The sequence below is a fragment of the Micropterus salmoides genome, unplaced genomic scaffold (genome assembly GCF_014851395.1).
Source record: "Micropterus salmoides isolate LMB-PRFRI ecotype aquatic unplaced genomic scaffold, ASM1485139v1 Ms_hic_scaffold_19, whole genome shotgun sequence".
Lineage (NCBI taxonomy): Eukaryota > Metazoa > Chordata > Actinopteri > Centrarchiformes > Centrarchidae > Micropterus > Micropterus salmoides.
The window spans coordinates 19,869,435-20,112,459 of record NW_024041039.1 but is presented as its reverse complement, the minus strand read 5'-3'; the positions used below and the strand labels follow the sequence as shown (position 1 = coordinate 20,112,459).

The window sequence follows — 243,025 nt, the reverse complement described above, 5'->3', positions numbered from 1 at the left end:
GAGCCTGACAAGACACTTACAGTGTAAAATACTGGCAGTGGTGCTCACTGCTTGCACTGGGGAGGGGGGGGGGTACTCTGAGAGTTGAGAGAGCTGCAGAGTTGAGAGATTCAATACCTATCATAGCTGGATATAGTGTTTGGCACTTCCTTGAAACACATGCCCTCCACATGCACATTTACATTATATTCAGTCTGCAGGAAAGTTCACAAACTCATTTGCTTGAATCAAAAGGGAACTTTGTGACCTCTTCAAGGAAAAAAGGTAAATTCTTCTTGAGTTTACATTTCCATTTATTGCCCCTTTATTGCTGTCTCCATGTTCTCATGTTGAAAAACAGAAGATTTTCCTCACCATTTAAGAACTGTGTCATAAACTCAGCCGTACGGTAAATGATATCATCGGAATAAAGACAGAAACGAGGTGCAAAAATGCTTCATAGCAGTCCCGAAATTCTTTTTGCTGAAGCTAATTTACAGTGCAGACAGACTCCATATGGGATTGCATTTGTGGGGCTGTAATCCCAACACAGCTGCAGCAGCAAATGTGACAGTATATTTTTGCTGTTTCATGTTCTGACTTTGTGTGTAACACAGAGATCAGAAAAAATACTTTGCCTCAATTTTAACAATCGTGCTTAGAAGACCCTTGAGGTCAACAAAACCACAGAAAAGAGCTCGATGCATGAGGCTGCTCTCAGCGTGTTAATCCCACAACTTTCCAGGAAGTTTTTTTCACCTGGGTTGAGTAGAACTTTTGGCTGTTAGGTCCCCCTTTTACTGTAGAGGTATAGGCACATTCAGCTTTTCCATGTGGTGGACGTTCCAGTCCACATCTGCTTTCAGTATAGCCACATGTCCAGCTGTTTCAGACCTATAGGCTACCACTCTTTTCCCAGTCTGATGCTATAAATGTGAATGGCATCAACATTGTACAAATCCATGCAGTGCTGTGCTGTCACTGAGAATAGCGTTTAAAAAATGAATGAGATACTGTATATAATATTATTGTTGGAGCAGCATATTTGGTCAAATGAATCAGAAAGATGATATTTTGTTGCAAGCACAAGATTGTAAACAATACACATGTGAAGGTGCCAGGTTTTAATGTGAGTGTAGAGGGCAGAGAGTCAAGGATTAATTTAATTGTTGTTGTTTACTTCGCAACACCATAACCACATTTATTTATGAAGTAGCATCCAGAGGATCGTCATTTGCTTGTAGACGATAGACAAATTAGAGCTCTCTGTCGAAGCAAGTGAGCCTACGTCTCAGTGCGACATTTGCTTTTGATGTACAATTTAAATCAGAAGAAACAACCATGTATTTTCTTGTCTAGCCACAGCTGCGTGACGAGCATCACATCCCCTCAGTGTGTTATTTCCTTCATCTCGTATGCATTTCGACCTGTGCGCTACAACTGCACTGGGACACAGTTGTGAGAACAGCTCAAATCTGCATCAGATATCAGCAGCTACCGTGCCTGGTCTCTGTCCAGAGTTAAATTAGATGGAGACAAGACAAGAGTATATAAAGTGTAGGATCCTGGGGGACTAGAGGGCAATTATTTTCTTATCTTAATCTCTGCAGAACCCCCCCCAGCAGATTTCTTTGAAGTTGCTCCCCACACAAAAATGGGTTTTGCTTATTGTTACAGTACTTTAAATGTTTTACTTGGATGTTTGACTTCAGTGTACAGAGCGATATATGTGCAGAGTTTGACACTAGGAGGCTGTTTTCACATTCATCTGCTGAAGCAAAAAGTTTCCCTGTGCTCACATTAGCCCTGTTTGCGTGGGAGACCACGTGTGTTCTTAACACATCAGATCAGGGCACCAGATCCTCTTTTCAGTCTCTCATTAGCAGCCTTCTGGCAAAACTCCAGAGGAACATCTTCTGTGATTCCTCAAACACTGAATTTACCAGCTGTTGCTGTAGATAAATGCCATAATCACAAATGCTATTTTCGATTCTGAACTCGTCTGACCTTGGATCTCATCTGGACTTTGGAACTGTGTCAAGCTACCCTGGAATGGTTATTTTGCTGTTTAATTGTCTTTTCCCAAGCAATCTTTTACACATTCCTCAACTTTTCCCATGTTTGTAATCTTTGGTAGTTTAAGATGAGACTAATTATTAGATTTTTTCCTGCCTGCTGGACTGTTTTTTAAAAGCTGTTGGTCAAACTAAATCACAGTCTCAGTCCAGGGACCCGAGTTCAGATTTACAGTTGCAGACAAGCTCTGCAAACACATCCAACTGCTCAAGTCAATAATGCCTTGATCTGCTTCCAGCGCAACCTCCCCAATGTTAAACTGTTTTACAGATGAGGAGCCCAATGGTGCTTCTCAGCAGATAAATTTACCCCCTGGAGCAGTGTCAGCATTTTCAAGGTGACAGCTGAAGCTTGCAGCTCACTTTCTCTTATGTGTTTATTAAACCATCCCCGTCAATCAAAGTGGTCAAATGCCTTGCTGATCTTTTCTCATTGGGCAAACTGGAGCTTGTAAGATTGTCAAAACTTAACCACTCAGGTGGACAATAGATTTACATTTTCCACTGAAAAGACATTACAAAATAAAGCACAACTATGAAGAACTGTTACGCTGCTGCTGTGTCAGCGGTTTAAAAGCTGAATTCCAGATAAAGAGTGCTCCCATAGGGGTAGGAATTTCCAGCTTAGAAACTATTTGTTTTTAACTAGTCGAAATGCTTGCAAATGTAGAAAGATGTTCAGTGTCAATGTTTTCTTGTTTCTCTGTCAGTTCCTGACAAAACTGCTGCCATCCTTAAACCAGGAGCAAGCTTACATAACAGAGTATGTATAATAAAATGAAATGAAAGCTATATAGTGGTTAACACTTCCACATGCCATGACCTAAATATTTACTAAATTATAGGTTATCAGGCATTCTTTCAATTCATGCCCCAAATATGCCATCCAGTATCTTGCCATGTAGCTTAACAAGTTGCCATAATTGTTTTTCAAGTCTCTCCCTTCAAATAATGTCATAAATATTTTCCACTGTCCCACTTTCGTGCATTTCTTCAGAATCCGTGATGACAAGATGAAGAGATAATACTCTCCTTTGTTTTGATCCTTTAGATGTCTGTACTGCATATAGACCTAATAGCCACTACTGATGGTTACTGTAACTTGGTTACAGTCTGGGCTGCATTCATGTACCTCTCTCTGCAGGGGTGGTAGGAACACCAGCAAGAGGTCAGAAGTTATTTTCAAGTCACTTTTAAGGTACTCAGAAACAAGTTATCTTAAAGGATACAGCTAGTGTTATTCTCTCTCTCTCTCTCTCTCTCTCTCTCCTCTCTCTCTCTCTCTCTCTCTCTATATATATATATATATATTCTTAGTGTCAATAAATCCCATGAAGCAATAAAACAATGTGTTAGTCTATCTCTATACATCACTGAATCATTTTCATATAACAGCTGGGCACTGTGGTTTTTAGCCAAAGTTACATAAACAGAAAATAGTGTCATATACAATTGCTGCACTATTGAGCATCAGGAAGGTGTGTTTGGGATTGATAAAAAAATAAATAAATAAATTACAGTCTCCATTAAGCTGGAACATAGTACCTAGTACAACGATGTGACTTATTGATGTTTGTAAGAGTTTTTGTGCAACAATGGAGGTGTATGGCAGAGAGGGGTAAGATATATCAGGCTTTGACTATACATGCAATACTTGTTGGTAGGATCAAATCAGTGTTGGCTTTGGTCTTTTCATGTGTTTTTGACAAAAAGAAAAATACTGAATATTGTCAACCATGTCCTTTAAACAAAGAGGTACTCTAAGGCTGGCGTCAACAGTCTATCCCATCTTATCCGTCAGCACGATATAATGTTTCTAGGACTGTTTGTAATCCATCACTTTGCTGTCCTGGGTGGCACTTGAGCAGGAGCTATCATTTACTGTCATCAGAACTGGAATGTCCAAAACTCCAATATTTCCTCCTTTGGAAAAATAAAGGACTAAAACCACATAAAATCACATCCCCATATTTCTGCAATTGCATACAAATATCACTCACTCTTGACCACAGTCCCTAAATGGGCTTAAAACAATATTATGATGGAAACTGAGCAACACTGTCCTGTCTAAATTTGGGACTTCAAAGCTATGAATTTTAAGATGACATTTTCCAGTTAAACTCACTCAAGGGTCGTTTTTTTGGTCACAGATTACAACACTGCTCAAATTCTTCATACATGGACATGTTTTTCAAAACATATTCTAACGGCAGCTGTGTTGATACTATTTTATTTTGGCAGACAGCTCGCTCAGCATCTCTGACAAAAGTAGTGTCCGTCAAAGTCATCCACCACCTGGTAAGTAAATTCAAGCATCACACATATGTCAGATGTGTTGCTTGGTGTTGAAATAAACCTTGAAGCTTGGCTTAGGGTAAAAGAGCAGTTCTTGTCTGAGAGGTCATACCAACAGATGTTTATGTGATTCACATGACATTTATTTGTCTTTTGTAACTTTCTGTGGTGTGATGCCTTCTTCAGGCCTCTGTCCTGCTGGATAGCTGATATTCCTGACTGTCCCTTAGATCCAGGATCAGTCAGACATGATCTGCACACATAGCAGACACACAACGTTACTCTCCCTTAGGAAGACCAGAAGACAGTTTGCTTCATTAAATGCTCGTGGTCACAGAGATTAACTTTCTTCTGAGCTCCTTAATGATACAGAATCCCATTGTATTATCTGGGAATATCTGTGTTTTGTGTGGAGATTAAAGTCATATGCTTCTTTTTATAACTGTGTGTATGAGCTTTCTTACAGCCAACACAGGCAGGCAATATCAGACAAACAATTAATAGTACACTTTGGTAGTCAAACTGGTAAGAAGGCCGAGGTAACACTGGTCTGACCACTTAATATCTGACTAAGCATCAGGAGCAAAACCCTGCTAAATAAACTCAAAGCCTAGGATGTGTTTGTTCACCAGCTGGAGGTGAACCGGGCCAGCTCAGCCTCCCAGACCACACTGGGAGACCTCACATGTTACCTACACCCATCAGACACCCATTCACCCAGTGTCTGTCAGCGTGCATTTTTCTACAACGCAACCTGAGACAGACTGCATGCCATTTGCCCAGTCAACAAATGAGACAGATAAGTACCTTTAAACAAGTTCTCTTTTACATTCAGTGAAACACCATTACACATAGGTGACTCAGTAAACGTTTGCTACAAAGAAGGGGTCGGTGCTAAGTCTGCCAGAATAATCGTGTCTTACTCAGATCCCAGCTGCTGAAATTAATCTTCACTGTCCAATCCAGTTGTTTAAAAATCATGGTAAGTTAAAAACAAAATTGTTATAATACACATAATCAAAATGATGCTATCATTTATTATATATCATCTTTTTATCATAAATATTCTACTATAAATTATTATATACTATTAATGTTAGTTATATTGTCACCTCTCTCATTATCATTTTTAAAGAGTAAAAGCAACCCCATCGCATCTCATGCGTCACATATACATGCTTTGGAAAAGCCGTGTCTATTGTACGCAAAATGGTGATTTTGCCCATGTGCTAGAAGGTAGGGTTAGCCATGCATATATTTACTGACTTAGGTTTAGGCACTAACTAATGCCATGGCTGAGGTTAGGGAAGTTGCCTCGGGGGTGCTGTCAACTCCTTAAACAAAAACATCGCTATCTAGCTAGACACCCCGGCCTGGATGCATCTCATACACACGTACCTGGGGGCATCCACTACACGCAAAATCGCCATTTTGCGTGTAATAGCGTTCAATAGACACGGCTTTTCCAAAACGTGTATATGTGACGCCTGAGCATGACAACAGGCTGGTAAAAGTACAAATACATGTAGATGTGATGTCCTGCTTCTGTTAGATATCTTTGATGGGACCTGATTCAAAAGGTCAAACTTAACAGTTTAAACAACAGATTAACATTTTACAAGGACTGGCTGTGGTGAATCCTTGCCTACCTCCCAACACCTGCCATGCAACTGAAAACACCACAGCAGACACACACCACACACTTTGCGCACGCTCCTTGAGGTTGTGGTTGATTGTGTTGCTGAGGTGTACAGTAGCAGTACAGGCTGCGGCTCTGGCAGGGACACATGCAAACCCCCCCAGGAGGAAAATTGGGATTCTAATAAATCCTTCATCTGGGGGAGAGGGAGCTCAACACTGTGGGTGTCCTCTTTACTGCTGGTGCTTTTCTAAGCAAAAGGGAATGGTTCAATCAAAGTTGCAGTGTGTTTAGGCACTACAAAGCACAGTTTTGGCAAGCGGGACAGTTGCCATGTGACAACACAAGAAGAGTAAATCTTGTTTTTTTGCACTTTGCAAAAAACACCTTGTTTGCGTATTCACTGCATCACGCATCATGCATGCAGTACACGTATGCTAGAGTTAAACAAGCAATAGCTGCCGAAAAAATTTATGATTGAAGATAAAAATGAGCGAACAAATAGCGCCAGGAGATAAAACACTGACACCACCAGACTCCCAATCTACGCCGTTAGATTGAATCGCTAGACGTGGATCAACCTCACTTGCATGGAGGTGGTTTGGCTTTGAAAAGATGGATGTTGCTCAAAAGACATCAATCTGTAAACTATGTCAAAAATCGGTTGCCATTAAAGACCACGAACTAACCACCACACGGAATATCAAGAATATGAGAAAGTCCACAACAGACTGAAACCAGCCATGGTACCAGCACAAAAACAAACTCGGTTCAACGGTTCAAACACCGCTGCACTGATGACGGAATCAAAGCCACTAAGACAACAGCTACAGACAGAACTCGGGGGTAATATAGCAACAGATGAAATGGTTTACTCATACTTGCACTGTTTGATGTCAGTAACACGTGCTGGTGATTTCACTGTTTTTATATTGTTTTCACTTACATGCTTCAGTTTAAATACATAAACAAGACTTGTTTCCATTAATATCATTAGTAAGCAACAATTAATATCCTATTGTTAACCATTTTTATTCAGCTCACAGACTGGCATAAAGTTTAGTTTGTAATAACTTTGGTGATGCCCTTACTTTTCATCTCGCGCCATCATCACATCAAACTTTTAATTTTTCCAGTATTTTGGATTATGACTAGGCCTAAATCTCCACAAAGCTTATGACATTCCCATCAGTGTCACATGTACTTTGTTTGGCATGGTTAAAGACCTGTTGTTATTTGACCTGTTGATATTTCAGGGAACAAAAAGAATAGGATATCAATAAGAAAAATGTTAAATATAATAAAGGCAAATGATTAAGTAATCAGATTCTTTTCAAACATTTAAGAACATTTTGGCCGAGTCACACAAGAAAGTGGCACAGTGAATTTCATGCGTGCATCTTTACATATTATTGTGCTATTTGGCGTAGACACTTGCTAGCCGATAAACTGTGGAACTAACTGCTAACTCGCTAGCAACAGCTCTGAGTTTCTTTCTATTTCCTCAGCATGTGGCTGTTTACTCTAAGTTTAACGCTTTTTTGCATTAATCGACTGATCACAGCTCTTCTATTTAAATGAATTTAATTTTTGCTACAAATGTACAAAACAAATGTCAGAGTTGTGGCAGATGAGCTGTGAGTGATATGATTTTGGTTTGTTTGGAAAAAGCATCAAGTGAAACAAGTATAAACCATTAAGCATTTACCTTCCAAGTTGCCTTGAGGCATAGAGACAACATTAGGCTGCTGACAAAGCTCCAAGTAATTCTTTTTATATTTCAAATACTAGTGGCTTGAGTTTTGTGTTAGACAGGTATGCTAGAGCAGCATTTAAAGGAAGATGTCCTCTTCCTCTCATCTCTTTGGCACTGTTTACTGAGAATAACCTGCTCTTGTGTTGATTGACACCTTTGTGTCTTGTTGTCAATTTTCTGAATTGCTTTGTCAGTAGACTGTCATAGTTGTCACATAAAACCACCAGGTAATGCGTTTAAGTGGCAGGTAACAACATGGTCCAGTCCAAAGTCTGGTTTTAGTTTTCTTTAATGGACATTTGAAAGTTCACATTAATTTAGGACACAGTTTACTGGCTTGTTATAGCTGTGGTAACACAGAACTCATCAGTTTCCTATTCCCCAGTGGCAAGCAAATGCTCAGTTTTAATTACAAGGTTTCTGGGATACATCAACCAAGACAGCAAAATTTAGTTAAATATTATGAAAGGTTGTAATGAGATTACAGTGATTTATGGAAACTAATTGGGCTCTGTTGTCATTATTTGGATTGCCATTATTATGGGCTAAAATTCATCATGATACATACATGCTTCTTGACATCTGCATAACTTAATCAGTGGGCTTACTGGATTGGTCAGGACCCAGAGGTAAGAATGGAGGCTTTATGGGTCTACACTGACTGCAAGAATGTTTCGTCAGGGATCAATAATGAGTATATAAAAAAATGTTAAATCATTTTCAGCGTTTGTTTTGCACCTTCTGACCTGTTTCTACAGAAAATGTTAACAATGTTCTAATTCATAATCAGTTTCCATTATTGTGTGTGTTTGATTTCATTATTCATTCAAGAAATACCCTATTAAACTTAATTAGAGACCAAAAATACAATATCAATAATGTTATTCATATCCCTAGATACTGTAGAATTGGAAACAAACTCATGAAAAGTGAATAACAGAGGGCCATTGGATTTTTCTGCAGGGCATCTGAGCCCTACCAGCCGTTATTGTTGGCTGGGTTTCTGCCTTCTGATGGGGCCTGGAAAACATATATCCCTGCAAGAGGCTCCAGTAGTTGTTGCTGCTCATTGCTGCGTCTCAGCAGGCAACGCACCCCTGTATTATGCCTCCCAATCGGAGCAACACCGGAAAGTGTCAGACTTTGACCAAGACTTTGGCATTTGCAACCTGAGGGAAACAAAACACTTAGCTTCTGTTTCTCCACTTTCTCCTGACACAGCACATTGCCAAAGGCACGTGTCCACAGGACCTCCAATGGAGCATTACACGCAATGCAGTGCAAATGGCAGCTGGACGTGAACACATTAGTGAGTTTGGTCATATTCAAAGTCTCATTTATCAGCAGCCTCAGTTGGCTTGTGCCACATCTTCATTCAGCAGATGACAAAATACCCTCACAGGGCCAATACTCACAGGCCCAGCTGTCTGTAAACACAACATTGGTACCATTGCATGGTAGTCATTAAATGTTTCCTTTAGCCGCACCAAGCTTGGTATCACATAGCTCTGACTTATGCTGGAGCTGTGATGTTGTTCTGGTGCATAGTGTGGAAAGCCTCTGAGCCTTTTGATGTGAAGCTCAAAATTAAACAGACATTTCAGAGGAAATATCCCCAAAAGTGACATGGGGGTTGTGATGTTTCCTGGCAAACTTCTTGTCCAATCAGTGCTGTCTGACTAAAGTTGTCAGAGAAACAAAAGGGCTTTAGTGCAGGAGCGCAGCCCAGCACAATCTCTGATTGATTCACCAGTTTTTCTTCATCAGCATTTAGAGGAGTTTGATGAAAGAGGCTTTGACCTTTCTTCTGATTTGGAACATTACTCATCCTTTGCTGTTTCTTAATGCTCTAGATGGAGTTTTATTTTCTTCTCTTCTATCTGGAATCATCTGCTAAAGAAATCTCGCTTTAGCCTTTTGAAAATGGATTTGGTCGATGAAGCTTTGCAACAGTTTAGAATGAAATTCAATGGTAGACAGGGCTTTTACTGAGACAGAAAACATTATATATTTGCTAATAGTGATTTGACATGGGCCATAAATCAAAGAGGTACAGTAGCAAATACTGTAGATAATGCATTCTGCAGCCCAAACAATCACGTGGAATAAGCCTTTACAACCAGTAAGAAGTGAGAGGGCAAATGCAGGAATGCATCCTAGCATTTGTTTTTGTTACCTTTCACAAAAAAAAAGATTAGGATTACACTGATTCCTGTACTGCTCCGCAAGTCCGATCCCATCCTGCATCAAGATCTAATGGAATAAATGCATATGCAATGCTCAGATCTATTCATTGACTTTAAAGTGGATTCATGTTTATATTGTACAAGCAGCCAAAGCTCCCATTTGGAAAATGTTGCATGCAGCTGTTGGTGACTGGTAGTAGTAATGTTCCCCATGTGCAGAACAACTCCAAAAATATAGTTCCTAACATTTGTTGTTGGCAGTTCATCTGAGATGACCTGACTGGAACTGCAGTGCTAAAAATTTCAGATCTTCGCTGATAAATTGCCAGAAGGGAAAATAATGGTGTGTACATTTCCACTCAACACTTAAAATACTTTTTTAATAGTTACACATTGTATAGAAGCAATACATTTCTATAACTTTAACAGCACTGCAGAGCTAACTATACTGATATGTTGAATAGGCCCCCCTTCTCATTTTTTCCATCGAGAAAAGCCTTTTTGTTGAGCCACATCCAGACACCCACCCTCACTTTATTTCAAAACAGCCATTTGGCCCCCAGAGACATAGCTTAAGCATGTTTCAGCTTTACCGTAAACGCTCAGACATGACAGCAGAGAGTTACAACTCCACCATGGGAGGGAACCTCCGATTTGTGGGGCATGCAGGCAAGTTGGAGGGGAGGGGTACAAAGGGGTTCCCGGCACTCGTAAAGGCTGATGCCTGGATATTTTATTCCCTTTTTCTGAGAAATCACCTTTTTGACAGAGAGGGGAGAAGCCCCAAAAATGTGTGGGAAATTTCTCACATTCTTGCTTGTTCTAGTGACTCTGATAGGGTGTTCAGCATGTTCTTCTACTCTGATCTCTTTTTATAGCACACGTGGGTGTCTTGTTTGTTTCCAAACCTCACACACAATTATGATTCAAAAGCTGGAGAAGTCTCTTGAAGGTATTTACTGACTGATGACTGGGGAAACACATATGGCAAGCACATGTAGTGAGAGTTAATCACCTCTGCCTCAAATATTTATTTATAAATCCCATTGTATCCAGGTCAGCCTGTATGTGTGTGGTGCTGATGTGTAAAATGACCAATTCACTGTTTTGCCAAAAAAAAGAGAATATCAGAAAAAGACTAAGCCTTGATATTTAGTGCATGATGTACATAAATTATAGCTGAGAGCCTTCCAGTGAACATCTGCATGTGCTGGCGTGTTCCACATTACGAGTAACTGGAAGTGATGCACAGTTCCCCATAGACCTGCAAAAACATGACTTGGACTTAAGAATTAATCTGTTTGCATAACATACATGTTGACCAGATTGCAGCCAGCACACAAGTCATCTCTGTCACCTGATGTATAACAATTAGAACCTGCAATTTATAGTCATAATGCACTTTTATGGACATGAAGTTGAGATCAGTCAGAGCAACAGCAAATTTAATGGATTAATTGTATCCCAGGATTTCAAATAAAAGCCATGATGGCAATGCCGGCTAGTATGCACCGAAAGAAATCTGTAAAATAGATCTCTTAAAAAACGTCCAAGAAATATAATTGTTTATTCTCCGTACATGTTTGCATGAAGTGTACATGAAGATATGTACAACATGCTACACCTCGTTTTTCATTTTAACATGACTGATTACCCAATAGTCACTCTCAGCTCTATATTTATTGAACTGCTTTATTTTAAACACGGCGTGTTGGTTCACTGATGTTGAACCACAAGAAAAATAATCAGATGTGGTCTGTTTTAGTGCCCTCCTGAGCAACCAAGACAACACAAGCCTAAGCTGGTGCCCCAGGCTGCTGCTTAACGGAACTGATGCTTGGATGAGTTATTGTATGTGAGCTGTTCGGTTGAACCTGGCATTACAGTAAATCACCTTTTATAAAAATGCGGTAACAATGTGACATGTGTCAAGACCGCCATTTACAGCATATACTTAATCCATTGTGCTCAGCCGTCAAGGTGGTGTTTGAGTCATGTTAAATTGCCTGCAAAGCATTTCTCTCTCATCAGTAAAACAAACTAAACTGCACTCTGCATAAAGCCCCAAACTAAAATGATTAAAATGATACCTTTCAAAGAGCTGTAATAACTCATCTTAATGTATATGTTATGCTGGCGGATGAGAACCTCCAGCTCTCAACAACCCCCCTGCAGCTGCAGGAAGAACACGGAGAGAAATGCAGTGATAGATTTTCAAGATGTAGGGACTAGCACAAGCAAGCACTCCTTTTAACTACTCTCCAGGCGCTTGCAGGCCGAATGGTAACAGATTCAATTGGGGGGAAAAAAGCCAAGACAATATCTGTGTTTGGGTACATTCCTAGGCAGCATTCCCAGACACCGACAGTGGCTTTAGTGACGCTCAGAGAGTGTGCTGGCTATGCCAAGTTTATTCAAAATACAGGGACAATTTGAAGAGTGTGCAAGTAGGTGATTGATGGAAGGAATGAGAGGTAAATGGAATAGATGGGAGAAGGTAAGAACATTGTTTGATCAGCCACTCATGTCACACATACCTCTAGTGAAGGTGCTGACAGTAACCCATTTGTATATATTGTGTGCATCCTTGCCACATATCCAAAGAAACCTTTTTGAGTTAAAGTTTACCACTTTGCCTGTGAGGCTTGGCAGACATCTTTCCCCTGAGTGGAAGAAGCAGAACAAGTGGCAGTAGGTAAAATCCTCTTTATCAAGCACAAAGAAGATAATAAACTGCTGCCATTAATTAGCTTTTTCGCTGTGACCCTGACAGACTCTGTTGATTAGTTTCCAGGAGAAGAGCAGTGGAATGGCTTTAGATGGCACACTGCCCAGAACACCGTGGACACTTACTGTACATAGCCAACTGTTTTGAATCAGGGGTAAATACTGCATGGTACATTTACAGACCTTAAAAGTGATGCCAAACAGGAAAGAAAACTCTAAGTAAATGCCACAGATTTGCAAGAGTGCATGCAGTCAATCTTCACATGCAAATGTCTAGACAGGGATACATGTAAACAAACAAGGAAGGTTTGAATTATGACTGTATATGATGGAGGAGGGAAATGCACTCAAATTCATATATTTTTACAGGGTTTTTAAGTTGCAAATATCTCAAACCAGCTCATGCATAAGAGACAAACATGATCATGTGCAGGAAGTGCTGGGAATTCAAGGACAACCTATAGCTTATACCTTGAAGTGTATAACCTATAGCTTAAGGCAAATCCGCGCAATAAAGCTAATGTTACTGGAGAATATTCAAATCCCACCTGGTTCTACTCAGTAAAAACATCTGCAAGAAGAGAAGGAATTCCAAAGATAGGACAGCTTTTGCCTGAATTTGCATCATAAAAAATACCATTTTAATCAGTGACTGGTATGCACAAACAATGTTTATCTGCAATGTGGCACATGCACCCCAGAAACTGGAGGGGGTGACAGCGCTTTACTTTACAGTTTTATTCATGAGGTTAAAATGTTTTCAAGCCATACTTTAAAGTTATAGTTTATAGCTATAATTTTATGTTATCTCTAGTCGTAGCTCAGCTAGGTTAGTCATGTGCCACTGATCGTAAAAGAAGCGACACACTGAACTCCACAAGAAGAAGATTCATGTCCCAATCCTGACTCTCGTCTCTGATCTTCTCACCTAAACAGTAAATAACATTCATTTTAGACATGAATGATGCTGTTTTCCAAGCATGTTCTCAACTCCAAGCACATGTGAGTAAGTCCTAAGGCCTGGGATGAAAAGTGATTTCATGCCACGTATAAATGTATGCATAGTGACTTTACAGAGCTTTTTTCTAGAGCTATGGCCAAACGGAGCATGTAGGATGACTTTGTTGCTATAAAGTTATATATTTCTTTCCTATAGATGAAAATTTTGAATCAGAAACAAAAGCCAAACAGAAACATGCAATCATCTGCAAGAGATACATTAACCCCTTAAATCCACTTTTACTGCTATAGTCAGACGACGATTTAGCTTCGTGGGCAATGGCCAATATTTTGGGGCTTACAGGTTGGATTTATGGAGATTTGTGGAGACCAAAACAGAGCTAAAATTAAAAGTAACATAGGATTTACATTTGTCAGATGGGCAGAAACACGTCCACGAATGACTAATAATGTTGGTCTGTGTCTGCTGAATGTGTAAATAGGCAAGTGTTTGCTAACATGTTAGCCATACCAAATTTTTAAGAGTATAAAAAACCCTTTCTTCGATGACTATATCCACAAAGTCATCTTAAATGCTGGCTGTGTATGTGGGCAACTGTTTGCTACCAAGTTTGCCATATCAGCTGTTTGTTAAAAAGGTGATAACATATTAATGTTCTGTTTACAGCTTGTTGCTGTGCCTCTAATTTGCCAAAAAAAGTTAAGTTGATAATGTCTATATCACTTCTATATCAGTTCCATCTCTATATTCAAGCTAAATTATGTTTACTATTGAGTGAGATATTCCAACCCAAGGTGACTTATGGCTGCACCCATCCAATGTAAATATTCTAGATTTCAACTTGTATATACTGTACATTAATATACACATTTCCCTCATATATACATTTTTGGAAACTTTGGGATGTCTGTTCCCCTACAATATAAAATAAAATTCTGAGGCCTTGAACAAAGTCTATTTCTGTGGATGTTTTTAGCATTATAGCAAATTGACTGAGATTTTTTTTAATCTATGAAATTAGCCAACATCTTTGTTCACATATGAGGACTAAATAGGTCAAGGGTCACTCAGTTTGGTTTGCCTAAACTCACTGGTCCTGTGAAGAGGCAAACAAAAAGCACTGGAGGTGTTTATTAAAGTCCCACCGTGGCAGCACGGCTCATACCTAACTTTGCATCACCACGGACCTTTTGATGTCATGGGAAAGATGCAGGGTGGCATACTGTACTAACTGTGGAGCATTGTTATTAAAATGGCTGTTTAGTGTCTGAGGAGGTGCGGCTCGGCCTCACCTGGCTGCCATCACTGAAGGTTGTTTCACTATCAGTTTAATATACTTCAGGGTTGGTATGGCGAGAGCACAGTTCCTAAAATCTGTGTGGAATTTTAAGATTAGTCCAAGAAAAGCAAGGTTGCATAACATACTGCAGCATAAGCATGCATGTGGGAAGATGAAATAGTGCCATTAACTTTTAGTGTTCAGCTCAATGCACAAAATTGTCAGTGAGCTATTTTCTTTATAAAACTAGTATTTTCTGCTGAGGAATTGTGGGGGAGACGGGCTCTAATGGTGCTCTGTTAGAAAGGTTTGCCTGGAAGCTCATCCCACTTACCTCACCAAAGTGATAATAAACCCATTTCCATGTAGTAGGAGCGCTGAAATTTCACTAGACCATATTCACAATTTCCAAAAAAAGAAAACAAAAATACAAAACAATATCATTTTCTGTGAAATCTTGTGTTTTGCAATAGAAACGGATGTGTTCCAGAGAGCTGATGAATCCTGCTGCTCTGTAACTGAAGAAGAATCTTCGCAGCCAAACTGCACATACTGTAGCTACTGAGCTCAAGAAGGTAACGTGATGACTAGCAAATGAATATTTCCAATTTTGCATCATGAAAGTAAATGAAATGTTACAACACCAACTGCCCGTGACTGAATGTCCATGTCTCTCTCTGATAACAAGCAAGGCACTGAAATTTTAAAACTTGGAGCCGTTCCACATGTGGACTTGATTTGGAAGGGTTCAAAACACTTCTTTGCTTTGTTGCTGAGAGTTGGATGAGAAGACACTCGTGAAACACTCGTGTCTGCACATTAAATATGAATCTAGAGCCAGGAGACAGCTTGCTTAGGTTGGCTTAAAGACTGGAAGTAGAAGGAAACTAAGAAAACTAAGAAAGATAAGCAAGTTGGCAGATGTTTTCACCTTAAGACAGGCTAGCTGTTTACCTCTGCTGATAAACCTACTGTCCATTATGACAGACCATGTTAGCAACTAGCCAGTGAACATGGTGAAGCATTTTGCCGCTTAACAGCCAAATATCTTTCTCAGGAGTTGGTGGTGTCTGCTGTGTGTGTAAATATGCAACTGTTTGCTAACACGTTAGCCCTAACAACCTTAAAACCTTGTTCTTTGACTATATCCACAAAGTTTTCTTAACTAATCTCTGACAATACAGCTGCCACAATTTCTTACTCTTTTTGACATTCCTCTATTTTTTGAAAAGCTCTAATAGTTCTGACTTGGTCTTCAGGTGGACTTTCCCTTAATTAAGTCGTACGATTGCTTGTGGAACCATTTAGATACACTTTCCAAATAGCCATTATCCACTTGTGTGGTCATTGGGAACTCCAGCGTGATGAGCCTGAAAGACTCAAACCAAACACTTTCAAAAGACCTTCAACATTCCTCCATACAGTTTTCTTCTTACAGAGTGGCGTGTGGTCTGTCAGCTCATTAGTCAAAGGTGTGCATTTAGAAGGAGAAAAGTGACAGAACAGCAGCGAGCATTTACCGCCATCACTCACCAAATCAAAAGGGCTCTGTGCTTGTACAACTGGCAAGAGAGGCGCAACACGGATGGCTTGGTGTCTTTCTGTAAACAGTAAGAGAAGACAAGCTTTCAGAAGGTCGGTCCAACATAATCAGACTCTGACATCACTTACCGGATTCAAGCAGACTCACTGCAACCAATTAATCATTCTCTTCCATGCATATATCCAAGGGTGAGCTAGCTAAATGCCACCACAAGAAGATCTAATCCCCTCTCTGGTTCTTTGCAGTGGCGGTGTTTAGCACAACAGATTCCCTGAAACTGAAATCCAATAGATTTTTGCACATACAGCTAAATGTCTAAGCATCAAACATGATGAAATGATTAATGGTGCATATAAATAAGTGCAAAACATTGAAAATCGTTTATATACAGAAAATTTTTAAAGATTGTATTTTACCATAGACAGAACAGATTTCTATAATGCTGCCTCACAGTTGATTTTCACCAAGCCACCGCTCCAAAGCCACCGGTAATATCCACATTTCCCTCTTTTACCCGTCCGAGGCCAAGTATGGATTATGATCAATGATTTACAACAGCCAATGGGTCCAAGTCACTTTAGTGTTCTGGCATGTGCCGAAGACAAAACAGCTGAAAGAATTTTTTACAAAGTGTTTAATCTGGCAATACACTGCCTTTGGTTCCTTTCATAAATTATATATTTTGATTCCCACATTTCCATGGAAGAAACCTGACCAGACAGGATTAAAGGATTATTGTTAGCACATCAATCAACAATTGTTCCTAAAATAAAAGATGATCAGTTACCAATGATGACCTTGCTGGTCACCACAGTTTGTAATGGTTTATGAGTAAGTCATGTTGTTCTGTAAGGGACTATAGGAATATAGGCCTCTTACTCACTGCACTTTCACTCTCAGGCTGTTGTCATTTTTTTCCCCCTTCAACATGACTTACACAAGCTTCCTCCCCCTGGGCATGTTTTGTGACAGATAAAGTGAAGAATGATGCGTTCAAGCCCAGCCTGCTTGCCAAATGACATAAAAGTTAACAATACAAGTCGTTAACACATGCTTGTTTTTCAAACACACCTTCACATCTTTTTTTGCTGTTAAAAACTACAGCTGCAGGGGGCGTTAAAATGGAACCTCTCCACGTCAAAGGTGGCCCAGACTTGAAATGTTTGATGACTTAGTCATTGCGAATGATGGTAAATTTCAGGAGAATGTCTTAACCTGTCTGTACGATAACACTGTTAACACTGATTTGCTGCATCATATGTTAACTAACATCAATCCTATAAATTGTCCATCTTCAAATGTTGTTACAGTTAAGCGTGCTGTTTCCATGCTGTCATAAACACAAATCTGATGCAGCTTTACAGAGGGAAAACCCCACATTGATTTGATTTGCTTAATGAAGTCAAGTTTTTAAGGAACACAAGGTAGCATTCAGAACATATCAAAATCCTGTAATACTAATGTTTCTCTTTATGTTAGTATAGTCACTTTTTAAAATTGGATTTGCACTTGTCGCTAATGCACATCACAGTTTGCTCGATAAAAAAAACATTTAAAAAGCTACAATCTAGACCACTAACTGTGATAAAGCTTGGTTTTATTTCATTCCTTAAGCACTCCTCCATCTGACACACATACAAGTGCTATAAACAAGTGTTGAAATCCCCAGAAGGCCTGAGACCTTTGAAGACACAAATCCCCGCTTGTAGCTATAATCATATTTTGGTGAAAGTCTTACTAATACTTATGATTGTCTTTCATGTAGCCGATTTAATTAGCTTTAGCCCCAGGCAATGGCAAATGGCAAATACAGTGCAGAAAGTAGTAAGTACCTTAATGTTATCTGATCTTTTTTCTACCTGCTCAGAAACATGCCACAGTCATGGCCTCACCAATGTATTGTAGCTCCCACTGTTGCTTGTAAGATTGTCTGTGTTGCCGTAGGGTTCTTCCATGATCTGACCATCTGCGCTATATCTTTGGATTTGTTTGACTGTTTTGACTACATGCCACTTTTAAGCCTAATTTCTCTTTTCATTAAAACCGTCCGTAGAAAGAGTGCTACAGAGTGTTTTCTCTGAATGTATACTGTATCCAATGACCATCAGGGTGTAACTTAATACTACTACTATAAATATCTCACATGTTCCATGATTATAAATGTTTAGGGGGGGTGGAGTGTGGGGTGCCCTGTTTTATTTGAGATCTCAGGTCTAAAGTCTGTTAACTCTGTTTGTGTAAACACAGTCTGAGCATGTTCAAGATCTGGTGCTTAATTAACATTTTAGGGAATAGGCTTGGTTGTTTTTTGGTCAAGAGTTAGATTTAATAAACTGACCCCTTTTATGTCTGTGCGGTAAATAGGAAGTTACTACCAACAGTCGGTTAGCTTAGCGTAGTAAGCTTTAGAGGTGCTGGTAGGTGGATTTTATTACCTTTGGAAAGAGCTAGGCTAACTGTTTCACAGTGTCTCCTATCTTTGTGCTAAACTAAGTTAACTATTTGCTGGCTGTAGCTTCATATTTACTCATATTAGCTTACTGGAAACAGTGAATCAGCTAGCCTAGATGTCCAAAGAAGTCTTGTGTGCCAGTGCCTGTCATTCCGTGGGAATAGCTCCCAGGGATCTATGTTCCCCAGCTCTATATAGCACATAATGAGAACCTGAAAAACATGTTCCTTAGTGGTGTGGGAACTTGTCAAAGGGGTTTTCAGTTTCCCAACACTGCTGTAGTCCTATGGCTGTCAATATAATAGGCCTACACTTGAGGGAGATTATTAAATAGTTGGACTTGTTTAATCACCAAAGGTCACAGCTTAATGCTTCCTTGGGTGAAACAATGCAGCAATAAAACATTCAGGGTGGATCAAACCCAACCCAAATGAGAATCTGAGTCAAGTTTGATTACAATTTTATCCACAGAACCACCCACACTCACCACAGGTGTAAATATCTTTTTTTGTTCAAAATCAAATAAAATGACAACTGTTAGTTGTGTTGTGTTAAATATAGCAGTGCTTAGAAAAATTGTAAAACAATAAATTTTAAAAATGTGTGATTAATGTGTGTTGGGAACACAGGGCCCTCGCTGTAGCTTCATATTTACCCGGTTAGCTTAGCTTAACAGGTATGAGAATGAACTCTGTATATTTCCCAAAATGTCAAACTATCCTATTAAGCACAGTCTAGAAGTTACATGTTGGCTTACATAATCTGCAGGTGTGCTGTTTTATTTGTCTGCACAGTCATGGTAGCTATTGCTACTCATGCTAACCATATTATAAACTAAGCACAATGGCTTGTTTGAAGTGGTTTTCTCAGTGCTTTAATAAACATAAATATCTGGACTGACTTTCCTGATACTGGGTGTTCAAAACATTAAATATAAAAGCTTTTGTGAACTGGGTATGGTGTGAACGTTTGTTGTTATACCAAGCTGCAATAAAGGTATATGAATATATTACAAATTATTACATTAATGCTAAACATATTCTGTACTACATATATCCAGTAAGGTACAGCAACACATTCAACTATGAGGTAATAATTTTCTGTAAGTAGTTGGTGCTTTATCCAGAGCAATTGCAGATAAGAGCTGAGAAATTCGGTGATTAAATACAAATTAACTCTCCCACCCGTTGATCTGTGAATGTAAGCTCCCCCGTTGGAAAGAAACACTTTGGGATGCACTCGGAGTAAACACTTGCTATCTATGGGCTGTTTCCGCCGTAGTTTTGGCTGACTTTAGTGGGTATTCATCAGAGTTTGGCAAGTCTCTTCACCTCCAACACTGTCTTGTCAGTTACGCCTTCTATGATGTAAGCTCACAGTAACGCCCACAAGGATGTGCCCAATCACATCCGCCCATGATATTTCCAAAAAGCTTTCCCATGAAACCGGTGACTCTTATCCCACCTCCATCCCATTTCACAGCCTTGAAGCCATTTTCAATAACAGTTTGACCAGTGAAGCATCGTCACTGCCTTATCATTTCCTTCAAGGTGATATTCAAGGTGAACATTACATGTTGTAAATCCTACATGTCACAGAGATCATGCAGAATCTGAGTTCCTGTGGTATGTGTACACTAGCTGAAGAACAGGTATGCAGATGTCCATATCTCAAACCTGTTTTAGACATTCCCTCTATTTTACAGTGTAAGTTATCACAGCAGGTAGGCGTCTCTGTGCCTCCCTGTTTCCAGAAGGCTTTCATCTCTGACACACACTCTCACATTCTCTTTCTTCAACTTTTCCCGGTATCTACAAGTGTGCATGCTACTGTGATTCAAAACGTAAAGTAACACTACTCAAGTACCGTACATAAGTACAGTTTTGAGGTACTTGTGCTTTACGTTACGTTAGTAATTCCATTTTCTACCACTTTATACGTCTACGTCACTACTATTCAGGGGAAAATGTTTTGTTTACATTTTAAAACACTGTATTGCTAGTTACTTTACAAATTAAGAAATTAAATGTAAATGTATATATATATATATGATAAGCTTATAAAATACAATGTATTGCAAAAATTAAACTAGTCAAAACTCAGTGTGTAACTGGGGCCCCTTTTGTTTTAGATGTGTGTACAGTGTGTGCACTACATATGTGCTACATATGTGTTTTAGATTTTTCTGCAATAACTTTTAATTTAACTGAAAATAACTCTAAAGTAGGATTTTGAATTTTTTACAAGTAAACTGACACATTTACTTTTCAAGTAAAGGATTCGAGTACTTCTTCCACCACTGGATATGGAGTAAAATCTGTCTGAACAAATAAACTAATAATGAAATATGGCAAAACATTTGAATCCACCACACAAACGGGCTTGAAGTGGACACTCATACATTCCTCCAAACAAGTATCCTCCCATCATACCTCTCATTCTCCCAGACCAGTTTTCACTCATATTCATTGCTCAATGAGTCCCCTGGCGGCCATACTAGGAATAGCTAAATGAGAAGCACACCATAAACCAGTAAATAGCCTGCTGCAGTATGTCATAAATATGAGCTGGAATTAATACATGACTGTAGGTCATGGAATGTAATTTCATGTTTTATTTGACTTTTAAATCTACTCAACTAACTGGTTTTGAATTACCAATCTACCAAATTAATTGGCATAGGCTACTTGTTTTAAAACGCATTAAAAAATAAATCTACATATATATTTATTTTTGTAGAAAAGAACAGTTTAATAAACTAAGAGTATTTGACGAATAATTAAACTTTTATTTGACCGGAAACGACCAAGTCTTGGCTCGGGTGCGTGTATGAAATATTTGTCCGGTGATGGAAATTCAGCTAAGGAATGCATTTTTCCCCTCTGTGTGTGCGTCTCGGATATTACTCTGACTGGCTGTGAGGTAAGAAAACAAGTCCGTCCTTCTCTCCTGTAGCCACCCCATTGGTCCGGACGGGACCTCAGGAATGTCCTCAAACTGTTTAAATAGCACTTGTATCGGCAGGATAAGTCAGAAGAATAAGTCTAAGCATCGCAATAAAACCCGGAGAGAAGCTCATAGACACTTTGTAACTGTCTACCCAAAACGAACTTCTGCAAGAGCTAAAGGAAGAGAAACAGGATACATATTCGGGGAAGCGAGGACTTTTTTCTTCTTTTTTATCTAGTTTTTCAAAGGGTTTTTTCTCTTTAAAAGGTTTGTAAACTCTTTGTAATATTTACCATTATTTATTAAGGCCAAGGTACCTATATGTGTCCTGTAACGGCGTGTCTGTCATTCTTGGTTGCAATAGGGAGCACTTGAGATTTCGAGATGATGCTGTGTGGCATCATTATGCTGTTGATGCTTTGGAGCTGTGAAGGCGCAAGACTGGCAGGTAAGAATGGAAAATGTTCTATAATTGTCTTTTTACCTGTAAAAACTTTAATAGCCGCTTCATAGTTAGATTAGTCACTAATATAGTGACCTTAACTGTAGCACTCAAATAGTGATCATGTATCACTATATTATTTTTATAATATTCAAGACAGTTTTATTCTTAAAATGTTTCATGTTTTTAGTTATAATGTTACAGGTCGTGTGTATAGTGCTAGTAAATATATCATATCACTTATTTTTTAGTTTTTATGCATTTTCATGCACACTGTCATGAGAGAAAAAACTGAACAATGCTTTTCTTTTCTTTGACCGCAGAGAGTCGGGAAGATAACAGTGTGTATGACTTATTTGATCTGGCCCGGGTAAACAAGAGACACCACGGAGTGAGTTTGGTCAAAGGTGAAGACCCCTACAGCCCTGCATACAAGGTCCTGAACCCAGACCTGATCCCCCCTGTCCCCGACAGCTCCCTCAGGGACCTCCTCGACTCCATTCAGGCTGAGAGGGGCTTCCTCCTCCTGGTCAACCTGAAGCAGTTTAAGAAAACCAGGGGCAGCCTTTTGACCATCGAGAAGAATGACGGATCAGGGCCTGTTTTCGAGATTATTTCCAACGGGAAGGCGAATACTCTGGATGTGGTCTATTCCACCATGGACCAGCAGCAGGTCGTGTCCATCGAGGAAGCAGACTTGGCCACTGGACACTGGAAGAACATCACACTGTTCGTCCAGGATGACAGAGTGCAGCTTTACGTCGGCTGTGAGGAAATCAGTGCATCAGAGATGGATTTCCCAATCCATAAAGTGCTGTCCCAGGAGGTGGCAGATATTGCCAGGCTCAGGATTGGAAAGGGAGCTGTAAAGGACAGATTCATGGTAAGCTCAACAGTATTTTAGCTCAGATGGAATCTCAATTACTGTCTTATAATGAAAAATAATATTTAGTGCACTATAATTTGTGCTCACAGAATAACCGATTATTTTAATAAATATAATTTATTGTCCCTCAGGGAGTGCTTCAAAATGTACGCTTTGTCTTTGGGACCACTCTTGATGCCATACTAAGAAATAAGGGTTGCCAGAGTGGAGGTGAGTCTGAAAATATAGATCAAATATATAAATTTTCCTTAAATAAGTGGACTTTATTGATCTGCAAATATGAAAGCATGTATAAGAATAGAAATGAACTACCACATTGTGCTCCAGCAAACAGAAATTAATTTCCTCTCCTCTTTCCCCCCTGCAGCTAGCTTAACAGATGTCATGACCTTGGACAACCCAGTCAATGGCTCCAGCCCTGCCATTAGGACTGATTACACCGGCCACAAAGCCAAAGGTGAGACCTCTCCTCCACAAAGAGACAAGTTTGTGTTCTATTGGTGAGCTGTAAACGTTTAGAGAGGTGAAGTAATTTATTGGACTCCTCTCCCCTCTATTCAGATCTGCAGTCTGTCTGCGGCTTCTCTTGTGAAGACATCGCCAGCATGTTTAAGGAGCTCAAGGGACTCGGTGTGGTTGTTAAAAAGCTGTCGAATGAGCTCCGCAAAGTGGTAAGCTCCTCCTGACGCCATCGGGGTCTGCTCTTTGTCATCATTCACTCCCTCTTTTACTCTCCTCTCCATCTTTCCCTCTGCTTTCAGTTAATGCATTCCCAGTACGTTGCCACTTGTCGCTGTAATGGCAGTCCCTGGCCAAGTCCTTAATGATACCCATGTGAATACACAAATATGTTTGGCTGTCCGTTGTATTCGCACTGCTTCGCTAGAGTCAAGCAATGTCTTAATCACGGTGTCGGTCGGTGATTCATTTGTATTGGAACTTTGGCAAAGTGGAAGTTTTCCGTCCTCCATCCTAAGCAAACCCCCAATCTCCCTCTCTCTTTTCCCCCCAGTCTGAGGACAACACGCTGCTGAAGAATCAAATGAACATCCATAGTGGAATTTGCTTCCATAACGGCATTGTGTACAAGGACAAAGATGAGTGGACTGTGGATGGCTGCACCGAGTGCACCTGCCAGGTAAGTGTCATCACACCTGCTGGAATGCAACCTTTAAACCAGCCATGAACTGAGCTGAGGAAAGACAATGCTGTGTTTCCTGTCTCCCTGATGTAATGAAGTGATAATGGTGTTTATGTTAGCGCCTCCATTGCTTCTGTCTGAAAGCCATCAACACTTCTTTTCAACTATCAACAAAGCAGCATCAAGTGAAGTTTGTTCATATATTGTGTAATTAGTCAGGCGTTAGTGGGAGAGGATTATGTTTTCTATCACCACAGCAGGAGTCCCTGATAAAGATCACTCTATGGTGAAATCGAACAATTAGGCTTGGAAGAGTACCAGTATCAAGTCAGCCAGTCAGCCAGTCAGCTCACTCATTATTCTACTTACTACTAATATTAATACTAATTTTGATTGTTCCTCTATCCAGAACTCTGCTACTGTGTGTCGCAAAATCTCCTGCCCTCTGATCCCATGCACAAACGCCACAGTGCCCGACGGAGAGTGCTGCCCTCGCTGTGGAACACGTAAGCTCCTTTTTAAATCTGCTGCACCTTAGACAACTTTTCATTTTATTTTCTTTGTTTCTTTCTTGATATCTTTTTCCCCAAGGTAACAATCCCCATAATTTATGTCTTCTCCACTACAGCGAGCGACTATGCAGAAGATGGTTGGTCCCCCTGGTCTGAATGGACCCACTGTTCGGTGACTTGCGGTCGGGGCATCCAGCAGCGCGGACGCTCCTGTGACCGCATCAATAGCAACTGTGAAGGCACCTCTGTCCAGACCCGTGATTGCTACCCCCAGGAATGTGACAAACGCTGTAAGTCACTCATTATTCTTAACACAGCCATTGTGATGATAAATATTCTCAGTTTGAGAGCATGATGAATTAATTTTGTATGTGTTACTCACAGTCAAACAGGATGGTGGTTGGAGCCACTGGTCTCCCTGGTCTTCGTGCTCTGTGACCTGTGGTGAGGGGGTCATCACGCGGATACGCCTCTGCAACTCCCCCACACCCCAGATGGGTGGCAGGGACTGCCAGGGAGAAGGACGTCAAACTGAAATTTGCCAAAAGTCACCATGTCCTAGTGAGTTGAATTTCAGTAGCAATTATATACAGTATGTTAGGACTGGATGAATTCAGGGCAACATATTAAATGTTGTTTTTATGATACTTTTTAGTCAATGGAGGTTGGGGACCTTGGTCACCGTGGGACACCTGCACAGTTACCTGTGGTGGGGGAATCCAGAACCGCAAGCGTCTCTGCTCTGACCCTGTCCCCAAATATGGAGGAAAGGACTGCGTTGGTGATGCTACTATGTCTCAAGTGTGCAACAAACAGGACTGCCCAATTAGTAAGAATTTAAGATTTAACACATTTCAGAAATAAGTCATTACTCACAACAGATTACTTTCAAAGTTCTTCTCTAAAATTGTTTTTCTCTACAGATGGTTGTCTCTCCAACCCATGCTTCGCCGGCACAAAGTGCACCAGCTTCCCTGATGGCTCTTTCAGGTGTGGCAAGTGTCCACTTGGCTACACTGGGAACGGCATCACTTGCAAAGACATTGATGAGTGTGCAGAGGTCCCAGATGCTTGCCATACACATAATGGAGTCCACCGTTGTGAGAACACTGAGCCCGGTTACAACTGTCTTCCCTGCCCCTCACGTTTCTCTGGTCCTCAGCCCTTTGGAAGAGGAGTGGAACAGGCAACTGCTAAAAAACAGGTTTGAGTTATTACTGACTCGCTGTGCTTGTAGCTAGTAGGCTAGCTGCTTGCCTTTTTTTAATTCTCTGTAATTTTCTTTAGGTTTGCAAACCCCGTAACCCTTGCCAAGATGGTAGCCACGACTGCCATAAAAATGCAAACTGCATCTACTTGGGCGTTTTCTCTGAGTCCATGTTCCGCTGCGAGTGCAAGCCAGGGTATGCCGGGAATGGCCGTATTTGCGGAGAGGACAGTGACCTGGACGGATGGCCCAACACTGACCTGCTGTGTGTGGAGAACGCCACCTACCACTGCAAGAAGGTATCCAGACCCCACATGAACAGAAATACAAAAGGCCATTATAACCCATCTGCACTCTATTATTGTGATGATTATCTCCTTAACCGCCCTTTTGTTCCTTTATAGGATAACTGCCCCAGCCTTCCTAACTCTGGCCAGGAAGATCATGATAAAGATGGCCTGGGTGATGAATGTGACCATGATGATGACAATGATGGTATCCCCGATGATAGGGTGAGTCATCACAGCAGGGTTTTTTTTAGCTCCAAACTGTGCTTTTCTCAGAGACCAGACATAGCAATCAGCAGTAGCCATCTTTCCTTTGGGCAATAGGAATGTAAAGGCTATGTCTATGTTTGTGTGCTTTCACCAGAGAATGGAAAGCAAGAAGCATAGGAATAGTATAATATAATTTCAGCATAAAGCCAGGATTGAGGACAAAGTGGCTTGTAGCCCATAATTCTTATTGTAGATTCGGAAAGTTGGGCAAGAAAAATGCTGTGGTAAAAAATGACCAGCTAGCAGTGGAATATTACATTCCAGCAGAAGCTAGAGAGAAAAAAAAACAAGACTTGAAAACCAAAGTTTTGTTCCTATAAATATCATTTATTTGAGTAATGTAGTTGACCCAGTTTAGTCATTTAATTGTGCTTTTAATATTTCCCTATAAATTTAGGACAACTGCCCAAGAGTTTACAACCCTGCCCAGTATGACGCAGACAGAGATGACGTTGGCGACCGATGTGACAACTGTGTGTTTGAGGCTAACACTGACCAAACTGACACTGACAACAATGGAGAGGGTGATGCCTGCGCTATTGACATTGATGGTGATGGTAAGAGGATCTGTCCAAATTCCATCCAAATTATCTTTAATGCCTTTTCTTAGCCTTAAAAGGCATCTTCACAGTCCTAAAGACTAAGATAAGCATGTTTCCACTCAACAGGCATTCTGAACGAGGACGACAATTGTCCATATGTTTACAACGCTGACCAGAGAGACACTGACAGGGACGGGGTGGGAGACCATTGTGACAACTGCCCTCTGGAGCACAACCCTGATCAGGTAACGTCTCATCTTTTCAATACAAGCCATCCTGAGTTTGACCTATCATGGAACTATGTAGGAGTTCCCTCAAGGCCACAATTTGCACCTGCTTTAATGAAAGAGAGGAATGTGACAGCTTGAGAAAAGAATGCAGCTCTCCCCTCTCTTCTCTTCTCTGTCAAACTTTGGAACAAATCTAAATGGGTAATTTTGCTGAGGTGCAAGGACACTGGACACTTGTCTAAAAGGACATTGCTTGCATACCTGAAAACAAGGGGTACATTTAAATCATGTCCCGAGAAACACCTCTCATATTGAGGCTGGTGAAAAACAGTGAAAGGAGTTATTTGAAGTGAGGACAAGAGTCTTATAGTGTGAGAGTGGGGCTTTGGGAAATCTCATCATAAAGGAATTCTGTTTTCCTACAGATCGACTCTGACTCAGATCTCATAGGAGACAAGTGCGACAACAACCAGGACATTGACGAGGACGGTCACCAGAACAATTTGGACAACTGCCCCTATATATCCAACTCCAACCAGGCAGACCACGACAAGGATGGCAAGGGTGACGCCTGCGACCATGATGATGACAATGACGGCATTCCTGATGACAAAGACAACTGTAGGCTGGCTTTTAACCCTGACCAGGTGGACTCTGATGGTGAGTCTCTCAACATTGTGTCATATGTGGTCTTTTGAAACATTGGTGCCTTTTACCAGACAAATAGGGGTCTAGTTTTGCAGCATTTTGTCCATAGTTTCTATCTTTGTGACTTTCATGTCCATATTTTCCTTTCAGGTGATGGCCGTGGTGATGTGTGCAAAGACGACTTTGACCAAGACAATGTCTTGGACATCTATGACGTGTGTCCGGAGAACTTTGCCATCAGTGAAACAGACTTCCGCAGATTTCAAATGGTTCCTCTGGACCCCAAGGGTACCTCCCAGATTGACCCCAACTGGGTGGTCCGGCATCAGGGCAAGGAATTGGTGCAGACTGTCAACTGTGATCCTGGCATTGCTGTTGGTACGCAATATACTGAGAGACATCTTGTTGCAAGTACATGAACACAAAGTGGTCGTGGACCGATTCTTAACCAAATCTTATGTTAATTCAGGTTACGATGAGTTCAGCGCAGTGGACTTCAGTGGAACATTCTTCATCAACACGGACAGAGATGACGACTATGCTGGATTTGTGTTTGGCTACCAGTCCAGTTCACGCTTCTACACAGTGATGTGGAAACAGATTACACAGACCTACTGGTCCCACACACCCACAAGAGCTCAAGGCTACTCTGGCCTGTCAATCAAAGTGGTCAACTCCACCACCGGGCCTGGTGAGCATCTGAGGAACGCCCTGTGGCACACCGGAGACACCGCAGGACAGGTGAGAATAGATTAATTGACTCAGGGCTCGAGACATATTTTAACACAATATTGACTCTTTTCTCATTTTAACCATTGCAATTCATCCTTTTCAGGTGCGCACTCTGTGGCACGACCCCAAGAACATTGGCTGGAAGGACTTCACTGCCTACAGATGGCATCTGACCCACAGACCCAAGACTGGACTTATTAGGTGAGTTCAAAGCTTCAAAAGCATAGCCTTACATTCAATTACAGATCTGCACGATTTAAATTAAAATGGCAATGAGCTCATGTGATCAAATGTGATTGTTTTAGAGTGGTCATGTATGAAGGAAAGAGAATCATGGCAGATTCTGGAAACATCTATGACAAGACGTATGCTGGTGGGCGACTAGGGTTGTACGTCTTCTCTCAAGAGATGGTTTACTTCTCTGACCTCAAATACGAATGCAGAGGTAAGAACGAGTGATGGGTAAATATTTTACATTTAAATGGTTTCCCCACCATAGACTTTATTTATAACATGTTTTCTTTCTTTAATTTCTTTCAGATACATAATTGGACCACACACTCTTCCAGACAGAATCAGTCTGTCAGTATGAATATATAATATGAGACCTGGATCGATATCTCTTTTTCTTTTGAGAAATGCACATTGGAGGAATGACGAGCAAGTGAGCTAACATGAGGTAAACTGACCTCAGGACTTTAAGCCAAATGAAAGTTCAATGACGATTCTGCACCACTGCACCAAACTCAAATTGTGAGCGCAGCTCTGCTCTGAAGAAATTGGCCCTCTCACTTTGTTGCTCTGCATTGAAGGGGGAGGCGCACATTTTATTGCTTTGCACACCTGAACTGTTGTCGATATTCCTCTCTGGATGAGGGACCATGTTTTTAATTTAAAATATATATATTTTTGAGCATTAATATACATCTGCTGTGGACTCAAAAATACTTTTATTAGTGTGAAGAAAGCAGTGGGAGAACTTTCTTGGGCCGGGTTAAATACAACCCTTGAAGGAACTGTTGAGGGACCATGGACAGTATGGACTGACTGTTACTATCAAAGAGAGTGAATGTTGTTTGCGTGTTTGTGCATGTGTGCCACCCAAAAAGCATTGTTATGAAGATATGACTGCGTAAATTGTTTATTTTTGATTTTTGACTTTTAATGGACCCTCACCCCACTTTCATGCAAGACCTGTATATACTTAGGGCTGGCCTAAAACATTCGTCTTCTCAGGAAAGAGCACTAGAAGAAAACGAAGAGAGCACAAAATTCAGGACAGCACAGGGCCACAAAGCAGGTACACTGAATACTGCTTTGGGACAGTAATTAATAGCAAATATTTTGTTAATATCTATAATTTTTTACAGTGAGGGCTAGTCTATTTCCTGTCATGGGTAAACCATTGTTAGTATGGCTATTTTTATTTACATATTCATCATAAAGGCTTTAATTCTCGCTCACCTCTGCATCTTTCCATCTTACAATGTTGTCAGCAACCCCATCCAATTATCTGAAATCAATATCCACTATAGCATTACATTTGAAAAAAGTAAAAGATAGGCATCATCACTAACAGTATCTCTAAATATTCTGCTTCTGCACAGTGTGCATGACTGGTGTGCATGAGCTTATGTGTACATTTCTGACAAAATCAAAGGAAACCCTTTATGTACAAATATTACCTCATTAATTCTTTTTGTATTGAGGCCAGCGATACACAAGAATCACTTGTCTTAGCAACAGAGTATAAATTGGTTGGCTTCTTTTTTTTATCCAAGACTTTAGTATCATTTATATGCTGTATATAAGATATTTTTGTAGCGAAAGAAGCCCAAACAGGAACGTAAAGGATTAAAGAAATGTTGTCTTGACGATGTTGAGCTATATGTATTTCCTGTGTATTTTTTGATAAATTATTATGTTTGTTTTATGTCGAGGTTATTTCATTTGTGTAGATATCTGCTATTTAAATAATTTATCTGGAAGCGTGTCCTCATATGGAAGCGTTTATGTCTGTATAAACTTATTTGCACACTGACATGAGGATGTCTTTGTTATTTTGTTTTTTGTATGTGTCTTTTTAAAATTTTAGTGAAGCTTTTCTATAAACTTTGTACTATAGTTTCTACCCAATGTGCTGTTTATACTCCTACATGGTATTGTGTAATGTCAAGTGAACAATAAACACTTCAGGAAAAAAAGTATCTTTGTCACTTGGTGTCTTTTTGCACAAAGAAAGTTAGTCAGTTGAATGGCTAAAGACCTAAAATTCTGTGATTTCTGGACATCATATCTCCTTTGATTGAGGTCTTCTCCCTAGAACAGCAAAGGGAGCCGAGCCATGCTGTGTCAAGCGACTGGAATTTATTAGTTGAGTCTAGTGAAGCCTTGGAGAAAGGGAGTATCCTTGAGAGTCAACAGCAGGAAAACTCAATATGAAGTATAACCCACTTAAACAGCATATCCATACAGATCTGATAACACATTACACAGGCACCTCCTTACACATTCAAATGACAACACTGCATGTGAGAAGTACACATAAGGACGTTTGCATTCTGTGATAAATTCACTCTCTTTGGGCAAATGAACTTACCTTATGGCTGTGGTCCACTCTTGTCAGTAAGAATGTGCATTGAAATTCTATAGTTCAATAAAACTTGTCAAAGTAGATGAGGTATCCCTAGACTAGGTCTGTAGCTTGCGGACTGTTACGCTGTAAGACCCTGCACCCGTATATCATCAGCAAACAGAAATCAGACTGCTAATTGAGATCTTTCACAGGGCCAGAAAGAGCTGTAATCTAAGGCACCAGTGAGAGTCCTGCCAGAAAAACCAGACAGTCTCAGTATGCTGCAGGTCTCTTTACATTAGAAGTGACCTCATTCTTACCACACTGACCTCACTGTTTCCATTACCCCAAACGTGTGGTATATCTTCCCTACTAAAAACATATTGTCTCAATTACATAGATGGTATTTGTCAGATGGACTAAATGCTACATATACTGCATTTGTAGCTATGAAATTATTATAAGTTTTGAAAAAGGCTAATCTAGTGCGCTCAGTCAGTGTTTGCATGTGCTTTTTTGGACGTGTGCTGAGCTGTCTGATAACATTCCCCGACGTATAGTTCTGCAGGTTCATTGGAGTTTGACCTTGGAGGCTCACCTGGCCGACGAGTTTTCAGTCCAGAGGAATGTGAGATAATTCCTGCCCTTTAAACAGGGTCAGAATGTGTGGGTGAGGTGAAGAGTGAGACGAACAAGCCTGTGGGTGTCCAGAGCCAGAGAGAGGAAAGGTGGGACCTCTGGGCTGAGGTCAACCAGGTGCAGACTGGCTACTCACACTGTGCAAGCGGGACCAAACAGGAGCCGCGGCAACATCTCTACAAACAAACCAAAGTATAGTAAAAAATAATTCTCAAATCTGACCATCTTTTGCCAATGGAATCTTGTATTTTAAAATGAAAATTAAGCTGGAAGGAGGTCCAGCTCCAAACAGGGCCCAATTTCAGAATCAAAGAAATCCTGGGAGCTGAACTAGATCTGACTATCACTCCTGTGGAGCACACATCATCCCTGTATCCTCATTAACAGCCACTTTGGATGCTTGACCACACATTTACTAATATTAACAGAGACATTTCATGGTAGAAGGCTTAAAGTTCATACAATATAGTGTTCAGACTTGACCCCACAGACACGGTGCTATCAGCTGAGTGTTTATGTGCGCAATAGAACATTCTGCGGCCACCGTACCCAGTTATTAGATTTAATGACACCAATTTTCTGTTCTCATCTATGATACTTAGGTTAATACAAAGGGTGGCCCTGCTGCTCTGTTTCCTCATGCAGAGCCATAAACACAAATTTAAAAAATGGGACATAATCCAGCCACATGTTGAAAACATGGAGACCAATTAGGACAAAAATAACAGTTCTCATTCTCAGTTTACCAATTAACCAAAAGTTAGGTTTTCCTTTACAGACACACTGTGAAACATGTTCAAAATCAGTTTATGTTACTATATATAAGACAGGTTAGTTATGTCAATTAAATAAGTTTAGAATCATTCGTTTTTCTCTTACAACTCCCAAATAGTCTGATAGTGACATCCAAGCAATAATGCATCTTTTGATAGCCGTTCTGACAGCAGGGCGTCAGATGGATTAGGCCCATCCGAGTCTTTTTTAGGGTCTCGTGGTGTCATTCGTTTCAAGATCCTGGATCCAGCTCTCTGTCAGCTCACATTCATCCAGCAGACCAAGTAACTGCTCCTCAGTAAGGTCTGGTGACTCATTCTGTAGAAAGACACGGACATAATGTATGTGTGATTTAGAAAATGTATATATGATTTCAGACTGTATGGTTAAATGTATATAAAACCAAAGTCAAGAATATGCACAGATTTGCATTCATGCGTGCACACAGACAACCAATCGGATAGTAGACTACTGGCAGTATCGAGGTCACATGTGGCTATTATTACAGTAGTGACGAAAGAATATTTTTCAGCTTAACTGCTGATATCTTCCTAACATCCTCCCTAAATTTGTTGGCATTACGAACATCCTTTACTGCACTTCAAGACTTCAAACTCAGTTCTTGACAAATCCAGACAGCGTGTTGCACTAATGCATGACCTGTGATAGCAGTGGCACTTCATAATAATATACTTCATGGCTGTGGTTGTCCCCTGTGTCTAGTTGGAAGCTGTCCGGGAAAAAACACTTCCAGTTGGAAAAATTTGCTGTTTTTCTACTGATAAGTCAGACTCCTCACAGGCAGCCTTCCGGGAGTGAATGTGAGTTCAAGGAGAGAAGCCAACCTTCTTAAACTAGGTTATAAGGAAAAGGTTTCAAAAAATGCCAATAGCTATTCATGGGAGTGATGTGTTATCTGGCAACTGCAACCGTAATTTCTGACTTCAAATTATTTGGCTATGTAAACTTTCAGTTCCTTTATCGTAATAAAGTAAGACATGGCTAATTTACCTATGCACGAGTGTTCATGGACATTTGCCATGTCTTGGTGTGAGAATGCTGTACTTTGTTTAGTCAGCTGCAACTCTACATTCAATTTGTTCCAGTAATATCAACTCATTACCTTTCATGACATGAGCATTATTCCAAAAATGTGTCCAGGAAAACCAGACCTTAAATCTCTGGGTTGAATAGAACTCATTGTCATCATTCCCTGACCATGTGCACTCATGTTTCTAGCTGTCATGCCACACTGAACAGAATGTCCCTGGCCTTTAAGAACGATACTGACCCAGTTATTCTGTCCTTGATTCTGATGTAAGTCATAACGATGAAAAATTAACAATTAATTTATCTTTAATAAAGAAATAATTTAATGGTACTGCTTGATTGCTTATAGTTTATTACTATCTACCATTTACCATGTTTTTGTATTACTGTATATTGTCTGCTACATAGCAGAAGTGAGCTACAAACTAAATGTAATTGTAATAGTTTTTTTGGCTATTTGGGGGCAGCGAAACAAGCTGTAAACACATCATTCACATATTATCACTTAATAAAGTTAATATTTTTTTAATTATTTTTTCAAATTGCTAGCAAACAATTGTATATCCTGCAGACCTGGAGCAACATTATCATTCATTTAGAGTGATTTCTGAGTCCACTCGATGAATGTAAGTCCAATATTCACTCTCATTTTAGCCTTCACTAACTCCTGAGGGAACTATCTGGCTATTTAGCTGCTAAATGCTCCACTACGTTCACTAGCTAACCACTAACTCTGTGTGCTGGTTGTTTGTGGCTGGGCAGTAGGTTACAGAGTATTTATCAGAGCCTGCTAAGGTAAGTGAACTGGCAAGAATGGCAACATTACATGACAATTATTCATTTAGCTGTTGCTTTTATCCAACTTACAATTGCTTTTCTTGTCAGAGGTCGCACATCTCTGGAGCAACTAGGGGTAAAGTGTCTTGCTCAGGGACACATTGGTGCACATGTCACAGTGGGGAGTTGAACCCTGGTCTCTCACACCAAAGGCATGCATCTTGTGCACTGCACCATCACAAGGCAAGGAATGAGTTTGCAAGCTTTATCTTTTTTTAAAAGCAAGGCAAGATATGAAATGTTGATCGCCAGGTTAGTTGGCTGAACTAATATATAGCATCCAGACATTACAGTAGTACTCATCTAATCCTTGGCAAAAAACACAAACAAGCAATTATATTATAATATTTCCCAAAATGTTTGCAACTTTGCTTTGAGAACCACAGATACAAAGCTCAGTCCGGTCTCAAATTAAATAATTCATATATTCCTATATATTACACCTATATTACCTGTATTAAAATTTTGGTACATAAAGCTTGCACAACTGTGTGACCCATCTCGGGCCTGAGACAGAAAGAATATTATGTCAGTGCAGCTGTCTTCACATCTTCCCCACATCCCGCTGAGTCACTCGAGACAAAATCACATTCCTCCCCAAACACTCTTCATCGATCATCTGTATTCCCCTCTGAAACTGTCCAGCCCCTCGCCAGGACTCAGTTGCTGATATACATCTCTACCAGACAAATCTGCTCATGTTCAAAGTTCCTCAATTACCCAGACATGTCAAATCATGTCCTACCAAAGGACAGGAGACCCCAGGCACCATGGACACATTCCAGCCTCGCTGCCCCCCTGCAGGACTGCATGTTTTGTCCTTTGACATGCATGTAGCAAGTCACGGCCCTATGGACTTGACCTTCACCTCTAAATGGTGAAGGAAGATAATTAAAAGGCCATGTGTTTGCTATGTGTTTATTTTTGCACGTAATCGTATGGATAAACTAGTGACACACTTGGTAGAAATTATGGATAGACTTACTTCCCTTCCATGTTTATTCCACTGTATGTTTTAATACTTATACGACACCCCACTCAGAGAAGAAAAATATTTGCTTGAAATGGCAACTGTATCATAAACTTGCACAAACATAAGTGAGCCATTATTGCTACTTGAGATGTATGGCACGAAAAAAAAAATCACTGGCCAATTACTGGCATGTCAGTGTTTGAGTGTTCATGAATGGGGCAATAAAAAAGTGCCCCACTGGCTGGAGCATTAATGGCCAGAAATGCTTTTAACCAGTACCAGCCGGTTGGAAGAGAGCAAGAAATTAGAGTTTTCTACAGAGAGGAGAGAAAAGTGATGGAAGAAAGAAACCAAAGCTTTGTGACTTTTTAAAAGTGGTTGACCTCAGGTGCCCTCAATAGTAGGAAGGCCAAGGGTGTCTGTGGGTGACTGATCAGTGTTTTCCTGCCTGTCTTTCCACATAGCCAGTTAAACAAAAGTGTCACAGCCACTTCTGCTCTTTACAGTGCAGGGCTTCAACTGCCCGAGACACACAACACTCACAGTAAACAGCAGAGTAAAGAGCTGCTAATACAGGAAAGCTTTGCAAATAAAACACATACAGTATGTTTCATTGAGGTGGTTCCGGAGAGTACCCTTCTTCCATCGGGTTACTACTGAGACAGGAAAAACAATGTTTGGCCTGGCTTGAAGTTTGTCAACGAAGCATTATTATGAGACTGAATAGAGCAGGAGAAGATAAAACCTCTGTCAGAACTGGACAAGCTTCTGTTTTTAGGCTGCCATGAGTGGCTTTTGTGCAAGCATCCATTGAACAAATTAGTAGGTTTGTAATGACCATTTCTCGGTTGTGCAGCTGTGCGCGCTGCTACACTACAGGCTGGTTTTGGAGTTACTCCCACATATACATCTTGGCATAAACATGTGAAATACAAGCTGGAGGTGGAGAATCTATAGACTCACTTAACACTGACAATTCCTAATGGGTGGGTGGATTTGAGCTTCATGGAAAGACAGCACACTAACACCTTTGTTATACTAACACTGACTAACACTTTTAAGAAACGGAACAATGAACAGAAGAAGAAACACACATATTCATTAGGATGACATGCTTTGCAAACACTGTGTTCTATATTATATTCTGTTGCATCCAAACACTGCTGCATTTTCAGAGATGACTGCCTGCTTCCCTTCAGAGAGTTGCTGTTTACATTTAAATTGGTTTGTGTCAGAACAACAATGCATTATCAAGGAAATGGCTTTGGTGTGGCTGGTCATGAACCCAAAACGTTATTAGATAATTATCTGTTAGATTCCAAGAATGACAGATCCCACAAATGAATAATAATAATAATTTTTTGCCCAGAGGACATTGTTTTCCCTTCATTCCTCCCTAAGTGTAAGATATGCATCTCATCACTGAAGTCAGAGCGTCTTGGAAAAGACACAGTCAGGTAAGGCATATCCAGATATTATCTGAGATGCCTGTTTTATCTTACGGTGTTTATTTTAGTCATATAAAGTTGTTGTTTATTCTAGTCTCTTGTTTATAGGAAATCTGTTTTGCCTACTTGTGATTTCCATTTCCATTTGTATTTGTGTCTTGCATTGTCCTCATTTATTTTATCTTTACAGTGGTGTTACGTGCCCTTTTTTCACCCTGTGTTTATCTTTGTACTTTTGATTGATAAGTGCTATATAAATATAGCTATAAGTTATTATTATTATTATAAATCCTCAAGCCCGATATGTCTGGTGGTCATTGTCAGAATGCCAGCATCACTGCTCTAGACATCTCCCACTGTGCTGTTGCTCTCTCACCTGCTCTCCAGATCGGGTGGGCTCATTGTATCTGTCTGGGTCTGGTCTGTAGCCACACAAAGCCATGTGCAGAGAAAACCTCTGTCACATTCCTTTTTAGCAACTCTTTAAGAAGAAGAAGATACTTTATTGTCACATACATGTTGTGAAATTCATTCTCTGCATTTAACCCATCTCTCAAGGGAGCAGTGGGGACCCACTCCAACCAGGGTTTGAACCCACATCCTTGTTGCTGTGAGGCCACAGTGCTATCCACTGGATCACCACGCTACCCTGCATTCACTGTCATTTGTCGCTTCACTCCTCATCCTTGTGATTTTCAAAAGCACCAAAGGTGATGGTGAGTTTAGTGTGTTGTTTGCCCTCCAGACAAGGGAGTCCAGTTCCTCTCCCAACAAAAAATGTGCGTGGGTGAACCCCTAAACTTTGGTAAAATTCCATGGTTCTTGTCACTGTCCTGTATCAGTTTCCCACCTGGAGAAGAATCTGACAAAGCCAGAACTGTTCAGCCCTCCAGTTATCTGCCCTGTAAGGGACCACCACCTCTGTACAGCTCACTGTTGGCTCCTGTGCACACAAGGGGCAGGATCGGTTTTCCACAAGTGTGGGCTGCTCAGCTTTCAAGGTCACTGACTTCACTCACATACCTCAGCTTTATCGGCACAGACCCAGGGGCCAGTTCTCCACTAATAGGGAGGAGTATCATTACACTCTATCTGCTCCCATTCAGATGTTGAGACTAACTCACGAGCAAGTACACAGATGACATCATGCTATGAATGCATCAACGTTTGAAGAAAAAAACAAGTTTGACAAATGTCAGATAATGTGGATAATACAGATAATAGTTTGCCCTGGGGACTTTATAATGTGGGGGGAAAACGTCTTGTCTCAGCACGCTGCACAGGGCTATGACATAGCACACCACCAAGGATGACAGCGTCTCTTCTAACAATACCGGCTGTAAAATATTTAAATATAGTTTACACTTTCTTACAAAAAAAGTGAGGATAATAATTTTATTTCAGTTCAACTTTAAACATTTGAAACTAATCTATTTTAAACTGAACTTTGTATTTAACAAGAGCAGTTTTCGGTGGTGCAGTAAAGAGAACCAGTGCATGGAGAGTATTTTACAACCAAAACCATCTACTATATGGTCATGAGTGGGAGCACCACTTCTTTTCTGCCACTCATAGAAGCAGTGACACAGGACAAGTGGAGACCATTGTGGAGAACCCTTTTTGTCAAACTGTCTCTATTTCAGGAGATCATAAAGTGGCCAAGAAGAGCAGACAGCTTGACAAGCCAAAAGGCTAACAGCCAGTAGCCATGGATGGAATGAAGTAGAGGGTGAAGAGGGTGAGAGAAGCTGAGAGCGAGACAATCCTTTTTCTCCATGGCTCCTCTTTTCTGGCAAACCTGTCTGTGGAAAAAGAGTTGGGCAAACAGCAGAGTTGGCAGAACAGTGAGGCTCAACAAAGCCTGACCAACAAACAGATGATTGGTACTCTCTTTGTGTTCAAAAAGGACCATACCTACCTCTGCTCCTCTTTCAATTCTCAATTCAAGTTTTATTCTGATCTTTATTATTATTATTATTATTATTATTGTAATTGTATACTTTTTGTGGTTTTAATGTAGCTGTTATCATCCAATAATGGCATAATAGACACAAATGAAAGCTTATTACCATACCATTTGCACATTACCATACCACCTTGTATACTGTATATAATGAACTGTGTGTGTGTGTGTGTGTGTATATATATATGTATATAAAATCTTAAATATTTATATTCATGTTCTGTGTGTGGGGGGACTACGACTTTGTTTTCATTGTCCATCCCTGTGTTAAAGAATGACAAATAAATCTACCTTGAACCTTGACCTTAACCTGATTAGAGCATCCTGCCTTACTGTAAAAGATGGGATTGTCCTTCCTTTTGCAGTTGATCCAGGAATGCAGCCAAATAAGGTCTGCTGGAATCAGCTGTTGAGTATCTCAGATTTAGCTCTAACAGTTTAAAATAACCCCGCTGAACTTGTGTTATCTTTTCTTTCCAGAAATGTTATTTGCATCTATGTATCATTAACAGAGAACAATGTCAGTTATACGAATGAAACCTTTTTGTAAGGGAAAGGCCAAGACCTTTCTGCACAGGCAAACAGTTTTAGCAGCTAACAAAAGAAACTGGAAAGCCAAAGGTGAAAGGAGGGATTGGAAATGAGACGAATTTCACTGGAAATGGAGGGTAGTTTGGATTGCGAGAAAGGAGAAATTACAGGTCTCAGATCTGAATCCAACACAGCAGCTTTTGTTTGAATAAATCACTGCAAAAAAGTAAATCAGATCTCTAGACAAACACTTGAATTCTTAACATTACACTGGAATCAATCAAACTAAAGTAGATAGTCGATAGTAGTAGTCAATGCTACATTTTACATATATATATACTATTGTCCAATAGTTGTCACACTCCAGACACGCCAGACTAAACACAGAGTGGCATACATCACATCCTGGTAGTGTTTTATTGCTCTTCAGTAAAACATATTATTTCAAATATATTCCTGAAACAAATTCATGGACAGTCAACCTCTTACACCAGCTTTCCTCTCTGAAATTCAGGATTCATTTTCTAACTCTTGTCATAATTGACTGTAAGAAGACACTACTACAGGTTTGACAGACAAAGAAACAAATAGCATTATCTGGACCACAGTATCACATCTTATACTGTATATGCACATTTTTGAATTTTTGGTTGCTCATTACTTTTAAAATACATTTTATTAATTACTTACAAGGTAATTTGTGGTAGGGCTCCAGATTATATTTATACCCAACAAGGCCCCTAAGATCAGCTGATCAAAACCTTTTAGTTGTTCTACTGACCGAACTGAAACCCAGGGTGACCTTGAGTTTTCAGTCACGGCCTCTTGGTGTTGGAACAGCCTTCGCCTCTGTGTGAGATCTGCTGACTCCACTGCAGCTTTCATGTGCTCCCTTAAAACTCACTTTTACAAGATTGCCTACACTTAAAAATGTTTTCCTTTTCCATCATCGCATCACCTTCATATTATTATATATTTTAACTGTGTTTTCGTTGTTGTGTTTTTGTTAATTTCAGAGAGTTTGTTCTTTTATTGACATTTTATCTGCTTTATATGAGTTCATCTCTTATATTTGCATCTTATTTGTTTACATATGTAGTTATTGCCTTAAATTTCACCTATATGAGCTTACGTCTTTTATCCATATTTTACTTATTCAGATATGAGCTTATGTCATTTTGTACTTCCATCTGTTTAGGTATAGGCTCACTGCTGCTTGATGTATGTGCTCTCATGTTTCTAATTTTTGTATGTCGGTGGGGGTTGAGTGGGTGGTGTTTGCTTATATGGGTTTCTGATTAAATTTTTTTTTCAGTAAATCTTTTAATTTGGAAAACACTTTGTGCTTAAGCTTGAAAAGTGCTGTAGAAATAAAAGTATTATTATTGTTTGGAGGAATAATTTCGTTATCTAAAATATTCACAAACTGATATCTTCTTATTTGTCACATACTTATATCTGTTTTATTTATCTTCAAATGCCAGAGAACTATGCACAAAGTCCTCAGAGTTGCTACATACTTCAGGTGCAAAAAGACTGTGAGAGGACATTTGAGTTACGGACGATATACAAATCAACTTTATGAGCTGTGTGAAACTTTTGAAGAATGCCCTCCCAGACAAATTCCGTACAAATGAATCTTTTCTAACCACAAAACAGGGCTGGTGTCACTAATAATATACAGAGGGAGTGTGCTGTTTACACAGCAGTCGCTCGCTTGGTTCAGTCATTTAGTGAAAGTATATAAAATGCAGCGACACACAGCTAAATGTAAAGAGCGTCTCGCTACACAAGTAGTTAAGAGACTAGCAGTTTTGATGTTTCGTGATCATAATTAAAGCACTGTTTCCCTCAAACGGAAAGAAAATTCCAATTGTGTCTCCTTAATTAGGCAAATAATAGGTTTGGGTTGCATGGCATGGTGCCTTGTTTGAAGTAAGGGTGTGGCTCCCACTTAATGATTTTATTACCTCACTGTTTGTGAGCAAGAGGGACATCTTTTATGTTTAAACTTTTATGTTTATACATCATGTGGTGGTTCAGCAGTGTGAGAACCGATGTGCTGGTAAAGAATTAGAACAACACATTTGAATTTTTTCTTCTATCAACAGCAGCGCTGTGAAGAAGCAAACACGTAGTTTCTTGTGCAAGCACAGAGAGAAGCTACCCAGTCGAACACTGACAAAGTCAAACCACTAAATTTAATTCAAATGTTTTCCTTTCACACAAAATTTAGAGTCATAAATGTCAGAGAAAGTAGAAATCAGCGCTAGCCACCTTTGTTCTTGGAACATTCTTGTGTTGTGCCTTTAGCTACGCCGTTTAGGGAAAGAGTGGCAGTTCTGTGGTTGTAACTCTACAGAGACTCCTAAAACCAGACAGAGCTCAATGGTTTCTAGGGAACACCGTAGAGTGTGGACATCGAATTGCAGCGAGGAATGCTAGAAAGCAATAAAACACCATGGAGGACAAAAGGCTATCAGTGGAGTAAACGACCATCCAGCCCTCAGATCAAATCTGTGCAAAGCAAAGAAAGATATTTAACTGCTCACTGAAAAGAAACGCAAATCAAAATATAAATTTTACACAAAGTGTAAAGTGAGTGTGCTAGTGATACAAAGAGAGGCAAGGAGAATGGTGGAAATGGAGGAAAAAATACGGGCCTGCAGAGAAAATAATGCATGTGATTTCATCATCCTCTTTTGAGAATGACTGAGAATCAGCTGTGTGCTTGTAATAATTTGTCACACACGTGTCTACAGATAGAAGCACTGACGAGCGTTATAATGCACAGACAGTGTGCGGATTTAAGGACTTGTGTGAATTGGAGCATGTGTTTTGTTGTGTGTGTGAATGAACACTGCTGCTTTGAACTCACAGTCATTTCTTGGCCCTGGCCCAGGATCTCCAGCTGCTGTTGGATCACTTGGAGCCGCCTCTCCTGCCCTCTCCTCTCCTTTATATCCTGCAGGACCTTCTCTCCTGGCTGCGGGTCCCCATCGCACTTCCAGCCAACCTCTGAGCCATGGCCCTGATACACAACAGACACGACTGGTTCTCACGGGGGGAGCTAACAACTCATCTCACACGTGGACGTGCTTGGGGTACTCTCCTAGAGCTGCACTCACAGCATATGGCTGTCACTGTGAAACGTTTAAATAGGGATCAAAATCATATAACAGTTCATCACACATTCACTCAAATTCAAAATTCACTCAAGACTCTTGAGTTACAGTATGCTTACATGCTTATCTGTTAAAATGTCATTGTAGTATGCTTCTTTCTTGCTTTTTACAGACAGCACGGAGTAAAATCAGGTACTCACTATAAGACCTGATGAAGCCCAAAACCTCAGCCAAAGTCTACATGGGGTCCAACATAAATCACACATTTATAAGATCCACGTGAACTGGGTCGACCACAAGCTGCATCCAAAGCCAACTTTGAAAATGGGTCAGGATGAAATGGGAGAGTCATGCCTGGAGGACCATCCACAGATAAGTGACAGGCTTGTATTTCTTAGTGAATGGATCTTTTTTATTCGATACGATATGATCAAAGTAAAGACATCAGATTCAAATGACACATTTAGAGGTCAGTTAATATTTACACAGGTCACAAGTCTGTCACATACTGCGCTGATACTGAAATGCTACGCTTTAGCTTCTGCAGACGTAGTGGGACGACCCTACAGTGGTCAAATGACTGGGATTCCCTAACAGTCAGTCGGAAGAAGTCTCTTGGACGAGAGGCGAAATTTCTTCAAGTAACTTCAACAAAGTCCAGTTGCCTTTGACTTGAACTATCCTTGGATGACCACTAAGTGCTGAAAAGCTAGCAGTTGTGGCAAATCTCTAAATATAGGTGCAAATGTTTAATATCCTTCCTCACCCAACCCACAATGTATTTCTTGACTTCTTTTAAGTAAGGATGGATACATACAACAGAATAAACAACACTGTTGAGACTGACCAGCGAATGACCTGTGGTACAGTCATATTGTGACCTCCACAAATACACGGCTACTCTATAGAAGCAGCAACTAGGTAAAAAAAAACTGAGGGACTGTTGGGACTGAGAGGATGTTGCCAACCGCAGGGCTGTTTTGGAGTGTCAGTCCAGCGCCATGTGGTTGAAATCTCCATCTCTCTTGGTTAGTCTGGATGCCAGGCAGGCGTATGCATGATCTAATAATGCTGAAATTGATGGATATTTCATAAAATGTCGACATCTCAATAGGGACTTGCATACAGCGAAATGGTAGGTTACTGGAGACGGCTGGATCCAGCAAATTGTGAACTGAAAGTCTGAGTTACTAAATCTATTATGACACATTTATGATAGGATGTAATCTTAGTTAAACCCAGGGTAGGAGGGGAGTTCAGTTAAGCTGAGCCAGTGTGTTGAGAAGAAGAATGAATGCTTCTGCCCTTATTAATAAGCAAAACAGACATGCCTACTCGACTAATATCACTTATTGCATTTAGACAGATTTTAGGCAACTGCATTAAACCAGCGTGGCTTAACTTCAAAATTTTAATCTTGGCAAAAACAAGAGTCCTCTAAGATTTTTCCAAAGTGTGTGTGGCCTCACCTACCAGTGCCCTTTGTCTCCCTATAGGGAAATAATGACAGCTTCTATCTGAAGCGTCTTGGCTCGTGGTCGTTATAGAGCCCTACAGTTAAGACTCCCTCCTCCAGACTACAAAAGCCAGGACCACGACAGGATCAGACTCCTGTCATGCACCAGTGTGAGAAACACAGCATTCAAAACCAGGAAAAATAAAAATTAAAGTCTAGCTTTACCACCATCCTCACACCACTAAATGCATGTTTCTAAAACGGCCCAAATCTCTGGGAGAAACAGTTTATTTAATTTGGAAACGATAGCTGCATACATTTCAAGAACTATAGACTGCAAACTTTAGAATTATCTGCAGGGCTTAGCAGTGATAAAGCTATCACTGACCAAAGTTTGAATGAATTTGGCATGTATGTCACATATTTTCTTAGTAAACCAATTTTCTGTGGCTAAATTAACACCCTATGAATTCTGGTGGATGTAAGGGGAAAGTCCACAGTCTCCTTGTATAAACTCTACTGATTTGACCCTAATTACAGCAAAGATAGATGGTCCACAAATTACACTCAACTCTTTTGGTATATTTAAACAGGAGTGGTTTCAGCAGTTCTCTGCTAGCATGCTGCTCAGTATGTTAACATACTTATGATGACGATGCTGAAATGCTAATCTACTTTAGCCTTCTTGCATGCTATCACTTGTTAATTAGCCCTAAACATATCAGAGGATGATGGGAGTATCATTTCTTTTGCCAGTATTTGGTCATAAACCAACACATATTTGACTTAAAGGCAGGGTAGGCAAGTTTCTAAAACACTTTTTGTCATATTTGTTGAAACTGTCTATATACACTAATACATATTAAAAAGTTAGGTGGTCTGAAAAAGAGCGTATAAAAATAGGCTGTCTGTAGTCCTCTCAGGGCTGCAGTAAACACAGCCACTCGTTTCTTTTGGACCGAATGCAATGATTGGCTGGGTGACTGTCACTCTCCCTCGCTGCCATGGCTACCAGACCTGTTGCTCGAGGAGCTGCCCACATGCGCGCACCCGGTCAGCTCTCAGACCTGACGAGCGAAGCGGTCAGACCGGAGGTAATGTCTTATCTCCGTGGCTTTTCAACGATGGTGACAACTGAGGCATCTCAAGAGGTTGAAAAGTTACATCGTGGTCGCTTTATTTCTGCTGGACAGGTAATCTGGCTTTTATCATTTTGATAATTTGTTACTTTCATCGCTAGCCAACATAGCTACCTACTTAGCATACAGCTAAGTAAAAATTACTATATGTTTTATTTCTACTGTGCCCTCAGGTCACCTGCAGATTTAGAGTCTTTCATAGCCCTGTACTTCTCACCAGTATACGCTGATCGGACCATCCTGGATGGTCTGGATTACACCACCGTGTCCACAGTCCAGCCAGGAGAAAAGCTGATGACACAATTCAGTATGTTGCATTTTTATTACTCCTATGCATTTTACTTAATATAAGCGATGAGTCAAAAAATTAAACTGTATGGTGAATAAAAATAGATGGTGCGGATTTATTGTTTTGATTGCATTTTATGTGGAAATGCTATTAAGAGAACAATGTCAGGTATTACAAACTTTTCACTAAGCTGACACTCCTTTCTGTGTTATCAGGTACAGCAAGGTGTACAACAAAAAGTCCAGGAAGTGGAGCTTGCACTCATTGAAGGTGGAGGACTACAGTTACATCGGAGACCTACAGAGTGCCATCCTCCTCCTCTAACGGTTGTTTACTACTGAGGAGCTGTTTAGAATCAGAACCACGAGAACCTGATGATTCCCGTAAACATGGGGTTCAGTCAGGTGTCCCTGCGCCAACTGTACTGCTAGATACAGCAAAACGTACAACAAAAAGTAATATGGTTCTGTTTTAAAATGTGGTAATCATGTCAGAGAGGTGATTGTGATATATTAAATCATCTCCACAGTAACGATACAATGCTAGTAAAGTCTGAGCTGTCTTCATAATCAGTCAAGATACTTCTGGACTTGTCTTTCTTCCTGTATATACTTATTTTTAATAATGTTAAATAATTATCTATTTGTGATATAGGTTGTGGTTTTAGTAGTATAATAAAAGTGTTATACCACATTTGGAGCCATAAATGTAGTTGTTTGATTGTTTATGCTGCAAGTGTAAAGAAAAGGCATTTATCATTTTCAATGTTTTATTTAAAAAAGAATGAAAATATCCAGAACAGGGAAAAATATCCTTTGTATTTTCTCTACCCTCCTGGGAATAAAACAATGTACAGGTATTCATCCACACAGTGGATGGAATTATTTGTGTGTCAGTTAGTGACATTACATCTTACATGCTGCTAGAATTAAACCTCTGTATTGTCCTGGTGGATCAGGATAACAGTTGCATTTCTTCCAGAAACTCCAACTCAGTATCACGACTCTGTGAGCCCGTCCTAGTGCTCCACATTGCCACACTACAAACTGTCTTTATGCTGTCTGACTGAACTTTCTGTTACTCTGTCCTGGGTCTGGAAGATCAGCCATGTGTGGTGCATGGAAACACAGTAGTCTCGAAGTTGTCCAGAGTCCTCAGATTCTGGCCTGTAAAGGAATATATAGTTGTTAGAACCCCAAATTGGAAAGATTGGTGTAATAGGACAGAGCATTCATCCACATAATTATATATTTTTATTGAAGAGAAGTTTGTTGTTCCCTAACAGGACTTCTGTGTCCACATTACACACCACATCAATGTACATGACACAGATAAGCCGATGGCTGAGGCAGAGCTATAGTAAGTTGTGGTGTAAGCAGTAAAAAATAATAAAAAAACGTCAGATTTTACATAGAACTACCAGTTTTCTCCTAATAAGTTAATATACAGCCTATTACAATATACATTTCAACATTTAATGCTGTAACTCAATACGTAAAAAGAATAAAACTTTCAATAAATGTTTTTGAAGTGCGTGAATAAATCCAAAATTGTAACCCTAACCCAGGGTCGTCAGTGCGCATGTGTAAAAGCATTTAAAAGAGTACTTGTACTCCTGTTGTACTCTTAAACACAGGACAAGAATCGTGGGGCAAATAAGAGTTTGCAGCAGTGAGGTAATACTTTACTCTATCTTTCCTACTCTTGAGGTGCTATTTCTTTGCACTTTTACTGAGCAATCCACTAGAATCTGAAGGCCTGCTGAGCGAGATCAAACAACTGGGTGTGTGTCCCACCCACTGAAACCAAGCTTTTGTCTTGTTGGTGATCTCAACTGGGTGCAATCATTCTTAATGCCCAACACCTGTGTGCAATTAGACTCACAGTACTTCAGTGAAACCTACCACTGAAGCATCAGCGTTAGCGTCTGCTCCTTGGGTAAAGACCAGTGAGTCTACCTGTGCAAGTCCACTGAACAAGGCCGCCTACACGAGAAGCTTTTTCCCTTTCTGAGGCACACCTACTCACCTAAAGCTGCCAGCTACAACAACACTCAGGCCATGTGCTACTACACTATTCCTATTGTCTCCGGTCCACGCAAGAGGTATCATGCCATCAGGCACAGAAACCAGGCACTACTCAAGCCTTTAAAACAGGCACCACCCACATCTGTTTACTTGTCTGTTGGGTCATGGAACTGCCAGTCGGCAGTCAACAAAGCTGACTTCATCACTGCTTATGCTAACACATTATCTCTCGGGATACTGGCACTCACTGAGACCTGGATCCACCAATTACTCTTCACCCACACCCCCCGGCCGTCTGGGAGGGGGGGGGGGCGGGGCGGACTGGGTTCTTAATTTCCAACAAATGGAAATTCACACAGCTGCTACCCCCGAATCAATATGCCTCCTTCGAATACCATGCTGTCTTTGTGTCTGCTCCGGTAAAGGTCTCTGTGATTGTCATATACCGTCCACCAGGACAAATGGGTAACTGTGGAGGAGCTAGACACACTGCTGTCTTCAATCCCAGAGCATGACTGTCCCCTACTTGTCCTCGGTGACATGAACATTCACTTAGACAATTCAAACTCAGCAGACTTCCTGTCTCTGATTCAGTCCTTTGATCTAACACGGGTTCTCAGCCCCCTAACCCACAAAGCTGGCAAGGTGCTTGACCTCGTTCTTGTCCGAAACTGTGCCACAGAGTACAGTCACACCTCTACATGTGTCTGACCACTATTTCATTCAGTTCACGGTATGCCTACAGGAAAAGCCCATTCTTCCAACACCATTGGTTTCACACCGCCGCAACCTGTCTCCCGCTCACTTTGCCTTAGTGGTAGCTTCCGCTCTACCCACCCTCAACACATTTTCCTCACTTGAGGTCAATGATGCCACACAATCTCTGTGCTCTACACTAAGCTTGTGCCTGGATAGCCTGTGTCCTCTATCCACCAAGCCTGCTCGCTCATACCAGCCCCACCCGTGGCTAACTGATACCATCCGTGGGCTCTGTACTGATCTCAGAGCGGCTGAAAGAAAATGGCGAAAAACCAAAGACCCCGCCGACCTTAAGGGCTAACAATTGCTCCTATCCTCCTTCTCAACAAGCATCAGTGCTGCCAAAACTGCGTTCTATAATGACAGAATAAGCAGTACCACTGAATCAAGGAAATTATTTTCCACTTTTAAAGCGCTACTAAATCCTCCTCCACCTCCACCACCCACAAACTTTTCTGCTGATACCTTTGCTGCCTTCTTCACAGGCAAAGTGGAGGCTATAACTAGCCAATTCTTTGAAACACTCAAACTCAACCATTGTAGCAGTCCTACTACATCTTTTCCTCTGCCCTTCCAGGTCAGCGGTTGTTCACTGTCCTCGTTTACTCCTCTCACAGAGAGCGAAGTATCAGAACTCTTGACCCGTAGCCGTCCAACTACATTCCCACTGGACCCGATTCCTACGAATCTCCTCCAAGCCATATCTCCTACTGTGGTCCCGACAATCACTCATGTGATAAATACTTCTCTGGCTTCAGGAACCTTCCCGACCACTTTCAAAAGGGCTCGGGTTACACCCTTGCTCAAAAAGCCCTCACTTGACCCAACTCAAGTTGAGAACTATTGACCAGTGTCTCTTCTACCTTTTTTATCCAAAACTATTGAACGGGCAGTATTCAAACAGGTCTCAGAATTCCTCTCAGGGAATGACCTCCTAGATCCATATCAGTCTGGTTTTAAGAGTGCCCACTCTACTGAAACGGCTCTTCTGTCTGTAACAGAAGCCCTAAGCTGCAGCCCAATCCTCGGTTCTTATCCTGCTTATCAGCTGCCTTTGACACAGTCAACCACAGGATCCTGCTATCCGCTCTCTCAGCAATGGGCATCTCGAGTAAAGCACTCCTGTGGTTCAAATCCTACCTCTCGGGGCGTTCCTACAATGTTTTGTGGCAAGGACAATTATCCTCCTCCTACTGCCTCTCCACAGGGGTGCCCCAAGGCTCAGTGCTTGGGCCTCTTCTCTTCTCAATTTACACCACCTCACTGGGGTCGATCATTCGCTCGCACAGCTTCTCTTACCACTGCTACGCAGACGACACGCAACTCTACCTATCTTTCCCGCCAGACGATCCCACTGTCTCGGCGCGGATCACGGACTGTCTATCAGACATATCTGCATGGATGAAGGCTTGCCACTTTCAACTAAACCTCTTTAAGACTGAACTCTTGGTCATTCCAGCCAAGCAATCTATCCACCATAACATCAAACTACAAATTGACTCCGCAACCATCACTCCAACCAAGGTGGTGAGAAACTTGGGTGTCATGATTGATGACCAGCTGTCCTTTTCAGACCATGTTGCTACTGTCTCTCGGTCATGCCGCTTTTCTCTATACAACATAAGGAAAATCAGGCCCTACCTCACTCAGTACGCCACCCAGCTTCTGGTACAGGCCATGGTTATCTCTTGCATCGACTATTGCAATGCCCTCCTTGCAGGTCTCCCAGCTTGTGCGGTGAAACCCTTACAAATGGTTCAGAACGCAGCAGCGCGTCTGGTTTTTGATCAGCCCAAAAGGACTCATGTCACTCCATTACTCAGTGACCTCCACTGGCTCCCCGTGGCCTCCAGAATTAAATTCAAGTCACTAATGCTTGCATACAGAGTGACTACTGGGTCTGCACCCATCTACCTAAACTCGATAATACAAACATACGTTCCTTCTCGGCCGCTACGCTCCTCCAACGAATGCCACCTGGCTCTGCCATCCCTTCACACAAAGCAATCCCAGTCACGGCTATTCTCATCTGTGACACCACGATGGTGGAACGAGCTACCACACGCCATCAGACCAGGGGCGTCCCTCTCTAACTTCAAGAAGCTCTTGAAAACTCATCTCTTCAAAGAACACTTCCTCTAACTCCTAACCTCTAACATGCACTTCCTGTGCTCTTCTTCTTCTTCTATCCCCTACAATGATCTTGTATTGATTGCACTTTTTGTTTTGATTGCATTTTTGTTAACTCTTACTTCCTTCCCTAGTTATCTACCCCATTGATGTGATATGTACTGTGAGCTCTTACTAGTATTTATTGCTGCTCTTACTAGTATGTATTGTCAGTTGTAGATCTGTAGTTGATGCTCTGTTGATGCTTGTATGTTGTTCCTCAAATGTAAGTCGCTTTGGATAAAAGCGTCTGCCAAATGAGTAAATGTAATGTAATGTAAATGTAAGCGTAGGGTGTATGTGTGCAGTGGCAGTGTAGGAAGAGACCGAGCCACAGCTTCACGGTGTTGTGCCGAGTTGTTCGCACTGCGCGGGACTTTCGGATAATTTATCACCGTTGATGAACCATAAATAAAGAATATTTTAGCGTTTTCTTCAAAAAGCCTCATTTTAGCTGGAAATGTACAGTGTAAGTTTCCGTGTGTAGTCCTCATCAGAGACAATAATGCTGTCACAACTAACATGCAAAACAACGTGCATGTTATGAGTCTAGTTACACTGAACGTTCGTGTAGTGTAACTGATGGAATCGAGAAAATGTGTATCAGCCTGTTTTTAGCTTTGCCCAATGTTACCACAGCTGTTAGCACAACTACCTGTTGCTAACAGTTAGCTAGCTAGCTCGCTAGCTAGCTCGTTACTGAATCAAAGTCAGTCTTTGTAAACCTATCCAATAATAACATTCCAGCTTGATAGTGAGTACTAACAGCCGGGTTAGTTGTTTATTTTCATAATGATAAAGTTAGATGTTTTCTTACCACTGATGTCAGCCGCTGCACTGCGCTCCTCTCAGCTCGTCACACTGTGCTCATCCTTCAGCGGTGTCGGCAACGCGCGTTCACATGTTTTGGGGGCCTGGCTTTGGAAGGAGCCCAGAACGGAGGGGGAGGGAGTTTCTCTGTTGGTTACTTTCAAAATCCAGCAGTTTCTTGCTAGTTTCTCAAACTTACCTACCCTGCCTTTAATGCTGGTACTAGATGAAAAGTTGCAGGATCACAAAACTGACTAAGGCCTATCCATGACAGGGACATCACTGTCTGTACCATCCAGACATCCAATAGCTCAGATATTTCACTCAAACCCACAAATGTCAACCTCATAGTGGCGCTAATGAAAAAGTTAGGCATCACCAAAGTCAAAAGGCCTCACCATCTAGAAACTATTAATATTTCTACATTTAGAACATTTATTTCCAATCCATCCAGAACATATGTAGATATTTTCCAGGATAAGTGTTTGACCTACTGGCAGCTCTACAGCAAAAGTCAAGAAATCATCAAATTATCAAAGATCACCAAAACATCATAAGGACTCATCATTTAGCCCCCATGAATATTGATTCATCATCATCATCTGCACACATTAGCTATAGGCCTAATGCATGAAAGGCCAAGATAAAACAGATTTGAAATACTGTATGTGAATATGTACTTGTATTGACGAGTGACAAGTGAAAGCTCAAACGTTTTGAGCTGACACAGGGTTTGTTTTCTGATTCATAAAGGAGAGGAACATGTCTAAGGCATTGGAAAGGATAAACAGGAGATTAGTCTTTTATGGAAGTCAAATTGTAGTTATGATTCGCTTCCAGAGCCAGCACACTAGCTACTTCTACTATAGCTAATATCACAACAACAGCATGTCTTGGCAAAGTAGAAAGTAAGCTGAATGTCCACGGGCAAGTAATTTAACGTCACTTGACACACAAATCATGGCTGGAAAGGCTGGAATAGTGTTGCCACACTGTTTGTTTCCCATTAACAGAGCCTGGGCTGCGTACAAAGAGCAGACATTTTTTTCTAGTGCACACACAGAACGGACAGCAAGCAGGCCGCGAGAAGATATTCGCTGAATTTAGAAAAAAGATGTGTAGTAGATTAGAATCAAAAACCCAACACTTAACTCAATATGAGGTTAGACTGAGTGACTTCCAAACAGAGAATGAGAGAGAGACCTGGGTTGCCCTTATCTGAAGCTCAGCAAAATGCTGGTAATAATTAGCTCTCCTCGGAGCGGCCACTTGACATGCTGTCGAAGATCTCCAATAATCACTTATCTGGGTCACAAGACCGCTGGGAGGCCACAAAGATCTAGACTTTATTTCTTTACCTATGAAAAACATATCAAACTTAATCATCTTATAAGAGAAAGGCATGTCAGCCAATTGAAGGAATATCAAATTAATGCCTTGGAATTTGATGTTGCATTAGTGTCACGGGTTGACATAAAGTGCAGCGTTGTAAATACAGAGGATTACGTTGACTGCCAAGTGCAGCTTGAATGCAAAATTAATGTGAATCAAAACAGAGAAAAAGCTCATTCGTGCATGATATGACAGCTGTCCTTATTTTACCTTATGGTTCCGATTTTGCTTTCCCACAGAAAAATGACTGATTTGCCAATTGCCACGAGCAAAATCATCATTAGTAGTTTATTTGTATGACTTTCACACTGACAGACTTCAGTGAAGTGTGCATTTCACGTGAATTAAGTGGTTATTGATATCCTGCGATCAATTTCATGATATCAAATAGAAGCAATACATTCCATCCTGAGGTTGTCATGGCGTCTGAGTGTGAAACAGCTGCAGCAGTTGATGGATGATCTGATGTTGTCCAAATACGAAGAAGAAATAGGAAAAATTGAGGGGATTATTTTATGTTTATAATTAAAAACAAATCTTGGATGCCTAACACTCAGCAGTACTCAGTGTGCTATATCATTCCCATTAAAAGGAACATATAATTACATCACGTCAATCGTATTAGGTTTGTTAGACAGTGGAGAAAGTCATTTAGATTGGTAGCCTTGAGATTCCTCTGTGCTTCAATATGGGTTACATCTGTGGAGCAATTTGCCAGATATAACAGCTGGATCCTCTCATGCAAGCACATTCTCAAATACATCTCCTAAACAACAAGAAAACAATACAAATGACTAGGTCACCATCATGTGAAAGGGTTCTCTTGAATCCCACTGCAATATGTGTATCATGTACATGGCAAAAGGGTGTGCCAGCTCACAGTTTGCTTCAGGTTCCTTCTTGCATTGCATTAAGGAGAACTGCCTGAAGCCAGACCAAGAACTGCTGCGAGAGCTTGATGACCTTGTTTAGACACACAAGACAAGCTAAACGGGGACAACATGCTCTGAGGCAGCAAATCCAAAGAAGTGTCAACAGTGAAAGCAGGCTACTGCATACTCCAAACAAACTAATTTGTACAATGTGTAGTCTTTTTAACATAGTTCTTCACACAGTTTTCAAACTAGCTAGTCAAGTAAAGAATAGAAGGAGAAGCTATGTGTCATAAGATGGAAAATAGAGACTTGAGCATTATCTGAAAACATGATGCAAAGAGTTAAGCAAATCAAACAAAGGAAAAAATACTCAATGGGTTTATCCTCGAAAAACACTTATGTGAGGTGGACGCTAGCCAACATTTCAAACAGCAGTTTGTTTTAACATGCAGTAGCCACGGAACGGCTCAATGGCCTTGACTCTGCGAGCCTTTGTTAAATAAAAAATGTCTGTTGGTCACATTAAGTCACTCAGTTGTAAAAAAAAAAAAAAAAAAAAAAAAAAAAACCCTAAAAGGCAAAACAAATAATGAAAACAGCATGTTTGTCTTATACACTGAAAGTGTTTTACAGAACCAACAAAAAGTGCACAGGGTCAAGATAAAAACAAAGATTATAACTGAGGTATTTAATCAAATCTACAATATACTGTAGACATTCTGTAGTAAGTGGTAGTGTAGTCGTGCATTCGAGTGCATTACCTTAAACATCCACTCCACTTACATCAGGGACACAACGCAAGAAGCACTTTGCAATATAATTCCAATACGGTACAATATAGATCTAGCTGCAGCCTAAAAAATACCATACATCTGACACCATTTGTCAACAAATACTGAACTTTCACAAACATTATTGTGGATTTAATTATATTATAAAGATGCATGTGATTATTGGTAACTCAGTGTTACTCCTTATAATGCACTAGCGTTCTGCTTTCCTAGAAATTGATTCCTATTAACTGGAAAATATAATCCCCAGTATTTGTGTCTTGTTAACGACCTTTGGCTACACATTGCAAAGGGACAGTGCTGTTATGATGAAAGGGAGCCAGCCATGCTGACTCACCCAGAGATGGCTCGTGTTGTTTAGAACATCATGCTCCTCTCTTTTTCTTTCTGTGTCTCTCTGCAAATCTGAAGTATAGTAGGAGCTCTGGCTGTGCCACGTGGACCCAGGCTACCTGCCAAGTCCTGTCCACATGCCTTGCCACGAGCACTCCCTGTGAGAGCTCGGGAGTAAGCTGTTCGGAAGTTATGGCTGAAAGTCTCTTGACTTCTCTCTTTTTCTTGTGTTTCTTTCTGTCTCTCAGATTGACATTTTGCCCAGCTATGACCTGTAGACATCTGCCAAGTTCTGAGGCAGAGGTGCTGCAGCGCACATGTCTGCCATACACTATATATACCTACCTGCATGATAACACTTGCATAAGCAAGGTGATCCTGCACCACTCACCTTGCACAAACACATATTCTATCTCTTAATACAATAATTCCTCCCCCTCCCTCCTCTGTAAATTTAGACCACAAATCAATCAAATACTGCTACGGAAGAGACAATGTGAGGGTTTTTATATCACCATCTTAAAAATGACCCAGATATGAAATTTCCAAGTTGTCTTTTTTTCCTCCAGAAGTCATGTTTTTACATCAATATTTTGGATCTGCGGTAGATGACTTGGTGATTGCTGAACATTCCTGAAGTATTAGAAGATTCACTTGTTGGTCATCTGGACTTCATACTTTTTTTTCCAGAACTGAGGGTGGTCTGGAGCAATCACTGCTGAACAGATAAAAACCTCCTGGCATCCCGCAATCAAAAAAGCATGTTGAATGTGATACTGGGTTAAAATATCCACCTGTGTGTTCTCAGTATCTTAACCTAATCCAAAGCGCAATCAAAGGTTGAAAAATGTTTGATCTGTCTGACGTTTTCCCTGTTCGGGTTGTGAAAAATTTTTTTTTATCTGTGATCCCTCCAAACATTTTAAATATGTCACAGTCTATGGCTTTTACTGTGGTTTAGAGAGACTCATAGATTGTCTCCACCCAGAATCACTTTGCTAATATAAGGTAATTTTAGTGTTTGCCAAACAATGACATACAAAATAAATCTGAGCAAAGAGGCAGATGTTAATGTTAAATATTTATCAAAAGAATCTGGGGGGGGAAACATCCAAGCATATTTGAACTTCTTGTCCCCCAGTGACACACGCTGTGTATTGTCAGGCACAATACATGACCTAGATTTCAGCTGCTAAAAGTCTTGTACAATGAGGTTGTACTTTTTCAATGATAAGAGATGAAATATAAGACTGTCAGCATTGTCAGTGTGATGTTGAAAAGAATCGTTTGCCAGCTAACAGCTAGATTGTGCGCAAAACCATAACATATCATTTTTTATTTTTCACTTTTTGCACAATTAAACAAAAGTGGTAATGAGCTAAAAATCATGATCATATAGAAAGTATGGCGAATATTTGCCTCCCCACAAGTTTGACTGCTGGACCGTTTGTGCGGTCTTTGTTGATTCACGTCACACAAAATAGCCTGGCCAGGCGTTAGCTGTAAGCTAAGTAAACCTCACTGACTGGAGCTTCATATTTACTGCACAGATATGAGAGTTACTGAAAAAAACTAATCAAATTATTCCTTTAAAATATGGTGAGCTCTGCCCTGCATTCAAATATAAAAGAATATTGGGTTGTGATAATGTTCTAAAATGTTTTAATGTTATTTAATTTCGATAATAAAGACGGGAGATCAGCGAATATAATATTTAGCAGATGAATAATCCACTGGGGAGTGCCTTAATGAATGGAACAGTCAAAAGTTAGATCTCAACCATGGAAGGGAAAAAAATCTCTCTAAACCACTTAACACAACTGCTGCTGTGGATAACACCAGTGGGAGAGGCGTTTATAAGACAATAAACTGGGTCTCATAGGAATTATAGGGTGGGGAAGGGTGTGGAGTCTATTGTTTTTTGCCAAGTTAACCTTGTGAGAAACACCAAACATGCCACACGTCAAACCTGACATCTCAGTTCTCACCAAGTTGTAAATAGATACTTCTGAAGAATATCTAAGCCATGATGGCAGCAAAGATGATATTATACTTTTTGTATTAACATACATGTTTCCATGCTAATACATAAAAAAACACATCCATTCACTACGAATTTGGTTACCAGTGCGATAAGGGCTGACTGCTGCACCCAAACCAGTAACAAAACACCATCACATCAGTTTCTGTTGTGAATTATCATATTTTAAATATTTCAGTACAGACATGAACATCGTATTCCACAGAAGAAGCAGAGCAGAGAATAATAAGTGTTTTTTGTCTTCCTACTGTCATCACTATTAAAGAGAAACATATTGATCTGTTAAAAATTACACTGCCTTTTATAAAATTTTGACGCCAAGGCACACACTGTCTGTATCACATTTCTGAATATTATGACTATGATAATGTGCCTCAGGAGGTATCGCAAGGTATTGATCCCCGGCTCCTCCAGTCTGAACCCCACATTGCTGTGAATGTTTTAGTTTCTGTTTATGATGAGCAGTTGGCAGCCACTGCCATCAGTGTCTAAATATGAGAATGAGGTGAACGTTGACTTATGGTGTAAAGCGCTTTGCGTGGTTGAAAATGCATTGTACAAGTACAGTCCATTAATACAACACACACTTGATGATATAAAATACTAACCTATCTAAATTTAAGATGACTGTAACATGACAAAAGCTTTTCCACAGCTGTTTAATTATATGACTGGACCAAATAAGATGAATTTGCAAACTATCTGCTGACCACTTTGTGTTGGTCAAAAGGGCGTTTTCGGCCTAAAACTCTGCTCACTCACTTAACATTCGCTGTCATTAAAATCATGAGCGCTCACCAGCAACCACACAATGTGACTAAGAGACCTCATAGTCTGACAACTATACTACATTAACTATAGCCGACTGATACACAACAAAAACACAGCTGGAGTTACTATGCACACACAGAAGGAGTTGATGCCCTAGTGATTAGGGGAGGGATCCAATGCAATCAAACACACTGGGATAGAGAGAAAAAAACATGCTATATAATACTATTCATTCATATTCATTGTAACCACACTTTCAAAAAACCCACATTTGAGAGAACAGCATATGTAATTCTGGTCTGTGAAACACACACAAACACTTACACACCCATGTCACTAAACACCCAACACCAGCATATTCTCATGACAGAATCCCTCTCTTCTGGCTTCAAACTGTGGGTGGTGCAGGCATTACCACACAGTGGTACAGTAGGAGGGGTGGGGTGCACTGTATATTAATCCTACGTACCAAACAGATGTTTTTAATGACAGAAAGACTATTTCAGCTGAAGCCTGAGAAAAGGGGAGAAAATGAAGAATGCAAAAGGAGCGACACTCTGCGACACAATATGAGCAGTATCCAAGGAAAATCCTCTTCAAATACTGTTTTTGATTCCATTCAATCCAGATCATTAAAGTAGGGTTTGGAGATACCTCACTTTTTTCCTATCATCAAAAATCATCAAAAAAGGAGCCAGAGGCAAAGAAAACAAGGCCTTTCTCATCAAGACTTTCTCCATGACTCACCATGTGGCCATATGATGAGTGATACAGTGCTTCCACAAACAGTGATCCTGCGGATTTTTCTATGCCTTATCATTCAGTCAGTGCAGTATAATGTGCACCTGTCCCTGCACTGCCTTATAAACACAGCAAGAGTAAAAACTTTAAACACAAATTGCTGGTCCCGGTCCACTGATGCGTGCTTCATCACTACACATGCATGTCTAACACCCAGAATCCACAGATGACCACCTCGGTCCAAGATATTTTTCCCTGTAGAAAAATAGCCTTCCTTGCCAGTATACAGTAGTCTTTACTGTATATGTAGTAAGCCTTTTTGCATGTGTTAATATCTCCAAATGAAAGGGCAAGCCTTGTTCCTATTCTAGAGCTGGCATAGTTCTAGCTCCCCCAGCTCTGTAATTAGGATCTGAAGGGGGGCTGACTCTCCTCTGTGGCAGTATGTGTGCCTGGTGCCAGGCCGGACACACTGTATCCACCACACTGTATCCACCCTCACGGGCTAAAGCAAGGGACTTGCTTAGTCGAGGAAGCTACTACTAAGGTGACGGAACAGGAATGCAAGGGCTGCTTTTTCCTCAGAATATCAATCACTTATTGGGAAAGCATGGCGTCATGTTTTGAGGTCACCGATTCAAGCCCTGACTGATCCTTTATGAGCGAGTGCACACTGGGGAGAGGTGATTAATTCCCTCTTCCTTGTAAGACGTGACAGATGATCGATCTGACATAGCCAGAAAAACAAGAGACAACAGCAAACCTGGAAATCTAGGCCATGATTTAATATCACGGGAAAAAAATGTTTCACTGGTGTTGAAACACAGATCTGACGATCTTGTTTGTGTACATTAGGGACTGCCCTGGAATGAGCACGCAAACAAGCAGGTTCCTGTATTGCTGTCCAAATGGTTTCAGTTAGAAACTGGTGCAAGCTACTGTCGAGAAGAAAGCTAAGCGCAAAACAAAAGCATATTTACTTTTATGACCACCTTTAGGATTTACGGGCTCTGATGTGGAATGAATGACTGGCTCTGAAAGAGATTTATTATCAGTGCAGTCTAACTTTAATATATGCCACAGCTGTGAGGGTAAGGAAACAGCTATTTTTCAAGCCATACAGATATGGTGTTTAGTTTACCAACATATTTATACACTGCATGAAAACACTCAAATATAGCGGGTTACATTTTTTTTGTCATGTCATCATGAGTCTTTGGGTATATGTTGTAAAAGTGCTTTCCAAATTTTTGATGGTCGACATCACTTTATGCTCAGGTTTACTTTTACTATCAGATGACTGATATAACGCTCAGTCTACAGAAGAGAATTTTAACTGCAAAAAGACCATTTTGAAAGGTTTGTTTGAACCAAATATTCACTTGTCATCTATCTTGTATGCCTACTGCTTAGATATTTTAATTTTGGAGTGTGCTACAGCCAGGTTTCATAAGGCAACATCTCGAACAATCAGTAACTGTTCAGCTGCTATCGCTTATGTTAACGACTCAATTAACTAATTATTGTCAATGTCAATCTCAGCCATGTGCTGTTATGGTGAACTGAGAACCTTCTCTATGTAAGTAGTATGTGCCCCCCTCATTATTAATGTCATTGTTTATTGTTATTTTGACTCATAAATGCATTGCTGTTTGTTTGTCTTCAAATCAATAAAAAGTCAATAACAAAAAAAGGTTTATTTGTCATGTTTGCAGTCTGAGGGTGAATCATCTGCAAGTACTTAGTTGAGAGACAAATAATTTGTGTCATCGTTAAATTCATATTTTACATAATTTGAAAAGGAATGCCAGCTTTAGCCATTTCAGCACTAATGGAGAGCAGAAGATGGATGGAAGATGGGGAATTTCACTTTCCCAAATATTCATTTAACCACGCAAGATGATTAAAGGGTGGGAAGGGAGGGAAAATAGGTTACATAAAGAAACACATCCAGCTGCCCAGTATTATCACAGTTTCGTACCATTGGCCAAAAAACTACTCTACTTCATATGGGGAGAGTCTGAGGGAGGATTGTCTTATTCTGAAAAAGAGTCCTCAAGGCAACAGTAACAATTATTGAGGAATGGCAGTATAATACTTATTCACCCTAAGTATTCTCAGTGGAATTGATTGAAATTAAATCTTGTAGTGATCGAGTTATCCTTCTGCAGTGGATCATTCTGCTAGGGCTGCAACTAAGATTATTTACTTTTTGCCCCAAGTGACATCTTCAAATAGCTCGTCTTGTCCTGCCAACAGTGCAGAATCAAAAGATAATCAGTTCGCTGTCATAGAAGACTAAGAAAACCAGAAAATATTCACATTTTAGAAGTCGGAACCAGTACGTTTTTGATTAAAAAATTGACTTAAACAATTCATTGATCACCAAAACAGGTGCCGATTAATTTTCTGATCAATCAATTAATCGAATAATCATTTCAGTTTTACACACTGGACACATCTTATATCTCAAAGGCGCATCCCTCTCAAGACAGTTGGAATATTGAGAATCCTTATTAGGCCAGCAACATAAATATTCCGAACATTATGACATTCCTGCACTGGTATTCAAGTACTGCATTTTTCCCCTGTCCACATCCAGCAGTGATAGTAGAAAATGGCACCCTGGGTTCGCAAAACTGCACTGTAAAGTTTTTACGACTTCAAAAACATCACTTTCCACTGACATGCTACGCAAACGATGAGCATTCCATCTGGCTTTTAAAATGTAGTGAGATAAGGTCCTCAGATAACTCACTGAGCTCACGTCTAGGAGTGGGCCCAAATCCAGGACTGAGGCTTGGAAGTCTTTTTAGTCATAAATGTCTGTTAAGTTTGTTGTCCACTATTTAATGTGGTAGTGATGTACAAATCATTCTCTCAGACTATGTACAGTGTTTGCATTATGGATGACCATTATGAGTTGGTGTAAACTTAATTCAAAATGTATTAAATATGTACTAGCAACTCACGAGATGGACAGAATATGAGGAATAAGGAGTCAAAATAAATGTGAAAAAAAATCATTTGCACTTGTGAAAATGTTGGACTCAACAATTTTTTTTTAGAAATGCCTAAATACATCACATGTACCATTGCTGATATGGAAATAACATAATCATTACATAACTTTTACTAGCAGCAAATAATGCACAAGAGACTTCATAGTATGGCCTCCATATGGAAATGTGGAAAAGTGGATGGAAAAGTGAGACAACCCTCGTTTCCAAATTACAGCAGCTTACATAATATTTTCCCCCACTTGCAACTAGGGGCGCAACTCCTTGAGGGTCAGTAACTAAAGATTTTACAAGATGTTGCCAACGATGCCCTATTGGACTGACCTCATCTCAGAGCAGTCCTGGATGGTATCTGCAAGAGTTAATGGCGCTCTAAATAAATCCATTGCTGTTATAATGTAGACAGTAGTGCTGTTGGACTCATACCTGGGACCTGCTAAGGTTTGTATATGAGCTTTGCACTGAGAGGAATTCTTCATCAGGAAGGAGAAAGCGAATTTTGGAGTCAATGTAAATCAGCTGCTCCAGGTCAGAGGGCTCCGGGGTGTAACCCTGGTCTGTCGTAGCCCACACGTCCTCCTGAAAGAGAATAATCACTCAAATAAGTCACGGCCGACAGGGAAAAGGTACAGGTCTGACTCTAGCACTTGTTTTTCATTTCTGGATGATGATCATGGTGCTGATCACTCCGCTCCATGCTGAGAGCCAACTACATTGTCAAATGTCAAACTGCTTTTGAGACAATTGCCTCATCCTCACAGTGACTATCTATCCCAGTGAGACTTCCCATATATGCTATGGAACAGTGGGTGGAGAGCTCATCACAGTTCAGTGGTGAGACAAGATCTTGCAGTAAGGCTCAGCAAAGAACACAGCTGTGACCCCTGATCGCTGTGAGGGGGGAGCAGAAGAAAACTGGCAGAAGACAACAGCAAACATAAGGGTCTATCAACTGGGTGGAGCACAACGCCAAGCCAAAATTTAACAAATGAGATCCACAAAGTCTTATGACACTGATTCGTGTTTTGTATTGGCAGATTTATTCTGATGGAGCTACACCATTGTTTTAACCTTTGCAGTGGTTTACTTGGATGTGGCAGCATACCTCAATCCCAGGCTTCAGACAGGCCTCGGTTTATCCTTTGTGTTCATGCATGTCTTGACAAAATCCCACCGTCACTTACAATGTGATACAGGAACTCATACACAAGATGTAACCCAGAGAGCAAAGGTATACTTTTGTCCTTTCCTCAGCACTACTCTCTGTCCCACGGATGGTGTAGCATTGTTAGCTAATTGATATTAAATGAAAATGTGTGTGTACAAAACACAAACAGCTGCCCAGAGTGAAAACCCCACTAACACTGGTGCTGTTCTTCACAGTGATCAATAAAAAAGGAATACAAAGGATGAGAAACCAAGAAATGATGCTAACATTTTCTTTCTAGTTGAACAAATCAATTCCATCTTTAAATTAACAGTTTGAAATTTTGGGACATCCACTTATTTGCTTTCTTGCCTTAGCAGAAAGACTAGAAACAGGATAGAACAGTTTATTTTAACACTTTGGTTTTTGTGCAGAAGAAATAAACGAGACATAATGTAGTAATTAGCCAGCTTTTGAGGTGTTATATTGGAAGGATTTTGTAACCTTTGGACAGAACCAGGCTAGCTGTTTTGCTCTGTTTCAAGTCTTAATGCTAAGTTACAGAAAGCTAATCGTCTCCTGGCTCTGGCCTCAAATTTAGTGTGAGAAATGGTATTAATTAATTAATTTTCAACTGGCGGTTGGCTGTAGCTTTTCTGTAAATGCGTGAGAATGGTATCAATAAATCTCCTCATTAACTCTCAACAAAAAGCAAATAAGCGTATTATTCAGGTTGAACTTTTCCTTTAAGAAAGCTAATATTTTTTCACATCTGAAACGTCATTTTGACAAATAAGAATGCCTTTGATAATACTCAAACTGTCCTTTTTTTGAAAGCATCATCACACTGTTGTTCTTCATGTAATGTCAGTAAAAGTGATAACATCAACTACTGCAGCACCAAATTTTCTATGATTACTGACTGTTACTGATTTACTGCTTTAGGTTACCAGAGCAGCACAAAACAATGGAGCTTGTTAGGATGAGAGTCAGCCATATCAAAAAAAGTGTGTGAGGCCAACAGTTAGCAGCAGCTTGTGGTTTCACGACTCTGCCGAGAACTGAGTGAAGTCCTCGGGACTAAAGACGCATCGCTGCCAAAGTCCTGGTGACATAAATAATGTGCTCGCTCCTTTATGGCCATTCATAATAGCATGTCTCTCAATAACAGGAAGTCTTGCTCTAGCCAATAAAAAAAACCCAGAGCATCCGCACTCCCCTCAGTTTGGTATAACCAACAAAATTACTGTAGTATTGTTCTAAAAGTCAAGGCAAACATCATAAATATAGCAGCAAGATATATAAAAAAAAAAACCTTGGCAAGCTGTCCACGGATGCAGAACTGTCGGGGGTCAAGCTAAATGGAACCGTCTGTGAAAGGTATGTTCCTTCTTGCTTCCAAACAGGCTTCATCCCATCTGACTTCAAACTGCCCTCACAGCTGCTAAAAGAGCTATTAAAGAATATTAAAACTGAAAATAAAACACGTGAAGTTAATATGGTGTAGGTGGGTTCACAGTGAAACCGTCTACTGCTCCAGGTGGCAGGGGTCTCGGATGAGTCATCAAAAAAAACAAGGCCTCAGTGTCTTTGCTTTAAAGGTTAACTTAGGTATTTTTCAATCTGGACCTTATTTTCACATGTTTTGTGTCTATGCGACTAATTGGGACAACATTTTTTGAAATTGGTCCAGTATTGAGCGAGCACGCTGCAGTCAGCAGCAGTGACACAGAGCTGCAACGTAATCCTTGCAGGCAATTACACCCCGTCAAAGTACGTCCACTAAAGTGCTTGTTTTTGCCACTGAGAGGTTCAGATTGTTATTACAAGTGTCTGACAACTGCATGGAATGGTTCCCAATGGAGACAGACCTTTTGAGAGTGAAACTCTTTTTGTTTAACCATACACCTCTTGTCAAAGCCACCAGACTCCATTGATAAAAATAAGTAAATTGTAGAAGTTTCCCTTTACTTCAAGCACACACTCATTATGAGTGCAACTGTGGCTTATAGTAAGCCTATATGAAAGATCCTGGCCTCTGAATTTTGCAGAAACACCACAGAGGCAATTGTTCTGAAAACGTGATAATAAAATGAATCCATAATATGCTGCATTCCATGAGAACTGCATATGGCACTTGACATCTGGACCATAATCCGAAGTGCTTTGAGGAGACAGAATCTTCTGCCCAGAGGCCGTCTCAGCTGCCAAGCAGTCATCAAAACAGGGATTCTGACCAGTGTTACTCTGCGTGCTGTTCTGAGGTTATTTAATGTTTTTAATAATGTCATTCAAAAGGCCAAACGTTAGATAATGACACAGATTCCAACATATAACATAAACATTTTATAAATACAGAGAATGTATTAAAAGGCTGTAAATTAACAGTGGAAACAATATTTGCTTTCGATAAATAATTAACATACTGTATTATCAAAATGTTGGAAGCAGAAGCAGTAGACGGGATCATCAGCTGTGAGACTTCTGGACATGAGGGGGAAGTATTAAGGAAGTTGAAAAAAAGAGACTCTTCCTTCAGCATATGTTGTCTGTTAGAGCTTCATGTCAGCCTACCTCGCTGTCTGCACCTCTGGTACTGTCCTCTCCCTCTTCGTCTATCTCTCGGAGGAGCTCGGCCAGACGCTCTTTCTCTGCCTGGGTCAAAAGCACTTGGTCCCCCTCACCGCTTACTAGCTATTGCGTTATACCACATTTGGGGAGAGAAAAAAGGAGACTGAAAATCATTATTTGCATAACATTCCTACTCTTTTCAGTGGTGCCCTAGTGGGCGTAAAATATGGCTTTCTCTTGAGACAAATATTTTCCTCACTGGAAAAACAAACAGTCCAGAGACTTGATCCAAGCCATGCGATATACCCCTGCACTGCAGTTGGCCCAAAGTGAACTTTGACATACCTCAATATTTCTCTTGACAAAGTCCTTCTGTTTTGTCTTGCTTCTGGAAACTCCACAGTGGCTGCCTTCAAAGTGCTCTTCCCTGTTCTCCTCATGGCCTACTTCAAATGATTCTGTTGAGCTGTCTGGCCTCTTTTCACCTATCAGACAAGCCACACTTTAGATAGGTAAGTCAAGGCTCTAATAATAATTACCATAAGCCAAATCTAATCAAAATCCCAAAATTTCTGTGCGAGTCATTTTTCAACTCATCACCATAATTAGAGTTTGGGAAAGGGGTCATTTATTTTCCTTAAGGCATTGATATTATTATAAGCCACAAGGAAATTATTCATGAGTTGCACAGTGGTCAAACTGTTACACATTGACTACAGAAAAACTGGTGTAATCTCCAAGTGTACTAGTGTCTGCAACAGCCTGCCATAACTGGGAAAAACAACAGCTGTAATTGCCTGAGCTTATGGCGCCATCGTGTGTACAATCTAGGCAGTAGTACTAATAAGACAGAGAAACATGAATATACACACTCACTGGCACTTTCTAAGGTATACCTTGCAATACTAGTTGTACCTCCTTTTGCCTTCAGAACTGCCTTAATTCTTTGTGGCATACTTTCAACAAGGTGTTGGAAACATTCCTCTGAGACTTTGGTCCTTATTGACTTGATAGCATCATTCAGTTGCTGCAGATTTGTTGGCTGCACATCCATGATGAGAATCTCCAGTTCCAACACATCCCTAAGGTGCTCTATTGGGTTGAGATCTGGTGACTGTGGAGGCCATTGGAGTTCAGTGAACTCATTGTCATGTTCAAGAAACCAGTTTGAGATGATTTGAGCTTTGTGACATGGGGCATTATCCTGCTGGAATTAGCCATCAGAAGATGGGTAAACTGGGATCATAAAGGGGTGGACATGCTCAGTTGGTACTAAGGGGCCCAGAGTGTGCCAGGAAAATATCCCCACACCATTACACAACCAGGCAGGACAGATCCATGCTTTCATGTTATTTACGCCAAATTCTGACCCTACTATCTGAATGTCACAGCTGAAATCGATAATCATCAGACAAGGCAACGTTTTTCCAATCTTCTATTGTCCAATTTTGGTGAGCCAGTGTGAATTGTAGCCTCAGTTTCCTGTTCTTAACTGACAGTAGTGGCATCCGGTGTGCTGCTGTAGCCCATCTGCTTCAAGGTTCGACTTGTTTTGCGTTCAGAGATGGTATTCCGCAAACCTTGGTTGTAACAAGTGGTTATTTGTGTTACTGTTGCTTTTCTGTCATCTCAAACCAGTCTGCCCATTCTCCTCTGACATCAACAAGGCATTTTTTTCCACACAACTGCCGCTCACTGGATATTTTCTCTTTTTCGGACCATTCTCTGTAAACCCTAGAGATGGCTGTGCGTGAAAATCCCAGTAGATTAGCAGTTTCTGAAATACTCAGACCAGCAACAACAACCATGCCACGTTCAAAGTCACTTAAATCCCCTTTCCTTCCCCATTCTGATGCTCGGTTTGAACTTCAGCAAGTTGTCTTGACCACATCTACATGCCTAAATGCAGTGAGTTGCTGCCTTGTGACTGGCTGATTAGCCATTTGTGTTAACAAGCAATTGAACAGGTGTACCTAAATAAGTGCCCGGTGACTGTATATGTGCACGCTGCATTTTCTGTCTTGCTCGATTTTCACTAACTCACTTTGCTCCAAGTATTGGCTATCTCTGTCGTGCTCACAATCAGGAACCTGAGTTTCAAACACAGGCACAAACTCTTGCTCTTCTTCTGTTCCTTTAAGATAAAGAAAAACACATTTAAGATGTTTCACAGTGACATATTAAACTTTTCAACAATGTTGCTGCTCTGTATACTGCCTGTGCTTACCAGTGGGTGCTTCCAGGGCCAAAAACAACCTTGTGTTCAAAGCTTCATGGGCACATTCACAGTGACCTTCAGGCTTATTCTGCTGCAGAAAAATACACAGTATAACATCACACCATATGTTGCAAGTGTGACTACAATTTTTTGTCAAAACAGTACTGGTCTAGAAAACTGTAAGTAGAGTGAATACACTGTCTATGTCTACCAGGAACTCTTGCCAGAGTTTTGCTTGTAGTTCTTTCCTTTGACGCTTGACTTCTTTTTCTTTGCAGATCTTTGCAGACAGTATTTCATCAAGCCGTCTCATTTCCTCAATGGCTTTCTGTAGTTTTAAATATTCCTTCTCTTCATCAGCAACTTCAACCTGACACTGACCTGAAACATGTACAAATATTGTAGTGTGGGGAAGCTTAATTAAACTGTTAGTTTCTCACTCCATTGAACACTTACCTTTGTCAGGACCTCTGGCTGAGGAGTTGATTATAGTTTCTTCAGAGCTGCTCTGGAGCTACAAGACAATGTTTTTTGTTACTGGAACATGTCCAATTTTGCATGTCAGTAATCGTGAATTGTAAAATGTCAGTATTGACATTGATTAATTACCTGCACATCAGCAGCATCGTTGGTCAAAACAACAAGGGCAAATGGAGTTGTAGGAATAAATCTGTCACCATGAGGCAATGACACGCTCGACACACGGCTACCTGTTTGCTCACTCGATGCAGGTCGGGAAATATCATCTAAACTACCTCTGGTAATTTCCATAGCGTGATTCGCTTAAGCTGTATATTAAAGAAGAAAAACGACAGCAAAGTATTTGCAATTATTAAATAGCTGTTGGCTAAGTACAACCACGTATTGGTATCAACAGATACTGGTAACTATGGACGCAAACACAACCGGATGTTGTAACTCTGGAAATGTGCATTTATTATGGCTACCGGAGGAAATCAGGCAGCTCAGCTGATGCCTCAGTCTGAGCTTGCGTAGCGGATGTCAAGCTAGCCGTTAGGGAGCTAGTTAGCGGTTAGCTGTACCGCTCGGTTCGTAAAATCATATGTTTGTTGTTTCAACAGCAACGTTAAATGTCTTAGGTGTAGCTGAGAAATTGGTGATAAATGTCTACAGTGTGAGAAAGCGGTGGTGGTGGTTTTGCGGCCGTGTGTTTGTGGTAGGTAAGTTAATGTTAACCAACACGCAATGTTCATTTCTAACGTAAGCTAGCGTCAGCAAGCTACAAAGGTTAATATTGACCATCAGGAAATTTAGTGAACGAAAGTCAGCATTGGTGTGCTCTGTTGGATATTATACGTTTTCTGTAGGTGGTAGCACAGTTGCTAGCTAGTTATCATATACGCTAACTGTACATACGCGATATGTGAATAGGAGGTATTTTGTTTTGGCCTTGTTCTCGGTAACGTTAACGTTACCAAAGCTAAGCACTGGAAATGGGTGTGTAAATAGCCGCTGAAACGGAACCATTCAGAACCAGAGTTAGATTTTATATACTGGGGGCATATTAGCGAAAGTAATTGCTTCGCTAACATTCATAATTAAAAGGCGGAATTGCCGTGGTTTTCTAATTACCGCTAGCTTGCTAAATGATTAACGTGATACCAGTATTGCTAGTTTTCCCTGTCAGGCTTGTCATTGTACCACGGTCCCACAATCACACCCATTTCGCTGGCCGCTATCCATGCTCTGCAGAGTACCTGCACCAGGCAGGTCTCAGCATATGATCAAGGCTATGAGGAATTGGTTTTATTTTATGATGATACATTTGTAATTACATGATTTTCTTATCACTCCAGGTTGAATTGACTCTGCAGGGGAAGATGTGCAATGGAATGATAGAGTCTATACCAAAAGCCTTTTGGGCCCACACCTCAGCCACTAAACGGTCTTTCTCGTTGTTGCTGGTACTCACTGCAGTGTCCGCTGGGCAAGGGTCAGGTAAGAGGCAGAATTTATGGTTGCACACTCATACATCACTGAACTTTATGGATCATGTCTGTATTGTATTAGCCTTTCTTTTGTCTGCTGAAGAAACATTATTAAATCAGCGTTGTATGTTATGCCACTGCAAAACCTGTCTAGTACACATGGTTACCATAGATCATTCTGTGTTTCTATCACTTGTGGCTTTACTGGGTAATATTATCTAACCAGGCTGAAAATGTTTTTTGTATTAATTCTACTGAAACTGGAGAAGTTTCACAGAATTCCTCTTTTTTTTCGTCTTCTGTTCCCAGGATGTGTGAGGCCATATATGGTCCAGAACAGCTGGGTAAACCTCACAGAAACCAACAGGGGCTCGTTCCCTGTGGGCACTGTGCTACAGTACAGCTGTGACCCCGGTTACCTGCCAGACGGACCTAGCATCCTCACCTGCAACACACCGGGACGCTGGTCCTCTGACCCCCCTCACTGTATACGCAGTGGTGGTAAGATATTCTATCCACCACTGTCTTTTCAGATTTGTAACATAATGAGGGCTCACTCTGTTGTGCACTAGCCTAACTTACAATCCTTCTCTCATAAGTAAAAACATATTTACTTTCAGTTATTTTCACATTTTAATTATGTGACACAAGTATAAACTTGAAAGAAAAAGAAAAAACACAACTAGTTTTTAAAGTACTTTACATGTTGTGTGTTGTATCCCCCCCACCCAATCAGCATGTCTACCCCTCTCAAAACCCGAGAATGGAGGCTACATCTGTCATCCATCCCCCTGTCGAATGTTTTCTCATGGCACTGTGATTGAGTTCTTCTGTGATGAGGGTTTGGTTCTCAGTGGAGACTATAACTACCTGACCTGTCAGGATGGACAGTGGGACGGCCCCATGCAGATCAGTTGTGTCAGCCAAGGTTGGTCAGTCCTCAAACTCGGATCTGTCAGTAGATTCATGTATTGGTCTTAAACCACTGGTCTCAACTATATCAAGTGGAAGTGATTGTCTTCAAAACACATTTTTATGTTAAGGTCTTTTCTAAAGAGTTTGTTCTGTTTTTAACTCCTTTTAATCTGTGTTTAATCTCTGTCTTACCTGTAAATTGCTTTGTAACAAGGTCTTAGAAATATCCTACAAAAACAAAACCTATACTAAAAATTAAATGTTATGTTCTCCTCCCTTTTGTTTTGTTTTATTTGAGGTTGTGTAAGACCCTCTACGGTGCAGCATGGCTCAACTAATCTGACAGACACCAACAGAAGCTTGTTCCCTGTGGGCACGGTGCTGCAGTACAGCTGTGACCCCGGTTACCTGCCAGATGGACCTAGCATCCTCACCTGCACCACACTGGGACGGTGGTCTTCTGAACCTCCTCACTGTGTACGCAGTGACGGTAAAGACAAACCTCCTCGTAATAATATTCAAGTCCCCCAGTCTTTGAGTTTTCCTAAAAGTGTGTTATGTAGCACCCCCTATTGTTAAAAAATGTCAAGATAAAGCCAGATTTAAAAAATGGGCTTTTATACCAATAAGCGCCAGTGGGTAAAATTTATCCCTATAGAGAATACAGTAATTTTAGCACTGTTCATTTTGCGCGTTTAGATAAACATTCTATGTTGCCATTGGCAACGCCTTTTCCACTACAGGCATTACACTTGCTCAGCGCAGTGAGTGAAGGAGAGTCTAACAGTGGGGGCTGAGCGATGTGTCCTAGGTTGATTCTGCATCTGACGGGTCATTATCTGACAGCGATCCACTTGTATGAAGTAAACATGCATAAAAGCTGCTGCTTCTAACTTTTTTGTAGGCTACTTGATCATCAAAACTAATGCTGCAGTAGCCTAGTTTTTCGCTGTGATAGAGGTGTGTTCTGCGGCCCCTTCAAGAGAGCCCCTTGTGTGCATTTTGATCGGCTATAACTTTTCCTATGCTATGTATTTTTTTTAGTAAAAGTGATCATTGTACATTTATCCTTGGGTAAAAATCTACTATAAATTTTGGAATTGATAATTGTTTCTTTCGAATAAATAGCCTAATTTTATTTGGACTTTCAAACTTTAGTAGCTATGTGTTACTCTCTGGATGCCCGATGGACTCCAAAAAAAACAAGCAGACCAGTAAGAACTAGCCGACATTATGAGGCCTATTATTATCGCCTATAAAACACTAAAACAGTCAGTTGTTTTTGTAAATTGTATGCTGCATTTAAATTCAAGCTGTGTTTAGAATATAACTAGGCTATAACATCAGCGGTGAGTGGATGACATCAAAAGAGCCGCCACGTGTGAACATGCCCTTCACAGATGCGCAGCGCAAGCGATCGACCTGCACAGTGAAGACAATGAATAAAATAGAATAAACATTTTGTAAATGCCTGAAATATGGGGATAATGTTTATAAGAAATGCGCAGCCAAGCTGCTAAATGTTTCCCCAAGTGTGTTGGAGCAACATGTAGCAGAAATAATCACAAAATCACTGCATTTTTATATGGCGATTATAGGTATACAACGAACCCTGGCGGTTCTAGTGTTAAAGCCCACCAGGTCACCTGCTTGAGCTAGTTTTAAGTTGCTTAGATTGTGCATACCAATATAAATGTTTAAACTTTTGTCAGTATGGACATGCTACACATAGTTAGATTCTTCACAATTCAATCGTTTAGTTAATTTTACGGAAACAATGAGCACCAAATAATTCATTCGGATTTACTGGCATGGTAAATAATTAAAAGCAATAAGCAAGGTGAGTTCAGTGATTTAAGCAAATAAAAGCCCGGGCTATTAATTGAAGTTCTACAGTAAACCTCTTACTCCTGGTATCAACATGTACTGTAACCTAAATCCATGGAAAGGATCTTCTTTTTGTTTTGTTGTTGATGTATTATAGTTTTCTTTTATACTTTTATCTATTTAGTTGTCAATATTTATTTCAGTTTCATTCTTTAATGTATTTTCTGTTTGTATTTCAATTTTCATCTGTGGTTTTAACACATTTAGTTTGTTTACATTTAGGGCTGGGGCGATTCGTCGACGTCATCGATCACGTAAATACGTCGCCGCGTCGCTGCATCCGGTGTGGTATTATCCCGGACAAGCTCCAGCTACAAGACCGTGGCTTTGACTGTCTAAAGTTTGGAGTATTTCAGACAGGCACTCAACAACGTGCTGCTCTGTCAGCTCTGTGAACTGGAAACAGCTTCACTGCAGCACAACTGCTGTCCACGAATACGTGAAGCAGCACGAACACGTGAAACGAAAGTATCCCGGATCACTTTGTCTAGACGGCAGCACCGCAAATCGTGTTTACTTTCTGTCGGCACATTATCAGCATGAGGACACGTAGTCCATTAAAATATTTATTGCCCCGCTGCTGTCATGGTAACGTAACGTATCACCGCGTGTCATCTAATGTTCAGCCGTTTCATATTTTCTGTTTATTTAACGGCCACGTATGAGCGAGAAAACAGCTGAAACTAACAATACAGACGATCCGTGACTGTCTGAACAGTCTGTGAGTCCTTTCAGGTGTTCACTGGTGCAGAAATACATTTGATTATTATACTGCATTACTTAATATTGAAATAATTCCATGTCAGAAACATTTAAAGTTTTAAGTAAAGCAGCCTAATTAGTCAGTGATGTGGAAATTTGATTCATTTTAAGATTTGCTGCTATTGTCATTATTCTAATGTGCTTCATCAGGATGATTGAATGAAATATAGATTTATTGATTAGACATGTTGACAAGAGTAATAGGCAACTTTTCTTTCTTTTGAATAAAAAAAATTAGTCGTTAGATTAATCAACTAATCGAAAAATTAATCGTTAGATTAATCGACTTGAAAAATAATCGATATGTACAGCCCTATTTACATTAATAACATTGATTTGGATGGAACATAAACAAGCTCAACTGTTCCTGTAAATGCCGTCAATGATATACTGGGGCTCTGATCATACAAACCAACTCCACAAGAGGTCGGAGACACATTTTGTGTTTTTTTTTTTTTTTTTTTTTTAAAAACAACATTCAGCAACTGTGATAACAAAATATTATGACCGACACGCTGCCCAGATACTACATACTGAGAATATCCATGGATAGAGACAAAGCAAGTTTTTATTATAAACAGATAGTCCAGGAAGAGAAATAGTGAAACAACATCCAGCACTGGAGTTGATGTATTTATTGTTTTCCTGTCTTTCCATGGACAGTGTGCGAGCCGCCATATCAGCCAGAGAACAGGGGCTATAATTCAATTCAAATCAGCTTCATTGGTGTGAATGTATAACAGTATTGCCAAAGTTGCATATACCTATACCTGCCACCCCTCCACATGTGGAAGACCTACTCATGGTACTGTGATTGAATATTTCTGTGATGAATGTTATATTCTATCGTCTTCCATAATCTATCCATCTATCCATAAGGAAGACGATAGATTCTGTACCTACCTTTGGGAAATGGGACAAACTAGTGCCAATCAGCTGCCTCATGGACAAAGGAAAAGATAGATTAGCTGACACATTTGACCTATTAAATAAATAGTTACAAAGTTCTGTACCAGTAACGGGGTCAACTGTTTATCTGTCTCACAGACTGCAACTGTTTTTATGCTCAGGGATTTACTTATTTATTTTAATGATTCAGTAAGTTTTTGTTAATTGTTCTTACTCTGTTTTATCCATTGAACTTGTTTTTATCTTTTTGTAAAGCACTTTGTAACATTGTTTTATAAACAAGTGCTTTATAAACAAAACCTGTGGTTTGTTATAAAAAAAATAATTTGATCTGTTTACTGCATTTTTGACTGTTGTCCTATTTTTCTTTTTTTTAGGCTGTGTAAGACCCTCTACGGTGCAGCATGGCTCAACTAATCTGACAGAAACCAACAGAAGCTCGTTCCCTGTGGGCACGGTGCTGCAGTACAGCTGTGACCCCGGTTACCTGCCAGATGGACCTAGCATCCTCACCTGCACCATACTGGGACGGTGGTCTTCTGAACCTCCTCACTGTATACGCAGTGACGGTAAAGACAAACCTCGTAGTACTGTCTGCATTTCTGCTCTGCCTCTAGGCAACATAAACCCTCTTTACGCCTCGTATCAATGTAGATAGTATCTGATTTTGGTGTATTGTAGTTTCAGATTTTTCATTATTTATCTTGATTTAGTTTTTAATATTTATTTCAGTTTCATCTTTAATGTATTTTCTGTTTTGTAATTTCAATTTACACCTATGGTTTTAAAAAATTCATTTTGGTTATATTAATAACATGGATTTGGATTGCGCTAAAACAAGCTAAACTGGTCTGTACGGAGTTTGGGGCTCTGATCATATAAACCAACTCCACAAGAGGTCCAAGACACATTTTGTGTTTTAAGTCAACATCCAGCAACTGTCATAACAAAATATTATTGTTGCATACTCCAGAATATCCATGGATAGAGACAAAGCAAGTTTTTTTTATTACAAACAGATCCACTGAGACATACTGATTCCTTCGTGAAACAACATGCAGCACTGGATTTGATTTTTCTTTTTCTTTATTTTTTTTTTCCTTTCCATGGACAGTTACATATATCCATGGATAGCGACAAATCAGTTTTATTACAGAAACACCAGGAGAAAGTGAGATACTGTAGAAGAGAAATCTTAATGGTAGATGCAGTAAAGTACATAGTGATAGGTAAGGCAAGTTTATTTGTATAGCACCTTTCAACAATGGCATGGAACAACATACAGCGCTGGAGTTGATGGATTTGTCTTGTATTCCTCTCTTTCCGTGGACAGTATGCCAGCCTCCATATCAGCCAGAGAACGGGGGCTACACCTGCCACCCCTCCACATGTGAAAGACTCACTCATGGCACTGTGATTGAATATTTCTGTGATGAAGGCTATATTCTTAAGGGAGACTATAAATACCTTACCTGTCAGTATGGGGAATGGGACAGCCAAGTGAAGCTCAGCTGCCTCATGGAGCAAGGTAAAAAAAAAAAAAATCGGTACTATTAAATGGATAATTACAGGAACTTATTTACAAATAGCTGTCAACTGTTTATGTGCCTCACAGATCGCAATCCAACTTTACCATTGGGGATGCCCGCCTTGTCAATAGTGGCATCCACAGCCAGTTCAGTGGCCCTAATCTTGCTCCTGGTGGTGCTGTTTGTACTTCTGCAGCCAAAAATCAAGTCCCTCCATCGGTGAGTCTGCCCTTGAAATCATGCTTTTCACTACCAGCATCTTATTAACAATGCATCTTTTACTAGATACCAAAGGCACCTTTAATGGAGGAAACGAGTTGTAGAAGTGATAAGTTGACAAATTTGACATCCCTCTGGTCCTCCACACCTAGACGGGACCAGGGTGTGTCCGGCCAGCCTGTGTCAATCATGGTGGAAGGAGTCCAGGTGACTCTGCCCTCGTATGAGGAGGCTGTGAGTAGTAGTGGGGCCTCAGCCAACAGCTCAGAGTCTCGAGTCCAGATAGTCCTGTCTGAGGGCCAGCATGCCACAGCGCCAGAGGCTGGCCCCTCTAGGCCTTTATCCCTCAAACAACAGCAGTCGGAGATGGCTGTGGTCCACCCTGTACCGCTGTCCTCATCCTCCTCGTCACCCTCGCCCTCATCCTCTACCTGGGTTCTGGAGCACGTAGGTGCTGCAGCCCCTTCATCCTCACAAGAAAGGCCGTCTGCAGGCAGCGACCAACACAGCCTGTCTCTGGACTCTGAGATGGACTACTCTGATGGTAAAGCCCCCCCATTCAGACACACTCTTCACTTTAAAATCCCCACTTAGTACTGAAGCAAATGTGTTTCTGCTGTCTACAGATATGCCGTTGCTGAAGGAGGCCTGAAAAAAGCTGCAGCCTTTTGACTTTCCCGAGACCACCAGCATTATTACTGAGCTGTACCGGTGACCGGGATGCCATTTGAAGAGGCCCTGAGTGAAGCTGTGGGTCGCTCAGAATAGTTCCTCTGACCATCTCAAAGGAGAACAGAGAAGGGATTCACATGTACATACATGCTTTTATTGTTTGGTTTTTTTTTTTTTTATAGGAATTCCTTCACTATGTATGTACAGCTACAGACTGAATGAATGGGCAAAGCTGCTCATTTTGGGAGCTAAATATCTCATCAGTGTCTTGTTTTGTCTCATTATTTAAGGTGTTATTAATCATGACTCATGCCATTTCATACATCACTGTACAGTTTAAGGCTTCTTGTCCACCCATGAGTTTCACTCTGCTGCATATTTCATTGGACTGAGGGCAAACACTTTAAGAGACTTGTTGTTTCAGGCCTGTATTCAGCACATTTCATCCTTGCAAAGAGTTCACATGTATTCTCTTCATACTCATACCCTTGCCCCAATGGCCTTAGCTTTCCACTTCTATGCACAGGTATCTATAATATGTCAAATAAGGAATTTCAAAAATGAATGTCAGTTAAATGCCTCCACTGCTTAGTGTAATATGTGTGGCTTTGTCAGACACATCACTTGTACACCAGAAAATATTGTTCTTTTTAATTTATGCAGGCTGCTTGGAAATTTCTATTTTTAAGTCTTGGAAACTGAAATGTGTATTTAATTTATTTGTGTCCAGAACGCTGTTGACCAGCTTTGGCTTTTTTTTTAATGCTTCCACAGCTCTTAGAAATGTAGTTCTTTTCACTTTGCCTCTTCCATTTTAACTCTACTGCAGGCACGTTATGTGACACTGTAAACATGGTTGTGAAGATCCAACACAAAAATGAGTAAGTGTACAGATTAGTGTAATGTCTGTGTTCGCTTTGTTTGACTGTCCATTGAATTTACTTTTGGACTGAGGAATGGATTAGTTTTTGTTTGTGAAGATGGTATTTTAATATATGTAAAAAGTTTTAAGTTAAGTTTACTCTGTATATACCATGTGGCCATTTTGATTAAATATTATTTGAGGTGTTCAAATTGCCTGTATCTTTCTTCATTCGAGTGCTTTCTGCATCTTTGAAACATCTGAGCTTGACTTTCCTCTGAGGTCTGACATATTTATGTCCAAATATTTAGTAACGCACAGCACAACTCTCCCGTCTCAAAAGACCAAATGACACATCGATCATTGTGATTTTTATAAACTCATTCATTCATATAAAATTTGCTAAAATATATTCAAACTGCCTCGCACCAGATATTTAGAATACAAAAATATAAATACAAAATGTCATTATTAATCATTGACTTTCTACTTAAACATGCACTGACTGTAATTTACATTGTATAGACTCAATCAAGTAAATGATGATTAAAGTATTAGTGGCTGCACATTCTCAACAATCTTTCTGTTAGCATCACAGGCCTGAGTGAGGAATATGCAGATGACCCAGAGATAGTGAGGGCGCTGGATAGCTGCAGCCTCTGTGGGTAGGATGCAGCTCTCTTTCATTTCCCTCTCCAGCACTGGGTTGTCATCTGTGATGCTGTCACGGTTTTGCCACCTCTTGTTTAACCTCTATACTCTGGAATATTATTTTATCTGTGAGAAAAGAGAAGGGTGATATCTTAGACTTTCTTACATCTGAATTCAGAAGACCGATGGCTACAAATGTGTGGAAAGAGTGCATGTGCTGGTCTGACCCCTCCTCCCAGCCTCATGGTACAAAAACACACAGGCAGCTGTGACATTTACCCTCAGCTGGTGGCTTGAATCTTTGGTAACATCTGAAGCACAGGCACATAAGAAGGGCCTCGGTACACTGGAATGCGATGTAGATCAGAGGGAAGAGAAAAATGGGTCCAATGACCTGTGGGGAAAAGGCCACCTTTAGGATGGCAACACACAGCTGGATGTTTTGACACCCTGTTTCCATGGAGATGGTCCTGCTGCATCTAAAAAGAGGTGAGTCACCAATTTTAGTGTGAGTGGAAGAAATAGCTTGAAAAACATTTATTTCCAGGTTTTAATTGTTTGTCTGAAGCTTTTGTCCACTTAGTTTAACATCTAACCACGTTGCTGGATGACATACTACTGGATATTTCTTTTATATGCATATGGTGGGGGCAGTATTTCATCTTTGGAAAAACATTTTGTTTTGTCTTTGTTATATTTCATTGGCAGCCTAATACTAATACCATAATATTACGCAGTATACTCAGAAATAGTATAGTACACTGTTTAATATCTAGTAATTGGGACACAGCTGTAGGCTGGCTTGTACACCAACCACAATCTAGTGTATATTCACTTACTTTGGACTGAGTCTGCATAAGACAGACATGATATATCCCAGCATATAGCCGATCAGTGGCATCAGTGCAGCCACGGTCAGAATATCAGGTGTGAGGACCATCCATAGTGTGTCTTTGACGGCGATACAAGACAGGCTGAACATTATCACGCTGGCGATGATCAGGATGCAGAGACCGGTCTGTCGAGAAAGTGAAAACATGAATGTTTCTTGAATCTCAGCATCAAAACATCAAATGTCTCTCTTCTTCCCCATTTCCAAATGTGGCGAAAAACGTCTGGAAACATCGAGTAGTTAGTAAGTAAGGACTGTGGCTTCCTGGTGCACAAATGTCTTCCAGTTTATTTGGACCACAAATTACAACCACGCCATGTGATGACTGGCTGTGGTAAACTGAACTTGGTGTCCTGTAGGCCATTTTCACATGTCATGGCAGTAAAAGCACAGGTGAAAACAACAAAATGAATGAAGGTTGAACATCTTAGGAGTCTCACTTTTTTGACGACTGGAGTGTAGTTTGGTTTGTAGTGATTAATGACAATGCCAGTGGCACAAGGCAGCAGAGTGAACACGAGACTCATGATGATGCCAACGTATGGTACAGCGTTTTCTAGCCCGGGGAAGCCTTTGCAATAGATGTAGATCAGTAAAGGCATCATACCCAGGGCCACGATACTGGAACAAGTGGTCATTACGATGCTGGGAAGGTATCAAAGAGACAAGAAACATAATTAAACATGCCTGAAATGTAAATGTTGCAAATGGTAGGCTACATGCTTGTTTTATAGGAACATTGTTTATCGACATTCTGTGGTATGACAGCGAATTGTGCTTACACAGCTTAAGTAGTAAATTACTGTAGGCATTTGTACTCTTCCAACAAGACAGGAATCAATACGCCAATGAGGTTGTTACCTGAGGTTCATGTCACCCTTCATGGCCAGGGATAAAATGTTTGACAAGCTTCCGCCCGGACAGCAGCCGCAGATGAGCACAGTCACAGCCTTGATGGGAGGCATCTGTAGGAGTTTGGCTAGACAGAAAGCAGTCAGGGGCATGATGCCAAATTGGGCCAGCAGTGCAATGGCCACTCCTTTTGGCTTGAGGAGATGGGTTTTAATTTTGGAAATCTCCATCGTACAGCCAAGGGATATCATGGTGATGAAGAGCACAACTATGGAGAGCGTATTGATGGCTTTGTTTAAGAGGGGGGAGATGAACTGGACCTCCATGCTTCCATTGACAGAGACATTTCCTTCGTTATGGATGGTAGCTATCCCCTCATAGATTTCTGTCACATTCATTGTGGCACTCATCCCAGCACTGTGTGTTTACTGTACTGTGGCTTTCACCTGTCAACAAAGCAAACTCAATTAACAGCGAATGAATTACAGTTCATTACATTCCATTTCCACTTACAATTTCATTTGCTGTAGCAACAATTATCATGAAAAGTCGAAAGCCACCAATGGGTCCCTCTCTTTATACTTTCCGACTTCCCCAGCCTGTTTTTGGCACATAGTCCCAAGCAAATTAGATCCTTCTGCAGCAGGACTGTGTATGTGGGATTGACTAAAAATAAACGCCCATTAATAACTTCTGAAATACAAGGGGGGCATATGCCACAGAGGAATAGGCTGTATCGGGGTTTGGACAATACTAAGGTAATATGATCAATTCATTGCTGGTTTTGGTATTTTCTTTGGAACTGCTGACACCAAGAAAACAGAGAATATCATCTAGCCTTTAAACCATACAGTCATTGTGAGGGGTTTACTATGATTGGCTAGTCAATCAATTACAAACTCCACATCAGACATAATTAAATGGTGCGAGCAACAGTGAGGACGCCTGCAGCAGGGTGAGTAGTTTTAGCAAAATAAATAAATAAAACAAAATAAAGTCGTTGGCAACTTTTTATGTACCTTTTTCTCAAAATTTTAGCCTACTTTTACTCCAGTAGATTCTTTGGGTCAGTAATCTGCTTCTAATTTCGCTAGATTTTCCATTGATACCTTCATAATTTACACTGTTTTGTGAAAAAAACAAAACGATAATATTCCGGCAGCTGGGGCGCCAGAAAAATACCATAAAATAACAGTAAATAACTAACTCCGAATATTCCATAATGACAACACAGTTTGTAACTTTCATTTTACAAAAAATATTGTGTAATTTTGGGGCTTTTAATGTTTATTGAAGAAAATATACACCTGTAAAAACAATTAAATTACCTATAAATATGTTATATAAGCGTTAAACACTGCTATAATACAAAAAATCAGACTTAAAATTTGCAGTAGAGTGCAGCGATTAGTTAAGTTTTATAATTTATAAAGTTTATATAATTTTACATAAAAATCTTGTAAATGTAATCAGTGTTTAATCTAAAAAAATTATAAAATGTTTTTCCATTTAAAAAAAAATCAAAATACTATTCTGAAACTCTCAACTTTTAGGATTGTGTTTATTGGAATTTTTGACCTTTCTTGTAGAAGCGCATCTGTGAGGTCAGGCACAGATGTACGAGAATGCCTAGCTCACAGTCTCTGCGGTAATTCATCCCAGTTTGCACTGAAGCCAGTTCTGTATTCACAAACATTTGTTGCTTTCCTAGATGTGAGATGAAGTGACCACAGAACAGGGAGGGTCAGGGCTTAGGGAGACACAGGAAACATCACAAACAGCTGTGGCTGCTGTGGCTAGCTACACTGACTAGCAGCTGTTCCATGGTTTTTATGGTATGTAGTCGGTTTTGTTCTAGTTACATTATACTCCATCTCTCTGACTGTGCACCTGAGTCTTCATAATATCCCCTCTCCAGTATATTCTTCATCTCTGCTTTATTAAAAAAGTAATTCTGGGGTGCAGACCCCCGAACCACCCTAGCATATATCTAGGGGTCTCTGCTGGAACCCTTTTGCCAATTGCACCTCTGTTAGCCCAAATGCCCAAAGGTTTGCTTACAGAACCACTCTGTCAGGTCCATGGAGCAAAATTAATCCTATGCCTAAACACAACCCTGTAGGCAGAAGAGGGACTTATTTTTCGCATCCTTAAAAAAATGTGCTTGCTGCCCCACAGCAACTGTTACTGTGTAGAAAGTTAAGCTGCATGATCAGAATCCCCTCAACAAAAGGAACTAGGAGACATGTTTTCAAGAATCACTTAATATTCCTGGCATGTCTTCACGAAGCAGAGGCAGGGTAAGGGTTAGGGCTAGTCAAATTCTTGCAAAAGAGAGGCAACACAATCATAAAAACAAGATGTCATTTAGGGCACTGAAGATATTTCTCTCATATCATTTAGTTGTTATTTTTATTAAATTTTCTCAGCACACGGTTGTGCAATTCTAATAGATAATAAACTAAGTTCTTACTTGTTCAACTTTAGTAGCACCTTGAACACAGGTGGTGTTTTGTTTCAGATATCGTTATAAAATAACCAAAAACCAACATGGCTCTGTGCTCTACTGGCTGTGAAAACAAATCTCCCCCCTTGGAAAATTAATTGAAATCTTGGATTAGATCTGCACTGGATGAACTGTCAAGTAACTCATTATCTTGTTGCCTCTTAGAAAGGAAAACAGTTAAATATGTTACTGAATAATCTGCTATTCCTGAAATTGAATGTTACCACTTAAAACTGGTTTTATCTGTCGGGAGGATTTTCCCATGTTAAGTTTTACAGCCAGATAGAATACTAACTTCACTTCAAACCTGACTTTAACTGGTTTGCAGTCTGCTTTTAGAGCTTAATATAATCCTTTTAAATTTGAGACTAACCCCAACCCCCAACTCTAGCAAAAAATCCAGCAAAAGACATTATCTGTGATGACTGATAAATACTAGATAGATCTATTATATCATTGATTTGAAGCCTAGCCAACTGCAATGCCAGCAACTTTCAGATCTCCTCCTACAGTCCAGTCTGTACCACTGATTGAGAAGAAAAGTGGCAGAAGCAGCTGTTTAACGTATTCATGATGTCTGCCTCTGCAGGTCTAAAGTCCCCCTCCACTCCAAAAATGTGTTTTGCTTATTGTTCTGTACTTGCTTAATGTTTGACATTCAGTGTGCAGGATGACTTATGTGCAGAGTTTGACTCTTTTCACATCTGTTGGGGGTGCTCACCATAAATCTCCTTAACTGAAGAACTTGTATGTACGAGTGTGATTTTTGAAGCCTGTTGCAAACCAGTATTCAACCTACACAAGTGTGATGGATGGATTTTAAGACATTTTAATTAGGTAATTTTACTTTTTTTGTAGAAAATTATACATCTTAAAACATGTCTTGATGGGACTTTTGAATAATGAATATAGTAGAGCCTTGCTTTTCCCATTGACTAAAAGCTATACTGCTGTGTTTCCCCCATCAACCACCAAACTCAGAACTGCATAGAGCAGCTACAAAAAAGGACCTTTAGCCTACAACTGAGGTGGTGTGAGTTTTCAAATTTAGCAGTTATTACTTTATTTGACTGTAGAACACAACGTCTACATCCGCAGGTGTAAACAACACTCTAACATTACAGAATCTCACAAAAGTGATTACCCCTCCCATTGTTGTAAATATTTGATCATATCTTTTTATGTGATAACACTGAAGAAACAGTTTGTTACAATGTAAAGTACTGAGTGTTCCCTCAAAATAACACATCACACAGCCATTAATGTCTAAACCACTAGCAACAAAGGTGAGTACAAACAAAAAGGTCCAAAAATCTACTGCAGTAAATGTTCCATTATATGCTTCACTAAAATTATTAAAATATTGTTCTGACAAATTATATATCTATTCAGTAAAATAGTTATATAGTTTGGCTACTTTCACATTTAATGTAGAAAGAGAAAACTAACTTGTACTTTAGTGTCTGACTTCCCTCTTTCATGTAAAACATTAGAAATGTTTAATGAATATCATTTGCTGCAACCTTTGATGAAGGCATTATTTTATCATTTATTTGCAATTTTCTCTCTCTGAGTTGGCTTTTGCTATACAGTACACAATAAATATAATAATACAAGAATAAAATAGCACCAGTCTTATCCTTAAAACAAAACTAAAGATATCGTAATGATAGGCAAAGTAATAAAAAGGCAATAGCTTACCTTATTTTAAGCCAACTTCTGCGACTGCACTGTGCTCACTCACACACTGGTTTCTCTCTCCCCTCACATTCTTGTGTCGCCTTTCTCTGTGCCCCCCCCCCCCCCCCCCCCCCCCTTCTTTCATGTCCATGTGTGACACAGAATTCTAGTGAATCCAGCTTTACACCAGTTACTGGAAGTCATTCCCTATCCATAAAGGGCTGTTCCCTACCTGTAGGCTCAAAAATGTGGAAAGAATGTAATTGCCTCTGTACTTCTAAAGAACCATTTTATCAGTTTGACTTCACTTGTGTAAACATACCTTCAATTAATATTGTGTAACCAGGCAGAGGACTCAGTTTGCCAGACCTCCTTTTCAAAAGGGGGCCTCTTTTATTGTGAAACAGGGATGCTTTGTACACCAAGACCCAAAACTCACACAACAGATCAGATATGTTAGACAGTGTTGTTGGTCTAATCTCTACACCATGGTGGAGATTACATCCAAGTAAAAGGGGCCACATCTTAAAATCTCAGTCCACCTCACATGCTGACATTCTTTTAGAGGAATGACAGCCTAAGTTGTGTTAACTTGCTTCTTCTACATACATGTAAGTGTTGGTTAAACACATTTATATAATACAGCATGATGTACAACAGCTGTGCAGGAGTCTAAGAATCTTTCCCAAAGCGAGCAGTGAAACAGCACAAAAAACTAAGATAGGACACAAGCACTTGAGAGTGAGTCTGTAAAGGTAGTACAGACAGTAAAGGTAATGTTGGTACAGACTGAATGAATAATGGTACAGATATTTATAGTAGTGTTTATGATAATAATCATAATGTTAATGATAATAATAACAATAATAATAATAGGACTAGTAACAATAATTGTAGCAGAGGGTGTCGAGCAGGAACACGGGGGCAGCAGGTGACTCGCAACCACAGATCCAGACTCCACAGCTCCAGAGCCAGAAACACCTGCAGGAAGTGATAGGAGGAGAGAGGAGAGGGACGAGAAAGCACAAGATTACGGGAAAGGGGAGAAGTTGAGTTAGTAACATGCATTAGTGGGATGAGGTTGCATACAGAGGAAAGAGAAAGAAGAGGAGAGAGGAGCTCAGTGCATCATGGGAAGTCCCCCGGCAGTCTAGGCCTATAGCAGCATAACTAAGGGATGATTCAGGACTCACCTGAGCCAGCCCTAACTACTGTATAACCTAAGCTTTATCAAAGAGGAAAGTCCTGAACCCAAACTGGAGCCTGGTTCCACAGGAGAGGAGCTTGATAGCTGAATGCTCTGGCTCCCATTCTACTTTTGGAGACTCTGGAAACCATATGCAGTAACCCTGCATTCTGGGAGCGCAGTGCTCTGGTTGGGTAGTAAGGTACTATGAGCTCTTTAAGATAAGATGGTACCTGACCATTAAGAGCTTCGTAGGTAAGAAGAATGATTTTAACTTCTATTCTGGATTTTACTGGAAGCCAATGCAGAGAAGCTAAAACAGGAGAAATATGATTCTTCTCCTGGTTCCTGTTAGAACACGTGCTGCAGCATTCTGGATCAGCTGAAGAGTCTTAATGGACTTTTTCAAGCAGCCTGATAATAAGGAATTGCAGTAATCTAGCCTAGAAGTAACAAATGCATGGACTAGTTTTTCTGCATAATTTTTAGACAGGATGTATCTGATTTTTTTCAATATTACGTAGGTGAGAAAAGGCGGTCCTTGAAATTTGCTTAATGTGAGAGTTATCCAAAAAAGGTTAATGTCAAGGGCAACTGGACTTGGTTGAAGATACTAGAAGACGTTTCTGGCTGGGTAACTGCTGAAATAGAAGGGCAGAGAAGTGTGTTAAGACTGTACTCTGCCTCCAGGTCTCAACTCTGGATTGTCATGGATTTGGTCCACTAATAAACTTGGCCAGATTTCTAGATATAAGAGCTGCTCCATCCCAAGAGGAATGTATGCTTTCTCTCCGAATCAGACCAGGTCTTCCCCAGAAAGTCTGCCAATGATCTACAAAGCCCACATCGTTTGCTGGACACCACCTCGACAACCAGTGGCGAAATGATGACATGCGGCTATACATGTCATCACTGGTCAGATTTGGCAGGGTCCAGAGAAAATTACGGTGTCCGACATTGTCTGACTCAACTTACTCATTAATCCGACTCAACCTCCGATTGGCGTATTTACATTTCTCCTTAGCCAGCAGTTTCAAATAAGACTCGATTTCGCTCGCTCTGGCCCCAGGGATGCACTTAACCATGACCGCTGTGCTAACTTCACGTTTCTCAAAATGGGGCTGCCAATAATCACAGTTGGTTTCTCAGCGGAAGTGTCGCTGTATGGGGAAAATCTGTTAGAAACGTGAACAGGTTGGTGGGCTTTGAATGCTTACAACTATTCCTGCTTCAGACAGTTACCAAGCCACCCTTTCCTAGCTGCTCAGGAGATGCCGGGGAAGGCTACCAGAGGCTAACTCAGGCCGTTTCACACCGACTACCAGGGACTGGCTGGGTAGACTGATCTACGAAGGTGCGGAGCCAGACTTATAAATCACTGAGCCTCGCCTCAAAACTACTGTAAGAGTAAGCGTTTAGCAGAGAGTTAGCCGCTGTAATGACAAATCTAACAAATTTAACTGGTATTTAGTGAGAGCAGCAAAACACGCCACCAACACACAAGCACCGGAAACAAAAATGAGTCAATACGCTTACTGCAGCACATTATTTCTCAGAAGCTCCCTGCCACCACTTAACTGCGGTAATGTTTGCTTTTACCTTCTGGGGAATCCCTCACCTAACACAGTCCAGATTTAGCTCCTCCTCGATTAGTGCATCCGAAAGTAGAACAACCATTCAGTATTTTGGCAATGCAAAAATAACAAACTCAAAGTAACAGTGTATCACTTGCTTATCGTCTTTTTTGCCCTCCAAGGGAGCGTTTTCGTTGGAATGTGACGTCATGTGAAAACTATGAAGAGTTGATAAAAAATGTCAGTGAAGGTTCTCAATCGTCAAGGTCATAGTTACAGTTTATTGGAATTTTTATATACAGTCTATGGTTCCCAGTCATCCAGGTCAGGTCTTTGAAGGTTCTCAATCGTCAAGGTCATAGTTACAGTTTATTGGAATTTTTATATACAGTCTATGGTTTCCAGTCATCCAGGTCAGGTCTTTGAAGGTTCTCAATTGTCCAGGTCATAGTTATAGTTGATAAGAATGCGTCTCCACATATGTCTGGGTCTGGAGAGACCACTCAGGAGGAGGAAATCAGGACAGCTGAGTCAGTGAACTCTTTTAAGCCCCCTCTGAAAACATAATTTTATAGAAGAGTCTTTCCTGATTTTAGTTGATCTTTTTTTCTTTTAACTGTATTTTAATTTCAGAACTTTCTTCTGCTTTTACTGTGTATCTTATTTTGTTTGCTGTGTTTTATTGCTCTTGTGAAAGCACTTTTAATATTGTTTTCAAAAGTGCTCTATATATAAAGATTATTATATTATTATTACTTATGATCAGCAAATAAACACATAATAATAAGTAAAAGTAATACATTTCATTTATATAGCACTTGTACTCAAAGGCACTTTACGTGGTAAAAAAGACAAAAACAAGATTAGCATAAATAACACAATAACTAGAGATATCTATTAAAAAGTGAAGCAAAACACCATAAAACCAAGACAGAAACAAAAAGAAAACAAGTTAAAAGAGACTTTAAAGAAATGGGTTTTGAGTGCGGTTTTGAAATTTGTAAGTGATGTGGAATGTCTGAGAGTGATGGAGGAGAGAGTTCCAGGAAGAGAGGGGCAGCAATGGAGAAGGCCCTGTCTCCACAAGTTTGGTGCTTGGGGCGGGTAACAGGGAAAGGAGGCTGACATCTGTAGTTCTGAGGTTGGGAGTATGATGTCATTGGAGGTTGGTGAGGAAAGAGGGTGCGAGGTTATAGAGGGCTTTGTAGGTGATTTTAAACGGGATTCTGTGTTGGATATGGAGCCAGTGGAGGTTTTGGAGAAAAGGAATGTGATGTGGTGGAAGACAGACAATGTCTTTGTCCCTCCCTTTCGTCTCACATAGGCCTACATCATTTCCGCTTGCAAAGACCAAATGCGTAGTAGTTTTTATCCCGAGTTAAATGAATTTACTGTTTATCAGACCACAAATGAGAAAAGCATTAGGTTGGAAAACCAATAAACTCCACTGCAGTGGTTTCTGGGTGCCGGGCCTCATTGATTACTGCACAAAACTAACTGTTGCTGTTAGCTACTTAGCTACTTAGCTAGTGGTCAGATTTAAAGTTTTATTAGCTTTATTAAGTTAAAGGGACAGTGTGGATTACAACATATAGCAAGTTGCAAGATTTTACCACAGTCTGTTGAATTCATATTCCAAACAAATAGGGGGAAGCATATCACCAGAGTAACCACTAACTGCTGCTAACTACTGCTGCTGTTGCTAGTTGGCCTTGCAGCTAGTAGCAGTCCCATAATGGTGCATTCCAGTTGTACTAGGAAGTCGGAATTTCTGAGTGTCCAGTAGGAAATTTCAACTGGAACATCCCCTTAAGTTGGATTTCTGACTCAGAGAGTCGGGAGAACCTCACCAACCTCAACCTCAAAATCCAAGAATACTGCTTCGAGCATCAACAGAGTGAAAGCTGTAAAATAATATACTGTTTATTGCACTTCTGTTTTGATTTGTGTCTCAATAAATCAGTCATACACACAGTACTGTTCAACTTATAACTGTGGACATGTTGCTACAGTGTTTGTATGTGCACAATACCACGTCAAGCGGAATGCGATCAACTCAGGTGTGATTTCATTTCCAGCCCTGACATCCAACTTCTGAGGTAAATGAAACACGCCATTAGCTGACTCTGCCTAGACTGGGAGCTCGGAGAACTGGGGGAATGTTGGTGTTTACACATCTAGCACAAGAGCTTTGGGTTTCCAGAAGGAGGAGGTTTTCAGGACCAGGGCGAAGGGACCCAGCGGGGAATGTTGACGGGGAGTGGTTTGGGAATTGGCAACAGCAGCAGGCCCCAGGTACTCCAAGTTCATCATCCGAACAACTTCGAAAATCCATTTAGCAAGTTACTGTAGCTTCTTCTTGAGGGTTCACACTTTACTTAAGCTTAAGCAGAGGATGTTAGTTGAGCAGGCTGTCCTTCATTGTGGCCCAGGACATATTTGCGTACACACTGCTAAAAGACTGTGGCCATATGCGGCCCAGACCACCTCCAAATGTGGTTTGAGTGATCAAATCTCAGTGTACCCAAGACAAAGGTTATTGTCAGGTGTAAAAAGAGGCTATCACACACCAAGCAATATTTCTGTGTAAATTTCATATTGATATTAGTGGTCAATACCCCCAGGGCTTAAAATGTCAGGAAATTATATTGCTTGAAATTATATTATAAATTGAAATTATATTATAGTGAATTGTCCCCAAATATTAGGAAACTATTTTGTGTCAATGGATACTGTCAATTAATTTCTCAAAACAACTGGCATACTGATTAATTGTAAAACAGATTATTATTAACAACATAATTATGTGCTCTTATTGGCCACACTTGTTTACAGTTTTAGTGGCTTTAGTAGGTTTTTAATTGGAGAGATGAGATGGTGATGACAGAAAAGATAATATGTGCTGATATGATGTAGAGACAAAAGATGAATGGTATAGGCTACAAAACATGAGAGAACATCTTTCTTTCTTTTTACCTACACCCTTTGTTGTCTAAATATTAAATTAAATATCTAATGTTAAAATTGCATATAAAGATCATACAGGACGTTGTCATCATGTTGTTTTTAAGAATGTAAAACTCCAGATTTTTGGCATTGTCTTATTTAAATTAGGAAAAACAAATTCCTGATAATAAAACACATCTCTGTGGCACAGCAGTAGGTTTATAAGCAGCAAGGGCTTGCTGCAGAATCTATTTGAAGATCTATGGAGGCAAGTGTGCAGCCATGGATGGTGAATGGGGGAGGGCAGCCAAACTGAGCTAGGCCACCATCTGGCCTCATAATCATATGATGGAAAAATATCCTAGTTATTGTAGCATACTACCCTGTTGACAATGACAGCTGAAACAGATTTGAGCACAAGGCATTTTGGTCCTTAAAACCACAGAATCCCGTTTGCATGAAATGTATATTTAAGGAGAACAGGCCCATGTTACATCAGTATTACTGTATATGTTTAAGGCATTACTGATTTATTGATGACAATTTAATGAAATGCTGTTTGTTATATATTTATACAACTATATTACAAGGAACATGACACACTTTAGTAATAACACTGACGGACCTGAGACTGTTATGTTTGCAACTTGTAAGAGATAACGGTATAATTTGGTGGGCGCGTCCAAATCCGTGGGCTTATGGGAAATGTGGTTCAAACTCCACAAACAGCACCTGTGCAAACCGGGCCGCGTGCGGGCGTATTACTTCATTACCCAGAAGCTCTCATCTTGTTGCGCCTGCGCTGTTTATGTTTTCCCGTCCATGTGTAGGCGAATCACGTGTAGAGAACCGTTGATCGTCATGTATCTGCTGTAGCAGAGCTCCGTGCTAGATTTTGTTACTTGCCTCCAGTTGTCGCTGCACTTTGTTTTGACAGCTGCTTGTTTTCTTTTCCCATACCTTTTTACCGAAGAATGAGCGAAAACGATGACATCGAAGTCGACAGCGATGTATGTTGTTTAGTTTCCTCAAGAAGTAGCTAGCCAAATTTTTAGCCAAACAGCAACTTTAACATCTCTGCCAACCTACGCTATCTGCTTGAGCTAGCTAGCTAGCTAGCTGGGTTTGTTGGCTAACACTAGATTGTAAGGAATATAGCAAATGACGTTCTTTGGAGCTGGCTTGTAGATGAAAGTCGAGCACATTATTCTGGTGAATAAGTAACGTCGTATATCTGCGGTCAAATGAGCCATCTTTCGCGGCAGCTCTTTAAAGCCAGTCGCCGTTTGGATGTTGTTGCGCGTGTTTTTGTTCATTTATGGTACGGGTGCTAGGAGCGGCCAAAAATACCCTATACAATCCTGTTCAGGATCACGATTATATTTACTGTTGAGTTTTTGAGAAAGTTATAGAAAAAGTCATCTCCTAAATCAAAGGAAAACCTAGTAAAATTCTTCATTTTAAAACTATCATTATTTTCAGTGAAATCTTGGTTCAGTATGACCTGTAAGTATGATCCAGACTGTGATCACGTCAGATTTGAAGTCATTATTCTGTACAGTTTTGGAGAAAATTAAAGGGCATGTCAGATTTTCTATGGTCATAGTTAGGGTAGTTGTGAACAGGATGGCATTGGGATTCTCAGCAAACCTATTATGAAAATGGGTTTATCAGTTTAAAAATGAGGGAAACTTGTATGCGTTACACTTAGGGTAATTGATTACATTGACAATATCAGCACAACTCTTCATGACTCCATTTTTAAGCTGAGTGAAACTTTCAAGAAAATATGATTTCATATTCAATGTGCTGCTATTTATTTTGACATTACCTGTAATGTTCTTCGCAAGTGTACATTAAAATGCTTAAGTTGGTATGCCCTGCAAACCTATTATGAAAATGGTTTATTACTGTTTTGTCATAATTACAGAATGAAGGATTTGCCATGAATTACAACCTGTATATACGGTGGTAGTGATTGTACATTTATTTTTTTTAGGTAGCCATCCCAGTAATATGACTTAAAGACATGTTCTATCTAGGAACATCCTGAATCTTTGAGGAAGGCTGTAGACACCATTTCACATATTAGGTGTGAAATGTGAGAGTTAAAGCAGGTAACTTTGTACTAGAGTCTTTACATGTACGTAGTAGCCACGCCAAGCACTGGTACCGTAATTGCATGAATAGATGCACAACAAAACCCAAACGACTTCTCACTTGATTGCAGTGCAAATAGGATACTAGAAACAGCTGTGTTTATTATAAGGTACCTTCCATATTAGTCTTTTGTTTTTCTGTAGCCTTCTGGACCTTTTTAAATATGCTCTCCTACAATGAGAATCCAGTGCAGATGCCAGAGTTTACATTGCATTTGAAACATACTTACCAGAATCCACATCAAACATATTGTACATGCTAGTTTAAATTCCCCATGGTGTACAAACCACCTGCATTTAATTGCTGTATATGTGTAAGGGAGTTTTATTTAAGTATGCATCTGAAATTGTGTCAGATCCTCGGTCTGGTCACATATGTGCGAGAGTCATGGATTCCCCTCCCCCCCCATTTGATTAAGCTGGGATCTCCTGCTTTGGATCTCAATAGCTACTGTATAGATATACTGTCATGCCTGTAACATGTCTATTGTTACAGAGTAGTTCAAACGTTAGTATGACAACAACTAATGGTTTTAGTGGTTCTTCCCACAGCACTCTTTATGTCTCTCTTTAATTTAATGTAACATTTTATAAATGTTTAGCAAGTACCCTCATGAAAAATCTTATCATGTACTGTATTTATGCAGTTCTGTTTGTACAGTTTTGCTATATTTGACCTGGATAAGGGTTCTAATGAGTGTATGATAACTGTAAGAACACCAAAAATGCAAGTTTATTTGCTTTATTCAGCCGCAGCTTTCTGGTTAACATGACAGAACACTGTGTTCTCATTGATCATGTCTGATATTTAACAATGCAATTTGCAACATTTTGCCTGTAGGCAGGATATAGGATTATAAGAGGTTTAAAAACAGGTTAAGAAATGTCTTTCTATATTTGTTTTCTATCGTTGACGTCAACTTCTCATATTTTCTTGTCTAAAAATATAAAAAGGATAACTCAAAAAAGACCCGAGGCCTGGCCCGCATGTGAATTATGACGTGAAAAGTGGCCCGAAGCCCGGCCCCAGGGGCGTAAATAAGTCGGGGCCCGTCGGGCTTGGGCTGAAATGCAGGGCTCTAGGTTCAGCGCTGTCGTCGGATCCTTAACTTGGTTTGCATCCTGTTCTAACTCTTGCCACTCATTTTAATGAGCTTCTAGCCTGAGGCTGAGCTGGCTGACTTTGTAGAGCTACAGCAGGTTCCAAACAAGTAGACTGTGAATGCAGACACAAATTGTATTTTGTTTTGGAAGATACTGAGCAGAAGAGTAGATTTTTTTGGCATCTATTGGTTCTGTTCAAAACAGCAGAGAGAAGGTAGACATTGGAGTTGATTTTGAGATCCACTGTGCCGTTAATAGACAAAACATTGAGACAGTTTGCTGGTCCAACGCTTCAAGCAACTGAAAGTCAACAGTTCACAATCAGTTAAGATTCTGTAAACAGATCGCAACCTTCATTCAACATTATACCTACACCACAGGTTCCTGCTGTATGATGTCAGGGAAATGAGATGTACACACAAGGACCCTGTGAAAGATAAGGCCACTGCTTATTCTACTTGTTTGCAATTTAAAGCTGCAGCATTTGCATATTGCAGCTTAAAATTGCTCCCTGTCTTATTCTTATATGTTAAAACTCACATGGAAAGCAAGTCACAAACATTCTTGGTTTTACCTTGTGTTAGGGCTGGGTAATAAAACGATAACTAATTATTGCGATATAATTTTCCTTAGAATTACAAACAAATCTGCACTTCTATTAAAATATTTGTTTTGTTGAGGAAAAAGGACTGGAAAAAAGAAATTAATTAGTCTTATACACATTTGTTGAAAAAATATTTTATCATTATAATTGTTTGTTCATTGTTCTCAGATTTGTGAAATGATCCTCTGTTTGGCAAGTTCTGACAGTAAAGAATAGTTTAAAACCACAATTAACTGTCTGGTTTCTTCAGCTTTCACTAAAGGGCAAAAATCCGCCTTTAAACTCAGAAATAATGCTTTGACATTTATCATGATCATTATTGATATCGACTGATATATATATTTTTTGTCATGATAACAGTTTTGGCCATATCACCCAGCCCTTGTGTTTTTTTTTTATGTATCACCTGAGTTTGTAAAGCATAAACTTTACCTGTCCCTTTGCAGGCAGACAAGCGAGCACATCACAATGCGCTTGAGCGCAAACGCAGGGACCATATTAAAGACAGCTTTCACGGTTTACGAGATTCTGTGCCTGCATTACAAGGGGAGAAGGTGAGAGGCAAAAATATTTGTTTTCTACATTGTTCTTCATACACTGTCTCAAGGCTCAGCAACAAATACCAGTTTTATATTTTGTCTTCTAGAGATGAAACAGTATGAACATTTAATATTGTGATAATAGTGACCAAAATGATGACAGTTATTATTATCGCGGTGTTGTTAAAGTCTGCTGTAAATGCTGATGCACACACTGAAATCATTAAAACAAGATCATACCCAATACCTTATGTAAACATGTGAAAACCAAAATATGTTGGTTGGGTGAGTAAACTACATTTAGTGTCAGCAACACATCATGTGCAAAAGAGATTAAAGACAAATGATGCATGTAGCAGCAGAAAAACGTGCAATGTGTTCAATTTCAGTCTACAAGCTATTACTACAAGTTAGAAAGACAAACCATGGCACACACATTTCCCCCACGTCATGCATTGAGCTAAAAGTTAATCTGCATTCGTTATAAAGTAATGGGTGGTAGTCACAGTTTTGCCCCTTTCACAGCAATTTATTTTGATCAAGTTTCCCTCAACACTTATAAAACCAAAATACGACCACACTTCAGACTTAGTCCTCCGAGGACTAGGCTGAAAAATCTCCAGAGCATTGTCCATGTTTTCATTGACCCAAAACACACCGACGTTTCCCGCGCGCCTACGTCTGGGAGACTAACACTAACATTAGTTAGAAACAGTTAAATTAGATGCAGGACATTAGATGCAGGACAGAATTTAACCAGCACAGTTTTAATGATAATTAAAGCAGCAGTAATATTAACCATCGTTTATCATTAAACCCCTAACCGTTTCATCCTTAGCCACCTCAATATATTTCAAATTAATTAAATGAACGATTAGTGGTCAACCCATATGGATATTTCAATATCTGATACTGATATTTTGAGAACAGGGTGGCCAGTGGCAAATGTATAATCCTCACTGATATTAAAAAACGGCATGTATAATTCCATTATTTCATGCAGAGTACAATCTAATATTCATTGTTATCTTGGCCAGTAACATGTTGGTTTAGATGGAATATTTAATAATGAATGAAATAGAAAAATACATTGGGTATGCTGTAGATTTTAGAACATGACTGGTGTTTAAGGTAGAGCTGGTTACAGTTTTTTTTTAGAAGTGATGTCTTTCAACTATATTATTAATATATAATATAGTATATCCAAATATATTTAACACTAGGCAGTAATGTCTGTGAAGATTCTCAGTCATCCAGGTCATAGTTACCCAACGAAGGTTAAAGTCAAGGGCAACTGGACTTGGTTGAAGATACAGCCCTGACCAGATCTGATCTAAACACCACCTATTTCCAGTACAACAGAGGATTCTACAGACAGAAGCATGCCTGTGCCATGGGCTCACCGGTATCCCCGACTGTAGCAAACATCTACGTGGAAGAAGTGGAGAACAAAGCCCTAAACTCCTTCAGAGGAACAGCACCAATCCACTGGTACAGATATGTGGACGACACCTGGGTCAGAATTAAAAGCTAGGTAGTGCAAGCCTTCACAGAACACATCAACTCTGGAAAACATACCAACAAGCGCCTGAGCCAGAGAAGGAACAGAACCACCTGAAGGGGGCACTGTGGATATCCTAAATGGACATTTGTGAAAACAGCCACAAGATCCAAGAAGAACAAAACTACAGGGGATGAAGAAAAGAAGGTCAAATGCAACAACATTGTGATTCCATACGTGTCTGGAGTATCAGAGAAACTCAGGAGCATTTTCAACAAACACAACATCCCTGTGTTTTTTAAACCCAAGAACACACTAAGACAGATACTGGTACACCCCAAAGACAAGAAAAGCAATCTAGTGTATGCGGTCCAATGCAGTGAGGAATGCACAGACCTGTATATTGGGGAGACTAAACAACCACTACACAAACGCATGGCTCAACACAGAAGGGCCAACTCCGCAGGTCAAGACTCTGCAGTCTACTTACATCTGAAGGACAGAGGACACTCGTTTGAGGACCACCAGGTGCACATTTTAGACAGAGAAGATGGATGGTTTGAAAGAGGTGTCAAGGAAGCCATCTACACCAGGGTTGAGAAGCCGTCATTGAACAGGGGAGGGGGTCTACGCCACCACTTATCCCCCACTTACAATGCTGTCCTTTCATCACTTCCCAGGAAACTCAACAAACGTAACCTATTGGCCTCAGGTGAAGATACCAACGATGGTCGTTCAGTCTTGGCCACAGGTAGTCTCAATGACTGTAACGACTGTCGTCACAGCAACAAGGAACACTAACGAACCAGCAGTATCGACGATCCTGGCAAACGACCCGACTGAGGTTAAATAGCTGAGTTTCCCTGCCAGTCAGTCAGAACTGAAGAAGTCCCTTGGATGAGGGACTAAACGTTTTCCAGTGTCTTCAACCAAGTCCAGTTGCCCTTGACTTTAACCTTCGTTGGATAACTAGGCAGTAATGGTTTTAGATTAGATTTGCTGTCCTTGGTGACAATGGTGACTGAGGAAATTTATGGCTCGAAACCAACACCACCTTCCCGAAACTCGCAAGGGGAATGCTAACGTTGTTTACACTGCAGCCACACATAATCAGTCTATAACTATTAACAATCAAACAACAACATAGAGCCTGCATGTCCGTAGAGGCAGGAAAACTGAACTTTGTTGTGCACATGCATAAAACATTTGTAAGGCATGAGAACTGTCAGCATAAGCAATATAAAGTTAAGGAGACATCCCCATTTCTCTGGTAGAGCAGGTTCTCTGTTCCACTGTGTTTTTTTTTTACAGCTCTGCACACGCGGTCACCCGCCGTGGTAAAGTCTGCAGCTCATCAGCTGCGTTTCCAGCTCCATAATGTTCAGTTTAGTTTGTACCAATCAAAACCACTGCTATTCTGTGGTGTTCTGCTTGCACTGTTCTCTTTGAACTCTAAACCAGATCCAAGAGATCATTTTCAAAGATGGCCAGCTTGCCAAGCAAAGCTATCCACGTGTTAAACATGTCCAAAACTTTATGTTTATGAGATTTGAGATTGTTAATTTGTCCCACAGTATCTGGGAATCATTGTCACAAACCAATTCATATGCTCTGTGAACTTTTACACAACTGGAAGGCGTTACCATTGAAGCAGTTGGAAAACAGCTCTATACGTTTTCAGCAGCTTAGTCATTAGAGATATGTTTATATCTACAGTCCATTTTATAAGTCAGTAAATCTAATTAAATATGAGAAGTGCAACAAGCTGTGGCATTGTTCAGTATGCAGGTGTGATGGTGCTTCAACATGGAGGAAATGTTGCAGTCTTTTCCCTCTTTTGTGCTAGGATCAACATGTCAGTATTAGTATGTGTACCAAAGTTAATGACCTCTGGAATAGTTCTCGCTTAATTTATGATCCAGACTGAAAGTGATCTGCACCGTTCATGTATGCCACTGTGATCTCTGCATTACATGTTGTACCTGTACAAACAGACACTGCAGCATTGTCCCATGGCTCTCTGAAATTTTTGCTGACAGAACTCTGTCAAACAGGCTTCCCGAGCACAGATTCTAGACAAAGCCACTGAGTACATCCAGTACATGAGGCGAAAAAACCATACCCACCAGCAAGACATTGATGACCTAAAGAAGCAGAACGCACTGTTGGAGCAGCAGGGTAAGTGGAGGAACTGTTTGTCTTTTTGTGACAAAGTATGATGTAGTACGCTATGTAAAATTTAAAGAAAGTGCTATTCAGTATTTTTTCTGTGTTTTTTTTTTTTTTTTCCTCTGTACTGCCACAGTTCGTGCACTGGAGAAGGCCAAGGGGAACAACCAGCTCCAGACAAGCTACTCTTCTGATAGCAGCTTGTACACAAACCGTAAAGGGAGCGCAGTGTCTGCCTTTGACGGTGGGTCCGACTCCAGCTCTGAGTCAGAGCCAGACGAGCCACCCAACAGAAAGAAGCTACGCGTGGAGGCCAGCTAGACTTGCCCCCTCCCCTCCAAATCCCGGTTCCCCAAAAAGACTCTTTTTGCCCACCAGCCCCGACTCCTCTTACCTGTCCACTCTCAGTCCCGCCTTCTTCCGCCAGACTGTGTGAGAGAGGTGCTATTATGTATAAAACGCTTCTACCTTGCTTTTTCCTCTTGGCAAGCATCCCGTCGCTCCTTTTGTGGCCCAGCAACAACTTTTTAAGACCCCCAAATTGAGGCAGCTCTGCAGTTTTGAAGGACTTTATGCTTTTCAAACATCATGATAACTATTCATAATCAAATGTGGGGATTACAAGGTATGAGGCTTTGGTGAAGCTACAGAAAATAAAATGATTTATTTTTTTTGTTGGAGATGTGAGACGCTACAAGCTTCGACAAAATTGTAATTAGTGATAGTTTTACCTTTTTAATATTAATCATCATTAATCAAATGGATCCCTCTATTTATAGTGATGCACCAAAATTGATTTCTCACCCTTATATCTGATCTCCTTTATGTTTGGCTTGAGATTTTCCAGAGAACACAGGAGAATAAACAAGTGGACCTGCTGTTTTAGTGGATTTTCTGTAGGTTCAACTATTTATTTTCCTTTATTTTTATTATTAAATAAAATGTGGGTATAAAAAAAATTCCCTAATGGAAACTGAATGTTGCGCAATGCAGTTAAAAGGGCAATGACCTTTATTTTTGTTAATGGAAGTCCATTTCGGTGTGTAGTATATAACACTGTATACTCCTAAATGGTGTCAGCTCTGCAAAGAAAAGCCTTCCCTTGAAATATTTGCCTGTGTTGGGAATGTTTATCTTTCCTTCCCTCCCCCTCTTTTTGCAGAGGTAAATTAGTGTGTATGTAATCAATATTTGTTTGTTCCATTCCATGGAAATTACAGGTATGTTGTACATACTGCCAACAGTTGTCTTGCAAGTTAAGGCATACCTTTATTATGAGACTATAAATAAAACTATTTTATCCTTTTGGGATGTATTTGTGACTCAACATGTTTTTTAATAACATCTCATAGCTTTTGTACATTACGCTACTGAAGTTAGTATTTTTTTTCCCTATGTATTAAACTGTATATATGTATTTGTTTGGAGGTAAACAGCTGAGTGATGGAATGAACTCATTTCCAATCCCATTTAATGAAATTATAAGGTGTGTTTAATCAAATTTAAGAAACTGCACTCCAGGGATTGTTTACTGATATATTGGGTGTTCACCTTTTAAATGTTTCTAGATCACAATATTTAAGGTGGTACAAATAGAGGATTTCTTTGCTTCTCCATTCTGTTTCAGATAATCTAATTAAGTAGATAATAGGAGCATCAGAGACTGGATCCTATATTAAGGGTACTGAGGAAACAGATCACATCCTCAGTAATATTTCATGAAATGTGGGACATTACATGTTATCAAAAACAGTTTACATTGAGGGGTTTCAAATTTTGATTGCTTTTATACCAAATAAATAAAATAAATGACCATTAATTAGGTATTTAGTATTCACCACCAAAATGACATCCCAACACTAGAGGAACAACATAAATGAAAAAAAAAAGTGAAATTTTGTACACATTTCAAATGTTCTTTTAAATATATGGGGATGAAAGACTTTTGTTGATTGGTCAACAGAAAAAACATGTTCCTAGGTAGGCGTGGCTATGTTGGGGGAAGTTGGTTTCATGACATCAATATTTATAATACCTGGCAGCAGCTCTGTTGTTTAAATATTTAATTTGGGATGAGCTCAGTGTGATGTGTCCTAGCCTTTTTATATATGGTCCCAGTTGACACTCCCACTGAAGAGGAGGCCTCGTCAAGGATGCAGGTAGTGTGCTGCCTTTTCGAGCCGTGGGAAATTTGTAGAACACATTGGAACATAGCAAAATACAACTGAAATAATCTGCTGTATTTGACGCTGCTAGAGAAGACAGTAAACTTAAACAAATCGCAAAGATGATGCATTATTACATTTAATTTAATATTAAATATAAGTAAGCGAATCAGCATTGTTAATGTGTCTACAGTGTTTTTTACTCGCTAAATTCTGCCACTGAAGCGTAAAACAACTCGGTATATTTCTAGAAGAAGCAACGTAAAGACCCGCTTTTGTAAAATATTTGCAGTTGTGCTTTCTAACCACTGAGTGTATCTAACTGGCTGTACTAGTACAATTTCCGAGTTCAGAAATATGACTTTTCGAGCGGCCCTGAAGGTAGCACACAGCAACAGTGAGCGAGGACATCACTACAGCTACATCGAAGGGTCATGCTTTCGTGTCCGTGTTAGGTTTTGGTCATGGCTAAACAGTACGACGTTTTGTTCCGGTTGCTGATGCTCGGAGACTCTGGGGTTGGGAAGACTTGCATGTTGCGCAGGTTCACGGAAAGTGAATTTGACCCTTCGCACATTTCCACAATCGGTAAGCCAAGCCATCCAAGAAGTTTTCAGTGACGTTTCACAAGTCATCATAGCAGGTCGAACCGAATTAACGCCAGTGAATACTCTTTACAGCAGTAATATGGAGGCTGCAACTTTTTTTTGTTGAAGTTTTAGAACAATTTACCAAATTAAATTTTTTTGTTCAAAGTATAAGCAGGCCTACTTAGCTTTTAGGATTAAACACCCTCAGGTCCTAACAGCCCTGAAAACTAAAACATGCACTAAGAAAGCTATTCTGACCATGGTTATACCAAAATAATAAACATTTTCTAATAGAGATATTCCCTTAAGGAAAAACACTAAAGCATACAGAAGAAGTGGGAGCCTGTGAGCTGTCGCATCGCATAACAATGGAACAGGAAGGCCCACAAAAACAATATTTTCTCTGCCCTCAAAGTGTTTGATATTTTATCCTGTTTTGTATTTTTTTAAAAATTAAACTTGTGAACTGAAATGCACTTTGGGGTTCATATCACTGCTGCCTCTTTTCCTGACTGTTGGACACACTAATGAGTTGGAGGGAAATGGTGGGGCTGTTTTTACATAAGCAAAGAAAACAGTAGACCTACAGCACACACTTCCATGGTAGGCAGTATAGTTTGTTGTGACTGTAAAATACAGTGCTGTAGTGTAGAGCGGAGCCTGGGTGAAAGGTTTGTGAAGTACAACCTGGAGAGCTGGATATCAGGAGAGCTTGCCGGGTGGGAAGGCTTTACATGGGATTAAACCCAGTTATTAGAGAAAGTGCGTGGTACCTACAATCTCCTTGCTTTTAGATCCCTGATGTTGTGATTATTGGTGAATATTAGACAGCTTCTTCCCTCCAGATCTGCATCCCCATTTCTCACAATTACAGAGTCTTTTTAGAGAGCTGTGTCATCTGGCCAACAAAGTGCTGGTACTTCTTCGTAGAAGTTGAAAAGGAAGTACAAGTGTATTGTATAGTATATATATTGGAGCTGAAACCATTAGTCAAGTAATTGATGAATCGATTGATTGAAAATTCATCTGCAGCTATTCTTGATAACAGGCACACTGTCACACTGTCATGGCTTATTGGGACACTTGAATAGAATAGAGCAACCATTCATTTTTTCTACCATGATGAGTTAAAATGTCTGCTGGAAAAAAAGGTCCATACATTCACCATATAACCTTATTTTTCAAGCAAAAATGCCAAACATTGTCTTGTTGCAGCCTCTCTGTTCTGGGGATTTGCTGCTTTTCTTTGTCTTAGGTGACAGTAAAGTAAAAATGTCTGGGTTTTGGACAGTTAGTCAGGCAAAACAAACAATTTGAAGATGTTGACTTGGGCTTTACGAAAGTGCAAAGGGGATTTGTCACCATTTATCTGCCATTTTTTATAACAAACGATAAAATCTATCTAATTATTTTGACTGATAATGCAATTGCAAAGCAAAGAAAGCGGTGTGCACTTTCCCCGCAACATTGTTCCAGTCAATCAGCAACAGCTAATGTAGGGGCATATTAGGGGCCTTGAACAAATATTGTACCTCCTGCGATTTGAAAATTGCAGTAGGCCATATTGTGATTTTGGTAACATTTTCATTAATTGTTCAGCCTTACTTAATGATTAAATGAATAACCTAGAAAATTATCAGTAGATTAATTATTATTGAAAATACCCCAGATAGTAAAATATAGTTTGTTTGGGATAATCTAAAAAATAGAATACTACAGTATATACATTTTAAGCATCCATTCAGGATGTAGCATGAAGAATAGAAATTAATGTCTTTATTTAAGTGGACCTTCAACTGTGGTGGCAGCATAAAAACTAAACCAGAATTCATTTAAATACTATTTAATATAAACCAATAAAGTGATACTTCCTGTTGTTGACAACCAGTGCAGTCCTGGTACATAGCGGACATAGTTCACAGCAGTTGCAACCCCTTTGTGGAGACAGTGATTTAAAATGTGACACTATGCCACGCCTGAGATTTAATTCATTAGGGATAATAGCGTGTCTGAGCAACACTCATTAAGTGCTCACAAACCCAAAGCCCATAAAGCCTGTGTAAGATACCACAAAGTTGTTTCTTTCACCAGTTTGTCACAGTTGCTTAGGTGATTCCAGTTTGACTATTTAAGAAGGCGTTTGCGGTTGCGTCAGACATCACTTCCGTTAGCTTTTGTTGACCCTGCTTTCTGTGAAATAAAATGCAATTGTCTTCTTTTTGGTAGGAGTTGATTTTAAAATGAAAACACTAGAAATAGATGGAGTCAAGGTGCGAGTACAGATATGGTAAGTTAAGTTACTTGTATGTCATTTTACTGCATTTACAGTTTGCTGCACATTGTGTGATCTTCTTTCTGTGTTTTGTCTTCTGTGCAGGGACACGGCCGGTCAGGAACGTTATCAGACCATTACCAAACAGTACTACAGACGGGCACAGGTGATCCCCTCCATATGAACAGTCACTGGAGGCAAGCTACCTTCATGGGTTACTGTAGCATTAATTATTTATATTTCTTTCTTTATCTTTTGTGGATTCTTGTCCAGGGTATCATCTTCGTATATGACATCACAAGCAAGCCGTCCTTTCAGCACCTGGCAAAGTGGGCCAGCGATGTGGATGAAGTATGGCAATAAGCACTCTCATTTCACTCCCTTGCACTTGTTGCCCTTCACAGTGACCCAGTGTTTGTATTACCTACCCAGTGGCTTAGTGTGAGTGACAAGATGATGAAGTCTTATATCGGTTCTGTCTGTCTTTTTTTGTTGTTGCTTTGCAGTGTGCCCCAGACACGGTGCAGAAGATTTTAGTAGGAAACAAGTCTGATGAGAAGCACAGGAGGCAGGTGACAAAGGACCAAGGAAGCAAGGTTTGATTGAACCTTATTTTGTGTTTTTTTCATTTATTATGTTTTTGGGTTGTCCATCTGTCTGTCCTATTCTTGTAAGCGCAATATCTCAGCAGCGCCTCGAGGGAATCTCTTCAGATTTGCCACAAACATCCACCTGGATTCAAGGATGAACTACTTAGAATTTGTTGGTCAAAGGTCAAGGTCACTGTGACCTCACAAAACATGACTCAAGAACTGATGACCATATTTCACAGTTGGTCAGACACTGAAAAGGGGACACTTTGACTCAAGGTGACCTCAAAATAGGTTTAAAATGAATTGGACAATTCCGTAATTCTAGTTTCCATTTAGTTACTTGTTAAGTGATGGTGTACTGTTTAGGATTTTGTAGATATGCAAAAGCATCCAAAAGTTCTCAGTAAATTGTTTTTGTTCCAGTCTTCAGCTGTACATTCAGTGATTTCAGGTGACCAGGGTTACATAGCTCTATGGCTAAATGGTGAGCTGACATTTTCAAAGGAAAGGACACTGTACAATCTGACAGTAGCTTATTAGGGTTGCAAATATTAGTATGGGGAGTTATTTTCCTCATTTATGTCATACTAAAGAGCTAAATGTATTAGCTTGGCAAGTATTTCACAAACTATGGTGCAGAAATATTGTAGTCATGTAGCATTCAACTATTTTCTTTGCTTATACAGAAAGAAACAAAAGGACAGCTATAGTTAGTGGGCAAATTCATAGATTTTGAATTCTTCCAAAAAGGATTCTTCACATCAGCCATTAAAACAAATTGATAGGCCAGTTAATAACTACTAAGAACTTCTGTGTTCATTCACTCTTGGAGAAAACTGACTAAAGCTATGAAATACCATTTGTTGTACTTTATTTCTAACCACGTCCAACTGGATCTCCCAGCTAGCAGAAACCTATGGCATGGAGTTCTTTGAGACCAGTGCCTCCACCAGCAGTAACATCAATGAGGTAAGTCACAGGCTGTCTGTCTGTCTGTCACATTATAAATGTGCACACACTTTACGGGGAACTCCCATGCTACATTCTTATTTATTACCTGTATGTTTGTTTGTAACTTCCTCTTTCCTGCAGTCCTTCACCCGTGCGGCAGAACTGGTGCTGCAGGCTCACAAAAGAGACGTGGACAACTTGTTGGGATCTCTGGATGATTACCTGGAGATGGCCGCTTTGGAAGAAGAGAAGGACGGTCAAGATAAAGACGACAACACTCAGAGGAACTGCGCCTGTTAGAAAGACGGGCCGTCATGGCTCATACTGTAGTTGAGGACATTTGTTCCCCACTTTGACTTGACTCAGCCCTCCTCCGCCTTCTTCAGAGACACTATGACCTGTTGGTGAGGAGGGTGCTCGATTGGTTTCACTTTTTCCAAGCCAGTGAAGTGACTTCGTGGTAAACGCAGTTAGCATCAGCAACCAGCAGAGGGCCAATCTTGTCGCATGATCACTCTCAGTCAGTGAATTAGTTTATCTACAGGGCATGAAGGCAGCTCCGCATCCATTTGCAAAACCATCAGTTCACACACGACCTTCATTTTCCTTGGTGAAATGCACTATACATCTCCTTCATCACTTTGCTGTATTCCATCACCTTCGCTTGTTACTTTTAAAAATTTTATTCACAAGCTGCACATCTACAAATTGGTTGGTAACATGTGGATCCATGTCAAAGAAATATGTTTATAAAAGTTGCAACGAGTGTATATGCTGCAGCAAGGTAGCCAGAGGACAGAGTTTAATTATTTACACCTGGAAACTCAAACCGATCAGGCAGAGATTCATTAACACAGCTGACTTATTTGCTTAAAGGAGACAGTGTTGTGCCATGTTCATTTACCATCCTAAATGTATATGTACAGTTTGTTTTATGAATGTGACCGGTGTTGCATTTAAGGAGTGTCACTGCTGCTTAAAATAATGTTTTCAGGGTCTGCTGAGGTGCCATAGATGTGTAATTTCAGTACAATGTTTGAAACTCAAGCATGTGGCAAAAAATCAAGCTGTATGTCTATGTAAGTTAATAAATTGAAATTGTCATATTTGAAAACAAATTAATAGCGTATCTGAGCTTTGCTGAGTCACTAAATTTGGACTGAGTGTGATGTTAGGTACACGGAGAGTTCAGGCGGTAGGTTCATTCATTTTTCATCACCTTCTGTGAAAGACAGGTGATCACATGTTAAATATTTGATGACTAAGAAAACAGATACTTGTCATAGACACACCATAAAGCCGAAAACATGGCAATAATACATGTTATTTGCTCCAGTCAACACACAAAAACATACTCGGGATAATAACCAAATTTTAAAATAATTCCAGTGATTAACAGCACATGACGTTTGGGTTCAAAGACATTATTATAAAATGTAAACACTTTTCAAAGCTTATCTGAATTAGGATAACACACCTTACAGTAAATCATGCATCATGTGCTTGTGTGGTTTCATTGGAAGTTACATCAATCTGTCTGAAACTTGTTAATAGTGTTGCATTACAGGTGTATCAGCTTCTTGCAGAGCCATTTGACACCCATGAAAGGCAGCTTTCTGCCCTAAGTGAGTCAGGTGACCAAAACTGGGGTACAATCGCACGTTGAGATCCCATCTGCCGGCAGTGTGGAAGCACAGGAGTCAAGATGACATTCATCGCCAAGACCTTCTACGACCTGAGGGCCAAGACGTTGGAGGGAGACACTGTTGATTTCAACGTGTTTAGGGGTAGAGTGGTCCTGATAGAAAATGTGGCCTCGCTCTGAGGCACCACCACCCGGGACTTCTCCGAGCTCAACCAGCTTCAGAGCAAGTACCCACATCGGCTGGTGGTCCTGGGTTTTCCCTGTAACCAGTTTGGATACCAGGTCAGTTGAACTGCACTGTTGGCAGTGGCACTTCAGTATGCAATATGCATATAGGACTCCTAAATTACTTTATATGCTTATGATCTTACTATTCATGGGGAGCCCTGCTGTATCAGTTTACATGTTAATAGAAAACGTTACTCAGTTTAGTGCTTCCTCTGGATATATAATACATTTTTACAAATTGGAAGATACACCCGAATTCCTTAGCATGTTAAAGCCAATTTCAATCATTATTCTTGCATTTCATTATAACCATTAGTTGATTTAAACAGTATTTAAACTTGCTAGGCCATGTTTCATTTCTGAAAATGAACATTCTTCCATGTTTACTTTGGCCAGTGAGAATGATTTCCCTATGTTTTCACCCAAACAGCAATTCAGTAAGAAGAGCATGATTGCATATTGTGCAAACTGTAGCTGGTACTTTAGCGTTGATACTGCAATTAGACATTAAATCTAAAGAGTGTTAAATCTGCTTAGCACTCTTATAGAGAGTGATTTTGTTTGCGACAGTAATCAGTTTAATTCCTGTTATCGCTAAGATTAGAAGCAAACTATGAGCATTAAAGCCATTACAATATAGCTGTGTAGTATATACAGCTGGAGAATATGGAAATGAATACTTGTGTTTTGCAGGAGAACTGCTCCAATGGTGAGATCCTGAATTCACTGCAGAATGTGCGCCCAGGCGGCGGCTTTCAGCCCAACTTTACTATCTTTGAGAAGTGTGATGTCAACGGAACAAACACACACCCGGTCTTTGCCTATCTTAAAGACAAGCTCCACTATCCCGATGACGACCCCAACTCCTTCATGCAGGACCCCAAATTTCTGGTTTGGAGTCCCATCAGCAGGACGGACATCTCTTGGAACTTTGAGAAATTCCTCGTCGGGCCAGAGGGAGAGCCCTTTAAAAGATACAGCAAGAAGTTCCCCACCATTGACATCGAGCCTGACATCCAAAGACTATTAAGATTAACCAAGACCTAAGAATAGCTTCCAACATTTTAAGATTTCTCATACATCACAGTCAAAGCAGATATGCTGTCCTCCACACTTTTAAGCCTTATTACATGAGGGTGATATTCTGAAATGCTGAGGGAATATTATCTGAGGTTTTATAAGTGCTTTAAGAGTAGTGGAGATACAGTATGTTAAAGTGTAGTTACAAGTTGCTAGCCTATCCAGCAGATGGTGCTGCTGATTTGATCCTACCAACGGATAACTTCTGTCATGCTTTTATGAATTAACATTCACCACACACACATTCACAAATTGTTTACACTGAATTAAAACCCTTTAAATCCAATATTCTCCCTCCTTGATTTATTTTGTTTTAATTGGACCATATATACAGTGAGACACCTGCTACAAAGATGTGTTGCTCTGATACAAGGTTGACAAACATAGATGTTGTCATGTCTGAAACCGCTCTGTGTGGGCATAGTAATGAGGCTTGAAATACAGTAGGAAGGATGTACAATTATAAGGCATGTCATCATGTACACTAAGACGCTCACTTAAATAACTGCATTATGCGTCCTTTAGCCTGCTGATTCATTCTTTATTTGTCGAGATCTTCTTTCTCGACCAATTCACAAGATCTGCTGATACTGGTAGCCTGATACAGCTGCAGGAATGCTTTACTACCACAGTGACACCTGAAGACAAGTCCAAAAACATGCATTTAGGAATGCATCGACCTTGCCGCTGTGTGACGAGCTCTTATCCAGCTTAAGTTTTCTATGCACAGTATGCATTGTTTGCCAGGTCTGCAGATTAGCAGTGGATTTTCTGCACATCCGCTCACATCCACATCATCATGGTGATGTCAGAGCCACAGGCTACACAGGCCAGGCAGTGCCCTAATGTTTCTGGCAGGTTGCCGCTGGGACAACAGTGAAACTCAGTCACCTGACACTATTTTATTTCTGTTTGTAGATAGCCTGACTCACTAGCCTTTGCACATCACATTTAAATATTTGTGTTGTCGTGATACAGGACATTTGATGAATATATTTCCCACGGGCATATTGGTCTGTGGTTGACAGTCAGGTAAGTAATGTTGGCTATTGGAAGCAGCAAATATTGGAGGAGGAATGCCAGGGGCCTCTCCTCCCCACCCCCGGTGCTCCTCCCTACACACACAGCTTGCAGTAAAATACCACCAAAGATTGTTTATATTTGAGCGATGAATCACTCGATTCAATCTCATCACGTCTGTATTCTAACTTCATCTCTGGACAATATTTTTGATTTGCATGTATTTTGGCCCAAATAACCCTGCATGTGACTATAGCAAAATTAGTTTTAAAAAAATACAATATTTTTACATTAAGCACTGCATGGCATTGCAAGCTTTAGAAACTGTGTTGAAAGTTGTCTTAAATTTCCTTTAACCGTATGTTTTCAACAGGGCATTTGAAACAGTAGGCTAGGTTAAATGTTGTTAGTTTAAAAAAATAACAATAGGTAAAATGCTCCTTCCCTAGAGCTCCTGTGTGTATGGTTTAATTTCATTATTGTCAGTGGAAAGGCCCTCCTCACAAGAAGGTTCTGTGTACTAAGGCTACATCCACACTACTACTTTTTCGTTTGAAGGTGGACAGCTTTTGCTACGTTTGCATCTCCCATCCAGACTAGCTGTTACTGGTGACAGTTTTATATTTATTGTGTTCATCAAAATTATTGCTAGGCACAATTAAGTAGCCTAGTTGCTGGATATTGGTAGCGTCCCTACTAAATTGTATGTCCTTGAATTTGACTGATTAGCAGTGAAAAGGAACAAATTTGAAGGAAGATTTGTCTTAAGATGACATAAAACACCCTGCTAACATTTGGACTTCCTGAGACGACACAAAACATCTTGTTACTGCAGCAAATCTTAAAGTCTTAAGAAGACAGAAAACACCCTGTTAACATGGCAAAGTTATATTTTGTGTAGGCCTATTCTTTTGCTGGGAATGGCCATTAAATATCACTTGGCCTACTGGCTGTCCAGTTTATTTAAATAATTTGAAACACCCAATTAGTATTGTTCAAACCTAACTTACCTCTGAAAAGGAATGTAACTGGACCTTCAGAGTAAGTAAAAGAAAAAAAATGTGCTTCCTAGCATTAGCTTGCATAGTTGCATAGTCAGTCTGGTTTTTCAACGCAGAGTGAGAGCTCTTCGTTTTCCCCTCCTCACCGTCAACCCACTACAGGTGAGCCCTGTTGCCACGGAAACGTTTGCTTCCCCCACGAAGCCTTCTCGCGAGACTCCGGGGCAGGGAGAGAGAGAGAGCCAGGGGGGAGGCTGCCTGAATGATCTCATCCCTCCAGCAGCTGCATAGCGCAGCGAGGCAAACCCGTAACTTTGTATCAAACTTCCAAGTTGCCTTTCGTGTGAGACACCGGCGCATTTTCGGTTTGAACCGGAGCGAACACGTTCCCCGCGAAGGTAAGGAAGAGCGCTGCGCAGTTTGTGTCTCGGACTTTTAGGACCTTGTTACGAGTTGAAACAAAAGGAGGAAAAACCCCGCTTCGTTTTGTGTGACATGCAGAAGCTTGAGGCTGAAAGAGAAAAGGTGAGTAGGGATACCGCTGCTGTGTTCGTGGTAGAAGGTGCCTGCACACATCGGTCGGCTGTCTGTGGACAAAGCACATCTTTGTGCTGTGTGAAGGTGCAGTGTAGAGCCAGTGCGCAATCAGTGCCACTGTGTTTTTAACTAGCAGGGCTGCTGGTAGACGAAGTGTCAAAAGACATGTATCTGCTGCGTCGTTGTAGCCTATATGTCAAGGGCATTGTTCTGAGCACTACTGCGGGGAGACGATTCACAGGTGGCATCGTGCACCACTACATATAGCATGTGTGGATGTCTCATTGTGTAACTGTCACCACCCGAAAATCTCTATTTTTCAGCATGATGTACCCCGGGTTGCTGCCACACGAGGAGGGATTTCATAGAGGTGATTTCCTTCTCACCACAGCTGCATGGCCCCCAGATCTCTGATTTGTTTACAGCCTTGCCTGGTTCATCATCTTCTTGAGCAGCTGACTGCATGGTGAATGTCTACAGAGTTCAGTCTGATCAATATGCCAGACCCTCCTTTTGCTGATTTAGTTATGCTTAATGTGTACAATACAGGCTACACAAAACCAGCTCTTTTTGGTCCACTGTGGGCACATAGCAAGTGTTTTGGAATAGCTAGAGAGAATACAGATCATTACAGTGGTGGCAACATGATATAATAGGAAAGATCTGTCAATGCATGGCAACAAGGCAAACAGTGGACTGTTTAGATAGTAACAAACAGGAAACAGTGCCAGCCTTCAGCCAGAGTTCAAATCCATTGTATGCAGCATTGTGTCCAAAATTAGCATATTTACAAAATATAAGCTGTAACAAAGCAGTTATGCAGGTAAGAAAGTGAAAACCAGTGGGCTCCCCCTGTACTTGTTACTGTGTTGTATTGTGCTTGTTGGAGTGGGATAACTTCGCAGGAGTCAGGTGAAAAAAGGAAGCTTTGGTGTATGGCTTTGGGCAAGGATCAAGGATTTTTAGCGTTCTTGATAGGCTTAGCTGACCTGCGGTGGGCATGACTGATCATACAGCGGCACTGCCATTTTTTACTAGTGAGTCTAATCTCGGCTTTGTCCCGTTAGCTTGTTCTAAATTGTAGCTATTATTCACACCAGACTGCATCTTGCTTTTTCTGATGGGATTTCTTATAGAGAATTAATCTATACAGCTTCATATTGCTACTGGGAGAAGTATGCTTGCCCTGTTTTAATCTGCCAGTGGGCCAACAAATCTGTGTTTTATGCTGCTGACAAAAATACCAGAAAATAAAGGCATTACTGCGTGGGCCTTAAAACATCTCATTTAGGCAGACTAGTTTGCAGCCATGGCAGCATGAAGCCTATACGAATAACAGCTGGTTGACAAGATAAGTCCAAAGATGAGGGGTTTTTTGTGCCGCTCTCATCAAAATGCATCTATTTGCAAACTCTAAACATGATCCTTTAGGGGAAAAAAGCCATTGCTTCTCATCTTCCTTACCAGCATAAATAATCCTCCCCCTGGTTTATTTCTAAAGGACAGTGTTTCTATTTTCACTTTTTTTCATCATACTTCTCACATAACAGCAACAATTGTTATTGTGCTTCATTTGTTGTGGAGTCTTTTCCAACGTGCCCGCACATTCACAGGGGGATGCTTCCTGTTGCTAACTTGAGCTTATGTTTCTATTGTCTCCTGTGCGTTGGCTCGAAGGGAATAGCTCGCGCAACGATAAAAGACAGCAACAAGAGCAGCATTGTGCTGCTTTACAATTTGGCTCTCTGGAATGTGTGGTTCTGCAATTATGCTAAGTGGCCTTCATGAAATGCTGAAATCGACTGTTTACATTTTTCTAATGAATAATAAGATTAATGTTATGATTCAATCTCAAGTTCAAAGTGCGCTAGTCTTTGTTGGTTTAATGATCTTAATGTCTAAAGTGGGTTTTGACCAAGCTCTTTGCTGCTTCTTGGTTACCGTCACATGTCTTACTGTAACTTCATTTCTAAACTTCCTCAGAGCACCTTTTGGAAATGCGCAGTATCACCTGAAAAGCTGCTGTTGAGCCTTTGCCCCTTCCACCTGTAACCACCTGTTGCTGATGACAGACTATAGACGACAAACCAAAATACCTTGAGGTGTGGCCCTGGACCATCTGGTGTACCAACATGACCAATGTCAGCTACAGGGCCGATTTCTTAATGCTTGTTTATTCTATGAAAAACACCAGAATGAGTGAGTGTGATCATGTGTTTTGACACAACCTTCAGCAATAACTTGTAATCTCTCTATTTTTTAGAAAAAAAGGGAAGCTCCGTTGGTTTTAACATAAGTGATGTGTCTGACCAATATTAGTCAGCCCATTGTCAGAAGTCAAATGACTTGATGATAATGTGGCCCCCAGTGTTTTTTCCGTGTGAGTGTCTTTTCGCTGGCGACTGAGGGGGGTTGATGAGTTTGATTGTAATGAGGTGTGACTACGGGTCTGCGTTTCCTGCTTGCTAAACTGCTGGAATGCTCTCTCTTTGTCTGCATCGGATGGTCCACTGTATACCAGCCAATGGAGGAAAGCAGAGGGCTCGGAAGCTACAATAGTGATGATGTAATCTCTTTTCAGGGCACTGTCACAGAGCAAATGCGTGCAGACAAAGAGAAAAGTCCCCTCCTTTTCACCCCACCTGTCACAAAGTTTGGGGAATTTTGACCTCGCAAAAATGCACGGCATTTGGACACTATAATTATCTATGCGGGAGAATCTGTACGGCTAACTGACGCAGGGGGAGTTTAGTAGTGGACAGGTGAAAAGTGGTTTCTCGACCTTACCTGACTGACTTGTGGGTCCCCATTTGGTGGTCAGTTGAACTCATGAACTAAAGCAACATCTCTGTGACTGGTTTCTGTCATCCTGCCTCCGACTTTAAGCCCTAAACCAAAACCCACAGTCATGCAGAGATCAGACACTGTGTAATTCCCCTTTTCTGCTCCCATCAAACCTCATGCATGCCGAAAATAGTACGACATGGTGCAGAAGAAGATGGAGAAGTAAAAAATAAAGACAGTTTGACAAAACAACTACTTTTGTCCCCCCCCCCCCCCCCCCCAAAAAAAACATTCCATAATGAAATCCTTGATTCTGATGATCGCTGTTGCTGTAGGCTATCTCTGCTGCCACACCGTGATGACATGCGCTGTATTGTCTGAACATGTCTGCCAGTTGCTACACTGTCTCCTCTGTTTGGCCTGCGCACTCTCTCTGGAGCGGAATACTGAACTCTCTGCCTGGAGAAGAATCAAAACAATCAAGCAGAGTTACTGGCCCGTGCCCCATGCCGAGCCTGTGTGGGCAGCGGTGGAAAATAATTCCACATACAAAAAAGCCACAGAGGTTTCGCAGTTGTCCCTCCTGTGGACAGAAATCCGAGAAGCAGGCAGGAATGCATGAGGGCTTGGTCATGGCTGAGCTCAGAGCAGATCTCAATGCGTAGACAGGTCTGTTCAGCTTGTCCTCATTCCTGTTCATGCTTACAACTGTTTTTATTACTTTCAGGGACCAGGGCATGTGTGGTGAAATAGGAATTCTGGCACAACAGATCACGGCGTGAGCTTGTCTCCTGAACATTCTTGTTTAAAGGTCTCTGAAAAAGCAAGCATTTTTACTCTAGTTTGTGTTGTGCTTTGTTTCCTGCACTGAAACTCCCCAAAAAATCCCTCCTTAGATTGCTCCAAAATTCCACATGGAACCAGGGAATCCATTTCCACCCGGCGAGTTCCTGCTTTGTTCCAAGAAAAGCTGAGAGGGAAGAATGAGACCACTGTGAACCAAAGGGCTTCCTTTGCTAGATTCAGATGACTTTTTAAAAAAAGATTTAATTTAAAAAAATTGAAGTTTCAGGTGCACTGATTGAAGTGTGTAGGAAACTCACTATTCATGCAGTATGTCTGTATTATTACCTCGGCCTTTAAAAAAAAGAAGCATAAAAATAACTCAATAATAATGTCAAAATAATTATAGTGTATAGCCTCACAGAACACTATCTGGTGAATTAGGCCATAGTCCTTTTTTCCATGTTGCTCCAGGTGCAAAGGGCACATAGGGCCTGCTAATAGCAAACATGACTGCTTTCCTAGCCTTTCCTCTCTCGCCGCCTGTTTCCTGTGTGTTTCATTGATGTATTCTTGGATACCCTGCGTGCCTACAGCTTTGCAACACAAGAAACAAATTTGAAACTGAAAGCTGTCTTTTAAATATGAAAATGGGCATGTGCTTGTATAACTCATGCATGTAGAAGCCAAGGAAGTTGTATATTAATGAGACTCCACATTTTGACCGTGTACTAACTGCTTCTTCCAGTGTTAAAGTGTATAATATATAGTTTCTGTGTATCTCTCTACAGAACTATTGATTAGTTAGCTTAGTTCAGCGGTTAGCATTACTGTTAGTGCTAGGGAGCTGTGTTTGTGTTTACGTGATACTCACCTGCCTTGAATGCTGATGAAGAGATAGCCACCAGTGGCTAGTTTGCTACTAAGTGAAAACCTGCACTTGCAAACATACTGGTTTGCTGTTGTGCCCTAGATGTTTACCTTTTGCCTCATTATTAACAGAACCGAGAAGCCGAAATCAGGTGTTAAAATACGTTGGAAGATGCAAATACAGAGATCTCAAGTCAGAAATTGCATGTTTTCCTCCTTCTGTCCTGGTTATTGTGCCAGCTGGGGGAGGAGGGGGGTAATCCTTAAACTAAGACTAAAACAACACTGATTAATTAAGCAGATGCTTATTTGCATGCCTTATGTTGTCCTGTATTTTAAAGTCAGTGTTTTTTGTTGTTTAATTGAAACAAGTATTGAAAACACTGCACCCTGGGCAACTGCTTTAAATGGGATGTGGCTTGCATGGAACTGGCACGGAAGCATGCTAAACCACAGTAGCAGAGCTGGCTGGAGTGTGCCAGTAAGTGCAGTGCAGTGCAGTGCAGCAGCATGCTGTGCAGGTTTGCACTGTGATTTTCTGGCACAGACAGCAGGGCACCTTTACTCTGCGGGTCTGCCTGTTTATAATTGGGCTTGAGGTGCACTGGGCGATGCACAGGACACGTGCCAAAATCAATGACTGGAACAGGTTTACGTGTGTAACTCTACTACGCTGTTGTCAGTTTTGTGACCTCAACAAGCATCTCCACATGCAGAACTGTCCCTTTATAAACTAGATGCCATTTTGGACAAATAACGCTGGTTGCTGAGGCACACCTGAACTTTCCTCTGAGTCCTTAGTCGGGAAATTAGGCTGCCTTCCAAGAAAAAAACGCTTACCTGGCAAGGTCCTGTTCATATATTTCTGCCTTCATCCCTGCAAACTTGTATTAAATAGTTAATTACAAAATTGTACAGTACATCTTGTGCACTAGGCACGCAATTAATATCTGGTGACAGCACAGCAGCTATTTGGCCAATGTGAGGGGATATTAATCAAGCATTCACCTTGACTCTGGCCTTCCAGGATGGCTGGCTATGTTTTCCTTTTGACTGCTGCTCTCTCAGCTAAGGATCCTGTTGTTTCTTAGGAGCAGTGTTGTGCTCCTCTGTCACTGATAGTAGTCTGTGGGGAATCCTTGCATTTCATTATGGCTGCCCCTATTCATCTGTGTAATCAAATTAGTTCATGTGCTTTACTCTGATTGATGCAGAGGTGTATTTGTTGGACGAGCAGCAAACTGATCGATCAATAGATCAGTTTGACTGATGAAAATGAACTCCAAAGGATGTGCAGAGCATCTTTATAATAGATTTGATGGCATTCCCTGGGGCCTTTTAAACAGACTGTGGTCAGTGCTGCTGCTGCCTCAGTGAAGCTCATGTTTCTCATGTTTGCTTAGCGCGGTCCTGACCCTTCCGAAGCTGTCTAATAAAACAACCGCTCCTCTTCCATAACATCACCTTACCACAACCTGTACAGACAGCCCCGTCAAAATAAAGAACAAACCAATATGTCATTCCAAAGTATTCCATTCTTAAAATTTTAGCACCAGAATAAGTTCCTATTGTGGGGTTCAAAATCCCTGAGAGCTGTCTGTTTCCTGTCAGGCTGTTATCTGATCTAAGCACTCAGTTAATGTGTCTGTGTTTTAGCAAGAGATACAATGTTTTTTTTACACGGACATAGAGGCTCTGATTTTCTCCCTCAGCACTTAACTCTTACATTATTTCTGAGTTTGTGATGAGTTAAAATGTGCTTTACTTTATCGTGGTAAGTGTGGTCGAATCTTAATTCTTCCTGCAGAGTCCTCTGTGATGTGGCTTGTTTGCAACCTGTGTAATCAGGCAGAGGATGTGAGAGGACAGGGCAGTGGATGACTTCCAAATATCACAGGCATCTGTCATATTGACACCTCTGCTGTGAGAATCTGTCGGGCAGCTGCCAACTGACCTTATTGTTCATACACAGTTGTACACGAAGACCTAACTGCTCTCACCCTGGCCCTGTCCTCATCCCAAACCCATACTTCCATACTTACACATACTCATGCCCATAAATGCAACCTCATTCACTTTTTGCGGTTTGAAATACAGTCATAAAGATTTAAAAAACAGACTTGCAAGCAAGCAAAAAGAGGACCCAAGCACCCCCAGGGCTCCAGACTAACTTTTTCCACTAGTAGCACTGGTGCGCCCAACTGAAATTTATAGGAGCACCAGAACACAATTTAGGAGCACCACTTAAATCAACATGTAACTCCATAGGGACCAAAGCAAAATTCTGCAAAGGGGGCACCCCTACCTGACCCATGAGCCATGTAAACCTCAGTGCTCCCTCTACAATCCACCCTGCTTTAAAAGAGCTTGTCTGTCTAAGAATAAGTAGACTTCTTCTAAATCTTATCTTTGATAAGTGAATATTAACATTAACATAAATAATAAATTGTAGAAATTATAAAATGTAGAAAATAATAAAATACATTACTGAGCTTTGGCTCTGCTGCCTCGTTATTATTCCAGTCAATCAATTCATTTTAAATTCAGTATTTAATCAATAGTCAATGTCAATCCATAGACTACTGCACGTTGCGCTGGTGCTCCTACTTATAAAATTTAGTAGCACTGCCTCAAAAATGGTTGCTGTCTGGATTGAATTGGGTCACATTATTGGTGTTCCATTAAATACTTGTCATGCACACTTCCTATGCTTGTGTAGGCCTCTTTTTCCACTGTTAGTAACCATGGGCCAAGGAGTAATGGCTGTATTGGCCTGTACCCAGCTAGGACTGGCACCGGGCAAGTGACCAATACTCACTGATGGGCACAGACATGCACATAGAATGGTTCTCTGGCATGCAATGTGTGTGACCACTGGATGCCCCAGCCTCAAGCAGCCAGCAGACTACACTACACACTGAAACATCACATTTCTGACACCAGCCTTCGCACACTCAAAATATCATAATGTCTCCATAATTTCCATGTGATGACCCACTCTTGTTTAAACCCCCGCTTAGACGTTCCTACAGCTCCACATCTCTGCTGCTACTGCCACTTATGTGACATTGATCCAGTGGAGCAGTCAAAATGAATCTGAACATGCTAGAGTCATAAGATGTATGAACAGCACCGCAGGCTTTACTCTGATTTGTTTCACTCGTGTGGGCCTGTGATCCGAGAATGAAGTAATAGCAGGCTTGGGAGTGTTTGGCGGGCCCCCTGGCTGGGCCCAATCCCCTAGTCTTCTGGCACGTGGTGCGCCTGAATTATAGACAGCAAACACACAAACTATTCACTCAGCCCTCCTCCTTGCATCAACACTGTTAATTATACTGCTGCTACTCTCACATCCTATTTTAATCCTCAACTGCTGCATCCCAACACATACACACATTTGAGCAGACACAGAGCCATGCTGAGCTGGGAGTATTTGTTTAGGAAAAGATAAAAGGGGCAGATCTACCCTTTGTTGGGCAAATAGAGGAAACAGAGTGCCCCCGCAAACACCTCTCTGCCCCAGCCCACACTGCCCTGTTTAACAAGGCACACTGCTGGGAAATGCTCCCATTGCATTGGGGTTAATCTAGGTGGCCTGCTTGCTCAGTTGAGAAAGACAACATTTTTAACACAATGTAACAATTGGAAATATTCCAGTGTAATAGCAATAAAACCTACAGCTGTTACATTCAAATGCATGACTGCCAAGGTGGGAGTCACCTTATTGTCTCTTAAGGGAGTTGTCAATAGAGGCAGTAGGTGAAAGAGACTCTGCAAGAGCTAGGGGTTAGTTTAGAAATCCAAAGCTTTCTTTCTCAGATGTCACAGGGAAGCATTCCCAAATAAATCACAAACCTGGAGGAAACGGTGCAGTGAGTTGCTGCAAAAACGGTACGCGCTGTTTGGCACTGTGCCTGTGTGGAAATGGTTGTTTTTTGTGTGGGGCAGCATAAAGGGTGGAATTGTCATTTTACATTTCTCTAGATGTTGTTTTAAGCTTCTGTGTTAGTAATGCCATCTGATATCAAAGTATTTTATCCTTTTTTTTTTTTTTTGCCCAGATTCATTACAATGTGAGCATGCGTATCAAGCACCTGCAGGTGGGAGTATTGTCAAAGTGGCACTTGACTGGGTGGACTTTGGGCTTTTGGCACAATGCCACCACTCGCGGCAAAGTTTACTACCATTCACTCGCTGCTCCGTCAGCCATTTACACACACAAAACTTATGTTCATTGCTGACCAATGAACATATCAACAGGCGTTTGACCCATTTATACCAACCTGCTGGAACAGGTAAATTCATGACGACAACTAGTCTGTAACTATATTTCGCCACACACACCAGTACTACTGCTACTACAACACACTACTGCTATAGTGTTGTACTGAGAAAACTCTGTAACTATACCAGAAGTTAGCCTATTTGTAAAACAGAGTTGTCAATGTTCAGTTCATTAATTGCGGGTATGCCAAAGTTTGCAATATACAGAAGATATGGCAGATATAGGCACATAACATTGTAGGATATCAATTCTTTCCTCATCACCCTATAAAAAGATTAAGAACAAAGATTATGGTTGAGAAGGCTACAGCCAACTGGCTTTCCATCTGCAAACACTGCTTGGTGGATCAAATTTGGTGCTCAACAAAACCAAGGCTCTGCAGTGGTGGTGATTGTCAGTTTGTATCTGAAAATTGGATTTAAATGTCGCCACAAGTTTCTTTTGGGCAGACTCTTTTGTTCTGGGCAGCCCTGATTTGACTCTACCCAGAGACCATAACTTGCATTTCAGACATGTGATTTCCAAGAAAGGGTAATCTTAGTTTGAGGCAGGTACTGTAGAAAAAGCTTTTTTACGAGCTGCGCGGGGGACAGAAAAGTACTGTCTTTCATGTTTAGCAGAAACAAAAGGCATTTTGATTTTGTCTTATTCAAAAATAACTGTTGTCCCATGAGTTTCCAGTGTTTACTCTTATGAGCCAATTTGACTGCTTTGTGTTCTTGTAGCTTCTGTAGGATTTGGTGTTTTTATTTTCAGGGTTTTGCATTACCATGTGTGTGTGTATGTGAGAGCCTTTGTCGCTGCATGTACCTGTCCACGTGCATCAGGAGCTCGCTGTCTCTCTAATGGAGTGCTAGGGTTGGAGGGGGGCAAAGAGGGCAGGGAGAGGGAAAGTGCGGCCTAGAGCAGCAGACCTTAGCTCCCAAATGCTGTTCGCCAACCACGCAGCAACCTCTAGAATTAGTTTTACATTCCTCTTCAGGCAGCAGCGCACTACTTCCTCTCCGCTGCTCTTTATAACGCACAACTTTAAAAAGCTGACGAGCTTAAATCTCAGCCTCAGCCAATAAAGACATGTCATCTATAACCCCACGTCAAATACGAGGCACTAAACCAACTCTGGCTCAGCCTCGGTAGATTAATGTATTTATGGACCATAAAGTTGTAAAACTTCTGTGCTGGCTTTTGGTGATGACTTTACATACTTTAAATCAATTGCACAAAAGCCTGTTCAAGACTGTGGACTCTTTCTGTTTTGACGGGGTAACTAACAGATTAGAGTATAAGAAGTAGTAACCCTTCTTTACTCTAGACAGGCAGACCACCTAAGCTGCTAGCGGTGCAATTAGATTTTGTTTGAGAGGTAAATGGCCCTCAGGGAGTTGGACAAAGGCTTTCATTGTCAAACTCCTGGCCCACACGGTTAATGACATTGGAAATAGGAATGGGTTTACTATTGCTAACTATGTCAAGTGTTTCAAGTGTCTGTTTATCCTGCTGTCTCTCCCACGTAGAATGTGAAACCCTGGTGGAGTTCTTTATGGATAAAAAGAGAGGAGGGATCCAGGACAACCTGCTGGAGATAATGGCAATGAATATATTCTGGCGCTCCTCCAGATCTGTCTTCTTGTGCAAGGCTGTGAGTGAAATTCACTTTGCCAGTGGTTAGCTATGCCCATTACTCACTCAACTGTGCTGCAGTGATAGCAAGGGGCCCAGAGAGTTAGGACCGAACAGCAGCACATAACAGAACAATGGTGATGATGAATGTTGATAGACTGCCGCCGGATTTTTGAAGTGCTCCAACTACACGTGGCGTTTGCATCGCATGTGTGGTCAGTTGAGCAATTTGTTGGTTCACTTCTCGTGTTATTGTGTTATAATCCAGAGCTGGTAATTTCATAGATCAAAGCTTTCAGTGTAAGATAGAAGACAAGGCTGTTGTAAAGTCATGACAGACTTTAAAGTGTATTATATCACTTGGGCAGTCAGCGATCCACTTCTCTAAAAGAGTTTGCCTGAACATGCCCTACCCCCCCCCTCCTTCACACACACTCACACACAGGCGTTCATCACTTCCTCCACTGAAATTGGTGGAATTCCAGGATCTCGGCTCGCGGCTGGATGACGATAGTATCGCTTGTCTGCCAGCAGGCCTGTCTGTTTTTCTCTGATGGTGTTGGTTTCTCAGGTTAGCTCAATCAGACGGGCAGGTTTGTGCCTGGTCCTCAGCCAGATGTATATACAGGAGGAGCCAGCAGGCAGAGTAAAAAAGAGCAGTGCTCACAGAGATGGGGGGGGGGGGGGGATGCTACTTCCTGTGCATCTGTTGTGCCTATGGGCAGCCATGGTTTAGACTACACCTCAGTGGATGTGTCAAGACCCCAGTTTACCCCTTACTCCTCAAAATTCCTTCCTTGACAGGAAATGATGTTGTGTAGGAGTCTGTAGGAATTATTGTTACTGCAGAATTTTTCCTTTCTGAAGCTTCAATCTCTGTCTGACCGGTGCACAGCTTTGTGAGAAAGCTTGCTCACTGTGGAAGAGTTTGAGGTTTAACTGCAGTTTGGCACCAGTCTTTAGTTGCTGCTGTCAGTTTATACAAACGTCCGCAGAAAGAAAGGTTTTCCCATGTTATTTCCCCAAATCTCAGTCAGCTGTCAGTTAAGTGTTGTGGCGGTGAGTCAGGGTTTTACCATATGATTCTGATACAAACGCGCTCAACACACATCATTTTCATTTTTTGTTGAAAGCCTTCTCGCTATTTTTCTGTCGGTGAGTCTTTCTGTCCTTATCAGGCATGTATCCTTCTAGTTCTCTGATGCTTCTGTTTCCCTTGTTTCCAAATTCTGGTGCAGTGTTTGCTTCATCTCTATCTCTCCAGTTCCCCTTGCATCTAATTAATTTGGTTTTCCTGGCAGTCCTCATATATACAGCCATAGTGATGTTCTCGTGCCAGGCAATTTTCAAAGACTTCACTATGTTGGAATGGGGCCCCAGTCTTGCCCAAGCCAGGACAGAGGGACCTTTGTGCCTGCTGCCCAACAGCCCAGTCAGCCCTTAGAGCATGGAAAGATTAGAAGACAGGGAGAGCCAATGGGCTAAATGGTAGGGTGCCTGTTTGAAAGCCAGTGGTGTCAGCCAAACAGCCCCTTAGCCCCATTGAAGCACGCAGTAATTACAAGCTTGTAGGGCAATCCTTCGGCTCCTTTGTCGTGGCTTTGGAAACACTTGCCCAGTCTACTGGGAAACATCATCCCCCCTCTGTATGGCTACCCAGGACGAACAGTCTTTCAACTCCAGCATGTTGTCCTCTGAGACATCAGTTAGCCAAGTCAGCTCAGCAACCGTGATTCCCCTCCAGGAGGCCCTGACTTTAAGAACGTCTAGCAACCATGCTGTGTCGTGATGATGACTCAGGTCATGTTCTTTTTAATCACTCTGATTTTTGTGAGTCAGAATTGAAAGTCCCCGACCCGAGGTTCATGTTTCTGATTCACCCCACACTACTGTGCACATCTGTTCTGCTGACTGCTGTCTGTCTTCCACCTTTTAATTCTGTTAGTATGTGTGTATGTTTGGTCACAAGATCCTGGAAGGCCTGCTGTCTGACTCACCTGTAACACAAGCAGGCTTAGTCTTTAGAGTAGCATGTTACTCTGTCAGAACGCCGTCCTCTGTGTCTAGACTTGTTCCTACAGCCGGAACAACACATTGTAGCACCTTAGAGGTGTGCAATGATGTCACCAGCCCACACTTTACAACTGTACCACCGCTTTGCTCATCTCTTGATCAGCCTGATGGACCAGATGGGAGGTCAGAGCCCCAATTAACAGGAAGTTAACCTCATTTAGTCAACAGGCTCAAGCTGTCTGGACATGTCCCACAGCCTTATGAAAACTCAGTTTAATTCTGCATGGATGTTGTGGGTCTCTTGTTTTTTCTTAGTTTGCTCCTAGCTTCTTTCTGACTGTCTCTCACACTTAAAAACCTGTCTCTCATTGTCCCACAAACTTACACAAGACCCACTCTGTCAGTCCCTATGCCACACTCTTCACTTTAATCTGAGAAGACCATGAAGCCAGTCACCTGTCTGCATGTTCGTCAGTGGGGAGATTAGAGGCCTGTTTTCTGGGACGTGTGTGTGTGTTCCTTCTATTCTTCTGTGTGTCCCTTTAGACCCTCGGCAGCATGGGGGAATGAGGCCCAGCACTCTGGGACTGGGCAGTTAAACTTACATTCCTTGACTATTTTCACTCTTATTCATGTCAGAGAAACGAGGGTGTTAGTAGGACATGAATGAGTTTTTTTAATTACTTAATGAGTTTTCATTAATCTGCTCTACTCCCATGCCCCAAAGAATTGGTTCATTCACTACAGGATTGTATAGTTGGGAAGCTTCCTTATGTGACAGACGAAAGATCACAGTGGCGATATTTTCTTTCATCTTTTTTTAAATTCCTTCTGGCTGAAGATTTCATATCATGTAACCGTGAAGCTGAATCTTCATCTGAAAATTGCCAAGTCCATTTCATTTGATATTCTTTTGCAAAGAATTCAGCTCATCATCAGACTGTTGTGCGGATATTAGGCACCATAGGAAACCTTCTATAATGAATTTCTTGTTTGAGGACCCTGTTCACTACTGATGTATTTTTGTGGTTCAGAAAAGTTGAAATATGGAGGAGCATAATTTTTCAGCAAACCAAATACCATTTCGACACACTGTTGAGGTAGAAGAGGAATTATGCCTGTTAGTCTTACTTTTAAGATCTTATGCTGCTTGGTTTTGCTCGATATTGGACAGAAGGGCTCTCTACTGTATACTATGCACAGGTTTAGAGGTTTGTTGTCAGACAACACTCTTCTGTCTTTTGAAGATGCTTTGCCCCAGGCACTCTGAAAACAGAATCATCTCCAAAGGCTTGAGATTTCACACTTGCACTCTTTTTCTGACTTGTAAAATGATGTTGATGTTATCAAACAAATTGTCTAGAGAACATTTGACCCATCTCTCAGTTCACTGTGACATTGTTGGTCACATATTATGCACTCCTTTCCATTTCTTTACTTTTTTCAAGCGAAGGCTGGTGGCTTCTCTCTAATAAGTAAGTGTATGTGTCTTAATTAGCATAAAGTTGGCCCTGATGTTGGGATGCAGTGTGAAGGTGGCTGTGCTGTAGGCCCGTCACAGTGTACTCATCGCTTGTGGCTAATGTGATCACAGCCGCAGCCAGGCAGGGCTGACAGAGAGTGGAGCCTTAATCTCCCCCAGTGTCTCACTGCCAAATTGGCCCGATTTGTCAGGCAGAGGATCATCACCCACTTCTCAGATGACTTTCAAAGGGCCCCTTTGCTTTTTGATGTGCAGCTACAAAAAACACGGCATTACAATTCACTAATGTTGGCTACCAAAGGGGCACACCAAGAGACATTAGACAAGTCACAAGCCAAGAGTCAATGACAGAGGGATGTTTAGAGGTATGCCAGCTGAAGAGAATCAGCTAATAATTAATTTATTAATAGATCCAGATAATTTCCCGCCCACTTACGTGTTATCTTGGTTATGACATAAGTCCTGAACAGGTTTATTAAATTGGCAACTAAGGCATTTTTACTCTTCTCTTGGGATAAAATAACAAATAAAGGCATCATTTTACTTTCAGTTCTTTTCTAGATGCCCTAAAATTAACACGTTTGGATTTTAGCTCAGCTGTGGTGTCTATGAGCATTGAATATGAGGAATTTTAAGAGTGATTAAAAAAAAGTTGAGAAATGTTCGTGCTTGGCTTGAGAAGTAAGATTGTAATTACCATTGTGCTTTCTCCTTAATCAAGGAGAGTTTAACAAAGTTAATCATGTTTGAAGTCATCTGGTTTTCCAATACTAAGGATCTTATTTCAACAACTTATTAACTGAAGACCTGCTACCCAGTTTGGTTTCTCTTTTTCCCGTTTGTGGTTATCTGCTCTCCAGACCCTTACTACTCTTGTATTAACCGTTTTTTCTTTTCTTTTCAGGATAGTGGGTTTGGAGTTTGGAGAGAAAAATGCCAAGCAGCAGTGTTGACACAGTTGAGGAAGCAGTATGCAGGCCTGAGTGCTGAAGAGGTGGGGTTGCCCCTTCCCTTTTTCTGCCTCTTCCCTTGTTGATCCAGACAATCAACCTGCTCATGAAGTCAGGGAGCAGCATCCCATTCCAGAGGCAGCGATGCCTCCCTGCTAAGTGCCTTTAGCCATTGGCACTGGTGTCATGACCAGCCTGAAGGGCCCACCCATGGAGCGCACCGTTGGGGGTTCCATCCCGCCACTGATGAGTTTTACACCCGCCACCTCCGTATGGTCAATGGAGGGGCTGTTCCAACCCGCACAGATAATGTCCATGCCACTGTGAGCACAGGAGTGCCTAAAATGGGTGTCCGGGCTCGGGTGGCTGACTGGCCCCCAAGGAAAGACATTGCAGGGGTTGTGTGGAACTCCGCTACAGAGCCTGAGAACTCTGGTGTGCCCTCTGCTACAAAAAGTCACATTAAGTTAGGCTCTATAATGAGCCCTCAGGACTCGTCAATGCTGCGTAACATTCACAATACTTTGAAGAATCGAACCCATGCCCAGGGTAACAACTACAGCCCGGACACCCGTTACCTAGTCCCAGGAGACTACAGAGGTCCTGCACATAGAAACCCACGACAGAGACGCATCCGTCAGCGCAGCAACAGTGACATGACCATCAGTGAGATGGAAGGCAGTGGAGACAGTGGAGAGGATTGGAGTCCAACATCGGGAGCCAAATGGTCCCCTCTTCATCGTGAATATGGTAGCACCTCCTCAATAGATCAGCATGGAGCATCTGGAGAGAGCTTCTTTGAAATGCTTAAGGGCTATCAAGGGGACAAATTTGACCAGCGGAGCCCTGCTCCAGAGAAACTGGAGGACATGCTAAATGTTGGGCCCAAACTGACCAACGTTGATCTTCAGGAGGATCCCACAGAAGGCAAGCCTCCTAAAACCAAGGACAGAGATAAGCCCCCTAAGAGAAGAACTAAATCCGAGACAGGGAATGAGTCTATATTCCGTATACTTCGGAACGTGCGGGGTGAATCAGACTCCCCCAGAACAGGGTCTGACATAGAGGACAGCCGGACAGAGGACATGGGCCCCCCTCTCAAGCCCTGGGTGTGTCAGAAAGGCTTTGCACACTATGATGTTCAAAGCATGCTGTTTGACCTCAACGAAGTTACTCAGTTACGGCAGATTGCAGGCAAGAGGAAAAATACCACCACAGGGGCATCTGCTGCCGCTGTAGCCTCGGCTACCTCCACCCTCTCGTCCACACACAGCCTGCCTTACAGCTCCCCAAGTGGAAGCCAGGAAGAGCTCAGTTCGAGGGACAGTCCTGGCCTGGACGCAGGAGATGAACAAAGCAATGAAATGCTGCTAAGTTGCCCCTGCTTCCGCAATGAGATAGGTGCCGATGGCAATGGGAGGCGTAGATTGGGAGCAGGCGGGGTAGGTTATCATGGGCTTGTGGGTGGTGGTGGAGCAGGTAACAGTGGCTCAGGGACCCTGAGTGGGGAAGGAAACTTATATGAAACATCTGTGAGCACGCACTGCACAAATGCTGGAGTAGCAGTGCTAGAGGGCCCGAAGGAAGGCCCCAGCACACTCAGTGAAAAGGGCAAACAATACATTGTGGAGCATGTGGACCTGGGAGCCTACTACTATAGGAAGTTCTTCTACCTTAGGGGTAAGATCAGTTTAACTGCTTTCATTGCATGCACTCATTACTATATGACTGTGTGTTGTTTAAAGCAGTTTGATATTCCCCAACAGATTTTTTTAAATGTTGCTTCTCTGCTGCTTCCTTTACCTCAGAGCACTGGAACTACTTTGGGATGGACGAGGCGCTGGGTCCAGTGGCAGTGAGCTTGCGCAGGGAGAAGCTGGAGGAGGACAAGGAGCACGGCCAGCAGTATAACTACCGCCTCATCTTTAGAACCAGCGAGGTCAGCCATAGTGTCCTATCCTTCTTACACCCCAACCTCAACCTCAGCACCGCAACCCATCAATGCTTCCTGCTCCGGACTGAATCTGTCCACAGCATTTACCGATGCAGTCCATTTTTTTTTTTTTGCACTCACAAATTTGGGAAGGAAATTATTTTGGTTGACTGAGACACAACATTCATATTTTGGCATTTTTGTCTTAACTGACAGTTATGCTTGCTTGGTTTGTATATGCTGTTTATCTGTATAGAAGGTGTGTATAGCTCAGTTACTACAATCCCTGCTACATACTAGGAAGATCAGCTTGTGGTAAAACCAGTCTTAGTCCGTGTCTCTTATTATGCAACCAGCCCTCGGGCTATTCAGCTGTCTCCCAATATCAGCAATGTGTGAAGAAACTTTAGGAAGTGCACTCATCTTCCAGCCTCCAAGGCCTGTCAGTGCTCAACAACCTCAAACCACTGTGGGTAGAGCATAACTTCTGTGTTTCAGTAAAAAAATAGACATATTTAGTTTCAGTGTTGGCACTCAGTCTTCTGTGTTTGGTTTGGGATTTTGGGTTTTAAAGTTTAGGTTATGGGATTTATGATATTACATTCCCAGACAGAGGGTGAAGGCACCTGCCTGAGGCTGTTTGTTGTGGACTGAAGTAGGACAGGTGCATGTGATTAAAACCCCGCACTTTAGACTAAAGCACTACACAACCACCGCCCCCTATCCTACCTTTCAAACATGGGGAACACAGATCCATTGTAAACACAGCCTCAAAGTTGTAGGAGAGAAAGTTTCAGCCCGTTCCAGCTGCTTATGATAGCAGAGTAATTGAGTTCACTCTCAGAGCCCTGCACAATGCAGACTTTGTGCACACAGAATGCTTGAACAAGCCCTCCCACTTCTTCTTCCTCTGTTCCATTTTCTGTTTACCCAGGGCCTTGATTCATAATTGTCGTGTTATGTCATGTCAGCTTCTTTAACCGTACAATAAGAGAATGGTGTTACTTTAGAACGATTTGTATCTTTTTTTTTCCTGGTGTCTGGTCTGGCATGGTTTTGCTATCAGTATTTTACATCTTCAAGAGCAAGTTCAAAGCACACCAAGGATTCCTGAAATGCATTCTTTCTCTTTCTCACTCTCCTCTCTATAATCTCTGTCCATTCAGCTGACAACTCTTCGAGGTTCCATCCTGGAGGATGCAGTGCCTTCCACCTCTAAGCACGGCACCACCCGCGGGCTGCCCATCAAAGAGGTACTGGAGTACATTCTCCCTGAGCTGGATCTGTCCTGCCTCAGACTGGCACTCAACACACCCAAGGTCACTGAGCAGCTGATGAAACTGGATGAACAAGGGGTAAGAGGATAAACCAAGATGAAGTTTTATTTTACAGAATCAGATTTTTTTTTGCAGCTCTGTATAACCGCTTGCCTGAATTTGTACAGAAAGGGAATTTGTGTTTTGTGAGTTCCCGTTTAATACTTTGTCCTGCCATGAACTGTATATTGTCTAGATCTATTGAAAAATTGGGTCTGCTTCTGTGCTGTTGCACAGCTGAGTTTTCAAGTGAAGGTCGGGGTGATGTACTGCCGAGCCGGCCAGAGCACTGAGGAGGAGATGTACAACAACGAGACGGCTGGTCCCGCCCTGGAAGAGTTTCTCCAACTGTTGGGGGAGAAGGTTCGCCTCAAGGGCTTCACCAAGTACCGAGCCCAGCTGGACACCAAAAGTAACACACACACACACACACACACACACACACACACACACACACACACACACACACACACACACACACACACACACACACACACACACACACACACACACACAGTATTTGTGCTTTTATTCTTTAATGGCCCCAGTTGTGATGCTAAAGCTCCTTGAGGCAAATTGTGATTTGAAATATGTTGAACTATACAAATAAAATTGACTTGACTTGATGCACCTTTAAAGCAATCAATTATTGTAGTTGACTTGTAGGTGTAATGTGTCTTTTACTGCCAAGCTCATGGTCATAACTTTTTTATTAATAGCAGTGTTGATTTAAGTTAGTTTAACTTTAGTTTCAGCAATTAAAGGAAGAGCTTGACTCTTAAATGCAGGTCCCAGTTTGCTCCTTCATACTGCACTACACTCTATAGTGCTTCTATTTTGCTCTTTTATCTTGCTTTTGTTGAAATATTTCCTTCACTGGACCTAACTTTCTCCCACCAACTTTGTCCTTGTAACACTTTCATCTTTTTTATTTCAACTCTGTCTAAGTATCATTTTATCTCTGGCGTGTCCGCTACAGTAATCCCTCAGTGGTACTAATAAGCACATAGATATACTGTGATTGCATCTGGCTTAACAAACAAAGATTTGGTGATTAAATGAAAAAGCTTTATCATTTCTGGTTTATGACCTAGTTGTCCACAAAGAAACATTGTACTGGAAACTGTACTGTCACCAACGAGTGCAAAGGGCTCCACTTATAGGACGACACTTGGGTGAAACAGTTGATTGAGCATTGTTTTTGACAGTAAACTTATCCAGGCTGACATTGATCCACAGTTCACTGTTGTCTAGTTGTTTGAGCTGTGGTGAAACTCCATCCCATCTCGCACATAAAACACTGAGCACACAGAATTCACATGTGAGAGAGATGGACGGCAGTCATTTTGTTTGCTTTTTCCTGCAGCGGATTCCACAGGCACTCACTCTCTATACACGACTTACAAGGACTATGAGATCATGTTCCATGTGTCGACTCTGCTGCCTTACACACCCAACAACAAACAGCAGGTAAAGATGAGTATGTGTATCAGGACATGGAAAACTCCTTCTGTTTGGAAAACAGATGTACTACGGAACACCTTAAAGCAGTGGTTCTCAAACTTTTTCTGTCATGACCCCATTCATCAAAAGCTAAAAAAAGTTCATGCTTTGTTGTTTTCCAATGACTAGTTGCTGAGGAAGCGCCACATAGGGAACGACATAGTGACCATCGTGTTCCAAGAACCTGGCGCTCACCCCTTCACCCCCAAGGTCATTCGCTCTCACTTTCAACATGTCTTCATCATTGTACGGGTGCACAATCCCTGCTCTGACAACACATGCTACAGGTGGGTCTTTTGTATTTCAGCAGAGATAACATAGCAGGATAATCGCTAAACTCGACGTAATGTACAACCCGCTTGGCTTGGAGGTGTACGTTTTTTCTTCTGCACATGTATACATGTGAAAAAGCAGTGCTGGTGTATGTGGCATGTGTGCTGAACAAAACCTCTTCCTGAATAAGTGACAACCCATCAAAAGCCTAGGAAATGTTTGACTCTCTCAGAGAATTGTGACTATGGATCTGCAACTGACACTGAGGTTAAGGTTAGCCCACCAGCTATGAACATACTGTATATGACCGTATCCAGAAACTAAGGAGACTCACAATTCTAAGTCCAGACTGACCAAACCCAGTAGCAATGTTGAATAATATCTGGTTATAACATACCATCTCGTTACTAGACCCTTTTTATGGAAACCTTAAAAGCTCCACACCACTTTCAGTGCTACCAGCTGTGTTGTTTTTATGCAGGTAGCTAGTGGCATTAAGACAAAAGCATTGACCGGGAGGCATGGGTCAAACATAAAAGCCTGTTGTGAGACCGTCCCATATTACTGGATTGTGTGTGTTCATGTCTTCTGCATGTCTGCAAAAGTAGACATTTGTTTGATTATAGTCAAATAGAATAGATTAGCCCTGTAGTGGCTGTCGAACTGATGGGAGTTCTCCTCATCTCCTCCGCTGGCCGGCTCTTGGCCTCGTGATATCAGACAGCAACTCTGTGGCATTCACACTTATGCATCGCTACCCCTTCGCACACACACTTCCTTTGCTCTGCATACACAGATATTAAACCCACATAGTGCTCCCTCTCACTCCCGTACTCCCATTTCTCCTTTTTACCTCTTTCTCATGCTCACTTGCACACAGTTACACACAGTCGCACACACATGCGCGCACTTTTCCCCATGCACACTAATTCACTCAAAGGCTCTTTCTTCACACACACACACACACACACACACACACACACACACTCATATAATACAAGCCCCCCCCCTTTCTCCTCCTTCTCCTCTCCCCGCCTGCCACTTTGCCTTTGGGCAGCGTGAGCCGGAATGGTCTGAAGGAGTTAGCGCCATGCACATGAAGTGCTCTCTTCACCCAGACATGCATGTGAGCAGGGAGGATTGTGGAGAGCAAATTCCCCCCTCAGAGCTCACAGTGTCCATCTCAGGAGCGCATGGGTCAGGCCAGCCTTCTGTCTCTCGGCTCACACAAGCCTCAAATTCAGGCTAATTTATTTTGAGCCCTTCTTTTTGTCGCTCTCTGGCAAGTTCCTTTTTTTTCTGACCAGGTACTCCATCCCATCGATTATTGGACATCTTCTTTCAGCTTGCTTCAGGGTGCATCTTTTAGTTTTTAATCTGGGAAAAGAGAAAGGAGAACGCTGGTCCTCCTGGTTTGCCTTTGGCTTCTACTCACACTCTGTGGATCGAGGCACCATATGTTAGGACTTCACTCCTAATTATTTGTCGCAAGTCTTTCCATGGATGCTTTCCCCTGTTGGTTTTGGGTCCAGACAAGAGAACGCAGGCTACTACAAGGATTTGCAACACCAAACCGACTGAAGTGTCGAATTGTAGCTGCAGAACAGAAACGAGTCGACCCATTAGTCATTAATTGCAAAAAGATTCAGGATGTTGTTCATTAATACTCTGAAGAGCATCGTTGCTTTTTGGTGAAACCAGGAGGTAAGTTATAGTGTTTGTGTTGATGTTTGTAGTTTGTGGGGTGTTGGTGGTTGTTAAAACCATGCAGAGTAGTTGATGCAGTGATTTGATGTTGCCACTAGCTCAATACCAAGCTCTGTGTATTTCATCTGATCACACAATTGCAAACAAAAACAATACACACACACACTCATATACAGATCACACTTACATAGATTCCTACACACACACACACACACACACAAATATACTAGCTTGAAACTTGATGTCCCACAAAGAGATTTTTGTTTGTTTGGATTTTTTTATATAATTTCATGTGACTGTCTTCATATCTTGCATAAGGCCATTCAATAATGTGGTGTCTTTACTTCTCTAATCTCTATTAATAAAGAGCATGTAATGATTTGTTGAGCCATCCAGTTATTAATAGCCTGTTGTTGCCTCCTGCTGAGATTTGGATAATGCTCAGGTCATATTGAGCCAGACCGGAGCATTAGAGGAGTAAGTGGCCCGGGGCCAGCAGGGTGCTAATCTGCTGCTTTCAACCGCTGCCTCAAAGTCCCACAGGGCCAGCAAGGCTGATTGCATAACTAGACCTTTGTTTAGGAAACATTTGTGCTTGCTAGCTTTAGCTGCAGCACAGCTTCCCATACCATGATGTAGCAAAGACTGGCAGAGTTTCAGCACAGGGAGCTGACTTGTCAACTGTGATTGGATGTATAGTATTTATACGCTGGGGTGTAGTCAGGCATGGTTTGCAACATTTCAGCTACAGGCAATGGCTGCGTTATCTGTTTAATGGACTGGATAGAGACTTGTCAGACTGTCATGTCAGCTTATCCAAGACCATGTCTCAGTTTTCTTGTTTTTCATGGGCTTTTAGTGTATATGCTACTGACTCTATGCTTAAAAGCACACTGTATTTGTTGTACATTGGGCCTGTTTTATTATGAACAACAGATACAACAAGGAGCGGTAGAGGCTAACAAGAGTAGAGCCTTGTTTGCAGGAATTCTAACGCCCTCCTTTATACTCAAAAGTGAAACAGGTCAAAGGCAACAATACCTTAGGGGGAAACTATGTAAAGATGTTTCCACTGTGCATTTTTTTTAGCCCATGTGCTGTTTGTCTTTGCAACTTTTAACTTTTTTCCCCTGGTTATAGGACATAGAAACAAGTTATGTTAGCTTTTAGTGTTTTTATCATGTGTCATGCTTTGGTTTTATGCAAAACATCTTGTTGTGTTTCATGGTATTTATATTTTGTCATTTTGATGTATTTGTCTTCACATATACAGCACGTATCCAAATACTCAATTCAACATGCCTTCTTTGTTTTCCTGTATTTTTTTTGCCACTTTCAGAGTCAAACCAAACCGTACTTTTAAAGTACATTACTGAAGGCCTTTAAAAAGTGGTTTACAGGTATGGTTTATCTGTGTACTATAGCAGTGACCTCAAACCCCTCCTCTTTTTTTCTCTCTACAGTGTGGCTGTCACCCGTTCCCAGGACGTTCCCTTGTTTGGCCCACCGATCCCCAAAGGCGTGACCTTCCCAAAATCCACTGTCTTCAGGGACTTCCTGTTGGGCAAAGTCATCAACGCTGAGAACGCAGCCCACAAGTCAGATAAGTTTGGTGCCATGGCAACACGCACACGGCAGGAGTATCTGCGGGACTTGGCAGAGCGTCATGTAACCAGTACTCCAGTAGAACCCACTGGAAAGTTCCCCTTCATCTCTCTGGCACACAAACGACGGGAGAAGGTGCGCCCATACAGTGGGGCGGAGCTCCGGAGCCTTGGGGCCGTGACCTGGCAGGTCCATGCTGAAGACCAGGTAGCCGGAGCCGAACGCGAATGCCTGTTGGCCATTTCAAATGACTTCATCATCTTATTGGATCAGGAGGCCAAAGCGGTCGTGTTTAACTGCGCCACGCGTGATGTGATTGGTTGGTCAACGGGGAGCCCCGCCTCCATGAAGATCTACTATGAGCGTGGTGAGAGTGTATCACTGCGCTCCATCAATAACAACACGGAAGACTTTGGAGAGGTTGTCAAAAGACTGGAGGTCAGTGGGGCACCACTACTGTCTATGACAGTGCATCTCATTAGCACACACCATCTGCTGTTGCTATCAGAGGCTACACTGAGCCAAACACTCTGACAAACAGCTTGTAATGAACATCACAGTCCTTGTACCTCTGACTTTCTGAATGCATACTGCTGTTCTCATTATATTTACATTATATCTAGTTATCTGGAAAGTTAATCCTTTACAGATAGTATTGATTCAAACAGTTGAAGAAACCATCAATTAAACAACCAGTGTCAATGAGTGCAAAGGTCAGGGCCTTTTGGAATATCCATGTAGTCAGTGAACAGGTGTGTAGTTAAAAAGAGATTAGTGAAGTGTTTCACTGGTTTCAGTGACTTCCAGACCCATGATGCGTGAGGGCATAATAATAGTATTGTTCATGTTAATATAGAAAACTAAGGGCGTAGCCTCAAATCATACAGTCACCAAAAAGCCACAGCTGTTGTGCTGACTCTATGATTTTCAGTCATGTTATGCATAATACATAGTAATTTGGTGATATGATATCATTACTGAGGTTTTCAGTGTGCTGTAGGTAAGGCATTGCTTCTTGGCGGTGCATTTGGATCATTCTTTTGACACTGCAGTTCTTCTTGGTGGTAATCAAATTAAAGATTTACTGTTGCCTGCCACCCGTACTGGCACGTGCCCTTCTTTGTAAAGCAACAATGTGTTTTTCCCCCTTTTTTTCTCCTGGCTTTTGTTGTGGGCATCAACAAATGCTTCAGAACTTTAGCTAACTGGAACTCTGCTCCCTCAGGGCTGTACTAACTACTATTTACTTCTCACTTAACTTCCCACAGGTAGAGCAAGAGCTAGACGTAGTGTCTAACGGTAGTCAGTTATCATGGGAGTGTTCAGTATTCATAGTATGTGTTTGAAATATGTGCCTCAGCTTGGGTAGGATTAGAGCTAGTGTCAGATGCATTTTAAAAGATGTGGTTGAGGCTCTGAAGGTTTTTGAAAGAATTTTAATACACATGCATTTCTTCTACTCTTTCTCTGATTTGCCCTTTTGCACCTCCACTCCCTCACTTTATCTGTTCTGAAGCTGTTGACCAAGGGCAGTCAGACCACAGAGATGACCCTGCGCCGTAACGCCCTGGGCCAGCTGGGCTTTCATGTCAACTTTGAGGGCATTGTCGCTGAGGTGGAGCCCTATGGTTATGCTTGGCAGGCTGGGCTCAGGCAGGGCAGCCGATTGGTGGAGATTTGCAAGGTGTCGGTGGCTTCACTGTCTCACGAGCAGATGATCGACCTGCTCAGAACCTCTGTTACTGTCAAGGTGGTCATCATTCCCCCACACGAGGACTCCACACCACGCAGGTAGTGTGGATATACATGATCTATAGATGCATGAGAAACTCTGCTTAATGCGGTTGTCTGTGGCTTTTTGAGGCTTTCTCTAAAATATTCTGACTGTGATGTGTCAACAGAGGCTGCTCAGAAATCTACCACATGCCACTAGTGGATTACAAGAACCACAAGGAGGGCATGCCCTACGAGTTAAAGTTCCCCTTCCGCCCCACCAACAACAACACCAACACCAAGTGGCCGCGTACCTCATCCAGCCCTCAAACACGAGCTGCCGGCACTGGGGGAACGCTGATTAAGGCTCCACCTTCAGACTTCAGTGACCGCAACTCTGCTGCTATTCCCCGAAGTGTGTCCAGCGATGGGCGGCCACTCAACCCCAAAAGGTCACAAAATAAATATAATGCTGTTATGGAACTTGCCGATACACTGAACACAAAGCTGTCTGGTTGCAGCGTGAAGTTCGTCTATAGTGACATACTTATGTGTCGCCACAGATATTCGCCAGGGAACGACAACTACGCTCTTGCCTGCTCCATTGTGATGGGTCGAACGATGCACAACATAAACTCCCCTTCCAGCCTCTCCTACACAGACACCATGAGCTCCAACCACTGGAGGCAGAAGTCGATGCCTGATGGGTAAGTTCTTCTGCCCCTTACCATGGGTTAAATATGCTGAATTGGCCTGTTGCACTGCATCTGGCAACATAGGTGACCTTCCTCATTTTCCCCTCTAGGTTTAATAACAACTGCCAGTCCCCTGTGTCATCTACACGACATGTGTCAGGTGAGGGGATCAATGGGATCAAAGCAGGCTCTAGCACTGGTATTGCATGGTCCCGACCTGGGGAGGGGGAAGCAGCCAGTAGACAGGGTGACAAAACCAGTGCGGGTAAGAGAGACTCTGGTCTCAGCATTGAATAAGACAGTATTACTGTGCTGTCAAGTCTGCAGATTTCACTACCCCATATGTCTTTGCTTCCTACAGACACTGTTGTTTCCAAGGCAGTGATTCCTCGACTTCAACCGTCAGAGCAGAGCAGCCACATGTCTCCCAACAAAAGCACTAAGGTGAGCCGGAATCAGCAAGTACCATGCTGAATGTAATTTCCTTGCTCCTATTTGATGGAAGGTTACGAGCTGAAGGACTCCCTGTGGTAACCTAAGGGATCTAGCATTTGTATACCAACGTGTACTAAGAACAGTCATTCAAATGTCTCTAACATCAACTTACAATATCATTTGGGTTCTCCGAGTCATTAAAGTAAAATTTGTACTGTAAAGATGTGCTAATTTGGCTTCTCATCTCTGAATAGCCGGATGGTCCGTATTCATCCAGCCAGTCAAGTAGCAATACTCTCTCGAGCAACGCCTCCAGCTCCGCCCACAGCGATGAGAAGTGGTATGAAGTGGGCTCACGTTCAGGAGTGCGGAGCGATCTTGAGCTCAACAGCTATCTTCAGGGCACGTCAACCGACAGTGGCATCGACGCCTCCTCGTTCACTGCCACACAAAGCAGCACAGCTTCCTCAACCGGTGCCTTCCGGACCAAAGACAAAATCCCATGGCAGGAGGACGCAGCTGGCAGCCAGAGGGCCACAGACACTCCACCTCCAATACCAGACTCACTTGTCGCTATCGGAGGCAGTGAGATCCCAGCGAAGAGTCCAACAGGTTTTCCCCTAGTTCACGATAGTGGCTCCTACAACCTGAGTGATGCCGCCTCCCACTCCAGGTGTGCTGCTGTTCTGTGAGAGTCAGCTTTAGGCAGCTGTGGAATTTGTGCCCTTGCATCAATGTTTTATTAAACAGACAGTGATTCATTGTAGTCCAGATATATCCTGTACCACCCCAGATGGAAAAGTCCAAAGCTCTGCAGTTTGGCAGTAACAAAGGAAGACTGAAATAACTGTGTGTGTGTGTGTGTGTGTGTGTGTGTGTGTGGTTTTGCATTTGTATGTATCTCCATCTCCCAGTATCAGTGATAGAAAGGAAGTACTTGAAGTTGCTAGAAATGCAGACTGTGAGCTCAGCACTGTTCCCCCACTTCCAAATCCCACTTCCTTTGAATCTACTAAAGCTTTCCTCACTTTCTTCTTGCTCTCAGCCAGAAATAACTCAGCTCCACCAGACCTGTACATTGGCAGCTTTGTTTTATAGTATGTGCACGCTTGCACACAGACACAAAACTTGCTGTTTGAAAATTCAAGCTTTCATGTCAAACTATGGAGAAATGGTATTTGAAGGTGCTGAAAATTCAGTGCAAGGACACAGTGTCCTATATTTTAACTAAAAATCATCAGTTTATTCCATCTGCAGAGATAATACGATATGTAGTGATGGAACAGGTTAACTAATGTTTTTTAAGGGAATCTGTTTATGTCCTGTTTATATATGCAAACAGTCTTAATGCTAAAAGTCTAAAAATCTAAAAGTTTGAATTAGAAGAAAAGTCATTTTTTAGTGAAATTAAAGATATTGATGCTTGATCATCAATCATGCTAATTGAACAAAGGCCAGAGTAAAATTCAACAACGAAAACCCTATAAATGAATAGCACTATACAGCCACTTAATCTGCTCTTGGTGCTTGTTTATTTTATAACTACATGAATATCAAAGTCTGTGATGCCTTCCTTTACCCATGCACATGTCTTCACCTTACTCCACCTTTCTCCAGCACCCTAAGCTCTGGCCACTCAGGGAGTCCGATGGGCTGCAGCCCCATGTCGCCACAAGACGAGGCAGCCGCTGCAGCCACCTCACCCACATCCCCGAACTGCCAGTCCCCGGGGACCAAGAGTTTCTACCCTCGTCAAGGAGCGACCTCGAAGTACCTGATTGGCTGGAGGAAACCTGGGGGAACGGTCAACTCTGTGGACTTTGGCAGCACTCGCAAGTAAGATGGGAATCATTTTTTTCCGCCATCTGTGAATCTCTAAAACTATGTCAGTGCAGTGCTGTATGTTTTGATGAAATTATCAGTGTAGAAATGCGTCATGCTGTTGGTGATGTTGATGTTTTAGAGACTGGGGAAAGGAGTGAATATTTTGTCCCAATGACTGCTCACCTAATAACTTTGAATCACCTTTTTAATTTTGGCCAACACTGCCACCATGTGGTTTAGCTGAGTTTGAAACCGTTCAAAGGAAATCTTTTGGTTCCCAGAGAAGGGTGACTAAACATAATTGCCCTGTTTCATTCATTCAATGCAGCATATTTCTCATTGTTTGGGTGGGTGATTGCATCATTTGTGGTTGATGACAACTGTTTTCACACTACTGTAGTCTACAGCTGCTCAACAAACCACAGTTTTTCCTGGAAATTAAGTGGTGAAGTGTCTTGTCAGGGGCATGTCAACATCACATTTGGAAAGAATAGTTGCAGCTCCTCATCTTTCACAATTTCCTATCCAGTCTCAGAATTTGAACTGATGACATTTAATCCCAGGCGTGATTTGTTATATTCATCACCTCTATTGCCGTTGCTTGATTTTCTATACAATGTGCGATATTTACATTTAAGAGGTAACTCTCTCGGTTGAATCTTTTATCTCCAGACGGCACCAGAGCGATGGTCTGCTGGGTGGTCAGCCGCAGCTCAGGGCCAATCTCCGGGGCTGCCAGTCGCCCCAGCGGCACACTGCCAAGTCCAGCCTGGAAGAAGACTTGAAGAAGCTCATCACACTTGACAGCCCTCCACCTACTACAAGTGAAGAGAAGGTACTGGGAAAGGCTGTGGCCTAACTGAATATACTAATGCTTGTAACATGGACCAACATAGCATTCAGACTGCAGGCCAAAGTGACCCAAATCTGATTTTTTTGCTCATACGTGACTTAGATCTGAAAGTGGGAACAGTCCAAGTCACACGTTGTCTGATCTTTTCCAGTTTGGATTTGTTTTTTCATACGTGGTGCAAATCAGATACAGGTCATATTTTTTTTAATGCGACGTCACTCTGGATGGTCAGATCACAATTCATGCAACTCTGTCGTCACTCTAGATCAGTGGTTCTCAAACTTTTTCTGGCACACACCCTTTCAGAAGCCAAAAATGTTCACGCACCCCCACTCCAGCAAAAGTGTATTTCAGTTTTAGCAATCATTAACAATACAGGTGATTGAAAGAAACAAGAATCATGTTAGCAAAATAGCCTTGCTAGCATCAGAGCACTTTTGTTTGTTTATGTCACCACATGAATCATATTCATGCAACTTTAGGTCCGCTCAACATCCATGACCCTCCTGTCTCTACGCCCTGGGAGGCCTGCCCCCCTGTTTTGAGAGCACAATTAAGTAGCAGAAGTAGCAGCCATTGCCATAATCTGGCAAGTCTTTCTCCTCGTCTTGTTATCATTTGCTCACAAATTCCTTTCTTCCACTTGAAATCAACTTAAAAATAAAACTGTAGACGCTAACCTCTGTGGCCTCATGTTTACTTCTCTACGACAACCTGCTGTGTGTGATATCGTATTATAATTTTGCGCATGCGGTTCACTTTCAGGATGTGGCCAGTTCACACAAGTCTGATGTGGGCCGCATTTAAAAAATAAATACAATCAGAAATGAGCATTAAGGCCTACAGTGTGAACGCAGTAAATGTAGTACACTTATTCCCAACAAGGGGCACTTCAACCCCAGGGGTTACCTCTGCAGTTGTAAAATCAACTAAGCTAAACTAAAATTTAAATTTAAATTATTACAGTTTGTTTTAGGTTTTAACCATATACTGTATATAAGAAATGGACGTAGTCATCGTGATGTCAACCGTTGGTTTGTGGACTGCCGTTTTGAAGCCTCGAGTTTGGCCGATAGGGCGCCGCCATGTTGAGTTTTTGCAACCAGGAAGTGCCCGGAAGTGACGATACGGCGGAGCTAACGGCCGTGTGCGGAGCTAGCTAGCTTGCTTAGCTAGGTGCAACTGTAACTCACGTTAACTGTCATTTTAACAGGGCTGATAACTTTGTCTAGCGAACAACAGTCTTGAAACTAAATGTAATTCTCACCAGAGAAAATGAACAGCCAACTCCTAATAAGCTTTTTCAATAGTGCTGGTTAAATTTACACAGTGCCGAGGGTATGAGTCGGCTCTAGCCTGATTGACAGGTCGCCATGGTAACGACTTGTCAATCATAGATAATCCCGCCCTGAAACATACTCTACTTTGTGGTCTATTTTAAAATAAATGGGACCATAATTTACTAAATGAACATCATGCTGCGACTGAGACCATAAACTCATCAGGAAAGTGTTTACTGGGGTAATTATTCAGCTGAGAAGTAGGGTCATTTTCCCATTATTTCTAATGGAGCCGGACTTCTTTTTGCAACCAGAAGAGTCGCCCCCTGCTGGATTTTCAATAGAATGCAGGTTTCAGGGACTTCCGCATCGGCTTCATATTGTAGACCGGAATTTTCCCGCTTGGTTGAAACACATTACCACTAGTTAGCAAGCGAGCAGATAAGTTGAGATAGTTGTCTAAAAGTAATAGACAAGCAATTGAAATAGCTAGCTGAAAGTAATGGATAAATTGTTGAATTAGTTAGCTAGAAGTAATGGATAAAGTAATGCCTAAGCGGTTGAAATAGTTATCTATATGTAACGAATACATTTTGAAAATGTTAGCCAAATATAATAAGTCATTTATAAACAGTTTAAATATTTAGCCAAAAGTAATTAAGAAAAGTTGGCACAGTTAGGCAAAAGTGATCTATAAATGGCTGAAACATCTAGCTTCTGCCCGCTCCAAGTGGTAGTAGTAAATGCTAACTTGCTAATGCTAGCAAAGCAAACTTAAAAAAAAAAAATATATATATATATATATATATATATATATATAATATGTACACTTAATAGTGTTAAATAACATCCACTTCAAAAATCCGTTAATAAGAACATATTTGGGTGGGGCTGACAAAGAACCACTTACTTAATATAACTTAATAACAATTGTTCACTTAAGTGTTTTTTAAGGGATTCTTTTAATCAAATACCATTTGCAGTATTTCTCTTTCTTTGTCTTACCTGAGTCCTGTCACTTTCCATCCCTATTCAAAGCCATTGTTTCCTGGTCCGCCTCCCACCCGTCGCTCCCTCCAGAGAACCCTGTCAGATGAGAGTATTTACAGTGGGCAGAGGGAGCCATCCTCCAGTGGACAGCGTGACACGCCTACTGACCTTCTGTTCAGCTGCTCCACCATGCCACGCTCACCCACCACTCGCCATGGACCAAGCCAGCGAGCGTCACACAAATCCCTGGGTGAATCTTCAGTATTTATAGCTGATCATAGAGGAGGTGGAGGTGTGATACATATTGTCCTGTGGTCCTTTGTTTGTAGTTATAACTAAAGTAATGAAGTAGGATCATTTGATTTGCAGTACATACGTCATCAAATAATCAGGTTTGTAACTTTAATCTCAAAAAAATGAAAAAAAGACTCCTCCAAAAGCTCAAATTAAATGTAGCATCACTGTTGGTTGTGAAATTTCTCTATTTTTCTGTCATGGGAGAACAGATACAAAAGCTGTACAGTGTGTTTTACTTTGCTGTTTCTCATCCCCAGGAGACCTGTCAGCCCCAGAGAGCTCAGAGCTGGAACAGGAGAAGAAGAGGCAGCAGCTGCAGGACGCTGTCCTCATGCCCCTTCCTGACACTGGGGCAGATGGCCCGCTGGACTGGGCCCACCTGGTAGACGCTGCCAAGGCCTTTGAGGGTAGGCACACGTCGTGTTTTCATTTCCTCCTTGAAATCATTGGAAGTGAAGGTTAATTAGTGACATTTCTTTTCAATGGGAGATGTGGCAGAAAAACCCACCGGTCATCTTTATTCTCATCAGAAGAGGGCACTGTTAGTCTGTATTTGTTCTCTCTCTAGATCTGCTACTAATGACTTGGAACTGTTTTTTATTCAGAGCAGAGGCTGGTCTATCTAGCAGCCCAAGAGGAGAGCTCCATGCCTGAGAACGCAGCAGCCACCAGCCCCCAGCAGGCAGAGCCTCAGGCAGCCCCGCTGAGACAGCCATCGCCTGGGTAAGAGGCCTAAGGTTATGGCCTGGGACCAGTGTTTGCTTTAATCCACTGGTGTCCAGCACTGTGCCATGGAAGAGCCTGCAGATTTCACTCCAATCAAACACTACTGCAGCTGATATTACTAATTAGTCCTCCATTCCGGTTTAAAAAGTAAAAAAAAAAGTAAAATCAGCAACCAAACTATTGTTTGGCTGAAATGAAAGCATTTGTAAACCTCCATTTCGTAGGACTTGAAAAAGGCACTTTTTCACTGGCGCAGTTTTAACCTCTGCTTCTCTCTGAAGTGTTTGTGTTTGTGTTTGTTCTGGTTGTTCTTTTTTATAGAGAGACTCCAGCCTGCCTGATGGGGAAGGTCAGTCAGCTGGAGTCAATGGTGAAGGTGCTACAGGAGGACTTGAAGAAGGTGAGTTATGGTTCAATAATTAGGTATACAGCATGTAAAGCTACTACAGCCATTGGAGAAGTTATGAACATGGAATAGAGCATAGATTTTTTTATTACATTACATGTAACATACAGATTAAGACTGACAATTTGTTATTGTTTTGATGTCAAGATCTAAGATCACATTGCTGAGATACAGTATGTCTTTATCACCATCAGGAGAAGGACGCCAAAGCATCACTGCAGGCTCAGATCCAGGGCCTGCGAGAGGACAACCAGCGTCTCTTGGAGGAGTCCTACAGCGCCTCAGCCAAGCTCAAAAAGTTCACCGAGTGGGTCTTTAACACCATCGACATGAACTGATGCACAGAACCACCGATTGCTCTGCATTAGGAGTTTGACCACTTCACAAACTGATCTTTATTCAGTACTGCACTTACAACAGAACTACTCATAAAAAAACTCACAACATGAACTGTTTCTCTTGGGCTTTTACAAACCAGTACCATCCTGGATTTATATGCCATCCTTCCTCGGCCTTGTGTATCTCTGGTCTAATCACGATGACAGGGGAATAGAAGAAAAGGAGCAGTGGTGCGACTGTGTTCCAGTTTTGATCAGCATGCACACCCTTCCTTAAGAATTTTGCAAATATGATGCTTTGTGTCCAATTTATTGGATTGTTGGTATCCCTGCATGTCAGAGAAAGCAAGATGTTGAAACTAACCTAAAGGGATTTAAAGTTAATGTTCCCAATTTACCTCCCCAGCTAACCTAATTACAAGTGAACAGATTTTCAATTAAAAAGCTTTGACACAATTTAATATCATCCCATGCAAGAGTCTGATAGAGGATAGAGGTTGACTCAAAGGCTAAGAATTAAATGACAGTGTTATGTAAATTAATTGCTGTTTACACATCCTTTAATTGTCCCAATTCAGTGATAATGGCACTGAATTGTTTTATTATAATTATTTTTTATTACTAGACAAAAGAAAAGAAACTATAAGAGATGATGGTAGATGTCATCCCCCATTAGACACTGTGCTACTGTGCTTTTTCAGTAGCGGGGGGGGTGTAGACACAGACAGACAGACCCTTTGCATAGCACATAAATGTAACACTGTAAAGTCAACTCTGTGCTGACTGTGGCACGATTGTACAAGTGTATGAAATGTTTTATTTCTAGAGGGTTAAAAGCGAATAAAAGTTATATATATAGGACTACTGGTCCCAAGGTGATGAAAAGAATATATATATTGTAAAAAACACAGAACAATATGTGTGCCATAAAGATAGAGACTGACAGTCCAGTGTCACTTATTCAGATTATTGTAAATATATGACGTTAACATTTATTTTCTCACCTCTGCCCTTGATATGATACGTAAAGAATATTTATGACAAAGATAATGGCCAAGAAAGAAAAACAACCATATGCAGTTAGACATCTGCATGTACTTATATATAATGGTCAGTATTCTACATGAATATATAGATATAGATATATATATCCTTTAAATCCAAATTAAGTTTTCAACAGGAGAACGCTAGCTTTTGTTTACTAATTCTTATGTTTTTTTGTAAGTCCTTACAGTTTATTTCCAGCCTTGCCTGCTGCAGTGGATTGATTGACAGTGCTACCTAGTGTTGACAACATGTAAAATGCGACATGGAGCTGACCCAGTCCTCCAGCCATAGCATGCTAAAAGGCCTCAGTCTGATCCTTACTTCTCTCAATAGATTAAATTGGTACTGTTCAATATATGATTACATAGTAGGATATTGTGTAAATCCTGAAATTCAAGCTACAGAGCTTTCTGTAAATAAACATCTGCTTGTAAGCCTGACCTGAATTTGGTCAGTAGATGACCCGACAAAGTCCTTATTTAAGCCTCATAACTGTTTCCTTTTGTACTAAGATACTGTGCAACTGTATATAAGGAGAATTTGATATTCATCAGAATTTGCACCTTCATTATTTTTTAAGATTATTTTTGATGTATTTCTGCTTAATTGGCTAGGATATAGTGGAGAGTGAAAGGACCAATATCAAAGATAAACAGGGGATAAGACTGGACAAAGACCACAAGCCAGGATCAGACGAATGAGCCCGGACCCCTAGCACAGCAGATTGCCCCTGCACCTTCATTCTTAACATGTGTGACAGCATGTGATTCTGTTTCCATTGAGCTGTGATGTGTAAAAATGTTTATATCTATTAAAGATATTTTGTTGAATTACACTTTGTCTTACAATGTGGTCTTGTTGGCGTGGTGTTTTGTGGGAGATATAACATGATTTAGACCCACCGTTAATATACCATTTTATGGTTGTTGCTAATGATAGAAAGACAGATTTCCCCCAAACCGTCCTGTGTATGTTTTAACAGGACAAAAACAGGAGCCTTCGAAGTAGGCTGTAAGAGTAAATGGATACTTGTCAGTGGCCTGACAGCAGGTGGCTGCCTGCTGTTGTGTTGTGATTAACAGCGCTGCTGTCTTTCCACTTTGGCATGATTACACAAGGCAGTCGCCCTGACAGAGACAAGTCTAAATCAGACAGATTGATGGATGAGGATAACCTGAGAAACACCAGGGTGAAGACATTTACGATTATGGATCCAAGCAATTACTGGAGTGTGATGTCTTGCAGAGTTATGGCTAAAAATTAGATAATTAGATGTACATTGATAGAGGTATTGGTAGCTAGAATTGTTCCTCCTGACCATACTGGTGACCATGAAGACATCCCTTTCTAATGTGATTCCAATGGCAGAGATGGGGGACAAATCCATAGTCCTAAGTCTGCACAAAATTGCATTTGTGAAGGTGAAGCTAATGAGGCATCAGCAGTTTGAGTTAGATAAATCAAGTGGACGTCTTCCAAAGAGTCATTATAGTACAAAATTCCCTCTTCTGTCTCCACATTGTTTCCCTGATGGCCTGCAGTGGAGGTAGGCCTGTAGTAACAAATAACATGTCAGCAGCTCTGTACTTTGGCATGGCGGGTCTTCGGGCTACAGTGTATGGGTAACTTGCTAACTTAGTTTAGTTTAAACTGTTTAAACTGTAGACTGTTTGCTCAAGATGAAACAAGAAGAAGAGGATCACTAAAGTCACAAGAATTGCTTTTCAAGGGGCCTGAAATATCTGTAAAATTAATAAATAAATTTCATGGCAGTCAATCCAAAAGTTATTGAGATATTTCATCTGACAGACTGACATTGCTAAGCCATGCTGCTAGCATGGCTAAAAAAAAGGGCATTTCATATTAAAAAGACTATCTTTGAAAGATAACTTGATTTATTATTAACTTAGACTGCTGAAGCCACACATTAGCTTTAAACTTCAGAACACACTTTGGGTAGAACAAGGACTGTGACTGTCCCGCATCTCCTGCATTCAAATGCATCAGTCAAGGGCTCTCTAGCTCAGCTAGTATGGAGAGAAGGAACAATTAGAGCAACCAGTATCTCTCTCAACATTCATATGGGCACATGCATGGTGTTGTAAGACAGTCCTGAAAAGTTGTGATCCTACCCTTTAAATCGTTTCTTTAAACAATAAATGTCTCTACTGCATCTCCACATGTTTATATGCAACATCCTCACTGTAGGCTATGTATTTCTTCAGTTAATAAATAGCCTTCACAGGACTCCTCTTCCATTACTTTACATGCAAGCTGTATCTCTTGTGCTGTGTGTGTGGCCAGTAGTGTTGCTCTCTGGTAGTGGTGTGGCTATGGACAGGCTGTTCAATAATTTAGCATTAATGCAGATTATAGCAGGGCTGGCCCCCTTAAAGCAGATTAGAGAAGTCCCTGTCTGTCTGTCTTCCTGCCTGACTGTCTGCCTGCCTGTCTGTCACCTTGTTGATGATGGCATTCCTTAATGCTGCAGCATTATGGTCATAGGACAGGAAGATATGCTGATTGCAGGCCACTGCAGTGTGGGTCATGTGTGTGGTTTATTGTAATCTGGGGGGGGGGGGGGGGGGGGCTATCCTGCTATATTGCTGTGATAGCAGAGCTCTAATAATGTGTGTGTTGGGGGGTGGGGGCTATGCTGCTCTTAACCTGCAGAAAACAAATGTGTGGGGTAAGCACTGTGAGCCGGCAAATGGTTCCACACTGTAAGACGCACGCCACTCACATGGGTGTGTGACCTCTGTTTCCCTTGGTTACCACATTTACTGAGAACAGCAGTTTTGAGTTGAGTTAAAATTTTCTTTTCATCTGCTTTCGCCTGAAGAAAAATCCTGAACCCATTGGAGCTACTTTTAATAATAAGGCTTTTCATCTGCTTTCGCATGATAAAAACCTGCTCATTGAAGGCCTTTTCTGCGTGTGAAATTTGAAGCGCCTCAGATATTTCCAAAAAGCAATGAAGACGGGGCTTTACAGAGCCAGGACCTTCGCTTGGATAACAACACACAGCTAAAAGAGAGATGAACGCGTACTGGTGAAGAAAAGAAAGCAACACAGCTCTTTGATAACTGGTGAACTGGTTCTGTCAACACGAACATCTGTATGTGTGTGTCTGTGTGTGTTCACTCTCCATGCATGCATTCACAAATTGGCCATGCCATGTATTTCTGGAGTATCATGCTTGGGGGCTTTTGGGATCTCATTTATTGCAGAAAGAAAAAAGAAAAGGTTCATTCGTTCGGGTTGCCATTTAAGCTTGAATGATTCCTGAGTTTCCTTGAAGAGAGAGCGAAGGAGGAGAACATGCAAGAGTGGAGTAGCTGGAGACAGAAACAGAAAGCGTGTTTGCCACCCTCAAGCACAAAAATTGGAATTTATATGCAAGGAGATAAGACAACGCTTCAGAAATACAAATATAAGTTGTGGAAATGTGTCTAACTTTGGATCATAGCCTCTCACACATGAGCTTTGAATGGGATTTGAAAAGCATTATCTTTGAGGTTGCTTGCTCAAAGAGTCTGGAACATATATTTATAGCCGGCGTCTGTGTGTGCACAGTAACAGTAACTTGTTTTCATATTAGCATTTCAATATCGTCCTAATGAAATGTTTCTCATTTTCAGCATCAGTGGGCGCTGCTGCAGTGTGCATGGCTCTGTCCTCCTTTTCTCTTCCCTGTGCAGCCACTGCTCTCTCTCTCTCTCTCTCTTTCTCTCTCTCTCTCACACACACACTCTCTCTCTGCCTCATGCACACACACGCACACAAACCCTCTCTCTGTCTTTCTCCTCACTCTATTTTCCTCTTTATATTCTCTCTAATTCCTTCATCCCTCCCCCTTTTCCAACTTGATCTGCCCCCTCTCTATTGAAAAGCATCTCCCTGCCTTTCTCTCTCTCTCTCTCACACACACTCACTCTTTCGCTCTGGCTCGAGCACAAGCAGACAGAGGGAGAGGGGGGATGAACGAGGTGCACACATGTGAGGATCTCCTGAACTGCCGGGGCAAGGCAGGACTGGTGAAGAGAGAAGAAGAGGAGGAGGATGAATAGAGGAATACTGCAGTGACCAGCCAGCTTGTCTCTCTCTCTCTCTCTTTCTTTCTCGCTGCTTCACTGCTTTCATCAAGTCTTCTTCATCCCCTTCTCTCCCCCTCTGCCAATTATACCATGAACCTGCCTGCTGCTTGTTGCTAAGGGGGAGCCAACCGGGGGAGCAGAGTGGACCAGGCATTCTTTAGTTTCTAAGGTAATGAATGCTTCAGTAATGGCAACTGTCAGGTGTCACAGATGTTGCATTGCACTCGGCTGCTCGCCTGCTGAGACTGAACAGGGACTCACAGTCACACTGTGGTTTTGGGTATATCTAGAGCACTGCTTGTTTTGTGCATGTTTGTGTGTGGGCTCCAGTTTATTCAGTTTGTTTCAGTTGACTGGGCGTCTGTTGGCCTGTTTATTCGAGCCACTGCAGGGGTCTCTGCCCTGTGAATATGTGTGTGTGTGCAATGTCCTTTAAGTGTTTGTCTCATAAATGGTGTTTGCTGTGTGCTTGGATTTGAGGTTGCGCATGTGAAGAGATGAATGCACAGTGGTGCTCTGGCTGTTAGCCACTGTCAGAGTCCATATTCCATCCGTTTCACTTTGACACAAGCTTTCAATTAACATCTTGGACTGGCCCTCAGTGGAGTTGCATGCTTGAACAGCTTGATTGGGAGGAAGGTGTTCTCTAGAATTACACCTTCTTGTCCACAGGGGACCTATTGGCACACTATTGTTTTCTTTAAGCAGGTGCCATGCAATCCATATTGCCTGCCTTTCTATACCGCCCTTGAGGCGGATGCAAAGATTAGCTGTCTAATGTGCTCAGACTCTAAAAAGAGCACAGGCGTGTTAGCCAATGGGGAGTGCTGCACTCCGCACTTCTGGTGGCAATAACAAACACTAAGGCGAGAGCGGATGATTACTTATTCACTCATGCGTATCGCCATGTTCAGTGGTATAACAGATTTAAGTGTTCAACTATGGTGACAAAGCCATCTTGCATGTCTACTGTCGTGTAAGCCAGCGCTGAATTTTAACAACTTCACTTTCAACCTCTCTCCACCAGAGTCATTATCTGCAGTTGTTCAAACTTGTAACATTGCACAGCTACAATTACATAATTCAGCTACTTCAAATCCCTTGCCAGTGGCTGGCCCTTGGCAAAATGCAGTGTCACTAATTCAGTTAATATATAAAGGTTTCATATTGTGCCTGACATGAAATGCTGTCTGTTTCCTCTGTGCTATCTCCCCCTCTAGAGCTCATCAGAGTCCTTTTCCAACCACAAATAGCTGTTACAGTGAAAAGTGAGGCCCAGTGAGCTGTGTGATTTCTTTTTCCTGGCAGCTTTATCCACTCGCACTTTATAAGTACCAAAAATTATGAATGTGTCCCCCCTTCACCCCTCTTTCATCCACACAGTGAAAGGACTAACAAATGGCTCAACTCATTTAATACACACGGGAGTCTTCAATGGCAAATGGTGATAGATGGGGTTAAGGAGGTTCGTTGAAGCACAGTCGTCAGTGTAGGTTATGGAAATCCTTAGTTAAGCAGAATTAATTCTCCTGAGAGAATGAGAGGGAGGGAAAAGGGAGAAGTGAAGGGGACTGTGTAGAGGTTGTAAATAAATCCTCTAACAGTAGCTCTCAAAGTATGAAGCTTCAGGGGGGGTTAATGTGGGGAGTGCAGGCAGATCGGAGGTAACAATCATATGATTGCAGCTAATGGAGTCAACACTTGTGCTTAGCATAAAAACAACAACAAACACAGTGGCTACCTTTGACCAGTTAAAACTATCAGTATCACCTCAGTGAGGCTTCATTTATTATGAGCATCAGTTGTTTTTTTGTAAAGAAAGATGACTCATCAACCCCACAGCCACATTGACTATGTGTTGTAGACACACATCTGTGCTGTATACATAATTACTGCCATCAAGACTGTATGCAGTGGGCTCTAAACCTTTTTGTTGGATAACTTAAGTGCTCCTTCATTGACATCACCCGACATGTTAAAATATTAATTTGAGTTGTTTTTTAATGTTATTTGCATATCAATTACAGAAAAATGTATGTTGTTGCAATATTTAAAAAAATAAATACAATTGAACCATAATGTTGTCAAGTTTGCATTTGGACTACTACCACGAAGTTTCATCCATTTATACATTACCTTTTGGTATCTCACCTGTTAATACCTTACTTTTAGTTATTTCTACTACTTAGTTTAGCTAGCTAGCTATGTATTGTTACTTTTAGGTAACTATTAACTATCAAACATTTATTCCTGACTTTTAGCTGTATTTCGGTATTAACTATCAAATGTTTATACATTACTTTTAGCTAAGGCTAGTAGTTTGAACTCCTATTCATTACTTTTAGCTGTCTATTTCAACTAGCTCTGTAGTCATCCATTACTTTTAGCTGCATCTCACCTGTTAATACACTACTTTTAGCTAGGCCTACTATATATTTAAACCGTTTAAGTGTAGCTACTGTAATTCAACTTGCCATGTATTTATTACTTTCAGGAGCTATTTTAAACATTTATACTGACTTTTAACTATATTTCATTTGTATATTACTTTTAGCTAACACTAACTGTTTCAACTGTTTATTCATTACTTTTGCTGTTTACCTCTCTGCTCATGTAAACTTTTCACACTCAATTGCAAGTATTGACATGTTACAGTTAATTCAAAATACAAATTGTTTTTTATTCAAATCATAATCTCTCTTTTTTCAAATTAGTTGAGCAACTCCATCTTTCATGTAGCCTGGGGGTGACTTCAGAAGTACCTCACAAGTACCCCCGGTACTTATTGTATGCTCATGACTTGACTTTGTAGCGTAGTTAATATTCACCTTACGTCGGTCTACCTGAGCTACTTTATCTGTCCCTGCTGTGGCAGGCATCTCCTTTCCGAGACAGCAGCATACATTTTGTCAGCTGAATGTCACGATGATAAAGACTGGAGGAATGTTAGTTCCAAGGCATATAGAAATGCTGGCTGATGTTTATCAAATCGTCAGTTTGTGTTCTTCCACCATTTAGTGGATGTTGGGTGCAGCGTTAATGTGGTTTATCTGTTTCATCGGCAGGACTGAGTGAAAATGGCAGAGGGGTCCAGAGACCAGGCAGGCGTGGGAACCACTGATCCTGAGGAGGACTCCCCCAACATGATTGTCTACAGAAAAGTAAGACTCTGTGTGTGTCTTACAGTATCTGGCCTATATGAAGGGAGAAACATTCGATGAGAGGCAATGACCCGTAGACAGGCTTCTGACAGCCCACTGGTCTGTATCAGAGTGGCTATGCCACACACTGGTTTCACTGTCAAACTCAGGTGTCAGCCTCTCTTTCAACCATCTTGAAACGAGCTTAGCTCTGTCTCTCTCTCACTTTCAGTGCTTCTCTCATTTCAGGACCCTCTCCCTACCACTGTACCATCACTCGTCTGGCAAACTTCAGCTCTCCAGTGTTTTAATAAGCTCTCAGTGCCATCAGTGAGGGTTTTAGCAGTGAGAGGTCCTTTTAGTGTCAAGGGTAATTGCCTTGTCCCCATGGTGCCTCACTTTCAATAGCTGCTGTTTGATTGGAGAGTATGAGCAGTATTGGTGGCTAATTACGTGGATGTTCAGCTGGGAGGAAGTAGCTGATTCTCAAGGGCTGCGACTGAGAACGGCCAATGTGGTCCTCCTCAAATGGCGAATAGCTTGTTATTTCTCTGCCAGTACTGTGACAGCCCTATTAAAAAAAGCTTCAAACTTAAACCATGGGATCCACTGCTTCTACCAAGCCTGCTGTCTTAGTTACAGTACAAAAGTGTGCCATAAGCGCGACAGAGTTGACAGATCCTGTCCCAAATCTGTTGTTTCTTCCGGCTCCTAATGATTGTCTGGGTACATAGCGAGGTAAACAGATTAGTGGATGGATGGGACAGGATGTGAAATAATTGTTGAAAGTGGCTGCTTTACCATTTCTCTTTTAGGAGTGTTGTTAACTACGTGTCACTGTGGAGTTTAGGGCTTGGTGACAACTTGAAGAATTTCCGGTAAACCTCCATCATTGTAATACACACATCTAGTCTGCAGCTCACCTGGAAAAACTGTCAGGGGATCCTTTGTTCTCAGAATCTCTCTACTTGATAATTATGCTACTAGGAATGTGTGCTGTGTGAATGTCACACGTCAGCAGTTGGCAGCAGTTGGCAGTGGAAGTGCATTGCCAGCAATAATTCACCTGTGTGCTGTAAATACTCAATCTGTTAGTGTAGCAGTGGGCATTTCTAGTCTCTTAAGGTCTCTGCCAGGAATCTAGGAATGGTAATCAATATTCAAATCAGAACTATGACCATCTTGAGACACATGGCATCCCTCCCTGAAGATTGGATTTCATGACAGGTGTCAAAAATATTTGTGTACTGCATGTGGGCCTGTTTTGTGTGCATGTTCTACATGGTGACGCATTTGTTGTTTATTCACTGTTGTCATTATCCTCCGTGTATTCTAAGAAGCTGTCACACTGCAGAGAAACATACTGTAGTTGCTTGTAATACTGGGTATCTTCATGGGTTTCACAGCGGAGCCTCATTACGTAACGCTACACATGCCTGGAGGCAATGCATTTAAGAGGCTAGTTTTTGCTTGTCAGAATGCTGCCTTAAGGGAATATTCATCATTTCATGTTTTAGTCATACGCAGTGACAACAGACAGATGATTCCAAGAGTGACAGGATTTTTCTGCCCTTCCTGCTGCTTTGAAAATGGGATTTTTGATTTGAAGCGTTTGGGAAGAAAGCCAAGAATGCTATGAAGCTGGATAAGCAAAATGTTTTTTCACATACAAAGAAATAAGAATGTGAGACCAAATATTTATCTTAGGACATGGTCCTAATGTAGTACCTGACCTTTAACGTAATTGCTATTTCTTTTATTCTTATATCTCATCTCAATCAACCACTCACTTTCTGAAGAGGCTAAATGATAGTGAGGTGCTGGGTCTTTGAAGGCAGGGCGCCGATGGCCTCTGTACTCTCTGGGTGGGTAGCCTGGCGCAGTGTGAAAACGCTGCTTGCAGAGATGCAGATGGCCATCAATATGCTCAGCCGCTTGGGAAAACACTGGAAGTTTCATGTTAAAGGCCTGAGCCCCTGTCAGCTGGAAGATCTCAGTATCTTACTGCAAGGAGCAAAAGTTAGTGTAATCCTTGTCAAGAGATACAAATATTTAGTTTGGGCAGCACCTTTGTGAAATGTATAGAAGGTAAGGCTTGAAATACCCTTACATATATTGCTATATCTGTTGCAAAAATATTAAGTAAACCATGTAGGCAGTTAGACAAAGGTGAATGTGATGTATTTAGCCATTAGGGAGGCTGAGTGCTCAGGAGGGGAGGAGGCTGTCTCTGTCCATGCAGTGTAGTTGCTGCAGTGCTATCTTGCTCTGTCTCTCTCTCCTCCCACGAAAAGGAGGAAGTGAAGCACAACAATCCAATAACTGCAGGACGTCTTATTGCCTCAAAAACTTGTGGAGAAAATTTGGTCTAACAGAAGTAGGTTGCACACATACTGTAAGAGCTCACACACACACACACACACACACACACACACACGGGAACTCACACACAAGCTTCCCATTGCTTTAATGCACACTCCCTGCTCCTGTTGTTGTGTCCTGTTCTTCCTTGCTATGTTTGGCATGCTTGGGAGACGGGTATTTGGGGTAAATAAATAGAACTGGCACCAAGAGACACACACAAAAAAGAAACCATTATGAATGCAATTAGGCTGAGGAGAGAGGCCACTTTACAGCTCTGATGGGGTAAAGCTCACAAACTATTAATAGTGAACAAGTCTTGTGCATGAGTCTACCCCTTTCCCCCTTGGGGGCCGAGACTATTGCTGTAATGGCTTCCTTGTTTTTGACACACACAATTAATTGTTGCAGAAAGACTAACATTAAGTGCTGCATCCCCTTCCTCCTTTTATTCAGGTCATTAAGTGTTTAAGTTGTCAACTGACACCTGCCATAGTAACCTAGGTGTGGTACAGTGACACAAAACTTTCATCTAGATGAGTTTTATGAGCCAAGTAATGATCCATGCAAGGAAGTTCTAGGTGCCGGTGGCATTTGGGTGTGTATAAATTTTAGCACTCCGTTAGCAGAGAGTACAGTTTGGTTGACCATTGCAAGTGTGTTATTTTCTAGCTCACTATACTGCTAGTAAATGGATGCAAAAGTGAGGTGCTCTAACTGTAAGATAAATCAGCACAGAAAATCCACTTCACCGCAGGAAATCCACTTTTTAACTAATGGCATGGCTCTTGAGATGGCCATGTCTGTGGGTTGGTCAGCCCACCACTTCCATACTGAAATGTCTCCAGGATGGATTGCCATGAAAGTTTATACAGATGGTAATGGGCAAAGGATGACTCATGAAAACTTTGGAGATATCTCCTGTTGGGGTTGTCCTAAGGCAGGTTTTGATAGAGGACTTTTATCTGTCCTTTTAGCATGTGTTAGATGTGCTGCTGGACAATACTTCTCCACCTCCCTATCTAGTTTATTATTTTCTTCAAATTATAAACTAGACAAGTCAAATTCTCATCAAATTCTGTTAGATTAACATTTTGACTGCATTTTTTCAGCAATTTTGTCCAAAGCGCTTTACAACTTGTCTCTCACTGTACACACAGAAGGTGCTGGTCTGACCTTTGGGGTTCAGTTCATTTGGGGATAGGAGGAGCTGGGGATGGAACCACCATTCCTGTAATTAGTGGGTGACCTGCTCTACCTGAGCTGCACTGTTCCGTACTGTTAATCCACACTTTTTAGCTTAGCTTACTTAGGCAAATCAGGTGAAATTTCTCTTTGTCCAATATTTTTGACCAAATGTGTTTATGAGTAGCATGAAGGGGCTACAAATGACATTTCATTGTGAAAGCCTGTGTTGTAAAATGACAAATAAATGACCTTGATTTATTTCTTGAAAACTAGCAAATGTTAGCATGCTAAAACACTAAAATGCCACCTCCTAAACATTAGCACATTATAACATGGACATTATGAGCATGTTAGCATGCTTTAGTTCAATGCACTACTCTTGCTAAATACAACCTCATCAAGCTGCTAGTCATTTTTTTAAATACCTTTTCTTTTTCTCCCCTCTCCAGACATTTTTCAGCCTTTCTTCTGCGTCTTGCTAATTAATAATTGAAGCTCATTTCAAGCATTCCATTTTTGGAGAAATATCTGGGCCTCTGAGACATCATATCCCCCCCATTCATTTATTCATACCCAGCACAGTTTGTGTCATCATTTGGTATTTTTATCCATTAATATGCGTCTAAATTTGAGGAGAGGAGGACTAAAGGGTGGGGAAACAATAGATGTAAAGAAAAGATGGCATTTAATGCCTTAACAAAACACAATATTTCAGAATGTCAGAAAAACAGGTCTTTGAATTTGCATTTGCATGATCATTACAGTGTTGCTCATGTAGCAGGAGCTGTGGGGTGACTAACATATTATCACACCTGTGTCACTCCTTCAGATTGGATAGATGTTAAATCCAACAAAGCCTGAGTGACAAGAGAAGAAGAAATTACAGTCAAGGCCAACTTTGACCTCTCACACCATTACATAGTGACTGTCAGCTGGTTGGGTTTAGCATAATTTAGAGACAGGACACAGAGGGAGTTCACTCCACACCTACAGTGCGGATGATATAGAGGTATGTGAGATATGTTTAAAATGACAGCAATAACACTACCAGAGAGACATGGAATTTCCCTTGAGTGGCAGGAGAAGATGAAATCACTGTAAATGGCAGCTTCCCACATCGTCCATTCACCTACCACAGCAGGGACAGACAGCTGGTTGGGTTTAAAGTGCCTAGAGGACTGAATTGCTCTAGTTCTGCTGGTCAGAAGGAAGCTTGCCTGCCTGTCTTTCTGCTACCACCCATGAGTCACACTCTCTTCTCTCTCCAAAGGGGTCCACGGAGGGCCTATCTCTCCTCTTTCAAGGCTAACCTCCATCCGGCGTGTCTATGGGACACTATTCGCCATTCCTGTGTGCACTTAAGATAGTGCAGTCCAGCTGAACGCTCTGGATATCACTTCTGCAGCTGTGGGGATGAGTTCTCCCAGTGCTTTATCATGTATGACCGTTTTAACACCATCTCCACTTGCACCATGGCAATCTTTATCTGACACGCTGGTATGGGCTGAACTATCAGGGTCACGCTGAAGCCTGTGTGCCTGCCTGTATGCTATAAGTGCCAGTGTGGGTTGCTTTCCTAGCTGGGTCAATAAGATAAAACAACAGTAACAGTGTAAAGCTCTATCTCTTATGTAACCAACTCCTGCATGTTGGCCTGTCTCTTCTTCTTTCCAGTTTAGCAGCAGGACCAACACATGAAAATCCTGGAATTCCATTGGAAAACAAAGCATAATTGGATAATAATTCACAGTGTTTTGGCAGCCTCTGCACTGTGTTGACAGAATTATTCACCTCATCCATAGAGAATGACTGTGACTCAAATAAAACGGCTTTTCTCTAGTGAGGAAAGTCCTTCCTGTGCCAGTGCCTCTCCTGGTCTCCCTCCCTGTTTGCACATTGCTGACAGTGTGCTCTTGAAGGAGCACATTTAATAATGCAGCCAGCAGTTTCTGTGCTTTGCACTGAGACTGAAGCGTAAAGCTGCATTATGCATGTATAAGGTGATGTTAATAGGGAGCTTGGTGGTGGTTGGGGCGTAGGAGGGTCATCTGGCACAACTGTGTCAAACTTCTAAACGCCCTCCAAACCCCCCTGAGCCTCCCACTTATTGCAGGCTGCTTAGAATCGCACTAGAGATGGATCACGCCTAAAATACCTTCTACTGTACTCTGAATAACCTCAGCATCTCCACAGGACACTGAGGGAGCTCGCTGTACTCCTACAGAACGTATGATGTAAAAATACTAGATATATATAAAGCATCAACTGACTTGAAGAGAGTTTTCCCAACGGATAAAATTTCCATTAACTGTCTTGTTAATAGCATCAGTGAGGAAACTATTGCCCAGTTAAAACTGTTGTTGATGATGCTGCTAAAGAATAAACTCTTGTGTTATCATGTATGGTAAATACTAATGGGCTGTTGGAACCAGCTCTGACATTAGTGTGTTAAATGCTGCTGGTCCTCTTTGCCTTGGGGTGACACTTTGACAGCAGTGACTTGCTGGAGAAACTGTAGCCCTGGGGCTGACACACTGAATTAGTTAAAAATAGGCTGTAAAAAAAATTACAAGTTAGTACAGTGCCGCATGGTGTTGTCACATTTTTGAAAACAAACGCACTCACAGTAACAATGACAATTACGTACGTAAGTTCACACCAGGAGTGAATAATACAGGAGTAAAATTTAAATAGATTAAAGCAAAGATAACAATAGGAAAAAACAAAAGATGAAAGAAAATAGTAATAAGGAAGAACAAGAAAGTAATTCAAGTAGCCCTGATGACAAAGCTACATATACCCCATAAGTCTAGCCTGAGTACATTCAGTATTCACTCTCCTTTTAGCTCTGGTTTGGTACCAACTCATGATAAAAGCCCTTTAGCCGCTAAATGCTAACTTTTCTAATTTTAACTTTGTCTATTGGCCATTTGGTGCTTAGCAGGTTGTGTATGTTTTTCAGAGCTTTTTTGCTGAAAAGACCTGCCTACTTTAGCCGGAAACAACTATGAAAGTGATGATAGCAAACCGAAACAGTAAAGTTAACAGGGTGAGTTAAAAGGCTCTACAAAGAACCTCTGTCCTTGTGGTGTATAATGGTTCAAAAACATTTACAATTAATAACAAGGTACAAGATACAAGGTACAATGTAGGTCTATTTGTCGCATTACAACATGTTGTAAAGTGAAATTAAGTTTGTAACTCCCTTCTGAAAAATTTGCCTAATCTTCTCTGACAATGCCAAACAGCTTTTCTTTGCTGTTGCTATTGATTCTTGTTTTGAGCTTCTGGTGAGCATGGGCCCTGCTACAGTGGTCAGTTGGTGTCTGCTCCAAGAATCTGCATGCCACCTTTGACTGATCTGTGTAGGGCCCATGCGATAAGGCAACTTCAAGCTAGTGTTTTCCACAAAACCAAGTTGCAGCATTCTTTGGAGTGAGCCCTAGTACCATCCACATACTGAAAGCCAAGTTCCATGTAACGGAGACAGGGACAGACTGCAAAGTGGGCGTCCCAATAAGACCCCCTAAGAAGACTGCCCCCCAAGAAGACCGTTTCCTCATTCTGTCAGCACTGCGGAACCGGTCTTCGGCAGTCTTTTACAGATTTGTAGTCAAGGTTTGCAGGATGATAAGGTGACGGCTCTCTACCCAGACAATCCAGAACAGACTGCACGCAGCCAATCTCGGGTCTCATAGGGCTGCAAGGAGGCCTGCAGTGATTTCCCTTCAACTACCTCCAGAGTTTGGGAGTGGGGAGGATGGAATAGCCTGCCAGCAATCCTGACCTCAACCCCATTGAACCCTAGTGGGATCAGCTTGGGCATGCTGTTTATGCCAGAGTGACCAACACAACCACGATGGCTGACTTGCAACAAATGCTGGTTGAAGAAAGGGATGCCTTCCCACAGCAGTGTGTGACCAAGCTGGTGACCAGCATGAGGAGGAGGTTCCAGGCTGTTGTAGCTGTGTATGGTTCTTCCAAACACTACTGATGAATAAATTGTTAAATTGGTAGATGGGTACCAATGATCTTCTGTGCAGTTTTAATCTCTTGCTGCAGAGCCCTCTGGTCCTGGGCCGTGCACATCCCATGCCAGTTTGTGATGTTTCCAGTCAGATTGCTTTCTATTGCTCTTCTGTAAAAGGTTGTTGTCAAAATTAATGCCCAGTAGGCTATAGCAAAAAAAGAAAAGAAAAAGAAACCTTTAGTTTTTATATTTTACAGCTTCCTAGAAAAGTATATTAATAACTTTAACTTCTAAGGGAAAATTCTGAAAAGTGTAACTAGGGGAACCTAAGCTGACCCTGGAGATATGATTTATGATTAGAGACAAGACATGTATGCCACATATGCCCCTTCAACCCTTCCTAATATATACCTTTCATAATATCAAAAAATATGTATAGAAGGTTTAGTTTGTAATTGCATTAAGCTTTTTTGCCCCCCCCCCCCCCCACACACACACACTTTTTCGGCCAGAGTTGCATCATTAAGTCATGGAAATGGATCCACTTTGTGAACTGATCTTGTTTTCAAGGCTGCAGTAGCATCCAAGGCTGATGAGCATAGGTCATTAAAGTAGCTAACTAAATCATTTGTGCGTGCAGTGTATGTGTAGAATGAGACGTTAGTCTGCTTTTACTCATTTCGGCAGATGAAAATGTAATAGCTGATTGAGCATTAAGGATGCAGGAGCAGATGGTTAATTTGTACTGGAAAATAACAACTGTAAAGAAACATTAAAAGGCAATACTGACATGATCAGAGACGATCCTCAGTGTGTAGTTCCCACATTCATTAGTAAAATTAGTAAAAAAGTATCTGACTGTGGTGACTGAATCAGACACATAATGGATAAATGAAATACAATCTGTACGGTTTTCTCTTTAATGTTGAGTATTAGAAACACTTTTCAGATGCATGTATGCATCTTACTGCAGCGCCTTAGTATTTTCAAAATCTGACCCTGCCTCCTCTTTTCCAACTTTATCTTCTTCATCCTTCAATTTCGGTTGCAGCTTTAACTCCAACTTGTTCAAACCTCCGGGGATCTTGTCTAGAAATGCTCCTTGCCTCCCCCTGTCCCATTTTCACTCTGACTACACTGCTAATCAAAGAAAGGGAGTATTTTGTCATTGCTGACAATTTTTCTTTTGTTGGTGGTACATTTTATCCTTGAGTTGGAAGACCAGCCAGTGATGAGAATGTCCTCAATGTGCTGAATAGAGCTGATGAAGTACGGTTCTCTGATGAAAAAAAGATGTGTGCTACTTTCCCGATTACAAGATATTTCATATTTTAATCTTTGAATGCCTCATTAGACTGCTCTTTCTCTGCTCAGAATCTAAAAGAAGTTCTCGGAGAATGAAATATATCAGACGACTCTAGCCGCACTCATTCTCACATGGCATCCAAATGGCTTTTAATTACCTCTGACAAAGACAAAGAGCATAATACAGCAGAGTATAGCTTGTCACACAGTGAAGATTGTAAATGAAATATGCTGATCAACAACGCTTTGAGCAACCATACAAATGTACAATAATTGGAGCACCATCTGCCAACCATTTGTATTGTTTACAGACACATCTGATAGGCTGAAAAATGAGTTCCCCTTAAATGGCAGGTCTGACTCACATGAGTGAGAGACAGACAGAGGGACATCTGTGCACTGTTGAACCATAGGTAATGATCGAGTGTCTGTTGCTGGAGTGGTGTGACTCTCTGTAATCGTCTCTGGGTTTAGGCTGAAGCAGGGATGAGTCACCCAAGGCCCCAAATGTTAATCACCACAGCCAGCTAGTCTGACTAAACTGCCCTCGGAAGAGAGACCACACCATTTGGCCTCCCTCTAGAGCACGGACCTGCACCTCCCCCCTGCAAACCATATCCCCAACTCTTGGGATTTCTCAGTTAAGTTGTACACTGTCACTGTCACTGTAACAACCTTTAAAAATTAATTGGACAAATGACTGAAATGTCCTTGTGTGTTTGTCCTGTTTAGTCACAGCCTCTGCCATAAAGGTCTGAACAACCCATTTGTCAAAAGTGACAGTGTTATCCTCCAGTATGCAGGAGATTTCAAACTGAATTTGTGACGTTAAGGCAGCTGGACTATTTGACATTATGTGAGCGAGTTAGATAATCAGAGGCAGATTTTCTTCATTTTTCCTCCTCAGCTCGAAAATAATAGAAATGTCCTTGTGGGAGACCTTGTTGTGTGCCGACTCCTATTTCCACTCCAATTGCTCTGTCAATAACTCATACTGCAGCGGCCAAATCCATAACAAGGCAGAGGCCACATCCATAACAAAGCCGTGATTACTTTCATCAAACTGAGTGAGAGGAAAAACCTTAGCAAGGGAAAATGCCGAACCTGGATTGTGTTTTTTTTTAGCTTGGCTTGGTGAACGCTCTTATATTTTGGTCTAAATGGGGAAGTTTACAATGGGTTTTGTTGTTTTGCATTATTCCTCTAAGCCAAGTATCCTATATCTTCTACCAGAGCAAGAAACTTTTATATCAACTGCTTACACATGTCAGGCAACATGAGCCTAATTTATTTAGACACTCCAATACATCCAGCTTTGAATTTTGACACCACTGCATTTGCTTTAAATGGAAATTGGTCTTCATAAACGGAAAAGACAGTAGGAAGGGAGTGCCGGAGCTTTTAAGCTTGTAATAGTCATCAGAATTGATCGAGCTCAGGCCAGAGAGAGAGGCGGTGACGATGCTGCAATAGGGTGGTAACATGAGAAGAGGCTAACATGGTTATTCCCACGCTTCGGAGGCACAGCTGGCAGCGAGAAGCAAATGCACATTCATAAATGTGTGATTTTTTCCACAGTAAAGGCTGTGGTTTGAATATTGTCCCTCTGATTTCCCCGAATCAGGATTTTCAGAGTCGACTCAGAGTTGGCACTTCAAACCAATGCATTGACTCAACCTCAGTATATTAATTTGTCATTTGTCGTCTCACACAGTGTGGAAGTGTGTGTTCATTTCATAGTTTGGTTATAAAATCCTAGCATACCAAGGAGTGTCTCTCCTGCTGGGCTGTTGACAGCGTTGTCAGCTGAGGAGTTACACTGGACTGGTAGTAGAGGAGGTCGTACCGGCGTCTGGTTCAAAAATAATTTAGCCGACTTTGCTAATATTCAGCAGCGAACAGACACAAGTCGCACTACCCTTGCTCCTGCGTTGCTCTTTGAACAATGACAGCTAAAAAGAAAGACTCTGGGTCTTCATGGCTGATGACTCAAATCACTGATTTTTACGGGGCCCTAATTGTTGCAGTGAAAAGTTAATGAGTGAAGTGATGGTCATTTGCTTTCAGTTTGAGTGTGACATTCATGTTCTCCTGGGATCACCCTGACTGTCAGCCTCAGTCCAACTACAAAGGCTACTTGGCTGACAAATAATCTCTCGAGTGCTCTAAACGCCTCCAGTTGAAAAACCTTCAACTAAGAGCAGAAAAGCGCCAGACGTCATTTGGGTTTTTTTCCCATTGTCCAATCATCATTCGGGGTTGCCTAGCAAATTGAAGGCTTCAACAAAAAAGACTGATACTCCCCTCCTCTGATCCGGGTCTAAGAATGTCTCTCATAGACGCCCATAATTTTGACTTATTACTCACTGAAAAAGTAATTATATCAATTTAGAAACTGCTCAAAGTAAGAGCCTTAGTGATACAGTACTTGCTACACTACTTTCCGTTACTTAGCCCAGCCTTGACAAAGGCGCCTTCCATTAACGGGAAAGCCTCCACTCCCAAAAATAAGCCTTTGTGGTTTAAAAAGCAGCCAGGCAGTTTTGGAAGTATGTAATGTCCATTAACAGCCAACAAACTCTTTTTCGATTATCAATTTTTTTTTTATGGTTCTCATTCAAATCATCAGCATCACAGTTCGCAACATTCACCACACACATTTACCACACAGCAAACAATTTCCACAATCGGAACATAGCCCCCCATCCATACCCAAGAGAGGTCAACCTGCCAGAGAAGTCGCTTATATCTCAAAGTAGTCAGGAATATACTACACACATTGAAGAAATAAATAAGTAAAAATAAACAAAGTGACATCATCAAATGTTTATCACATCTCCAACCTACTGACCACAGGTAGTGTGCATCCATCTTTACTTTACACAGGTGCATATACAGTATCAAGGTATCCGCTCCATACCTGCATATATGTCTCAGTTCTGTGCTGCATCCTATATGACATCGTTTCATATGCTGCTACTTTGCCTATAGTTCAGACTCCCAGTCCTGGAAAGGAGGTTCTCCAGATTTCTTCCAGTTCTGAGTATAATCTGCCTCCCATTGTATACAGATTGGGACAGAATACAAACTGCCTTTTCGTGATATTGACAATGTAACAGTGAACCGTTATCCAGAACCGAATAATCATAGGGCATGACCACAGTACAGGTACCAATGTCCCTTCATCCATATTACACTTCCAGCAGTTAGGCGAGTTTTTTAAGCCCAATCTCTAGAGCCTACTAGGGGTCCAATAATACCTGTTTAGAATTTTAATGAATAAGCCTCACCCTCAGGTCTCTTGACATTATGCAAGAGTTGCCACAAATCCATTCCTGTTTCTCATATGATACTCCTAAGTCCTTCTCCCAAACGCGCCTCAGGGCTGAGACGCCTCCATCCCCTCCATATTGATTCCATAATTTTTTGCTGCTTCATGACCTCTACCCATTATCTGGAGAATTGTATCTAATTTATTATTATTTTTTGGCTTTGGGTAGTGCGAGCTTGATCCATAAGCCGTTTGTAATACCTGGTGTAATTGGAGATATCTCCAAAAGTGGGTTTTTGGTAAATCATACTGTTGTGTAGGTTTTGAAAAAAATGTATTGTTGCTATACAGGTTTTCTAAAAGGATACCTCTGTCGACCCACTCTTTCCAAAGAAATGCATTTTTATCAATATTTAACTTAGGATTCCGCCAAATGCTAGCAGCCATATTCAAATGAGGAAATGTACCCGCCCGTTAGTCTGTACTGCTGCTTCTGACCTATTTTATAGTAGATGTACCTACTTAATGAAGACCTCACCAAACCCAAATGTTTCTGAAGTCTTAAACAGAAATCCCCACACCCTTTTCTTCATCAAGGGATACAGCAGCAATTGGTAAATTTGAACTTGATACCGCCTACATAATATCATTTAAACGTCTAATGTTGTCTGCGGAACTACGTTTTTGAATGAAACCCACCTGATCTTCATGCACTAGAGAGGTCAGTAGTTTCTCCAGCATATTTGCAAGGACACTGGACAGAATTTTAGTATCCACTGAGATGATGGAAATGGGACGATAGTTCTTACAGTAAGCAGGATCTTTCTCCTTTTCAAGAACGGGAGCTATTAGAGCTTTTGACAGAGTACAAGGTAACTCTCCCTTTACAAGTGACTCATTGAACATATTAAGTAGTAGAGGTGTCCGTTCAGTGGAACAGCATTTAGAAAATTCAGCTGTGAAGGCGCCAGGTCTTTCCATTTGGCATTCCTCTAATTACACAGCCAACCAACTCTTAACATAACCAGGTGATTACAGAATGTAGGCTGAAGGGCTCATATGTATGTTCGTCAGACATAACAGCTAACTGCAGGGGGGCTATGTCTGAAAATTGTGGTTGCTTTGAAACAGACAATCCGACAATCACTCTTACTTCACGCAGCATTTGGCAAGGTGTGAACGTAAATGCGCAAAAAGAGTCAAAATACTGACAGGACTTCACTTTTTGTGTGTACACCAGAGTGTGACACCATAAATGCCTTTAAGGAGATATGTCCAAAAATGTGTGCCAATTTTCACATTTGTATGATTAATTGCATCAGGGCTACAGGGACATGCAAGGACAAGATCAGGGAGGCCGTGGGATCCAGCTCTTAGGAGGCTATGACTTTTTTCCCTGCCTTCAAGTGTGGCCACCTGCAGCCACTGTGCCAAGCTAACACATCCTTGACCACTCCGTCCACTGAGTTCATTGAGGTGAAAGTGATATCAGCTAGTAAGACAGCAAATAAGTCAACTGTCTAAAATGTCAAAGTAACAGAGCGTCACTGGGATTATATGTAATGTGAGTTTAAAAATTACTGAATTTACTGAAAATAGTAATCACATAACTGCCCAACACTGGTTAAGTGTGTATATTCTCAGAGGGGGTCATCCTATTAAACTTTGTAGTTGTGCCACATTGTGTCACATCACATGGACATTCATATGTATAAAAAAGAACTAGATCAGTTTTGGGGTCATACTGTGATAAGCTTAATCCCCTATTCTTGCCAAACAATGCTGCTAGCTAAACTATGATCTTCTTAAGCTAAAGCATGACATTCAACCTCAGTGAAAAAAGTAAGTCACTCTGTTAACAAAGCTAAATCACATATTGAGAAAGTTTTTAGTTATTATCATTAACTACTTAGGTCAGGATCCATAAATTATAAATGACTAAACTAAACATTCATTACAAGGAAAGTGGCACATTAGCAGATGCTAAATCTTTGTATAAAATAGATCATGGCCTTTTTGCAATCAATGTCTGAGGCTTTGCAGAGTTGTCAATCTCAATCTCCATTATATAAGGTCGTCAATGTCTTGCCTTTTAGACAGTTTGCAACTTTCACTACTACACAAGGATATTTGGGTTTTCAGAATGCAATATATTGTCCATTCTTTATTTTTAGTTTCTTTTAGTTTTATTTCTGTATAATATTTTATTCATAAATTATGAGAGGAATATCCTAAGCCCTGGTCGTAGAGGTGCTTTGGTAGTTTCTGTTGTGGACGAAATAACTAGACAATTCTGATGTGCAAAGTCCTAAAGCAGGTATGGCTGAACAGATCGCCTTAAATAATTGCAGCCAGCTGACACGCACAGATATCATACAGCTAGGGATGAAAATGCAAAAGGACACTTCACTTCACTTTGAAATATGTCAAGAGGATATCATATCACAAAGCATGGCTAGTCCATTTCTAGGAAGCTTATTCAATAATTCAAGGGGGTGTGAGTGTTCGGTTGCATGCTAGCTGTACAGACATAATAGATGGTTAATTTTTGGCTCCCCAGAAGTTAAAGAATAAAAGATATTTGAGCAAATTTGGTTGCTACCTAGTAATGCATTAGCTAGCACTGAAGTCGGTCTGTTGACACTGTAGATAATCAAATAGCACTGAGTAAGGATTTGATGCCATAAAACAGCTATTGTAGCGCTCACGTTCACTATGTATTGACTCCATCATTCAGTCTGTCAACCAGCCTATAAAGCAATGTAGCTCTGTAACATATCCTGTTGTGAAACTTCATTCGCTTTCATTAAAAGGAGATTAGAGGACGAAATTTGGACGAGTAAGGTGTGCGGGAGAGGATGATAGTATGATATGAGGTGCCCCTAGGGACATTATTCAAAATTACCATGCATATACATGTACTTTTCCTCTCACATACACATATGAAACCAAACTCATTCACATACTATACTGAAAAGCTCACACACATACAAGTAAAATGCTTTTACACACACAACTGAAACACTCTCACACACACAACTGAAACACTCTCACACACACAACTGAAGCGCTCTCACACACACAACTGAAACACTCTCACACACACAACTGAAACACTCTCACACACACAACTGAAACACTCTCACACACACAACTGAAACGCTCTCACACACTCAAGTAAAATGTATGTTGTATAAAAGCATTTCAGTACGTTGTATGAGAGGATTTCAGTTAAACAGGAAGGCATTTCAGTTGAACAGGAAGGCATTTCAGTTGAACAGGAAGTTGTTTAAATAAAAGCACACATCTCACAATACAAGCGAACAACTGTTGATCGTACAACAGCATTATGTTTATTGCTTCTGACAAGCGTCGGTGCATAGTTTGATTTCTTCCAAAGTATATGCTCAATTTCATACTAGAGATGGGTCGGCTTTAGCCCACTGCTAGTTATCAAATGTCAGTACACCAGCGCTGGGAGGTGCCATAGGGAGGTGCACTCTGACCAGACAGACTCCTGGCAGAGCTAGAGGAGAAGGAGAAATTCTTTAAGAGACAAATGTGACATTCACTAAGAAGTTGCATTAAAAAAAAGAATTATTTGTACACTGAATAGTTTTGAAGCTCTATAGATGGTTTCATTTATTGTGACCCTTGAGTAGGTCTTGTGGATATTACATGTTTATTGGCTTACTGTCTAGTGTGTAGTGAGGCAAAAGGGTGAAAAACATTAAATGATAGAAAGCACATATTTGCTACAAGTGCATTCGATCAGCTGGTTGTTTATTTTTGCTCTGTGTGGGCTACTTGCTTGAGAATACCTCAGAGTTTGCAACATTGCAATTAATGATAAATCTAGTGGGGTTATAATAATAATTTCTCAGTCAGCAGATCATTCTTTGTTTAAGCACTTTACCCAGTTTTGTTTGGATTTGTGCTCATTCTCTTGTCTTTAAACTAGACTTACTGTACATGAGAGCAGCAAACAAGGCACTCTTCAAAACCTTCTCTGGCTCGAGTTGCTGAGTGTAAGGCTCCTATGTTATCTTCAAGTATAAGGTACAATGTTAAAAAAAACTGCATAACTATTTCATCTTGTGACCTTGTGACGAAACAGTATTTTCACTTTTCAACTTATACTAGACTGCTCTCCCTTAGTGAAAGAGTTAAGCTTTAATATTCAATGTTTTATCTGTGTTGCATGATGAGCTGGTTCTTTCAATTGACAATCAGAATGTAAAATGAACATTTTCAGTCAGTAGTAAAGACAAAATAAGTCTAAAGTATAAATATATTTAGAATTTATTGCAATGGGAACCATAAACCATTTTTTTAATGGACATAAAACACAGATGTTTAAAACTACAGTGGACGATGAGGAGATCCAGTGCTGCTCTTCCTAGCAGGGAGTGGGAATAGAAGTAGAGTAGGCCTTTTAATTCCTTAATAGGCCAAAAAGTGGAAATAATAACTATGGCTACCATTATGCAAGCAAAATAGCTCATGTTACCATATTTAACTTAACATTAGCTTACCATTGACTTATTAAAAGAAACACTATAATCAAGTGACATCCAAATTATTGACTCATCTGAAAATCTGAATTCAGGTTTAATTGATTTGCTTCAAATAGTTTGTTAGACATTTAACAGTTAGAACTTAGTTTAAAGCTGTCTAAACGTTTAGACAGTTGTGGTGTTGCAAACCACAATTACAGTAAATACTTAAAATCATTAAGGCATTTTAAATGTATAATGTCAATAACATATAAGTCATTATTTAAAGTTTTGGTGTATAGCTTTAATGTTAACTTATCCGAAGTGCAAGCTGGGATCATTGGCTGGGAGCAACCATAGAATTTGACTTGTATGTGTGTAAGGTTTTCATTTGTGTATGTGGGGTAACGTTTCAGTTGTGTATATAAAAGCATTTCACTTGTATTTGTGTGAGCGTTTCAGTTGTATGTGTGAGAGTGTAGTATCCAATACTTATGCATTTGACTCATAACAGTTCAAAATAGCACTGTAGCAGCAAGAAGAGGGTCAGTGACCTTCTACGGGGAGAGCAGTGATTAGTGGTTATGTAGGGACTGAACCCTTCTATAGAATTTGACCTCTAACCCCTTGTTTTGTTACCTCAAAATAGTACTGTACCCTTCTATGGGTTTGACCTTTTACTTTGCAGACTCAAACCCTTCTATGGTACCTAACAGATAGCTAAACATATCCTATATAAGCTTTGTTTGATGAACAGAGAGACAGAGTGGCCATCGGGCTGGGTCACTCTCCAAGCTGCTGCAGAGCTTGTAATTGATGCTGAACTCTTTGATTTAATAAACTTTTATGATCAAGAACAGTGTCAAGCGGGTTTCCTCTCAACACATCATTGTAGCATTATTGTTCGGACACCACAAGAGCGTTTCAGTAGTGTATGTAAAAGCATTTCACTTGTATGTACGTGAGCGTTTCAGTTGTGTGCGTGTGAGCGTTTCAGTTGTGTGTGATAGCGTTTCACATGTGTGTGTGAGAGCATTTCACTTGTATGTGTGTGAGCTTTTCAGTATAGTATGTGAATGAGTTTGGTTTCATATGTGTATGTGAGAGGAAAAGTACATGTATATGCATGGTAATTCTGAATAATGTCCCTAGGGGCACCTCATATGATAGTGTGACAAAGGCCAGCACTGCTGACACGCCCTCTGCAGGCCCTTGTCAGGAAGACGAGTCATCCCGACAGGGACTGAGTGCAGCAAAGCCCATTACAGGTGTGTGGCGCTGCCTGCTGCCCTGTGGCTCTACGAGATGAGATTTTGCCTCCACTTGTCATTTTAGCTGCCCGAAATTCATTACCAGTACCTGCAAGCTGGAAGTAACAAGGTTTTATTGCCTGTGTTGGAGATCTGTCACCCAGCGAGAACAGAGTTGTTTTCATAGCACCTCACCGCACATGAAAAGGTGCTCTAAGAAAAATATCTTAATGCTGATCGATATTACACACAACTGCTGGTGAGCTTGCTGCCTGACAGCAGGCTGTGCGATTTTCTGAAGATCTGTGAGGGTCCGGATTGTCACCCCTGTGCTCCACTACGCCTCCTCTCTCTTTCACAGCCGCCCTTTTCACTTAGTCCTCCTGTTGTCACAGTAACACTCCTTGCCACCACAGGTAATAGGGACGTCAGGTCTGCAGTAACAGCAGTGTACGAGTGACACTTGTGCCGTGGTGGAAAGGACAGGGAAGGGGCCGAGCTTAATCATACATAGTGGGGCTATAAAAATATCCTCTCTTATATCTGTAGCCATGCCAGAGAAGCCTTGAATCTTGAGAGGGCAAGGGCTTCTCTTACTCACTGATTGCATGTGAGCGTAGGAGCACACGAGGAATGGAGCTGAGAAACTGTTATCGTTTTGAGCTGAGGCATTAAAGACATTAGGAGCAGATATTGTTATGGAAAGATGACATTCCTTTATATCGAAACTTGCCGAAGCTGATTAAGATGTGATGCACCATTTGGCTGTGAAGTCCACTACATGCTGCACACTCATACCCAGTCAACTGTTTACTAATGACAGGCTAAAGAACCATCTGTGTGTGTTGTAATGGATGGAGCTGGGCACAGATGGGAGAGGCCGGCCCTGCCCACCATTTGCATTTTACTGTTACTCGAGAACGCGTCTTGTCATCTCAAATAACCACCTCGGATGCTGGCGCCATGTCGTTTGGGGTTGAAACAGGCCTATCAAATGTCATGCATGAACGCTTCAATAGAAGAACACATTGATTAGAGTGCAAGGGGAATGACTAGTTTTGACTGTGTATTGCAATTTGAAATAGGATCTGGTGTGGATATTGAAAAAAAGGAGTGATGCTGTCGACTCCTGAAGCTCTCCTCTCCTTTACGCGGAGATGAGTAAACTCTGCGATGAGAGAGTTTGTCTCCTGTGTGTCAGACATCAAGAACAGGCTTGTGGGCCCTGGGAGGGGACGAGGCAGACCCGGACTTGATGACGCCTCCTCTTTCCTCTCGCTCTGTAACCCAATTACCACCAGGCCTTAAGGAATGGGACCGGCAGGAGTAGCATGTCAGGGGACGACGCCAACATCAAAGATAGACAGATGGTCCTGAGGTTTTACCACCTCAAACCAATCTGCTGCAGATAATATGACATGATCAGCTGATGCAGTGCCCCAGATAGGAAGCCCGAATGAAGATATATATCCATCAAGAAAGTGGGAAAGATTTAAACTGAACTCACATTAAGTATCACCTCTTTCACACAGACAGCAACAGTGTGTAAAAGAAGCTTCCACGAGCCACTGAGCTCCTAAATTGGCAGCAGCAGAAAGAATTGTGCCCAGTCTGAGGCCTCCCATAGGGACATCCTCACCCGCATGCTTAAAAATAGCACAGTGTTATCCTGCTTCTCACCCGTCCATGTCACACCACTGTTGATTTCCACTTTTACATTTTTGCAGCTTACCTCTGTCTTGCGTAACAGTGAACACAATGTGACTTAGAGTGAGACGCAGTTTTCTTCGGTGACTGAGAGACTAGAAGACACCCCACCCCCCAAAAAAAGCAGATACATGAGAGAAAACCCTCACTGGAAAGAACTTTGGAACTGACAATCAGGCAGATAGCAGCAGATGCTTTTCGCCTTGTACAATCTGTTAGCTTTCTCCACATCGAGCTGTCGCATCCCACCTCTACCTCTCTGTTGTTTTTTTCATTACTCCACATGCAAATCGCCTTTGTTTGCTTCTCTTACAGTCTAGTAGTGGCTGTGAGGATTCTGAACGCTATTAGGGTCTGAACCTTTACAGAGGCCCACAGATACTCAAAATGCAGCTGGTGTGAGAGGTGTTTGCAGTGAAAGTAGCCCCCCTGCATGTAAATTGCTGTTAGTAAATTATCTAGGTAAATCTTCTAGAGGAGGAGGGAACTGCAGGTAATGTGATTCCTCTCTCTCCGGAGAAAATGACCTTTTGTGGCTTGTTATAGCTGCGGTTCATTTTTGACACGTCATAACAGCAGCACAGTGATGAGAAAACCGACAGCAGAGTAAAAAAGCTCATAAAAGCAGCCAGTCGAACGTGTGGCTTCTGATGGCCTTCATTTCAGACAGTGTCTCTTTCAAAAGCAGCTCCTGTATCTGCACAGGGCACTTTGTTTTAGAGTGGACTATCTATTCAGAGGGCCAGCAGACTCCTGTTTTCCCTGCACTCAAGCCCTTAGCAACCCGTGGAGTATCTAACAACAGACATTTACAAGAGGGGAGATGATCTTTTTCTGTCCTCCTTGAGTCTCATCAACAGAAAGGTGACCTGATGAGTCACGCTGGTTTGTGGGAAGGCTTATATTCTCCTGAGTATGGCCATCTGCGTTTTGCTCACAAGAATTTTGCCAACTCCAAAGCTTTGATTTAAAGTATCTCCTTTTGATTTGGAGGAGCATAAAAGGAACTTATTAGTTCCTCTTTAAAAAAGAGAGAGTCGGAAAACACAGACAACAAGATTATCCCTTCCGTCCAAAGAGCTCAATCTGTAATTGTCATTTAGTCAGGCTGGCTTCCTGCCCATGCTGGAGCCGAACTTGACAAACTTTTAATTGCTTAGCTCCTTTTTCTACTGAGTTGCCATGGAGACGGAGGATCGAAGCTGACACACACACACACACACACACACACACACGCACACACCATCCCCAAAATCTCCACATTGTACCACGTCAATTACCATAAGGGATCCTCAACTGGCCCAAACAAGTGACAAACGTCCCCATCAACACTCTCTGTCCCAACACATGTGTCTGGTTGCTTCAAAGTGGGGTGCAGCACTGCAGTTGAACACTTCTGGATTTGAGTGTGTTTCGAGCTGGTTGGGCAATCAAGCAGTGGCTAATTGGACTTCGCACAGTCTCATACCTCTGGGCCTCTTTGTCAGGACAAGGTCTCTATTAAGTCATGGCTACTCGAGCTAAATAGATTGTTAATGCCTGGTATGTGATTAAATCCTGCATTAATCCACAGGGCAACACCTGACTTGAGGACAGAATGTGACAGAAAATGGGGACGTAATTGCGGGGGCTTGCTCACGGGAATAAATCCTAATCGCTGCAGTGGATTGTTTATATGTTTACTGACAGGATTGCTTCCTAATGCTCTTAACTAGTTGCTTCATCCTTAAGAAAACCGGAAGAAGCCATTTAGCAGAACAAAAGAAAGATGGGCTCGAGCGCGCGTTCAACCATCAGCAGGCTTTTCCCGAAATAATTCCAGAGAGCCCAGATTTGAGTGAATTGGGTGCCTTTTCTCCACGTTCAAACAATTAACTGTAGTGCATTTACAATCCACAACCACTAATGATTACAGGGATTACATATGAAAGGTATTGGCAAAACGGCTTCACTGGAGTGTTTTTCAGCTACAGGATCTGATGGGAAAGCAGTTGTTTATTGCAGGAAAGAAAAGCCTTTCCCTGTAGGGCATTCCCGTGGAGATGGAGGCAATTTGGAGTAGAAATGGATCAGTGAATATTTCTCTCTCAGAACAGCACATAGTTGGTGCCTCACTGAAATGCAATATTAGACGTAGCAGGTGATCTGATGAGAATCGCCATGAGCTTTCAAGAAACTGTTTTTGTGCACGTGTTCATACAGTCATGACAATAGGGACGTGTCAGTGTGTGATCGAGTGTGTGCAAATGTGATGCATTCACACGTCTCCAAAGCAATATAAGTTTCCAACCATCACCACTTGGGCTGGCAGGGCTTTTCCAGTCCACGGTGTTGCTCGTTGTGCGGCTGTCAGTGTCTCTCCCTGCTGTGTCAGATCCAGCAGAGAAGCTCTTACAGCTCCCTCATCATGACTTGGCATGCTAAAAGAGTTGGATGGCGGTGGCAGAGGGGAGGAGAGAAGAAGAGGGGGTGGCGAGGGAGGAGGGCGTCCAGCAGGCTTTATTCTCACCTCGTTCCCCAGGGCGGCACACACCAGCTGGAACTTACTTAATTATGCACCCAGTATGGCGCAGAGGTCAAAATGGCACTCGAGAAAGAATTGTGTGACAGGTTGTGTACTTTGGAGAAGTTACTTCTTAATACATCATCCAACAAGTTATAGCTCAGTACAAATGTGTGCAATGAATACTGTAAAAATTCAATTAATAGCCGAGTCCCAAATAGCCGCCTACCCCGTTTACTGGCCTGCTGGAGGACGGATCCTGACATAAAGGGAAATAAATACATAAATAAGTAAGCATCTGATTAAATGCACAAAAAATAAAGTAAACAAATAAATGTAGGCAGTAATTAAATTATACAATGAGAATTAAATGTATATATCTCTTTTAATTAGCTTCTTTATTTATTCACCCTTGTATTAATTGCCTTATTTATTTATTGTCCGTTATAATCTTCAACTTTATTTATCAATTACTTCTTTTTTAAATGTATTTATTTATGTATGTGTTTATATATGTGTCTGTTATTCTTCCTTTTCATTTTCTACTATTTATTTCTTCTGTGGTATTTATTTCTGTCTGCCCTTTTTACATTTCTCTATGCATTTCTGCCTTATTATATAAATGAGGAGAGGCCGTGTCTCAAGGGGTCAACTTCTCCCCTACTGGTGGACCAGTCAGACGGCAGAGCTCAACTGTACGTGCACACATCAACAAGCTTGCTCCTCACACAGTCACAAGAGATGGTTTCCTTCAGTGAACTGATGTGTTTAGCAACTCTATTTGAAGACAGTACTACCAGCCATCTCTTCCTTCTTTTTCGCGTGGACGTGGAATCTTGACAGTTATTATTAAGCTGAATTTCATGCTTCTGCTAAATGTGATTGCTATTAAGCCATGTTTGATGTTTGGTGGTGGAGTCTTTTAATACAGCCCACACCCCTAATATTACTGTGTAACTACAGGATAACAAGTGGAGAAGGTACAAGATTTTTTTTTTACAACTGTCTGCATAGCTTAATCATCTTGTGTAGTGTGTGTAAAGAATGAAAATAAATAGGCCTACTAGGCTCCTCTCTAGTTTAACATTTAAGATTAGCTGTGTTTGATCCATCCACACATATGTGACATATGCACAATACTGTATAACTTGAGAAAGGTAAGTTGTTTTCTGCTCCAGCCTGCCTAAATGAGAAACATTTTTACAGTCGCTACTGAGAGCGATGTGATTAAATGGGCTTTATTAGCTGCTGCAGTGCAGGATGAACTAAGAATAGACCCGTTTCTCAACTTATTATTCTAAATCATGCAGTGAAGTAGAAGAAATGCATAAAAATCCTTGGACAAAATCATTTGTATTTATAGAAAGTAGTATATTATTTTGGAAGCACATCACTATTTAGAAAAACACTACAAAGAATTAATAGCTGCCAGATGATATCATTGTTTAATATCAACTGTTCAGTACTGTTTACCAGTACTCTAACTAGTAGGTACCTAGAATTTTAAGTTTAATACTTGCATATTGCAAACCAAAAGGAGAGAACATGAATTGTATTTGTTGTAAACAGTTACATTAATTGCACATTTTCAGCCCCAGTGCCACTGCTCTTTGTTCTGGATTAGCTGTATCTAAAAAAAATGTGACAGCTGAATCAGATGGTTGTGAGTCAGTTTTCATTAATAGTAAAGTAGTTGCCTTTACATCCAAAGGTGTCTTTGAGGATGTACTGATGAATGACTCAGATCATCTGTTGATGATCACTGTTCAATGTTCATTAATTGTAGACACTGTCAATGAACTCCAGGATGTATGTCCACAAATACTGTACAGCATGCAGCCTAATGAACAATCCTTGTGTTATAGCTGACTTAGGCAGTGAAATGTTTCATTTTTAATTTATGTGGTCCTAGTTGTCCACAACTCAAATCCGAATTTAAGGAGAAATGTGTTGTTACAGCACTTCAAGAAGACTTCCTATCAGAAAGGAAGGTATTTCAATGTACTTAAACTGCAGTACTTCGATACAGAAAAAATGCTTTACTTAAATCTTTATGTAGTCAGAGTTAACCTGAACTGAAATGTGATATTTTCCTCAAATAGAGTTGCTAATCACTTCAGTTCACTAAAGGAAGCCATCTCTTGTGACTGTGTGGGGAGCAAGCTTGTTGATGTGTGCATGTAAAGTTGACCTCTGTCATCTAACTGGTCCACAAATAGGCGAGAAGTTCTGAGACACAGCCCCTCCTCATTTGCATAATGAGGCAGAAATGCATAAAGAAATGTAACAAGGACAGGCAGAAACAAATACCATTGGGGAAATAAATAGGGTAGAAATGCAAAGGAAGAATAAAACAGACAAAAATAATAAAACACACTAAGACTATAACAGACCATAAATAAATAAGGTAATTTTTACAAAGGAGAATTAATAAAAAATCAATGTTTATTTATTTATTGAGCGTTTAATTATTTCTGTATTTAGTTCCCTTTATGTCAGGATCCGTCCTCCATAGCCCTGGTGTGGCAACACATTTTGACAAATAAACGCAGGTCTCCAGTAAACACCTGGTCTGGTTTTTATAGAAGTTCTCTGGATGTATAAAACCTCTTAAACCCCGCTGGGTCGCCTGCTTTAGCTGCTTCTAAGCTGCTTAGATCGTTAATACAAATAGCCTATTAATGTTTAAATGTATGATCAATATGTCAAAATGAACATGCAACACATCGTTAGATCGTTCAATTCAATTAAGGAAACAACAAGCCCCAAAGTCTAATTCTTATAGATTTACCAGTGTAACCTGCATGGTACAGGAGATGAAAAGAAAAAAAAGTGCTGACTCAAGTTACCTTTGAAGTGCTTGTTAAGTCTGAATGTGTCCATTCCTTGATTATTTATTCCTTTATTCTGTAAGGGTCCACCGATCAAAAGATTCAAAATAGCTTATCATAAAAATTATCCAAGTTGTGAATCCTGTCATGTGAAGTCCATTGCTGTCTGTCTGCTAACTTATGCCACACTTGTCTTGTCCTGCACCCTGTTGTTGTTTTCATTACATTGCTGCCCTCAAAATAAAAGCGTGAAAGCCGTCTTTCTGAGCTACATCAAATGAATGACATGTATTTTACATTGTTGGATGACGTTTATACAAGTAATATTCTGTTGAAATAAACATACAAAGTAAAATGGTGGGCCTTCTTAATGACTATCTTAAAGAAGAATTAAAAAGAGAAAGTTGTCAGTCTCTATACTTTTATCCCTCACTTCATCATGGCTGAATCATGGGAATACACAGTTTTAGCCAGAAAAACGGGAATATATAATTATTTTAAGGTAAATAAAATGCCACTATAGGAATCCATCCATCGTCAACCGCTTATCCTGCGTACAGGGGGACTGGAGCCAATCACAGCTGACAATGGGCGAAAGGCGGGGTACACCCTGGACAGGTCGCCAGTCCATCACAGGGCGCCACTATAGGAAAAACATATTTAAATATATACATTCCATTTCGTTTCTCTAAAAATACATTTAAAAAAAAACACACAAGTACTTTCAAAAAATCTAAAATTACAGTGAACAAAGAAGTACACTAAAAGGAAGGCTGCAGGCCAACTGCTAAGGGAGGTCACTATGGTAGTGGTGTCCTACTAGCCCACAAATGTCTGGGAACATAAATAAGACTGCTTCTGACAACACACACTCGAGTGAAAGCAGGCATTGGGAAGGCTACTGTTCTATGAGCCAGCTCAGTACAGCCACAGTTGCTCTATGTGAAGGAACAGAGTTGAAGGTACACCCTGCAGCAGTCAGCAATTTCAAACAATATACAAAAGTTTGCAATTTGGTAGAGCTTTAAGGCAAGAGATTTATTAAAAGTATAAAAAGCAGTTCATATGATGGAGGAATTTTATATAGGCTAATTGACACAGCTGCTGACTTAAGGTAAATTAAAAGGTAAAGCAGCAGACATACTGTAAGGCAAAGGCACAGCATCAGGTCTTGTTTCTCCAAGCCAAAAACACATGAACACAAACACATAAAGTCTAGGATTTGGAGCACAAAGTGTAGCGTGCTGCCTCCAGCCAGACATACGGTCTACTTGAGGAGACGAGGATTCTCTCTCAACACACAACTGGTTTATTAGAAGGCCAAAGTGGTAGTCTTAATTGTTTCCACATTGTGGCACATCATTTTTGCATACTTCTAGTGTGTTTAAATTCCTTTGTGTTCACAGTCCAAAGATACATCCATGGTCAGTGTGGAGACACATGTGGTCTTGAGTTTAGATGATGGGATGGAGTGAAGGAGCTGCAGCGGAGAGAATTCTATGTGAAGCAGGAACTCCTGGTTCAGGACTACAATAGCGAAAGCCTCTGACATAAGGCACAAGGCGAATCTCATTGTAAATTAATTTATCTTTGACCTTTTGAAACCAGAAAAACTTGTAATACACATTTGCAGCTCCCTTGGCAATGCCCCAAACCTCTGTTAAAGTCATTCAACTATGATTATTTACAGAATCTGTGCTGAGGTTAGATGATTAATATATTAATATAAATTATAATATAAATTAACATTAAATAATATAAATAATTTACTACTATTATTACCATTTATCATTAAAGGTTACTAGGTCAAGATTAATTCATATTTCATCAGACTCTAGTGGATTACAGTGCAGGAACTGCAGAGAATCCTGGTAAGGTATTGACTATTTTATATAACTGAAAAATATTTGAGACATTACTGTGGTATTTTAGACTTAGTTAAATCGTCTCCTATTACTTGGGGTTATTATTTTCTCTCTAGATTAAAACAAACAGAGGAATGAGAAGAGAGCACAGGCCTTGTTCTGTAATATTAGGAACATTATGTCATGCTGCTGCTGTATTTCCACTGAGCAGTAAAATCCGGCCAGCAGCTCTCATTTATAAGCATTATGCATAATGAATCCTGATAAAACCTAGTACATTTAAAATATGGTTGTGTTGTTGTTGTTGTTTGATTATAGAGTAGGATTTTCTCACGGAAATCATTAGAAAGAAGAGTAAAGGTTTTTCTGTTCTGATAATATATGGCTTTTGAGTACATTTAAAACACAACTGAATTCTGGGAAGTACTTCATGTACACACTAGAAGAAGAATAAGTTGCTTCAGGTGTTTGAGAATGACTTGGCAAACTTGAAAACTTTTCAAAGCCTCACCAGTATTTCATCTTCATCCAGCTCTCAGCGACATGTCATAATTACTTCCAGAAAAGAAATGTATCTTTTTGCCCGTCACCTGGATGTCCGTCGTTTTCCTCACAGACCCGAACGTCTTTCAACAATGACACATGTGCCTGAGCTCGCTGATGTCTACTGAATCATTAATGGCCCTATTACCGCCTGATACATCTTTTAGCAGCAGCTGTCTCATTTCTGAAGACTGGGCCAGTTTTTAATAGCTTCATCTCTGGCCATTTTTGGAAAAAGGGCACAGTGTTTCAATTAGTGGGAGAAATGAATGTTTCCATACTTACAGCCTGTCTGCCATTACGTTTACTTCACGGTTATTTATTTCACTTCATTAAGTCCCAATTACAAAACCACGTTACAGGAAGTAGTGTATCATGTAGTAGACCAGTGGTTCGTAACCGGGGGGGTCGCGAAATATTTTCAACCTCAAAAAGCGGTCAGACTGCCAGAAAGGTTAAGAACCCCTGTAAAGACATTAGAGCATCCAGGCTTGTCCTGGCAGTAATATGGAGTAAATGCTTTTTATTTACTGGTGTTGTTATTATCCTGCTTCACCTCTAGCTGCTCCCTCACATTCAGAGGCCATACAGGGTGCTAGGGCTGCCCTCAGACCCATAAAAGATAAGGTGGACGAATGACCACATACACAAACAAACACACAGCCATGTTTCGGTACAAATTTGCACACATGTGTGCAGCAAATGCAAACATAAGGTGGCAAGATACACAAGTGTTCTCCTGATAATCATTTATAGAGCCCGGTGGCGAGGGGCAAAGTGCTGTTATCGCATGCCAGCAGCAAATTTCAGCTCTCAAAAACCCTCCACACCAAGCTGCAAACACCATTAGCTTGTACATTCAGGAGATATGATGTGTACTTTCTGTAGATTTGCCAAAGTACTTCTTGTCTGCTGCCATCCTATAGGAACATAATGAGTCTGTCTTTCTACCCTGCTATATCCAGTCAAAAGTCCATTATCATGTGAGAACCAAAAGACTTAATCCTTTCCATGTTGTTGTGTCTCAGAGGATTTGGGGAGTCCTTCAGAGCTGGATCGAACAGAGCTGCTTTCAATGCTTTTTTCCCTGTTGTTTTGCATGGAAGGTTTGTCTTCAAAGGAAAATTTTATGATGTGTTAGTGCTAATCTGCTGTGCCCCTGATTGTGCTCATGTAAAACTGTCTCTGCTTACATGTAGGCGAAAGCAGGCCTAAAATACTAAAGGCTCTGTTCACAACACAGAGGGCAGATGCATCCCCTCCTGTAAGAGATTTATCAACAAGAGTTGAGGCAGTAATTCTCCCTAGTGGATGTTCAATAATTCATGCCAAGACACTTTCTCAAGCTTATGGTGAGAGATTGGTAATTGTCTTACCACGCAGTGCTCTTCCCCTTCCTCTCTGCTCTGCATAATGTATGTTATTAAATCCATATCCACATACATCTGGGTGTTTTGTTGTAGATTTATGGGGCGCGTGTACAATATGAATCATCCATTTAATACTTTGCCAGGGAGGACAATTACCTTTGATTATAATGGAGGTTGACTAAATGTCCCGTAGCATGCTGCTTTACCCTACTTACCGCGTTTTCAAAAGATATTGTAGATTCTTGGTGGACAATCACTTTAAGGCCACAAAATGTTGTAGAATTAAATTTCAATGGGTTGAGGGCATATATTATGTCTTTGATGTAAAACACTTAAACAAAGGCTTGAAAACCTCCAATGGATGGCCAAAATAGTGGTCAAATCCAGCATACTCTATCTGTTAGCACATTAAAACCTCAGAATTGCATAAATGTAAATATTTATATACACATTGTTCACATTTGTCTTCTATCTGTCAGAACACATATAATGTATATACAAAATGTCTGAGTGACCAAGGATAATGGCAAATGTCTACAGCTACACTAGCAGCTCTGAGAGGCTGTAGCCTACTGATTTTTTTTTGTTAAATGCTAACGTCAGCATGCTAACATCCTCATGGTGACAATGCACACACATACTAATGTTTAGCATGTACAATGTGTGTTAGCATGCTAACATAGTAGCACTAAACACAATTTAGGCTACAGCTGAACCTGATGGGAATGTCATTAGTTTTGCATATATTTATTGTATAAACCAAAGTATTGAACGCATTCAAATTTTGACCTGACGCTGCTACATGGGGTCATGTCCTGAGGAGGACATGAATGTCTACCATATTTAATGGCAATCCATCCAATAGCTGTCGAGATATTTCAACATCGCCATTCCTACAGCTTTAGGCTTAAAACTGAAAACAAGTACAATGTCATAAGCATAAACAGTACACAACTTTATTCAGTGTTTTAGAGCCTGTCTGCCTGCTATAGTGGTGGGAGTTCACTCAGATATGCTGTGTTAAATGATGAATGAACAGTGGAGGAAGGAAGAAAGAGAGAAGAGGGAGAGAGGGACCAGCGGTATCCTGGAATGGCCCAACCTGGAGCACAGTGTAATGTAGTGTGTCCGTGATCAACTGTGAATTGGGTGGGATGAGGTGGCAACAGAAAAGACTTCTTTAAATTCGGAATGTGTAGAGCCCATGAGTTGAACCCTCTAAATTCACCTAATCAGCTTTGTCATACTGAAGCAGTGTGTGTGCTTGTGTGCATATACATATGTGTATGTGTGCGGGAAGCTGAGTGTGCTTACTTACCAGACAGATGCTTAGGGAGTCATAAAGAATTTAATAGCCTTCGCAGCGACCTTAGCAGCTACTGTATTGCAAATGGTTGGCTGCTGATAATACAGCCAAGGGTGCAAATCAGGATGTTTTTGATTGTAGATTGATTTCTGGTGAGAATCCATCATGCAACAGAGCACATCAATACAGGTTGTGAGGTGACCACATATGCTCATAAAGAATCTGTTCAGGGACCGATCTTTAAAAATAAATAACATGTTTCTGTATGTTTGCACATTTAGGACTCTATTTATAGATTTCTGTATGTGTGCCCAAACCCTGGAGTGACTGGATGTTTGTATGTGTGCTCTCCCTTGTGTAGTGTCTGATGGCGAGCTGTACCGTGCTGGGCCTAATTTTAGGCTGCTGATGTGTGATGTGTTTTGGCTCTGGCTGTGTCGGAGGTGTGATGTTTATCTCTTCCTCTGGGGAATAGCTGTGACAGCCCTTTTCAATTGACCAACGCGTGTTACAGAGGCCCTTCTTACAGCTAAATACTGTAAATCTCCCAAATGTGCCGCTACATTACCATAAAAATTTGTTCAGCAAACTATTAAACCTCTGACCCAAGTCTAATCTACTCTGGACGGCCGAGAATACAAAAGGGTCTTACATCAGATGTTTGTCTTTTCTATCACTGTGATGTCCACAAAATAGAACAAAAAATAACCCCAACTGTATTGTTTTTATATTTGAACCTTTAACACAATCTCTCTCTGGCCTCCCAACAGATTGAAGACATAGTTACGCGAATCCAAGATGAGAAGGCAGGCGGTGTGGCCATCCGGACTGTCAAAAGCTTCCTCTCCAAGATCCCCAGTGTAGTATCAGGTTAGGATTTGTGTGTGCACATGTGTGTGTGTACATGCTTGTTTACTGTACATGGCTGTGTGTGATTCGTCCTTGTGTGTTGCTTCCTTAAGGTTCTTGGCATGCAGCTGATAATTCTGTGTGCTGTGTTTGTGTGTGTGTGTGTGTGTGTGTGTGTGTGTATAGGGGTTTTGTTGTCTCACTCAGCGAGCGGACTTAGAGACAACCGACGAGTCAGAATCATTAAAGCAAATATGACCTTTTGGCCTCATTTAAATTTCTGCTACTACGTTTAGAGGCAAATAATGTCTTTGCCAGTAAGACTGCAGCCACTGAGGAAGCTGCCTGTGGTGTGAAACCACAGAAAAGCTGCTTTTCTCTTTTTCATTTCTGTCTGTGTCCCTCTGTGTGTATGCATGCACTGTACTCCTTCATGCGTTTGTGTATGAAATGAGTCACCAGTATTGGACGAGGAGGTTGCTCCCGCTCTCCCAGAGGTTGTTCTCTGAGTCACTCCTTCACATGGGTCCCCCAGGGCCGATGCTCTCACCATCTCTCTCAGCAGCCTCTGCCAAGCACAAAGTCTGCGCCAAATTTTGTGCTGTCCAGGAGCAAAGAGTGAGGAAGGACTTATGTTATATTTAGACACCTATTGCCTTGACCCACAGAGACAAATCACAAAGACTTCCCCAAAGCTCATTAGTGGTTGTGGATTGCACCTTTTGTCTAAACTATTGCAGATGAGAAACTGTGTGTCACTTCTGACTAATGTCCTTCTCTGAATACCAGGGGCGGAAATTGTTCAGTGGCTGATGAAAAACCTCTCCATTGAGGATCCAGGTATGCCTGCTGAGCAATCTGTCATTACTTGTAAGCACAAAAGAGCTCAATTGAAGAGAAAGGCAATTTTGAATCATGCCCCTCTCCCGTCTCTGTGCCTTCCCTCATGTCAACAGCTGAAGCCATCCACCTTGGGAGTCTGATCGCTGCCCATGGCTACATCTTCCCCATCTCTGACCACGTCCTGACACTTAAAGATGATGGAACCCTTTATCGCTTTCAGGTACATAAAGATATGTGTTAGGAGGCCTTTGAGTATAGAATAATAAGATGATGGTAGTATATCAGAGGGATAGTTTATTGTGTGATGCTAACGAGTGCAATCCTTGCTAAGCCTATTACTCATCACACCAAGGTCGATACTGTATATCCCTGCTGGACGCTGCATCAGAGCAGGAGGTGAGCCGCAGAACGGTGCCTTCAGGGAAGCCATGCAGCTTGTCAGAGGGATGTTTTTTTTCTCTGCTCCATCTGATCCAGCATGAACTTTGACAGGTCCCTTTGATGGCTCCGCAATGACTCATTTCTGTGACTATTAGCATCTTAATCCGGCTATGGGAAGCACTGGCCCTGGCGCACGCTGGCTCTGCACTTTTCACTGTCACCCGCCTGCTCCTCCCCCTCATCTAACTCCAAATGCATTTTTCTTCACCTCTATTGCTCAAGATTAAAAGCCATTATTGTGCCTGTGCAGGGAGGGCAGTATGTGTCACACTTGCTCATTCAGCGGGGGCTAAAAATATTCCCTCTGATGTCGTGATGCAACAGGCCCACGTCATCAGAACATCTAAAAAGAGTCCACCATGCATTTGAAATGTATTGGCTAGACCACATAGCTGCGCTGTAAGGATTAGTGACAGGCGGATGTTTGTTTGCTGGTCTATAAATAAATACTATTCTGGTAGAAGACCCAAATTTAATGACAACTGTCTTGTGTTGTTTGTCACAAATTTGCAGTTTTAAGCATGCAGTGAAGTCTTATAGATAATCTTTTGAGTTAAAATGACAATTATAATGCTGAATGACAGCATGTTAACCTTTCTGTTAATTTCCCTCAAACAAGCACATTCATCAGCGTCAGCCTTTTGCTCTTAGGCTAATAACCGTTATGAGTAATAGTGGAAATGATATATGTGTACCGCCAACTTCTAATTCTGCCTTCTTATTAAGAATGCATGATAGATGTGAGCGATCTATTATTAATGGACTTGGGAATGAACTTTGAATGTGTGATATAATTTGCAATAGACATTAAACTATGGATAGAGAGAATATAGCTACCATTGCTCCCCAGATAGTTATGTGCAGCACACGGACATCAATGATGATCATCAAAGAGCCGTCTTTTCATTTTGCGTGGAAGTGCAGTGGGAGCGTGGGTGGTGGGAGAAATGAGATTCCCACATTCATATTGTAGATTATTATTGTTTATCTAGAAAAGAATGTAATGCTGATTATATGAGTAAATAAACAAAATCTGTTTCTGTTCCATCCCCTTCTGTTTTCATCAGTCTCCATACTTCTGGCCTTCAAACTGTTGGGAGCCTGAGAACACAGACTATGGTGAGTCACATGCTGTCTCTCAGATTTTGCCTCTTTGTCCAAACCAGCAAAGTCTTGCTAATGCCTTCGGCTGTCTCTCTTCCTCCAGAGCTGAAACCCAACTCATACTGTTGATCTGTTGTTGACACTCACCGAGTATTGATCCACAGGGCCGTCCCTTGTAATGTATGTGGCCTTGAGAATCCTGCAGGACAAGATTAGCACGAACAAAATAAAAGGACAGTCACTCATATGAGCACATCTCCACATCTCTCTGCATGGCATTCACTCAAGGCTTGTTATTTCAGAAGACAACACATTGCCTGCCTGCTCCATTCATTAGTGTTGGTTCACACAGCTGAGACCTCAGTAAAAAAAAGAGAGCACCATCCATTGGAGATATTGCATTTTTATTTTGTAGTTAAAAAGCAGATAACCCATCTGACAAACTCTATTGCTCTCTCTTGCTTTTCAATTCAAAGCGGCTTTATTGGCATGGGAAACAGATGTTGCCAAAGCAAGTGTGAAATAAAAACAATGTACATCCACAGAAGAATTGTCATGTTGCTGTTAGAAACATATGTACATATACATGTAAGCTTAAAATAAAATAGGAAAACAATTTAGACTTGCAGTTAAAAAATGTCTTCATATCGCATTCTGTCTCTCTTTCCCCCTCCAGCCATTTACCTGTGCAAGCGCACCATGCAGAATAAGGCCAGGCTCGAGCTAGCTGACTATGAAGCTGTAAGTACACTAGTGGTTTAGCGATTGCCAGAAAGCTCCCAGTTCAATGATATCATAATATGATGACACTCTGAATTTCCTGTTTTCTTTCACAAAAGAGCTGAAACAGTGTCCTCTGGGGCCTTGAAATGCCAAGATCCATTCTTCCCAGCAAAAAGCCATTATCAAATTACAGACTTTTATATAAATCCATCAAAGGTCATTTTTCTTTTTCATGATAACCATTTGGCAGAATACAATGCAGTGATTCACTGGCTCCAAAATATATACAAAAGTATCTATAGGCCCACTTGGCGTCAGCAAATCGATACAGTCTCAAGAGGGGCATTACTGCAGTGCTGATCTCTTGCTGTTACACAATAGTGATGCACTGCACTTTAATATTCTAAATTACTCTGCAACTATTGTCCAGCAGACTTCCTTTCTCTCCTATTCAGGTCACTTTATGCCTCCAGGCCTCATTGCTCTCACTGTTAACATGCCTACTAGTTGGTACTGAGAATTTTTTGTCTCTTTGTAATGAGGTCATGTACTGTAAACTTGACAGATGCTTGTTTTGGTTGTGTGTCACAGTTTAGTATACAGCTTTCATATGTGTATGGAGTTTATTATGGAGCTTTAAAGAGCTTGTAAAGCAAAATGTATCATGCAATGTTGCACTCAATGTGCTCATGGTTTTGTGGAATGAGTTGTGACCATTGTTGGTAACCATCCCCTGCTGGCCTCCAACATTACAGATGATAAAAATAGAACATGCAGAATTTTAGCCACATAAAACGAATTACTTTATAATTTCGAAAGTCCATATTGTTCCTGGTAACAGGCAAATATTTAGGGAATATTTATGTTGGAAGTTGCATTTGTTGGCCTTCTTGCCAAGAGTTAGATGAGAAGATTGATACCACTCTCACGTCTGCCATGCTAAGCTAACTGGCTACAGCCAACAGCTGGTTAGCTGAACTTAGCACAAAGACTGTAAACAAGGAAAATGCTAGCCTGGCTTTGTCCAAAGCTAACAAAATATGCATAGCAGCAGCTTTAAAGCTCACTAATTAACATGTAGTATCTTGTTAGTTTAATATATACAAAATAAGGGTCAAGACTTCAGGACGTTACTGGGCCTTACCAAAAAATTGTCTGGCACATAAGCCTTACTAAAACCACAATGTGTATTTTTTACTCTTTATTTTAGGTACGGATTAAAGAAATGCCATACAACATAGTGAGCTTTAGAGGCACAGGCAAATTTTGTTAACTTTCCCCATGTTTCCAGTCTTTATGCTAAGCTAAGCTAACTGGCTTTTTGTGCTAGCTTTATTTAACTCTCCCAAAATGTCAAATTATTCCTTTAAGAATACAGTGATTAGTTACAGTTGTTACACTGATTTAATAAATAATAGTGTGTACAAAAACAGAGGCTATACATGAAACTCCAAATTCTGTGTGGTAGCAGCAGTTCAGTAACTTGTTGAGGACACATTGGTGAGAGGTCGTCTCATCTCAGCAGCGGTAATCCAAAGTTATGGCACTCCATCACAGTGAATGAATAATGTAATCATCCAACGGCCTTGAATTCAAATAACCGTCTCCCCTTCGCCTGATTGGTTCCTCCAGGAGAACCTCGCCCGGCTGCAGAGGGCTTTCGCCAGGAAGTGGGAGTTTATCTTCATGCAAGCTGAGGCTCAAGTCAAGTGAGTATGTGCGTACACGTGAGTCAGAACATGACACCTATTGATGAAAGTGTCGTTCTAACATGACACACTTACAGTAGGAGAGCTGCAGGGATAGTGAGATGTTGATGAAATCAGGTTTATACATTCATACTTTCCCCCAAGGAAGAGAAAATGCTTCAGCATGCAGTGTCAGTTGGGTGTGGAGCCAATGCTTTTCTCATTAACAATGCTCTGTTTTTAAGCCCTGCTTTGACTGGAGGGTGACATGCATTAAATACAGCAAGTATTCCCCTATGGAATGAAACACACAATTCTCCCTAACCTCTATGTCTTAGTAAGATCTCCATCTGGTGGCTTGCATGTGTAAGCACACCACTAATATCTCAAAAGCACAGCACTGATGTGAAATCAGTGGGATTTGTCTTTTGTCTGTAAAAATCTTAAAAGTCGTGCTGTTGTTGGTTGCTGTTTTGTACAAGTGTTGGTGATGTGGAAAGTCTTCTTACATCTGGGGAGTAAACAATAGCTAACAAGGGCCGATGAGTAAATGTCAGTTATGTAAGAACTTGGCCCCACCAGCGGCAAAACCAGACATCGCTTAGTGAGGCAAGCAGACAGGTTAAGACCCACACTCTTCAGCATTTTGCTCTCCAGTCTGGCTTGTCAGTGGTATTAACATGTACGTGTGCCTGTGTGTGTGTGTGTGTGTGTGTGTGTGTGTGTGTGTGTGTGTGTTTGTGAGAGTGTATAAGTTAATTCTGGGTTAATTTATCGTGTTTGATCAGATATTTCCAAGGTGTGCGCTCTGTATCTGAGTGGCCTGTTTCCACTGTCCACAGGATCGACAGGAAGAAAGACAAGGCAGAGAGGAAGATCCTGGACAGCCAGGAGAGGGCATTCTGGGACGTCCATCGTCCAGTGGTGAGTTAGGACTAAAGTCGTGTAAAAATGAAAAGGAAAGGATGCATTAAGTAAGGAAATTATGCAGTGTAAGCATGGCAATGAACAAAGAAGAAAGAAAGAAAACAACTGTTATGTAGGTAGACAATTTTAGCACTTAAAGCCTGAAAACAGCAGATTCAGCTCCACACTGCTGAAAGCCATGTTTTGTTGTTGAGGGCAGAATCAGATTTGGTGCCAGTCTCTTTGCATACGAGCCTTTTGTGAGCATGGCATTGCTGAATAAAGAAAACAGCACTGTATTGTGCGAGGACGAGGACAGGCGCAGACTATACATGCTGGAGAAACACTGTTATCTGACCCAGAAACACACTCTGTCTCCTGCCGCCTCCCACAGCCAGGCTGTGTCAACACCACAGAGATGGACATCCGCAAGTGCCGAAGAGAGAAGAACCCACACAGGGTAAAAAAGGTGAGGAGAGAAGACAAAGCTGGTGTGATACATGACAGTTTAGCTTTCTAAACATTAATATTATCATCTCAGCACTGGTTTTTAATTTATCACAAGACCGTCCCACAAAGGGCCATAGCCATTAACCCAACTCTCCAGTCCTGAAGATTTTTTTGACTAGCCATTTTCTGTACAGTTTTATCTCCTTAAATGTTTTGAGCCTTTTCCACAGTGCCAGGTTATAATTCTGGTGGGTAGAATTACAAAACCCCTTACTTTCCAGTATTCCCTACTTTTACACAGTAAATGAAATATTTTAATTAAACGTTTGTTTGTTTGTTTTCTCACAAAAAATCCAAAATACTAAAAATATAAATGCATTTTTTTAGTTATTGAAATATTTTTATAAAATTCTTAATTCTTGTAAAATATTTGAATAATAAAGTTTCTGTTGCTATTTTTAATACTAAATGATCAGTATATTTTTTGCTTAGTCATAAAAAAATATTTTTCTAAAATCTAATTTTAATAAAACATTTGAATACATCAAATATAAATTAAAATAATCTGTATACATATTTGGATTAGTTTATAGTTTTTAGTAAATATTTGTATACAGCAAATATGTCATTTTTGTGAAAAGTTTTTAAATAGCACATTTATGTTGACTATCTAAATGTATATATTGCTTAGTTATAAAAATAATTAAAAAATATATAAAATGACAATTTCTGTATATACATTTTTTGTTTAGTTATAAAGTGTATAACTATTTACAAAGGTTACAAATTTTGTTTTATCTGAATACTATCTATATATATTTAAAAATATATATATATAAACCTAAATCTAAACTCCTCTTCAGGTCAATAAAACCCCAAATTCTCAAACACAGTACTGAGACCTTGGTATCTTCATTTGTGCTACTGGTCCCACAACTGTTACCTGACATTTTTCAAACTGCTCTATAGGTCTGTCATGGTTTTTCAAAACCCACTGGCATCAAAAACAAAACAAGGTTGACTACGTCTCCCCTTTTGCCTTCTCTAGTCGGTCTATGGGGTACCAGATGACGGCCAGAGCCAGCCGAGTCCCATCCACATCAGCTCCCAGCCGACCAGGAAGCCCACAAAAGAGGACGTGCAGAAGGAGGTAACTCACAGTGTGACAGTCTTCTCCACAGGTTGTTAGCACCAGTCTGCCTCAGCCATCCATCATAACGCCAGTCGGGGACACAGACTGATGGGCTATTTCCTTATTTAGCTTCCTCATTACTCTCTCTTCCTCTCCATCAGATTACCTTCTTGAATGTCCAGCTGGACAGACACTGCATGAAGGTTTCCAAAGTGGCCGACAGTCTGATGAGCTACGCGGAGCAGTTCATGGAATATGACCCCTTTGTGTCTGCCACAGAGCCCTCCAACCCTTGGCTCAGCGACGACTCTTCCTTCTGGGACTTGGAGGCAAGGTGAGGCTGGAGGGGCCATGTAGGGATGCGGACTGAGAGTTCACCAGGGGCTCATAATGCTTTAAACCAACGCTGAGGTCAGGTGGAGCGTAAAGGTCTCGGTGCTGATTAACTTTTGTTGTCCAGAATTAGGAGGGATCTGTCTGTTTGTATCTTGTAACTAATGCTGGCATTCCCAAAGGTTGACTATGTTCTGACCCTCAGGGGAAATGACTTGTAAACAATGAACCACTCGTTTCTATTCTATCCTATTATATTCTATCCTTTTCTAATCTGTTTTTATTGTGAGCAGTCGTGACCCCAGCCAGCAGCGTGTGAAGAAATGGGGCTTCTCTCTGGAGGAGGCACTGAAAGATCCTGCAGGACGAGACCAGTTCCTGAAGTTTCTGGAGTCAGAGTTCAGCTCAGAGAACCTGCGGTGAGGCTTTCATTGTACCTCATGCCTTTCTTAAAGTGGCTATAGTCAATATTTTTATAATGAACTGAGTGGAGTGGTGGAGGCCAAAAACAGAGCTAAAATAGAGTGAATATTGGACTTAAATTCATCAGGTGGCCATAAATATTATAATTCCAAATGAATGCAAATGCTGTTCCGTATCTGTTGAATGTGTAAATGAGCAAATGTTTGCTAACAGGTTTGCAACATAAACTTCAAAGGTGAGAATATGTCGGTGTTGTGTTTTACAGCTTTCCATAGCCCCAAAACCTTCGTTATTTTGGGTTCAAGTACTTTTCTGTCCCTCTACAGTATGGAATGGTTTGTGGGATATTTTAGCATGATAATGCAGTTGCTGCAGATATTATAACCAAACAAAAATAGAACAAAGTTGATGATCAATCTAGATTATAACATCTTTCTGCAGTGGCCAAAAGTAAATCATGTACAGTTTTGAAATACTTGTACTTTACTTGAGTATTTCCATTTTATGCTACTCTTGACTTCTACTCCACTACATTTCACACGGAAATAATGTACTCGACAGTTATGTAACAAATCAAGCATAGCGTTATACGCTAGAGCCCGCCTGCCCTTGCTGCTTCCTCTGCAAGCAGCTAGTAACCTGCAGGGTATACTCTCTCTCAAAAAAGAGCCATACCACAAAACACAACTTACTGTGGCGCAAATATCAGTTTCTTTGATGAAAGTTGTCCTGACTGAACTATTGTTACTTTTCTGATTACAATTTTAGATGTAAAACTTATGATCATGTTGTAACTGCTGTTTTTACCCCAAAAAATAAGTAGAAATTCACAAGTACGTTTACATATTGTAGAAATATTCCTAGTTCATCTCTATAAGAATGAATTTAACAAAACAGGCAGCTCAACTGTCAATGTTTACACTGTATGTTATAGTTTTGTGATGTTTTAATTAGATATGATGCTGTTGTAGGTTCTGGTTAGCAGTGCAAGACCTGAAGCGGCGGCCGCTTCAGGAAGTGCCCTCCAGGGCGCAGGAGATCTGGCAGGAGTTTCTGGCTGAGGGAGCACCAAGCTCCATCAACCTGGACTCTCACAGCTACGAGCGCACCAGCCAGAATCTCAAAGACCCCGGACGATACAGCTACGAGGATGCTCAGGTGGACAGTGCTGTTTGTTCCTCATGGATGAGTTCATGTGACTATACATGTTCACGCACGCATGAACACACGCTCGCACAAGTCTGAATGAACACCAGACACATGCAGTCCCGAGACACCTGCGCCTGTATACATCAGTACAGCCAATACCTCTATAGTGCTACATAGAAAGGGATTTAGTGGGAAATAAAAGGTAACCTTCAGACAGAAAGCAGTGACAAAATAATTCATGTATATTTTTTTTCATTAAAACACCTCCTTTGTACCTCATTTTAATTTATATAACTGTATATATAACTTTATTTAACCTTAAAAGCATATATAGGCTCTATTTTTAAGGTAATTTAACTGAATTCAGATGGAATTGCCCTCCACTACATCCCTGTTTACAACACACACACACACACACACACACACACACACACACACACACACACACACACACTACAGCCATTTATTTCCTCTCCCATCCACTTGTCCACAGAAATACTGAACCCTTCCACCCCACTCATGTTACACAAGTGATTGAATGAGAGGGCAGGGAGGAACAGAAAGAGAGAGGAGCGAAGAAGAATGACGGAGTGTGTTTGTGCCAGGGCCTAATGAGGCGAGTAATGCCATGAATAGGTTGTTCGGTCAGTTTACTGTGGATTCCTCTGGTTCAAAGTGGGTTGGCGATGTGTGACGTGGAACGCCTCTCACTGGCAGGACATTACTCAGCTCTGTCTCACAGGACTCCGGCGTTCATGTCGGCACGCTGAGTTTGCATCGCCACCTCCTCATAGCATTACCATAATCAGACCTCCTTTGTTTGTTGTCTTTATTTTTCCTTTTCAGTCCACGTTCTCACCCAGCCAACACACACTCATCAGTTTTTCTTTCTGTTGCAGGAGCACATATTCAAGCTAATGAAAAGTGACAGCTATGCACGCTTTTTGCGATCCAACATCTACCAAGACCTCCTGTTAGCCAGAAAGAAGGTGAGCTGCACTAAATGACCCCTATCTCACTTCTTCTTTTTACAAGCATTTGTTACTCTTATTGCATTTCTCATATTGTTTTCTTTTTTTTATGATTTTAAAGACATCCCAGGTTCTACTGTATATCTATATGGTCAGGAATTTGGTATTTAGACTGCATTATACTCCATTTTGGAGGCAAATATTGTACTTTTCACTCCATTGCATTTATTAATCAGTTACTTTGCAGATACAAAATATAATCAGCTATGAGAAAGAGTGTTGTACTAGTATAGATAAAGCTACCTGACAGTATATATGAAGTAGCTCAAATTAGCCTCAACTTTACTTGCTGCAACTTTAGTGTTGCTTACACATTAATGTATCAATAATTATAATGCAATACTTTTATATATATTATTCTGAAATGGGCCATTCTGCATAATGACTACTTTTACCTTTGGTACTTGGTTCTTCTGTACTTTTGAAATTTTGAAAGAATGACTAGAATAACAGAGTATTTCTACACTGTGGTATTGCTGCTTCTGCTTCTGCCAACACTAGTTAGTGAGGTTTTATAACATGGGGAAAGCAACTCAAAACAGCTCAACATGTAGGACTTGTGCTTTAAGGTAATCCGATAACACTTACATGCTACATGCTGGTGGATCATGTTAAAGTCATTTGGCAGCTCTTAACAAGGTCTGGTGATAAGCAATTAGAGGCTGCCATGGGATGCTAATAGAGCCCCCAAAAGGCATAACAACTGTGCTGAAGACGCAGGTGCAGGGAAACTGCTAAATTATGTAAAATGTCAAGTGAACAGTCTCGAAAAACATGACATCATATGCCAAACATGGACAAACTGCTGTGTGAAAGAGGAACAACAGTCATGCTGTCGATAGAGATTACCAGCATAGATATGACAGAAAGTATATAAGTGTTTATAAGTGTAATTTTTAAGACTTGCGCAGCTGAACAGTCATTTAGCTGTTACTGTGTAATATGGAGCTTTCCAGGAAATCACAGCTGCCTCTGTTCATGCTAGCCTTTCTGCCCTTTCCCGTTTGGACACTGCTCCTTCTGCTGGCCTACTGACCCCACGCCATTGCCTAAAAATGCAACTCCCACATTGTCCCCGGCCCTCATTTTTGCAATGCTTGACCCCCTTTTCCCCCTCACTAACTACCCCACCCCCCACCCCCGACCCGCGTCAACACCCGTACCTGACCCAAACACTCACCCTGCTTCCCCCTCCCAAAACAGCAGCCAGCAGACACTGAACAGGGCCGCCGCACCTCCTTGGAGAAGTTCACCCGCAGTGTGGTAAGTCATTTGGAGCTGGGGCTGTTCATATCACAAACCACACTGGCTGGCTCACTATCTTTGCAATTATAACCATATTTCACTCAGTTATGGCTCTTAATACATGTACTAGGATGTGTATTTGTGAATAAGATAACATGCTAGTCACATGAATGGTTGCAACCAAGCATTTTAGATTAAAAAGAGCACCTTGTTGGTAGAGATGTGTGATTTATAAAGTATTTTCAGCATCTCAGTCTAGAAATGTGTTTTCGTTTTAATTGACCTTCTAGGGCAAGTCATTGACGGGAAAGCGGCTGACAGGCCTGATGCAGTCATCCTGACACAGCCTGTCCTGGAGGGGCACTGCCGGACCCTGTTGGAGGGGTGACCGCCACACGGGGGCCGGGGCAGGGGGACAGACAGTGGAGTTGGGTTGGACAGGGCTGCTGTGGAGGCTCTCAGACACTGCTCCGAGGACTGCTGCCATACTGGTAGTGCAGCACTGGGCCTGCTGGTGTGAACGACCCAAACAGAACTACTGAGGAAAAGACAATTCTGACAAGGGGAACCTCAACCAACACAACACATGGCATGCAGCATACAGTACAAGCACATTCAGAGTAGGGCTGCCCTCTTTTCAACACTTTGTTTTTATAGATGTGTCCATTTTGTTTTATAGACGTGTCCATTGGATAGTTAAACATATATCAGTTATTATAACAAAATTATTTGAGAAAAAATATATTTTCTGCAATATTTGCAATGAACTGATTGGTTTAGCATTGGTTAACAGCTGGGGCCAGTCAAATTTGCTGAAAAAGGTCAAAGAGGCACATCAACACAGACACAAATCTACAATCTTTTTTGCATATGTCTCTGTACTCACAAGGCAGTTAGCAATAAATAAAGTGTGAGACCACTTTTTTTTGAAATATATCCAACCTCTTTTTATATCCATTTCTATTATATCTGTTCCTTATAAAGCACATGACATGTCAGTTAAATAGTTTTGGCACTAGTCAAAAATACAAAGTTGCCCCCCCCCACCCTACCCCACATAGGTGACCTTGAATAACAATGTTTCCATGCTTCATTACATTCCAAAATCTGGCATAAGGGCTTAATGTAGCATTCACACTGCACCGTTGCACGTGTCATCCAAATGTCTTTGCTGAGGATTAATTTCATTTCCACAACAGTGCTTTGTAATGGGGTGAATTTAATCCAGTTGGCAAATTGGTTCACTGCTTTCACAACTTCCAGGCTTCAAGTTCCAAAATGTTCAGGCTGCACAGTCAAATTAGTAAATTCCAAAAGTCTGTGAATAACTGGAAAGCATCAATACAAACATGGCACATATGGCTGTTTACTCAGAGTTCTAGTGTGCATATAGCATCCACTTGCTTTCTGGGCTCCTACTATAGTGTAGTTTTTAAATTTTCCAGTGCCACAGGTCCATCTAGTGGTGGTTAAACCACAGGACCAGCAACAGAGTGTTAAAAGACTGTGTTAAACTGTGTTCGCATCATTTCGAAGGACATGATGTCAAAACTAGTTGTTCTCCGATCGTGGAGATATTTCAAGGTCTGCAGCCCAATATGGGATCATTTATGTTTTGTTTCTTTTTTAATGCATGAATATATCATCTTTTGTTTTCTCAAAGCAATGAAACCTGCCCTCTTTTGTTTGGCAAAATGTATGCCGTGACTCCCCACCTTATAATCTTCATGTGTTTTAATGACTATGGGGAAAATGGTGCATGTTATGTGACCATAATGGAGTTTTAACTTCTGGGACAGATGGTTTGACTCTCCAAAGACGGCGCACAGATGGGGAAAAGCCCTGAACTGCAGCAGCAAAACTCAGTGAACGGACATCAAAGCCCTGACATGCAACTGGGAACAATATTTGTCATGGCTGCCGCACACTGAACATGGAGGCCTCTGTGCTCCACTGTGGCTTCGAACTCTTCTGGAAACAGAAAGTGCTTGGACTGAGGAGATTTGTCTCAGCTCCCCATGAGGCCAGTGACTGCTACATTGACAGACTGCTGAATGAGTCATCGTCCATTATTTTCTATTACAGTCATTGCAATGCACTGTACAGGTCATATTAATAATTATCATTATTATCATAAACCAATAACCTCTTGATTATAAGGTAGAGAGAGATGCTTAACTCGAGTCGATGTACCAAATGTTATTCTCAGCACAAACTATGACACTATGTACAGGGTGCATTGTAGATGTAAATTGGCTAAATTCCATTATCCAAAAGCACACTTTATTATTATATGGGCACATTACTATGCATGTAACATATTCAGGGCGTTGTGTGCTTTTAGTTTCTCAATCAGTAAGATAACTACTGGCACTCCAAAACACTCAAGCACCTGCTATCTACTCATGGGTACCAAATAATAAAAACTCTGGACCTGTCTGCTCTGTGCCACTCTTTTGTCGTGTTTGCTGTTCTGCGTGAGAGAAGAAGTCCAGTGTGCGTCCTCTTTCTGTTTCGGCTGAGATCTGATGCCTTTGTCAGGTGCTGATGCAAACTGGCGCTGACCGTTTTCAGGTGTATTACAATACAAGGCGGCAGGTATATTACCATATGTGCTAATGTAAATCACAAAACACTTTCCTGTTTTTAGTCACACTTTTCTGTGTTCACTACCACACACTCGTAATGCCTGGTAGTATAGTAGCACTCATCATCGGTAGTAGCATTTATCTGCTTGCATAAAACAGGGCTCTATGTTCCCCAGGTCAATATCTATTTAATAAGACACATTAAGGAGACCTTTCAAAGGGTTTTATGTTCTCAGCAATGCCTTTTGGTCTAGGTCAAATGTTAAATGTACGCTTTCCTGGGTCAATAATTTAAAATCACCCACGTACAGCTTAAAGCCTCCTTGAAACTACACCCTGAAATTTTCTTGACTTTAGACGTCGATAGCTCCGAAGTAACTTAACAGATTTTTATGTCCATCTCCCTTTGTTCTTTTGCAACTACAAAGATAGGACGATATTTTCCATTGTACTGTATTGTATCCCCCTGCGACCCTGTACGCAGGATAAGCAGTTGATGATGGATGGATGTATTATATCCAGAGACACACATGCTGGGAAAATAGGAAGCTGGGAACATAGGACCCAACCAGCCTATGGAGCTTTAGGAGGTGGTCCATGGTAGCAGCTCTGTGAGGCTGTCTGTATGAGCTAACTGGTAAAATGTTGACAGTGTTCACCATCCTAGTTCAGTGTGTTAGCATGCTAATATTTGCTAATTAACACTAAACAAAAAGTGCAGCTGAGGCTGATGGGAATGTCTTCATTATTTTGCAGGTATTTTGATAACTTGTTGATTGTGGTAGATGAAAAGTTAATGGATCACTAAAGTCATTCAAATTTATTTTATTATGACATGAGTTGTGGTTTGGAGACTAGGCTACACATTTAGAACAGAAAGCCTGTGTTACAAACTGGCAGAGGCATTGTAGAGGTAAACTGGCATTTACCTAGCAGAGAAGGTCTAATGAAAAGATTCCTTTGAGTTGTATTATGGGAAATGTGGGATCCATTTTTTTTTTAAAATGATATGAAAATTCAATGCAAAATCGCTGGAGTGCCCCTTTAAAGCAATATCATGTAAGATCTGGTGTTTTGTGTGATTAGCCTCCCCACTCTACAGTTAGAGTGTAATAAACTGTTGTTGTAACTAAGGAAAGCTGTACACATATATATGACTACATTACTTATGGACAAAATTAGGAAGTCAACAACTTCTGCTGCTTACACAGTCAAACATCAAGGAAGTGCAACAACACAAGACATAGCAAGCCACCTGGGCTATTACTTACAACAGCAAGGCGGCTGGCTTGGCATCTGATGTGCATTGTTGCCATGCCAATGAGTAAAAGCTGAAGTCATGTTGGTGTTCAAAATTATTTTGAATCTATTATTTTATACATAATGTTGCTTCAAGTTCTCCAGAAAACATGATGTCCCAGTAGTCCAACGAAATAGACTATGTGAGAAAAATTTTTAAATTGTGACATATCTATATATTTGCCTAAAATTGTATCTTGCTTGCCAACATATTTTAGGATTTAGTTCCACCCATTAGGTAATATAATGCTTGACAGCGGTGGCATTAAGTTGTTGCTTTGACCTTTATACGTTTCTCTATTCCAAAACGTACACGTCCAATCCCAGTGATGTAGTTTCTTGCTCGTTTAAATGCTATTATACTGCCACTCTGTGATGAAGTGATTTGACACATTTAATAGGATCTATGTGGTACCTGTTCTCGTAACATTCATAACCGTCAATCATTTTTAAGACTCCAAACCTTTCGACTTTATACCTCCAGTTAACATTCAGACACGATACTGCTAAGAGCAAATATACCTCTCTGCTGGCACATGCAGTTGCTTGTATATGACTTCTACCAACTTACTTGTAATTTCCTCAGCAGTGCCTACGGATCGATAAAAGCTCCTTGTGCTGGAGCCTCTTTTTGTTGTCTTGTTCCTATTTAGAATCCAGACCCACCACTGCTCTCTCAAACTCAAGTGTTATTTTTTACCCTCCTCGTCTGCTCACAGAGTCTGAGGGTCACTCCAACCTATTGATCCAGTCTAGGAATCTTCTGCTCATCAGCTGCCTTTTCAAAAATGAGTTGTGGTACGTCTTAGAAAAACAGCACCGAGCATTATGTTCCTTCTTTATTTTTTTCAGAACAATAAAAATAGTTTAACAAACAAAGACTTCTTCATTCTCTCCATTTTGACTTGTATTTACAGCTGAAGATGAAACAAACGCCCAGTCATGTCCATTTCATCTCCTCTTGGCTCCGTTCCCACCCTGATCCCCCCCCCCCCCCCGGCAGGCTTGACAAGAGAGTACCAGGGCCTATTGCTGTGTCTTTGATGAGGTATACAGGCTATTCAATGATTGGTGACACATAATTCGAAGCAGACATCACTGACTTTTGCATTTTAGGAGCTTCTCTTTTTGTTCAGAACCGCACCACACTAAGCCCGTTCATATACGGTAGGTAACATTAAGCAGGTTATGATTGATGACACATGCTGCCACTTACTGGCATTACTTCGGAAGATAAAAAGACACAAAGACCCATTTTTAGTGTGGACACACCACATTAACTGACACAAGAGAAGAAGACAAGATCCTTGAGAAGTCTCAGATCCATTCTTTGACCAGAGGAGACAAACTGCTGTGGGGAGGTTCCCTGAGGGGAAGTGACAAAAAGGGGTTTGAAAGCACAAGTCATACCACACACATAGGATAATGGTTAGCTTCAAAAACAGAGCGGCTGTTATTACATTGCAGCGATACTGAATAATCACATGGAGGACACAGACCTCTTACACGACTGTGCAACCTATGGACCTAAAAGGCTTTTTGATACAGAACTTCAAGCACCTTCTAAATGTCATAAAGCAATTAGGCCCTCAAAAGCACTCAACGGAAATGTCACAGATAGCTTGGATTTACAGTTTTCACTTCTCACCAAGTATGTGGATGTGAGCAGAGTTATGTCTCTCTAGCAACATCATTGTTTTTCAACGCATTGGAGAGGATTCTCCCTGTCGTCACAATCTAGAGAATGTAGGTTTTAAACAGAATGTGGAGAGGCTTTGCATGGAGAGTGTAACACCAGATAAAAGTCAGCAGAGACCAGACTGAAGCTCTGTTATTGCGATGTTTTCCTATAGTATGAGACTGCAGCATCCCAAATCCCACCTGGGAGTTGATTATAACGGGATCCTTGTGTGGCGTTATTGTCCCTCCGTGCCAACTGAATACAATCACATGAGTGGCTGAACAATCGACAGCAGAGGAAATGAAAGATGCCTGAGTAGTTGTGGCTATTGTGCACCTGATCAGGACAGAGTATCAATACAGTCTGAACAAACCCAAGAAGTCATACTAATTAAACTTTAAAGAGTTCAAAACATAGAAATATTATACAAGAGAAAGGATGCAAAAACATTTGCTAGATTACTGCAACGCATTTGAGTCAGCGAGGCGCAGGAAATAGAGAGCAAAAACAGACAGAGGCAGAAGCAGAAAGTAAAACTTTTGCGTCCATGTCAGAGTACAGTAGTAGTAGTAGTAGTCGTCCAGAGGTCTGCATGTAATAGTGGTGGATTTGAGCACCATCTCTATGGCTGGGGGTCAGGGGGTCACCGTTCCAATCAGGTTGGAGGGTCATGGCTGTCAGAGCTGGTTTCCAGTGCAGAGCGGCAGGCTGGCACAGTGATGAGGATAATGACGTCTTAGTGTCACATCTGATCACACAGCGGACACCTTCACAGAGCAGGAGTGGGCAGGCTGGGCCGCGAGGGGCCCCAAATGCACCCGTTGGGCACAAACAGTCCAAAGGCCTGGCCTTTAGTGTTCCCGTAGTTCAGTGGAGCTCCAGCACAGTGCACAAAAGGATGAAATGAAGCTGGATCTACTCTCATTTCAAATGTTCGGAAGGGATCGATACATATTGTCAGGGGAGCAGTTGCTTCAATTAAGCCACATATCCTGTAGGAGTGGTGGATATCTATTCATCCATTTCAGTCCATTATTTTAGGCCCAAATCAGGAGGGACATGAAGGCTCATTAGTTTTTGCATTAGTTTTTGAGCATGAAATCCTCTTCTTCACTGGTCACCCCATTGATGGGCCACATGCCAATGTGCTGAGTACTCCTACAGTATATAAACATAAACATGGGTTACACTCACCATAATGTGTCTGAAAAAGAGTCTACAGCCATGCTAGTGGCTCTGTGAGGCTGTACTTAGGCACAGAGGTGCTTTGAGCTAAACACTAACGTCAGCATGTTAACATGCTCACAATGACATTTAGTAAAATTGCTAATGAACACTCACAGTACAGCTGAGGCTGATGGGAATGACATTGCAGCTATTTGGTCACAAACCAATACTGGACAAACTGAAATGGTGACCTGCTTTGGGCACTAGAGGAAACGTCAGGGGATCAAGTCATTAGGATTCACCCTCGGAGGACCATGAATATTGGTACAAAATGGAATCCATCCTGTAGTTGCTAAAATAATTCAGTCTGGACCAAAGTGGTGGACTGAACGACAAACATTTTCATTCCTAGCATGGCTTATAGCTATAATACTATTCAATTCCTGCTCTTGTTACTGTGATTTCAAAGGACTGAGTTGATTGAGTGATTTTCATTTGCAAAGCCAAATTAAACTGAATCTGTTTGACAAACAAAATTCAATATACAGCATTTAGTACTAATCAAATTTATGCTTGCATTATAGAAACACTATTCGAGAAAACTAGTTTTGTAACCCAGTACAACTCATTCGTAGTCTAAATGTTAAAATTCTTTCAACCATCTGCAGAATTTCTTTTATTTTCTAAACAAGAAAAAAGAAACCCTGTTGCTTACCTTTCATTTATTAAGTCCCCTACATCTGTTAAGACTATATTCATAGGCTTCTTCATCTCCAAACATTTCCAGTGGCCTGTGGCAGTCCTTTCATTGGTTCCTTCATTTTCTCTCACTCAAGTTTAATCCAGAGTTGGAGCAGAAGAAGAGACCTTCTTAGTCACAGCGACCACAGATTTAAAAACATCCCGTAGGCCAAGTATGGGTCTGCTATGACATTCATCCATCTCCCAATCATTTATGCCTTTACATTTTTCAACTGTTCAAATTTCTCCAGTGTTTTTTTTTTTTGTTCATAACGTTTATGCTCCTTCTGCTCCAGTGAGGGGGGGAAAAAAACACTCCAAAAACATCTTCTGTTTTGCAAGGAGACCGAGTCACTTGTCTAGAAACACTGACATTTGTTCATTGCCTTCAAAGTTAATATATATTTATATATATATAAAAAAAAAGGTGTTCATAAATTATTCAACAATGTTCAGTAGATAAAATACCACTTGCATTTCTGTCCTGAAATGATCACTTTGTGCTTTCTGCAAACAAAAAACATTGAAAAAGAAGCAGCAGATTTTTGCCAGAGGTTAATCCATCTAAAAAAAATTGTCTCTTTAAATCTAAAAGGTTTTCTATCTGTGTCGGTTGGATAATCCATTGCTGTTTGTAGAGGGCTCTTCCAGCTCGTCGTCCTCAAAGCCGTGGAAGGTTGAAGTGTCGCTCTCCGAGGTGGTGCCGAACAGTTCCTCTGCTCCAGTAAAAGTCCCATCTTCCTTCTCCTCTTCGCAGTCAGCTGGCACACAGGACAGGAGGAAGAACAAAGTGTACTGTAAGGTTATAAACACCCGTCCACACAGTTTGAAGTTTGGATGGAAGAGTTAAGTGGGGTGTGTGTGTGTGTGTGTGTGTGTGTGAATATGAATATACTCACTTTTGCATCGGCAGGCTGAATAGGGAGACCCCGATTTACCCGTTTTCTTGTTTGAGCCATGGCATTTATTACAGTAGTTGTTGGAAATGCTGGTCCCAGCTGGACCCTTTGGACCTACAAATAAATCCCCCCACCCCAAAAAAAGATAGTTTTAGGGAAAGTTGATTTTACCTGCCAAACTTTTCAATACTTTTGTATAGTGCGCGCATATATATATATATATATATACATATATACACATACATACATACATACACCCACCCACCCAAGTTTGCTCAATATGAACTTTGTCCATTCTTCAAATAAAACTTTTAAATTGTTTTTATTTAACAAAGAAACTTGGCTTTCTAATCCCATTAGCCGTACAAGATGTTACAATAAAATGATGGGGGTCACTACTGACATTATAGAGGTATTCGCACAGTGACTTAGTGAATTAATTTCACGTCATTATTTGTGAAGATACAGGGTTTGCATTTTGTGTATTTTTTCTATTTTGACTTTTTTCCCCTGTATCTTCTGGTTTGTGCTTGTTGATTTCTAAATTTAGTGGACATGTTTTTGGTGTCAGGCCTCCCTTGGATTGGCCTCAAGTTGATTGCTTTGATTTATAACTGTTCCTGTCCGAGTTTGTATACCTATCCGGCAGAAGGCAGACCTACCTATTAAAAGGCAATACATAATAATAATAATTATGATTTTTTTTAAAAATCAAAAGAATGAGTCAGACTTAAAATATGACAAAAGAATTCAGAGCCATCTTTTTGTACAGGACAGACACACATTGTATGTAATGGTAAGCGGTGTGTTTGAGGAAACCAAACATTCTGATATGAGAGGTACAGCAGTTGGATTTCTTACGTTTGTGTCTGTCAGTTTGTTGTGCAGAGGGGGATCTGGACGCCACTGAGCTTCTCTCTCCAGCTCTGTTCTCCTCTGCCAGGTGGGAATGGGTGTAGTGGTAGCTTAGTCCCGTACGGTTCCTGTAGCGCTTCGCACAGACTACAACAGAGGGCAGATGTTCAGTACTACTACTATGACAGGCTGCATTTCAGTATCTAAAAATAATGTTGGCAACACACCATTTCTGAAAGCAGGATCTTTTTTTCCCTTTTCCGAACACTTGTGTTTAGATGCAATATGCTTTGATTGCAATGAGACCTTCACAAAGAGTCAAACACCCACTCAGTGTCTGGTGAGCTGATAATGCTCTTAAGTTAGAAAGAAGCATAAGTAAAAATACCTACATGCAGTTTGTGAATGAGCAGAGGAAACAAAGTGTAGAAAGTAATAATAATATAAATAATATCATCAATCACAAAAAAATAAACAGGACTCCTGAAAGTAACTATTCTACTTCTGACTCAAAAAACAAAAACGTTAAAACTTTAGGCTCTGATTTCAATAATCAGTCAAATAAAACACAAACAACAAAATAACCATGTCTCGGTTTCACGGCACAGAGGGCACTTTTCAGCTTGAGAAAAGCAAGATAATATAGTGGCTAAATCAATAATCACAGCACTTCCAACACAACCACTTATCAATCTATCAAAACAAATATCCTGAAAAACAGCAACAGGTACCTGAGGTCGAAGATTTGGAGTTCTGCTTTTGTTTGTATCTGTCTGAAACACAGATGACACAAAGCAAAGAGAAGGGGAAGAGAAAACAGCATGAGCATGTGTCTTTCAAGAAGAGCCAAAACAGATTAAAAGAGTAAAATCCAATACCCCCTATCTGGATTTTCCACATGCAACTTGCATGTACAGGAATACCTGATGCTACAGTGACACTAGTGACTGAGTTACAGTGGGTTGACTTTCTGACAACAGAAGCCCTGACGCTACTTCCGGAATAACTTCTTAGTTTGTTCTTCTTGACGGGGTGGTGAACGGAGCAGTGGATAAGACACACGCCTTTGGCGTGAGAGACCCGGGTTCAAATCTACTGTGAGACACCAATGTGTCCCTGAGCAAGACACTTAACCCTCATTGCTCCAGGGGCGTGCAACCTCTGACACATTGTAAGAGGTTGCACGCCTCTTGCAATTGTAAGTCACTTTGGATAAAAGAATCAGCTAAATGAATAAATGTACATGTTTGTGAATCTTCTACACACATAAGCAGCATAAATCAAGTCCTCATGTACAACAGGTTCTTGAACAAAAATGATTAAAACTGCTTAAATACCAATCTTTACATTACTTTAAATACTTTTCAATCATTTTCAGTTTACGGACCAGAAAGATTCATTTAAATCAAGTGAATTTAGTGAGTTTAGTGAAAGAATATTAATACAAAGGAAATTATCAATTAGGTTTGAGATACATAATATACTGTCTGTCCAGTAATATGGGGTTCTATGTATTGGGTAAGCAAGTAGTCTTACATAGAACAGACTGTAGCGTAAACTGTCCCACTCAATTGATCAGTGATCAAGATGTGGTGTAAAGCACAATTTTCCCACAGCGTATAACACATTCTGGTTTAAGTACAAAATATACTGTGCTATTTTGACAGGGCAACTTGAACAAAGATGTTTATTTTATTTATTTTTATACAATATATATTAAACCGAGACTCTTATAATAAAAAAGTTTGAATAAATGTAGCAGAAATCAGCAGATTATACAGAAACTACCATAATTGCAAATTCAGCACCAATTAAAACAAACCTCATGTTTCAGAATTCATCTCTACTTACTGTCACAGACGTATGGCTTGTCGTCGTCCACATCTGTCCTCCTGCGGCCTGAACCCCGGCCCTAGGAAAAAACATCCAGATTTCGTATGTACCGGTATTTACTCTGCAATAAAATATGTACCCACAGCCTTCCAGCATGCATACATACATAAGCTGTAGCATGTATAATAAGCAGCTACCTATATGAAACAAATCACACTGAGTTTAATGTGGTCAAGCTAATGTTGTTTTAAAAAGATACAAAACTGATGACAAAACCGGCTGATAATGAAATTCTTCTTAAACTTGTAGTCGAGGCCCGCCTACGGTGCAACTTCCAGTACATGACAACAGGTGCCAGTGTGGTCACTTACTCTTCCTTTGCCCCGATGTCTCCTCTTGGGAGTGTCCACCTCGTAGTCGTCATCATCATTGAAAGCATCTTCTGCTGCATCTGCCTCTAGAACCCTCTAAGAAAGAAAGAGAAGGAAAGATTTCAGAACTCAGCTCTGACGTAAGTACCAGCTTGCTGAGAAAAACAAACAAAAAAAAACCAACACTATACAGCAACAACAGAGAGGAAAGAAAAATCAATTTTTCTGTTCTCAACAACTTCTGGTATGTTTTTGATAGATGTAGTGTGTGTTCTGTTTTTGTATAAGTCTCTGTTTCATGTTGAAATACTTTGAGATCAGACAGGTACTTAAAAGGAGCAGGGACACTTTCTTTATTGTGGTAACTTGTTTAGAACCAGGAGCATGAATTTATATTAAAAAAGCTTTTGTCTCGAGGAGGGATGAGTCATTATGCTCCCAGCTTTTCCTTCCCGTACATCTTGCCTTACTTGTGTGTCTGCTTGCAACAGGGATCAGCAATAAGTGTATTAGACAACCTTTCTGATTGAACTCACCTGGATCTCCAGCAGACTCTCCTCGTCGTTTTTGGAGTTGTTCCTCTTGTCTAGACCCTCTCCTCGAAGCAAAGCCTCCAGCGTGGTGCTCTGGGTGGGCAAGGTCTCCTTGGACATGAGGCCGCCGTCTGCACACAGACAAAAATGGTCAACACGTGACGAATCATCACCACTACCAGCTCAGTGTTTTATACTTTAAGGTCATGCAAACATGTCTATTGTTCCCTTAAAGTTAATTTTAAAAAAAGTTCCACAGGTATATCATCGAGGGAATGGAACCTGTAGATTGCTAATGAATGAGCTGGAGTATGTTACAGTCCTCCAACATTTGCTGTTATTTCTCCTGCATCACTATTAAGAGCTGTAATTGTGACAAGAACCATCAGTGCTACAATCTCCGACCTGTGAGCAGCTTTCTATCAGCACATTTCCATTATGTCTATTCTCTTCCACTCACACTAGACCTAATAAAAGCATGTGGCAAATTGCGGAGCATTTATTTGTTATAGTGGCTGTCATCTCCTTTTGCAACAGAATGTGTCATCGCAACTATTTTCACAGCACGATATTACTAAAAAAACAAAAAAAACAAAAGAAGGTACATTTTCATTCTGAAGAGAACAAGTTCTCAATAATGCTGCACAATACAGACATTAGGCTGACTTTGTCCACAGGAATCTCTGAGGTACAATGTAGTTAAGTGGCTTATCACTTTAACCTGAACACATGATGCAGATATCTCCTCCTACAGTGAGCTGAGGATCTAAACAAACAGTGTAGGAGGCATGCAGGTTGAGCAGACAAAGCAGAACAAACACAAGCTTTGACAGCCAGTCGGATCTGCAAATCTTATTTACACAATCTCTTCTGCACAGACAGCTTCATGGTCATCCAGCTGCTTTGCGCATGTTTGAAAAAGGGACACACTTCAAAGCCCCCCTGACTCCAGCTTTGTATGAGCCCTTCATCTACTGCTGTGCCCACTAGAAAGACTTTTACAGAATATTGAACATGAAGTGCTGAAGCAACAGAAGGCTGCATAGGTAAGAGGCAGATATAGGAGGTAGGCGTGAGAAGCACATACAGCGCGCTCCTCTAAAAGGTCCATTCCACCATGCGGCGGCAGCCCCTCACCATTGTGTCTGCACACGTTGACTTTCAACTCTCCGCGACGAGACAGACCCCCCTCCTCCCCTCCCCACCCCACCCCACCCATGGGAGCTGGGGGGGCTAAAAATAGAGCCGGCAGCAGCCTGCAGCAGGGAGCTGATTCTGCATGCAGCCCCAGTCTCTAGCACACCATCAGTTAGACAGCCTGCCGAGGCAGCGAGACAGACTGGCTGCTGCCCTGTGCCGGCCACCTCTGGCCAGCTGCACTATGTGCGCCATGTAAGAGATGCCAGGTTAAATCAGGGTATGTTTCCCCTCCACTGGGCACTCGCAGACAGCACATACAATCCGCTGTTGCTGGAGAAGGGAGGGACAGCAGTGCTGTGGTGGCAGGGTCTTGGCGAGCACAAGCTCAGTGGAAAACAATAGGCTACAATGGGATGTGTTTGGGAAACAAAGGCTTGGTTCATGTGGTATCACTCCATCTTGCTTTCTCTTTCCAGGCTCTGTCCCCCCTTCTTACTTTCTCAACTTGCAAAACATTTGTTCCTCAGTCTGGAAATTAAAGCTGAACTAAAGCATCAGGATCATGGAGACCGCTTACAGAAACTACTAGAAAGTAAAAGACGTCACAATGTTTCTGTGTGAGATTTTCTCTTTTGTCGTGTTCATTCCTGAGGGTAGCGTATCATCCCTGTGGGTATGTTAGCCTTGGGCACAGAATGGACCATTTATTTGAGCTCAGGAAGCCTAGATACAAAACTTATGCAATGCACGATAAGCTGTGGGGGGAGACAGAGAGCTGAAAGTGTTGCCACAGAGAAAGAGACAAAACCAATCAGTAAGGGAGGTGGTAAAGAGTATAAGATACAGGGTGAATATAGAGGAGAGGGTAAATGTGTTGAGTGAGCTGTTTCAAGTGGCAGCCGAGAACGCCAAACTCCATTCCATAACATTTATTAAATACCATCTTCAGTGGCCGAAGTCTGTCTCGCTGCTCCCAGCAGCGGTAAATCTAATTACATGTTCTACTTCTCACAAAACAAGTTTACCAGCCGGGGTGAACACAACACATTTCATCCTCTGAAAAATGACTGGCAGCCTGTTCTGCTCAGCGCGCTGAGACAGAGTGATGTGCTTTTAGCCAGATTATTCCAGATCATCACCAGTAATCACATGAGCTGAAGGAGGTGATGAAAGTGGGGGGGTGGGCAGGTGGTTTGTGGAGACGAGGCTGCAGGATCTTACCGAGCTGGAGTCCATAGATGCCCAGGCGGGGATCCGTGGTGTTGTGCAGCCGTCTCTTCTTTCTCCAGCAGCGGGCGGGGTATGTGTACATCTGTCCGGCTGCTACCCCTGTACAATAACAGTTGTAAATATGCCAACAAGTTATAGGATCTTTGTAATGTAGAAAAACCTGATTACACTTTACAAATATGAAAAGAGAAAACCAGATCTGGTATATTATAAGAAGATATTCACATACTGGAGACAAATTGTTAGTCTGGCTGCTTTTTTTGGTTATGTTAAAGATTTCTGTATTGAGATTAACACAATTTTAGTTTCACAGGCATTTCTGAGATTAATACATTGAGGCCACGTGAAACATTAACGTGTAGCCCCAAACTTATTAGTCGATTGACAGAAAATTAAACTGCAGCAACAATTTTCAAAAGTGATCCATTGTTTAGGTAATTGGCAGAGCAACAGCATTAAGAGTCTACAGCCATGCTTGCAGCTTTGTGAGGCTAAATGCTAATGCCAGCATGCTAAAATGCTCACAATGCTAAGACGCCAACATGTTTAATATTTACCATGTTCACCATCTTAGTGTAGCATGTCGGTGAGCTAACATTTGCTAATAAGCACTAAACACGTACACACGAGTACAGCTGCCAACCGTCTGAGGGACAGACACTGCCATCCCTTGAGTCACAGGGCTAAAAATAGGGTGGGCAATATGGTCAAAAACATAACACAATTTAAATTTAATCGCAATCATGATCCACAATCTAAATTGTGATATTCTTTCTCAATTTTGAAATGCTCTTGAGACTATAGCCAGACTTCAAATAGCCTATGAATTTCTCCATTTGCATCAATAAAACACAATATAGCATTAAAGATACTTAACAGGTTTTAAAATGGTGATTCAAACCAGAGTTTAATTTGAAGTTCTAAACAGAAGTCAAAAGATTACAATGATAAAATAGCACAAGTACTCACAACTCAATTGCATTGTTTACAATACGTCACCCAACGAAGAGCCACGTGAAGACAAGTAATTCGTCCAATTGGCATAGCCATCTAGTTGGCTACAGCACTCTATTGGTTTGTTCATGGATCCGCTAGTCAATGAGGTTATGTGAAGTTTGGAAACAGAAGTAAGAGGACATTAAAAACCGCAATCTCTACGATTCACCTGAAAAGAAGATCGTGGATGCCTTAGATCATGATCTCAAATCTTCAGATTGCCCACCCCTAGCTAAAAACGCCAAATTTTTGCTGGTTCAAGGTACCCGCCGCTTTACTTTGTTTTAAATGACTTAAAACTGAATATCTTCTGAAAATAAGCAGTTTCCTGATGTCACCTTGGGCTGTGTTAAAATTGTGGCATTTTTCAGTATTTTAGGACATTTTATTAGCTTGATTGATCGAGCCAAAAAAGCAATCAACAGTTTAATTGAGATTTACATGCCTAATTGATAGCTTTAGATATAAAATTATGTGTGTGTTTCCCACCGGGGCTGCGGTGGTGTCGTTCCATCCAGATGTAGCAGTTGTTCTGGGCCACGCCGGTTTGCGAGTCCAGAAATGGCAGGCGGACGCTGCGTTCAGCACACAGGCGAGCATTGTAGCTGCGGCACTGCTCAATGGCATCCTTATAGAACTGGTCGCCCAACCTGCAAGGGGGAGTAATGTCAGCAGCAGAGGTCAGTGACACCATAGGATGAGGTTGACACAGCAGAGTCACTGATATGGCAGCTCTTTTGAAGAATAACAACAATCTGATCGTATTTGCAGGAGATCTGGGGATCTTTTTATCATGTCTGAATGCCTTGATAATAGCCTGTTGCTTTGCTGGCTACAGATCATTAAATTGGAAAGCTGAAAGCAGCTACAAGATTTGTATGCACGTCCCTTAGAAACGCTCAACCCACATAACGCTGTTAACGTCTGTTCAAACTTCTAATCAGCACTGTTCAATGTAAGTATAAAACTGACAGTGGAGCTTCTCTCTGCTCTTCCAGATTACCGTTGGGAAGAATTTGTGGAAAGAAAAACAACTGTGCAACCCAATTTCAACCCTGCAATGACTGCTGCTCCCACTCCTGAAGTTAAACATATTATTACCTCTGTGGGCTCTTTGTCTGATCTGATTCTAGATAAGCGGTGAGCTACGGTGGCGCCGACTCATTATCACAAGAACATAGAATCTGCGGTCTGACGTGAAGTCAGTCCCCCGATCAGCAAGCAGCGAAGACTCTCACATTTTAGTTCCACTTTTCTTAGCGCCACTGAGATTTTGGCAGTCCCTCTGGGTTTCAATGTTAATATTCAGAGTGAAATGGGGGAGGATATTTCACATTCAAGCCCTCGATCGTTGCCACTCGCCTCATATGGTAATTAGCCTACTTAATTATTTTCTCAGCAGAGTGCCTAGCACAAGGACAGGTTCTAATTTGACTATATCAAAGATGGAGGTAAATGGAATGAATGGTACATTGATTGTGATTTCCACAGTCTGCTGTTCACAGGTTCAACTGGGCAAATAATACCTACTGGTTTTTCTAGTATGAACATTTCCACATCCGCATAATGAAGTTCCTCCATGTGTTCTCAATTACAACATTAGGAAGACGGCCATTTTGAAGTGAAACTAATGAGCTGCGGGCTGCGGTCGCGCCGGGAATCTTAAACTAAAAAAAGGTGGAGGAGGTGGGAGCCTGATTTGTCAGCGTCTTCCAGATCCTGCTCTCACTCCTCCTCTCTGCCTTTACCCCTGCCCCCTTGATGAGACGACGTCCAGCAGATGAACAGCCGTGTTAGGAATGCTGTCCCGCACAAAGCCCACTTGCTCTGCGGTTTAGACAAAGCCACAGTGTATGTGTGTGTGTGGGGCTTCTGGGAAAGAGAGGCTTCGTTTCAGTGTGACTGAGAAGAGTAAACAGTCACAGGTATAGGGAGGAGGAAGGGGGGGCGGGTGTGTGAAAGAGAGGAGGGGAGGAGAACAACAAGACAGGGGGTTCAAAAAGGCATGACGTTAGAGAACTCTAAAAAGCTTACAAGCAGATCATGATTAATAAACATGGGACTTTCCTTCCTCGTATTGCAGTCATATAAAGATGGTGGATTTACTGTAGTTAATCATATAGCTATTACTCTCTGCCTTGTAAAGATGTCATACATGGTTTCTTAGTGCATACAATGCCAAGAAAACACCAGCTTCTGACATGTACCGCACTTTCTCCACGCTTTAAGACGCAGGACATTTTACAAGAGGAATCACACTGGGATACACTCAAAACAGATCTGCCACGACGATGAACACAAAAGTTCACAGGTTTGACATAGGTTTTATACATAAATTCTGTATCTCAGGTCTTTATCATACGTGGGTCGAGCGTATCGTTTCGTAAACACTAAATCCCCACCAAACTAGTCTGTTTGCTTGCTGCCATTCCTTGATATCAACACACAGCTACAGCTCTGATGGGACGCAGTGTGACATATTGGTTTACTAAAATCAGGCCAGCTGTGAATGCTCCCTGAAGTCAGCTTAAAGTGCGTGCTCAAAGGGGTACACGCGGTGGAGTGCCAGAAAACCTCCTGAGATTACTCGAGATGAACCAAGAGAAGATGCCAGTCCGTCTCGAGTGAAACGCGGAGGGGGAAAGAGAGAGAGAACAAATAAGTGGAAAGTCATCTGGTGGGTGCTGGGTGTCTGCAACGATGGGCTCTCCATCAGGGCCCCGACGCACCGAGCAGCAGGTGCACAGGCTTAGGTGAGAGATCTCTCTGACACTTGTAATGAGTGACAAGAACCACACCACCGAAGACATAGGAGGGGAGAAAGTATCACACACACAAAAAAGTCCTATGGGGCAAAATAACACGTGCAATGTGACGGTTTATTTGGAAGAGAAAACAAAGGCAAACAGTACGATTATTACTCAGACTGTCTGCTGTAAACATCCGTCATAGTTTACAGACCAGCTTCCTGGTTCAGTTTTTCCTACCATACTTGCCAGAGATGTACGCACAAACAGTTTCCTGTAAAATAAGGGATTATTACCAATATTTCAAGCACACTGACTTTCAGTTTTACATCCAGATAAAGTGGTTTCTAACCTTATTGCCTTGAGACCCCTTAAAACGAAACAATGTCTACTGGCAAACTGTCATCACCAGTTGCATACGTATAATTTTACACAAGAAGTAAAATTACTCTGCTATCTACAAGAAAAAAGGCAAAAATTGTTTTATTTTAATCATCTCAAGACCCCTCAAATTTATTTTGCAGCTCCTTGAGGGACTGGGAGACCATCTGATTGCTTGACTGCTCATTTCTAACACCATCTGACTTTTTTTGTGTGATTTCCCCCTGTTACCAGATCTGAGCAACAACTTCTGTGAATCCAGTTCAACCAAAACGAAAACAAAGTAGTTGTAGTTTCACTGAAAAATTAAACTACAAAAATAAGATCCACCATGTACTAAGTCGACGTAAAGCTCTGCCTAGAAGTGGCATCATTGTGTTGAATCAAACTGAACTAGTGCGTTTCAGGGGCTGAACAAAGGTGCCTCAGAGGTATGTGCTACACATCCTCAATATCTTCCAGCTGAGTAGAGAAGGTGTGTGTGCGCATGAGGACGAGGAACAAAAGCAAATCTTGTGGCCAGTGGGGCCTCCGCTATCAGCATGTTCCTGTCAACGGTTTGCCGCGTCACATGGCTGCGTCCGTAATGTGAGCATGTGTCAACACTCATTTTGCATATCTGTCGACAAACTATAGCTTGCAAAGAGAACAGCTCTCAGAGGAAAAGTGGTCTGCAGTCATGGCAAAACTCCAACGTCTAGCTCCAAACTGGTCCAGCACTAAAGAGATCTGACTAAGGGGAAAATGAATAGGAATAAAAAGAATCTGATCCAAACACACAACTTCAGTCTCTTCAACTCTGCTCAGGAGGTTTCTTAAATCTGCAGGTGCACTGCTCCTTCACAGGAAGCTAGAGCTACCACATAACAAGAGAGGGGGAGGACGAGGAGGAGGGCCTACACAGTGACTGCATCCTGACAACAACCTCTGATTACACCAATCAGAACAACACAGTCAGGGTGAGGGCAGGAGTAACACCTCCACACTGCAGTGCCAATAAACAGCAGGCCTGACTCACTCAAAGTCTACTCAACACCAATGACAACGTTGCTGACGAACGGGGAAGGTTATCGCAGACGTAATGTCAGGAGAGCTGTGGCTGGAAGATGTGTCTGAGCAATAGGAAACTCCAGCTGTGGCTAAAATTTTAATGAGCAGCTTTATGAGCTTCTTTATTAATCAAATATTCCAGACTCCATTTTAATCAGCAGATTCTGGAGATTACTGTCCTCCCATGCTCACACAGGACGGACAGACCCCACACAGACGTGCACAGGCTTGCGCGCTGCTGCTGCTTCATCCGCCACATCCCTACAACAAAGTCAAACCAACGTTTCATTTCCCTAAAGTGAATCATCTTAATACAAAAAAAAGGTCAAACTGGTCCACAGGAGCGACATCCAATTAGTGTCAAGTGTGACTAATTATAATCTGACAAATGTGTGAAATGAAGTCAGAAACCCAAGACAGAGGCTAATTATAGCACACTGAAACACTTCATTAAGCACAGTTTATAGCAAGGAGACATTCCACATCAGAATGCTAAAACGTCGCTGAGATGAAACAGCAGACGCGCACTGAAGCTTGTTGGGACACGAGAGAGAAATAGTCCAACAAAAAGGTAATAATAAAATGTACTTTCCAATAATAATCCAGCTCTTATAAATAAACCACAGATACTTTAAGAGAGAATGGTAGGAGCTACAATGAAGTATTGTTCATTTAATATTTACATTGAGCACTTTTAACATCAAGTACTTCACTGAGCTGTTCAGGTGGTACCTGTGGGACTGGGGGCATTGCATGAAAAAATAAAAAGGTGCAAGCAAGAAAATGCTAATGTTCACTTGGGGGCGGGGTGGGGGCAGTTTGAAGTGGACATTCAGGTGTCAAAAACACCATTCTGCATCCTTCCCTAGTTGTAGTAACAATGTCACAATAACAATGGCAACTCTGTGGGTGATGTGCCAGGTGTTGTGTGGTCCACCCTTTGTGCATACAGTTCACGGAGGTGCCAGGGTACCTCTATGGAGGAGCAGATGGTTCTCCTGCTTGTACCCAACACTTCCTCTCTGTCGGAGCATCTCTCTGACAGATGGGCCCAGGATCCTGGACCAAGCTAATCTCCAGCACTCCTCCACTTAAAGGCACAGTGGAGCGCCTGCTCTACCTCCACAGTCCCAACGAGCCATGATGGTGATAGCACATCCATACCGGCTGGACGCTTCAGTCACGTCCAACTGTACGTGCGTGTCATAAAAAGCCCTTTCCCCCCTGATTAGAATATAAAATGACACAAGAAGCAGGGGGGGGGGCTAAATGTGTCTAACTTACAGTAATGTGACAGCCAGTGGAATTGGTGAAACAATACAGAAGAACAAAGGAAAAAGGTGGAGCATTTCTTTGAAGTTGAGGGACAAAATGACTATTGCACAGGCTATTTAAGCACAGAGGGACTGTCTATTTCTAACGGCGGACTCGAATTGCTGTCACTTTTGTCGATTTCAGCAGCAAGCATGCAAATACAAAATGCCTCCTCCCTTGCTTTACAGGGTCCTGACCACGTCTGCGCTCGGAGGAGCCAAAGTTGACATGTCGACATTTCACACAACTATAAACGACTTTAGGAATGTCAGATGATATTCCGCTGCTGTGCCCAGCCGAGCACGAAGAAAATCGGCTTTTAATTATTCGGAGCGGCGCAAAGGCACGTTGTCGACAGTTTCCAAATAAATTTATAGCCCAGGAAAGACGACACTCTCCTGTGTTGAATGCTTAACCGTGTGAAGGAGAAGCTCCGCTAGTGCAGTCAAAATGTCAGGCAGCCTTGCGCACATGTTTAAGACTAAATGTTAAAACCTTGTGGAATAAAAGAACTATACGAGGCTACTTTGCCATGCAAGAAGTACACAAAAATGAATTTGGACAGCTTAACCTGTCATAAGCACACGGCTGGAAATCACGTGCACGAACAGACAGTTTTAACGTACAAGTTGGCAACAAAGTAATTATTCACAATTTCCTAAATGTCTAAATTACTTACGCTTTTAGTGGATTCTGAATGACAGCCGCCATTTTGCTACAATGTAACGCAATATCGGCGTCTTGCAGTTCTGAGGGAAACCTACGGAAATTGACCAATCAGAGCTCGGGGTGAATTCGTGGACCAATACATCTGCAGCATACGCAGATGGGGCGTGGCTTTCTGGGGTAAACTGTCAAAATTATTTTAAAGGGTTTTCCCTTGTATTTATATTATACACAACTGAATATCAGCACTTTTAAAAAGACCCTTACTAGAGCTTGGATATGGATACATATCAAGTGCAGTTACCTCATGGCATACTGACACCATGCAGTACAAGTGGCACAGAATATCAACATGGAAGCTTGTGTTTAATTATTTATTAAAATAATTATAAATCATTCATCATCATCAATAAGAACCAAGCAAACATTTCCCCCTCACTTTATCTGAAGCTGCAGTGTTGGAGAGGAATGGAAGCAAGGCTCCTAATACACAGACATGCACACGATCTACTCCTCCCACATACAGTACATTAAGTGGTTTGACAGGGAGATTCAAACACACACACACACGCGCGCGCTCACTAAAGACATGGAGGCAATTCAAGATGATGTTTTTGACAGACGGGAGCTGATGCAACTTTAATCTTATGCAAATCTTCCACCAGTTTAGTAAGTATCCACATATCAACACTTCAAGTTAGATTCCAGCATTTAAATGTGTCAATCATTCCTGCTTGGGTTTTAGTGTGTAGGTGAGAAGTGTTGACAATAGTGCCCGACCTAAACGAAAAAACTGGACATCACTAAATGCATTTCATAAAAAAACACAAAGCCTATCTGAAGCAACAGACTGCACACATTTGCATGTGAATGAATGAATTCCAGTACAAGTAATTTGCCATGATGTGTTTCCTATTCTATACTGTGCAATATTAGCATCTCAGCAGGGTGTGTGTCTGTGTGTGTGTGTGTGTATGATGCAACATTCAGACAGATAAATCTATTTTGAGACAAGGCAGACACAACATCTTCTCATCAGAACCTAAAAGTTCCATGTTAGGTGCAAAGGGAGAATTAACTTTATCTACAAAGACCCTTTTTCTCTAATTTTTAACAACAAAATACAAACATGTGTTAAAGGCATCACCTTGTGCTTTATGACATCCAGATGTAACGTTCTCAGTACTCAAAAACTCAAAACTAGCAATGATGCAGGACAAGTTAAAGCTCTCAGTCACTAAATATGGTTTGATGTCTCAACATTGTCACACTTGAGCATACATTGCACAAAGCAACATGGGGAAACAGGGTGCTTCATATACAGGCACTACAAAGTACATAAATATCCGTACAGTAACTAACTTCAAACAAAAATCAGAAAAAGAAAATATACTAAATCTTTTAATAACGGATGTAAAATAACGGAAAAACAAGCTGTGAAGAGCTACGACGGAACATAAATATGTTGACCTTTGTCAAGAGCCTTTCTCCTGTCAGACCTGGAGGTGTGAATGTCTTTTGTAAAACTGGTTTGAAGACATATTTAGATATTCTTCAGTTCTGCAAAGCAATATCCATACAACCAAGCAGGCAGGCAAATGTAAATATTTAGAAAACAAGTAAAAACTCAAGGCATCAAGAAATTTTTTTTTAACATGATGAAATACAAACATTTTACAACATGTATACGCTAAAATGCCACTTGGTTAAAGGGATAGTGATGTTTAGACCATGGATTTCTCAGACTGTCATGCACGCCGGGGTGCTAATAAGTTGTTTTTTTTTTATCTTCAATACATAAATAATTTTTTAACATTTCTAATGTACACTCCTCTAACATAGTTCTATGCCTTCATACAACCACAAATTACATGATAAAATATAAACATTATACCAGCACGGACACAGTGACCTGAATGATTTTTGGCACGCCAGATATCCACAATCTAGACCTACTGTAACAGATTTCAGTTCAGTTCGGGACAGACCACTTGATCATCTGGATATCTGGATTTTAGCCACGGTAAGCAACAGCCGATAACAGCTGAGAAAGGCTTAGTGCAAAAACTAAAATGTTGCAATACAGCATGCAATGGAACCTGCAGTTATACCTGCGCGGATATAAAACATCTCCTTGCCATTACATGTACGACATCCGAGAAACAATGCTCAATAATACGAATTGCTAGAATCTAATCAAACCAACCCCACAGGGTTCTCAGCTAACTAATATCTTTAAATGATACATTTTTTTCATATTTTCTGATAGTAGAAAAATAGCTCAACAGCCTTATTTAACATAAAATTAGGGATTTGTGTCAAGAAGAATCAAAATATTCATTCAAGTAACTCACATGTTCTAGCTGTTCTACAAAGGCCACAGGAACTCTGAAATCCCTATATATATATATATATATATATATATATATATATATATATATATATATATATATATATATATATATATATATATATATATATATATATATATATATATATATATATATATATATATATATATATGCGCCTAAAACTTCCTTTCCACAGATACAAGACAGAACCATTACAGTAACAGAGGTAAAGCAGTGACAGACTGCGAGCTGAGTGAGTGGTTCTCTCCGGCGCTCTGAGGAAGGAAGGCCGTCCCCGTTAAAGTTCTCCGGGTTTCTGGTTGCAGCCGGTGCAAATGCGCACAGGGTGGTCCCAGCCCCGCGATGGAACAGGCCGACGCTCCGGGGAGCAGTCGTCACACACTCCTTGACCACAGGCGCGGCAGTGGTGCTTGGACAGCTTGGCAGTGAACTCGCGCTGGCAGTTGTGGCAGGACAGGATGTCCTGGTCAGGCACCCAGTAGGCAGGACGGGCTGCGTCTTTCACTAGGCCTACAGGAAATACATCACATGAATAAGCTCACTAATTAGCATGCTATATCTTGTTTTTTTAATCTGTACAAAAACTGAAGTGTGAAAAAAACATCAAATTGTGGTTTTATGGGAGTGATGTCCTGGACTCTTTCTTGGCAGGGAGCAATGACCCGGGGCAATTCCCAGAGTGTCTGTTGGTTTCACTACTTTTAGCCAAGAAATAGTCCACCATAATGTGCATTTCCCAATGTGTTGAGCTATTCCTTTTATTTAGCTCTATGAGCCACTTCCATTCCCATCCCTGCTGATTAAATACCGTTTTATTTTACTGTCCCTACATTTATATGCATTCTCAGTAACCATTGCTGTGCTTCAGCTTTGTCCATGCTTATTTGTCCTCACTACTAAGTGAGGACCGTAACTTCAAGTTAAAAAAAAAGTCCTTAGCTGTCTTGGTTGGAGTATCCATGGAAACAAGACTTTGATTAGGAAACAAATAGGCTAATTTTGTTGTGATTGGAGCAGGCTGTGCTCTGAGGTATTTTTGGAGTGGTGATGGATATGCAGAAGTTTTCAGCAGGATATCAGGTTATCAAAAACATATTCACCTATGCCCTTTACCAGTAAATATGGGTCCACAGTAGGCTTATGTAGATGCCACCTGAATATACAGGGTTCCCACTATTTTCTATAGATCATTGTCCAGGACATTTTCAGTCATGATCCAGCTGCTGTGACAGGCAGGAATCAAGCCATGCATTAATATGCTCCTCTCTGTGGAATGTTTTATGTTTTAATGTCACTATTACTACCATCTCCTCTTACCGTTTATTTTATTTTTTGCTTTGTTGTTGTTATTATATATTTTTTGGTATTATAGTATTCTGTCATTGCATTTTATTTTGTTTCTTTGGGAAAGCCCTTTGTGTGCTATGCTTGGCAAATGCTATGTGAATAAAATGCATCACAATCATTATTATTAATTTACAACTTGAATCCCCTTTTATGTCTTACATTAACCACTGCTGCCTGAACATCAATAACTAAATAGTAGACTGAACCATACATACCTAAATGCACGAATTTGAATTTATTTGACATTGCTAGGATTATAAACTGCCGCTTATCAGTTTATCACATCATACTTTACAGGTAATATTAAATTTGAGTCTTTAACAAACTAAAAACACCCACTGTGAGCTGCCACTACAAACGTTAAACATTTCATGTCATGTTATGGTCCATTTTATCTTAACAATGCAGCATTGCGTTTGAAGAGACAATGCTAGCAAAGTTTTTAAAAAGTACCGTTAGCCAGTATTCAGCCAGTGGGAGTCCCATTCATGGTTTCGACCCCGGCTTCCCTGTCATCAGTATTCAACTCTCATAACATTTTTTGCAGTAAAAACAAGCAAGCACATCAACTTCAGCAACTGAACCAAACATGCCAACCAATTTAACATTATTCAACCGCTGGGAAGAAAGCAACGTTTATATATAAACCTAATAAAAACCACCCCAGTTATCAGCCAGCTGTGACTAACAATTGCATATGAAGGATAATGTAACTGACATTATTCAGGGTTTTGCCACGTAATGTCATCCAACATGCATGTGCTACCATGTGACGTGACATAGGGGTGTGTTCACAGTGTTTCAACAAGAAAAAAACAGTCTCGTCTATAAACTACCACTTGAACGTTAATATGACCCTGCACGTAACTCGGCCCTTTCAGATGGCAATATTATCCGACAGACAGCCTGGTCGTTCATTCTCAGATGAAGGGAAATAGGACAATGTTGAAATAATTTTCCTAGACAACATGAGGACATTTTCCATGTGCTTTTTATGAACGGAAAACTGGTCAGCTGTTTTCCAGGACGAGTGGGAACCCTGGTATATAAATGATCATACTACTTAATGCTAATGATCAAACTGTTTTGAGGTTTTCCAGATATGATTAAGACTTGCGTGAAACAACAACCAGAAGGGAGAATGATGAATGGGCTGTGATTTGTGGTGTGTATTTGAGTGAGTACAGCATTTATTAAAGAACACTTTGCAAGCTCTTCCTCTGCAGCAGAGCCAGTTTTCTCAATCTAAAACACATTTTGGATTATACTGACAGATGCATCAAATTGGCTGTTGTAAAAATGTTGTTCGAATAAAACACTAGACCAAAGTGCATTCTAGACGTTGGGTAGAGAGTACACAAGTGATTCATCCAGAGTGTGGCAAGGTCTACAAGAAGCCTTTATATATATCATGCCAAGCAACCTCAAAGCATTTATAACACTGACTCTAAAACACATACAGCAAAAGGTGAGTTTATAGCAGGACGTCTCTATAAAATGAAATGAGTGAACAGGGTTAACTGGTCATCTATCTCACCAAGTTTAAACAATATATACAAGAACTGAAAGCACCAAGAGATTGTCAAAGGTGGTTTTATGTTCTGTAGCCTGTGTGTGTGTGTGTGTTTGTGTGTGTGTGTGTGTGTGTGTGTGTGTGTGTGTGTGTGTGTGTGTAGGAGGATTTTCATTTTGTAGTCTATTAACATTTTCTTGCTGGCAAGCGCAACACCTTACAGACAAATGAAAATTTAGTATTTGAAGATGTGCTTAATGAAACATATAATTTCAATCACACATCTGAGTCTCTCTATAACGCATAATGCTGAAGCAGTAGAACACGCTAAGCACTGAGGTTGGGAATCAGTCGCCCCTGTTTGGATTTACACTATTTTTGTATTTGTATTTTTGTGAGCTTTTGGTAACTGGACAGGCTCTATTATAACTAGACCATAAGGGCATCCCATATTACTTGGGTCCAACTCCTGCATAACATATGAGAGTTCAAACTACAAACAAGGCCGCAGTACTTTTCTTTCTTACTGTAAATAACACATTATGCCTCTGCCACCAGAGGACATATTATCAATTCACTCACATTTACTGGGTCATTCATTCCTGTTACATAACAATCCGCTTTAGGGTTTTACACTCACCAAGTGGGATGTCAATAGCTGTGACCACAACCCCTATGGTGTTGGTCACTGCTTCTCCAACCTTCCTGGCGAGGGTTCCGCCTTCTTCCTCCTCGAGCTCTGCCTCAAGCAGCTCTGCATAAAGAAAATATCTTTGCTAAAGCAGAGCTCACCCAAATGATAAATTGCTTCAAGACATAGAAACAGGAAATGTTTGACATGATTAGAAGTGCGTGCACCTGCGTATGAAGCTCTCTGCTCGAAGCAGACGTCACAGACTCTGACAGGGGCAAGACCCCAGCCTCTCTCAGGGACGGGCACAGCTTTGGATGAGCAGCCGTCGCAGAAGCCTTCCCCACAGGCACGGCAGTGATGCTTGGTGTCGTTGTCCTGGAAGACTGTGTGACACTTATGGCACACCTTGTCCAAGAGAAAAACAATAACAACAGAAGTTGTTATTGACCACGAGCTAGAGGGGACAGGACGCAACCTGAGTCTATCAGAGTTTTATCTTGTGACCTGCAAACATAGATTGTATAATAGGCCCAGTACACCACTGACAGTAAACATCCCTCTGGACATAGAAGTGTTGACTTGGCTGTTGGTGGTAGAGGGTGGGGCTGTGTGTGTCACTCACCAAAATGAGGGAGTTGGGTTTCCAGTAGGCTGGGGCGATCTGATCTGTCAGCCAAGAGGTGACGGCCTTGGCAGGCTTGACACTGAGCTCTGACACAGACTGGGCCACTAGGTTGACTCCATCCAGGAGACGCTGCGCTGCATTGCTGTTGTCCTTTAAAAAGCCATCCGACTGCAAAAGGCAGGCAGGTTTTCGTAACATAAGTAGATAAATGGTTCCCTCTAGCCATAATTATACCTCTGTATGATTACAGATAATTATAAAAATCTACATCAGATGAATAAATTAAATAGCGTGTTTCTCTTACCCCTGGCCATACATGTTGGATCTCAGTACGGACAACCGTATCCACAGGGTCCTGGTTCCCGTACCAGTATTGACGGCTTCGATAAATCACTCCGCAGTTGGGACATTCAATAACATACCTGAGCATACAGTAGATGCAGAAATATGACTACATTTGTCGTCAACCACATCCATCGTCAACCACTTATCCTGCGTACAGGGCGAAAGGCGGGGTACACCCTGGACAGGTCGCCAGTCCATCGCAGGGCCACACATAGACACACTCACATCCACACGAACATGCAAACTCCACACAGAAAGGCCGGGGCAACCGGGGTTTGAACCCACGACCTTCTTGCTGTGAGGTGCTAACCACTGCATCACCACGCCGCCCTGACTACATTTGTAGGTATTATGTGCAACATGTAGGGTTAATGTAAATGCAAACAGAGTCTAGTGCTAAAAACTCTCTAAAGGTAACATAAGCCAAGTTGTGCGTGACCCTGCAGGCCATTCAGAAGCAACTCACCCAGACCAGGCGTATTTGGCGAGGCCCATCCATGGAGAGTCTGAGGAAGCTGAGGTCTTAGGGACAACTATCACTTCCTTTCCCCCTTCATAGCAAGCCTAAAGTGATGCACCACACAGTGAATTAAATGCCCAACTCCTCAGTCACGGAACAAGAGTAACTACAAAGTCAGTGATACAGAAAGAAAGCTTAGCCATGTCAGGAGCTACTGTGCTTACCTTACAGGTGTAGATGCGGTTATCATACTGAGCAGAATAACGGCAACGATGCTTTGCCTCGTGGCACATTCCTTCTACTAAGTGGTTCATGCTGTTCTTGCAGCCAGATCTGGGGTAAAAGTAACGCGTCAGAATGTTAACCAATCTGAAAAGCTTGTGATTGAAGGAGAGATTTAAATGATTACTTGTTGTTTTTTTAATTTAAAGGCATTAAGTCCTGAAAGTACTAAGTACAGGTACTGACCCACAACCCAGGCACAGGCTGGAGCAGGTGAAGTACTCATCAGGGAAGAAGCAGCTGTGGGCAACAAGCTCACCTGTTATTTCCCCATTGAAGCGCTCACTCAATGCCTGTAGGAATATCAAGGATATAGACATTAGCTAGACAAAACTTCCTCATTATACAGTAATATTACATAGAAACAGCATACGAGCATTTTACAAACAGTAACATAAAAATTACAACTTGTGCTGTGTTAGTTTCAATAACATCATCTTTATCTGAATCCAGGAACCAGTTTATCAGCAAATTGTGTATCAATTCAGTTCAATGCTGGCTTTACAACAACAAATAAGCTGGTGTGAAGCTGGCTGACTTTATCCAGCCCTACCTGCAGGGCTTTGAAGATGACCATTGGGGTGCGTGGGGAACGGGTGGCGTTGTTATCCAGGAGCTGCTCCAGTTTATTCTGCAGGCCACGGAAGTCAGTAGGGGGGCTGAGGGTCTGCGTTCCCCAGTACTGGACAGAACTGAAGGCCTCTGGGAAACGGGAAAGCTTCTTGAAGCGCTCCGACAGCAGACGATCTACTGACTCAGATGACTTATCTAAAACAAGACAGAGGTGGCGAGGTTACTACAGAGTGGAGTCAGGACATACTGTAGATATTACATTAGCATTTGTCTATCAGCGCATCAGATAACAACATTCTGAAAATACTGTGTTTGTATACAATGAATGGATACTTGCATCCAGTATGACATGTAAAAGGAAAATACAATGGTGCAGCATCAGACATCAGTCCAAAAAAACAAAAACAAAAAAGCCACAAATACTTAAAGCTAAGAGCAAACACATGTAGTCTGTTGTCCTAAGTCTTGAAGGCTCACAGTATCACAAGTGTTCCTTCATGTTGTAGCACATTTACCACAAATCATCGAGACTTACCACATTCCCAATGTGTTTTTTGTCCCTCATAAGCAGTACTTTCACTTTTTTTTTTTCTTTTTCTTACTTTTCATAAATTTCTATACAATGTTAAAAAAAAAAAAAAACACAACTTGTGGAGACTTGCAACTTATTAGGGTGTTGTAATGCATGGCAGTTAATATCAGGTATTTCGTTTCCTTGAGTTATTTTATTGCTGCATGGCAACGGAGCACAGGCTTACCAAGGAAACTTGCATTTACAACGGCTGCGGTAATGGACATCTGACAACAGTAAAAGCAGGCAAGATGCTCACTATGGGGGCATGCCTAACCGTAGCAAATTGCAAGTTGCTTTGCATTCCGTGACAAAAACGGAAAACACATTTACATCAAGGTGAACTGCAGGCATTAGAAAATGGTTGACAACAACATAAAGTATGCATTGCAACTGGACTAAAACATGCAAAAAAACAAGTCTGACTACAGCTAGAAATATGTGGCATTTTTGACTTCACAACACGATGGGCACAGTTTTGTTCCAATGTTTACACAGTTAAAAAAACTTGGAATGCAGATTGCTACCTCCAGTTATGTAGAAGAAAGACAGAAAGAGAAACACTGTGTGCTAATATTTGCCAAACCTGTAATTATCTGCAGTGCAGTTAACCTTTACTGACGCAGACGTACATTCATGGTGATACAGTGGAAATGTACTAATCTAATGTTCTAATGGAAGTTTTTAAGTAAATTTATAATAAAAGCTTTGACTTGTCTAATAAATGTGTAACATGTGAAGTAATTACACTCCAGCCATTACTGGTGGGATTCGGGAGAAACAAAACTGTTGAGATATTTTACCTGAACCGAGCAACTTAGTGTGGACTGTTTCGTGAAAGATGACCACCGCAGGGCCCAGGGTGGACAGTGGAACATCCAGGCCACAGCGGGCCGTCGTGGCCTTCAGTTCCTTGGTGAAATGCTTCAAGTAAGCATCCGAGGCGTCCCCGAGGAACTTGAAGAGGTCATCATGGAGGCGGTCGGCATGGGTACGGTAAATGATGAGGTCGGAGATGGCGAGAACCTTGAGCAAGAGACGGGTTCTCTGGCCCTGTTTGGAACTGTTCCCAAGCAGCCCCTCTGTATCAATAACTACTACTTTTCGGATGGGGTCAAACGCTGCCCACACACCCACCGTACAGGACTCTTGTGTGGGAGAAGTCTTGAACACTTCTCTCCCCATGAAGAATGTGTGGTTCAGGGTGTGAGATTTGCCCTCTCCTGTGTTTCCAAATATGGACACCACCTTCAACAGCTGGTCGGGCTCGCAGCTCAGGCTCTTTACAAATGACGTTTCATCTCTAACCTGGGGGAAACAAGAACTTAGAAGTTTTAAACGATACCTAAATAACAAAATGTACAGTATAAACAAAGGATTTAAGAAAGGTATTCTGATTCTGTTCCTTTTCAATAACAAGTGTCATTTTTACACAACTCACCTGCATTTCCTCATTCTCATCAACCAAGAGAAAACTGGAAACCTTCACCAGAAGTTTTTCTCTCTGAGATTTGATCTCATCGGCTATTTGGACAGCAGTAGGGACAGCTGTCTGGACAGAGTTGACCTCTGCAGGTTTGGGTGGTGGAGGATAGGATGTGAGCTGGTGTTTCTTCTTGCTGCCTACACTGTGGGTGCGTTTCTGACAGTCTTGGCACAAGTTAACTTTGCAGTTCTGGCAGCGGACCACTGATCTATGGCGTTTGCCGTTGTCTCCGTTACCTCCTTTACAGTTGTCACAGTAAGGGACATGCCCAGGACCTATCTGAGCCCGCTCATGGTTCTTCAGACGCTCCTGATTGTGGAGCTCGAGCTCACAGCGCGCACACTGCAAGCTTTTGCATTCATTGCACTCAAACGCAGCCTCCTCAGAGCCACCACAGGCATAACTCTCTTGACATATTAGGCTAGTATTGACTCCCTTTTCTGAATATGAGCCATGCCCACTCATCGTTTCTTACAAGGTCAATTGAAAACAGAGCAAGGCTTAGTGGAACACCTTTGACAACAGCACAAACAAGTCCCAATACAAGTTAATGAAAAATGTACAACAGGCGATAATACTGACAACTGAAATGGACAAATACAATGACTAAATCAACTTAAAACAGCTGCATGGTACGAGGGTTAGTGAGTCACTTAGTCTCAACAATATAACTGATAAAACTGGTTTAATGATGTAACGTTAATTCAGTGCAACTAAGAGTGAAGCAATAAAGCAGAAACAGCCGTCTCTGTGAGTAACTTAACACCTGATGTGTTTTTACCACTAGCTTAACAGTTAACGTTAGCTTGTTTGTGTAGTGAAGTTAGCAGTTAGCAGCAGGATTACTTAAAAATATACCTAACGTTAGCGAATAAAACTAAAATAATACAAAAACGTGTGCTCGTACCAACCCGAGACAATGAATTCTCCCTGAAAAGATGAATGTGCAAATACTGATGCTAACAACAGGCTAGCTAGCAAACTGACCCTCAATAGCTCGCTGGCAAAGTCGGTGAATAATTTGGCAACAAAGCAGCAATATGTAGCTAACTGCTAGTTGGTTTCGACAGACAGTTTCAACTTTTTGCAAAGAAAACCTGTAATTAGCGGGCCAGCGAGCCTTAACAGTTTATAGCCCGTCCTAACAAGCAGCAAGCCTCCAGTCTGTCAACAGAGCTGTAACAACATATCAACAAAAACAACAGCCAGTCGATGTCAAAAGCTCGGGTGTCCGCGGACTCTTTATTTTTTTAAACGGGAAGGAAATCCGCGCGATCCCGTTTTAAAAGTCTTTTTTAAAAGTCTTACTGTGTTTGGATCCTTCCAAGCAGTGTCATTGTTTTGTTCTTCAGCCCCCTCCCTAGCAGACTTCTCTAGCTACGTTATTTTGTTGCCAGGTCAGATCAGCTGATCAGATTATTTTCACTCACAGGGTCAGAGGAGGGTAAACGCGCGGTTGCATGATGGGAAAAGTAGTTTTACAAGACAGACAAGCTGCGACTTGCCCAAGAGGAGGCTACGATTTCTGTGCAGCATCCAAAGTGTTTTCATGTGCTCACAAAATCCAGATTTTACTATCATGGTTAGCTCAAAATTTAACTTTTAAACGATCACAGCTATAAAAACCTATTTCTTTAGCCTAACTGTTGCTGAGCTGCTGGGTTTAGGGTGTCTTGCATGTAAATTATTGTTGAAGGAGGGGAAGTAGTAGCCTACATTTTTATCTCACCAAGTCTTCCCTATGGGCAAGACAGAAGCAAAATCACATATGTAAGATTGCTTTCAGATAATGCATGTTATATGTAGCAGTTTAGTGCTCTCTTTTGTGTTTCTGATACATATGCATATGTTACAGATAATGTAAAGTAATAAAATCATGGTCTGAGTTGGTATAGCAAATTGTTATTTTCTGTGATTAAAAATGCATATTTGATCATTATTTTATCACAGCAAATTCATGGGTGTTTTAAAAGTAATTGTTGGAAACATGCCTCAGTATAAGCTTTCAAATAGAGGATGGATTTACATGGCTTTTGTCTTGTAAAGTAGCCCTTCAAAGAAAGCATCAGCAGGTGACCATTTGTCCCAAATGGCACTTTGTGTTTTCCCTCCATTTCTTCATTGACTGTACCTTCCACTGTAAGGTCTACAGACTGTATGTTTTCAGATATATTAATTAAAGCAATTCCTACAACTGTCAATTAAATGCGTCACACTGCAGTGCATTTATTACAACACTTTAACACACACACACACACACACACACACACACACAAGTAAAACATGAAAACAAGGAAGAGCAAAATGAAAAGAGCAGAATATGTCAGTGATCTTAAATCATATTGTTTTAGTGCACAATCCACATTCTGCAGAGAAATGTTTTGATAAAATGCATAAATTGTCATAAAACCCTGAAACGTGTCCATCAAGCTGTGCCTACATTCAGTCCTCTCTTTGATTCCACATCAGATGAATCTGAAGATTTTCCTCCATCCACTATCACAAAAAGTCTTCAAACGTTTAAGCGGGCTGAGCTTTTTAGATTTTGCGCCGTTGTGCTTGTGCTTGATGGCAGCAAACACAGCACTGTCAAACACATTTTTGAGGTTGTGTTGTGTCAGAGCTGAACACTCCATGTAGTCGTGAGCTCTGATCCTGTGTGCCAGCCTTCTAGCCCGGCTCAAGCGCACTGGTTTGGTGCCCAGCTGGTCCAGATGAATCAGGATGTCCACATTGTAACGAAGGTCTGACTGAGTCCCAACCAGAACGATGGGAGAGGTCGGGTTGCCAGCACAGATCTGTGGGATCCATTTGGAGGTGATGTTGTCAAAGGAGACAGGGTTGACCAGGCTGAAGCAGAGGATGAAGACGTCCACATGGGCATAGCAAAGAGAGCGGAGATGGCCAAACTCCTCCTGTCAGATTAAATATAATGTGAGATGAGGAGGAAAGCACTGACTAACTAAAGAAATCATAATGTGGTGTGGAATATCTACCTGTCCAGCAGTATCTATCAGTTTGATACGAGTTGGAATTCCATTCACATGAACCAAACCTGGAAGTCGAGTAGAAATAAACATTTTATTGCTGAGTCGAGCAGGCATTAACCTTTAAAGAATAACCTTCACTCACCAGTGAAAACATCAAAAGCTGTTTGTCTGTACTCAGTGTTGTAGCCATTGAAGATGTAACTGATGATCATGCTGGTCTTCCCCACAGCTCCATCACCAACCAGCATGCAACTCAGTTCTTCCCTCGGTCTGTTTGGTTTGTCATGCCTCTGACAGGCCATCTTTCCTCTGATTATTTCTCCATTTTCCCATCAGCGGCTTGAAAGTCCATGCAGGAGTGCAGCCTTACTGTAAAAGACGTCTTCTCCCCCAGGGGCCCGTTGGTGCCAATAAAGGCAGGAGGACACCTCGATTTGAAAGAACAAAGGCGCCCAATCAGATGAGTGATGCCCCAACACTTTGTCTGTTTCCCTTTGATGCAGATTAACATAGTCACTCCCACCAGCATGGGCCTGACCACTGGTAAAGATCAGCTGATTTGACCTTGAATACCCCGTGACAAAGAAGGTTTTTATGATCGCAGCACCACCACGAGAAAGTGCTACGATAATTAACGAAGTCAGGCACCACTTGGATTACGACTTTTTTAATGTAGGAAATGCTCCCTATAAATGGGACTCTTAAGATAGGCTATGCTGTGTAAGAACTGATAATTAGATTTGCTGTTGATGGATTCAAATGCACCATCTACCCTATTACAAATTACGTAGCCTATTTTAAAGTGCGATCTACTGTCAGGGGCGGACAGGCCATTGGGAATATTGGGAACAATCCCGAACGGCCAAGACTTTGTATATTTTAGTTTCTTATGTTCAGCTTTAAAGGATCCGCGATTGTCGTTCCAGTCAGCTGTAGTGAACGCTGTCTGTGTCTATCAGACTGGGCCAAACCAATACTTTCAATATTTAGGGGGGATACGAGCGGCCCCTCCCAACTTGGACCGATGCTCGTTTTTGCTGAAATCTGATTGGCTCAACGGTGCTGATCAAAGGAGTTTACTTTCCAGTTAGGACGAGTTTACACGTTTTGTCAGGGATGAACTCAGCCCAGGACTGTGTGACAAGCCCATAGAGAAGGTAAATATGTCGAAAAGAAAGAAAGAGGAAAAAGAAATGTGTGGTGCCGAAAAAATAAGAATTTATAAGACAAAAATGTTGGCACAAGAGGCAGCTAAATGCGCCAAATTAACCGACTTCTGTCTTGGTGGAAAGGAGTGCTGTGGCAGCGCAGATGAGGCAGGACCAAGCACAGCCACTCATGCATTTATTATAACCTGATATTATTTATATATGCATTTATGCATAGGCATATAGGCTATATTGTATATTTATATATATTATAAACAACAGTTGAAGGAAGAAGGAAGAGGAGGAGGATCAGGAGGAGCCGTAGGAGAAGGACAATGGAACCAGAAACAGTGCAAGGTACAGGGTGTGCAGTGCTGGGTATGCAATTATCCATAGATAGAATAAGAAAATGGATATTGTATATAGTTATATTTATTACTGATGTTCTTAACATTCATATGTAGCTGTATAATCAGCACAAGCAGAGTCAGGGTCCAGCACTGAAGATGAGGGATTTGATTTTTATGCACACACATACACACTGCTGTATTTTATGGGACTGCATTGTAGTTTTTGATTTTATTTAACTATTTTAGCATTCTGACTGACTCAGGCTTACCTGACCTGGTCTTGTTCAGTGCAGTGGTGCCTTGCTTATACAAATTTAAGAGGCGGGTGTCACAAAAGTTTCTTTAAGGTCTTTATCATAGTCTAATGAAATTGACTGTGAACAAGTACAACACTATTTATAAAAATAACATAATAATTTTTCGCTGCGCCCCCAAAGGCCTCTCCGTCTCAAAGTCCCGGGTTGAATTTCAGTCCCACATCCCTGTCTACTGGACTCAATAGACTCTCTTGCTGCAATAGAAAATTGAAATATTGTAAAGGAAAATAGCCTTTAAAATCATGGTCTTTGTAGGGAGTAGGAAAATGTTATTTTAAGGCTACTCTGTCATGTTAAAAATGTTTTATATTTGCTTCTATTAGCTTATATTTGCATGACTGTCCTTCAATGTTCTCAATGAGTGGGTGTAATACCATTATCTGCCTACAGAGGGAGGTGTTGCTCCAGCATCATCTTTTGCATGTTGGCTCTTCATCCAGATGCTGCTTTCAATTTCGTCTTCCAAACTTGTGTTGTGTTGCTGGTGAGCAGACTACAACTTGCCGAGTATTCAGGGTTAGTCAGACACATGATGCACTTTTGCAGTGGCTTTTGTATTTTCATATTTCAAGTGGGCCACGGGTGTTTATCGTCACAAAAGACCTGCTTTTCATTTCATAATCCATTTCTGTAATTGTATGCACAGTTTTCAGGATCCGTGCTCTCTAAACAATATATCCCGCTAACTTTGTTGTCACAGACATTTTTAGTTTATCCCAGACTTTGTTGTCACATTGTATCATTTGTTTTCAATCTATAAATTCCTTTTTTTTTAAGGCACTCAAAGGCTGCTTTATTCTCCCATGTAAAAGGGCAAAGGGCACAGCTGAGGCGGCATTGTTAGACTGTCACCAGCTGCAGTTTATAACAGTAACTTCATGTGCTATGTTTTATCCTGTCTTTTTCAGGGTGAGTGGGTTCATAAATACACAGAAAATAGGGACTGCAAAACTACTACCAGTAATGATAATAAGAATACCTTAACAAAAAAAAATGACATTGTAGAATGTGCACTTTGGACGCACCCTGACTAATGCAATGGTACAATGACTCGTGCAGCCCACTATGCACAGAACGGCTTATTAAACTGGAGTTTAAATGTGCTTTTTCAGTCACACATCAATACGGTTGTGAACCGACGTTAACCCTCTTAACCTTTAGCTTAGCACAGACAGCTTTAAAGCATTCTTGCTGTAATTGCAGTGAACCTGTTCTGCTCCAAATTTCAAATTTTTTTGTGTTTGCAGATGGAATAACTAAATCACCTTAATGTTATGCTGAAGAAAGACCTGATCCTTGGACACCTATTCTCACCTCAACATCAAAAGACACAGTTTTGACTAAAATACAAACACCTTGCCCCATATCGCCTCTTTTGCATTGGAACAGCTGTAGATTCCTGATTGGTTTTATGAAGATAAGAAATGTGCAGGTGATGATGCTTATGATTAGGCCTTCAGATCATCATCACACAGCAATCCCTGTGTCTTGGCCTGTAACCTTATGACGTAGGGCTACATTTTCATAATGGTAATATTAGCAGCCATTGAGACACCGTCTTACTGTATTTTGCTTTTATTGAACTCACTACTGCTGTAGTTTTGAAGTATTAGGGCTGAGGGTTTCAAGAACTCAAAATCCACATTCTCACAGCTGTAGTGCAGAAGACTTGTACGAGCACAGTAAGATGCGGTTTTTGAGATCGGGAAACGTTTGGGAATGAAAATACAACTTTAAACAAAGTGTTGTTCCTTATCTGTCTGAGCCTGCAGGAAACTCTGTGAGCATTGTGTTGTAAGGTCTCTGCTTCCTGCTTGCCGTTGTTTCTCACTCACTCGTTCTCTTCTCCCTTTCTCTCCCCCTTTTTCCCACCACCTGCGGTGTGAGTGATAGAGTTTATTCCCCATGGTAGGAGGACAACATCTGGTTTCCCCCCCATGACACACATCATGTTGCCAGCTTGACTCCCATGCTACACCTCTGGCAGCTGTGAATTACAATGCTGTTCCTTAATCCAAGGTAAATGTCAAACACAGGAAATGGTCTTTAAATACCTCTACATCCAAAGATTCTTTTTCCTGTAACAGCCACTTTTGTCAACATAGATCAACCAGTAAGCTGCTCTTCAATGCTACTAATACACATATATGCACTGTGCAACTACATGTAAATATGCTTGCAAGGTTTGCATGTACCTTAACTTGTGCAGCAGATGTCAGCAGTGCGCTGATGACTTTAACAGTGGCCTATATCTGCATATCTGATACTGTAAACATGTTTTGTGTCTGCATTCTCATGCTCTCACTCTCTCTTTGCATGACTTAGACATGCAAAAATGTATCCTGACATAGATTCATAGAGGTAATCTGCTTAGTAAGTGTTTCTAAAATGTGTGCAGCTTAGGGAGATCCCCCAATATAAACAGCACACTTCAAAATTCATTCCACTTGTGTTAATCTTCCTTGATTTCTGTGAAAATATGCAAATATATAAGATAAACTCAGATACTCTTCATGCCCCAACTATTGGTCTGGTTGTACAAAAGTAAACACAGTAACTAACTCAAGTTCCATGCTGCGTATCAAATCTGACAACAATAGAGAAATCTGCCAGATAGGTGTTAAAAGATTATGCTCCTCCCTAAGCCAGAGATCAGCACGGCACACTGTAGACAGGGCACAAAACTGTGGCTAACATCGAGATGAAGTGAAAAACAAACCATTTGCATTTCCTGCATAATGTCTCTTTAGGTCGATATCGCCTAAGCCCTTAAGTGGTGAGGATTAGAGCAGGATGGGTGCTTCCATCACACCAAGACCTCACATAGTTCCTAGGTGTGACTTTAGGGTCACATTGGAGACACAGTGTCACATGCTATACATATATTTGTCAGGACCGGGGTCCAGAACTCAAATGCAGACCAGAGTAGTATTTCAATCAATGGTGATTTATTTCAAAAATGGTGAAAACAGGGATTTGGCCGGGGTGCTGGTGAGTATCTGAGTCCGGGGTCCAGGCTGGCACTCTGTGGTCAAGACAGGAAAAAGCGAGTTAATTATCAGTATCTCAAAAAGTCAGACAAGGTTCAAAGTTTCAAGACAACATTTTGACTGGCATGTGTGCATACTGGAACGTTGGTCTGGGTTTTATGGGTGAGTTGATTGCAGGATGTGGAACAGGTGTGCTTGATTGAAGTGATGAGCCCCGGTGAGCAGGCAGGAGCACCAGCGACCACGCCCACCAGCATTATCCAGAGCATTTGAGGGAAAGCAGAATATAGAGACAGACGCCAAAAATAAAAACACACCAAGTACACAGCCGACATACCAAAAGGGCAAAAGAACGCAAAAACTACATTCACACACATATCATAAGGGAGGCCAGTGTCACGGCCGGGGAGTTGTGACAATATTTACATAATCTCTGTGATACTGTTTGCAGTCTGATGTTAAAAGTCCTGACCTGCATGCTTGAATTTGACACAAAACATAGACTGTGGTGGATTAACTTTTGTGTTCATTGATGACTTGCAGTTATTGCCCTTGGGCCATAGAGTTAAGTTTTTGACCTCTTTACTGAGGCAACACAGGCAGACATATGTACTGCCACTCAGTATTAATCCACATTAAACTGTTGTTGCTGTAGTAGTGGTAGTAAATGCTGCCGTTAACATGCCAACATGCTCACAATAACAAAGCTACCATGCTAATGTTTAGCAGGTATAATGTTTACCATGTTCGCCGTCTTAGTTTAGTGTGTTAGCATGCTAATATTTGCTAATTAGCTGAAGCTGAGGGCAAAGTCATTAGTTTTGCAGGTTGGTTTAGTTATGAACCAAAGTTTTGTGACAAATTTAAAGATTGACGCTAGATAAGTTAATTAATCCTGAATCTGTGTACCTAATTTTATGAAAAACTACCAACACCTGAAAGCTGTTGAGACTTTTTCAAAACCACAATGTGGTGCTAGAGTTAAAGTCATGCCATCACCAAAGTCAGAGGATCCATCCTCTGAGGACCATGAATGTGTTCTAGATTTTATAGCAATCCATCCAGCTGTTGTGAACTATTTCAGTCTGGGGCTAACAATGCATAACTATGTCATGTTGCCCAGAGAGCAAAGGTTTCTGCTCTATGAGAGTCATACTATGTATCTCTCCAGGATTTTAGAAACATGATACAGATCCCTTCCCAGGTTAATTATATTCTAGGTCACTGCACCAAGTGATTCATGGGAATTCAGACCTCTGTGGAACTCCCCCACCCCTGCCCTACCTCCTAGCTGACGCCTGTTATTCACATTCTTGACTTATAGCCAGTTTTTGCAGGAGAGCATAAACTACGTTTGTGAATACACTGTAATCATGTGAATCAGGATGTACATGTCCTGCCTTTTTTTGTTGGATCAGTGCATTTAAGTTAATCTGAATTAATATTACAACCAGTATAGTATAATTTGTATTTGAACCAGCTTAGGGTAAGTCAGCATGTCCCAATTTTTAAGTAAAGCCTAAGTGTTTTGGGGCTTTTGTTGGCCAGCAAGCATCCCCATCAGTTTTGTTACTCCTGCTCCATTAAATTCTGGCAGAGGTCCAGGAGTAGTGGACTAATCCTACTTTACCCTCCAGAGAGCATCACAGGGGGTCTGTCCTCTGTGCCTCGTGGGATATATGGTAGCCCTGCTTCAAACAAGTATACTTAAATTTATCTGCTTGGTGACTGTTATGGGAACACACGTTTAATTTAACAAATGGACTGATACAACTCACATTTAAAGGCACAAAATGTTTTTCCTTAATCATCTTCTCACTCATGCAATGGGCACTATTCTTTGGTGTGGGAACAGTTTTGGTTATTTCACATGAGAATTTTCTGTATGTGCTGTTTTGTCTGTGCCCTTCTCACTGGTTTGAAGACGGCTGGGTTGAAAAGGCACCAATCTGAACTTAGCTAAATTTTAATCAAACTGTTATGACCAAATGTGCCAAAAAGTTTTATTACATGTTGCCAGCAAACCACACCTGCACAGGCCTGATGACAATTACATTTCATGAAAATACACTTTTTCCAGTTGCTCTAAAATGAATGTAGCAGAATACGGTTTACTTCAATGTAGAAATGGGTTTGCAGTCCCATTGGATGTGAATCTTATGCCTTCATTAGCCGCATCTCCAATTTCTTAGGTGATTGAAATAAGAATGAATAAAGTGAAAGAAAGGGACATTTCAGTTTGATAATATCAGGGTAATACCTTATGCCTAATGCTTAATAAATAGTTCGATATTTTGGGAAACATGTTTATTTGCTATCTTGCCTAGCGTTAGATAAAAAGAAGTAAATATGAGCTATACTACAAAAAAAATTAAAATTATTGCAAGTAAACTGTATTTCTATCCAACAGTTGGGTGTTAGTTTTTACCAAGCCAGGGAACCACGGTGTGGTTTCCCAGTAGGTATGTCACCTGGTTTCTGTTCTTCACGAGTCAGTGCAGATCTATAATAATAATCTGTGGAGCAAGCCAAAAGTAGGACACTATGTACTCAAATACATCACATGTATCTGATGACTGTACAAGTGCGGAATGCTGCCTACTGTGCTGTCTTTACACACCCAAATTTAGGTCAAACGAAAACCTGACATTTGTTTGAACAAGTAGGTCAGGTGTGACGCTCATATTTTGTTTCGTCATGTCATTTGATCACCCATTCTGTTACAATCAAGGGCATAGTTATAGTTTAAATGAAGTTTGAATAAATGAAGACTAGCTGCATAAAAAAACAAGACATTTCCTTTAGAAGCTATTCAAGTTCTGATGATTCCACATACAAATACAAATCCACATCAGCCCCTCAGCGTCTGACTGTTTGATCCAATGCATTACAGGGAACTGATAACAATATCACCAGTGGTCTCACCCTTTGGCCTTTGAAGCATCTGTGTTTTCTTCTTTTTTAGTTTCAATTGGCTTCACATCAGTCCACACAGCAGCATGTGTTCTTGCAGAGCCCGATTAGAATCTATTTAAACAGGAAACTCTGCCGCAATTGGCTGATTAACATGAGAACATGATCTTTTCAAAGGCATAAAACTTTCCAAACAAACACAAAGCATCATTACTTGCCGTTACACACACACACACACACACACACACACATTTAAATTAATGATTTAAAAAAGTGTTGCGTGGAGCTTGTTTATGTTGGTCAACACTTTAGAGCTAGAGTGCCTTCATGAGATTGTTCATGAATAGATTACAAATTGGCTTGGCACTATTCCCTCTAAACAAATACGAACCAGCATCATTATGTTATTGTGATATTGCAGCCCAAAGCCACTGAGACTCTCACAATGACTCTGCAGCTGTTTGATTGTGTGGGATTCTGGTCACACTGTAAAATGGCATTGATATTGAACCTCTGTGAGTGTGTGGGAAACAGGGCTGCCTTTCCTGTTCTTTGAGAGAAAACACTCAGGAGAAAAATGACAGGAAACCCCCAGGGCCTTTTGATTCAGGCTAAGAAAGTGAGTACCTGAGAGCTGAGTGTACTCATAATGTCAGGGCCATCTTTAAAGTCAAATGTCAAAATCAAGCGGTAAGTAAAAAAGTCCTTCAAGAATTCATAATCAACAAGGTCTTGTTGATACTATTTGAAAGTAACTGCAGGGCTGGATACACCACACCAAGATGTTTTATATAAAGTAAAGAGAATATTGACATTGCACATAAAGCATGATGGCAGTCGTATACACCTCCCGGACTGCCCAAGTATGATATTTTAGTACATAGTGCAATTTTGGTGACACATATTCAAACTTAAACTTCTAAGTTATGCTTGCTGTTCGAATAGAGCGCGTGTCTGCCAACAGGGGGAGATGGAGCCTCATCCCTCCCATGTTTGACTTCCACTTAAGGCCTCATTCCACCGAGACACATTTCCATTTTCAGTTTCCCCTTTTTCTCAAAGATTAAATTCAACTTTGAGTGAAATAAATTGCTGTAGATAATCTATCAAATGTCAGTCAAATTTTGAGGCATGTATGACATCTTCTATTAAATTACCAAAGGTAGGGAATGACAGAGTTACACCATGCCCCAACATAATAACGCAGGGTTTCTTGCCATATATTTAGCAGCCGCCTTTGTCTCAAACCAGTTGTGGTGGTTAGTTCCCTTTAGGGAGAAATGTTGTGCAATTATCTTATTCTTGGAAGGTGCTGACATCCAGAGAGAAACTGCGCCATTCGCAATAGTAAGCAGGGCAAATGTTAAAGGCATCTTTGTTGAGTTGCTATGCAAACATGTTGTGCTGTTTTTACCAAAGCAAGCACCTGTCCCTCTCTGCACAGAGAGTTTTACTGTTATTTAATGGAAAAAATATAAACTACCTGATTAAGTACATAAATAATTAACAAATAGGACTTCAAAATGTTGCTGGAGGGTAAAAACAGGCCACATCCTGTCACTGTGGCACTGCACTTGGCACTGGATGCCACTGAAAAAACCTGCTTTGCCTGATTGTTCTGACTTTACAAAGTTGGCATCACAAGAGGTTTAGTCTGGTCCTATGTATGACGCATGTGTATAATGCCTCATAATAATAATAATAATGATAATAATAAACCCCTTCGTGGACTTTGATGCAAAATTGTGATAAAACCAGGATTTTATAAATTGCATTGATGAATGCTACACACTTGCTGATGAAATTAAAAAAATGTTAGCTTGGCTCTGTCCAAAGATAACAAAACCCTCTTACTAGCACCTTAAAAGCTCACTAATTAACACAGTATATCTTGTTTGTTCAATCTGTACAAAATCCAAAAATGACATGTAGTGGTTTCCAGATGACGTATCCTGATAACTTTTCCTCTAGCATCACTAGCATGTTGCCATTTTTGGTTCAAAGTGAAATGTCTGGACAACTATGGGATGGATTGTTGAGTGCTAATTAGCAATTGTTAGCATGCTAACACAACTTAGATGGTAAATATTATATCTGCTAAACATCAACCTCATAGCTAGCATGCTGTAGAGACAAAACAGGCAGTTTCCCAACATTTTACGCAGTGACATATTCAGCTCATCCTCAAGAGAAAAACTGCCGTTTAGGTAGATTATGCAGCAGCGTATTTACGTTTATTAGGCCGCAACCTCCTGTAACACTTCTGAGGAGGATCCTTGAGACCATGTGGATCCTTTACCAAACACACAAACAAAAAATGCAACTGTGAATTTTATTATTTTTATTAGTGTAAATTAGGCTTCGTGGTACTTGGCTTTTAACAACTGAACTTTCATCAAGGCAACAAAGACTTGATTAATTTATAAAAAATACCTTTGTTTCATGCTAAAACAGATAAAAGGTTCACTCACAGATCAATTTCCCCTCAGGGCCTGACACCCCTTGGCCAGGCACAGGCATCTGTGGTGGGTTTGAGTATAAAAGAGATTAGGGAAATGAAATTAACAGCAGCGAAAGTGCCATTCCTCAGGGATAGAGCAGGCTAATGAAGCAGGAGTCAGCTCTCTGGCTGGGGCTTTAATTTTGTCAAGCCTGGTTCAGTCACCAGTCCTGTTCCAGACAGATTGGATTAAAAGATCCAGTGGACGATGCTCTGTTTGGATGAGAAGAAACAATGTTTACATCACCGCTGGTGATGATGAATGGATTAAAGAATGGTGTTTATCATTGCACAATGATGGATGAGTCTTAACTGTTATTTCCCATCTGCGTCATGAAACAAGATGAGCAGCAGCTTATGCCCAAGCCACAAACCAGATTCAGTCCTTTGATCTAAGCCTTCGGAAAGCTGCTCCTTTAGTAAAAGACATAAAACACATGGAACATTATTATCTGTTTTTATTTTGTTGATTGATAGGGTTGGAAGAAGGCTTGTGGTTTACTGCCAAATCAAAAGCCTTTGTTTGTGCCTTTTTAATGTCCAGGCAACCTCTTGTGGGGAAGTGGCCCCCATGACATACAGCACTCACGTCCATCTAGGGCTCTAAAGCGGATGGACTCCATTAGTGGCCCAATCACTTTCTCCTTAACACTTCCAGAGTGACCTTCAGCCCTGCACTGACCAAGCCAAGGTCAAGGGTCAGGGTTCAGACTAGGTACACATTAGCATGCAGGTGAAGGCTCCAAAATGCATCAGTAGGCCTAATGTTTTTGGGGATTACTGTTCTGGGTAGTGATTGGCCAAACGCACATCTTCAGGACATGACCTCCATCTCTAGTTTGCGGTATTGTGTGGGTTCCTTCTGTTCAGAAGACATACTAGCCGCTTTTCGACCAAGCAGGCTTCGAAGTACCCGGGACTTTTAAGTCCCCAGATCTCTTTTCAAGGAACTAAAAGGTTCCTTCAGCCCACTGTTGTGTGCGTTTCGGAAAGTACTACCCCCCGAGCAGGGACTTTTTGGGGGGTAAAATGAAGACCCCAGAACTACATTTAGACCCTGCTCCAAAGGTTCCTAGTTCCGGGGTATAATTCCTTTGGTCGAAATGCAGCTAATGACTGATATAATTTCCTAAAGAGCATGTGACCTCAGGAAGGGTAATAATATTGATTAGGCGCTCAAAGTGCATAGGGAGCCCAGTTTAGCCATGTAGATGTAATGTGTATTAAAATGTTTTTGAATGGTTTGGTAGTACGTTTAATGTGGATGCACAAAGAAAAGTCAGACATATGGACATGTTTTGCACCTCTCTTCGTGAGTAATTGTCCTCTAACTTGCATAATTTCCTATTCACCTCTCCAAGGAACCCTAACAGTGTGGTAAAGGGCATTTATTGATTTACTTAATGTTTATTGTTATGTCTCTAATGAGAGGTGCCGGAGTGAGTCATAATGCTCTAATGCAGCATTATTGAGCCTTCATTGCAAATAGATAAATAAATGCTAATTTCAGCATTTATAAACTCATTATAAATACCTCCATAGGGCAGGTGATGTATTTTTCTCCATACTGTGGGGACTGCTGACCTTAGAATGTTGACACTGAATATAGTTGAATATGTGTCTTTATGCCTCCTTGTTTTATACCAAGATGTATGTGTGGACATAATCAGTTTTGGTATTGTTGGTATGAAGAATAGAGAATAGATTGAAAAAAGATAAGATACTGTTCATTTCTGGACTTGGTACCTTTACTAGTGATTCAGGAAGAGAAACAAAAACAAATGAATGTAGAGAACACATTAAATGTAGGTTTGGACTGGGTGTCAAATCCCCTCTGTCATCAGATATTTTCGGTGAGCACAACATGTACCAAAACTTGTTGTGTGTGCCACATGTTACTACATCACGTTGAAGGAAATGACAGACACACATTTTTGTTGTTGAATCAACGTTGTCTGTCTGTTTGTCTCTCTGGACAATCTCATTTGTTTTATTGAAAACACTGTCTCAGACAGCACAGAGAACATGCAATAGCAGGAGCCACAAACAGTTCCTCCATATATCCGTTTTATTATTCTTTCCTGTAAAAGGACAACCACTGGACACAGTGGTTAAGTTATATAATGGCTGGTTATCATAGTACTTTCTGTCCATGTCTTTCTACATTAGGTGTTCTGTACTTGGGAGCTTTTTCTGAACTGTATGTTCCTGTGCTCTGACTCATAGCTCCAACCTTTGACCTAGTTTAGGAGCTGACTTCTAGGAAAGTATAGCAATGTACCACAGAAATGTGCAGCCTTAAATATGGCCTTTTTTTGTTAAGTCTGACATGTGCTATGTGGACACATGCACGTGATCAAAGCTCAGATGAAAAAGAAACCCTATCTGCACCCCACCTTCCAGTTAAGCCTCTCTGGTGTGTGCTTTCCTTTATAGCTGACTGTATGCACTCTAATACACAGATTTCTACCAACGCTACTGGATATCACACTGGAAAGTTGTGCATGATTTATGCATGATTTTTCCTGAGTGAAATATTTGTATATTGCTTTAAACCATAACATCAATTAAGATTATTGTTATTATGTTAGATGTTTGTGCATCACTTTTTCTTTTTCTTTGGAAACACTGGGAGCTAAACTAGATTTTAAAGTAAAGTTTTAAGTGTTTGAGGGATGTTTGGCCGAACCACAGGAATTTTTAAAAAAGGACCCACCATTGTGCTTGGCAGAATTTGGGAGGTTGGGGACCCTGACAATTCTGGCATCATGAAAGAAAAGGTTTTTAAAGCCTGCTGGTTGTGACATGCATTATTTCCATTTTATTGCTGGCCTTTGTGTCACCATGTGCTTTTGAAAGTATGCAAATGTGTATGTTTTAAGGTTCATTACTGCCTATGTTTTATTGATTTTTATGATGTTGTTGCTTATTTTATTAATTCATTATTTAATACTATTTTACATTGTTGTTGCTTTTGTTTTATTGTTGTCTCATTATATATATTGCTTTATTATTTTACTCTTGTAAAGCACTTTGTGACTTTGTTCTGTGAAAGGTACATTATTAAATAAACTTTATTTACTAAATTCTGTCTCATGAACTGCCCGGAGCAGCTGTGAGGTCCACAAAACATCCAGAATAAACAATTATTTACAGTAAATGCATGTATACAATACAGTGTGTTTACACAAAAGACGTCTAAAAGCTGCTCACTTAACAGGTCTGTGAGGAAAACTCAGCATTTCCTGCCAAATGCTACAGCTGTACATTCCTCGGCCACGTGAAGTGGCAGCACGAGGTGAGGGGCCGGTATGCGATCATGCATTCAACCGCAAACATAAATATATTAAAGACTTGGGCAAACTCATAGCATGTGAGCACCGGGGAAAACAACAAATATTCAAAGCCACTTACTTAAATGCAGATTTTAGTGTTTTTATTCAAATGCTTATTAAAAATGAACACAGTTTACAATTCTTCTGAGACCCCTTTTACAACAAAGGTGTAAGACATGAGGTATTCAAATGGTGAAGTCATATCTTGGTGTGAGTTTTTAAAAGCATCCCATGCTTCTGGAATTTGTATACAGTATAAAGTGAAGCATGCATAACCTACGCTGTCTTTACAGTTGAAGTGCACGCTGAGGAACACAACTCAGCGAGGTTATGCTGCCACTTAAAAATAGTTATCCACTGAAAATGTCACCCCTGTTATATTTCCCATGAAACCAAATCAGGTATTCTTGATTAAAAGTGTTGGAGGACTTCAATTCTCTTTCACCTAGTTTAAAAACATGGACAGTTTTATGGTGTGGAGTGCCTTTATGTAGCTCCCAGCAGTAGGATTTTTTGGTCTGGGGGTTTGATCCCTCCACAGTCACGGAAAGTGTCTAGGACAGCTGCCTCAATGGAGAAGAGGTGATCATCCTCTACCCCGGGACAGCATAGCCTCATGAACTCTGCCAGGCGGACCAGGTATTCAATATTGTGGCCTGTGTTGCCCCTGCAGACGGCAATCTGGGCGGCAATCTCCTTGTCCGAGGCCGGGCCGAGGTAGATGGGATTTTCGGAAGTAGCGATGTAGACGAGGGCCAACAGAGGAGCCTGGTCCTTCTCCTTAGGGATGAACTCCACCATCTCTGTTATGTAGCCCCCCAACACAACCTCTCTCATGTTCAGGTACTGAAGGGAGACTTCAATCTGGGAGTCAGTCACCTCATAGGCCACTCCCCATGTGCAAGCCTGCAGGGGAAACACAAATAGAGGGGAGATACAGCAGTTAGCTTGCCTGAATGTTAATGGTAGAACAAACACAGTATGTAATGGTCATCCATGTAAAAGACTTAATATGAGTATTCTGCCAACACCCGAGGCAAGTGTGATATTAATTTAGTAAACATTAATAGTAGACAAAAATGAGAAAGTGGTTTTCTTATGGATACATTTCTGAGGGCTGACCCTTTTGATTCTAAGTTATAGTACTTTAAAGCTTGATATAAATGTTTCATGACCTGCAGCGTCACTGGGTGTAAAAGTTTGGACGAATATTGGGTAAGACCAGATCTTCTTTGTGGGTGTTGTAAGCTGTTGGCTCTACAAGTGGACAACATGTAAACAGTATGAAAATAGACTGGGACCTTCCAAAACAAGAACACTTACGTCCTGATCTTCCACTAGTGTCACCACTCTGCCAGGCTGTGGACAGCAAGGACACACGCAGTGAGGAGGTGGCCACCTCAGCACATCACACAACACAAAATAACACATAGGCTAATAAACACAAGTGAAAAAATAAATTAACAACTAAAATCATCATAGAGCCATAAGGAACTATTTGAAGCACTTGACAGCAATACAATATAGTAGTAAATGTATGCCTTGGAGGCAAGTGTTGCTACATATCTCACCCTTTTCTTGTCCCCTCGATAAAAATCGTCTCCATGCCAGAAGCGTCTTTTGTATCCCTTAATGCAGCCGATTTTACTCCTCTTGTAATCAAAATCCGGTTTCCACACTAAGGAGCCATAGCCAAATATCCACAGGCTGCTCTTTTCTTTGATAATATCCTGAGGTTTCATTGTGGCTGTGTTTTAGAAACGAGACACGCTCGTTTACGTCGCTATTTCTGTCAACAAGTGGCTGCTCTGTGATATCTCCTCTCCTGTTTCATTGTGCTATACATTCCCATACATGTCACTGTCACTGTTATAAAGTGTTCGAAGCAGAAATAATCTAAATCCTAACACAGTCTTGTAGGATGAGACGTCGCGTCTAAATGTCAGCAGAAAACCTGTTTGGATGAGTGGAGACTGTTCTGTATCCTACAAACACGTGTATTTGTTGTTCAGAGCGAGTCAGAGCGAGACGCCCCCGACCAATTAAATTGAGCAGGGGCGGGCTTAGCTTTCCGATAAACCAATCAGGGTCGTTTTAGTAGTAATTTGTCTCACCAGCCTTAACCAGTGAACGTTGGGGAAACACAATTCTGCCACAATCTTCTTCTTTAGAAGAAGAAAAGT

At 41.1% G+C, this 243,025-nt stretch overlaps 13 protein-coding genes across 22 annotated transcripts; 7 read left to right on the top strand and 6 right to left on the bottom strand.

Annotated features, from left to right (window-relative positions):
• The first annotated feature begins 21,918 nt into the window (after positions 1 to 21,918).
• On the top strand, positions 21,919 to 30,943 carry LOC119910151 (thrombospondin-1-like). The gene is made up of 22 exons (XM_038728573.1): positions 21,919 to 22,108; positions 22,206 to 22,289; positions 22,607 to 23,166; positions 23,301 to 23,379; positions 23,537 to 23,626; positions 23,731 to 23,840; positions 24,182 to 24,307; positions 24,720 to 24,816; positions 24,939 to 25,112; positions 25,207 to 25,383; positions 25,478 to 25,651; positions 25,746 to 26,026; positions 26,110 to 26,328; positions 26,434 to 26,541; positions 26,984 to 27,143; positions 27,255 to 27,373; positions 27,784 to 28,018; positions 28,157 to 28,384; positions 28,476 to 28,747; positions 28,842 to 28,939; positions 29,044 to 29,183; positions 29,279 to 30,943. The coding sequence occupies exons 2-22, from the start codon at positions 22,226 to 22,228 to the stop codon at positions 29,284 to 29,286; spliced, it is 3,519 nt and encodes a 1,172-aa protein (XP_038584501.1). The 5' UTR covers positions 21,919 to 22,108; positions 22,206 to 22,225; the 3' UTR covers positions 29,287 to 30,943.
• A 1,404-nt stretch (positions 30,944 to 32,347) lies between these two features.
• Positions 32,348 to 68,078, bottom strand: fsip1 (fibrous sheath interacting protein 1). Of its 5 annotated transcripts, none has more exons than XM_038728583.1 (10): positions 67,812 to 68,078; positions 67,659 to 67,716; positions 67,399 to 67,583; positions 67,212 to 67,293; positions 67,029 to 67,118; positions 65,330 to 65,469; positions 64,988 to 65,107; positions 61,693 to 61,845; positions 42,407 to 42,559; positions 32,348 to 33,044 (listed from the first exon to the last, which is right to left on the bottom strand). In XM_038728583.1, exons 1-10 carry the CDS (start codon positions 67,971 to 67,973, stop codon positions 32,934 to 32,936), a joined length of 1,254 nt encoding a protein of 417 aa, XP_038584511.1. In that variant the 5' UTR covers positions 67,974 to 68,078; the 3' UTR covers positions 32,348 to 32,933. The 5 variants fall into 5 exon arrangements, with proteins under 5 accessions (XP_038584511.1, XP_038584512.1, XP_038584513.1 ...); XM_038728584.1 differs by having other exon boundaries at positions 67,414 to 67,583; XM_038728585.1 differs by having other exon boundaries at positions 67,212 to 67,290; positions 67,414 to 67,583.
• Positions 68,079 to 68,163: 85 nt separating this feature from the next.
• On the top strand, positions 68,164 to 77,118 carry LOC119910156 (sushi domain-containing protein 4-like). Of its 2 annotated transcripts, none has more exons than XM_038728581.1 (10): positions 68,164 to 68,379; positions 69,020 to 69,161; positions 69,461 to 69,652; positions 69,888 to 70,079; positions 70,365 to 70,556; positions 74,002 to 74,193; positions 74,958 to 75,152; positions 75,240 to 75,372; positions 75,525 to 75,916; positions 75,999 to 77,118. In XM_038728581.1, the coding sequence occupies exons 1-10, from the start codon at positions 68,266 to 68,268 to the stop codon at positions 76,022 to 76,024; spliced, it is 1,770 nt and encodes a 589-aa protein (XP_038584509.1). In that variant the 5' UTR covers positions 68,164 to 68,265; the 3' UTR covers positions 76,025 to 77,118. The 2 variants fall into 2 exon arrangements, with proteins under 2 accessions (XP_038584509.1, XP_038584510.1); XM_038728582.1 differs by having other exon boundaries at positions 68,247 to 68,383.
• LOC119910158 (sodium/bile acid cotransporter-like) lies at positions 76,209 to 83,589 on the bottom strand. Its single transcript, XM_038728588.1, has 6 exons — positions 83,509 to 83,589; positions 79,311 to 79,747; positions 78,890 to 79,094; positions 78,397 to 78,575; positions 77,837 to 78,036; positions 76,209 to 77,683 (listed from the first exon to the last, which is right to left on the bottom strand). Exons 2-6 carry the CDS (start codon positions 79,709 to 79,711, stop codon positions 77,631 to 77,633), a joined length of 1,038 nt encoding a protein of 345 aa, XP_038584516.1. The 5' UTR covers positions 79,712 to 79,747; positions 83,509 to 83,589; the 3' UTR covers positions 76,209 to 77,630.
• Positions 83,590 to 90,022: 6,433 nt separating this feature from the next.
• Positions 90,023 to 98,584, top strand: LOC119910476 (protein max-like). 2 transcript variants are annotated; one of them, XM_038729107.1, is made up of 4 exons: positions 90,023 to 90,203; positions 93,507 to 93,614; positions 97,155 to 97,278; positions 97,406 to 98,584. In XM_038729107.1, exons 1-4 carry the CDS (start codon positions 90,168 to 90,170, stop codon positions 97,588 to 97,590), a joined length of 453 nt encoding a protein of 150 aa, XP_038585035.1. In that variant the 5' UTR covers positions 90,023 to 90,167; the 3' UTR covers positions 97,591 to 98,584. The 2 variants fall into 2 exon arrangements, with proteins under 2 accessions (XP_038585035.1, XP_038585034.1); XM_038729106.1 differs by having other exon boundaries at positions 90,024 to 90,203; positions 97,140 to 97,278.
• Positions 98,585 to 99,836: 1,252 nt separating this feature from the next.
• Positions 99,837 to 104,958, top strand: LOC119910872 (ras-related protein Rab-15-like). Its single transcript, XM_038729694.1, has 7 exons — positions 99,837 to 100,022; positions 102,251 to 102,311; positions 102,402 to 102,462; positions 102,570 to 102,647; positions 102,803 to 102,892; positions 103,793 to 103,858; positions 103,982 to 104,958. Exons 1-7 carry the CDS (start codon positions 99,899 to 99,901, stop codon positions 104,138 to 104,140), a joined length of 639 nt encoding a protein of 212 aa, XP_038585622.1. The 5' UTR covers positions 99,837 to 99,898; the 3' UTR covers positions 104,141 to 104,958.
• Positions 104,959 to 105,326: 368 nt separating this feature from the next.
• On the top strand, positions 105,327 to 106,874 carry LOC119910873 (glutathione peroxidase 2-like). Its single transcript, XM_038729695.1, has 2 exons — positions 105,327 to 105,767; positions 106,407 to 106,874. Exons 1-2 carry the CDS (start codon positions 105,546 to 105,548, stop codon positions 106,758 to 106,760), a joined length of 576 nt encoding a protein of 191 aa, XP_038585623.1. The 5' UTR covers positions 105,327 to 105,545; the 3' UTR covers positions 106,761 to 106,874.
• Positions 106,875 to 109,056: 2,182 nt separating this feature from the next.
• Positions 109,057 to 143,915, top strand: LOC119910394 (signal-induced proliferation-associated 1-like protein 1). Its single transcript, XM_038728996.1, is given in 23 exon segments — positions 109,057 to 109,212; positions 124,094 to 124,371; positions 124,374 to 125,819; positions 125,948 to 126,078; positions 127,239 to 127,427; positions 127,626 to 127,800; positions 128,755 to 128,858; positions 129,021 to 129,178; positions 132,335 to 132,914; positions 133,993 to 134,267; positions 134,378 to 134,641; positions 134,753 to 134,896; positions 134,995 to 135,149; positions 135,246 to 135,328; positions 135,574 to 135,992; positions 136,937 to 137,155; positions 137,816 to 137,978; positions 140,315 to 140,516; positions 140,821 to 140,970; positions 141,169 to 141,286; positions 141,611 to 141,689; positions 141,890 to 142,002; positions 143,695 to 143,915. Coding segments are annotated over 22 exon segments (5,220 nt in total). The 5' UTR covers positions 109,057 to 109,212; positions 124,094 to 124,325; the 3' UTR covers positions 143,702 to 143,915.
• A 3,029-nt stretch (positions 143,916 to 146,944) lies between these two features.
• LOC119910391 (regulator of G-protein signaling 6-like) lies at positions 146,945 to 195,039 on the top strand. Of its 2 annotated transcripts, XM_038728993.1 has the most exons (17): positions 146,945 to 147,346; positions 150,243 to 150,338; positions 181,054 to 181,153; positions 181,922 to 181,972; positions 182,089 to 182,195; positions 183,484 to 183,535; positions 184,197 to 184,261; positions 185,876 to 185,952; positions 186,774 to 186,855; positions 187,232 to 187,306; positions 188,336 to 188,437; positions 188,581 to 188,753; positions 189,046 to 189,171; positions 190,147 to 190,333; positions 191,224 to 191,313; positions 192,559 to 192,618; positions 192,891 to 195,039. In XM_038728993.1, exons 2-17 carry the CDS (start codon positions 150,255 to 150,257, stop codon positions 192,939 to 192,941), a joined length of 1,482 nt encoding a protein of 493 aa, XP_038584921.1. In that variant the 5' UTR covers positions 146,945 to 147,346; positions 150,243 to 150,254; the 3' UTR covers positions 192,942 to 195,039. The 2 variants fall into 2 exon arrangements, with proteins under 2 accessions (XP_038584921.1, XP_038584922.1); XM_038728994.1 differs by lacking the exon at positions 192,559 to 192,618 and having other exon boundaries at positions 146,949 to 147,346.
• Positions 195,040 to 197,313: 2,274 nt separating this feature from the next.
• On the bottom strand, positions 197,314 to 214,212 carry LOC119910393 (zinc finger protein DPF3-like). The gene is made up of 11 exons (XM_038728995.1): positions 214,105 to 214,212; positions 208,423 to 208,583; positions 206,929 to 207,036; positions 204,571 to 204,698; positions 204,035 to 204,130; positions 203,682 to 203,742; positions 202,562 to 202,603; positions 201,837 to 201,977; positions 200,976 to 201,089; positions 200,051 to 200,837; positions 197,314 to 199,326 (listed from the first exon to the last, which is right to left on the bottom strand). Exons 1-10 carry the CDS (start codon positions 214,134 to 214,136, stop codon positions 200,677 to 200,679), a joined length of 1,044 nt encoding a protein of 347 aa, XP_038584923.1. The 5' UTR covers positions 214,137 to 214,212; the 3' UTR covers positions 197,314 to 199,326; positions 200,051 to 200,676.
• A 2,382-nt stretch (positions 214,213 to 216,594) lies between these two features.
• On the bottom strand, positions 216,595 to 225,712 carry LOC119910390 (zinc finger FYVE domain-containing protein 1-like). The gene is made up of 11 exons (XM_038728992.1): positions 224,255 to 225,712; positions 223,617 to 224,121; positions 222,223 to 222,437; positions 221,856 to 221,962; positions 221,612 to 221,720; positions 221,394 to 221,491; positions 220,887 to 221,004; positions 220,580 to 220,750; positions 220,182 to 220,362; positions 219,964 to 220,077; positions 216,595 to 216,973 (listed from the first exon to the last, which is right to left on the bottom strand). The coding sequence occupies exons 1-11, from the start codon at positions 224,762 to 224,764 to the stop codon at positions 216,741 to 216,743; spliced, it is 2,361 nt and encodes a 786-aa protein (XP_038584920.1). The 5' UTR covers positions 224,765 to 225,712; the 3' UTR covers positions 216,595 to 216,740.
• An 837-nt stretch (positions 225,713 to 226,549) lies between these two features.
• LOC119909855 (rho-related GTP-binding protein RhoV-like) lies at positions 226,550 to 228,138 on the bottom strand. Its single transcript, XM_038728104.1, has 3 exons — positions 227,432 to 228,138; positions 227,296 to 227,354; positions 226,550 to 227,214 (listed from the first exon to the last, which is right to left on the bottom strand). The coding sequence occupies exons 1-3, from the start codon at positions 227,589 to 227,591 to the stop codon at positions 226,765 to 226,767; spliced, it is 669 nt and encodes a 222-aa protein (XP_038584032.1). The 5' UTR covers positions 227,592 to 228,138; the 3' UTR covers positions 226,550 to 226,764.
• Positions 228,139 to 240,921: 12,783 nt separating this feature from the next.
• Positions 240,922 to 242,843, bottom strand: LOC119910748 (glutathione-specific gamma-glutamylcyclotransferase 1-like). Of its 3 annotated transcripts, none has more exons than XM_038729545.1 (3): positions 242,414 to 242,843; positions 242,166 to 242,276; positions 240,922 to 241,748 (listed from the first exon to the last, which is right to left on the bottom strand). In XM_038729545.1, the coding sequence occupies exons 1-3, from the start codon at positions 242,582 to 242,584 to the stop codon at positions 241,329 to 241,331; spliced, it is 702 nt and encodes a 233-aa protein (XP_038585473.1). In that variant the 5' UTR covers positions 242,585 to 242,843; the 3' UTR covers positions 240,922 to 241,328. The 3 variants fall into 3 exon arrangements, with proteins under 3 accessions (XP_038585473.1, XP_038585474.1, XP_038585475.1); XM_038729546.1 differs by having other exon boundaries at positions 242,166 to 242,201; positions 242,414 to 242,841; XM_038729547.1 differs by lacking the exon at positions 242,166 to 242,276.
• Positions 242,844 to 243,025: the final 182 nt, after the last annotated feature.

What these genes read in the sequence shown, in the direction of transcription:
- LOC119910151 (XM_038728573.1), top strand. Translation starts at nt 22,226, where the DNA reads ATGATGCTGTGTGGCATCATTATGCTGTTGATGCTTTGGAGCTGTGAA. An exon ending in TAAGGGTTGCCAGAGTGGAG is followed by an intron (nt 23,380 to 23,536) that starts GTGAGTCTGAAA and finishes TCCCCCCTGCAG; the next exon opens with CTAGCTTAACAGATGTCATG. An exon ending in TATTGACATTGATGGTGATG is followed by an intron (nt 27,144 to 27,254) that starts GTAAGAGGATCT and finishes TCCACTCAACAG; the next exon opens with GCATTCTGAACGAGGACGAC.
- fsip1 (XM_038728583.1), bottom strand. Translation starts at nt 67,973, where the DNA reads ATGGAAATTACCAGAGGTAGTTTAGATGATATTTCCCGACCTGCATCG. An exon ending in TTGTCAAGAGAAATATTGAG is followed by an intron (nt 65,108 to 65,329) that starts GTATGTCAAAGT and finishes ATAACGCAATAG; the next exon opens with CTAGTAAGCGGTGAGGGGGA. An exon ending in CAAACCTTAGCAGGTCCCAG is followed by an intron (nt 42,560 to 61,692) that starts GTATGAGTCCAA and finishes GTTGTGTATCAG; the next exon opens with GGCCATGGCTCAGAGGTTGG.
- LOC119910156 (XM_038728581.1), top strand. Translation starts at nt 68,266, where the DNA reads ATGTTTGTTGTTTCAACAGCAACGTTAAATGTCTTAGGTGTAGCTGAG. An exon ending in GTCCGCTGGGCAAGGGTCAG is followed by an intron (nt 69,162 to 69,460) that starts GTAAGAGGCAGA and finishes TTCTGTTCCCAG; the next exon opens with GATGTGTGAGGCCATATATG. An exon ending in TGAGATGGACTACTCTGATG is followed by an intron (nt 75,917 to 75,998) that starts GTAAAGCCCCCC and finishes TGCTGTCTACAG; the next exon opens with ATATGCCGTTGCTGAAGGAG.
- LOC119910158 (XM_038728588.1), bottom strand. Translation starts at nt 79,711, where the DNA reads ATGAGTGCCACAATGAATGTGACAGAAATCTATGAGGGGATAGCTACC. An exon ending in AAGGGTGACATGAACCTCAG is followed by an intron (nt 79,095 to 79,310) that starts GTAACAACCTCA and finishes ATACCTTCCCAG; the next exon opens with CATCGTAATGACCACTTGTT. An exon ending in ATTCAAGCCACCAGCTGAGG is followed by an intron (nt 77,684 to 77,836) that starts GTAAATGTCACA and finishes CTTTTCTCACAG; the next exon opens with ATAAAATAATATTCCAGAGT.
- LOC119910476 (XM_038729106.1), top strand. Translation starts at nt 90,168, where the DNA reads ATGAGCGAAAACGATGACATCGAAGTCGACAGCGAT. An exon ending in CTGCATTACAAGGGGAGAAG is followed by an intron (nt 93,615 to 97,139) that starts GTGAGAGGCAAA and finishes TTTTGCTGACAG; the next exon opens with AACTCTGTCAAACAGGCTTC. An exon ending in CGCACTGTTGGAGCAGCAGG is followed by an intron (nt 97,279 to 97,405) that starts GTAAGTGGAGGA and finishes GTACTGCCACAG; the next exon opens with TTCGTGCACTGGAGAAGGCC.
- LOC119910872 (XM_038729694.1), top strand. Translation starts at nt 99,899, where the DNA reads ATGGCTAAACAGTACGACGTTTTGTTCCGGTTGCTGATGCTCGGAGAC. An exon ending in AAGGTGCGAGTACAGATATG is followed by an intron (nt 102,312 to 102,401) that starts GTAAGTTAAGTT and finishes TCTTCTGTGCAG; the next exon opens with GGACACGGCCGGTCAGGAAC. An exon ending in GGGCCAGCGATGTGGATGAA is followed by an intron (nt 102,648 to 102,802) that starts GTATGGCAATAA and finishes GTTGCTTTGCAG; the next exon opens with TGTGCCCCAGACACGGTGCA.
- LOC119910391 (XM_038728993.1), top strand. Translation starts at nt 150,255, where the DNA reads ATGGCAGAGGGGTCCAGAGACCAGGCAGGCGTGGGAACCACTGATCCT. An exon ending in GCCTGAGAACACAGACTATG is followed by an intron (nt 183,536 to 184,196) that starts GTGAGTCACATG and finishes TTCCCCCTCCAG; the next exon opens with CCATTTACCTGTGCAAGCGC. An exon ending in TTCAGCTCAGAGAACCTGCG is followed by an intron (nt 189,172 to 190,146) that starts GTGAGGCTTTCA and finishes ATGCTGTTGTAG; the next exon opens with GTTCTGGTTAGCAGTGCAAG.
- LOC119910393 (XM_038728995.1), bottom strand. Translation starts at nt 214,136, where the DNA reads ATGGCGGCTGTCATTCAGAATCCACTAAAAGC. An exon ending in AGAGTCTGCTGGAGATCCAG is followed by an intron (nt 204,131 to 204,570) that starts GTGAGTTCAATC and finishes TTTCTTTCTTAG; the next exon opens with AGGGTTCTAGAGGCAGATGC. An exon ending in CTCCAAATCTTCGACCTCAG is followed by an intron (nt 201,978 to 202,561) that starts GTACCTGTTGCT and finishes CCTCTGTTGTAG; the next exon opens with TCTGTGCGAAGCGCTACAGG.
- LOC119910390 (XM_038728992.1), bottom strand. Translation starts at nt 224,764, where the DNA reads ATGAGTGGGCATGGCTCATATTCAGAAAAGGGAGTCAATACTAGCCTA. An exon ending in TCATCTTCAAAGCCCTGCAG is followed by an intron (nt 221,963 to 222,222) that starts GTAGGGCTGGAT and finishes ATATTCCTACAG; the next exon opens with GCATTGAGTGAGCGCTTCAA. An exon ending in ACCGCATCTACACCTGTAAG is followed by an intron (nt 221,492 to 221,611) that starts GTAAGCACAGTA and finishes GCATCACTTTAG; the next exon opens with GCTTGCTATGAAGGGGGAAA.
- LOC119909855 (XM_038728104.1), bottom strand. Translation starts at nt 227,591, where the DNA reads ATGGCCTGTCAGAGGCATGACAAACCAAACAGACCGAGGGAAGAACTG. An exon ending in AGCTTTTGATGTTTTCACTG is followed by an intron (nt 227,355 to 227,431) that starts GTGAGTGAAGGT and finishes CTCGACTTCCAG; the next exon opens with GTTTGGTTCATGTGAATGGA. An exon ending in TGATAGATACTGCTGGACAG is followed by an intron (nt 227,215 to 227,295) that starts GTAGATATTCCA and finishes TTAATCTGACAG; the next exon opens with GAGGAGTTTGGCCATCTCCG.
- LOC119910748 (XM_038729545.1), bottom strand. Translation starts at nt 242,584, where the DNA reads ATGAAACCTCAGGATATTATCAAAGAAAAGAGCAGCCTGTGGATATTT. An exon ending in ATCGAGGGGACAAGAAAAGG is followed by an intron (nt 242,277 to 242,413) that starts GTGAGATATGTA and finishes TGTGTTTATTAG; the next exon opens with CCTATGTGTTATTTTGTGTT. An exon ending in CACTAGTGGAAGATCAGGAC is followed by an intron (nt 241,749 to 242,165) that starts GTAAGTGTTCTT and finishes TTTCCCCTGCAG; the next exon opens with GCTTGCACATGGGGAGTGGC.